At 37.2% G+C, this 288,358-nt stretch overlaps 1 protein-coding gene across 1 annotated transcript; it reads right to left on the minus strand.

Moving 5' to 3' along the window:
* Positions 1-2,595: 2,595 nt before the first annotated feature.
* LOC128867138 (hemicentin-1) lies at positions 2,596-227,788 on the minus strand (the record flags this gene model as incomplete). The annotated part of the gene is made up of 18 exons (XM_054108237.1): positions 2,596-2,755; positions 10,638-11,009; positions 40,658-40,936; positions 55,492-55,811; positions 56,041-56,358; positions 56,595-56,717; positions 65,985-66,121; positions 66,710-66,869; positions 70,967-71,048; positions 71,749-71,963; positions 88,102-88,261; positions 93,393-93,523; positions 139,321-139,465; positions 145,685-145,836; positions 173,172-173,375; positions 195,995-196,108; positions 216,051-216,256; positions 227,649-227,788. Coding segments are annotated over 18 exons (3,366 nt in total), but the record flags the coding sequence as incomplete, so codon positions are not given.
* Positions 227,789-288,358: the final 60,570 nt, after the last annotated feature.

Here is a 288,358-nt window from a genome sequence, read left to right on the forward strand (position 1 = left end):
AATTGATTTATAACATATTCCTTCTGTGTGTGTGTGTGTGTGTGTGTGTAGTTTGTAAGCTTAAAGCTAATTAATAGTCAATTATTAACAATTCAGTAATGCGATTTCCGCTCCATCTTTAGTTTCATGCAGTTTTTTCATAAATATATTTTACACTCATAATTTAAATAATTATTTTTTGTTTTTGTTTTACTTTGTTTTTTTTCTTATTTCGCATGCAGCTGATTGATTATTACTTTTTTCGGAAGATTTCTAAATTTATTCTTTTGATTTTGTCATATTTTTATATTTATTTTATTACAATTGTATTGTTTTTATGAAATAAATGGATGAGCTGCGATTTTTTTTTTTTGTCATACATTTTTATCTCTTATTTTATGCATATTTCACTCTTTGAGTTTCGTTTTTTGTTCAGTTTTGATTTAACTGTTAAGAATTGGCAAAGTTGTTACTTTTTCCGCCAAAGTTTTTTTTTTAATTTTATTTTATTATTTAGTTTTTGTTTAACTACTGGCTGCATATTAAAATTTTATGTACACCAAGAGAAGTGAAATGAATTAAATTAAATACTAAAATATTTATTATTCCTTTTCAACACAAATGTAATAGTAAATGTCGTTTTTTGAATTTAATTGCAACAGTTTGTGATATTGAACGTCCAATTTGCATGTGGACCGGAATATTCAGGCCAAGGGCCGACTTCCAAATGCTTTAATTGGCAGTTTCTATACATTTAGTTGGGTGTTTATATGTGTATGTGGGCGTGTGGGCGTGTGCACACACTAGCGGTGCGAAACACTCTTTAGGGAGGGACAAATACCGAATTTTCCACTTACAAAAAATTGACATTATTATTAATTATTTGTCAGTACTAGTTTTTTAAAAAGTGTATGAATATATTTTAAAATAAAATATAAAACACTAACACTAACTAACATAAGGTTTTGAAGTATTATTTATGTACCAATACAAAAGGTGGATGCACAGGCAAAGTCGTCGTAGGCACTTCAAAGCATTATTATTTAGGTAACTTCTGATTAATTTGCCGTAACGTGATTGACTGCAAAAATCCTGACATTGACCGTGAAAATTTTCACAGGTGGCGCATAGTGAATTATTTACGTCCAAATGTTGTGTTGCGCCATATTCTAGGAGGACTAGAACTAACTTTTCATTAATGTTTACACCCAATGCCCTTCTTAATAGTGTGGTAGACTGTAGTGAAATTTACGATTTACTAAACCTATGTTATACTAAATATGAATTGAAGCAGTTTGTAATTTTTCCTCTGTAGACGAAGAAATAAATAAATACAGGCAGGTATGAAAGGAAAAAAAGGTACGCTCTCATAAAACCCAAGAAGGATTCAAAACGAATTTAGAAGTAGTTCAGGCTTAGTAGTAAATAAAGTCAAAATGGGAATCAGAACAATAAGTATATATATAATTGGCGAGTACCGCCTTTTTGGGTGTTTGGCCGAGCTCCTCCTCGTATTTGTGGTGTGTGTCTTGATGTTGTTCCACAAATGGAGGGGCCTACAGTTTCAAGCCGACTCTGAACGGCAGATATTTTTATGAGGAGCTTTTTCATGGCAGAAATATGAATGTGACTCGGAAGCTTGCCATTGCCTGCCAAAGGGCCGACCGCTATTAGAAAAATGTTTTATGTAATTCCATATAGAAGTCTATTAATCTTAACACTGAAGAATTTTCTGACGAAAAATAGACACAGGTGTTTTTGTTTTTGTTTATTTATAAAAAAGTCAATTTTTTTTTGTAATGTATTGATACACATGATGTTTTTTTTGTTCATATGTAGAAGGAAGAGTGCTTCACCAAAAACATTCAATTGAACAACACTAATATATCAAGTCCTCACACCTTGTCAAATATCAGAAAAGTGTTATTAAAAAAATATATCTAATTGAGGTTATAGGTTATGTCATCCCGAAATTTGAAGCTTGCACAGGGTAAATTAAATATTCAAATTACAAAAACAAAAGAAAAATTACTAATGATACATAAATTTACTAATGAAATAAGGAGGATTTCGAATTCGGAATTTACTAGATGATAATATTACTTTCTTCGTTACACAAACTGAAGCCAAAATTTAAAAAAATGCATTCAAATTTTGCAAATCTCGGAAAAAAATGTTATAGGTGTCACCCTGCAATTGTCATTACGTATTAAATTCTTCTACAACTCACATCATCTCGAAAGATACCAAAGTATCCCTGTCCCTCCCATAGATGCACTAGTGCGTATTTGTATGCCATGAATTTTAGTGTTGCTCTGTACGCGTGTGTGTGTGTGCACCTCCAACATACCTAATTTGCATAACCTTAAACTCTTCTAATCAATGTAATTCGTTTGGTTTGAATGTTTATTTAGGTTTTCATCACATTTCATTATAGTCTGTATACTCGTTTCATTCTTTCCACATCGTTTATTAGTTTTAGTTGTATCTTATTTCGTTTTGTTTTTGTTTTGTTTTCTTCATACCCATAGCTTAACACTTCACTATTCTGCGCCTCTCGCTTGTTAACATTTTTGATCATTTTCTGCATAGTTTACTTTGGTATTTTTTTGTGTGTTTTTCGGTTTTACTGCGCCATCTCAAGCGTCTCTATAATTGTAATTTACCGTCAGAAACGAGTTGCGTGGTTTCGATCCTTAGTGATAAGCACATCCTCGCCATTAATATGATGATGCACTTCCTCTGGCACTGTTTTCAGCATGCCCGGACTGGAGTTCTGTAGAAAAAGAGACGAAATAAAAATTGTCTATTAAATCAGGTTTAGTTTGAAAGTGAAAAAAAATTTGGTATTTGCCGTAAATTTATTAATGGTCCCCATTAATTCACTAATTTGATTCCAGATGTATGATGAAGAGAGTGTTTGAAAAAAATTCCTTTCCACACAAAGTGAAGCGTCTTTTCACCTTTCACACAGAAGTTCTACCTGTAGTCTGTTTTAGAAAAATCCGTCCTTTCTGTAATTAACTACAATAATGAAAAAGTCTCGCCTTAGTGGAATCAGTTGTTACATTTTGAACCATTTAAATAACGATGCCGGCTTTCGTAGAATATTTTCAATACACCTTTTAACTTATAGGTATATGGCAGTGCTCAGTGATTGATGGCCTGATTGCATTTAATTTTCAAAATTTCTTTTATATGCAGACGACTTAAAAATATTTTAATCATTCCAGTATTTTCGACTCGTGTATGCTTGAGTCAGATCTCAATAACGTCGTGGCTTGGTGGGATAAAAATTGCCTTTACTTAAATTTTAAGAAATGCTTTCAGACATTTTTTTCTGGGTTGGTAGGTGAAATGACTGGAGTACCAGTCTGGCACTATCCAAGTAGCAATAAAACACCATTTTGAGGCCTCCAACAGGCAGATACCTACAGCCAGGCACAGCTGCTAACGTAACGCAGAAGGTTAATAGTACGGAGGTTGGACCCAGTAACCTTAATCGTCTAGCTGCTCAACCCAGACATTTACAGAGAAAGTGCTCAATAACCTCTCTGAAAGGTCCCCACAGCCTCTGCAATGGGAATTAAATGGTAAACTTAGCTTTTCCGCATTTGTGTCTATCGTCTAATGACCGGTAAATGCAGCTACGAGTTTGGAACCTGAGTGGTATGGAGTCTCTTGGGCTTTCTGAGTATTTCGTCTATTGAACTAGGGCCAAAGGGTTTTCGAAAAAGCACACGCAGAAATGAAACTCCATTCCATCTGTGCTTTCCTGAGAAATATGCTGTGTAGTTCAATCAACAATTCAATCGACCACTTCCTGGCTAGTTCATCAGCAATTTCATTTTCTTCTCTGTTCCTATGTCCTGGAACATATATTAGATCAAATAAATGTTACCTGCACACTAGGGCGGGTCGATTTAAAAATCGCTCATTGCTCTGTGAAAATCTTATTCTAGGGATCAAAATAAGAAACTTTGCCGAAGGAACCATACCTCTAAAACGAATTCTGATGTCCCCCAATTTGGGTCGAACGAAAAATTCCACTTTGACCCTTTTAGAGTGCTCCAATCGAGTCCAAATGTATGACCGAGTCCCACTAACTTTGGACGGCCGATCCACCCATGCCAGTGGCACACCCCCTGGAACTCCCCTGGGGGGTTCCCCATACAATCATTTCAAAATATCACCATTTTTGGCCTTTACATGAGAAAAGAAACTAAAAAGTTCGACCTAAATTGGGGGGCATCAGAATTCGTTTTAGAAGTATGGTTCCTTCGGCAAAGTTTCTTATTTTGATCCCTAGAACATGATTTTCACAGAGCAATGGTCGATTTTTTTGCCTCCCCACAAATCGACCCGGGCACTGCACACCCAAGATATTTGATTTTTCTGCTAAGAGGAGTAGACGAATTTGGATCAACACTATGACGTCGTCAGAGCCTTGATAGCCGCTTGACTATCGGAAAAAATGTTATATCTCCTTCGCTCCCACGTTCCCAATGCATTCTGCATGCCTACAGGATCACAAAGAGTTTTGCATTGTATTGTAAAACCACTAGCAACATTCGGCGGTTTTAAGGAGGTAGATAAATTGGCTGATTTAAAGAAGTCGTTTTCTAAGTCTAGGCAGTCATTCGCTCCACCACATTTAATTAAGTAATCGCCTCTAAGCGCTGTAAATGAATCTTCGAATCTGATTGCAATTTTTGATTCAAAATTCCTGTTTCTCAGTCATTTAAGTCGTATAACTTCTAAGTCATATTCCGCATATGCCTTTAGCCGGCGCTTTTGTTCACATTTTATTGATCCATAAAAGCTAAAGTAGGAATATGCTGACTTCATGTTACATACTCGAAATTTTTTAAGAGATTCTGATTGAAGAGCTAGAATTTTTTTTTTAATTTGCACAAAGTTTGAGTCTTGGATTTGCATGTGTTTTGTAGGATAATGAGCATGATTTAAAAAGAATATACCTATAATAAAATTAATTGAGAAAAAAATAAATTGTCAAAATTGTCAGTAAGTTCCTTTATTTACTTAACGTAGTGAATAAATTTAATTAATAGAAATCCACAAGATTTGTGTCACTGGTTTTAAAAAATCTATTGTAATGCAAAAAAACTTGTCAAAAGTTTAAATACAATTCGCTTTGGAAAACATCAGAATACTAGCGGATGTACATTCGTTTTTTATAATAATTATTTGCCGCTATCTAAGCAGTAAAAAAAGAAGAAGAAACAATTTATTCATTGCTTTTCATTCCAACCTAATAATTGGTAAAAAACGTGATTTCCATTACCTCTTTTTGAGTACCGCTGGTCAGCAAACAGTGGGACAACTGTTTTTGCTCTATAACCGCCATTTTGTAGTGGTAAATAACTGTAAAAATTTAGGAAAAGCAAATGCGCTCTTTTGTCATTTCAATTCTCTACCCCTTCCCCCTCTTTCTCAGCACTCTGCGCTTACATTGGCACGCACACACCCCGGTTCCCCTCCCTGCCGAGTGGTAGCAGCGCTGATGATTTGATTGCAAAAAGCGCTAACAATGGTATTTACAGAGTAACTACTAGTAATGGTTGTAATTTGAAAAGTATACAGCTCCCTCACTACACCAACACCAACACCAACACCCACACCGCTGTGATGCGCTCCGTCATTATTATTAGTTTGTATTTACTTTTCTTTCGTTTTTATGCAAAAGCAAAAAAAAAACTGGTACAACTTAATGTGACCATTTCACCGTACACACAATTTTACCAACGACTGCATTCGAAAGTTCTTAATATCCTTCCAGGCGAAATATGAAAAAGGACATGGCAATCATGAAAGTGCAACCACGCAAACTGCTAAGCACTCTCCTCTCCAGCCACTCACCCGCTATGCAACGTTGTGCATAGTCTTTTTTTCACGCTTTCTCTTGCAGCCACGCAAACTTTGCAGTGCGCTGAAAAAGTGCTCGTCCACTCGTATAATGCTCGCCTCATTTATTCTCAAAAGTAACAAAAATTTTATTTATTTCTTGTTTTTTTATTTTTTTGCTCCTTATATTTCGTTTTGTTTACGTTTTTTTATTCAAAACATGTTTATGCTACTTATTTTATTGCTCTTGTTGTTGTTAATTTTTTAAAACTGCAATTTTTGTTATGCTTTATTTTAGCGCTTTTATTTTTGTTCATTTCAGTTTCTGCGGCGCGGTGCCATTGTAAACTTTTCGGCGTGAGTGCCCACTGGCCACTGCAAATTTTCGATTCGCATTTTTTCGCTTTAAGTCATTTCTGCTTCCACTTTCGCTAGCATTTGTTAGGAGTTTGATTGTTTTTGTTGTGGCATTGTTACTTTTTACTTTAGCATTTGGTTGTTATTTCAGTTGCTGATATTTTTGGGGCGTAGCTTGTTGACATTGCTAAATGAAATTGTGCAGCACTTTGGGAATGAGATTTACAAATTGTTTCAAAGGGCTTTTTGCGCACATTTCTCTTGCCTAATATGTATGTATGTATGTGTATTTATAAATTAATAAAGGTATTTCATGCTTGTTTGTAGAAACTAATTTTTTATTCACTTTTGCAGGGACTCAAACTCAACCAACCCGGCGGTACGAGACGAACATCAATAGCTAAGTAAATGTGTTAAAGTTTCCTTGCTACTACAAAGTGGCGCAAAATTAATCATTCAATTTTGTTTCAAAATAACTTATTTACTAAATAAAAAAACTTATTTTGTGTGAAGAAAATCGTTATTTTGACGCATTCCCTTGCGCGACTGTATATTGCAGCTGTTTAGTGATTCAAAGCCAAATATGATAGATGTACGACGCCATTTGCAAAAATTATAACGTCTTCCGATAAGGTGATTAATTTTGCGCCACTTTGCATATGTTGGTAAGCGGTTTTGCATGAAGCGTGAAGTGATTTCTCCCCGACACTGCGGGCTTATCTAATGAGTCATAATTTGTCATTTGTTTTTCGTATTCAGTAATCTTTACACGGCCGTCATTAAGCAATTGCATCATCAAAATAATTGTTCTCCGATTGCAACACCTAAACTGACTGTTTAGTGTAGTTTTTGGTCACATGAAATTATCGGTCCTTACTTCATCCAGAATGAAGCTGGTGACTGTTTCTCTCAATAAGTGAGAGGTATACTTGTAGATCGCTGATAACCAATTGGGATGGACAAAATTGGGAGGAGATGTTATTGACAACAACTGCTTTCAAGAAGCTGGAGCTAAGCGTCATACAGCACGTGAAATAATGGAAATATTGCAGAAAAAATTTGGCAATTCGATTATTTAAAAAAATTAATTTGCCTCCAAGAAGTTGTGATGCAAAACGTTTAAGGCCATTGAACTACTTATTGTGGAGTTATTCGAAGCTATTGGTCTTTGTAATGGTAAACCCGACTATTTTTTTTGATTTAGAAGCCAATTCTCAACGCGCTATTCATGACATACGACCAGATTTAGTGGAAAAAGTACTCGTTCTGAGTTCATCGAGTTCATTCCTGCAATAGAAGGAGTAGCGATTACTTTAATGGTCTTATATTCAAAACTTAACTGTACCGATTGTATAAAAAGCATGGGAAAGCCCTTTATAATAATGCATTCAAATTGTTGGTTTCTTAGCCGTAGAATGGGTCATTCGTTCCTGATAAATCCCCTTACACTTTCCCGTAATATAATACATTCATTTTTATTAACAAAAAAGTAAATAAATTTATACAAGTCTAAACTACCTTTTTATGAATATTCCCCTCTTAAAAGGTTTCCTGTCTTCAAGGCATATGTTCGGCACTTTTTCTTGGATTTTATATCTGTCTCGATACAAAAAACTTACTTTTACGTTTCCTTATGCAAAAAAAACGTCGACAGTCAATACTTAATCTTTTAAATAAAATATAAAAAAAAAATAAATAATAAAAAAAAAATAATGGAACAAAAATTTCATTTGGCATGCAAAATAATTTTCAGTTGTTTATGTATGGCAATGGGCTTTGCTAAGGCACTGGATTAGCTAAGAAGCGAGAAAGAAGGAAAGTTCAACTAACAAAAGTTTCAAGAAGGTATAGAACATTTCTGCAAAGAAAGCAAAAGAGAAAACCTTTAAAAGCCAAACAAGTCTACAGAGGATCTCTGGCATTCAGCAAAGCCTACAACCAGAATTGTTTCAACACTGCACACTCAATGTCAGCCTTCATGTTTCGAAGAATATCCTGCAAAATAAAAGTTCATAAACAAATTCTTGATCTCAGTGCCTGAACTGGACTGAATTTATTAGTTTTGTTTTGCTTTTAGCGCCACTTTAATTTTCCAAAAATTACAGGATATCAGAAAGTGTATTTTTTTTCAAAATAAGAATTTAAGGATTTAAGGACAAAATTTACGAAAAAATTTGAGAAATTCCTCGATGTCGACTTAATGAGAAATAAGTGAAAAGTTGTGACTTAAGGGGTCCCGGTGGTCTAGAATTTAAGAATTTAAGACTTTTAAGAATATACTGTCAGACTCAAAACCACGCCATTCTTTCAATTTTATTTTTTATTTTAGTACGGGCTACAGTCATACTGATTAATAATTTTTTTCATGCTTGTGTTTCAGATAAATAGAAGAGCCAAAATGGACAAGACCGTCCAGGTCCAATTTTTCGGGAGGGTCAACTTCAGCGCAATTTTTAAATTATTAAAATTAAATGTAAAATATCGTTTTTTCTTTTCTTTATTGTAAACAAAAATTCCTGAATATGCCTAAATTATCGAGCTCTAGACCACCGGGACCCCGATACCGTTATAAACTTTTTACAAGTGAGAAATTTCTACATACTTAACTCAACGGAAAGTTGAAATATGAGAAAAACATAAACATAAAACTAACACAAACGTAAAATGCTTAAAAAATAACACTTTATTCGTTTTAAGAGCAATTGCAGCACCAAAGCACGGAGCACCAAAAGCACGGAGAGCACACTCTAACTCGCGAATAAAATGTTGCTAAAAAGAAGGTTGAATGTTACGTGAACGCTAAACATTAGCCGAATCGACTAACATCAGCTTCATAACTACTAAACAACAGCACTTTCTGCAATGGCACGATTGCTCACTATAAAATAACATCGGCAATTGAGATTACACTAAGTTCGAAAGCGATTGGCAAAGTGGGAGTGTAACTGTGGTACGAAATATCATTTAAAACGATGTTAATTGAGTCGACTAACATTAATACTGTTAAATGTTGTGCAATGTTAAAGTTACAGCAATGTGTTTTCAAATTCCTTCACCGGACTTACACACGGAGACATCTGGAAGGGAGACACTAGAAATTCTCTTTTCATGTCTCATTCGCGGCCACATGGGCAAAATTGTTTTCGGCAACATTTTGGCGTTTACTACTTTAGCATCTTGTGGTTCAAATATATTCTGCAACCCGCTAACATGTAAAGCGAAAAACGTTCGTCAACAATTTCTTAAATATATCAATGAAGAATGCAAACTGGTTAAATAATAAATAATTTGTTGTTTTTTTTTTATTTAAATATATTTATGAACTGTTGTACTTAAAAAAAAATGAAATTAAAAATACTTCATATATAAATAATTAACTTAAACTTAACTTGAGTATCAAGAAATGCGGGGAAAAATTAGAATTTAACAAAAACATGTCCCATAACTTTTTTAAATTAAACCTACTTAACTAGCAAAACTAATCCTGCATTTCCCAAGCAGCGTTCGGATGTTTGTCATTGTTTATATCTTCCGTTTGATTGAAAACCAACATAGAACTCAGAACTTTCTCCCGCAAAAGAAGAAAACGAATGGAGCAACTGTCAAAAGCTGCTTTAAGATAAGAAATACGAATAAGAAGCACAAAGCGTGTCGCCAGTACAGGAGACAAATTGCCTTCTCTCTTCCGCGGCCGTCCTTCACCCCCGAACAAAATGTTTCCCTTCCAAATGTTTCCGTGTGTAAATGGGCACCTTAAAGGAGAACAATCGCTGCTTTCGTTCCCATGACTGCATATAACCTGTTAATAAATGCTCTTTAATAATTATGCTGAGCATTAATGCCGATTTCCAGAACTTTGAGAGAATTTTATTTGCGTTCAAATCTTGTTGGCCTATATTTTACTTCCACAAAGTACAACTTCAAAATGTTACCAAATGAATTATTTAACTAGATTCTATGATAAGTATTCTGAATATTCCATCTCTGTAAAAAATGCTATATTTTCTTCATTAAAATGAAAAAAGTAAATTATTGTATAAGTTGAATTTATTTTATATGGAATTGTTCAGTATTAATCTGTATTTCATAGTCGGCGAGAAATACTGCATGTTTAGATTATTAAATGAGTAAATACCATAAAAGCCGAGTAGAATTTACAGACATCAAGTCAAGTGGGATACTTAAGACAGCACAATTAGGAAAATAGGAATGATGATAATTAAATTGGATGTAGTTGTATGGTAAACGAACAGTTTTTTTTTGTGAATTCACTATTCATCACACGCTAAGATTACCTACTCAGATCAAAATGCAAATAGCGCGGCGAGAGAGAAGAAATTAGAGTGTTCTGAATATAACGTTCGCAATTTCCCACTCTTTCTGAGGCACGACTCCGTTATCTACTTTTAAAAAACACTAAACTTCTACACACTTACCACATCTCCGTATCCACTCACTGAAACACCATTGACACCCGTTGGTGGTGATGGCTGCTGCTGCTGAAGTTGTTGCTGCGCCGCACACAACATTGACGCTGCCGCCGCAGCCGAATGGGGCGGCATACCCATACACACCAGTCCGCCTCCAGGTCCCATCGTCTGCAGCAGCCCGTTGCTGCTCACCGGCACTGCTACGTTGGGTGGCAGTGACTGCGACTGCGCGGCGCTAATCACTTTATGCGCAAATATCGGTGGCGGCGGGGTAAAAGTGGCCAGCTGCGAGGGATGTGACATGGTGACGCCAGTGATGGTAGTTTGACCGCCGAACATAGGACTCGTCGAATACATGGGATGGTGTGCCAAATCGATCTATGCGATGCAATAAATAAAGTGACAGAAGAGGAAAGGAATTTTTGAGAGTTTGTGAAAATTTTTTACAAATGTATGAAAATGTGTGATTAGTAGAAGAAGTTTTTGATACAGTTAAATGTTTGTTTAGTCAATTAGTAAAAAATGCGTTGAGTGCGTCGGTGCGGCAACAACATACGTGGCTGAGTATGGCTTTGTGCTGATGAGCTGATGAGTTATTTGGAGGAAGATCGCTTTCGCAGCAGTAGTTAGCACAAATGTATATATATATTTATGTATGTAAGTAAGTATGCTGTGAATTGTTAATGAAAATGTAAAATTTATTGCAAGTGAATACAAGCGCATATACAAATACACATATGTGGACATTAAGATGACCAAACAAATATTCTTTTTCGTAACATAATTTTTTTCTATACCCAAAAAGGAGAAACATACATTTGTATTACCTTTTAAATACGAAATGTGGTCACAAAGCTTTTATTATACAATAATAATACTGATAGTAAAACAAACAAACAATGCCGTATCAAATTTGATTTTATACAATCGCTTCCAATACTTTTCAACTAACCTATGTATATACAAGGTGGCGCAATCATTTTGCTTTTGAATAATTTTCTAGTAAATACAAAAAAAAAATGGTCGGAAAACTTTATTTTGACCATTGCCTACTTCACAAATTATATGTTTGGATACTGCAGCTGTTTAGCTTACAAGTGCCAGTAAGATTGACGTGCGCCCCCATCTGCAAAAATTACAAAAGGTGGTGATTATTTTTGCGCCACCTGGTGTATTTTAGTTTCCTCAATATAAAAATCCAACCATGGTTACCATTCCTAAAAGAAGTATTTTACCTTGAAATTCTATAAAACCTAACGGTTGAGTTTTGTTGAAAAATTCAAATTCAGTAATTTAATTTTATACCAACCAACTTCACACTGCTTGTACCTGTAAAACAGCTCATGACATCTACGTCAAAATTTTTCTAATGACAGTTCAATATATTGTTTATAAGCCATCAAAAGCATTTGCGTCTCAGTTTTGTTGAATTTTTTTTTCTGTGATGGAATTCAAACGTAATGGTGTGATTGCGTTATACAGGGTGGCTGATGAAAGCCGCTACCAAAAAAAAATTGAATAACTTTTTTTCTTTTTAAGTTATCTGTTCCATTTTTGTTTTAATTTGCAGATTGATCTTTAAAATTTATTAAAATGGATAACTGGGACACGCAAACAAGAATTTGGATAGTCCGCCGCTATCACGCACTGGAGTCCGCAGATTTGGTACAGAGAGAGTACAGGCGGATGTTTGGCGACGATCCCCCGAGCAGATGGACCATAATGAGACTGGTGAATAATTTTGCTGAGCAAGGAACAGTCGCCAGAAGGCCTTATCATCGAAACCCACCAGTTCGGACGGAGGAAACGATCGCTGCTGTAGCTGCAGCTATACAAAGCAATCCAAGGGTTTCAACAAGAAGCTTATCTGCTCAACTTGGTGTCAGCCGACAGTCTTTGCAAACAATAATGCACAAAGATTTAGACTTATTTCCCTACAAAATTCAAATGGTTAACAAACTGAATGCAGCAGACTTGCCGATTCGCTTGGAATTTTGCCAGAAGATCCTGCAAATGGTGGAAGAGGACCAAAACATGTTAAACTGCCTTTTCATGTCTGATGAGGCCCATTTCGATTTAAACGGCAATGTGAACAAACAAAATTGTCGAATATGGAGTACTTCTAACCCACAGATACTCCACGAGACGGAATTGCATCCTCTTGGCGTGACAGTGTGGTGTGCGGTTTCTTCACGCTGTATTGTCGGACCTAATTTTTTTGAAGAAAATGGTCACACCGTTACGGTTACTGGAGACCGTTATTTGAAAATGCTGAAAGAATTTTTCTATCCAGAACTACGCCGAAAGAGAATTCCTTTCAACTCTGTGTGGTTTCAACAAGATGGGGCAACGTCTCACATAGCCCAGACTGTTATGACAGAGTTGCGACGAAAATTTCCCAATAAACTGATTTCAAGAAACTCTGAATTTCGTTGGCCCCCCAGGTCGCCTGACCATACTGCACCTGACTTTTTCTTGTGGGGTTTATGTAAACAAGAAGTTTATAAATCAAAGCCAACAAATTTGGATGAACTAAAGCAATCCATTCGGGCAACAATTGCGGCTATTCCTGTCGCAACTCTCAAAGCAGCAATGAACAACTTTTTACTAAGATGCCGCACTTGTGTCAACGAGCATTGGGGGCATTTAAATTCAATTATTTTTAAAACTAGTTAAGCTACATTTAATAAAATTTAATGACCTTCAACTTGAAAAAAAAAATAAAATAAATTCCATACACTAAAAAAAAAGTTATTTGAGTTTCTTAATGTAGCAAAATTCATCAGCCACCCTGTATTTGGCTGGAAAATCACAACCAGCCAATGTTCGTGAGCTCAGTCACCTCAAAGTGAATAAAATGTTTGTGGATCGCACTATAAAACGTTACAATGATACTGGTCGCATTGCAAAACGCTATGGAGGGGGGCCAAAAAAACCACAACAACGCCAGAGATGGTTCAGAAAGTGAAGGCTCGACTTGAACTAAATCCCCGCCAAAGTGGAAGAAAAATGGCCAAAGAACTGAAAGTATCGCAAGACAGCATTCAACGCATATTGAAAAATGAGCTCAAGGTCAAGGCTTACAAGTTCCAAAAATCACACAATCATTCACCCCAGCAAAAAAAGGTCGGTGCGAAAGAGCAAATGAGTTGTTGCGCTTGCACGAACGTGGCGAATTTCCTAACATTGTGTTTTCTGATGAAAAAAATTTCCCAATTGAGTAGTTCATAAACACTCAAAACGATCGTGTTTACTTGACCGAACGCTCATACGAGAATATGAGCCTACGTATGGCCGCTCGAAGCAATTTCCCATCGCAAATAATGGTTTGGCCCGCAGTGACCGCTGGTGGACGCTCTCCAATCGTTTTTATCGAGCCTGGTGTCAAAGTGAATGCGACTTATTATCGGAAAAATGTTTTAGAAGCTGTTTTAGAGCCGTGGACACGCAAACATTTCGGTCGTAGGCCATGGACGTTCCAACAGGACTCGGCACTGTCTCATAAAGCTCGTGTGAACCAAGAATGTTCCACCCTTCATTTCGTCCACACATTGGCTTTCGAATTCGCCAGACGCAAATCCGATGGACTATTCCATCTGGTCCCTTTTTGAGAGCAAGGTGAGGACTAAAAAATATGCCATTATGGATCCGCTGAAAAAAGCGATTATACGAGAATGAACGAAAATACCTCAAGATCACATTCGTGCACATGCAACTCATTTTTTGACTGTTTGAAGGCTATAGTCAAGGCAAAAGGTGGTCATAGCGAGCTAAAGTGTATATATGTTAAAATTGTAATCATTTTTGAACAATTTTGTCTTTGAAATAAAAAAAAAATAATTACACACAAAAAAGTTATGGTGTTTTGAACAGGTAACACTTCATATCGTTCACCCTGTACTTTTCGTCTTTGTTATCTTCTTGGAAAGCCTATCTCCACTAATTGAGTTCGCCTTTCTCAACTATTAACACTTAAAAAAGCAACTGTCTTTCTTTTCTGTTTTTAGTTGTTTTCAAAATATCAAACTTTGGCCTAATTTTCACTGCTTCTTTTCAGATAACCTCCTGTGCTAAAACAAATGCAAATATTTACCTACTGCAGTTAATTAATTTATAAATCAAGTTGAAGTGTTTGTCTTTCCACGACAGAGCTTAAAGAAACGAAATGAATATATGCACTCGTACATGTGTAGGTATATACACACATACAAACATATGTATCGCACAAATTGAGCTGCAAGTCGGTGGGTTGACTCGTGTGTCTTATGCTTTGTGTACACACACATACATACATACATAGAATTGAAGGGATGTGTGCGCTTAATATGCTTTTGCTTATGCAGAAGTGCAAATATTCCTTGGTATACATTTTCTGGATTTATCTTTGAAACTACGAACGGAGATTAAACAACATTTTCTGAATATTTTATTTTAATATTGTAAATTTCATAGTTCGTTTTATAATTTTAGTTTAATGTGTTTTTAAAATTTTCTTTCGTCTGTCTTATATTAAATTCATTTATAAATGCACAATATTACAACATTACGGCAATACACGCCCCCCCTGCTGATATAAAACTCAAGGCTTTTCATAATTTTTCTTCTGATTCAGGAATTTTTATTTTTGTTGCTCTGGGTTTTCCTAGCAATTCATGCATTTAGCGCCAATGATCTATTTTCCGAGAAACCGAGAAACAACTTTCGCATCTAAGACCTGTTTTCTTAACTGCCTGTCAATGTTATTCCAATAAGGAAAGGTAGCTGGTCAAAAGTTGTTTATGCATTCCTGAATTATAATTTTTGCAAGAATGATAGAATACAAGTTTGCGCTTTTCGAATTCAATGTGACGTCAAAGCTGCGAAAACACAAAGAATAGGAAGCGACGAGATTACTTGCTTGTGAAGAGGAAGAGTAAACAAAGGCTATCGAAACCGCCATACATAAGAAATTATATATACACACTAGGGCGGGTCGATTTAAAAATCGCTCATTGCTCTGTGAAAATCGTATTCTAGGGATCAAAATAAGATACTTTGCCGAAGGAACCATACCTCTAAAACAAATTCTGATGTCTCCCAATTTGGGTCGAACGAAAAATCCCACTTTGACCCATTTAGAGTGCTCCAATCGAGTCCAAATGTATGACCGACCCCCACTAACTTTGGTCGGCCGATCCACCCATGCCAGTGGCACACGCCCTGGAACTCCTCTGGGGGGTTCACCATACAATCATTTCAAAATATCACCATTTTTGGCCTTTACATGAGAAAAGAAACTAAAAAGTTCGACCCAAATTGGGGGACATCAGAATTCGATTTAGAGGTATGGTTCCTTCGGCAAAGTTTTTTATTTTGATCCCTAAAATATGGTTTTCACCCGGCCTAATACACACGCACTCTCTTGCCACGGCGTCATCAGCTAAAAAACGTACCACAACAGCATTTTATAATTCGTGCTTAATTCAATAATCACAAATCTAAAATCATAATATTACCAAGCCATTCATTGAATGTTTAGAATCATATAATTTCTTTTCCTTTTGTTAGTTTTGTTTTTTTTTTCAAATGATGACGTCAACCATTTATCAAAAGCGCGAAAAATAAAGAAGTGGTTTTCGGAAGGCGCCGACTTTAGAATTCTGTACGCCGTTTAATAATTAAAGAACGACCGAACTTCAGCCTAGACTTTGGCTTCGGCCATATTCGGTCACCAAATTTTAATTTCCAAATTTCGCCCAAAAATTTTGGCTGTATAGGCCGAATAATTATGAGTATTAAATAATTAATAAATGTACACAAGATTCGTATTTTTATAAACGTACATATATGTGTATGTTATGAGCGTAAGACAGTGTGGTTGAAACAATCTGCCTTCTTTTGCCTTTTTTTAAATAAAAATACTGAAATTCTATTTCTGCAATTTCTCGGACAATTGCGAACTATTTGGAAAACCCAAAATTTCTTTAAAGACTAGATCCAGCAGACAGCAAAAATGGTTCTAGGCCAATAAGCTATGTTAAGCCTTAAGATGTTAACTTACTTTAGGGAGCTAAAAAGCAACCTAATTTGAAGATTTTTCTACACTTACTATTTTTGGAGGTAAAAAAAGTTATTTTCTCTGTCCAAGAAAAAAAAAAATAATCATCATGCTTTGGATCGACAAAACTAAACAAGCTGCAGCAAAAAGCGCGATACAACTCGATGCAGTCGCCAAAAGTTTATGACTTTAATCAAATATTAAGAATCTTATAGTCTAATCAAAAAACATTAATGAAAATCAAGTTCTTCTTTTTCCAGATATTCTCTTTGGAAGTCAATACACTTCTGCATTCGCATGCACTAATTTTTAAAACACTTTTGTCACTTAGAAGTGGATACCTCGAGCTGATTAAAGGCTTCAGCCGCTCTTTAATAGCTTAAAAATTTTGCGGCGTAATAATTTTTATTTCACTAAATTAGGACGATTAGTTATCGCGATATTTAAACTCGAACTAAAAGCTATACAAAAACTTAGTTATTAAAAAAGGATTAATATACATTTTTTTGCAAATAAGTACTGGAAAAATTACGGAAATCATGAGTATGTACTACTGTGGGCAAGTATGTACTATATAATGAGCTCGCTAAAGAAGCAGCCGTTCGTTTTTTCTGTGCGATTTCATGAATTTGTACCCATCTATTTATGTGTTACAAAATTGTCCTGCATTTTTAATTCATATTAACCGTACCTATAATTTGGCGGTCGCCGTAGCCGAATGGTTGGTGCGTGACTGCCATTCGAAATTCAGAGAGAACGTAGGTTCGAATCTCGGTGAAATACCAAAATGAAGAAACAGTTTTTTCTAAAAGCGGCCGCTCCTCGGCAGGTAATGGCAAACCTCCGAGTGTATTTTTTTTGCCATGAAAAAGCTTCTCAGAAAAAAATATCTGCACATGCTACATAAGTCTAAAATGTAAAGATCCCATAGTTTTCTATGTCGATTTATCTTAAGAATATACGAAAGGATGAAAACTGTGAATTCTCCCAAGAAAAATTCAGACGTAGATTTTCATATCGCCGACACACAGCTACTTTTTTTGTCCGCTCTATCAAAATCCGTTGCCGGAACTTTGTTGCTTTGGAAAATTTTGATTTTGTCAAGATTTGTATTACTAAATATGTCGTCAGAAGCATGCAAATCCCTAGAACTCTACAAGGAAGTTGGTGCAAGAGTAGCTATCTTCTCAGACAGTCAAGCAGCTATTAAGGCCTTAGACTGCAACTACATTTCATCCAAACTGGTCCTACAGTGTAGAGAGGAGCTGAAACTGCTCAGCCATTGGCTTGAAATTACTCTGATATGGGTTCCCGGTCATAGGAACATACGGGGCAATGAGATAGCGGATGAGGTAGCAAGAAAAGGTTCGACAACAGACTTAGCAGAGGCGGTGGCAGTCTCCACCCCACTGAACACACTAAAAACATCCATTGCTTCACACTATCATGCTTTAGCCGAAAGAAGATGGAAGCAAATAACTAGATGTATTACAACAAAAAACACATGACCGTCATATAAAATCCAAAGGACGAATGACCTGCTAGGATGTTCTCGGCCAAACATTTCACGCATCACTGCAACCCTTACAGGCCGTTGGAAAGTAAGGGATCATGCAGCTAGACTTAATCTACCCTTCAATCCTATCTGCAGAAGCTGTCAAGCGGAAGGGGCGAAGGAAAGTCTTTTCCACTATTTATGTGAATGTCCGGGACTAGCCAGGGCACGACTTCGATCCTTCGGTAAGCCTTTCCTACAGCAAATTAAGGAGATTTCAGACATCGAGATAAAGGATTTGCTGCTATACTTGGACCTCACTAAATAGATCTGACTTGGAAACAAAAACAAAAAACAAAAAAAAAATACATCATCACACGAGATAGTGGTAGTAAAACGATGCTGGTCACTAATTACGGGCATTTCAGTGAAAATGTTCAACCACTTTTCAACAACAACAACAACAACAACAAATATGTCTTAAAACAAATGCGCTTTGGGTCTTACAATAATCTAAAAATATTTGTCTTTTAGGGCCGGAAAAAATCGGACCATGCTTCCGAAACCTAAACCATGTATTCGCATTAGGTCAAAAGATTGCGTTTAAGCCATCAAAGTCATTTACCCGATATTCTATTGGGAGGTTGAATTAGTTTTAAAGGTGACACACAGATGGCGCTATTTATCACTTTATCGCGTTGGCAATACTGAATATATATTCATGACAAAGCCTCATCCCTAGGCTTTGTTTATCAGTATCTGTCATTTCGCTGAAGTATAAACAACGCAGTGTTTTCGTGCTCCGAGTATGTCAACTTTCGTGCCGTCGAAACGCAATTTGCGGGAAGCTTTGCTTTTCTGCTTCAATTTGAAAAAAAATACAGCCCAAGCCCGTGAATTGCTGCAGGAGGCCTACCCAGACCATATTCCGTCGATTTCAACATGTGAGTACTGGTTTCGACGATTCAAAAGTGGTGATTTTCACACCGAAGACAAGGAGCGTCTTGGCCAGCCCAAAAAGTTCGAGGACGCGGAATTGGGGGAATTGGTAAACGAGGACTCGTGCCAAACCCAAGAAGAGCTCGCTGAATCATTGGGCGTTGATAAATCAACCGTTTGCAAGCGTCTAAGAGCGATGGGAATGATCCAAAAGCAAGGACATTGGGTCCCGTACGAGTTGAAGCTGCGCGACGTCGAACGGCGACTTTTTACGTGCGAATTGCTGATCGAGCGACAAAATCGGAAGGGTTTTTTGCATCGGGTGGTGACTGGCGACGAAAAATGGATCCACTACGATAACCCAAAACGCAAAAAATCATGGGGTTTGCCCGGCCACGCATCAACGTCGACGGCCAAGCAGAATATTCACGGCAAGAAAATCGTGCTCTGCATTTGGTGGGATCAGGTCGGCGTTGTATATTTTGAGCTGCTCCAACCGGGCGAAACAATCACGGGGGATCGTTACCGACTGCAATTGATGCGTTTAAGCCGGGCATTGAAAGAAAAACGGCCGGAAACGGTAAAAAGGCACGACAAGGTTATTTTGCAACATGACAACGCTCGGCCGCATGTTGCTCAACCTGTCAAAAAATACCTTGGAACGCTTGGCTGGGAAGTGTTACCCCACCCGCCGTATAGTCCAGACATATCTCCCTCCGATTATCATTTGTTCCGGCATATGAGTCTCGATTTGGCGGACCAGCGGTTCTCCTCGTACGAGGCTACCAAAATATGGGTTGAGTCATGGATAGCCAAGCAGCGGCCAGAATTTTGGAGAAACGGCATCCGGAAATTGCCCGAAAGATGGGCGAAAGTTGTAGCTAGCGATGGCCAATACTTCAAATAAAATATTGTATTTTGTACCGGTTTTTCACAATAAAGCCCCAAATCTTCGAAAAAAACCTTTAAAACTAATTCAACCTCCCAATATGTATCCCACTCACCACCACAAACTCAGCCCTCAATGAATCAATAGAAAATCACGTGAATATTAACACACCCTTTATGTTCATGCGTATGCTTGTACGAGTATGTCCACATGTGCGTGTTTTCCGAAACAATGCCTTCTGAAAGTAATTTCATTTATGCTAATTGAATGAACATGAAATGTTGGTGCGAAATTCGGACAAGTAATCATGCAATGTTTTACTTGTTAACTGCATTTAAAATAGACACACATGCATATGCACATATTCATTATATATAAATTTATTTAATACTCTGCAAGTGTACATACGCATGCACACATGTAGGTACGTGCGAAAATTTGTCTGTATTGTACAGGCTCACAAGCAATTTTGTGCTTGTAATTAAGATTACAGTTTCTCATTTGCATATCACAGCTTTCGGAACTAACATTCGCATAATTTGTATTACAATTTATTAAGATGATTTATGAAAACTAATTTATTAAAATACAGGTTTAGCAAATATACAGAGAAATAAGTGAATATTTATCGCCCAGCTAATTAAAATTTGTAACACAAGTAAAATAAAAAAATGGAATGATTTTTCTTTAAAAAACTGAAATTAAAGAAGCGATCAAAAAACTCGAGCTTAAGCAAATACGCGATTACAAGTATTTTTCTTCGCCAATGGAAAGTTGCCCAATAGAAGTTTAGGAATCCACCAGGAAAAAATTGCTTGCAAAATGTAACGGTTTCGCCAAATCAGTTTGCTACCCAGCGCCTCTAAAATAATGGAAGTTCTGTTCCTCAAAAGATAGATGCCAGTAATAGAAAGACGAATGATTATTAAAAACCACCGATTGGACTTCAGAAAAAAACACAGCAGAATCGAAGAAGTTCACAGGCATGTGAATTGCATTCACTATGCATTTGAACACAAAAAGTACTGCACCGCTTCCTCGATGTATCAGTTCAGTCTATAAGTTCGTGCGTTTTTTAAAGGTGTTTTTAAAATTAATAAAAAATATGTTTAAAGTATTTATTAATCAATAATATATTTTCCTACATTATTTACAATGTCTTCCCAACGCTTAGGCATATTTTTAATTCCCTGCTCAAAAAATTGTTTATCCTTGGAGCCAAAATACGCTTCGATATCCCTTTTTATAGCTTCTTTTGAGGAGTAGTTCTTGTTACTCATATGGGATTAAATTGCACGGAAAAGGTGATAATCACAAGGTGCAATATCCGGAGAGTATGGTGGATGCGGCATTAGCTCCCATCCGAACTCGTTCAGCTAACCTAATGTTTGCCTTGTGCTATGAGGTCTTGCGTTGTCGTGATGAAACAAAACGTTGCGTCTATTCACTACAGAAGGCCGATTTTTTTTAAGTCTCTCATACAGGTTTGATAGCTGATGGGAATAATAATCAGCAGTTATCGTCTGGTTTGGTTCCAGAAGTTCATAATAAACAATACCGGCCATATCCCACCAAATAGACAGGAGAATCTTCTTCGGGTGCAAGCCATCTCTAGGGGTCGGTTCTGGTGTTTCATCTTTATCTAACCATTGGCATTTGCGAACAGGATTATTGTAAGGGACCCAGGTTTCATCACCAGTAACGATACGGTTCAAAAAACTTTCATTTTCAAGCCTTTGCAGCAACTGAGAACACACATTCACTCTCTGCTGAAGGTTGGTGACGGAATGTCTATGCAGAACCCATTTTCCCAGCTTTGAAACCTTTCCCAACTGAACCAGGTGCCTGTGAACTGTTCCATGCGATGAATTTTATCTCTGAGCTATCATATCGACTGTCAAATTTGGCTCAGCTTCCACGAGTTCGAGCAAGGCGTCGGAGTTAAAGACTTCAAGACGACCAGCACGCGGGGCATCCTCCACGTCGCAGTTACTACTTCGGAAGTTTAAAACCACTTTTGCGCAGTCCTTACACTCACGGTATTCTCTTTGTGAACAGTGTTTATTTCTGCAGCAGCAGTTGATGCATTTGTACCACTTTTATAAAAAAAATACAAAATATACGTCTCGAAGATTCCATTTTATGTTTTAACAACACGTACTTCTATGCGCTTGTTGAATGCACAGTATAGCAAAGAAACTATAAATAGTTCCGTTATATTCCGCGAATAATTTTTTGTATACAAAAATCGTACAAAACTGAAATTATGGGTAAAATATGCACGAACTAATGGACTGAACTGATATCTCAAGCATTCAATCGAGTAAAGCACGACGACTTACTTTATAAAGTATATAATATCCTCCTAAATAACTATTAAATTTTAGTAGAATCATAGCTCAAAAACCGATTTTTCTTTGTTAAGTACAGACTACAACATTTTGAACTCTGCGAAAGTTCAGCTGGTGTTCCTCAAGGCAGTGCAATGGGTCACATTCTATATTTGTTTTAGGCACATGACTGACCAGCATCCGAAGAAGCAATTGTTGGCATATTTGAAGACGTTACAGCGATTCTCGCAATGGACACACTTCCACAATTGGTCTCACTCAAACTCCAAAATGCTCTTAATATGATAACCCATGACTTTAAGATTGGCGAGTTAAGCCAAATGAGATACAGTCTGCCCAATTTACGTTCTCCTTAAAACTTGGAACCCAGCCCTCCTATTAAACTCAAAGCAATGAAAATAACTATTTAGGCATGCCCCTCGACAGTAAGCTCATATGGAAAACTCAGAACGCCTTTACAGAACGCAAAGCGCTGGGAATGAAGTTCAGAAGCCTACCCAGACCCAAAAGCCTACCCAGGGCCGATTGGTTGCAAAACACTTGGAAGTGTCTCACTTGAGAGTAAGTTCTTACTCTACTCAGTTGTTTTGAAACCAATCTGGCTCTATGGAATACCACTATGCGGATCCGTAGCGGCCTCAAACAATGAAATTCTCCAAAGATTACAATAGAAGCCTCTTGGAATAATTGTGAACGCCGAATTCTCCGTCTCGAACAATCAAATTTGAAATCCCCACTGTTTCTTCTGAAATTACTTATTTACAAACAAACAGTTTGGACTTACGGTATACAATTCTTGGGATGCGCTAGCAAAAGTACATCACCTCCATCCAGCAAAACAAATTTCCCCTAGAAAATGTCAAAAATTACGTTTGTCTGGAAGCATTTAAGGAGTATTAATTAATGTGTTCACGGAGGGAAACATGCTCGTGCTCTATCAACACCCTTTGTGTTCCCGTTCTTATCGATGTTGTTGTTGATTGTAGAACAAAAACTAAACAATTGCCAGCAACGGAGTAGCCAGCCAACAACAAAATAGAACAAACAAAAGGTTAAATCACCTAAATTATCTGTGTATGAAACTTTCTTCAAAGAGAGTTGGCAGTAATGAAAATAATGAATTATACCAAATGTCCAAGGTATCGGCAAATCTTACTCGATAACTTTTATGTTGGCTTCACATGCAAATTGTTCGTCAAGTGAGCAAAATTTAGAGATAGCGAGCACAGAAGTAGCGAATCGAAAACAGTTTATGTCTTCGCGACAGTCACAGTGAATGGTGATTTTCTTATCTGCTGTGTGTGAAGTGTGCGCAGAAGCATACACTACTATTAAAAAAAGCCGACGGTAGCTTATAACAGATTACGTCCTCGATATTTTGTACCATTGAACATTTCAAATTCATTCCTTTATGCTACCTCACAGCACATTAATATTTAATTATCATAATATAACCTATAAGTTGAGCAGGAATAACTACTGGTCGCTTACATAAATGGACATGCTCCCTGATGCCTTCCAACTAGCGAACATCATACAAATGCGACTCTACAGCATATCTTGCAGTTACAATGCAAGTGTGCGTGCAGTTAACAGCGAAGTGGTTTAAGTGTGAAGTTATCCTTCAATCAACCAGAATTGATGAAACGGAATTCTGTTCCAAATGGACGAACTTGGAGATCACTAGGGGTACAAACTAGCTCAACTTAACTTCATCGAAAATATCAAAGCCATGGAAATCGAATTTGGCTTTCGGGTTTTGTGTACTGTAGTCCACCACGGATCCCATTTAAGCACTTATATATATTATATTATTTATAAAACAAATTAAAAAAAATTAGAATAAGGAAACAACTTAAAGAAAAGAAATTAAAAAAAGAAAACAAATTAAAAAAAAAATTAAAAAAAGAAAACAAATTAAAAAAAGTTAAAAAAAAAACAAATTAAAACAAAGAATAATTCTTCAAAATTCTGAAAAAAGTTAGAAGCTTTTGAGCATTACGTGCAACATTTGGAATTTTGATATATCAGCTTTTTATTATAAAATTGATTTTATGTTATTAATATACAATATATGTATTGTATAAATTTAAAATTTTTGTTACAAAATTCACTAAAAAAATTAGCATGAAGAATATTGCGGGTTAGATATAGAGGTTTCTTTATTGGCTGGGTCATGCCGTCCGAATGGATACAAACGCTGCCGCCCTGAAAGTATTCGATGAGATAGGAGGTGGAAGACAGGAAGAGAAAGGCCTCCTCTGCTTTGGAAAGACCAGGTGGAGAAGCGCTTGGTTTCTCTTTTGGCGTATCCAACTGACGTCGGTTTGCACGAGGGAGAAAGGACTCGGCCAAAATCGCTTAAGCGGTTAATGCCCCAATGCTGAAGAATAATATAGGGTGGGCCATATAGCGTTTGCTTTTTGAACCACCTATTTTTTTGAGAATGGTAACACAAATGACATGTTAAATGTGTTCATAATTTACCTAAAGGTTTGACATTTACGAAATGGGACGCTATACGCTTGAACAAAATTGGGAAATATTGAAAATCTATTTCCAAAATGGGGAGTCTTCTACTTCTTTTCTGATGAAGCTCATTGTCACATCGGTGGCTACGTCAATAAGCAAAATTGTCGGATTTGGGGCTCAGAAAATCCACACGTTACTGTTGAGAAGCAAATGCATCCACGAGTCACTGTTTGGTGCGGTTTTTGGTCTGGCGGCCATTTTTTTTCGAAAATGAGCGAGGAGCCGCGGTTACAGTAAATGGCGAGCGTTATCGTGACATGCTCAACGAGTTTTTGTTTCCAAAAATTGAACAGGATGATATGGACGACATTTGGTTTGAACAGGACGGTGCAACTTGTCACACTGCCAAAGTTACACTCGAACTTTTGGCTACCGTTTTCGAAAACCGAATAATCAGCCGAAATTCCGATATCAATTGGCCGCCTCGCAGCTGTGATTTAAGCCCGTTGGACTGTTTTTTGTGGGGAGCCGTTAAGGACAAATGCTATGCGAACCATCCAGAGACGATTGATGCTTTAAAACACGAAATCGAAGTTGCCATTCATGAAATTGGAGCCCAAACAATCGAAAATATGCTTAAAAATTGGGTTGATTGAATGGCCTACTGTAAAGCCAGTCGTGGCAGTCATTTGAACGAAATTATTTTTCATTCATAAATGACAATGTTCAATCTTCAAAATAAAAAAAAAAAGTTTGAAAAAATATTGATTAGTTTTTTTTTATAGCCGATTCAAAAAGCAAATTTTACATGGCCCACCCTATAGTGGCTTAATTATGGGAGCACAAGCAGACCCACCTGCTTAATTAATAAATTTTCATATTTTCAAATATACTGAAAATAAACTTCTGCACCAATTTAATTATAACAATTCTAAGAGTTTTCCCAACTTTATTCACTACTCAATTCCTATCCGACCAAGCGAGAGAAATCATAAAAACAATAAAAGCTCAAGTGGTTTCAAAAATACCGCTAATCGTTTGTTTGTGCAACGTGTGATTTTCCCACAATTTTGAGGTGAAAGAAAATTGTTTATAAATCTTTGTAAAAATACCCACATTATGAGGTACGAAAATCTACTACACCGCCAACAATAACAATAAAAGTGGCAACCACAAGAATATTATGTGTGAAGTGCATTATTACGATATTAAAAGGAGGACAACTGGAAAATTTTAGACACCAGATAGAACTTAATAAAAAAAAATAAAAAATAAAACAAACTACAACTGGTAGCGAGTAGAGGGAGCGTAATAGTTATTATAAAAGGTGTGCAAGAGTCTAGGGAGCATGGAGCGTATGGCGTAAGCTGCACCGCGGCAAGGGTAAGGTAATGCATAGTGAGCTTAATATGTATTTGTATGTGGGTGTGTATGTATGGATGCGTATGTATTTGAGTAGATGGGCGAAATTTATGTGGGCACACACTCATTTGTGTGTGTGCGTGTGTGTGTGTGTACGATATATAATATGCTCGTTGAACAATAAAACTCGGATTTTGGAATTGTATTGCCTTTCTAGTGCAATAAAAATGGTGTACAGAAAAACAACAGCAATAAAAATGAAATCATAATGGCAGCAGTTTTTGAAAGCACACAAACCAAGAACAAATGGGCATGCACACCTACACATGCACGCATATGGGAACGGGGGGAGGCAGCCCTGCGTGTTGGTGGATAGCTGGCAAGTAGAGCACAAAGCTTTGGACATGGCAGGACAACTCCAATTGCAATCTAACTTGCTGAGCTGCAGTATTATGTACTTATATTACAGCAACAACAACAACAAAAACAATAAACGAGCAGTGTACACAATGCAGCGAGTAGAAACAAATGAAAGGCACGCAAGGTGCAACAAGAAACTGAGGCATGTGGATCCTTTTACGTAACAACGGGCAACTCTTTCTTCACTATGGCGCTTCGTGTTGGCCGCAATCGGACCACAACAAGAGGCAAACAGGCAAACAGTGAAGCAGCTAAGCAGAGAGCATAGAATTTGCCATTCACAGCTGCAGGCAAGCAGGAACCCAGAATGTGGTTCGAGTGCAGGCAGCTGTGGCCGTTGCAATTGGATGCGAGCAAAAGTCGAAAAAAATAATATGAAAGGGGGAAAGAGAAAACTTGCAATTGCAAGCAAAAAAAAAACAACAAGAAAAACACAAAACAGAACACAAGTGTAAACTCGAATAACGCGCTGTAGTTTTTAGTGTTTTGTTGCTGGTGCGGTTATTGTTGTTTATGCGATGACTTTCAATCCACACTTTTTGTGTATTTATGTGTTTTTTGCACTTGTTGCTGCTGCCTTCCGTTCGCAAAGTAAAACGCGGCTACACGCACACACATGCATGCATGTATTTCCCTCTTCTTCTTCTTCTCTTCTTCCTCTTTAAGCGCTTGTTTATTGCGCTTTGTCGACACTCAGCGCTGGTGGGTGTGCTTGTAATGCAATAGATAATAATAAATTTTTAGCTTAAGGGCTTAAACTTTCAAATGCCATGTTCGGTAAATAAATAAACTTGACTTCTGCAGCTAACCTACATTTGACTGAGGTGGTGGTCCTGATCAAGTCGATTGCCTACCGCTGAGACACTCAGCACTGGCAATGCAAGGGTTAAATGCACCATAGGCGGCAGATTATAAATTTTATTTACTTCAAGTTATTTGCACGCATGAGAGTATGTGTGGGTGTGTGTGTGTATGAAAGCATCCTGCAGGGAAATCTAGTTGAGAACTCGAGCGCATTTGTGATTGTGGAACCGGGGCTGGTTTGAGCCCGTCAATTGTAATTTCTTTAAGGGAAATGGTTTATTTAAAAGTGAAGAAATGCGACGTTTAGGCAGCTGCCATAGCCGAATGGGTTGGTGCCTGGCTACCATTCGGAAGTGCGGAGGTTCGAAATTCCGGCCCGAAATACCAAATAATAGAAAAAGTTCCATCAAATAGCGGTCGCCCCTCGACAGGCAATGGTAAGCCTAAAAGTGCATTTCTGTTATGAAAAAGCTCCTCATAAAAAAACATTTCCCACTCGGAGTTGGCTTAAAACTTTAAGTCCCTCCCATTGTGGAATAACATTAAGACACACATCACCAATGCTGGAAGGAGCTTGACCAAATACCCAAAAAGTGTGTAGAACTTTTAATTTAAGCCATTTTTTCCAATGATAGATTTTACTTCATTATTTGTTAATTTTTTTATAAAAATATGGTTTGTACTAAAGGGTTTTTCAACTGGGTCGATTTTGGCGCCCTGTGGCAGCCATTTTGTTTTGGTGACATCTGTCAAATCTTTTGTTTATTATTCAGTTGTTTATTCCAAATCATCATGGCAAGTAACACGATTGAACAGCACGTTCAAATGATAAAACTTTATTATCAAAATGAGTGTTCATTAACGCAAACGTTGCGCGCATTGCGCCCATTTTTCGGTAGACGTGGTGGCCCTTCAAAGTCGACTCTTCAACGTTTGGTGGCCAAATTTGAGACTACCAGATCAGTAAACAATCAGCCAACACCCGTACGTTCAAGGAACGCAAGATCAGCGGAGAACATTGCCGCAGTCCGTGAAAGTGTACAGCAGAACCCGAGGTAGTCTATTCCTCGCCGTGCACAAGAACTTGGCCTTTCGCAGACTTCAACTTGGCGAATTTTGCGTCGGGACTTGGGCCTACATCCGTACAAAATCCAACTAACCCAGGAGCTCAAAGTTGATGACCATAGACAACGTCGTTTGTTCGCTGACTGGGCTTCGAATCATTTGGAAGAGAACCACAGTTTTGGGAGAAAAATCATCTTTAGTGACGAGGCGCATTTTTGGATGAATGGCTGTGTTAACAAACAAAATTGCCGTATATGGGACGACACCAATCCACACGAGGTTCACCAGGTGATAATTCATCCTCAAAAAGTTACCGTTTGGTGTGGATTTTGGGCCGGCGGCGTCATTGGTCCGTACTTTTTGGAAAACGACGTTGGTGAGGCGGTCACCGTCCACAACGAGCGCCGCACAATGATGATAACCAATTTCTTATGGCCCATATTGAACCATATGGACCTGGAGGACATGTGGTTCCAGCAGGACGGCGCTACGTGCTACACATCAAACGCCACGATTGACATTCTGCATGAACGATTTGAGGGTAAGGTTATCTCTCGCAGGGGTGCTGTGAATTGGCCACGAAGGTCATGCGATTTGACCCCGCTAGACTTTTTCCTGTGGGGTTTCTTGAAGTCTCAGGTCTATGCAAATAAACCACAATCGACCGATGCTCTAAAGGTGAACATAACACAGGCCATCGCTCAAATTCAGCCGGATCTATGCGGAAGAGTCATTGAAAATTGGACCACTCGGATCCGTTCCACCGTAAAAAGCCGAGGCGGGCATTTGAATAATGTAATATTCCACACTTAATGGCATATACATATGCGCCTTTCAAATAAAAATATAATTTTGTCAATAACTCACACACAGCTTGTTTTATTCCATTTCAACATCTACCCGCCCTTATTGAAAAACCCTTTATAACAAAAAACATATAACTTAGGTTTCAAATTTCGTAAAACAAACAAAAATTATATTTTCATCAAAGTTTCAAACCTTTTAAAAGTATTCCGAACAGGCAATTTTATAGCCCATAGAATTTTCTTACAATAAAGGGCAAGTTTGAAGTGGCTCAAACATCACATACATTTTGGGCATTTATTATATGGGGCAAAATGTATAAAACGCCACCAAAACAAAAAAAAAATTAACAAAAATCAGCGCAATTCTTCAGCCACTTTAAACTGGCACATTATTACACTAAAAGTTAATGGCGTACAAAACTGCGTACCCCAAATCTTTCTAAAAATTCTGAATAGGTGGAATTGGTTGAATTTTTTTTTAATTTTGTTCAAATTTTGATTGATATAATATTAGTTTGGGGGGGGGGAAAAAATCCATTATTTTCTCGGTAAGAAGGATTTAGTGATCGATATCTCGTAAACTATCGATCAAACAGTATAAAGTTTATGCTCGCTTTCAAGGCGCCATTTTACACTAAAAAAAAATCTCCTGTTGTTTTGTTTGTTCCATTGAGTTCTGAGTTACCGGGTGCTAACAATGGAAGTCAACATAGAGAAAATTCGGTACATTTTACAGTTTCCCTTTGATAAAGGCGAAAATGCAAGCCAGGCCGCTGAAATTGTGAATGGTGTTTATGGTGCTGAAGCTGTGGCAGCTCGGTTTAGTCTATTCCGTTCAGGCATTTTTGAGGTTAAAGAAAACATCGATAAAATTACAGAAATAATAGAAGTTGAGCAGGGTGTTGGTAGTCGTAGCGTCGCTCAAGAGCTAAAGATCGACCATAAAAAGGTTTTAAACTATTTGCGCAAAAATAATGAGTTTCTCTTCCCCCAAACTAACTATGTGAACTATATTTTTATAACAAAAATATATGAAATTAATTAGTAGTCAAAACGTTTTAAAATGTATTTCTGCTTTATTGCGAACACGGGTGTAAATGATAACTAAAGATGTAAAAGTGACGCGTAGATATCTGTGGTGAATAATCCCTAGACGGCACCTTTTTTATGTTATCTTTGCTCTTTGTGAAGTAAGCAATTTTAGATTATAGAACAGCGCGTTAAAATTATTGAGACTTATTATGAAAATGGTCCCTCTCTAAGAGCAACGTATAGCAAAATTCGTGACTTTCTTGGTTGAAATAATCATTCGATTGAGTCGGTACTTCAAAGGTTGGTGAAAAAATTTCAAGAAACTCGTTCTGTCGGGGATAGAAAAAAAGCTAACCAATCGAAAACTGGACGTTCTGTTGAGAATATTGCTATTGTAGCGCAAAGTATTGTTGAATAACCTTCAACACCCATATCTCGACGTTTTCGACAATTAGGCGCTCATGAGTCGATTGTTTGGCAGATTTTACATAAGGATTTGCATTTGCATCCTTACCAAATTCAACTAATACAAGAATTAAAGCCAGCAGATCATTATCAACGCCGAAATTTCGTGAATTGGATTGAACCTGTTGTTGACTTCTCACGCAAAATCATCTCTAGTGACGAAGCTCATCTCACTAAATGGATTTGTCAACAAACATAATTGCCGCATCCCTCGCGTAATTTCAGTAAAATCGTTACATCCACTAAAATGTACTGTTTGGAGGGGTTTGTTGGCTGTTGGAATAATTGACCCGCTTTTCTTCGAAGATGAAAATGAAAGAGTTGCTACTATCAATGGGCACTGATTGAACAGTTTTTGCGGTCTGAGCCTGAAGGAATATACTTATACATAGACGATCTTTATTTTCAACAGGATGGAACCACAAGTCAAACAATACGGGAAAACTTTGTACTACTGAGATCTAAGTTCCCCGATCGATTAACTTCGCGAAAGGGTCGCAGTAACTGGCCACTTAGATCATGCGATCTAACTGCACTAAACTACTTTCTGTGGAGTTTTTCGAAATCTAAAGTCTATGTGAATAAACCTATTCCAGAACTGTAACACAACATTTGGATCGAGATCGCTGAACACAATGCGATAATGTGAGCGAGTACCTCAAAATTTTAATTTTCGTATGACATTCTGCCAATATAAAGGGTGGTTAAGTTTCAAGGGCCGATGTTGCATGCGAACCACACATAAACGTCAAATTAAATGCAGAAATATTTTGACATTTTTCAATCTCAGAGTAACTCAATTTAAACAATGGAAAGATACACAATCGAGCAAGGCGTTAAAGTGGTGGCAGGAAATGGCAACAGTGAATGACCCATTTTCGAAGAAAATCATCTTCAGAGATGAGAAACATTTTCACCTCAGTGGATTGATCAATAAGCAGAATTGCCGCATTTTGGCGAATGATAATCCAAGACTGATTGCCAAAAAATCAATGCACCCACAAAGAGTGACTGTCTGGTGCGGTTTATGGGCCGGCGGCATCATTGGACTGTATTTTTTCCAAAATGAGGCCGGCCAGGCAGTTACTGTGAATAGTGTTCGCTATCGTGAGATGATAACGAACTTTTTATGGCCCGAATTGGAAGATATGGATGCGGCCGATATGTGGTTTCAACAGGACGGTGTCACTTGTCACACAGCTAACGAAAGAATGGCTCGTTTGCGCGAAAAATTTGATGGCCGAATAATCTCACGTCGCGGCGATGTCAATTGGCCGCCAAGATCATGTGATTTGACACCGTTGGACTTCTTTTTTTGGGGTTATTTGAAAGAAAAAGTGAACGTCGATAAGCCAGTAACAATTCAAGAGCTAGAGGATGAGATAATTCGGCACATTAACGGCATTGAACCTTAATTATGCCTCAGCGTCATCGAAAATTTGGACCATCGGATGGAGGTGTGCCGCCGAGGTCGTGGCGGCCATTTGGCCGATATTTTATTCCATACATAATTGAGTCATACCAGTATTATCGCAGTAAAGAGAAATGATAATAATTTCCTAAAAAAAATGTTATTTTATTCAAAATCAACACCGGCCCTTCAAACTTAACCATGCCATTTTTTACATATAATTGTTAAGAGCCGTATTTTGAATGAAAATACCCTGAAAGGATTTGAATTTTCACATTTGTTATTGTATTTCAAAACAACATCTAGGCGCGTCTTTTGAAAGACCTCTTACTAGCTACCACACTACTAACTAACTATGCAAGAAGGCCACTAATAGAATTTTAGAATTTTTGAGGTTACGAAGTCAGTTCAAGAGATATGAAATCAATACCAGGGGTAGGCATAGAGGAAGGGCTGTTTTTTCTATTTGAATCATTTTACGCGCAAAGTTCACATCTCGCCTTTGCATTTATTGCTTCTACTACCTCAATTGTGGAATTAAGTCAACATCGTTGTTACTATAGACTACTTTAAGTGAGATATTGTGGGATTGGCCCATCCGACACACTCTATTTGGCATTTATGCGCTTAGCTACTGATTTAGATATATTTATATAATAATATTAATATTTCCACTTTTGGTTTATTTGATAAGTTTGTTGAAATGTTGAACTCAGAGCAAGTTTTGTGATAGATTAAACTTTTATGAAGTTAGATGAACATATTGGCTGATCTTTGATAAAATCAGGTCCGGTTTTGATGGAGTCAATGGTGATCAGGAAATGCAGTTTACCATTCTAAAGAGTTAGTTAGTGTAGTAATAATAGTAGTTAATATATATGGGCGAATGATATTTAAAGTAACTAATTTCAGTATTTAGTCAGCGCACCAAAAAAATTATTATTTATTTTGATTTATTTTTTTCTCTTGAGTTTGCAAACAGCGGTGCAGTTGTTGTAGCGATACTGAGGACTTTAGGACCTAATTAATTTTGGACCTAAAACAAGTGGATAAGCTAATTGAAGGATAAGGGCAACATTTTTATAAAAATTAATTCGGATAGTGACTCATAAAACGATTATGAGTGCTCAGAAAACTCATTATAAATATTTGAAATGGAAAATGTTAAATATTTAAATAAAAATGTTTTAAAGCCCTCGCTCCATTCGAAATCGTGTTTTTGGGAGTTTCTTTAAAAACGTGTAAAACGGAAACGAAAAAAAAGATTTTTTATTTTAGTCTTCAATATTTTGTTTTTTGATTCATTCTTAAAAATTTTCGTTCAGGAAGTTGCCAGCCTTCAAAAAATGGTCTTTCAAAAAAAAGTATCTATGTCGCTGGTGACACGTATTCCGGGACTCACAGGTGTCTGAAATCAAAAGGATGAAAAGGTGCTTGTTCAGTATGATCGCCGTTATCGTACGAACTACAATTAAAAAAAAAAAAAAATAAATAAAATTTGACAAACTAGCGGACGTTTAAAGATGAAACACCGTTTTTTGACCAATTTTTTCACTGTAAGGGTCCATAAAAAATACTAACAAATTGCTTCCGAATGATAGTAGTTCACACGATAACGCTATCAGTTCTACGGCAATTAAATTTTATTTCATCAAAATCGATGTGAAGATCATTTCTTGAAGGCTGACAACGAACCTCGTATGAAAACAAAGCATTTTTATTTTTTAACAATAGACCGGAGAAATAAAATACTCAAAACCAAAATAAAAAATCTTTTTTCGTTTCCGTTTTACACGTTTTTAAAGAAACACCCAAAAAAACACCATTTCAAATGAGGCGAGGGCCCTAAGGCAGTAAGACATGATATTTTTCTACAACTTCTTCGTAAAGAACCAAAATATTTTTTTAAGATGAAAAAAAAAACTATTTTAAAAGTAAAAGAAAAAAAATCAAAACTAGCGCTATTTGAAAAGTCAAACTACAGAAAAAAAAATTATAAAAATCTTTTGAAAATAACCAAAGTTTATTTTTAAGACAAAAATAAAATTATTTTAAAAGTATAAATAAAAAATAAAAATAGCGCGACCGATTTAGAAAATTCAAATTATGAAAAAAGCTTTTTTAATTGTTGTAAAAAACCAACGTATTTCATTAAGATAAATATAAAATTGTTTGGAAGGTAAAAATAAAAATAGGCCGCTATTAGAAAATTCAAACTAGAAAAAGAGAGATATTTATACGAATTTTTGTAAAAGATAAAAGTATTTTTAAGGTAAAAATAAAAAAATAATGTGACCGCTATTATAAAATTCAAATTATGAAAGGTTGAAATAAATATCAGTAAACAATTTTTATAAATAACCATTTTGGTTTGAGTTAAAAAAGGATAAAAATAATAATATTTTAAAGGTAAATAAAAAACACCATTTCAAATGAGGCGAGGGCCTTAAGGCAGTAAAGACATGGTATTTTTCTACAACTTCTTCGTTTTACGCAAAGCTAGAGTGAGCAATCAGATTAATGAAAAATACAAATTGGAATTAGATTATCCACATTTGAATATAAATCGAAATGTTAATGGATTCCCGCTATGAAACTCTTACGGATTGCTGAGCATGAAAGAATTAAGAAAAGAATTTTAGGCTATTCACCAACGACAAAAAAACAAAAAAACAATTTTGGAAAGAGTTAAAAAATTATTTAATAAAATTAAACAAAAAAATATAAAAAAAATTTTAATAAAAAAAAAATTATTAAGAACAAATTTTAATAAATATATTATTTCCTTTCCACGCATTTTTGTTTTAATACATTTTATCCTTCAGAATAAAAAAAAGTTTTTCACAAAGTATATTTTATACCATAAAATTTACAAAAATTGTTTTTAAATTTTAAAATGAACAAAAGATGTTTGACTTAGCAAATTCCAAACCAAAATATTCTACACGAATAAATTTAATTTCAAAATGATGTATTAATTTTGTTTGGAAATTCTTTCAGTTTACATTTCATTATACTGAAGCCTACATATAAACCAAGTTTCAGAAAAATTTACAATTCCCAAAATCCCATACTTGTATCACTTGCCATGAAATCGCACACTAATAAATATTGAATTTCTTTGTAATATATACAACAATAACAATAACAAAGTTTTCAGAATGCGGAAGTGTCATACGGCATCTAACTCCTCAATGCTATTATTTTTTCTATTTATTTTTCGGTATTTCGACCTCAATTAGAAACAATCTTCAGAAACTCTGGGCTGTGTCTGGTGTTGTAAGTTTTTAAACTAATTCTCAAAGCATTATAGTGATATTTAAACCATATCGACATTTCGGTCAAATCAGCGGACCAATTCGAAATGTAAAAAAAAATATGAAATTAATTTTTTTTCTTTTTGATTTTTTAAAATTAACTCTTGCCCTCCAACGCACAGTGGTTCAGCCGAAGATGAATACTCGAAAAAATGAACAGTGCCCAATAGGGCGCGTCGATTTAAAAATCGCTCATTGCTCTGTGAAAATCGTATTCTAGGGATCAAAATAAGATACTTTGCCGAAGGAACCATACCTCTAAAACGAATTCTGATGCCCCCCAATTTGGGTCGAACGAAAAATCCCACTTGGACCCATTTAGAGTGCTCCAATCGAGTCCAAATGTATGACCGACCCCCACTAACTTTGGACGGCCGATCCACCCATGCCAGTGGCTCACCCCCTGGAACTCCCCTGGGGGGTTCCCCATACAATCATTTCAAAACATCACAATTTTTGGCCTTTACATGAGAAAAGAAACTAAAAAGTTCGACCCAAATTGGGGGACATCAGAATTCGTTTTAGAGGTATGGTTCCTTCGGCAAAGTTTCTTATTTTGATCCCTAGAATATGATTTTCACAGAACAATGGGCGATTTTTTTGCCTCCCCACAAATCGACCCGGCCTAGTGTCCAGCCTCTGGTTAATTGAGTGCCAATCATTCATTACTGGCGGTACTTCTTTATAGTATTTTGAAATAAAAAATTGTTTACCTAACTTTCTCACTCTTGAAAGTTGACAAAACTCACTTTCATTCCGAATTGCGTTATCAATGGCTCATTGCTTCTCTGTTTGCTTTTTTATATTTATTTTTTTTAAAAGCTTCGCGAGGTAATAGGGGTTCAAGAAAAATTATCCCTATTTAAAATAGTAGCACTATCGCAGTAGTTAGGCAGCACGAAAAACACTAATAATTTTGAAAGAGAATATCTTCAAAATCTACTTGGCCATTACTAATACAGAGGGTTTGAGTTTCTTTTACGTACGGTTGAAGCTTTTAGATTTTGAGCGAAAGTGTACATTTCTGTCCTCAAACTTCTGTAGTAGAACTTAGCGGACATTTTTTTTTTTGGTATATTTTAGACCTCTAACTGCTACTTAAATACCCATTTTTGACCGATTATCAAATGAGTATAATGAAAGATCGTTAAAACGGTAGTTAGATTCAAATGTTCCGAAAAAGTTTTAAGCAGCCAATTTTACGGGGGCTCGCTGCAGATGAAAAACTCCGGATTAAGAGAAGTGCATAAGGAAGCTAATTTATAAAAAAAAATATTCAAAATAGATACAAAAAATTAATAATAAAAACATATTAAAAAAATGCATTGAAATAATGGAAAATAGTTTGTGTTTTTTATATCGAAATAATGGAAAATATTTAACATTTTTTCGCCAAATTATTAACTGGTCAATAAATAATACGAAACTTTAAAATTCTTTAAGCGCCAATATTGGACCTTTTATCTACTACTGCTATCTCCTGTCTGTCTGGCACGAGTTTTTAGAAAAAGCAGCAACTCAAAACAAAAAAGCTTCTATATTTTATGTTTTCCCTACAGGATATATCTACATTTTATATAACTTTTAGTACTTCATTTTCCCACAGGACATAAAATAGAAATTACTTTTGCTGGTTTATATTTTCCCTACAGGGTTGTTCCTCCATCTCACCACTTTCTGTTATTGAAAATGTAATAAATTTACGCAAAAGTGGAATGGAATACAACGAGTTTATACGGAAATGAAGATAAATTATATGGGTACGTGGATAGTTGCTGGTGCCGTCTCACTCTGACAGGGGTATACCGACCAACTACCATACACTACAAACATACATATACATATATATGTATGTGTGTGCGCGAAAGTGACTATCTGTGTTTTTACGATTTTATGTTAGTTGCAGATATCCAGACAATCACAATTTCGCACGAAATTTATATGCAATCAATTTTATTTTTGCTGCAATTGATCAGGATATCATCGCCATCAAATTCAATGGTAGTTTCCGTTGTATAGCAAAATGTTCAAGTACGCGCGGAAGGGGAGACATAAATTGTGAAAAGGGTTTGTGGTCTGACTCAGGCATGGATTTTTTTTTTTTTTTTTGTAGAAATCTTCTTTATATTTAGATGGATGGCAAAAAAATTGAATTGACAAAAGGGAATTGGAAATTTCTGAAATACACTGTATCTATACTCAAAGGAGGTCATTATGCGGAGGCGCGTGACTTCTATTAAGTTTTGTAATTTCAAAGCTCTTTGCCCACAACAAATGGAAACATATAGCAAAGTTATCATAATCATTAGGAGTGCTAAGTTTTTTTTCTTTTCTTGTTGTGTATTATGTGGCATGCGACGCCTTCTGAAGATAGAACCCTGCTAAACCTCATTGAAGAGAATTGTAAATAAAACGGGTAAACCTAAAGCTTGTTAAACAATGGCCATGCGATAGGTAAACATTTTTCGTAAAAGATAAAAATATAAAAAATATTTTTTTAAGGCAAACAGGTAAAAATTAAAAATCAAAATAACTTCAAAGCTACTTGAAAATTTAAACTACGCAAAGTTCACAAAATATTTATTTATATATATTACTATTTTTTCAAAAAACCAAAAAAAAATGTTTAAAGTAAAAATAGAAGCATTTTTTAAGATAAAGATAAATATATTTTTGAAGGTCAAAACACAAAGTATAATTAAAATAATAATAACTATAAAAAAATGTATTTGTTAATGTTGGTAAAAAAACAGTATTTGTAAGAAACAAGAATATTTTTTAATTTAAAAGTAAAAATTGTTTTGAAAGTAAGAATAAAAAAAAAAATTGTTTCACCGCTATTAGCAATTTGAACTATGGAAAGTTAAAAAAAAACTATTTTCAAAACATTTTTCCAAAAAACGAAAATTCAAACTATACAAAACGGAATTTCTAAAAATTTTTGTAAAAATAAAAGCATTTTTCAAGATTTAAAGCAAAAAAAAAATATTTTAAGTTAAAGGGATACGGAAAGTAATGAGCTCTTAATTTTCAACCACCCATATGTGTATATTAGGCCGGGTCGATTAGTGGGGAGGCAAAAAAATCGCCCATTGCTCTGTGAAAATCATATTCTAGGGATCAAAATAAGAAACTTTGCCGAAGGCACCATACCTCTAAAACGAATTCTGATTCCAATTTGGGTCGAACTTTTTAGTTTCTTTTCTCATGTAAAGGCCAAAAATGGTGATATTTTGAAATGATTGTATGGGGAACCCCACAGGGGAGTTCCAGGGGGTGTGCCACTGGCATGGGTGGATCGGCCGTCCAAAGTTAGTGGGGGTCGGTCATACATTTGGACTCGATTGGAGCACTCTAAATGGGTCAAAGTGGGATTTTTCGTTCGACCCAAATTTGGGGACATCAGAATTCGTTTTAGAGGTATGGTTCCTTCGGCAAAGTTTCTTGATTTTGATCCCTAGAACACGATTTTCACAGAGCAATGAGCGATTTTTAAATCGACCAGCTCTAATGTATATACTTGTTTTTTTAATATATACATTCAACTAGACTCTGATTTTAATTGAATTTTTGCGTGACTACATTTCGATTGATTCCATATTCGATTTCTATTATAGATATAAAGCATTAAATAATAAAAAAAATAGTTCTAACAGCGGTCGTTCGTCGGGGTAGGCAATGCCAAACCTCCGAGTTTATTTTTGCCATGGAGAAGGAAAGAAAAAAGTGGACTTGTAAATTAAGAAATAACATCAAATCCATCAATATCTTAGGAAAAAGGCATGCGCCAACTTAATAAAAAAAAAAATTCCATAAGGACAAAATACGTCTCCTACTCGAAGGCATTAATATAATTGAACACTTTCTTTGTGAATACTCCAATTTTTATTGTTGCAATTTCACTACTTCTTAACTCATTTCTTTATTTAATTATTAGGCAGCTACCACCTTCTGTTACTTTAACACAACTGTTAAGTCTACTTCATTTGTTTTTAACATTTCACTGTTGATTGTATGTTGTCGAACAGCGAACGAAATTTGCTCTTATGTTAAACGGATACCTTCCGCCGTTATAGTTGAGAGTAGATATTTGTGTGTAGGTTATCTGCTAGTATTATCAATATGTTCGTTGAGTGGGTGGGCTAATGCTGCTCTCTTCACTAAAAGTGAAAAATGTAATACTTTCATTTGCCCTTAAGTTAAAGAAGGAACACTTAAATGTAAATTTTAAGGAAATACAAGCAAGACATCAGATATTAAGAGTTTATTAAACTAAAAAAAAAAGCTTATTAAACTAAAAAAAGGTTTTATATGAAAATGTGCCTCTCAATGCATGTCAGAATGTGCCCATTGAGGCTAAATGGTTGCTACTTATAAGACTACTTTGAACGCAGCTATCATATAATTGCCTACCTATTTCATTCTGTAAAGTAATAAGCGTTAAAATGCTTGAAATATATTCCAAATCTTTTAATCTTCGCCTGCATTAATAGACCCATTATCAGCTGTGCCTGCGCGCTGTGGTATTAGCTCTAGAAAATTATATTCGTAATTCCAAAGCCAATCGGCGTGCATTGTGCAACATCATGCACTGTCATGCTCGGTGCTGATCTTCATCCATTACTGCCCGAAAGGCTTTGAATTATACTAAAATTGAGGGCTTGAAATCCATTTGTGCATTCAAATAACGGGGTAGTAGGAAGTAAATTTTGCAGGCTCCCATTTATGCTACGATACTTACTCCAAAATCATGTTTATTGAAGATAGAAAAGTTCGAGGCTGATTTATTATATTCAGGATCCCTGCATGTCAAAGTAGTAACTCAATATACTCTCTCTAAAACTGACACTGATTAAAGAATGAATGGAACTAACTCGTATCTAGCTTCTTCAACCGATTTTCCCCAATGTGTCAGCCCACATTTTCCTTAAAAACAGTTCACACTGTACACAATCATAAACCCATTTTTATTGCTTCAGATTCAATTAAAATCATTTTCACTTGACCTAAAGTATTAGTTGTCTTTGCCCCATTTGACTAGCTATTAATTTGAAATATTTCACTAAACATACAAATACATACATACATATATATATATATATCTGTATATATACTCATGCTGCTTATTGTTTTATATCCTTATCGGTTTTATCATTCACACCCGAGTCGAACGTCCGGCCACATAAGCCACTGCCGTTGTTGTTGCTGCCGCTGCTTGCACTAATGGATGAGCTGCTGTTGTTCTGGTGGCTATCGGCCATTGTATGCCAATTTCTTCGGTCGGACTATCATCGTCCATCATTTTTATTACCTGTGAATAGATGTTCGGTTCGGCTCGCTTCAGTTCCGTTTGTCGTGGACGTCCTAGGGTGGCACTGCAGTAAGGCGCCATGCGTGCACCGCTAGCCGAGCCAGCTAATTCGGCGTAGGTTAAGTCAGTCTGTGAAAATATCGGAGAAAATAAAATGAGAATAAATTTTTAAGTGAAATTAATTTGAAAATTATGAGAGTACATCTGAATGGAAGTGAATCTTGAAAAGAAATTTATTGCTTCAATATTTTCAATGATAAAGCACAAGTAAAACGAAGTAAGTTTATTTAATAAAAGAGTTCGGAACTTACAAAAATATATTCTTATATGCATAAGTTTAAATACAAAAGTTATTGCGATCTTGTCGCTTCTCAGCTAATTGACTGATATACCCAGATGACAGATCCAAACCTTAATGTACCAAAAAGCATCAGACTCCAGATATTGGCTTAGTGCCGAAAGAAAAAAATACCAAAATTCAGGCTTGATAAGTAAGGCTGGCGCTTAGAAATCCGAGACATGGCGTTTATTTTTTTTATTTGAGTGAATGTAAAATGCGAATTAATTACCCCAATAAAAGAAAATTAGTTTTGAAAAAAATGGTCCGTCACGTGGCATTGAGACGAGTTCAAAAGTCTTTCATTGTGTACTAATCTACCAAGGCCAGAAAGCCTTATTTATAAACTACGAAAAGAGTCCGACGAAACCATCCATTTTATACGCGCCGAATATTTTTGAAGAAATCTTGGCTATAATCATTTAAAATGTCTGAGTCTCCAAGGCCACAGGTTCTAAACATTTAAAGACTCCAAAGCGATCGCTCTTCTTCATAAACTCTTTTCTTTCTTTGTCTTTTAAAACATAGAACCTTCTGAAACAATGCAGCTCACCAAATTTTCTTATTTAATTCTTCGATCGGCCAGTACTCATTTTTCGACTTTTTGGACATTTTATTGGGTGACTATCGTAACTGGATTAAACGGCCGGGATTGTCGTCACAGGTATCTTACCATGGAAAAATTGTTAGAAAATTTTTTTTTATGTCGAGATCTAAGGAAAAATGTAGAATCTTCAAGAATCAATGAAGTGTATTCGAATATTGCCTTTGGCGTATTTCCGTTTTTAGCAAGGAAAATTTAATAACAGCCCAGTACTCCAACTTGCGAGAATTTCCAGTTGCCATTGGCTTATAATCGCCACCGTACTTGATAATTTAGGTGGAAAATCGTTAGATTTGAAGTCGTGATCCAGTAATATATTTTGTACATTGTCGCAACTTTTACTGAAAAGTGGTTTATTTGTATGCTTCATTATAATATACTTCTTATTATTGGAATAATATTGAAAAAAAATTAATAATTTTAAGATTTGATCAATGCTAAAAATTTGCGGTATACAAGCAGAGTTTTTTAACGCGAAATATCTAACATTGTAGTTTTTGGAAATTCACAAAAGGTTTTTTTTTATAAAATTGTTAATCAAAAAACAAATTATTTATTCTTTTGCAGAAAACATTATTTTCAAAACGATTTTTGTACTAAAAAATGTATTTATTCAAATTTAAACAAATACCGAAGATATTTCGCTTTAAAATTCTATACCCAATTTTATCAAACTTTCTTCAAATCACAACTTATTATTCTTAGCTTTAATACAAAAAAAAAATTGTATTCTTTTGCCTAAAATTGCTTTTTACAAAGTACGTTTTATGAAAAAAAAAATTATAAAACCTGGAAAAAAACATGAAGACATATAACTTTAAAGGCCTTTTTAAAAAAATTTGTCAACATAAAATCTTTTTCACAAATTTTCAGTTCACATCTCATTATTTTCAGCCTTAATAAAAAAAGACAGGAAAAAATGAGTTGAGTTGTTTTTAAAAAAGACAAAAAAGGCATTCCCAAAAATTTTGAATAAACCAAATAGTTTTTGTAAAAGAAGTTCTTTATAAGATACCTTTTATCCTTAAAAAAATAAAAAGCCGAAGATATTTCACTTTAAAAAGCTCGATACCAAAATTTGCAACCCTGAATAAATTTGAAAATTTTTATTTTTTTTTTTCAAAATTTTTTTAGTTTACTTCTCATTATACTCTAGCCGACAAATAAATAAACTTTTAAAAAATTTATAGCGATGCGCAAAATACTTGTGTCAATTGATGAAATAAGAACAAGTTGTGTGTTTTCCTGCTTAATATAATACCTACTAATCTCAGAACAGAGGCTATTTTTACTTTGATCATTACTCGGACTTGGTCTTAAATATTCCAGTCAGTTTTAACGCAACTTTTCTCTCATAATTGCTTGAGATGCCTTTTCGGTTGTTACTGCTGTACATACAAGAAGACAGTCATGATTGCCTGCAGTCAGAGGTCCAAATTTACCGAAAATATGTATTGTAGTTAGAGAAGTAAAGTACGAATTTACAAAACATGCGTCAGACCAAATATGATGATCAATCGGAGTAGCAGCTCGAGCGAACACTTCCGCAATGCAACGAATTATGAACACTCAGCAAGCTCTATGTGCTCTATCCGGGCACACCAGATTCGATCAGCAACGAAAGGAGGCGATAAGATGCATATGTTAAATTGAAGATGTAAGAAGGCGGGTCAATAAGTCCTTGAATTTTTGTATTTCTGACCTCTTTACTGCAAAAGAATTACTGCTCCAAAATTTGAACGTGCTGCGTCAGTTAGTTTGTGTTTTACAGCTACCTTTATCAGACTACCCTGTAATTTGAGGAGAAAATGGGAAAAACTGAAATTCGTGTGCTTATTAAGCATTGTTTTTTGCGAAAAAACCATTACCGGAGCCAAAGCTAAGCTTGATAAATACTATAGGGACTCTGCCCCATCGATTTCAATGGTAAAAAAGTGGTGTACTGAATTTCGTTGTGGCCGTACAAGCACTGAAGATGCCGAACGTCCTGGACGCCCAGTTGAGGTCTCTACACCCGAAACAATCGAAAAAATTCACGATATGGTGTTGTCCGACCGAAAAGAGTGAAAGTGCGAGAGATTTTGGAAGCCATAGGGATCTCGCATGGTTCAGTGGTCATGAGAAAGCTTTCCGCAAGATGGGTGCCGCGTTTGCTCACAGTCGACCACAAACGCAATCGTGTAACAACTTCACAGGAAGGTTTGGCGTTGTTTAATCACAATATGGAGGAGTTTTTGCGCCGTTTTGTAACCGTGGACGAAACATGGATCCATCACCACACACCAGAGACCAAACAACAGTCAAAACAGTGGGTTTCTAAGGGTGAATCGGCGTGGAGTGGAGTGGAACCGACATGTCAAAATAATTGCTGGCGGGCGACTTGCGAAAGCAGCAATGATAGAGAGACCAAATATGCTGCTAACGCCAGATAGTCCCCCAAGAAGATGGCATGAGCGCTGGACTTCCGGCTCACGAGCCGAATAGAAAAAATATAAAAGTTTATAATTTTTATTGTTAATCAAATGTTGTTATAAAACAAGACACAGTCCTAAATAAAGTTGAATAAGAAGGCGAATTAGATAGCATATGACCTTCAATAGGTTCTCACGTTAGTACAGTTGATAAATTAAAGCGTTCGAGAGCAATTACAGACTTACATTATTTTAAAACAATTTATTTTCATTTTTTTTTTTTAATTAAATTTGAAGCAGTTGCATGCTTGTTACAACTTTCAACATTAGAGTGAGGTGGAATATATCAACACACAATATCAATATTTCCGTATACAGTCAAATTCAATAGGGCGATTCTATATGGCTTGCACGATTTCCGAATAATAAGAAATGAGCAAGAGTACGAGAGCACCCTTTTTGGAGAATTTATAGCGGCCTTAAAAGAAGTAACAAAACAAATAAACAGGCGAATAGGGCCGCGTCTGACTGCCTACAACTCGTTGTAAGGAAATATTAAGGATCTTTCCAATGGCATGCCTAGATATTGTTTTAAGGGGTTACATGGGGTTCGTCGGGTAAAATAAGCCCTATTTTCAATATTTTTTTTTTTCTATGTAAAAAATTATTTATTTAATTCAAACTTTTTTCTGTCTTATAGATACATATTTAAAGAATAATTTCTGAAATTAAAAAAAAAAAAAACAAATTAAAACTCCTCCATTGTGACGTCATTTCCGGTGACCCCTCGAAAAAAATGTGCGTCCGCGTTGTCAGCATAACTCCTGACAGACCCATCAAAAATGAAAAACAAAAATAAGTGCTTTAGTTAAGACCATAAACTCGTGTTTGAACGAAGGAAAGAAAAAAAAAGTAAAAATTGGAATTTGGCAGACATTTTTCCAAAAAATGAAAATTTCGGTCAAATTTGCTTGACATTTTGTTTTTTTTTTAAATAGTTATAATTGAAGAAAAAAAAACAAAATCCTTCGTTCAAGCACGAGTAAATTGTATTTCAAACACATGTGTAAAATTTCATCAAGATCCGTTTAATAGTTTTCGAGAACATTTGAAAATCGACTTTGAAAACCCGGCTCCGAGAAAAACGCGTTTAAAGTTTTGAGTAACAATAAAAGTGGCTTGGAGCGCACTCATTCCAAAGGCTGTATCTCCGAATTTATTTTTCGGATCGACTTGAAAATTTAGCATAATATTCCTGAGATGTTGTAGAAATTAATAAGCTAAAAAAAAATAAATCGATTGAACCAACGAAACCCATGTAACCCCTTAAAATAAAACGTGCAAAAATTCTGATTCTTTCAGGTTTCATTATTTTCACTCAAAATACGGCTCTTAACAATTAAGTGTGAAAAAATGGTTAATTAGGTTAGGTTAAATTGGCTGACTTGCAGTCACGCATAGACCAGTTCGGTCCATAGCGTTACCGGATGGAATCCTTTAGTTATGTGTTTTGAAATATTCCGCACGTGGTGCCCTATGTTTAGACCCAGTCCTGCCTGATCAGCGCATTACTGAGCCAATCTTAGACTATTCGGATTTTATTTTACTGATGGTGCTAAGTAATTTCTTCGTTATTACTATGGCAATGTCATCCGCATATGCTATTAGCTTGAGGCCTTTCCCTTTAAATTTCTTTAGTATCCCGTTAACCACTAGTAGCTAAAGGAGTGGCAATAGCACACCACCTCAGGAGGTACCCCGCCCGCTACTCTGCCTAAGCTGGCTTCATTCCACTCCGTTCGACAGATGAATTTCTACAGGAAACGTCTACAGGTAAACCCCGTCAAACAGTCAATACATAAATGTCCAATTGTTGATAACGTCGCGATGTCGATGTTGAAGTTTGTTCAGCTAGTTTCAGTTTTTGGTCCGCCAGTCCTTTTTCTATTACCGACAGAATCAGTTTCTTGAAATTTTTTCATCATTCCATTTCCACCAAATAAATCAGGAATTTTGGGATATGTTTTTCTTAACACGTTGACTGCCAAGGCCATTTTCAGAAAACTGACCAAAAATGACATTTTGATTTTTTCACATTATATTACTAAAAACTCTATTTCTAGATCATTGGTATCAAAAAAATACAAAAATGATGTTTTTTAAAGGAGGAAAAGGACCTACGAGTTCTCGTACTTGGCGTCTGGGAAAGAACTCGCTACGAATTATCTCGTAGCAGGTAGGTCCTTTTTTTCCTAAAAAAAAACATCATTTTTGTTTTCTATAGTATTTTGATTTATAGTTATTGTTATTTATTATAATTCTCATAATTTTATTATTATTTTCTTTCTTTTTAGATTTATAAACATTCTCTAAAATTACTCTTATAATTATCAAGAAGCCAATATGGATAAGAAAAGGTCACTGAATCAAAGTGAAATTTAGTACAACGCAAATCTAAGTGATTCAGAAGATGATTTCAGCGATGGTAGTAACGACATTTATGAGCCTTCTGAGAATACAAGTGATAGTGAAGAGGAAGTCATCTCCGAACCTGAAGACGTCTCCGAATCTGATAATAATGACGATGATTTTCAAGCAACAACGTCAAATGAGAATGATGATTTGTGGACAGAAATTCAACACAATCCTGAATTATTTTTTTTCGAAGAAAATGTTGGTGTGAAATTAGATACATCAAATTTTACAGTACAAACGCTGGTGGATTTATTTTTTTCGGATGAGTTTCTTGCATTACTGGTAGAACAAACCAATTTACATATATGCTGCGCAAGAAATTGCAACATTGGAAAATGGGAATCAAAATGCTATAAAAAAATTTAAAAGGATATTAAATTGGCAAGACGTAAGTGCTACAGAGATGAAAGTTTTTATTTCACTTATTTATTTTATTGCAAATGGGACCTTGTACTTTACCAACAATAGAAAATTACTGGAACACAAACAAGCTATATAATGTAAACTTTTGGCACACACATATGAGCCGCAATCGATTCCAGTTGATACTGCGTTATTTTCATTTGGTTGATAACTCACAACCATCTACCGACAGATTATACAAGGTGAGACCAATCCTAAATCATTTCAACGATGTTATGCGTGAAAACTATGTACCAAGTAAAAATATTTGTATTGACGAATCCATGATGCTATGGCGGGGAAGATTGCTTTTCCGCCAATACATAAAAAATAAAAAACACAAATATGGTGTCAAACTATATGAACTATGTGAGTCCGGCGGTCTTGTAATAAAAATAAAAATTTACAGCGGAAAATCTGAGGAAACTACCCATAATGTAGGTCACACTGCTGACGTTGTTTTACATTTACTTGAGGACTATGTCGATAAAGGCTACGCGCTTTACATGGATAATTTTTATAATTCAGTTAGTCTTACAAAACTGTTATATAACCGAAAGACTTATGTGTGTGGAACCCTACGGAGTAACAGAAAAGGAAACCCCAAAGATGTGGTAAATCGTAAACTAAAAAGAGGGGAGTGTTTTTGGCAGACAAATGGTCCTGTTACTGTATGCAAATGGAAAGACAAACGAGAAGTCCTTTCCATTTCAAACATGCACGCTATTGACATGGTAGAGGTGCCCAATCGCAATGGAAGAATTTATATGAAACCGAATATAATTCGAGATTACAATAATGGAATGTCTGGCATTGACCGATCAGATCAAATGATTTCGTACTACGCATCTCTAAGAAAGACTATTAGATGGCACAAAAAGGTTTCACTTCATATTATAGAGATATATATACAAAATGCTCACAGAATTTACCAAAAAGTAACTTCATCTAAAATAAAACTGATAAAGTTCAGAGAAGAATTCGTCTTGGCGTTGATTGGAGATTTTCAACCAGTTTAAAAAAAAAAAATAGATCTAAAGAGCTCTATTATTTAGAGTGTTTACCACCAACGGAAAAAAACAGCGTCCGACAAAGCCGTGTCGTGTATGTACTCAAGAAAAAAAACGCCGAGAAACGCGTTACTTCTGTCTAGCCTGCCCAGGAAAGCCAGCCCTTTGTGTGGAAAATTGTTTTAAAAAATTCCACAAACAATAATTATTGTATAACATACAATATATTATAATAAATATATTACTTTATTTCTTGTATTTGAGTTAATTTTTCCATTATATTGAATGAATTTTTGCATTATATTGAATTAATTTTTTTTTTCATAAAAAAAAAAGCTCACGGAAGCCAAACCCAAAATTTTTTTCTTTTCCCAGAAGCCATTTATCGATACTAACACTATTATAGTACGGTTTTACTCGTAGCTACACAAAAAGTGGTAGTTTTAGGTAGTACGAGATAACTCGTAGTTGGCTTCCTGGAAGGGAAATCATACTAAGGGTTATCTCGTAGTTGGCAGTCAACGTGTTAAAGATCGAACATTCCATATTAAGTTTCAATAATTTTAACGCGTTGTTTTATGGTGTAAAATTGTACATCTGTTTTATCAAGGATGACATAACTAAGGTAAAGTCTAGGAACTATTCGCTACTGACATGTAGCCATCACTTTTGAAAGACCCTTTGATTTGCAGATATTTCCTGGCGTGCGTTTTGTTGTGGTGCCATTGCATGGATTGGAGAGCTTAGCAAGGGTACAGAGAACTCCCCTAATAGAATTGAAATTAGCAAGTAAAACTTCCTCTGAAACAAGCGCTGATTTAACATCAAATAGAACTCCTCCCACAACTTGTGTTGAAGTCTAATTGAATGACTTGCAATGATGTTCCGTGTATTACTTCTACTAAGCTAGTATCTTTGCGGTATTAATATGGATATATCGGATGATTCAGTAGTTGTGCGCTCTTTACTCCCATCACGAAAGTGGCAGAAAAGGAAGTCAAAGTGGAAAACGTGTCCTAGCAAACGCTTTTACACAAGGGAGGCAAGCAAAACGTGCCTAAAAATAGTTAACAGTCGCGGCTACAGCGCAGGCGAAGGTAAGCAATTAATGTGCCATACACCCACGCATACACATACAGATTTTCGCCAAACTTAAATATTCATTGCATTGAACTATGCGACATGTGCCTTTGCTGTTGCTACATAATTACGGCTCTTATCGAATGCACCAAATTCAAAACTGAATTTAGCAGTTCATTAACATTCATGGACGTCGTTTTTCCGAAATCAACAGTAACACGAAAAAAATTAAATGAGAATGGATCGCAACTGCAACCTAGCGAAATACTTCACAATTCACACTTTGCGCCACAGTGAAGTACCGTTGAAAGGTCACTTTGGCTGAGGCTGTCAAAAGCGCACCATGCAATATTAAGTGTGTTAGCGCCCATCCAACAACAAGCAATCGCTAGAGAAAAAGGAAATGGCATAGGACTATGCGAGAAATATCCTTCCAGCGCGAACAATGCCGAGCATTAACCGTGGAAATTATGAACGCGATAAACAAGAGTATTCAAACCATGGCGCATGCACGCTTCGGGAGCCTTTCAATAGTTGGCTACATTGGTAATGCTGTTACGCATCCCAAACCAACCCCCGCCACCCTCCTAAATAGCACTCGAACTGTTGCCGCAATGATGCTGGTAATGTTCTTTTGGCCGCATTACTGGCGTTGCATTGTTGCTGTGGCGCGCTGCAAAGTGATTGAAAATGCATTTAGCTGTGCCACACCAACACTTGCGCGCATATAAACACACGGTGATTGTGTGTGGCATGCACATTCGACAGCAAGTGTAACTGCTTTTTGAGACGGGCATTTGCAACACATAACGTTGCGCATAGCTTGCAACGACATCCGACGGTTTTCTCATTTCCTGTTGGACGACAGAAATTGCACACGAAAGCACACACTCGCACATTCACCTCTACATACATACGCTCGTATGTGCGCTCACTGGCATACATAAGTGGGGAAATACTTGCAATTTGTTGGTTTGAAGCAACTTGCGTCAATGAATTTGGTATGCTTTTCGAGAATTTTTAATAAATCACATGAAAACGTGCAAATCAGCGCTAATGCTGCTCATCTTCTCCAATAGTTATTGCCTCTTACGTCCATAATCGTAGTTTCATTTCATTCAATTCAATTCATTTCTGGCCCCCTTTCTAATGTTTGGATACAAAAAAAACCACTGGCGATAAGATAGAACATTTAAACTAAATTCTCATCAGTCGATGCTCTGCTGCTTCAGCAGAAAATATCTTATTCCGAGTAGATCATGTAACTCCGTTGTGGTAGCACTGTGTAACAGGGGAACCTCAGTATATGGTATTTATCATTGAACCAATTAGACGCTCTTATGAAGCGAAGAATAGGTTTTATACCAACATCGGGTTGTTCCGTAAGAGAGTCTAAAAGGTATTTTCCTAACAACCTTGCTCTCCTAAGGCTGGACAGTTACGGAGGGGGTGTTCTACTGCCTCTTTCTCTTCCTCGCCTCTACAACTTCTGCAGTATTCATGCAAAAATATTCCTAGCCTAGAATAGTGTCTATTTGCCACGACCTTCGAGATGTTCTCAATAAGTTTTTTTTTTTTTTTTGTCGGGACAACTAGCAAGTGCAGCACTCAGACATTAATTGAGTCTATTGTACTACACTTGGATTCCCCTTTAATTTTCTTTAAATCTACCCGATCTCCGAAGAAATCTGAGTAGATCTTGTGGTGCCAAGGAGTCAAGATGGTCGCTTCTTAACACATCAGTGCCAAAGCCCTCAAACCTGATTCGAGCGAAGGCGGGGCAGACGCACAGGAAGTGGTCCGCCGTCTCATCCTCCTCTTCGCAAGCTGGGCAGAGTACCCTGTCGGAGATGCCCAACCTTTCCATGTGCTTTGACCACAGAAAGTGGCCCGTCATCAGTCCAACCTGCCGTCTGCACTCCCCTCTGGTTAATGACAGAAGGGTTTGCGACAGTCGATCGGACATGACAGGTAACATCAGTTTTGTCCATCTGGTAGCACTACACTGTATCTCCTTTCAAGTACGACTCTTGATGGCATGGAGTCAAGGGGCATGGAGAACGAGTTCATCAAGCTTCCTCCTTCTGGTTAAGAGGACAATACCAGTCTTGGCAGGATTTGCCGATAGCCCATTCGCACAGCATCAAGTGTCAAGCCGATCCAGAGTTTTCTGCACTTTCCTGCAGATGTTCATAAGCGAAGGGCCTGTTACCAAACAAGCAACATCGACCGCATATGCTTGTGCGTAGTCTCCCGAATCGTTTAAGGTGGTGAGTAGAGGATCGATTACCATGCACCAGAGCAATGGAGAGAGCACACCGCCTTCGGGGCAGCCTCTATTAACCCCAGATTACACCAGCAGATCTTCCTCTGCTCGCACCGAAACGATTCTTTGGGCCAGCATCGAACGAATCCAATTTACTAGTACCCGGTCTACGCGCCGTGCCTACTAGCAGAGTTACACATACTGTCAAAAGTGACTTTATCAAACGCCCCCTCTATGTCTAAAAAGATGCCCATAGCGCAGTCCCTCCTGTCGACAGCCAGCTCTACCTTAGCAACAAGGTTTTGCAGTGCCGACTCGCAGGATTTTCCACTCTGATAGGCATGCTGAAATAGAGACAGAGGGTGAGCCTTCAGCGACTTCTGACGTATGCGCAGTTCCACCAGTCGTTCGAGACTTTTCAGCATGAAAGAGGTCATGCTGATGGGTCTAAAGCTTTTGGGGCTGGTGTAGTCGTCTTTTCCACCCTTTGGGATGAAAGCGACCCTCACCATCCTCCAAGAGCGTGGTATGTAAGCCAGTGCCAGGCATGCCGAGAAGATTTTCTTCAGGGCTGCTGTCACGAACTCTGCACCCTCCTTCAGCATGGCAGGATATATGCCATCTGGTCCGGGCGACTTGTAGCCGCCAAAAGATTTGATGGCAAATCGAATGGCGGCCTCATTCAATAAGTACCCGTGTTAGAAATGAAGACACAATTAAAAAAAAAAAATTTTAAATGTTAACATAGTCCCCTTTTAGAAAGATACACTTCTCGCAACGCTCCGCCATATTTTTAATCCCTCCAAAAACATAGAATTTATCGGACTCTCCAAAATACGCCTCTGCGATGACTTCCTCATTTTCATTTCTTCATGTTAGGGAATAAGAAAAAATCGCAGAGAGCCAGTTCAAGTGAATACGGGGGATGCAGCAGCAAATTCATGCAATTTGGCGGTGACAACTCCAGATTAATGTGCTGGTGCATTATCGCTGCCAAACAGTAACTTCTTTTTCGCCAAATGCGGCCGTGTCTCCTTGAATTTTTTGTGAAAGCGGCCCAATAACTCACTGTAGTATTGTCCAGCGACGGTTCTTCTTTTTTCTAAAAAATGTATCAGGATGACGCCGTTTGCATCCGAAAAAATCGTTGTCATGACCTTTTCGGCCGATGGGACTGTCTTCGCCTTCTTTGGAGAAATCCATTGTTTTCATTGTTGCTTAGTTTCTGGTGTGTAATAATGAATCCTGGTTTCATCAACAGTCACGCAAAAATTCCTCCGAATCTCGTTTAAATTGCTCCAAACACTGCTTCGAAGTTAACAGCCGCATCTGCTTGTTGTCCAACGTAAGCAATCGCGGCACCCATCGGCCCGACAATTTTTTCATCGCCAACTTATCATGTAAAATATAAATTGCCGTTCCGGTCGACACACTTATGGCCTCTGTTACTTCGCGCACCTTCGTTCATCGATCAGCGAGAATCACGTCGTGGACTTTTTGAATGATTTCCGCTGCAACCACGAAGGATGTTCGCCCACGTTTGAATTCTTCTCTATAGTCTTTGAGTTTGCCATTCTTTTCTTGACAGGACGCCAGTCTTGAAGAGCCTATCGAAAGTGGGTTTAGGGAATTAGTAGTCGATTTATTGATCACAGGTACTCATATCACGTAGCAAAGAAGTGTGTGCCGAAACGCCGGGTCTTCCATACCGCCATATTGTTAAGTATAAGTGCTGAAGCGGCGGCCACATGCTTTTCTACCAGATTTAGAGCAGGCAAGTAGACTCGTTTTATTAGGGCTGGTCTTTAAAGCGCCGGTGATGCGCAAAAACGCAGATATTTGGATCTTGTTCAGTAGTCTCGCATTATTTGCCATTCTTGTCAATCTACCTTATAGAGAAATAGTCGTCAATTTAACTTTATTTCTTTACATAGATCATCGTAACCGACTGCCATAAGAGCAAATATTTTCACTCTTATGGAACGTAATTTCATTCATGTGGCCATCTCAACTGGCTTCGCAGTAGGGCATTTTGTTAATAAAGTTTCCCAAGACCTGTTAATAAAGTTTCCCAAGACGAGGGGCTTGCTCGATATTCACCTAGAGAACCTGAATAGTTGATGGATTGTTGTCACAAAAGTGGTGCTTGATGGATCTCCGCAAAGCAAGTCTACAGACATCAAATCAGTTTCCTGAACTGGCCGATTGACATCGCCGAAACGGCTAATAACACGCTTGCCAAACTTAAGACGCAAAAGTTCGATTGTGATGTTGTTCCACAAATGGAGGGACCTACAGTTCCAAGCCGACTCCAAACGCCAGATATTTTTTATGAGGAGCTTTTTCATGGCAGAAATACACTCGGAGGACCGGCGACCGCTATTGGAAGCATTTCTCCATTTTGGTCTTTCACCGAGACTCGAACCTACATTCTCTCTGAATTCCGAATGGTAGTCACGTACCAGCCTATTCGGCTCCGGCGGCCCCAGAAGGCATAGGCGCTGGAATTTATGGCCCCAAGCGAATATGTATGCCATCTGTCTAAGTGCAGAGATAAACTTAGACAGGAATTTCCGGAATGAGCGAATTGCCATTCTGAGTGGCAGTCAGGCGACATTCAAGGCCCAATCGTCCTATGAGATCAAATCCTCACTAGTCATTGAGTATCTCGAAAGACTTAATCTACTAGGAACGCACAATCATATCAGGCTAATTTGTGGCCCAGGACATAGGTGTATAACTGGAAACGAAATAGCGAACACTTCGGCGAGAGAGGCTGCGGCCTAGCTTTTAAAAGGACCCGAGTCTTTCCTTGATTTTGGATAGCACACCATCAAGGAGAAGTTTAGGACTAAAGAGTTGGAACTAAGGGAGGCTTGCTGGCACCTTACTAAAGGGTGGCGCAAAATTAACCATTCAACTTTTTACTAAAAAAAAAAATTATTTTGAATGACGGAAATCTTTATTTTGACCCTTACGTGCTCCATTGCTTGTCTGATTGCCGTAGGGCGATATTTGCAAATATTATAAATCTTTCCATAATTGATTAAGTTTGCGCCACTTGTTATTAGGCTACTCCTACTGAGAGGGTACAACCAAAAGAGCCTTAAAAACTCATAACCCTCCCCAAGGGTAAACTGAGAATGCTCACGGGCATTCCCACAGGCCACTGCAGACTGCGAAGTCATCTGCATGTGATCAGGATTTGGTCTACGGACTCTTGTAGTTTCTGCGACCAATCCCAGGAGACTATAGCGCGGAGAAAGTTGAGACATCTTGGCCAATTGTAGCCAGAGGAAAGGCACTTAGGTCGAAGTGCAAACCTCATAAAGAATCTAATCTAATAAAATCTGCGAAACTTGTGGAGAATCATTGAATTCCGATCCCAGTGATTCTTCAAATCTTCCTTCCAAATCCATTATACGGAGTTGTCAAGAGTGCACGTGTTGTACCTTTACGCTGTGCTCTACAATCAGATTATTATACAGCCAGAAAGGTGCAATTATTTATGCACTTAATTATTCAAAAAAAAAGTTATTGGATAATAATTTAAATGCCAACTGGCACTCCATTATAAACGAGATATCAACTTCGGACACAAAGAGCCCGTATTCGTATTGGAAAAGTTTTGGTATTAACAATGCAGAAGGCCATTTACACATACATATGCACATGCATGCAGCGCGCGCTATACACAGCAACAACGGTGAAAAGTTTGGGATTATCAATTTTCCAAATGACACCGAAACCATAGAACAACGCAGCCAAATAGTAGCGAATCAGTGCAAACCGGCACATTCGTTGTGGCATTGTTTTGTTGCGTGCCGCATGCGGGTACATAATGTGCAACATTTATGCGCAGAGGCTATAAATTTCTGATGGCCACCGTGCAAGCTGCATATAACCATAAATAAACTTGGTTTGAGCCCATATTGGCCAGATTGGAATTGTAGATGAAAATGAGACCCTTTGTTAGGCTCTGGATTAGCGCTTTGGTACTAATAATAGCCTGGCCTATTTGGCTTCAATTGGTTTGGTTTGGCATTTGGTTTGATTTTACACTGAGCTTTATTACTCTGGTGTCTATGCATACACCTACCTTGTTTGGTTGCTGCTGCATCGACTGTTGTTGTTGTTGTTGTTGAGCATATCCACCCATTTTGCTCACAGGTATCAGCGCATTATAGTGAATATACTGCCCGTGGGAAGGCGGTGGTAGCTGTTGTTGATGCTGTTGTTGTTGTTGTTGCAATTGTTGCAAATGATTCGCCGCTGACTTCTTATCGACAACGGCATATGTTGGGTTTATGTGATCATACGACGACGAAGTGATGACGGCGTTCTGCTCCGCCAGCGCTGCGGTTGCATAAGCGCGATTATGTCCCTTGGTGGTCCACTCTTCATCATCGTCGCGGCCATCTAGACACACACACACACACACACACACAGCCAGGCACACAAATGAAACAAAACAAAAGAGCATTAATTGTATGTAGTGGGAGTTCAATCGCTGGCATGGCCACAAACGACATTTTCTATTTTACACACCCACACACACACACACACACCACTGCCACTTAATCACACCCACATGCAAGCTATACACTTTTAGTACAATGGCAGTATTTATTGTTGTCTATTGACCCACCTTGCGGTATAATGTCCGGATTCTTGTCTATGCTATCGAGGCTGCTCGTCACATGGCAGGTGTCCCGACCGATGCGTATATCCTGTATTGATTGGCCATTGTGCAGTGTTCCGATGCTAACGCTACCATTATTGTTGCCACGCCCACCACCCGTCGATGGATGCGAGTAATTATTGCGATCGCGTCCCGATGAGCCACGCATTCGAACAATGATGACAATGATGAGAGCCACCAGGAAAATACTGCCCACAATGCCGACCAGTATACCGAGAAATGGCCGGATATCCTCGATTACGGGCGCATAGGCGAGTGAGAGATCTAAAATGGTGACAACAAAATGTGAATCGTGGGCAACGATAAGCGAAAAAGATAAAAATCGCAGTTAATTTAGCGTTACGTATAGTTTGGAAATGGTTTTTTTTTTTTAATGCAAAGTGTCTGATTGTCTAACTCTAATGGACGTGGCCAACTAAGGCACATTTGAAATGTATGCATGTGTATGAATGGCTGTAGGGCTCTACGATATACGGGGTTTGAGCTGATTATATTCTTACTTCTGTCTTTAGGCTTAGTGATTGTACTGTTGTTGATTTGTGTTGAAACAACACTGGTTACAGTTGAGAGTTCGTAAAAACGTGGCAGTGTATCAAAGTTACCCTTTTTGTAAGTAATAACGACTAAAAATTAAAAAAATTATTACAAAAATAAGTTTAATAAATTATGAAATAATTTTATAGAAGAATTTTTGTTTTTGTGTACAAAATTGGGTAAATAAAGTATAAGCTGAATTTGCAAGTGATAGGAAAAATGATCAAAAATTATAATAAAAAACTTTAAGAATTAAACTAAAAATGTTTTTTGAAAACAAAATGCGGCAAATGAAGTACAAACCCCTGAAAAAAATCACGTACTGATAAAAAATAATTTGGTAATTAAATTTATTTGATTGATATTTTGATTTATTTGCGAAATATTGCAAATAAAGTCTAACTTTTGTTTTAAGTAGTAAAACTAAAAATTTAAAAAGATGTTAATTGAAAAATAATTTTAAAGAGTTTTCTTTTGTATATAAAATGTGGTAAATAAAGTATAAGCTCAAAAATTATAATAAAAACATTACTAATTAAATTTAAAATTTCTTTTATAAAATAAAGCGGCAAATGAACTACAACCCCCCTAATGAAAACAATATAATTTTAATAATTAAATTTGTAATATATATATGTTAGGCCGGGTCGATTTGTGGGGAGGCAAAAAAAGTGCCCATTGCTCTGTGAAAATCATATTCTAGGGATCAAAATAAGAAACTTTGCCGAAGGAACCATACCTCTAAAACGAATTCTGATGTCCCCCAATTTGGGGACTACTATGATGTCAATAGTCAATACATATAAATGTTTTATGACTCCGGAAATGGTGGATATTATAGTATGCTGCACCAACAAAAAAGCAGAAGCTACATATGCGGAATTAAAAGCAAAACATCCAGAGGCGGAACCAAAAACATGGAAGAAGGTTACTTTGAGCGAAATGTATGCGTTCATTGGAGTGCTTATTATGACTGGCGCTAACCGCAGCAATGCCGAATGTGCGCCGGACTTGTGGTCGGTGGAAAATTGTCCATTATATCGTGCGTCAATGGACATTAACCGCTTTCAGGCCATACTGTGGTTTATAAGGTTTGACGACGGCAACAAACGGGCACAACGTTTGGTAACTGACAAAGCTGCACCAATATCGGAGCTGTAGACCATGATGAACTACAACTTTGAGCAGTCATATAAGCCAAGTGAATATCTAACGGTAGACGAGCAGCTCTTTCCATATCGTGGCCGCACCCGTTTCACGCAATACATCCCATCGAAACCGGCAAAATATGGCATCAAAGTGTGGTGGGTATGTGATGCCAAAAACGCATATCCACTGTATGGACAAATAGGTATATACTGGCCAAGCACCTACGGGACGGGAAACTAACCGGGGTGAACGCGTGGTGAAGGATTTAGTAAGTCGCTTTCATGGAACCGGCCGAAATATAACGATGGACAATTTTTTTACATCCCTAAATCTACTGGAAAGCTTGTCATCCATGAATTTGACGGCGGTTGGAACTCTGCGGAAAAATAAGCCCTACATATCAAAGGAGATGTTGGCACACAAAGATCGTGCAGAGAGGTCAAGTACATTCGGTTTTAGGCCCAGCATATCCATATGCTCCTATGTGCCGAAAAAAACAAGGCAGTTATATTACTATCATCAATGCATGACGATGATCACATTGGCGAAAGCGGCAAACCAGAAATGATCGAGTGTTATAACAAGACAAAAGGAGGAGTGGATGTGATGGATCAATTGCTTGGAGAATATACTTGCCAAAGAATGACAAAGCGTTGGCCGTTGTCCCTATTCTTCAATATGATTGATTTGACGGCATTGGCAGCGTACATCATATATTATGAGAATAATCCCAACTTCAGATGCACCAATGCGAAGCGTAAGAGATTTCTTCGCCAGCTCGTCAAGGAACTGTCTATGCCCATAATTGAAGAGCGGTCGGTGAATCAGCAAGTGATGCGGAACTTCAACACAAAAATTGCAGTCGCGAGTTTCATAAGTACGGCCTTGCAAGGAAGTGCTGACAATAGGCCATCAACGTCTGCAGCTGCTGGTGCAAAAGCAAAGAAACAGCTGGTTGGAAGCTGTTTTCTCTGCTACATCCATGACCAACACAGAAGACGAACGCGTGACATGTGCAGAATATGTCAGCGCCCAATATGCATACAGCATTCTTCAAATACATTTACATGTAATAATTGTGAAAATAATGAAGACAATTGAATAATTTAAACTTGTTTGCATATTTAGTTATAAGAAATAATCAATAAAATAATATTTTATAAAGAAAATAGTAAATAAAAATGTTTTTCTTTCAAAAAATGAGAAAACAACGAGGAAAAAAGCTACTGGCCACACCTGTACCCGGGTATAAGAAGTAGTAGGTGTCAACTTTGAAAGCTTATATCTCATCAATGCATGGACCTAGCATGACAAATAAGACACCAATCGACGTTACTTCGTTTTCATAGATCAAAAATTTCAAGTCAATATCTTTAGCGATTTAGGAGCTACATCACTCCAAAGTAGCTACTGGCCACATTTGTACTATGGTATAAGTCCTATGGTTAAACTCTACATCTTATAAAATAAAATCCAAATATGTATATGTGCACAGGGGCGCTAATAACTACGCAGTAAATGCTCTGCTTTGCTTAGAGTGTTTTGTATTTTGAAGTTAATCTCCCTTAGAGCGCTTTTTCTAACACAAATTGCATAAATTTACAAAACGGACGTGTCTAAAAGCAAAATGTGTTAAAAAATCATCAAATTGAATTTCAAACTGCAACGCAGCAAAAAATACTTAACCCATTGGAGTGCCATTACTTTGCTATAAAACTATAAATTGTTTACTATCTTTCTGCATTAATCAAACTTTCCAATTATTTCCTATTACTATACAAATTAAGAAAACAAAAGGAGAGTTAACAAAAAATAATTTATTTGTGTATGTAGGTATGTGCCCTCTATACGAAACGCCACTAAGCAAGTTGTTTATGTTATTTTTTTTAGATTACTGCTGAATAGAAATATTTTCGCAAAATAAACTGGAGGAAATAAAAAGGCCTGAGAGCTTTCCGATAGATGTCTTTAGTGAGCCGAGTATCTGTATCTCATAGTATGCGGTAGCTGTACTATAACTGGCACTATACGGCGACTTACAGTTGACATTACGCTTCAAAAGGGAATCCAAGTGTAGTACAATGGGCTCAATTAATGTCTGAGTGCTGCAACGCTTCAAAAACGTTCTTTAACAGTTTTCTGTTTTGTGAAGCCAATTACAGTATTCCAAAATGGAGATTACAAAGAGAAAATTCTCTTTCACTCTTCAGTACTAAATACTACGACCAAGATGAAAAGTCTGAGTTGGTGACCAAAAAATGCGTGCTCTATCTGGGTCCCATGCAGCATCGATGCTTAAGCAAATCAGTGGTTCCAGCGATTCCAATGCCGGTAATCGCATGAAATTATCGAGCAGGGCTTATATGTGAGCCATTTTTCTAGTGCCCAATAACTGAAGTGTAGTCAGAAAAAAAGTGTATCCGATTGAAATATTCCTGGCTGTGCGGTATTCGCATTCAAATTGGCATGAATCATCATTGAAATAAAGTTACAACGTATTGGGCATTTTTTATTGTACTTCATCTAAAATATTTATGCTAAGTATTTTTATACAGGAGTATTCGACTATTAAATATTGATTACTGATTCCTCTTTTGTTTGCTTAGTTATAGCTCTGAGTTCGCTTAAAACTGCCTTAAAAATGCTTACGTTTGTAATATAACTGTCAATGTTAACATAACCTTTTCTGTTAGATTACTCTCCCCTCATTTTAAATACAACAATCATTGTTAACATAACGTACTCTCTTAGTTTATTGAGCGCCCTCTGTTCTAAAAGAGATGTTTAAACCAGTGATGGTAAATGATTTTTTGAAAAATCCCTACACAGCCCAAAAAAATTCCCTACTTTTCCCTATGCTTACAAAAAATGTTCCCTGTACAATTCCCTACATTTTTTTCTCCTTTGTTTACACTATAATGAGGAACTTGCAACGTCAAAATTCAATTATTTGCTTAAGTTTTGGACTTGGTGCTATTTTGACACTTAATAATAAAAGCAAATTTTATTTCAAATATATTTAAGTACACATATTTATTATATTATAAATACAAATGTAAAGAAAAATTCAGCAAAAAGACTACAAATTCGACTTTTTCATTACATTCAGTTCTGCAAGGCAGAGTTTTTATTTTTTCAGAATCCGTCACGGTTTCTTTTAAGAGTGCGATTAAGGGGGTCTTCTGGTCTCCAGCGAAAAAAAAATCGATTTTTTTTTTTTGCATAATTTTGTTGTATGTGTATGCGAGAATACGCCACAGAAAGGATTTTTTGAAAATCGCATTTTTTCACATTTTGCTGGGCACCGAAGTGTACTCTCCTCCGGCCGTTTTATCATAAACTTTATCTTTAAACGCGTTTCCCCGAAAATCGTGTTTTTTAAGCATTTTGGTCACACTTTTCATAGTAGTTATACTCCGATTTCAATGGTTTGATTCTCAAAGGTTCGGAAAACTTACCGCTAAGTTTCCTCGTGTACGATTTTTGAAATTTTTTTTCATTCCATTTTTATAACCTTTTAAAGTTCAAAAAATGAGCAAAAAAAAATTTTTTTTGCAAATTGTTGCATAACTTTTGAAAAAAATTAAAAAAAAAAAATCTGTCACGGGAAAACTTAACCAGGGCAACTCTGAAGACAACGCATATCTAATTTTTGCTTTCTGATTACCCAGGTGGAAAAACCGTGACCCAAATGGAGACCTGTTTTGTTTGGAGGTGGACGTCTTCAGCGCCATTTCAAGGTCGCGGGTGTTAATTTTTTTCAAAGTCAAAACCATTTTTTTAAAGCCAAGACATGTACCTTTAAAATAAAAAAAAATTTTTTTTTAAATATTCACAGGATTTGTCACAATCAATCCCCAAAAAAACCCTTCATTTCAGGGCCACGAGAGCAGAAGACCCCCTTAAATGGTTCACCACTTGCAGCGCGACATTATGCTCAGCAAAGAACGTGCTATAAGTCTTAATTCGAAATTTCTGGAACCATTTGGTTTACTCAATTTTTTCTTAAAAAAATCTGTTTATTTTAGGTGTCTTTTTTATTGCCTTCATATTTTTTGGTGCATTTCTAATTCGGCGTGCTTGTCGCAGCAACGCATTTTCATTTGAATGGATCGTTAGCCACAGCTTCCAACCAGCCACTAAAATTGTCGTCGTCAAGCCACTTGTTTTCGAACTTTTGTTTCCGATACTTGCATTGTTTTTTCTGGTGTTCCTCCGAAGAGTCAGTCGAAGAGGGGGAACTCATATATAAATATATATGCATTTTAAATAGAAAAAAAATTAAAAAACTAAATTATTTGCAAACTTACTTCAAAAGTGAAAAGCACCAGAAAACTAACAATTTTCGCGCGAAGAAAAAGTCGCGTTAGCGTTAACGAAAAAAAACTGCAATGTTGTCGTATTAACGCTTTCAAAAGTATTCTGCCATAAAGAAAAAAAGTCGGGCATGAAACCTTACAGCGGATTTTTATTTAAAATGAACTTTTCTATATTAATTTTTCCCTTCTTGAAAATTCCTTACATTTACGGAATTTAACAAAATCTGTCCTTCTTTTCCGTACACCCACATTTTTCGACAAAAATCTCTACATGTAGGGAATTTTCCCTACATTTACCATCACTGGTTCAAACGGCAATTGCCATTTAAATGCGATGTTTAAATCTAGTCAAGCATAAACGACTGACTCGATGGAAATACATATTTATGCTTTAAAAATTGCGCGAGTTCCATACTAATTATTACAGCAGAAACTCGATTCTTGCGACACATTTTTTTTCATTGCAAAATTTTTTGTTTTGCCTTTCGCTTTTGCTCTTTTTACGTTGAATTTTTGAGAATAATGCTCGGGGAAGTAACGTCGATGTCGTTCTGGTAATGAAATTTTTTTAACTGAATCAGCTTAACGCAATTAAAGGAATTAGACGAAATGACAGTTTAACGTTAACTTTAGCATGCTGTGGTCTCATAATGGCAAAGATAAAATTTACGCTGCTTGCAATTAAAGGAAAAAGTTGCCTTTCTGGAAAAATTAAATGCGGGAATTGCCATTAAAGTATTGGTTGAAAACTTGCGCAGAGCAACAATAACTGGCGTTTAAACAAAATTCACAGTGCATAAAGAAGTTTGTTAGGCGATATGAATCCGGTCCAAGGAAAATGAAAACTTTTAAGGTTTCTGAGTCGCCAAAATGGAAAGGCATTTTTCAATAGATTTGTGGATCCAATGGCCAAAACCTTACCAATTACAAGTGATATGCTAAAAGAGAAAACCAAGTTATTACAAGCCAAAATTCAAGAAAAGTCTGAAGGCATCCACGCTAGAAATGGTTAATCTGCAAACTTTAAAAAGAGACATGGAAGGCGATGGCTAAAAATTTTCGGAGAAAAAATATCAAATAAGAGTTAATCCATCAACTCCTTTTTGGACCAATTTAACAAAACAATTATGGATTTCAGTTCAGGGTACTAGCCCTGTCTAGAAAGGAAAGCAGAACTATCGTAGGCCACAATTTGCTAGCGGCGCACGCATACAAGATGAGGATTACACACAACGATAGCTGGAGATTTTGCAATGAACTAGAAGAAAGGCAAACTCTTGAACACCTTCTATGTTCTTGCCCTCCATTAGCCAGAAACCGAATGAAATATTTAGCAGCTCTACAATATGAGAGGTTAGAATGCCGCTCGAGGTTAGAGCTTCACTGCTTAATTAGATTTGCAAAAGACGCAGGCTTATTACAAGATGTCTACTACAAGGAAACGTAAGGGTTAAGCTCCCAGATGGAGTTCCACTAAGGACCAATAGGCCTATGTGTTGGTTTCGGCCAATCACGTCAAACTAACCTAACCTAACCTTCAGTTTGGCAAAAGAACAGATATACAAGGTCAAAGAGTCTGACTTGTTTTGAAAAAGCTTTTACCTGCTAAAATTTTTGTGTGCTTAAAAGAAACTTCGGCTCAGTGGCATAAGATCAGTAAGGAGCGAATAACGTTCCTTCTTGTAAAAAATGCTGCTGGAAATCATAAAGTATTGTACAAATAATGGTTATTTGGAAATCGCCGAACTTGCGTTCATTTAAATTTTACTGGTACGCCTGTTGTCAAATAGAAAATAAACGTCAAGGGAAATAAAAGGACTTGTATTACTTTAGCTTTATTTAAAGAATGGTTTAAAAATATTTGCTCCAGAACTATGTTCATTGTTTGTTGAAACAAAGAATTCTGTTTTAATCAAAAATTGCTTAAGAAAACGGATACAAGATATTCCTCCTGCGCAAAATCTTTCGGAAAAAGCACTTCTTCTTATTAAAAATGCTACATGCCATCCCAAAGAAGCCGAGTTAAAGAGCTATATATACATACATATATAATTGGCGCGTACACCCTTTTTTGGGTGTTTGGCTGAGCTCCTGCTCCTATTTGTGGTGTGCGTCTTGATGTTGTTCCACAAATAGAGAGACCTACAGTTTCAAGCCGACTCCGAACGGCAGATATTTTTATGAGGAGTTTTTTCATGGCAGAAATACACTCGGAGGTTTGCCATTGCCTGCCGAGGGGCGACCGCTATTGGAAAAATGTTTTTCTTAATTCAAGAGCTACGATGGCCAAATATCGGTGCGCCTGAACCTGTACGGCACTAAAACAGCACATGGATCAAAGCGTTTTGAACTACAAAAAATCCCTCTTAAGTCACATGGTTGCTCGTGGAGAAACTATCGATGAGTCACTGCGAAATATCGACCTGAAAAATGCAGTATTTTTTTAGCTAGTGGGTGAATTGCTACTTCAGTTCTCTCTTACTGGAACTACAGTTCAATCATCGTTTCAAAAACTGTTTGATAAAGCGTTTGTCTAAGATTGTGACGATATCTTCTCTTGCGGAGTTACGATTACAGATAGCTGATGATGCATCCAAAATTCAATTTACTGCAACTTTGCTTCGGGAAGCAGAACCATTGCAGCAAATCTCCTAACCTGAAATCAAGTAATGGATTGTTGAATCTCATTCGGAACCCACAGCTTTAAATTAAGTCGGCGCACTCGCGTATCGGCACCCACGCCACTGTAGACAGTTATAATTTCGAGGTTGTAAAAGACTTCGTTTATTTAGGAACCAGCATTAACACCGATAACAATGTCAGCCTTGAAATCCAACGTAGAATCTCTCTTGCCAACAAGTGCTACTTTGGACTAAGTAGGCAACTGAGCAGTAAAGTCCTCTCTCGACGAACAAAACTAACACTCTACAAGACTCTCATCATGCCCGTCCTAACTTATGGCGCAGAAGCTTGGACGATGACAACATCCGATGAAGCGACGCTTGGAGTGTTTGAGAGAAAGATTCTGCGTAAGGTTTTTGGACCTTTGCACGTTGGCAACGGCGAATATCGCGGACGATGGAACGATGAGCTGTATGAGCTTTACGGCGACATAGACATAGCGCAGCGAATAAAGATCCAGCGGCTTCGTTGGCTGGGTCATGTCGTCCGAATGGATACAAACGCTCCGGCTGTGAAAGTATTCGATGCGGTACCAGCTGGTGGTAGCAGAGGAAGGGGAAGGCCTCCTCTGCGTTGGAAAGATCAGGTGGAGAAGGACTTGGCTTCACTTGGTGTGTCCAATTGGCGCCGGTTAGCACGAGAGAGAAACGACTGGCGCGCTTTGTTAAGCTCGGCCAAAATCGCGTAAGCGGTTATCGCGCCAATTAAGAAGAAGAAGAGTGCAGCCGACGGAACAGTCGGTGAAAGAATTAACGATGTGATGCTAAAATTACATTGGAGGAGGTAATATCAGCATTCAATATATGCTTGGATTTGGCAGAGCAAAACTATGCTTGGTTAAACGATGTTACGACGCTGCAAAGGCTAAGAAGCAGTGTGGAACTGAACAAGCGAGTGTATACAAAACAAACCAAAATCGAAAATTTCTTTAATTTAAAATGAAACTTGCCGCTATACAGTGCATTTAATTAATATAATAGAAACAAATAAGCTTGGCTTGCTATTAGTAAAAATACTACTTTAATTTGTATGGGAAAAACCTCAGTAGTTGCGCCAACCTCGAAACTACGTGCAAGAATCGAGTTTCTACTGTAGGTACTTATAATATTACATATACACAGCAATTGTTCATATATCTAAACACCCTAATGGTTATTTTTTAGCTTCTAATATATCCTTATGTATCCGCGTGCACTAATAACTCACCCGTTTGCTTTTCTGGATCCTTGAGAGTATAGACTTGCAGAATGGTTGCATTACTGCGTCCTTTAGTGTTGTGCGCCACCAGAAATACATTGTAACCAACACCAGGCACCAGCCCCCGCACTTCAAAGTATGGCGTTCTATGATTGTTGCGAGCGCGTCCATTGTTGTTGCATTCATACGGCAGTTGTTTTATTTGTCGTCGTTGACCAGAATTTTAGGCATTTGAAAAGTCATACGAATATAGGAGAGACAGCAAAGTGGGCACCAGGAACCAAAAGCAGCAACAAAGAATCCAACCATTCAACAATCAACCGACCGTAGCGTAGCGTAAAATGAAAATAAAGAGAAGAGGGAAGACAAAGTGAAGCAGTAGAAGCAAATTTGAATTAGTAATGAAAAAAGTCGGTCACAAATGCTTCAGAGCGTCACAAATGCTGCAATTGAAGTGAAATTCTGCGTCACATGACGCACATTTTTTCGTTTTCGACTTTTTGCGTACTTTAGTCGCTCAAAAGCGTTGCTACGCCAATGAATGGACGAATGTGTAGTCGGAACTGGCAGCTGCCAGTGGTCATTCAACACAATTTAGGCATGAATAGAGGGATTTGCAGTGGTGGAGTGATAGCTGAAGCGGGAGTGGTGGAGCCAATGAAGGGCGAGGGAGCAGGTAGTTGGCTAACTTTTGGGCTACACTGATTGCGAATGCGTGGATACGGTCTACTCACTTTGATTTGTAAATTTTCGGATAGCGCGTCGTTCCATTCACATATACTTCCATAATGAAATCCTGCTGCAGACCACCATCGAAGCCTTCGATGCATTCAATTTGAAAGCCAGTCGACGTTTGATTGAGTAGCGTGCAGTTAACCAAAGGATCCGGTTCGCCTGTGGAGTGTAAAAAAGTTTTAGTACGCATTCGTTTTTAGTTTTTCTTATTTGTTTTTTCGCTATTCTGCCTTCTAAAGCAGTTTAAGCTGGTGAACAGAAAAAGCGAATGTGGTTTAAATTTGTATACGTAACGCTAGCAACAATGTCATGCGACACTAATCCGGAAACGGTTCTAAAAAAATACGAACAAACCAAAAGAGATTGTGCCTTATATTTAAGTATTTCAATCGATGTATAGGGATTCGGTGCGTGTGATTGGCAGTAACGGGAAAAAAATTGGTGATCGTTTTTGGTTAGTCAGTCAGCCACTTTGATTTGTGTGAGTTTGTGGCAGCTTTTATGAAACATCACGAAAATCCACATATAGTATGTACTTAGTTGGCTAGTTGCGGAGCATCCTCGGCCTTCTCCCATTGAGGATGGACACCTATTGGACGGTACATCCTCGTCAGGCTCTATACGTAGCTCTATAGAGAGCCTGTTACTGGGCGAAAATGAGCTTGGCTCAGTGGAACCAGCGAAAGCAGTGGAGATGCAGGCTGTCCCTGCAAACGCTTTAGCTGATCCTGGGGAGGCTGTGCTGGCTCATTTACGTCTCAGTGCTCTGACGCTTTCCTCTGCGGACGGAAGTAATGTGGTTAATTTGAATGCAAATCTGAAAAGTACCACTGCACTAACGGCTGTAAAGAAAGCGTGTGCTTCGGCAGGCCATTTGGAGGACGCAGACGTGGTTATGACGCAAGTAACCCCTGCCTGTCATGTCACCACGACTGAGAAAACCAAATAGGTTCCTGTCGTGGCACCAGTTTCGGCGACTGATGGGGCTATGATTAATCAGAGTTCACGATCAGAAAGTAGCAGCGCACCAATGGTCACGGAACAGATGCCAGCTTCAGGAGAAAATCTGTATAATAGGCAGAAAAAGCGGCAAAGGCAGAGGAACGCGAAGAAGGCAAGAGAAACAGTGGGTATGACTGCGGCCAACGTAGCTATGCCAGCTGCCACTCGAGCCGGAGTTGCGGTTCATCTGTCTACGTTTAAAGTTTTGGTTTCTCTGCTAAAATATTTCATAAGCTCGACAATTTTTAACAAACATTTTGATCGAGTTTCGCACGAGTATCGAGCTTTGCACCCGGGGTAGGATTAATTTTATAGTGAGATTGAAGATATATTAATTACTTTTTTATATTCGTATATTTTCCTATGATTTTTAATTTATTTTTAGACATAAATACGCGCTTAAAATGAATAATTGAAACCAAAAATAAAAAGAGAACGGCGAATAGTGATGATCTACATTTTCCCAATTATGTATTTTTTTTTACTTTATAACAAATTTTCTGCTGAAATTAGAACTTGTTTTTGAGTTTCGCAATTATAAATCTCTTAAACGAGACCTCTTTAATGTGGTCAGTCTCCATCGCATAAAAATATTCAATGCATTCCAAGGGCAAAGTGCAGTTTTGTCCCGCTGGATTTCACGTAGACCACAGAGCCGGAGGCATACTCGGTCTTGCAGCCATCCGATGCGAAAACAGTGTTTGCCGGGCTCATTTTCTGAGTTTGTTTTAAGATTTAGAACCTTTCAACCTTTGAAGGTTGTTCAGCAACACTACCCAGCAACGCTAGAGCAGCAATACGAGAGGTGCCCTTTATATGTCGGGATTAGAGAACAAAAACAAATTTTAATCATAGAAAATCACTTTATTGTTTTTCAAAATATTCTCCATGAAGATCTATACACTTTTGCATGCGTTTGAACCAATTGTCGAAGCACTTTTGCCACTCTGAATGAGGTACCTCCAAAACATGCATTCTGAATGCCGCAACCGCTTCTTCAGGTGTCGAAAAACGTTGACCTCTCTGTTTGTTTTTTACGTATGGGAATAAAAAGAAGTCATTCGGTGCCAAGTCAGGACTATATGGCGGACGACCCATTAATTCGATGTTTTGGGTGCTCAAAAATGCAGTTGTTTGAGCCGATGTGTGAGAGCTCGCATTGCCCTGGTGAAGAGTGATCCGTCTTTGGCGATTGGTTTTCCTAATTTCTTGGAAGACAACTGGCAAACAAATGGTTGTGTACCACTCAGAATTTACTGTTCTGCGTTGTTCTAGTGGTACGGTTGCGACATGTCCAGTTTTTCCGAAAAATCAGGCGACCATTTGCTTGGAAGTGCTTCGTGCGCGAACAACTTTTGTTGAATTTGGCTCATCTTGAAACACCCATACAGTCGACTGCTGTTTACTTTCGGGCTCATACGCGTAAATCCATGATTCATCATCTGTCACGATGTCATAGACGTGTTTCGAAGCCCCGCGATCGTATTTTTTGAGCATTTCCTTCGACCAATCGACACGAGCCTTTTTTTGAGCGATTGACAAATTGGGTGGGATCCAACGCGAACAAATTTTTTTGGACAGTCAAATGTTTATGCAACATTGAATGTAATTCCTAAGATTGTCTCAATCTCACGATAGGTCACATGACGATCTTGCAATATCAGTTCGCGCACAGCATCAATGGTTTGCGGAACAACAACTGATTTTGGACGACCTTCACGAAATTCGTCTTGGAGTGAACTACGACCACGATTGAATTCACCATACCATCGATAAACACTGGTCTTTGATGGAGCTTCATCGTCAAAAAATGTTCACGATTTAATTCCATTTTTGGACCGAGATGAATCCTTTAAGTTACTGTAAACAACACAAATAGCGCTGGTATTTCAAAACGTTCTGAGTACGGAAAAGCCAAAAAATGTCAAACTTTGCGATACAGCTGTCAGTTGCCAGATTGCAACACCAGGGTTGCCAAATCCCGAAATATATATGGCACCCCTCGTATTATCAACAGAATGCCCAGTTTCAGTTTTTGGTCCGCCAGTCTTTTTTCTATCTTTGTCAGAATCAGTTTCTTCACCAACCTTTGAATTGTCGACTCATTCGGGCGATTATTTCCATTAAAGATTTACAAATTTGTCATAAAAAGTTTCAATAATTTGAAAGCGTTGTTCTGCCGCGTAAAATTGTAGATCTGTCAAGTATAGATGTCAAAAAAGTGACTGTCTAGGAGTTATCCGCTACTGACATCTAAGCGTCACTTTTGAAAGACCATTTATTTTTGGTGAAATTTTAGAAGAAATTTTTTGATAGATCCTTATCTACCACAGAAACACAGGTTTGACTGCATAAATAGCGAATACATTTTTATTCCTCTACTGGTTTATAGGTGTCGCTTTCAATACGTTCCAACCGGCACGCATATTAAGTCAAGTAAAAAGTTCTGGATGTTTTCTGCAAGACGTCTCTACCGGGTCATGAGTGGCTCATTATAAATAAAATTTATCGGGATATAAATATTATAAATGGTGAGTTAAGTGCGACGCATGCTTCAGAAAATTTATTTTAACAATTGGTGTTTGATGAGATAATTCCATGCACTCTTTAGTTTCACTATGACGTTGATGGAAATCGTCGAGCCAGACTGGCATGTGCGCACAATCCGAATTATTTTCATATCAGCCGAGAATTCGAACGAAAAAACGCCAGAACTTTGTACTCCACCTAATATTAGTGTCTTGCATTAGACGCCTATTCATAGAAGGGTGCCCGTTTAAAGGTCAGAGCGCTAAATTTGATCAAAATCGAAAAATGCTTTTTAAGAGGTGCATATATTCAGAAGCATGCCTCTCACTCTTCTACCAGTAGGAGTGCATCGTTGGAGTGGGGCGTCCTTTTTTGTCATGCCACTATTTTTGTCCTGCCATTTTCTGTTTGATCAAAGCAAAAAACGCATACCCTCTCTGGTGTATAGTACAGCACCTAAAAACATTCGCTTGCCTTGGCTACAATAGGCCTTTATAGTAGGTGCCACATTGGCGCTTGCAACCCTAACTGACACGTTTGGCGGCATGTCAATATTAGTGCACTGTGTACCAGTTTTTTGGCAGTCATATTTTTGTGCTGCTGCTGATTTTTTTTACTACAACTTCACTTATTTTTTCCACGCACATTTGGTTTTCCTACACTTTGTGGCAGGCATTGTTTGCCTTAAAGCCACATTTCTATTGTTGTTGTTGTTCCGCACTCACCTGCTGGTGTGATTGTATAAACACACGGCTCACTCTGATCGCCAATTTCGTTGCTGGCCCAACACAGCAGAGTGCCATAGTCCTGTAAAAGAAAAAAGCAAAAACCGAAAAACGGGAGAGTGAGTACAAAAAAGTAGGAAATGTAGTAAAAAAAAATTGGGGAAAGTGAAGCAAAATCTATTAGTACGGCTGCACGATGCATGTATGCATAAAAGGACATTTGCATGTCAGAATGAACAAATTTGATGTAGGCGCCTAACGACCTATAGCCAACAAGCCGACTACTAACAGCTGGCTAGCGTTGACCTCTTGCCTCTTTGTTCACGGCTGCTGCTGCTGCTGTAGTTGAGGCTGCCTTCATTGAACATTCAAAACCGCAATTCAGGCGGAAAATTATGCGAATCTATTGGAAAATTTATGATTTATCGTCCTATATAGAGGCACGCATAAATGCATTAATGCATGAATGCCTGAGAGGCCGAGAGGCTGAAAGCCGGCGTGCCGCCGTATGTTTGCACGCTTGTTTGAAGGTGCAAATGTCACGTGACGACTACATCGCATTTTGACTGCTAGTACAGCAGCAGCAGTGGCACTCCATGCGCCACATCATAATTCATTCGGCTGACATTCGATCAACTGAACTGGACCGGAAAGCCAGGCTCACACGCAGCTAACCAGTCAACAGTCATCGTGACAGCACTCAGCAGCTATACTATACTTCTACTACTCCCAACACTTCATCTCGTCTATCCCTTTCATCATTTTGCTTTCTTCACACTTACATTCTCCGTCATGGGCGTGTAGTGCGCTATGCTACGTCCTCGATCCACAGCGATGAGCGAAGCTGGGATGTCAATGGTCTCGCCGAGTGTTGCATTGAATTTCCAGATGTATGTCGCCTCCATCGGATTCGCCTCAATTTCGCAGGCAATTTTAACCATCTCATGTCGACCGGAACTATAAGCGAAACGTTGGCCAGGCCGGCAGACGGGCGCAACTGAAAATAGAAGAGCGGAACAGAAGCGAAACGGTAAAACATCAGACATTTAAAGTGACATGCAGTAGTAGTTGCAAAATGCGTATGTGTGTTTATGTGAGTTTGTGTGCGTGCGTGCACTCGTACGCTTGTCAGTGGCTGCCTTAAGTTCACAAGTCGTAGGCGGCACTTGGGTCGGCAAGTGCCAGCAAGCAGCCCACTTGCGGCCCAACATTTGCATAATTAAATGAAAACATTGACTTAAGTTTAATTTCGTCTTAAATGCAGAAATCAATTGGAATTTTTTTTCCTTTATCGCTTTTTCTTCTCCCATTTTGCCATCGCACTTCAGGACTTTTCCATCTATAATTCTTCAGCTTGGCATTATTTTAATTTCAAGTCTGTCATTGAATGATGGATTGACTTTTTAAAATGATTTTTCACTGGAGTGGCAATTTTAATTTGCTCACGTCCAACACAAACGCATACACATGCATACGCATACATACATACATACACACATATTTGTGAAGTTCATATCATATTTTACGCCTTTGCGTACATTCAGCAGCTGTGGAAAATGTGAATATTGGAACTCTGGTGACGAGTGTGGAATAAGTGGAGTAATAACACAAGCATTCTTGGAAATCTTTGGGCTTTAAGCGGTATTGACATTAAAGCCATTTTAATAAATTGTAATAATTTTGTCTCATTTAAATTTAAGTGGGTTTTTGTTCATAAGTGTGAAAAATCCGAGAAAAAAATTGGTGAGTTGGCAAATCGGCGCAACCAGAAAAATTTTAATTTGCGTTAATTGCAATTTTGTTCACAAATGCTCTTAGAAAAGTGGTACAAATTTATTTACAAGGGAGCGAACTATTTTAGCAAAAATATATTTTAAAAAAAATTTTAAAGAAACGAATATTATTTCCCATCTGAATGAGGTATTGTATGCTTCGTAAAGAGAGCAGAGGGATAAAAACTCAACTTATAAAGTTTTTTTCTGTGTCTATTAGTCTTGAGATCACTTGGAACAAGACAAAGCCACCGGTTAACACTTTGAGTGCCGTCATATGTATGAAATTTCTATACCCCAGGTATTATGTTGTTGTATTGTAGTAGCAGCTTTTGTTAAATATTAAATAAAAATATTTTTTCGCCAATGCGTCGGCGTTTTTAAACATTTTAATATTTTTTTTTTAATTCTCTAGTATCGAATAAAATATTTTAAAAACAATTTTGTTCAAAATTAAAAAAAAAATTTTGTATTGTAATTTTCTGGCTTTTTCTAGCATTAAATTTTTTTTTAACTTTTAGGACAAAATAAAATATTAAAATAAATTCATTTGTTCAAAATTTTTAAAGCTAAAAACATTTTAAAGTTTGCCAGTTTACTTTTTAAAATTTTAAATTATAGGTTTTTTAGGATAAAATATAATAATGAAAACAAGAATTTTTCGTTCAAAATAAAGACAAATTTGTAATTTTCCGACTTTTTCTAACATTTTAATATAATACAAAATATAATAGATGCTTTCCTCCTCGGGTCATGTTCTTCGATTTCGATGTAACGCCCATATGTTGCTCTCGGGTCAAAATAATGAGACACGTATTTTTTTGTTCGCCCGAAAAAAATTTTTTTCAAGAGTTATCGGCAATTTTTTTTTCGGCTCAAAATCGATTTTTTTTAATTATGTAAGAAAAAAATTTTTTTAAATGCCCATAACTTAGTCAAAAATGAACCGATTTTAATAATTCTGGGTTCAAAATGATCGTCATTACTTACACGAGCGACTTCATGTAGAAACAATTGCAAAAAAGTAGTTGAAAATTTTTTATTTAGCAAAAAAGAAAAAAAATTCAAATTTTTTCGAAATTCAATATTTCAAAAAGTTTATTTTTGTTTTTTTTATAACTTTTTCCAAATCAAGAGGACACCTCAAACTTCAATTGAGCTGAATGCCCAGTAGCTAAAATGAGTTGTTTTTGAGTAATGAATTTTTGAGTAAAAAACCTGTTTTGCACTTTTTGTTTTTTGCAAATAAATTTTTTTGTTGAAAAGTTTTAGGAAAAAATAATTTTAAAATTTGCCAGTTTGTCGCTACTTTTTAAAATTTTAATTATATTATATTTCATTTTATTTTTTTAGGATGAATATAATATCGAAAAAAAAATTGTTTATTCAAAATTAAAAAAAAAATCTTGTAATTTTTCGACTTTGATTAATCTTTTATTAATTTTCGTTTTCATTTTTTAAGACAAAATATAATATTTATAAAATAATTTTTTTTGAAAATTTTTAGAAAATTTTTTTTTGTCTCTGTGTCCATTAATTTTCGAGTTATATTCAAATACGTACATCAAACCAGTGGGAATCCCAATATGAAAGTTTCAGGGATTACTGAGCGTATTTCTTCGTTGTTCTTGATTGGTATCGATAACCGATTAGGCGATTTTGGCCGAGTTTAACAAAGCGCGCCAGTCGTTTCTTTCTCGTGCTAATCGCCAGTTAGACACGTCAAGTGAAGCCACTGGATCTTTATTCCCTGCGCAATGTCTGAGTCGACGTAAAGCGCATACAGCTCATCGTTTCATCGCCTACGATATTCGCCATCACCAACGTGCAAAGGTAAAACAGAACAGAAAGGTTCCGCAGAATCTTTCTCTAAAACACACCAAGTGACGCCTCATCGGATATTATCATCGTCCAAGTCTCTACGCCATACGTTAGGACGGGCATGATGAGATCTTTATAACGGTTTAGTTGTGTTCGTCGCTAGAGGACTTTACTCAATTGCTACTTAGTTCTTAATAAAAAAAAAAGGAAAATCGGTTGGTGTCGAATCGTTGTGAGATGCCCAGCTTGTTCCGTAATTGGCCTAAATATCTAAATTTCATCTGAAGGAATCTATCTCCTATATGAGTCAGTCCAAGAGAAATTGTGTTACATTAGGCCAATGCCAGGTCAGGAATCTTGATGCATAGTATCTCGACAGAAGCTGCAGGAGCTTGCTTGAAAGGATCTTCTATTTACACTTTATAGTCCGTACCTGACGCCATGTGATTACCTGTTGTTACAGTCTACTGCGAACGATTTAGGTGAAGAAAAGTTCAGCAAAAGAGAAGCCACTGTCTCAGTTTCTTTGCCAATAGAGACGCTTTCTTTGAGGGAGCTTTACATTAGAAATTAGAACTAGACGGCCAGACTCTTGTACCCATTACCTGTTCTTTGTGAATTTTCCTGTTCTTCTAAGGTCAACTTCTGCTTGCGTCTGCATGTTTTTAATATACAACATTTCCAAAGTGTTGGTTAGTTGGTTTAAGTGTACTACAACTTAATTTTTAAGATATTCGAAATATACAGGGTGGGCCATATAGCGTTTGCTTTTTTAACCACCCATTTTTTTGAGAATGGTAACACAAATGACATATCAAATGTTCATAATTTACTTAAAGGTTTGACATTTACGAAATGGGACGCTATAGGCTTGAACAAAATTGGGAAATATTGAAAAAATATTTCCAAAGTGGTAAGTCTTCTTCTTATAGGTTCCTTCAACTTTTATCTGGAGCACAGGGCAAATATTGAGCTGTTGAGTTTTGTTACTCTCGAAGTTTTACACTCAAAAATCACAATTTCATAGAATCTTTACCAGCAAAATGCGTTACTGAGATTATCTTTTTATTTCAGTTTTAACAGGTGTAAATTGCATGGCCTAAACTCACACATACGTAAAATTGTTATGGCAATTTGCAGCTGCTGTCAAGCATTTAAATTCTATGCTGGAAATTACTTTAACGACTGTAACCATACGAGTAAGCCTGAGACTACAATTCCTTATCTTTGTATGTTAGATATGCGTGCGATATGTAGAGGAGATTCAGAAATAATTAAACAATTTAAAATATGCAAAACGAAATTGTCTACAATGCGAGTAAATACCAAATAAGGATACGACAAATAATTTGCCATTGCCAAAGCCCATAGGGTAATGCAAGGATAGTACGAAATGCAAAACATATTTACTACGAGCTACTGCAGGACATGCAAACTGAAATCAAGTAGAAGACAACTGGCCAGGAGGTCACAGATTAGGAGGGTGTCAGTCAACCCAGGCATGCAGGTAGCTAGACAAAACAGCTTTGGACACTCAAAATGACAGACGCACTTGAGTACTCAGAGATGTTACTAACTACAAGCGATACTAAATAGTTGCATACAAAAACACAAGCTTTGAAACACACATGCATGTGTATGTGTGGGAATGTAGATACTTGTAACAGCAGCTGGCAGTATCTGTTCAAGGAATTAGGTACGGTAAAAGTTTCTTATAGTTTCTTTCTATCATTGATTGATAATGGCTTAGTTGCATTCTGAAGATTTAAGCTAGTTAAACTCCTACCTATTCAGAATTGCTCTTGAGTGAACTCCTCTTAAAGCTAATCATTTCTTTACTTGGCTTCTTCAACTAAATAATCTAACACTCCTTTTTACTTTGGAGCCAGGCCATATTTTGGGTCTATTTCACAGTCACGGTACATTGTAATAGCTTGACAAATTAATTAGAAGACTGTTTTTCAAAGTGCAATGGATTTTAACACCGAATGAAAGAAAGAATTGGAGCATTCATTCATCCATTAGAGTACAGTTTGTCAAGGAATTGTTTTCTCATCTACTAATCTAGCGAAATTTATGGTTTTTTTTTCAATCTTTGATTTTATTTGGCTAATATAAATAATTCAGAAGCCAACTAAAAAAAGAGCACAAATAAAAAAAATTTTGGTTATTCCATTTAATACACGTCATTCCATTTTATACACGTCAAATACAGTTGTCAAAAAGTCGTTTTACAGTTGCAGTTAATAGCCTTAAGTTATACGAGTATGCTGTAAAAAATGAAATGTGAATCAGTATTTTGTGTGACTACCACGTGTATCTATAACTTCTTGTTTCTTCTGTTTCTCATGGGATGAATACATTTTTGAAAATTATAGTCGTGGGGTATCCTGTACCATTTCTCGAACGTAATGTGTTTGACTTCTGCCCGACTTTTTCAGTATTTTTTGCAACTTTTTTCTTTAAATAATCGCACAAATTTTCTATTGGACTGATATTTGGGCTTTGGGTTGATATATCTAATACTTTACTGCAGTAAATAAAATCCACATGCTGATAATATGAGCTTTATGTTTTGGATCGTTGCCTTGGTAGAATTTAAACTAAGGTTTGTTGTCAACAATGAAACCCAATTTTGTTGCACTAATTGTCAAATGGCACTGCAGATTGTCTCAAATATTGTGTCATCTTCTATAAACACCAAGCCACCGACTCGCTTGCTGGATATGGAACCCCATACCACGCTGACAATTCGCCAAATTTCACTGTCGGTAGAATATTTTGCCTTTCTATTGTCGCAGAATATCACATCATCCCAGCAGCCATCTAGTTGAGCCAGCTACGTTCTAATGAAAGATAACTGCTTTTTAATATGCTTCTTTCGAGCAACTTGTGAAGTATATTTGTGCTTTTGTAAAATTTGTCAGACTGTTTCATGAGAAACCCCACTCTCATCTCTATGCCCACTAGCGAGATTTCTTGTCGAAATCTGCGAGTTTGCGACTAATTTGGTGCGGACAAATATTTGCCATGATCTCCCACTTGTAGATTTTGACTCCAGCAAATTTTCAGTTTTTGCACGATTTATTACGTTGTAAATAGTTTGTCGGGTTAAGGAAAAAAAAAACATTTCTTATAACGGTTGCACACTTTTTCTTATTGTATAATTGTAGTGGATCGACTGTATACCTCAAACAATATCCGTTTTCTAGTAATTCTTGCACTCTTTTTAATTTAAGTAAATTTACGTGACATTTTGAAGAAAAAAATCACCCATACGTTAATTACGTAACTGATGAAGGACTAAGGGAACTCATTGAAATAACGGTATTGCAAATCATCTTAGAAAACGATGTTGAAAATAGGTATGTACGTATAAATAAATACTTTCCTGACAGCTGAGGCAAAGACTTGTTTTGTTTTTGTATATCTGGTTTTGCTTCCTGGTGGCGCCTATAGTTACCAGTTCGATTCACTACTTCTCTGCTCGCTATGGCTGGGCTCTTCTCGCTTGACGAGTAGAACTCACTGGTAGAACTCACTATTTTCAATGCTGCCAACTCTCTTTTCTAATATTAGGCAAATTTTATTAGACTGCGTTCATACCGAGCAAATTTTGTTGCTTCAACTTTGAGTATACGCTTCTGATGTTCCCGTCGTGTTCACACACCTTGCAATTGTTAGTTTTCAGTTAACATGCAACAATAGCAGCAAGAGCAAAAAAGAAGTAGGTTTTGTAAAGCATTTTTGTTTTATTTCTTAGTTCAAACATGCGTTTTTCCAATTTTAGATGGCAAAAAAACGTTCAATCTGGACGAAGATGGTCGAGCAGGCGATCATAGCCAAGTGGGGGAACGCACAAATGATTTGCGTAGGCCAAAAATAAATGTCGACATACACAACGACATGGTTGTCGAAATGGCAGGCAAGTACAGTGCGGTGGAGATCCATATAGAAATAACTTAACAAAGAAATACAGGCACATTTTTATCTAACTCTTTCCGTTTTACCATTAATTAACTTGCAAAGTTTTGCAGAGAAAAGAAATGGGTCTGATGGGTCTGCACAGTGGTCCCGCCGCGTAGAAAGATCGGTCATAAGAACTTTTGGCGTGATAAATGACGTTTTTAAGTTGAGAAATGTTTTTATTTGTTAAAAAACATTAAGATATATAAAAAGTAATATATATAAAAATAATAATAACAATAATATATAATAAAGTACAATAATATAAATATAATTAATATAAAAAGTCAAAGGAAAATTAGGTACTCACATTTTTTATATACAATTTTTTTGTTTCGTTTAAAGTTTTGCATAAATCTTAAATTATAAACAATAATAGAAAAAAAAACATTAAATTCCGAAAGGATGAGCATAAAGTATACTTGAATGCCAGTTAACTTATTCTTATTTATGAAAACAATAAAATATTCACTTCCAAAAAAGTTAATGTACACTTCTCTTGACATCATAGATTTCTTTTTACATGGTAATTTTCGTAGACTATATATAAATGGATCGGAATTAAGAAGAAGCCTGTGCAAAAGATTCGTGTTAGTTACAGTTCTTGAGTGCTTTCTGGTATTGTGACGTCTGAATTGTTTCACTAATTTATTAAATGATTCAGCTGCCTCCTCTGATAATTCTCCAATTGATAATAAACAATGATCGATCACCTCCGACCCATGAATGAGCACTTTATGAACTGATGCAGGTAAATTATGCCATGAATATTTACTAACTAGAATTTTAGCAGTGTCTAGTGCGTATATTTTGAATTTATTCGAATTAATTTTAAAACCAGATGAAAGACATTGTAGGAGATAACTACATCTGTCTATAACGTGTCTGTCTATTCCTGTGATTTCGGATGATATGGTTGAATGAAGGAAAAATTTTCGTGCTGTATTTCCATCATTAGAGGTGCCACTTCCTCCAATTCGCGGTTTGTCAACTATCAAGCCTAATTGTTCTCTAAACTCCCTCTGAACAAATTCCTTTCTCTTAGCTAAAAGTGCTTTTTCCTCAGATGAACGTGCTTGCCACCTTTTAAATTCGATTCTATAAGAAACATGAATAAAGTATTCAAAAAATCTTATCCAAGAATGCAGGGGTGATAAACCAAATTCAAATCTACTGGAGTTTACTTGTTTGTTTCTACACTTTTCTAAGTCATTCATTAGGTGTCATTCTTTAGGTGTCACACCACAAATATAACATTTACTCGTAGATGAGTCACTAAGAGCACAGCACACTTTACCATCAACCATAGTTAATTGTAAAGAATGACTTACTTTATAACTTTGGTTATCGATTTTAATAACAGACGGATTCAAGTCACCAATAGCTTTTTTCAAATGCTCTTCTTCTTGAACACAAAGAGCTTTAGTTTCTTTAGCAAATTTGAAAACGTATAGGCCGACAAAACCTTGTGGCGACATCTATCAACATCATTTTTAATGCTATTGTAACATAACCACGTGTCCAGAATATGCATGCGCGTAAATGAACACTTCAAATTTACACCTAAAACAACAAAAAAAATCTTTATTAGCAATCATGGTAGAATCACATTTTTCAAAATCCTACACATAGGTGCAGATTAGACCCTATATCAGCGCAATCGCAGGCCATCGCAGCTGGAAATTATTTTTCCTTAAAGAGGACATACGTAAGAATATTTTAATGTATGTTTGTGCAGATTCGTGCGAACTTAGTTAAAACTTTACAAACTTCTTATAAAAAAAATAAACGGCAAATTTTAAAGTACGTATTTGGTATGGTCTGAAAACCTATTAAATAATAATTAAAAAAGATAACAAAACGTTTAACATGTCGTACATACCTTCAATTTGAATTGTACAACAGGTCATAAACACAGTAATGCTTAGAAAAATAACACTTGCCGGAACTGCGTAAGTACGGAGCGGAGATCACGCTAACTATCATTTTTCAAATTCTCTTACTTTGGAGGCACAATTAAAAGTGCATTGTTTGTGCAGTTGAAATTTCTTTCGTACTCTAAGTTACTATGACTAATTGACTAACATTTAGCTAAATATTGTTGCATAATTTTAACATGACTATTTTCATCCAATGTCCGATGGCGGAGCCACTGTGGTCTGGGGCGATTTTGAGATGTTACGGATACAATGCTACTTTGGACTAAGGCCTTCGAAATTTCGTTCATTGTTTCGATATTGCGGAACAGTTAGGGTAATAGCAATTTCAGATTTTTTTTTGATAAATAATTATTTTTTAGTATCAGTGGAGTTAATACACGTATTTGTCAGTAGAGTTAATACCCCTAACAACCACCTGTCACACTACAATTTTAATCAGAATTAACTGCGCCGGTAATGATCTGTTGTGCCATTTGGTTAGTTCACTTATTTTTCTAGCAAAAATGCCACGTATGAGTAGAAAGTAAGTTAACCATATTGCTGACAAATTCAATATTAATAAAAATGACACTGCTCACATAGGCGTATAATGTTCGTGAATATTCTTTTGCGAGTAAAAACTGCGACTAACCAGCAAAAACTCGGATAATTATTTGCAAAAAAACAAACTTTTCATTGGGCAAGTTGTCAAATGCGAAAAGCATATAAAAGGTTTTGTACCACAGATATGTTCGCCCAATTTTTTCATATTATTATTATCCATAATTTGTTGCACGGATACTGCACATAAATACATACTCGTACGCACATACATTGGTAATACATCTCGTATAAACCACAGCACCACAGCCTTTGACTTCAGTAATAATTCTGAAATTCGTGTTTATGTGTAGTCACTGTACATGGCCACCTACTTGACTAGGCAGAAATGTTTTACCTTGCTTGTAGTACTCATAACACTGTAGGATTATACATACATATATATGTATGTACTAATATCAAATACAGCAACTAAATTCGGCTGGCTGCCCATTGGAGCTCTTTGCATAGAACTACTGCTGTTTGGTAAATGCTGAATAATTTAGTTTAATTTCAAGAGTTGCAATGAAATCACGATCGTCGCCTCTGTAACTGCTTCAAGTCTACTTGTATGTATGTAAGTCTTTCTTAAATACGTGCGTTCATAGAGATTTAGCGACAAATACACATAAATATTTCGCATGTACTGGAGTGAACGCCTTTCCGAATTTGTGTACTTATCATCATGTAACCTCAGAAATTTGCTATTGCATTAATATACTGATATACATGGGCGTGTGTATGTGTGTATGTGTGCCTGTTTGCTTGTATTATAAGCACATATTTTGTATCGTAATGCACAATTAATTTTTATGCGCCTGAAACAATGGGAAATTGAAAATTTCATTTAAATTAATGTCGACCTACGGGTTTCGATGTCTACAAATCTACGACTGGATGAGTCTACAACTAATTGGCCTCGCTCGCTTAATTGAGAAAATATGTTGGTACTACGTATGAAGCAAATAAATTAACGGTGGCTATGATATTGTTTTGTAATTTATACTGCCTACTTATATAAAAATATTGCTTCAATTTGTGGCGCAGAGTATGAAAGTAGGGATGCATGTATGTGGCATGACTTTGTTAATATTCACAAATAATTTCGATTACCACCACAATTTGCTCTCATGAGTATATGTTAGTATATATACGAGTACTTCTATATATAAATATACATACATACGCACAATTCTAATACACTTTCAATCGGCATACCAGCAAATTCTCAATTACTTGCCTTTGGGTTTATTTGCAAATACACAAATATTTTATATTCAAAATGAAAGGCACAATTAATTTTTAGCTTAAATGCGCAATTTACACTCGTACAAGGGGTGCCTTTTATATGTCGGGATTAGAGAACAAAAACAAGTTTTAATCATCGAAAATCATTTTATTGTTTTTCAAAATATTCTCCATGAAGATCTATACACTTTTGCATGCGTTTGAACCAATTGTCGAAGCACTTTTGCCACTCTGAATGAGGTACCTCCAAAACATGCATTCTGAATGCCGCAACCGCTTCTTCAGTTTTTTGACCATTTCCTTCGACCAATCGACTCGAGCCTTTTTTTGAGCGATTGACAAATTGTGTGGGATCCAACGTTAACAAATTTTTTTGACAGTCAAATGTTTATGCAATATTGAATGTATGCTGGTCCCACTAATGCCTAAGTTGTAAAAAATAATAGGACGAAAATGTTCACGATTTAATTCCATTTTTGGACCGAGATGAATCTTTAAGTTACTGTAAACAACACAAATAGTGCTGGTATTTCAAAACGTTCTGAGTACGTAAAAGCCAAATATTGTCAGACTTTGCGATAAAGCTGTCAGTTGCCAGATTTCAACACCAGGGTTGCCAAATCCCGACATATAAAAGGCACACCTCGTATTAGATATTAAATTTCTTTACATACAGGGTGGATCATCTAGTTTGAAATTATTTTAAGTTATTAGTACTAAAGAAAATGTTGAAGAAATGAAAACCCATTTGAAACAGCGCAAATTCTTTCGGAAAACATTTGTGGAATTGTTGAGGAAAACCTAATTTTGGCGATAAATATCGAGTACAGTAATTAGCACACTGGCTACCTAGGCCTTCAGTGCCTAATGGCGATTACAAAATTACTTTATTCCAACTTTACATTTTAGTTATGGTCTGATACCTGTATATGTATTAATACATTTCATAGAGTTGTATACTTTAATCACATTGTGAGAGGTAATTTATTTAATAGAGTGGATGGTACCATAGTTCTAAATCCAGTAGTGCGTTTGGAGGTTAGTGTTGAGCAGAGGTCTAGGATGTGTTGGATTTAGAGATGCCCTCCACAAAACTGACAGGTCCGGGAAGGAGAGCCGCGGAGAAGATGTTCGTGTGTTAGTTTAGTATGACCGAGGCTACATTTAGTATGAAAGTTGTGATTTGGTGTTTGGAAAGGGAAGTTGGGAATAGGTATCTCTTACAACTAAGGTTTATAACGGTGTATGGATGATTAAATTGAGACCATTCAGCCTTTTTCAAGAAGGAAGAATGGAGGTGAGTAGTTTTAAGAGTGTTATTTGAGAAGAATGTGTCGAAAGTGAGGGAGGGGTAGGAATATGCGTTTTTGGCTGCTGCATTTTACATTTCCAGGGATGCCTATCTGGCTAGGTATTCATAGAAGCTGTTATAATATTTTATTATTATAATTTATCCCTGATTCGAAAAACGAGCTGATTCGACAAACGACGGTCTGTACATATTAGGAATTTGCCTTTATTATTTATTGCATACACTGGCGCTTGGAGGATAGCCAATGCCTCGCCAGAAAAAAATGAGCTATTTGGAGTCAGCCAACCATTGGATATTAGGCATTCTCTACCACAGCAAAAGTTTTACTATGGTCAGTACCAGAATTAACAGTGAAAATCGTTATCCAACCCTTTAAGGACTGCGAATGAATTATTTCATAAAACGTTGTATAAAAACTACCGCATTTGTGTTAAGTATACGGAGAGCATAGAGGTTGGCATTTATTGATGCAGGAAGGATTTTCCAAGGACATTGGCCACGGAGTTTCGAGCAAGATGCCGGTAAGAAAATACCGAGGTTGTTGCAGTTGTAGATGCAACGACGGATGACTGACCCAATTTTGAAAGATCGATTATGGCGAGAAGCGGTTTTAAATTGTTGAAAAGAAGATTATTATAGCTAAACCACACTTGATAGTAGGCGCAGCGAAAGCTTTAAGGCTACGCCTGACCGCTGAACGATAAGGGGTATTGAGAAGGTTTAGATGCTGTTTGGCACACCAGCCAAGAAATGGGTAGACAGATATCGATTCTATTTAGATAATGCGAGGGATCGAGTAATGATCATAAGTGTGTTTTGATGTATACGAAGGTGTTTTAACTGTTAGTTATGGAACACTATTTCATCCTAAGAGAATGACTGTTTGGTGCGAATTTTTAAGCAAAGGCATCTTTGGCAAATGCTTTTTTTTGGAAATGCTGCTGGAAAAGCTATTTCGGTCAAAGGTGAGCGCTACAAAGGTATGATAAATGATTTCTAGTCTGAAATTGAAGATACGGACTTGGACGATCTTTGGTATTAGCAGGATGACGCACCATACCACACCACCATACCGCGTCAAACTCAGTAATCGCCGTCTCGGCGTTGTCGATTGACCAGTTCGGAGCTGCAATTTGACGACATTAGACTTTTTTGTGGTGTGCCGTAAATTACCAATATTATGTGAATTATCGAGTGAGCCATTCGGAAGACAGAGCACAAAAACTTCCCCACGGTCTTTGAAACCGGGTTAACAGACGCAACCAGCCAAGAAATGGTGAAATGAAAATAGTAAGAAATGCAGAGATGCTGTTCCAGGACTAATGGGAATGTGTACTCTTTTGAATAATTCAATAAAAGAACGAAAAAAGAAATATTTTTTCCTAATTTTTATTTTTAATTTTTATAAAGAAGCCAATGTTCTTTGTTATCTTATTTTGTTTGATGGGATATAAGGCCTCTTCAAACCGCTTCCAATCGTGATGACCAATGATGACTTCTTTCAAAAAATTTCACTGCAGTCATAAGTTTATTTTCGAGAGTACTCTTCCACGTGCCCCTAGGGCTTTTTTTCTATTGCCTAGAGAGTTCCAATCGAGTGATTGCCTGCATATTTTTGTGCGATCCTTTCGAAGAGTATAGCAAAACTACCAACATTCATATAAATATATTAGGGCGGGTCGATTTAAAAATCGCTCATTGCTAGGTGAAAATCGTAGTCTAGGGATCAAAATAAGAAACTTTGCCGAAGGAACCATACCTCTAAAACGAATTCTGATGTCCCCCAATTTGGGTAGAACGAAAAATCCCACTTTGACCCATTTAGAGTGCTCCAATCGAGTCCAAATGTATGACCGACCCACACTAACTTTGGACGGCCGATCCACCCATGCTAGTGGCACACCCCCTGGAACTCACCTGGGGGGTTCCCCATACAATCATTTCAAAATATCACAATTTTTGGCCTTTACATGAGAAAAGAAACTAAAAAGTTCGACCCAAATTCGGGGGCATCAGAATTCGTGTTAATGGTATGGTTCCTTCGGCAAAGTTTCTTATTTTGATCCCTAGAATATGATTTTCACAGAGCAATGTGCGATTTTTTGGCCTCCCCTCAAATCGACCCGGCCTAATATATATTTATCATTGGCGCGTACACCGTTTTTGGGTGTTTGGCCTCCTCCTACTTGTGGCGTGCGTCTTGATGTTGTTCCACAAATGGAGGGGCCTACAGTTTCAAGCCCACTCCACACGGCAAATATTTTTATGAAGAGCTTTCTTATGGCAGAAATACACTCGGAGGTTTGCATACCGAGGGGCGACCGCCATTAGAAAAATGTTTTTCTTAATTTTGGTGCTTCGCCGAGATTCGAACCTACGTTCTCTCTGTGAACTCCGAATGGTATTCACGCACCAACCCATTCAACTATGGCGGCCGCTACTTACGCCGCTTTATTTCAGTCTGAATGTGTTACTGCTTAAAATTCGTCCAACGCGCTCTGTTGTTGATTGTTTTGGGCCACCAAATCCGCAATAAACCTTTTAAACATTTCTTAACTAAAACTTGCGGCTTTTTTTGTAGCCCTATGAAATTAATTGAGTTCACCCATTCTGTGAGGCATTGCGAAATCAAGCGTTTTGAGTACTAAACACGTGGAAGTCCACGTCTTTTACTAATATTCAAATGAAAGTATTCAAAATAAGATTAACAATTTTTGTTATAGATGTGTTCATTTTAAGCCATCCAAGCGTAAGCGAGTAGGTACGACGTTTGCATACACCTCACCTTCTACAAGGCTCTAAATCATATTCTGATGATGATTTTCCATGTTGATTTCAGGCTCATAATGTCGATGTGCTTACTTTCATTCGTCCTTCTTTCATCAAACATTACTCACTTCGATTAATACATTTCTTCCGATATGAAACCTGCTTCTTGCCAATATTCCACTCGAGTAAAAGAGAGTTGGAAAATGAATTATGATAAAAAAACCTGAATGATGACCTATCCTACGCAGTAAAATATGTTTTTGCTATCTCCCTGCCGGCGTTGTTGGTGCTGGAACGAATGCAATCTTAATTTGTAAGCTTTGACATAACGAACACGCCAGAGTGCTGTTTTGCTTTAGCTTTTTGTTTGAAGCTATATTTTTGCAATTTTTCAACTCGCTTTAATTACGATTCCGAATATTTCAACAAATTGAAATCCCATGCAATTTATCACTTCTTGCTCGTACTCGTACTAATCTCGCTCCACAGGACATGCAGGATGCACAAATGGATAGAGGTATGAACGTACCACATTGGTCATTGACATATGAAATTTACGATTAAAAAAGGGAAATGTGGTCAAGCCTAGTGGAAAGTGCAAAAACCGGTTTGCTCGTAATTTTAATTTCCGAAAATCGTAGTTGCAAAAACAGCAGCAGAAGTAGAAGGCGACAATCGATGCTGTCAGCCAAGCCATAGTCACAATTTAAATGCCACAGCATTGCGGAAGCATAGAAATATATGTATGTGTATGTATATGTGTCTGAAAAACTTGGAGAAATTCAAGCCTTGTACATTTGTCTGCCTCTATGTAAGTATGTATGTATGTAGGCGCATAAGTCACAAGAAAATCTGGACAAAAGTAAGATGAATGCTTTGACAGTTGCCCTGGCAGATGGTACAGGATGTAAAGTGGCTGCTACAGGATGCGTACGCTTCGTTGCAACCTGTGAACCAAAAGCAGGATCTCATAAGTGTATGAGTGTATGAGCGTATGAGTGTATGAGTGTATGAGTGTATGAGTGAATGAGTGTATGAGTGTATGAGTGTATGAGTGTATGAGTGTATGAGTGTGTGAGTGTATGAGTGTATGCTGACGACTGCTAGCCGGCTGCGCTGAGTCAAGGGATTGTCGGCCGCTTTGCCATTTTGCCGATTTGTTGTGCTGCATTTTGAATTTCTTTGTAATTTCTCTTCGCCAGGCATAAGAAATGACAGGCAATTTGTTTGTTCTACATCCAAACTAAAGCCTACCAAACCTGAGTGGCAAACAAACAGATAAATAAATAAGCAAGAAGGATGTGACAAAAAGCTATGGGAAGCAAAAATACGAGTACTCGCAGCAGAGACAGTCTTCCGCTGGCAGGAGGTGTCCTGTGCATGCCTGCCATATTTATATTTGTCAAATGCTCACTTTTTTAGTTTATATGCGTGCACTTGTGAACTGCATGCCTGTCATATTATTGAGATTGCAAGAGGTTGTTAAAGCAGGAAAAACATTTACACTTTTGCACAATGCGGAACAGAAAAATTGGATGAGAGAAAAAAAAATTAAATCTCTTCACCGGCCCATTTGTACTCGTACTCATACAAACGAATCTATTTAAGAGCTGTGTGTATTGTTGTAAAAAAATTCTATTTCATGGGAATTGCAAGAAAAATATTTATGCATGTATATGTGTCTATACTGTAGTTGTTGCTAGCTTTAACTTTTAATTTTGTACTCACATCGTATGTCTAAATGCACTGGATTGCTCTCGCCATCGCCTTCCCGATTGCTGCCCACACAGGTGTAGATACCCGCACGGGCGCGGCTTACGTTCTGCAACACCAAACTCTGGTTGGCCACGATGATACCCTCGGCTAGATTGTTTTCCAGAATGTTACCCTGTAGAGGAAATATGTTAAATTAAAAATCAATGAATCGAAGTATTAGAAAAAGTATTATAGATAAAACAGCTGTAGCCTTAAACATATCTTAACCTGCACGGAAAGCAAGTGGGGTGAGAGTGGACACGGCAGAACTAATAAAAATTAAGTTGAAATTTTTATAAGATTATTTTTTTGGAAAATAAAAAATTTTCAACTACTTTTTTGCAATTGTTTCTACATGAAGTCGTTCGTGTAAGTAATGACAATCATTTTGAACCCAGAATCATTAAAATCGGTTCATTTTTGGCTAAGTTATGAGCATTAAAAAAAAAAAATTTTTATATAATGAAAAAAATCGATTTTGAGCCGAAGAACAAAATTGCCGATAAATCTTGAAAAAAATTTTTTTTGGGCGAACAAAAAAATGCGTGTCTCATTATTTTGATCAGAGAGCAACATATTTGAGTTACATCGAAATCGAAGAACATGTCCCGAATAACCCGGTTTAATTGAAATGGAAAGCATCCAATAACATTTAGCAACAGTTCCTCTTCTTCTTGGTAGGCCCGATATCCGCTTAAGCGATTTTCGCCGAGTTTAATAAAACGCGCCAGTCGTTTATTTCTCGTGCTAACCGGCGCCAATTGGACACACCAAGTAAAGTCAAGTAATTCTGCACCTGATCTTTCCAACGCAGAGGAGGCCTTCCTCTTCCTCTGCTACAACCAGCAGCTAACGCATCAAATACGTTCAGAGCCGGATCATTTGTATCCATTCGGATGACTTGACCCAGCGAACAAAACCACTGGATCTTTATTCGCTGCGCTATGTCGACTTCGTCGTAAAGTTCTTACAGCTCATCGTTCCGTCGCCTGCGATACTTGCCATTACCAGCGCGCAAAGGTGAAACACTCTTCCGCAGAATCTTTCTCTCAAACACACCAAGTGACGCCTCATCGGATATCGTCACCGCCCAATCTTCTATACCATACGTTAGGACGGGCATAATGAGAGCTTTATAAGGTGTTAGTTTTGTTCGTCGCCAGAGGACTTTACTACTTCATTGCCTACTTAGTCCAAAGCATCTCTTGCTGTCAAGAGAGACTCTCCGTTGGATTTCAAAGGTTACAATCCGAGGCTTTGTTGCCGATTTCATTGAGGGGATTTTTACGTGGTGGCTTCTAAACCCAGTGCACAACCAGATATTCTGTGCCTCTTCGCCTTCTCGCATTAGTTCGCTATCGAACGTATTTTCGGAATTACTTAGAAAATACTTGGGCGAAGCCCTGCACTGGTGATACCACATTAAGAGCCAAATGCAGGAAGAATTAAACCTGCTATAGGTTGGTAAAGCTTCCAGCAAATTTTATGGTGTGGTAGTTCTAGACATCAAAAGGTGTTGGTCAATTTGTTCATAAGTCAATTCATAAAAGGCATAGAAAACGCTTAGAAGTACGTATAATTTAATTTACTTCAATATTGATATTATGGACTGATCTCCGTCTGGTACGAAAGAAGCATAAGCCGTATTAACAGTTCCAAAAAAAGAGTAAGTCATTACAACGCAGGATTTTTGTGGAATGTAGAAACAAATGCGCTCTGTGAGAAGAGGATGTTATCAAAAATAAAGCAGAGTGAAAGATATCTTGCTTTATACGTAGAAATCGGATCAACAAAATTAATCGATCTGAGAGCAAAACGAAGAAAATTCTTTTGAATTCGTTTAATTCGTTAGTGCGTGACTAGCATTCGGAATTCGGATAGAACGTAGGTTCGAATTTCGGTGAAATACCAAAAATGAAGGAAAACTTTTTTCTAATAGCGGTTGCCCCTCGGCAGGCAATGGCAAATATCCGAGTGTACTTCCGCCATGAAAAAGCTCCTCATAAAAATATCTGCCGTTTAGAGTCAAGACGCATGCCAGAAATAGAAGGTGAAAAGGTGTAAATGCTATGCTAGAAGTGATTCTTCACATCAACCTACTGAAACACGGTTTTATGGCCATAAAATGAGATTTTGGGGGTGTATTGGAAGTTTCTCCTATACCATTTTGTTTAGTTTTTCTATAGCCACAAGTTGTGCTAGGTCTCCATAAAAGTATATTAAATTTTTTTTTTGTCACACAGTGTTAAATATATATATATATATATATATACAACTTTTCTATAGTCTCCTTTTAGGCTTATACTCTTCATCCAAAGCTGTTCTAATCTGTTGATCCCTTCCGAATAATAGGATTTGTCCAAGTCTGAAAAATAGCCATTCGTGTCTACAATCACCTACACGTTTGAATAAAATCCTTTTGCCGCCTGTCATTTCTGCAAATTGGGTAACAAATAGTAGTCGGAGGTAGTCGAGAGAGTCAAGTCTGGATAATAGGGGGCATTTGAAATGAGTTGGTACCTTATTTTCATACATTTTACGGTCGCAACTCCTGACACGTGAGCTGGTGCGTTGTCGTGATAGACAAGGAAAATCCCTCGACTTCTTCGATTCAAACGAATGCTAAACACAAAGAAATTGTCCAATCTGGCTGAAGCTTGGTGTGTGTTCTTCTATGAGATACTATTAACTTAAAATTACTTCGATATATTACAGTGAGGCCATCTCTCTGACTTTTCGCGGAATTTTTAAACGACTCTCTTACTCTGCGTTTGTGGAAAGCACTCAGAGAGATAAGCTTCGGATAGACTAGATAGAGATGTCTGTGCCATAAAAATAAAATGTCTTTCAAAAGATGCGTTTAGATGTGGTTGTAAAATAATACCTGTAAAAATTTAGACTATTTCAGGTTTCACTATTCCTCTTCTTTCTTCTGGTATGTGAAAATTGACATCATTGAAATGTCCATCATACAAAAATCCACGAAAAAGTCGTTTCATGAATGCCTTATGGTGTGGAAAGTCGAGATATCGATGTTGAAGGTTTGTTAAGCAACATTACTCAGCAACGCTTCAGCAAAAATATTCTCAAAAGAACGTCCAGTTTTAGTTCTGCCAGTACTTTTTCTATACTTTTCTATCCTCGACAGCACCAGTTTTTTGAAATTTGTTCACCAACCTTTGATTTGTCAACTCATTCGGACGATTATTTTCACCAATAAAGCTACAAATATTTCGATGTGCTCTGCTTAAGGAGGAGCCTGGTTTATAAGGTCAAAAAAATCAATTTTTTTTTTTTCGTTTTAAGCGATTCCTAATATATTTCAGAATATTCACACAAAGTTACAGAGCCTAATTCTCAATATTTCCGTAGATACAAAGCCAAAGGTAGGCGAGCGTTAGGTTTAGGTAGTTACGCTGTGACCGGACAGCTGTAGTACCATCTTTATCTTCTTTTCTCGACTTTTCAGTTTTATGATTTCTTTGAATTGGTGTACATGAATTAAAAAAAAAACTAATGAACCTTTTGAAATGAATCATAACTTGCTCCCTTCAGTATTAAATTCTCTTCTATTTGAACTAGCAAAATAGATAAAAAAAAAAATTTTCAAGATTTGTATACCAAGTTGAAGTGAATTTTTTTTTTTATAGAAAGGCTTTTTTTTCTTTAAAACCTCCAAAAAGTTGAAATTTGGAATTTCTCTCAGTTTTCTTAGTTCATCTAGAATAAAAAATCATGATAATTAGAAATCCATTTGAATTTTTTGCTTTAGATAATAATTACGAGCTGTATCTTGTACGCCAGTTGGAAACTCCAGCGTTGCGGCGCTCTACTAATTTCTATGTTAAACATTTCTTTCAACTTATTTTGACCAGTACAAAAAGTTTTTATACTTTTTAAATGTTCATTAAAAGATAGAAAAAACTTTGCTATGCTAAATTAATTTTTTCCTTAAAAAAAAATCGCAAAGAGATGAAATTTTTATACCTCATAAACCAGGCTCCCCTCTTAAAGATCCACCATTCCATAACAAGTTTTAGTAATTTTTAAGCGTTCTTCTATGATGTAAAATTTCTACTTGACAAATGTCAAAAAAAAGAAGGTACTTACAAAAAAAGGTACTGTCCAGGAATTATTCATTACTGATATCTAGGCTTTTTGAAAGAGCCTTTATTTTTGCTAAAAAAAAAACGTTTTATTGCTGTCACGTGGTCGACCCACAAACACAATAGTTTTCTAAAAATTTCAAAAGCTTGAAAATTGAGACGAATTTATTAATTCTTTAGAAAAAATTTGAAGTGAAGCAGCAAAAGACATGAAAAGGAAAGCAAAAAACTTTAAGAAAGTGAACAAATTTTGCATTAAGAAGATTACAAAATAAGCAAAAAAAAAAGTTAACAATTCTAAGTGCCGAAAAGGCCGGTAGAAAAAAAGACGCACTTGAAAAAAATGCTACACAAAGTAATGAAAAATGTATGCCTGCGGCTAAGTAAGTGGAAACTTATGAGAAAATTTCGCAATGGAGGCCACTGAGCAGTTCCTTTTAAAGCCATGCCCGTGAATAGAGTTCACGCTCAAGTAGAACAGCCACCGTTCGAGTGTGGATATGCCACAAAGAGCACGTGAGGCTTCTATGGCTTGCTGATGCTCAAGGCTGATTTATATGTAAATAATAATTTTCAATTAGGTTTAAAGACCAAACGCTTGCTTCTTGCCGGAAAAATGCTTTGAGTGGTGGGCTGACTGAAGAGAAGATGAAACAAATGGCAACGAAAGAAAAGCGGAAAAGCGAAAGGCAGCAAAATGGGGGGCGAGCCATCAAAATATGCTCATAAGGCTTTCAATAGTCTGCTAACTTTTTTCGTGTATGCATTTTTCATTTTTCAATGCAAACTTGCTTGCCCTTTTATTTGACGTATTTTTTTTCGATTTTATAATTTTGAATGGAAAAATTTTCATGTTGGCATAAAGTTCCATTGGCTGCGAGCAATTTGTGGCCACTAAGGCATGTCATATGCGATTATTATGCACACACATGTAATATATAATACATATAAATGAAATTGTCAACAGTGAAGGCATAGAAAATGAAAAGTCCATCATCATCAACATCAATACCCCAAAATATATTAGATTTTTTTCCACGTATGCCAGAAAATACGCGCATATACACAAATCTACATACTTACGTACACTTGTATGTGTGTGGAAAGGGAACTTGTAAGTAAGCAATTTAAAATTTACAAACACATTTGCATACTTACGTTATGTCGCCAACTGACTTTGTACACCCAAGGATTCGATTTGATGTTGCACTCAAAGAAAACGTCGATGCCCTCACGGAAAGTCGAGTTTATTGAGTTGGTGCCCAACTCCAGGCTGACGACGGGAATGTCTGTAAATACAAGTGTAAACATTGTTTTTTCATTATTTACATAGACATACTCGTACATACAAACAAATTTAGTTTGCAATAAAAATGGCAAACAATTATTTTTCACACATTCCACTAAGCCCGCATAATGAAACAATATTTCTTAATTTCATGCTTTCCCGCCTTTCTACATATCTCATTTAGTCTGCACCTGCCTTAAACAGAATCTTCTTTGGCTTTACGCGTTACGCGATTGCCTCCTTGTTTGACTGTAATTAATTAATTTGCTATCTGATTGCATTTTAACCTTTTCCTGCATGCTCACACGCAATATTTATCTTCCTTATTTTCTTTCGAGCCTCTGCGTGGTATGTGAAAACTGTATTTCTTAGTAATTTCCACTTCCTGTGATGCTTTGCAACGCAGCACTGAATTAATGTTGTTCATATTTTCTACAGATTCACTTTGAACTTACATACATACGAGTTTATTTGCGCTAAGTACACTAACAGCTGTTGCACACAGGCATATCTCACACATATACTCGCACATATATATTACATATATAAATATTTATAGATAATTAGCGAATACGAGGGCTGCTGCCTACCATGGAATGGAAACTGTATAAAGTTATGAAAATGGCTTTATTATTTTTCAAATAAGTCCCTTGTAAGTCAATACACTTCTGTATTCGTTGTAACCAATTTTCAAATCACTTTTGCCACACAGAAGTCGATACCTCCAAAACCAGCTTTTTAAAGGCCTCAATAGCGCCTTCAGGCATTGAAAAACTTTGGCTTCGCATTTTATTGTAACCAATTTTCAAAGCACTTTTGCCACTCAGAAGTCGATATCTCCAAAACCAGCTTTTTAAAGGCCTCAATAGCGCCTTCAGGCGTTGAAAAACTTTGACTTCGCATTTTATTGTAACCAATTTTCAAATCACTTTTGCCACACAGAAGTCGATACCTCCAAAACCAGCTTTTTAAAGGCCTCAATAGCGCCTTCAGGCGTTGAAAAACTTTGACTTCGCATTTTATTGTAACCAATTTTCAAATCACTTTTGCCACACAGAAGTCGATACCTCCAAAACCAACTTTTCAAAGGCCTCAATAGCGCCTTCAGGCATTGAAAAACTTTGGCTTCGCATTTTATTGTATCCAATTTTCAAATCACTTTTGCCACACAGAAGTCGATACCTCCAAAACCAGCTTTTTAAAGGCCTCAATAGTGCCTTCAGGCGTTGAAAAACTTTGACTTCGCATTTTATTTTTGATGTTCGGGAAGAAAAAGAAATAATTAGGTGCCAAATCAGGGCTATAAGGCGAATGATCCATTAATTTCATTTCATTTTTCATTCCATTTATTGCCCAAAATGATCCATTAATTCTATCTTTTGAGTGCTCAAAAGCTCGGTTATGTGAGCCGACAAGTGAGCGCTCGCATTGCCTTGGTGAAAGATAATTCGTCTTCGGTGGTAGGTTCTCCTTAATTCGGCGAAAACTGCTGGCAAATAGATAAACTGTGTACCACTCATAGACGCTTTAAGGTTAGTTTTTCTAGTGATACAGTTGTGAGATAACAAAACTTTCCGAAAAACAGGCGACCATTTGTTTTACTATAGTGTTTCGCGACCAACTTGTGTTCGATAAAGCTCGTCTTGGAACACTAATACTGTCGATTGCTGTTTTGTTTCTAGGTCAAATGTATAGACCACCTGTTACGATGACAAAGATGTGCTTTGAACTACTGCGGCTGAATTTCTTCAACATTTCTTCACAAGCTTTTTTTTGGGAAATCGCTAAATTCTGCGGCATCTAAGAAGAAAAAATCTTTTTGACAACCAAATGTTCACAGAATATTGAATGTACGCTCGTTCCACTAATGGCTGCTAATGCCTCTATCTCGCGATATGTCACATGGCTATCTTTCATTATCAATTGATGCATAGCAGCGATTGTTTCTGCCAAACAACCGTTTTTGGACGATCTTCACAAAATTCGTTCTGCAATGGTTGACGGCCACGTTCGCACTCTTTATACCAGCGTTTCACAGTGGCTAAATTCGGTGCTTCAATGGCAAAAGTCTAAGTAAATGCACTCGCATTTTGATAATCTATGTCGAAAATCGTAATAAATCAATGCACAAAAATTTTCTCGAGTTAATGCCATCTTTTGGGAGAGGTGATTTTTTCAACTCATTGGAAAAAGCAAAAATAAAGCTCGTAAGTAAAATGGGTATATGTAAATTTATGCTGAAAATACCAAACATTTCGATGCAGATATCGAATTACAGTTTATCACATGACGAGTTGCAAAGGTGCAAGATATAAAAGGGAGCACTCGTCCCATCCTCTGCGGTGTGTTGGCTTAACTCCACCTCCAATTTTTCGTGTGCGTCTTGACTCGAGTTCTACACTTTTACATATACCGCTTCTGAGCGGTATGTTGCTGTTGTTGATGAAGTGCCTGAATGTTTCTACTGAAATAATCCTAATTAGCGACCAGCACCATTTTACTACCTTTGTTCTTGTGTGATGAACTCTTGTGTTTTGTTTTTTTAAGTCAGACCCACCTTGTGAGAGTCTGAAGGGTATACTCGAACTATTCTTATCAAAAGCTTTGTATGGCCACTAGAAACTATTTTTGCTACCATTTACTGATTCGTGCCTACATTCAGCCTAGAAATCGGAATCAATTGTATACAGAAGCTGTTGTTCGCCAGCTTCCATCAGATTCCAGTACTGATATTCCCAGTAGAAACTGCTCGGGATTTGGTTAAGTTTATTACAAAAAATAAATGTCATTGTAGTTTTTGTTAGTTTGTTATAATCCATTTGAATATTAAGCATTTTTGTAGGTGCACAGGCATTCGTAAATTTCAATTAATTTTAATTCGCTCAAAGCCAGTTTTAGTACCAGCTTGTGTTACGTTTAAATTAAAACCCAGTTCCAAGCTCGAAACCAGGTATTGATTCGACTATCATTAAAACAAATTATGACTTTTCTTAAACCTCTGTTAACAAATGTAGAACCGCCTTGTTTTTGACTATCATAAGCGCCATACAGAATTGAACAAATTCGTATTGGTTATGAATTAAATGATTAATTGAAGTATTTAAAATATTTTTAACAAATATCTAAATTAAATCTAATTATATTTAACTCGGCTAGGTGGGGTGAGGTATTGGTTCCCAAACTAGTTGTAGGAGGTGCACTTAGCTTAAGCAGTTTGAGGTGTTACCAGGTGAACAAGCTCTCAAATCGTTTCGACATCTACCATTTTATGTAGTGGCGCTTTTTCAAGGGGTTTGGTCACAACAGAAATTTCAAAAACAAATTTTGGTTGCCCAAAATAAGGTATTTCTTAAAAAGCCTTAAAAGCTTTAAACGAAGAAAAACTTGCATTCAAAATTAGTGCAATATGAGCGTATTTTATTATCCCTACAGCATACAGTTTGTCAACTAAAGGTAATATATGGAAAAAAATCAGGGTGGCAGTTGATAGAAAAATTTTTTTTAGCTTAGGGAGGGGAAACAAGAAATTGTAAATACAAAATTTCACAGCATTTATTTGCACTCTTTCTTGGGAAAACCGTGCATTTCCGATGAAACAATAGCTTCGACGCGATATGGACTAATCAGTTTGGTTGCGTTTAGCTGCGACGCAACCAAGTGCTATTTTTTCAACATTACTCAGTTCTATAAATGTGATTTTTCACGTCCTAGTGCTTTTACCATTTATTTATATTTTTATTATTTTATTTTTTTTAATATAGTTCATACTACCAACAAGAACCATATATAGCAAAATTATAAGCTCTTTACGCAGAATTTTTAGAAAACCGCGTGGAATTTTGGTATAATAAAGTGCGCGTTTAAGGGAATTTAAAATTCGCCAGTCTTGGGTGCTTTCTTCCATATAAAAATAAAATTGGAGGAGGCGTTAAATGGAGAAAATGAACAAAACCACGACCGAGAAAATCATCAAAAACCTGTGTTCTTTTTGACCTACTTGCAACTCGATGTTGACTGTATATATAATTGGCGCTTACATCCTTTTTGAGTGCTTGGCCTAGCTCCTCCTCAAATTTGTAATTTACGTCTTGATGTTTTTCACAAATGTGGGCACCTACAGCTGATGGTTTTAGATTGGGATCTTTTTCGTGGCAGAAATACCCTCGGGGCTTTGCCCTTATCCATTGAGGAGCGACCGCTATTAGAAAAGATGTTTTGTAATTATTATTTGGTCCGAAGTCTGGTACATGTACACTTCCGAATCGTAGTCACACACAAACCCATTTGACTACGGCGGTCGCTTATTGGATGTCTAGGTTAGAGAAATTCAAGCAGTTTCCAAATATTTAGATGAAAAGGGCGAAGCATTGTCTCTGTTACTGTCCTACTCGCAATAAAACTCGACGACACTGTGCTAAAAATATTTATATATTTGAAAGGCGAACGGACTTTAATTCAACGAGCATGCGGAATTTTCAACGATTCAATTCGGGGTTACGTCAATATAGCGGTAGAAAAAATTAGCATACTTAGGAAATGTTTTCAGCAAAAGGATGAAATTTGATATATCGGGTAGTCGAAAAAGTCTTTTCGTATTTTGTCAATAGACGTCGTTGGAGTCATCTATCTCCAGTGCTACCAATCACATTGTGCCACATCATATGGTGTTAGAAAGGTGACATTTTAAGCTTCATTTACCCAAAAAAAATTAAATTCGGAGAAGTTGAAAGCAAGTTATAGCTGTTCAAAAATGAGTGAAAATAATGAAGAAATTCGCTATATTTTGAAATTTTTGTATAAAAAAGGGAAGAATGCCACGCAAGCCACCAATGAAATTTGTGAAGTTTACGGTGACGATGCTGTATCAGTTCGTGTAGCACAACAATGGTTCGCTCGCTTCCGTTCTGGAAATTTCGATGTGAAAGATGCACCTCGCTTCGGTCGACCTATCGTTGAAAAAGTCGATGAAATTATGGAAAAGATTGACCAGGACCGTCACATAAGCTGCCATGACATCGCCAAGGCACTAAACATTCATCATCAAACGGTTTTGAACCATTTAAAAAAGGCTGGTTACAAAAAGAAGCTCGATGTTTGGGTACCACATGAATTGTCTGTGAAAAATTGAATGGACCGAATTAACATCTGCGATTCTGTGCTGAAACGAAATGAAATCGAACCATTTCTGAAGCGAATGGTAACAGGAGACGAAAAGTGGATCAAATACGACAATAATGTGCGAGAAACATCATGGTGCAAGGGTGGTGAAGCTCAACAAATGGTCGCAAAGCCAGGATTGACGCCTCGAAAGGTTATGCTGTGTGTTTGGTGGGATTGGAAAGGAATCATCCACTATGAGCTGCTCCAACCTGCTCGAACGATTGATTCTACACTTTACTGTCAACAACTGATGAGATTGAAGCAAGCAATCGAAAAAAACGGCCAGAACTGATCAGTAGAAAGGGCGTCGTCCTCCATCAGGACAACGCTAGGCCACACATCTTTGATGACTCGGCAAAAACTAGGAGAGCTTGGCTGGGAAGTTTTGATGCATCCACCATATAGCCCTGACCTTGCGCCATCGGACTACCATTTGTTTCGGTCAATGCAGAACTCCCTTAATGGAGTAAAGTTGGCTTCAAGAGAAGCCTGTAAAAATTACTTGCCGCAGTTTTTCGCCGAGAAACCACAAAAGTTTTACACTGATGGAATACTGTCTCTAGAAGAAAAATGGCAAAAGGTGGTCGACCAAAATGGTACATATTTGGTTTAGTAAAGTTCATTATAAATGAGTTGAAGTTTGATTAGAAATACGAAAAGACTTTTTCGACTACCCAATACTAGAATTTTGAACAAGTGTCACTGTTGGGCATTTCATAGACTGTACGAATTAGTTTTCAAAGTAAATAATACAAAATAAAACTTTTTCATCAACATTTCTTTTTCGACACGTCAACAAAAAATATTCTTCGTATTATAAATGTGAATATTTGTAGAAGTAGGCGTTTTCGACATCGATTAACAACAGTGAGTTTCAAGACGAATCTATTAAAGGCAGTGTTGGTAAATCAGCTGAGTTCTTGTGTTTTCTTTCGCCGCGTCCATGTGGCTGTCAGCCCGGAATGAAACACGTCGAATTCATTATTTGGTTTTTAGTTTCTCAATACTTTACTTTGACAATCAAACGTACAGAACAGTGTTGTTGGTCTATTGCCACCAGCGTTAATGAATCCGCCTTGGGGAGTTTTGGTTTTTTTGAAAAGTTCAAAGATTTAAAAAGAAGTTGTTTGAAAATTCGTTTATAAAAAAGCGATGTAATATGTCAAAAGAGAGGAACATTCGCACTTCAATGTAAAATATAATTGTTAAATAATATACAGTTAAGACTTAAGATTTAAGTTAAGATTTAATCGAAAATCATTTTGCTCTTGGCCGCTTTTGAGGCTGCTTTGCACTATCGGCAATCCAAAGGATTATTTAAAAATTGCCATAGATATCTTACTTTCTCTCCATTTTGGGATGATTTTTCTATTGTTCGACAAAATTTTTTCGTAGAATTAAGAAAATCAAAGATTACATAAATTAACTCAATTTTTTGGGTATTTTAGAAGGTCTAAATTTTCTGACTTAGAAGTCCACTATAGTAATCCAAATCGGCCGACTAGTAATATTTCCAACCTGTTGTTTGTTTATTTATTAAATCATTCGAAGGGATATAAGCCAACTTAGAAACGACTAAATAGTAGTAATAACCCCAAAGAATTTTCCAACAGGGGTTGCATTGGTTATAAATTGCTTCGTAACTTCAAAGCTAACAATTTAAGGCTTGTGTATACAAAAATACATGGGCGCAAAGCATTCGCGTGTGTGTAAGTGCTTAATGATGTATGTTAGTATAAACACAGATGCAGGGTAACTCTTTTATATTATCTTCACTTTTATTAACCTTATCTCCACACATGTACGTACATATATTTTTCCGCCTGCACATTAAATAAATCCTGCCTGCTCCATTGCCTTAATTACCTCTTCTTCCATCTGCGTCTTCGTGTTTTGTGGCTGACTGAAAGAACATCTGTTGCTCGGCAACTAAATTCACAAGGTGCACATATATACATATGTATATCCATCTACAGTTTTGGCAATAAGTTTTAATTGGTAATTGAGAGAAAAAAATGTAAATCTGTTTAATTATACACAGGTTGCCGAGGTATGAGGATAGAGTAAGTTCACGATTTTGGAATGAGTTCCATTTTTCAAAAGCAAGAAGAGGATGTATGTACATATATGTTTGTTCCGATACTTGTGGGAGATGCATGTGTTACTGCCTAAAAACCTAAGGGAGCTTGCAACTATTGTATTTTTTATCAAATATTTATTATGTTGCCCAAACACTTACTTTTTATTTTTATATACTACACGCTTTTCGCTCAGTTATCTATCTTCACGCAACTCATATAGTGTATTTTAGATATATGCCAGATCGCTTTTCAAATACGATTCCTACAAGTATTTCAACTCCAGTGCGACTAAAAAAATTTCATGAAAATCGGTTCACCTATTTTGTAGCCTATAGGCCACACACAATCACACATAAACCCAAATTTATATCGACATGTCTGTAAACTAACATAATTTGCGGCCAGTTTTATGCCACTAATTATTGCAAAGTCCAGTGCAGCGACAGCCTATCCTTTGCTTGTGAAGCGATTTGAAATTTTGCCAAACACAATCAGAATTCGTGAAGATTTAAATGCCGAACAATCAACTATTGCAAAATGCTTAAAAGCATTACGAATTGAACAAAGAACTACTAACTTCACATGAATTACACAGGCCTCCAAAATTCTCAGACAAAGGCACAGAATGTCACATATTTTAATGTAATATAGGCCCAATATTCAGTTGGACAAAGTATTGCAAAGTACCACCCCACGCTCCATATTCGTCAAACATGGCATCACTAGGTTACCATTTGCCTCAAATGATGTCACCAATACGTACAGGATAGCATTTTAAGTCTAGCTCTCTTTAAAAGATTAGGATTTAAAGTACTTCTTCAGGATGCTCTTACTTCTTCTTACGCTTTACGGATTAGTAGAGATTGTGGCCGCAGATGGCGTATACTATACTTCGAATAAATAACACAGGTCAATGTGTTTTTATTTCTTTATATGAGATTGGTTTTTGATTTATTTTTGTGTGATTATGGTTTCCGAAGCACGCATCACTTCATTATTTTGAAAAAAGTGGGAGTAAACAACTGTAAAAAACGTGTTTTTCGTACTATTTTTCATAAAAATCCTACGCACTAGAGATTTCTAGACTATCTTCAAATTTAGTTTAATTTTTTTAAGTTTTTTACTTCCATAAAGAAAGGAACAATTTTATACCTATACCTACTCAATATGTACTAAAGATTCGACTACACAACTTATGAGTGCTGCTGTAGCCGAAGGACTTGGTATGTGACTACCATTCGTTAGTACATGGGGCCGAAAACCTGCGTGTGAAACAGCACACGATAGAAAAAATGGTTTCTAATAGCGGTCGGCCCAAGCTATGGCCTTTTTAGTGGCCTTCAAATATGATACTTTCGTTAATAAAAATAATAGTGATAAACTACTACAAGTAAAAAAACTCTCAAACTCTGAAAAAGAGGTTTTTCTTAAATTTGGGTCGAAAACACCAAAAGAAAAAGCAAAAACTCTCGCTGATCATTTAAAAAAAAACATTTACAAATCAACATAATAACCAAGCCTTTGACAATTCTGAATTTCATGCTCACCTCACAAATACCATAATTATACCAATCAAGAAAATAACTTCGAAAGAAATACGAATAGCAATTGAGACAAAAATTGACGTACATAAATCCCCAGGATATGACGGAATCACAGGAAGGATTCTAAAGGATTTACCTGACAACGCCACTCTCTACTTAAGAAATATATTTAACTCAGCATTACTGAAATCATCGCAATACCCAAACCTAATAAAGACGCTTCTTCATATAGACCAATTAGTTTATTACCATCATTATTTAAACTTTTTGAGAAGCTTATACAGGGTGGCTGATGAATTTTGCTACATTAAGAAACTCAAATAACTTTTTTTTTAGTGTATGGAATTCATTTATTTATTATGAAGGTCATTAAATTTTATTAAATGTAGCTTAACTAGTTTTAAAAATAATTGAATTTAAATGCCCCCAATGCTCGTTGACACAAGTGCGGCATCTTAGTAAAAAGTTGTTCATTGCTGCTTTGAGAGTTGCGACAGGAATAGCCGCAATTGTTGCCCGAATGGATTGTTTTAGTTCATCAAAATTTGTTGGCTTTGTTTTATAAACTTCTTGTTTACAAAAACCCCACAAGAAAAAGTCAGGTGCAGTAAGGTCAGGCGACCTGGGGGGCCAACGAAATTCGGAGTTTCTTGAAATCAGTTTATTGGGAAATTTTCGTCGCAACTCTGTCATAACAGTCTGGGCTATGTGAGACGTTGCTCCATCTTGTTGAAACCACGCAGAGATGAAAGGAATTCTCTTTCGGCGTAGTTCTGGATAGAAAAATTATTTCAGCATTTTCAAATAACGGTCTCCAGTAACCATAACGGTGTGACCATTTTCTTCAAAAAAATAAGGCCCGACAATACAGCGTGAAGAAACCGCACACCACACTGTCACGCGAAGAGGATGCAATTCCGTCTCGTGGAGTATCTGTGGGTTAGAAGTACTCCATATTCGACAATTTTGTTTGTTCACATTGCCGTTTAAATCGAAATGGGCCTCATCAGACATGAAAAGGCAGTTTAACATGTTTTGGTCTTCTTCCACCATTTGCAGGATCTTCTGGCAAAATTCCGAGCGAATCGGGAAGTCTGCTGCATTCAGTTTGTTAACCATTTGAATTTTGTAGGGAAATAAGTCTAAATCTTTGTGCATTATTGTTTGCAAAGACTGTCGGCTGACACCAAGTTGAGCAGATAAGCTTCTTGTTGAAACCCTTGGATTGCTTTGTATAGCTGCGGCTACAGCAGCGATCGTTTCCTCCGTCCGAACTGGTGGGTTTCGATGATAAGGCCTTCTTGCGACTGTTCCTTGCTCAGCAAAATTATTCACCAGTCTCATTATGGTCCATCTGCTCGGGGGATCGCCGCCAAACATCCGCCTGTACTCTCTCTGTACCAAAACTACGGACTCCAGTGCGTGATAGCGGCGGACTATCCAAATTCTTGTTTGCGTGTCCCAGTTATCCATTTTAATAAATTTTAAAGATCAATCTGCAAATTAAAACAAAAATGGAACAGATAACTTAAAAAGAAAAAAAGTTATTCAATTTTTTTTTTGGTAGCGGCTTTCATCAGCCACCCTGTACTTGACCGCCCTGACCGCATACTACAGGCGCGAAACTTATTTCCTTCACACCAATTCTGATTTCGTAGAAAAGATTCAACAATAGAACAGGTACATAGAGTAACAAATAAAATATTGTCGGAAATTGATAAAAGAAATACATGCGTTGCTGTGTATCTTGAAGTAGCGAAAACTTTCGACAGCGTGCGGCACAAGGGCTTAATATTTAAACTTAAACAGTATCTTCCACTCGACTACTATTTGTTAATGAAAAGCTATTTAGCAAACCGATACTTTTATGTGAAATAAGAGATAAATACTCCAACATTCAACTCATGGAAGCCGGTGTACCTCAGGGCAGTGTATAAGGGCTTGTACTATATGTGCTGTACACAGCTAATATTCCCTTGCCTGCAAATATAGACATGATAGCAACTTTTGCAGATGACACCGTCCTATTGGCAACTCATAAAACCTTAGAAGCAGCAACAAACAAGTTACATCAGATTTTGAACAAAACACTAACATGGTTTAATGCTTGGGGTATACAAATCAATAGTGGCAAAACAATGCATGTAGTTTATTCTAACAAGAAAGTAGGACACAAGAATCTGACAATAAACAATTCACAAATCCCGATAGACACCAAAGCAAGATACCTTGAAATGACAATTGACTCCAAACTTCTCTGGAGAGAACATATTACGTTGAAAATAAATGAGGTGAAAAACAGATTCCGACAACTATACCGGCTACTTGGCAGGCGCTCGAAACAGTCATTGCTGAATAAACCCATTATATACAAAACTGTGATTGTGCGAACCTGGGTATACAGCATAGAAATCTGAGGAACTGCAAGTAAAAGTAACATTAACATTATTCAACGACTACAATCAAAAATACTCAGAACTATAACCAATGCACCTTGGTACGCCCCAAACGAAGATATTCATCGCGACCTCAACATCTATACAGTAGCAGAAATCATGCGCAAACGCAGCACAAATTATATTGTCCGTTTAATGAACTATACAAAAGAAAGGGCAAACTCCAGGCGGCTCAAACGACCAAACCCAACTCAGTTGATAACTAGAATAATTTAAAGCTATGTACACATACTTGCAAACTCACACAAAAACTTAACCAAAATGTAATATTGATAATGATTAATGTTATGAAATCCAAGCTGTAGAAAGAATTACTTAGTGTCATATGACAGGTGTAAATAATAAAGGAGGCAAAAAAAAAAAAAAAATTTGGTTCGAGTTCTGGTTTTTCACACATTTTGACATTTTAATCCGTGAAATGCCTTTTTCGTACAAAATTATTCATTTTGCTCTAGCGCTGAAAAAGCAACCAAAAGTCATAGAATACGCAACCCACATCGTACGGCGGCTGCCGTAGCCGAATGCGTTGGTGCCAGACTACCATTCGGTAGTACCTGCGTGCTAAAGTATGAGGCAAGAAATAATAGAACACGTTTTTTTCTACAAGCAGCAATGGCAAACTTCCGTGTGTATTTCTGGTATGAAAAAGGCCCTCATAAAAAATTGTCTGCCATTCGGGAACAGCATAAAACGGAACGTTCCTCCATTTGCCGAAAGAGATGCACACTACAAACTAAACGAGGAGCTTGGCTAAGCATCCAGCAATTATATATAATTTAAATTATAATATAATTATATATACATACATATAAATGGAATTTTCCAAAATCCTCCAGCCTGCATGCTTACAAATGTCGATTATTGTGGTAAGCCTTTCTTTTCGCTTTTTGTGGCATGTATACCAAATGGTTTTCTTCTAAGCTTCAGTAGTTTTGGCTGTTTTGCATAAACTCTGTATTTCAGATAGCCCACAGAAAATAGTCCGAAGGCGATTAATTCGATGACATTTGCGGCAAAATTGCTCTAGAATTTTGTAAAGTTATTCTTCTTCGGAATTTTGTTTCTAATCATTTAATTGTTTCGTTGAATGGGTGGCATGTCGCACTGTCTTATAAGGTTGCGCAAAATTAATCACCATATCGGAAGATTTATAATATTTGGAAGTATGGGAATTATACAATTGCAGAATGGCTTGGTGCGTGATTACCATTCGGAATTCACAGAGAGAACGTTGGTTCGAATCTCGGTGAAACCAAAATTAATAAAAACATTTTTCTAATAGCAAATCTGTCATATCGTCACCGTGCCCAGCAGCTAAACATAAAAGGGACCACTCTTAGAAGGATTTTAAAAGAGGATCTTCACATGTTTCCTTACAAAGTGCAAATAACTCAACGATTATTACCCACTACATTGGAAGCGCTCAGAACCAACATTAGATCTGAAATAGAGGCAATATCACCCGAAATGCTAGCAACAGTAATGGAAAATTCGGAAAAAAGAGCACAATATTGTATGGCTCGTAAAGGTGGTCATTTGTTGGATGTTGTGTTCTAAGTGCAGTTGAAACAGATTGTAAAGGCCAAAATCAAATAAAAAAACACCAACAAACATTCAATTTTGCTAGTTGCTAAAGTTATTCAATATTTCCATACCGAAGCACGAGATGACGCACCCTGTATCACTACATATTATAAAACAAAGTCGCTTTTTCTGTCCCTATGTCCCCGTATACGCTTAAATCTTTAAAACTACGCAACGGATTTTGATGCGGTTTTTTTTTAAAGATAGATTGATTGAAGAGGAAGGTTTATATCTATATAATGTGAAGAAATATATAAAGGGGGCGTGGCAATCGGTCAAAATGTGGCAAAAAAACATAATTTTTTTGTTTTCACGGCCATAAATCATAAACGAATCAACCAATTAAAATGAAACTTTCTTAGAGTTTAATTTTGAAATATTTACTTTCGTTCTGCATCAAAAAAAAATTGATATATTTGTTATTTAACCAAAATTGTTTAAACAAAAGCAGCTCTTTTTCCAAAAAAAGCTGTTTGTGTGTTTGTCCGCTGTCAACCGAATGAAGCAACAGGCGTTAAGCGATAATCTCACCACACCTCATTAATGTTGAATTACATCGTATGGTGACGTATGTATGTATGTATTTACGAATCGCTCGCATTATTTCATTTCGGACGTATGTACATATGTATCTATGTATGTACTGAATTCCATGTAATTATATGCACATACAATTTTAGAGCGAAATAAAACGCTATTTTCACGTTCTATATTAGTAAATCGCACATACAGTATGCAAAGCTCGTATTAGTACACCCTCTTACAAATAAAAATACCACGTATATTTTCGAATTTACTTTAAAGCAATTGATTTCAATCGTAGTGCGGTATTGTATAATTCATAAAAAAATAGAATAATAACAAAAACTCCGAAACATTTGCATAGAATTGAAAAAAATAGCTTTAGTAGCAGTGTAGCTATTTCTACTGCAGGCAAAATTCGTATTAGTACACTTATGCATACACTATGCGTTGAATTTGTAAACAATTTGTTGGTATTTACCTTTATTTTCGAAACGATTCAATGTTTAACCTTGGGCAGTTGCGTTTTAGTAGCCATTTGTTCAAGTACGCGGAGTTAGCTTGCAATGTCGCCAAAATCAAACGAAACTAGGAGATTAATAATAAATATGAACAAAAACGGAAAGTCTTTACGCGAAATTGCGAGAACATTGCAGAAAAGTGTGTCTACAATACAAAACTTAGTCAAAATTTTTAGAGACAGTGGAAGGATTGACAAAAAGCTTCGAAATGTGAACAGGGCAAAGCTTGGGCAGAGGCACAAGACTTATTTGAAACGCCTTATGAGAAAAGACCCCACCGTCAGTGGAGTTTCACTAGCTGCAGAACTAGAAAAATACTTTTCTATCAAAGTTACACCTCAAACAGTGTGCAATTATGTAAAAAAATTGGGATTTAGAAGCAGAACTGCGGTTAGAAAACCGTATGTAAGCTCAGTCAATAGAAGAAAGCGTGTTATATTCGCCAGGCAATATTTAAACAAAAATATGCGGTTTTGGAAAAGGGTAATCTTTTCAGACGAGTGTAAATTTAATATAAAAATGTCCGATGGACGCATAAAAATTTGGAGAGAGTGTAATACTGGCCTTCAAAAACGAAATCTGCAGCCTTCTTTCAAGCACGGTGGTGGTTCTCTGATGGTATGGGGATGTTTCGGGGCAAATGGAGTAGGAAAGTTGCATTTTATTGATGGAATTATGACTGTGAGGCAATATATTGATATTTTAAAAGAGAATCTACGCAAAGGTGCCAAAAAATTGGGTTGCAAAAAAAATGTATATTCCAACAAGATAACGACCCTAAGCACACGGCGTTGGATACAAGGTTATGGATGCTTTATAACTGTCCAAATTATCTCAAAACCCCACCACAAAGCCCGGATATTAATCCCATAGAAAATGTATGGTCGATTTTCAAAAAGCAGCTGGAACATCATCAAATAAGGAACCGAGAACATTTAAAAAAAGTCCTCAAATCAGAGTGGAAGAAGATTTCTCCAAATCTTACAAAAAAATTGGTGGACTATTTTTTATTTACTCTTTAAATCATTAAAAATACATGTGTACTAATACGAATTTTGCTTCTGTGAAAAGTGTTCATTTTTTTCTTTCTTATTTTTTTTTGCATTTCAATACACTTTGTGAGCGGTTTTTTTATTTGGCCTTATTTTAGTTAATTATTATCTATAAAATAAAACGGTTTCAAGCATTTGTTTTAAAATTAATTTGAAAATATAAGTGGTTTTTTTTATTTATTAGGGAGTGTACTAATAGGAATTTTGTTTGCATACTGTAATTAAAATACAGTTTTTGAATCGTTTTTATTGATTCGGAGCGCGTTTAGCTTGCTATCGATTCCATACAATAACATTTTTTGTCATTTACTTTTTACGACAACTAATAGCTTATTTTCGAAGCGATTTCAACAAATAGGTACAACATTAATCCTTATCCAATTAAATACCTTAAATACATTGTTGTTTTCATATAGATCTATGTATATGGCTCTTTACAGCATATAATTAAAAACAATATTTTTCAAGATATTGCAACAGTAATTAGTAATTGAGATCTACCGGAAAAATTGCGTTAGCTGTTGCGTCATCCGGCATTGCCGCTACTCCTTTGGAAGGAGGCCGAACCGCACACTCTACATTCAAGCTCCCGCTGAAAATCGCAACCGATGATGATAACAGCGTCTGTAGTGTTTCTAGACAGAGCAATACAGGAAAATTGATGCGTGACTGCTCATTAATAGTCTGGGACGAAGCTATCATGTCAAACAAGACGTTTGTGGAAGCATTGGATAGGACAATGCCCGATTTGAGCAACAAAAATTCACCTATGGGTGGATGTACAATTCTGTTCTCAGGAGATTTCCGTCAAATCCTACCAGTTGTGACTCGAGGAGCACGTGCTGGCGAAATAAATGCTTCGCTAAAAAGATCCCACCTTTGGTCGCATGTCAATAAATTAGATCTTAAAACTAATATGAGGGTTTCGTCATCTTCACGTGAGAACAGGCTATTTCCAGAGATCCTGCTAAAAGTTGGCAATGGAGAATTAACACAAAGTGAGGGAAGGATTAACCTAGAAAACCTTTGTGTTTTGATAGACAACATCCAAGAGTTAGTCAACAATGTCTATCCTGACATTGATAACATAAGTTATAAGACAATATCTTGGTTTAAAGAAAGAGCTATTCTGTCACCAATTAACGAACAAGTAGATAAAGTAAATAACTTGATTATTTCAAAGATTGATGCGCCGACGAAAATATACTACTCGGTCGATACTGTTCTCGATTTGGAAGAAGCTGTTCAATTTCCTACAGAATTTCTAAATTCTTTGAACCCGTCTGGACTCCCTCCTCACAAAATGGAGCTGAAAATAGGTTGCCCTGTTATTTTATTAAGAAACCTAAGTCCACCTAAACTTTGCAATGGCACGCGTTTGCTGGTAAAATCACTGAAAACTTTCATAATAGAGTGCACAATACTCACAGGATGTGGTACCGGAGAAGATGTATTGATTCCCCGAATCCCTCTGATACCATCGGATCTACCACTCCAATTTAAACGCTTACAATTTCCGGTAAATACATCTTTTGCAATGACCATTAATAAATCTCAGGGTCAAACCTTCAACGTTGGAGGCTTAGATTTGAGTGTTGACTGTTTTTCACATGGCCAACTGTATGTCGCTCTTTCAAGAGTAACCTCTAGAGAAAACATGTTTGTATTGTCTAATGACAAGAAGGCTATGAACGTTGTATATAAAGACATTCTGTAATATAGTAATTGTTGTAAAAATAAAATAAATACATATGTAAAAATGCAAAAAGTTAATATGCAAAAATGTAGGGTATGAATTTAGATATCCCAAAGATAGCAGGAAATCTTCATGCTATAAAGAAAGGGGAATTGTTTTACTCCAAATTAAACGCGTGCGGGCCACGGGCAGTAATGAATAAGCCAAACCTACTGGATCGATTTTAATCATTTTTTCAGTGAGTGACATAGGGTATATATTTTATACCCGTGCGAAGCAGGGCGGGTTGCTAGTATATATATATATAATACAAACAAGCAGGAAATGGAGCGGCTAAAGGTCAGAATAAATATTTCCATTACTCAAAATAGTTTTTTTTATTTAGTGAAAAAGTTATTAAAAAACAAAATTAGAAGATTAATTTTGCGTCACATCGCCAATATCCATTACATCAGCAATAGATGAAAATAAAGTTGTTAATATATCGTAATTGGTTGTAACACCACTTAAATTACAATATAAATATTGATTGTAGCAATTACAGCACCCTTTTGCACCCGAGCTGCAAAAGAACACCCTAAACCGGCTATTTTTTACATTTACTAACAGTTGCTCCATTAGTTACGTTTTATTTGCTTATCCAGCAGTTAGACGTACCTTTTTATTCAAGGCGCATCCTTACAAGAACACAGCAGTAATAGGAAACCCAAAAGTGCATACTTTTTCGCTGCACGTATTTTTTCCGCAATTTGTTGGCTTGAGTGTCAAAATTTCAATCAGAATGTAAATAAAAAAACAGACCGCTTCGACACTGAAACCACCAAATCGGAAGAGAAAAACAAATCAGCTATTTTACGCTATCGGTTTCAGTAACAATTAAATTTCAGGAGCCAGGGTGCCAATCCACTCGATGGGGCTGCCATCTTAGATTTGGTTGGAGGGAGCAGCATTTCCTAGTCATCCGCTTGCTACAAAAATAATATGGGCTAGATTGAAATGATTGCCCATAGAGAGGGCACACTTGGACGAAAATGAAAAACTCGATGATGCCATTGTAAAGAAGGTGGGAAGACTAGAAAAAAGGAAGTACGAAGAGAGGCAGCTGGGCTTGGGGGTGTATATTTGTTTATAACAAGCGAATCAAGACTGAAGTTCATCAGATTTTAAATATCAGGCCCTGCTGAATCAGGCATAGGCATAGCAAAGAGATTAGAGCCAAGATACTTAAATCTTAGCCCCTCGAAAGTAGGGCAGCTAAGGAGAAGGTGCTGATATGATTCCACCTCATCCTCCATACAGCTGACGCAAAAAGTGAAAATATACACAAAAAACTACTTAATATTTTTGGAGTATGCTGCTCTGTCGCTTCAGCTTTGCCGGGCAAAAAGTAAGGTCAATTTATTTGTCAATCTTCGCGGGATTAAAATTTCGCTCTAGTTATTTTTTTCATGAGTTGGCAGCACTGTTAAAAACATCTGGGCCAACTTTCATGTGAATGTCATTATCAGTAAAATATTTACGCTTGTGTTTACCAAACGACCAAGAGTGCATTTTTCGATTTTTACAATGTCTGATTTGATTGAGCAGAGAAGTGCCATCAAATTTTGTTTACGGAATGAAATTTCGGCTGCGGAAACGCTTAGCATGTTGCAGAAGGCATTTGGTGATTCGACCATGTCGCAGAAAAATGTTTATAAGTGGTACAAAGACTTCAAAGAGGGTCGAGAACGTATTGATGACTTGGAGCGCTCCGGACGACCATCGACGTCAACAGATGACCAACACGTCAATAAAGTGAAGGAGTTAATGCTCAAAAATCGTCGGTTGACTGCTAAAGACGTCACTGATATGATCGGAATATCAGAAGGATCTGTGAAAACCATTTTGAAAGACCATTTGGGCCTACGAAAAGTCAAATCTCGTTTGGTACCGAAAATTCTCAATTTCTTGGAAAAAAGTCGTCGCGTTGATGTGTGTGAAACAATGCTTTCAGACTATCAGGACAAGCTGAAATGCATCATTACGGCAGATGAGACTTGGATTTATGCTTACGACCCTGAAACAACTGACCAATCAATCGAATATCGTGTTAAAGGCGAGGCCAGACCGAAAAGAGCACGTCAAAGTCGTTCAAAAATAAAGGTCATGATGACAGTTTTTTCGATTTTCGTGGTGTGGTGCACTATGAATTCCTTCCACCTGGCCAAACTATTAATAAGGAATATTATTTGAGCGTTATGCGTCGTTTACGTGAAGCAATTTGTCTAAAAAGACCAGAATTATGGGCCAACAAATCTTGGTTTTTGCATCACGATAATGCACCGTCTCACACTGCACTCGTTCTTCGTGACCATTTCGCCAAAAATTCCACGCATATCGTTCCGCAACCACCGTATTCGCCTGATTTGGCTCCGTGTGACTTCTGGCTCCAGAGACCACTCCGGGTAGCGCGTTTCGAGTCGATTGAGGAGATAAAAGCTGAATCGAAGAAGGTGCTGATGGCTATACCGGAAATGGACTATTTGGCATTGGGTTGGGATTGGGAAAATCGTTGGCATAAGTGTATTTCATCGAGAGGGGAATATTTTGAAGGGGATGAAATTGATTTACAAGAATAAATAAAGATTTTTCATTTTACAACCAAATTCACCTTACTTTTTGCCCACAGTAGTATAAGTAAATGCGGGTCGTTCCGCTCAAGTAAAACGGATAAATTTTGATCCCCTTCAAAGCTTTGTCCTACAGAGGAACTGTTTTCAATAAAGAACGTTCGAAAGCGAAAGTTTACTGATGGTTTTATACAGCAAACTAAAATTTTCCATTAACTTTTTTATTTCGCTCTCTATAAAAAGTTGCCATGTTTTAAAAATGTTTGAAAATTAAATTAAGTTTTCGCAGAGATAGTAGATTTCAACGACTTTCTTCAGTTCTCCCAAAAAATCTAATTTATTTTAGTACAATAAATTGCAGATTTTTTTTTAAATCTGTCAGAGCAGATGCCATAGGACTGAGAAAGCTATCGCAACAGCAAACGAAGCAACACCAACACAAAATACCCTGATATTGGCTTATTTTTGCTGTGCACCGGTCGTTAGAAAGGAATAACTTCTATGTGATATCTGCTCTGGGTAAGAAAGACTACTTGTTTCGCCACTTTTTGGCATCTTTTTCTTTTCTGGCATGGAATTCCTGCGTTACTCCAAAAATGCCAGGAATCTTAAAGTTGTTACCTGACGCCTCGGAATTGAGTTGAAGCCTAGTAAAATTCGTTTATGAAGCACCGCCTGGAAATTTCGCACCCATCCAGCTGAGTGTCATTGTTAATTTATTACATTTCTAATAAGTGCCAATGGAATTACAAGGGATTGCATGGTTGTGTATGTGTATGTGCGTGTGCATATTACGCACCAAGAACAGCAACACATAAAAAGGCGCTAAGCGCAGCGACAGTAGAACGGCACAACTCATTATAGCTTGGGAGTTGCTTGGGAGTGCTTTTTCTCACACCCAACGTTGGTTTGTCAGCTAACCGGAATTCTTTAAGATGTAGGCCAACTGCTTCCTCTGCTATTATGGAATTATTTTCGAACATGTACTTAATGCTAGAAGGCGCTAAGTAACTGCGAATGGGTGAACTTAGTGCGGCAAAAGAGTGCCATCACTTCAAAGCGATGTTGCTTCGGAAAGCTGCTGCTCCGTAATGACTTAAGTACTTTGTTGAAATTACATAAGTCCCTTTAATTTTGTGTCTTTCTTTTATGTATCCGTCATGCCCACCTCAATGGGTTGATTTTCACAGGGATGCGAGGTGCTTGCTTTGCCGAGCATAAATACGCTTTACGCTGTTTAGGTGCAAATATTTTAAAACCAACAAATTAGGCAATTCGTTTCAGCAATTCTGTGAACTTTTATTGCGCAACCTAAATGCCTTTTACATCTACATACAAGTACGCGCTTGAGAACGTCACAACGCACAGTGGGTGGAGCTTAGTGTAAAGCGCGCCAAAAAATTGAAGGAGTTATGCGAACAAGTTGAAAGTTAACTTAGGTCACCTTTGCAATTAGATTAAGAGAATTTTTTTGAATGGGCGTGTTGCCCCAACAGTAGCGTCCACCACACACACAAAGCTAAAATCGTAGAAGCAGATGGGAGACGTGGCGGTCTCTAAATAGGAATGAATAGCGAGTATTCTGCCTTCCTGGTCAGGATAAAAAGAGGCCTATTTTTCTATTTGGCAAAATTAATTATCCAATTATGTTTTTGAGTGACTTTTTTACTAAACAAAAGATATAATAATATGAATATAAAAAAATATTTTGAGTGATGGAAATCTTTAATGTGACCTTCACGCCGCTCTATTGCTTGTCTGTTTGCATACTGCAGCTGTCTATTTCACAAGTGTGAAATATATTGAACGTAAGAAGCCATTTGCAACAATTATGAACCTTCCGATAGGGTGATTAATTTTGCACCACCTTATACATTTTATTAATTTACGATCGAGTGCAACTTAATTGCTGAACCTCATAGAAATCGGGCACAATTCGAGACCCAATTTTTTAAAGATTTTATTAATATATCCATTGCAACTGCGCAACGGAATATGGCCCACTGATTCTTGTCGTTTTTGCGACCAATCCCAGGATACTCTACCGCGCCTTCTCTTGGAATGCAGCGCTATAGCGAGCAGATAGTTGAGACATCTCGGTCATTTGCAGTCAGAAGAAAGGCACATACGCTCAGTTCAACTCAGTTCAATGTTAAATTTAATAAGGGAACTGGGTCTGAATCAGGTACTGTGATGAGTAGAGGGCACAAAAGTCAATGAAGTCGAAGTGCACACCTCAAATAAATATAAATCTCGAATACATCCGTATATAGAATGATACAAATTTCGAATCGGAAACAAACGGTAGCTGATGCTTGAGTGAATTTTCTCAAAAGTTAAAAAATTCTAACAACTGAACAAACTTAAATTTCAATCCGTACCCTTTGTAGAAATTTTCACGAACGTCATCCTTTCTAAGCGAGCGAACGCTCGTTTTGTGTTAGAGTCGCATCGTTCGTCTGTGTTTTTTTTTTTTTGTATGTACAGCCAGCAAGTACAGCACTCGGACAACATTTAGTCCATTGTACTGCACTTTTTAATTTTCATTAAATCTACCCGACTTCCGAAGAAATCTTAGTAGATCTTGCAATGCTAAGGAGTCAACGTAGTCGCTTCTTAATACTTCAGTGCCAAAAACCTCAAGCCTGATTCCAGCGAAGGCAGGGCAGACGCTCAGAAAGTGGTCCGCCGGCTCATCCTCCTCTTCAGATGCTGGGCAGAGTCTGAGATGCCTACCTTTTCCATGTGCTTCTCCCATAGAAAGTGACCCTACAGTCTCTTCTGCTTAATGACAGGAGGATCTGCGACAGTCGGTCAGGTAACATAACACCAAGCTTCGTCCTTCTGGTGAAGCGGACAATACCAGTCTTGTGAAGTTTTGCCAGAGTAGTAGCCAAAACAACGAGCGGTAATGTCAAATTAAAAAGAAAACAAGTTTGCTATCGTTGTGTTATATTTGAATTGGAAGACTCTTCAGAAAAAATATAATATAGGGTTTTCCAAACAGAGGTGCTATTTTGATAGTCAAAGAAAAATGCCATTTTTTAATATAAATGATCGGATGTTTATTTCATTATAAAGAGGAAGGTTACCGTTAATAGTGGAAAATAACATCAGGCAAATGACCACCACGACCACGCTTACAGGGCAATATCGTTTTCATGAAAATTTCCATAACCAAATTGCAAAGTGGCTGCCCTATGACCTCGATAACCTCGCGGATTCCATCTTTGAGATCTTGAATCGACTCTGGGCTGTTAGTGTAGACCTTTTCTCTCATTTCTACCATCCAATGCCGGCCATAAAAAATCGTTAATAATCTCTCGATAGCGCAATCCATTCACCAATAACACCTGTTATTGCAAAACCCTTTATAACAAATTTCATGAAATATTTGTCTTGTGGTAATAAATTGTTTTAGTTGCTAGTTAGAGAATCGGAGACTAAGCCAACGCTGGCAAGAGTTGTTCCTGTATTCGGAGCTGAAAAACTCTCATCTGGCGCCCAGTGGGACGAAGTGGCCAATAATTTAAATGCGTTTGGATCACCGCAAAGAAGTGGGATCGAATGAAAAAATTGGGAATGACCCCGGTACGAGCTCGGTAATAGCTATTACTTTCGCTTAGGAATTTGTCATTTTTTAATATCGTGAATATGTATTATATATGTATGTAAATAGAAACACAAATGTGAAATGCTTTGTGCGATTTTATCCATTGATTTAGGCTGACCTCAAAAGCCGGACAAAAAGGTAGATTGCTGACAGCCAAAGAAATTTCAGCACAGCCAGTGGCGATCCATTCCAGCACTCAACATTGGCCACAGCAGAGAAGTCCATCGACCGTACGCTACTGTTGTCCGCGGCAGCGTTCCCAAGTTGAGCGGTACTCGGAATAGTTACACCTACAATACTACCAATAACATCATGACCTAGTTACATGGTCCATTCGATCAGTCCAAATTTTGACTACTTTTTGCAATAAATCTGGCCATGTGGCGCCAATCGTGGCTTGAGTATTTAAATAAAAAGATTGTTTAGCGTGCTATGTGGCAAGTTGCGTCATCTGGTTGGAACCAAATGTCGTCGATGTTTAGCTGATTAATTTGTGGAAGCGAAAATTCAGTCAGCAAGGTTCGATAGCCCTCGCCATTCATCGTAACAACAACTGCATCCTCATTTCGAAATAAATAAGGACGGATGATGCCGCCAGTACTCTATGAATTTCGTGAACAGATTTGTGTGTTCTTTTTTTTTTTTCAAAGTAAGTTTTCACAATTTTCACTTGCCACATCTTATTGAACAGAAATGTGAACACAGTTTCTCAGCTGTCAAACAATAGTTACTCGTATCGATATTGATCCTTCGCAATAGAGAATGCAGCTGTAAGTTTGACAGAAAAGTGCATGCTGCAAAAAACTTAAATTTTTGTTCGAGCACCTATTTTTAATAATTTTTTCGGTTCCATTATTGGCCAATTCTGAAAGCTTGGAAGTATTTGAAAGCGAGCACCAAACATTTAAAGAAAAATCCTTTTAGATTTCATAAATCTAGGAATTGTACTAAAGATGGCGTTCACTAAAAGGTAAAGCTTCTAACTTTCCAAAAACTATGCTTTGCCGCCATCCGCCCACTGTGCCGCGTGTGCGGTGAAGCTTTGGTAGTTTAATCGTTTCTTGGAAGTAAGAAAAAGAAAGTAAAGTGTTAAAGGGCTTGGGTTGAGCATTTAACATGGGCAATGTTGTTACTTTAAATTGCACATCGTCACACTAACTCACTCACACCCACGCATAGGAAGCATTTAGCATTACGCGCACGTCCGTAAAATCCCAGGCGAAAATTCCAAAGCGCCGCTTATGAAATTCCACAGAAATGAAGAAAGACATAAACGCCAACGACAACCAAAGACCGAAAATGCCAAATACCAAAATGAGCATACGCATGCATAGAGGGACATACGCGTACAATAACAATAATAAAAGCAGCAACAACAACATTAATGGTAGCAACAAACAAATGCTACATGCAATTATTTCGTATTTATTTTTGAGTTTAATGTTTATATTTGCACACAGTCATCCGCTCTAGCATTCCATTTTGTGTATTCATTAAATTTTTAATTCATGGAAAATGGAATAAAACAAAGGCGCGGCAGAAAGGCAGCGGCACAAAGCAAACAGTCCCAAGCGGCATAATGGCGATAGACAATGTTTCAGCTTGTGGCAACAACCGACGGAAATTATTAGGGTACAAATTACATCCTAAACAAGCTGGCGGAGCAGCAGAGAAGTGTTGGATGGAGTGGAGTTTTGTGTGCAGTGGGGTGATCGGATGGCACATCATGAAAGTGGGTTAGTAAAATAAATGCGTCATTAAATCTGGCGCGGACTATTTAATTTAATATTCATTTTGTTTTTTTCTTTTTTCCCCTTTTATTTCAAAGAATAAAGGTAATGCTTCATTTTTAGAAATTGTGGAGGATTTTCGAGCATGCGGATGTGTACATTCAACCGAACTTTTGGGTAGAACGACTTCTGTAATTAGAAAATGTTGATGAATTCAACTAAACAAATTTGATTTTTTGACTCTCGCTTGAACTGCGTGAGCGATTGCACTTTTTGGAAAGTGAGCTTTAATTTACTGATATTTTGGAGGTACTTTAGGTTGGTTGGAGGTGATGTCTGATGCGTAAGCTCTGGAACGGGGTACTTGAGAGCAATGAACTATGGAACAAAACAAAGATTCTCCTCTTGAGACATGGATATCGATACATAAGAAGGCGCCAAATTAATCACCCTATCGGAAGGCCTGTAATTTTTGCAAATGGGTAGACAGATGCAGTAGCCAAAGAAATAAGAAATGGTGTAGATAAAGATCACAATAAAGATTTCAATCACTCAGAATTATTTAGTGTTATTTTTGGTTAGTAAAAAATTTATTCAAAAACAAAATCGTGTCTGCTAGTATTATACTTTAAGATCCAAATGTAAGTGATAAAAATATTTAGAGAAATATCTGATGCTAGTCATCCGTTCGGGGAAAAACAAAGTTTCGAAATTGCCTTGCAAAAAATACTCCAATTTTCAAAAACGATAAAATTTTATTATAACCCCGAGTATTATTAAACTTAGCTACTTGGTTCAAAAGCCACAATATTTGATGCATCGCTTATTGAGGGCTCACTGTGTCTGACTTTGTACGTTGCTGAGTGCGACTATCGTAAATGATGCGATCATCAGCTATATGTGCTTTGCGGCGCACAGGCATAGCTCAGCAAATAAAGGTCCGAACTGAATTTTTAATACCTGCACGTTAGTCGTTAGTACTAGTTCGAAACCGTTGGTATGAAACACAAAAGCAAAGAACAAGTTTTTGTTCGGAGGTGGCTCAAAACTCTATTTTTCCAGCGAACTTTTAGTAGGCCACAAAAAGAAAAGTATGGAGGAAGCAACTGGTGATTCTTATTTGATAAAAAAAAAAATGTGAAAAAGAAGTGAGGCAATTTTTTCTGGAACATAGTGTTTTGTTACTCGATATCTGATCATTTTCTAGGAATACCCGCAGAAAAATTCTGGCCACTTAGTGAAGTACGTAGTACCCATTTTTGTAAAAAAAAAAATATTTTCAAGAGGTTTTACATTTGAACAAACGGATTTGTTAAATATTCATTCACAAAAAGTTATTTTTTATTTTTTTTAGTCTTAGTTTATTTCATACTTCTTTTCATACTTTCTTTGGTTCATACCAAAACTGCATAGACAACGGTCACTTCTCTGCAATGAGTCAGCCAAGTGTAGCGAGATTAACTTTTTAGCTGCAAGTTGGTAGTCCAACCGAAGCATAGCGAAATAACCTATCCGAATGGTGTTGCTCTATCGGCATTGATAACTATGGTTTGACAGCTGAGAATGGCAAACTGTTTCTATTCAGTTAGGTTTGGCAAGTCATCATGAATCCTTTAACACCAAAACAATGTTGCCGAATTGTGAAAATTTAATAAAAAAATCAAATCTGTTCGAGAAGTTCATAGAGCATTGGCGGCATCATCGGCCTTTATTTCTTTCGAAATGAGAAAGAAGCTATCGCTGCGATGGATATCGATCGTTATCAAGCTCCCTAATAGGATGCATTTTGGTCCAAGAAAGGCGGCGCAACTTGCAATACCACGCCCTTAAGAATCGGTTTATTGCAATATTCAAGCCACCATTTACGCCATACGGCCAAAGAAGTCAAAAATTGGACTGATCCAATGGACCATATATTTCGCAGCCACGGCAGACATAGTACGGATATGAGATTCAAAAAATAAATGCCGTGAAATTATCAACCAGATTATGATTTTTTTTACTGGTAAGGGGGTGAAAAATTCCTAATGCATCATCAAAGCTGCCGTTGAAGCAATGGTATGTCTGGGGACTAAAAAAGTTCCCCTTCGTTTGGAACCAGCGCCCACTTTGGAACCACTTTCGCATTACTGTTGAGTGGCATTCCATCTTCCTCATACCAAAGGTGCCTACATCCTGGTCCCACTTTTTATCCGGAGAATTCTTTCTGGAACACGATTGATGATCTCCCACGTTTCCACGCTACTTAGCATCCCGTCGATTACGTTTTCAGGTGTTATGTAACCGACTGCGTTTTCCAGCGTTCGACGTTCTTGTTTCCAACGAATGCAATGGAATAATGTGTTTCAGCGTCATCTTTGGCGGGATACCCGTATATGGATGTAGGCTGTTCGCATTTCCCTATTTTCAAGAGATATTATATTTCTTGAAATACCCGTGCCCCGAAAGCATTTGGGTTGTATTGTATAAAAATTTACTTCACCGAAGTTGCTTCTGTTCCATGTGGTGACGTCTTTTAAAAGGCTAGCCGTCCAACCCCCGCGTATTTCGTTAATACAGCGGTCTTGCCTTAGCGCTTCATCCCTTATTTCGCGCGCTACAGGTTGTCTAACTCTTTCTTCCATTCCCTCCTTTTTTAAAGCCCACAACTTTTGCCGCTTATTACTTGAACAGCTGAAATATTAGTTTTGGAACCAAACATTAGACGAACTCGCACACAGCCTAAGAGACTAATTGGACGTATTGACTACACCACTTGTTACCATTATTGCCTTGGCATGTCCAGCAGGAGTTGTGTCTCATGAGTACATGAAGGGCAAGAGATAGGTACTGTAATATTAGTCGAATGATGACTTTTCCAAGTCCTTAAGAAATCTCCAAGTCCCTGGATATCTAATACCCATAATACGAAATTACTTTAGGGATAGAATTTTGCAGTATCATACGGATGACAGTCCAAAGACATACAAAGTCAGTGGTGGCGTCCCGCAGGGATCAGTCCTGGGACGCTCGCTATGGAGCATGCCTTACATACCACTGGTAGGACGGTACTAAGACATTAGAAAACGAGCCTATATCATGAAGCTGGTTACAACTATGGTGGACCCAGACTTGGGTGATTTTTTGCTTGTTTTTTGTCGAGACAGACTAGCAGGTACAACACTAGGGTCTCCTTTTTAATTTTATTTAAATCTACCCGATCTCCAAAGAATTTGGAGTAGATCCTGTGGTATCAACGAGCCAACGTAGTTGCTTTTTAACACATCAGTGCCAAAGGCCCCAAGCCTGATTCGAGCTAAGGCCAATCACACTCAGAGAAAGTGGTCCGCCTTCTTATCCTCCTCTCTAGATGCTAGGCAGAGTGCACTGTTTGAGATACCTACCTTTTCCATGTACTTCGCCCATAAAAAGAGACCCGTCATCAGTCCAACCAGCTGCTTATTGTTTCTTTTTGCTTAATGACAGTAGGATCTGCGACAGTTGGTCGGACTTCACAGGTAACATCAGTTTTGTCCATCTGCGACCTCTCTCAGCCTGCAGAGCTCGCTACTGGCTAAAAGTAACCCGTTTACCAACCGTGGCTTTGGTGGCGGCAGAAGAGAGCGGCAGAACGGTCTCCAGGCTATAGAAGTCGGTCGCAGAGCCCATCCTAGCTAAAGAGTCAGAGATCTCGTTACCCGCAATACCTACGTGTTTCGGGGCCCATGTAAGCATCAGAATATTATGTCTACCAACATAGTTCAGCCTGGATTTACAGGACTCAACTACCCTTGAAATGGTTGTGAGCTGTCTGAGGTCTTGAGCGCAGCCTTGTTGTCGCTACAAACACATACATATCTACATATTTCTCAATCTGTTTTCCACAACAAAACTCATTGCTTCTTGAATAGCATAAACTTTCGCTTGAAACACAGGTGCGTGCATTCCAAGAGCAAGGTGTAGTTTTGTCCCGTTGGACTCCACGTAAACACCAGAGCCGAAACCATGCCCGGTCTTGGAGCCGTTCGTGAAAATGTGAAAACAGTGTTTGCCGGGCTCTTTTTCAGAGTTTGACCTCAATTGAGACTCGGGCAGGACCACACTGTATCTAGCGTGGGTGATAGTATTGGTCCATTTCACTGACGCCGTTCTGGGCCCTTACGAAGTAACCGTGAAGGGGGTCTCCCCAAAAAAGGAGGAGGGATTGTCTTGGTGGCTACACCATTCGACGCAGTTGAAGGCGGACTCTGTAAACGCAAAGTGCATTTTGAACCCTACCTCACCCATCAAAAACAAGGACCCCCCAGTCACAGACTTTACAGACGGTAAAAAGTACATTATTAAAACGACTCGCATTTAAAGTAGGTTAAGAAGCTTCCATACATCAATTGCCATACAAGACAAGGCACGAATTGCAAATAAATTTTACTTCGCGCATACAAAATAGATGAAGTCGAGACTTCTTTCCAGAAATCTGATGCTTCGAATATGTAAAACCGTCGTAAGACCTACACTCTACATACACTTGCGAAGTCTGCGTGCTGAAATCAAATGATACGGAACAATTAATCTACTTCAAAAGTACGATTTTCAGAAAGATACTACCAGCAGATACTACCAGATGATACCTACCGCATTCAGTAGAATGACTAGTTAGACTCATTACTCAGAGATGCAAATGTTATCAGATACGTTGAAGCGACAAGAGTTCGATGGTATCGTCATATTCTGCGAAAGAGAAATGATAGAACTAGAAAAAAGATTTTCGAAACAAATCCACATGGCGATAGAAAAGGCGGTCAGTCAAGAAAAAGATGGAGAGATGACATAAAATAAGACAGACTATGGACACAGCTGATCTCAAAAGGAAAGCAGAAGGCCGAGTGACGTCGGATCAAATTGTAACGGAAGCAATGGTCACACTGAACTGTAATGCTATGAAAATGATGATAAACTACGCTACTAAAATATTTCCAACAAAAAAAAAATCATGTGCAGCATCGTACACGTGGTAGAAGTGAAACTTCTGTGTGTGAATGAGTGTGAATAAGAGAGAGAGAGAGAAAAAAAGAGCGAGAGAGGAAGAGAAGGAGACAGGGATAATTTCAAAAGAAATACAAACAGTATAAAATTTGTGTAACCAAAATTCGATTTTATTAACTATATATGCATTGTGCTATCATCTGTTGCTGGATCAATTGGTAATACTGATATAATTGGTTTGTGATAGCTGAAATATGAAATATATATACGTGATTCAATATTTTCTAGATAACGTGTGAAAATTGCATCTAGTGTAGTTCCGGATTTTGTTCTTGATTCTCAAGGGTTATTGTTTATCTGCAAACCGAATATTTCTCAAAGAAATTGAATCAACGGCAAAGAATCATTGGATCCGAAATTTACGTCGAAATCTCCCCCGAGAATCAATGGAATTTTGTCTTCGCCTCTTCCAAGTGCATTTGCACCTGCGTGGCTGTAAACAAGTAGTGAGCGATGAATGAAATATATTATGTCATCAAGATTTTGGTGCGGTGAGATATAGATGGCGGCTATGACAATAGTTTTTCCATTCAGCGTTTGACATTCTGCAATGCAAACATCGCCAACTGGTGTGACTGTTGATGAATATGTCTGAGACTGCCTTGCCGTCATTTCCGTGTTTGGTGTGACGATATTTACGCTATCATCTTGATTGTGGTAGATTGCCACACCGCCAGCTCTAACATTTAGTCGCTTATATTTGATGACACAATTGAAATTTGGTATACTAATATCCTCGTTATCGTTTAACCAAGTTTCGGACAAAAGTACTATACTCGATTTGCGAATGACAGAGTCTGTTAAATCTGCGAAATGTGCTCATGGGCTCTGACAATTAAGAGTATATACAGATAGCCCTCTTCTCTGAGTCATGAAATCGATTATTTGTTTATCCACAGTTTCCAGTCTATTTAACGATAGTCTCCGGAATTCATCTTGTAAATGAGACATACTGACTGATGCTAGTCGACCATGGTAGAATCTAAAAGCATTTCCGTTCGTTATAATCCACAAGGCTTCAATACAAGTGTCTCGTGATAAAGCAACGTAAACGAATGTTTGAGAATGTTTTTTATCATATTCGTAAACTACTTCAGAATACGTGCTTCCCTGAGACTTGTGAATGGTCGTCGCACAAGCACAAACTAATGATAAATGTGATCGTTTAGCGTTAATCGTTTTGTTGTTGTTAAGCGGGATTGTTGATGTGCATCGTCCGATTGGTACCGCTGTTTTACTGATATTATGCGCTGCAACATGACCTGCAACTTTTTTTCTGATTTTTTCTCAGTCGCGTAACATTATGATGTATAGCTCTCCTTCTCTTTCTCTCTATGTTATATATCTGTATACTCTGTCTTACAACGAAGCCTATGTCTTAGGTATAGAAAATATATAGCTCTTTTTCTCCTTCTCTCTACGTTGTATCGTTTTTTCTCTCTCGCGTAACGAAATCTCTAAACGTTACATTTTTTCCAATTTACCCTCCATTCTCACTCAAATATCAGACCGCCGCTAAAGAAGTTTCACTTCAAAAATATTTCAATTATTTAATAAATTTTTTTATATTTAATTTAATTCTTGAATTTGCTCGTAATCCTTGTGTACATCTCTAACTGATAAACCCTATGAACTGAGTGTCTCTGCCTGCTTTCATCACCAATTTTGGCTGTAACTTCCTGAGCACCCGCATCGCCTCAAATCACAAAAATATGCCCTAATATAAAATCTTAAATTTAGTGAGTTGAGACGGGCATGCATTACAGAATACCAGCTTAAGCACTGAACGTGACTAAAGGTGACACTGAGCATTTTTACTGCGTAAATTTCTACATATGATTCGTGGTATTTCGTTAATTACACTCTACTGGCTTCTATTGAATTCGCGCGCAAACGTCTTACAATCTACATCAGGAAGCATTTCTGTTGTTTCCCCGGGGACAGTTTGCGTAACTTGCCACTTCCGCAGGTTATTTACATTCCTCACTTCACTCAGGATGCTTCAATAAGTACACTGACATGCGAATGTTACTTTATAATTCATATTTAAAAGTGTAAATTGACTAAATTGAAACGAAATTCCAACGAAAAGTGTATCTCACTCAACATATTGCGGTAATTTATTTAATTTTTGGTAATATAACTGCATCCCGTGCAGATTCCTTGTTGTTGTGGTTATTGTTATTGTTTTTGGCAACAGTTCATGCTTAATACAATTTAAACGCACTCGAGTTTTGTTAATTAAAAATTCCAAGTAACATTCCCTGTTTTCTATATCATTTCGCTTGCTTGTCAAAATAACTGTTTGTGCTCGGGAGCGTTGATTCAATGTGTGTGAGTGCGTGTATATATGGAGATGTCTTTTACGCCAATTTAGTCCTTCGTTCGTTCGAAACACTCGTTGTCAGCACCAAGCAAGCGCCAACAACAACTGTACCACTTTCGATGAAGAGCGACGCCCTCACGTACATATGAACCAAAACAAAATAAAGCAACAACCATCACAAAGAGAAGCACTCTGATATGGACAAGCCGAGACAACAAATTAGCTTCATGCTTAGAGCTTTTCTGCACAACTCCCCGGCTTCTGTAGTAGCAAATACCTTTGAATTTCTTATATGTATGTATACAATCGTATACACTTCCGCTGCACAACCGTCTCTTTGGCACCATCCCAGCCACTTTCTTCGAAGGAAATGTATATGCGCACTTATTTTTTACTTTCACATGCACGCAACTGCTCTAAGCTTCTTTACATTTACACCGCTTGTGTGCCAACCTGTTTTGCCAGCAGCACTTCGCACCCTTTTTGTTTGCCAAAAAAATCGCTGCATACCCACATTCCATTAGCACATTTGGAACTGCTGATGCTGCTGCTGCTGCTGTTGCCGCGCTGTGTGCGTCTTTTAAATAGCATCAAACAGCCAAATAGGAGTAATTCAAACAGCTAGCCAAGCAAATCCAGCAACAAGGAGTCGATGTGGCAGTTACAGCCAGCTCAGCACACTTTACCATTTGGCAGCCACTTCGTCAGAAACAGGTGGCGTATACGTAACATTTAATTCAATACACCACACAGGCGTGCGCCAAATGCTATTACTACTGCTGTTGTTGTTGTTGTTGTTGCTATTTGTCTGTTTGTTTGCCAACATCCAGCGTTAAAATTTTGCGAGTAACAGCAGCGAAAAAGAAAAAGTAAAGAAGTGTTTATTTTCGAGGGTAGCCGAACTTTATACCAGGTGCATGTTTTCAAAAATTTTGTCAGAAACGCCTTACTTTCACTCCTATACCTTGTTGAAATGTAACCTGCAACGTTGTCAGGTTTTAAAAATGGTCTTTTTATAGAGACTCCATCAATACTAATCTTCTCCAAGATATCTCAGTTATTAATATCGGATTAACGCGAGTTCTTTCTAATTAAAGTGTGCCCGCCTAAACACAGTTTTTCGAGCCCAGCCCGATACGTGAAGCCACCGGTCATTATCGTCTCACTCATCTAATGGTAGGCCCAAAAAACATGATATTTCGATGGTCCAAAGGGAGTGAGGTGTTAGATGAGTGAGGTTTAAAGGGCACGAAAATAGGTGGTTAATGTCTTGCGGAGAGCCTTTACATAAGCTGAGTAAGTCTAGACCGGTTCTGATTCAATGTCCTGAAAGTAGCTGGGATGAAGCGAGTCTAACGAGGCAGCTGAAGCTCTTCGTGCGCTGGATGGTGGTTGGAATTGAATGGCGGCATTCGGAGGCGGAAGTTTAAGAAGGTGGTAAGGGACTTCCGATGAATGCCATTTATGGCCTGTCTGCATACTTCGGGGTCCCAGCAGGAATTGCTTGCTGAGAATCCTACCACGCTTTTTAACTTCGACCAAAGTAGCCTCCCTATGGAGATGTTGCAGGGAGGCATCAGTGGCATTTTGGTAGGTTCACAGCTTAGTCCACTGCATATCCCTAGTTCCAGGCGACCAGATGGGCGCTGCATAATTTAGAACCAACCGTCTAATTTCCTTAAATGTCACCTTTCTTTGTTTTTGCCTTAAATGCTACCTGCTAGCGACCTGCAGGCCTTGTTGTGGTTTTAGACTTTAGTGGCAATTGCGATTATACGCGCCGAGAAGGAGAGCAAATTGTCGAAGGTAACCCACAGTAACTTGGAATTATTGACAGTCAGTATTGGTTTGCCATCGATTTTGACCTTTAGTTGCCGTTGAACATTTTTCGTCCAAGTGGTATGTAGGGTCGCCAAGGATTTGTTGGAGGAAAGTTGGAGATTTCCGGCAGTGAAGAAGAGAGAAAATCTTGAGAAATAACAGTTCACTTTTGAACACAAGCTAAATATATCATTAACGGACGCCAATCTAAAGCAATCGTCAGTATATGAAGTCAAGAAAGCTCTGCAAAGAAACTCTAGTAGTTGAGGAAGCTTAGAGATATAAAAGTTGAACAAAAGCAAGGAAGAAAGTACATCAGCCCCGTTTTATCCTCCTTTTTTTGAAGTTTGATCTAGAAATGCTTTTGACGAGTGTCGACCACTCAACTAACTTGCGAACTACTCAGTCCCGGCAGGAGAGTGGATTTTTCAATGTCAATTAGTAACGTGGAATGGCTAACTGTATCGCAAGCAACAGTCTTCACTACTGGGGAAAGCAGAAATATAACTGGCCTTGCTAGGCGGGATCCACAGGGTTCTGCAGTGGGAGTATTATGGATAGATTGAATATGCTTATAACGTAAGCTACTCCCGTTGGACCCATATTTTCAACATCGGGTCCAATGAAATACAATCACCAAATGCTTTTGCCACTCTGTCACTCAGCTTACGCATACCAGAGATGAAGTTACAGGCCTTGAGTTGCTCAACGCATTACCTCCACTTGTGTTGATTTATCAGTTACCGAATTTTTGAATTGAGATCCTTTATGGCGTAGCTGATTCTGCGAGCCGGAATGACTAGAGTTTTCTCCGACAAAAGGCTACCGGCCACGTAAACTAGCCCTGCGTGGTACGCTGAACCTCATGAAACCTGGCCAATATACTTTGCTCTACGTTAATCTAAATTGTGCAAAAGGGGTGTGGAAATATAAGGGTTTAAAAAAAATTATTTTATTTTGTCTTCTTTCTTTAAATTTTAAGTCAAATAATTAGTGGCCTAATAAAAGCAAAATAAAAATTTTCTATATAATTTTTTCTATATCGGGTAGTGGAAAAAGTCTTTTCGTATTTTGTCAATAGATGTCGTTGGAGTCATCTATCTCCAGTGCTACCAATCACATTGTGTCATATCATATGGTGTTAGAAAGGTGACATTTTAAGCTTCATTTAACCAAAAAAAAATTAAATTCGGAGAAGTTGAAAAAAAGTTATAGCTGTTCAAAAATGAGTGAAAAAAATGAAGAAATTCGCTATATTTTGAGATTTTTGTATAAAAAATGGAAGAATGCCACGCAAGCCACCAATGAAATTTGTGAAGTTTACGGAGACGATGCTGTATCAGTTCGTGTAGCACAACAATGGTTCGCTCGCTTCCGTTCTGGAAATTTCGATGTGAAAGATGCACCTCGCTCCGGTCAACCTATCGTTGAAAAAGTCAATGAAATTAAGGAAAAGATTGACCAGGACCGTCACATAAGCAGCCATGACATAGCCAAGGCACTAAACATTCATCATCAAACGGTTTTGAACCATTTAAAAAAGGCTGGTTACATAAAGAAGCTCGATGTTTGGGTACCACATGAATTGTCAGTGAAAAATTGAATGGACCGAATTAACATCTGCAATTCTTTGCTGAAACGAAATGAAATCGAACCATTTCTGAAACGAATGGTTACAGGAGACGAAAGGTGGATCAAATACGACAATAATGTGCGAAACAGATGATGGTGCAAGGGTGGTGAAGCTCAACAAATGGTCGCAAAGCCAGAATTGACGCCTCGAAAGGTTATGCTGTGTGTTTGGTGGGATTGGAAAGGAATCATCCACTATGAGCTGCTCCAGCCTGCTCGAACGATTGATTCTACACTTTACTGTCAACAACTGATGCGATTGAAGCAAGCAATCGAAAAAAAATGACCAGAACTGACCATTTGTTTCGGTCAATGCAGAACTTCCTTAAGTGAGTAAAGTTAGCTTGAAGAGAAGCCTGTGAAAATTACATGTCGCAGTTTTTCGCCGAGAAACCACAAAAGTTTTACACTGATGGAATAATGTCTCTAGAAGGAAAATGGCAAAAGGTGGTCGACCAAAATTGTACATATTTGGTTTAATAAAGTTCATTATAAATATAAAAAAAAATGAGTTGAAGTTTGATTAGAAATACGAAAAGACTTTTTCGACTACCAATATTTCGCAATGAAAAATGTAAAAAAAAATTAGAATAATTCTTTCGGTCAAATTTTTTTTTGAAATTTCGAGGTTTTTGATTTGTTTTATGATGCTGAAATTAAAAGAAATTTCAAAATATTTGTTTGCTTAAATATTTTTTTTCTTATTTTGTTAAAAACTTTTGATTTGTCTAAAATTCTATCTTTTAAGTGATACCTAACTCTTTTTGGATAGAAAAAGTTTCGTCATTGAATTCTTATCTTGAGGCCACTATTCCGCCACGGCTTGGTGCATCGATCAGTGATCAGTTGCTAGAAAAATCAAGTTGTGTAACATAATTTCGTATTGAGACAACACCTCAATCCACGCTTAAATTTTGGATTCAGCCTGCCTGCTGTAGTCATCATTGAGACATGTAAGGTGGCGCAGAACTAATCACCCTGACGGAAGATTTGTATTTTTTTTAATAACGTCGTATGTTTATCAAACAAAGTCAAATAAAAAAGTTATTCAAAAACAAAGTTGGAATATTAATTTTGCGCCATCTTATCTTATACTCATCATCTTATCAGATGAGCTTGTACCTTTAGGCGTTTCTGCACCTATTTCGCTACTGCAGGGACTCCTCTTTCAACTAAGGAGCATAGTGATGATTCCAAATGTGATCTTCAGTGACAAACTTCACTCTGTGCTGGTCTTAAACATACAAAGCTTATCATACGGTTGTTCGCAATGCTCTTAGAAGACTTTCCAACCATTTCTGCTCTAATGAAAATGTCGTTACTGCCGTCTCATAGAAATTACTTCTAGTTTGAATTTTTGTTTCTTTGGATTTTTAATCCATTGTACATAGTCCTCCTTTCCAACTAGCCTTTCGGATATATCCTAAGCAGATTCTAATCTTCACACAACTGATCCTCATAATTCTTTTAGACATTTCCGAACAGTGGACTACTACCTTACTTAATTATCGTATCCGATCGTATAGTTTTCCTTCTGAAGACCAGAAATTTTGCTTCTGTTTCTTTCAGTTATTCTCTTAAGAAATGACTTACCTTATCCTTCACTGAAATTACTTAATAAATTTGTATAAATCACAAGCACCTTTTGATTTAAAAGAGCCGATCTTTCAACTAAAAAATTAGGCTTTCTGCTGAATCATGGACTTTCTGGACTCAGATAATTTACTGTCATACATAGCTGGATTTTTACGATCGCACTAAAGTGGGCGGTGCCATTTTTCAGATCATTTCTTCCCTCTCAATTTAGCGATTGCGCGAACGGAAATACAGACATGGCTTAGTCATTTAAGTTATCCCAAGTTTCCTCCTTACAAGCACCCGTTAAGCGAACAAAATTATAATGCCCTGGTGTAGTAATGCACAGGGGTATAAAATTGGTGTAGAAGATAACAAGCACAAAATGTATTTTGGAAGTTTGGCAGAAATAATAAAAAGTGAAACAGTAACTGCTGTTGTAGCTTTCAAATGCGATTTATGTGCTGCTTATAGTTCTACCGACGTACGCTTTTCAATGGACTGGATGTGAATAGGTGTTACTTTTGGCTGGCATAATGTGGCAAACAAGCGAACTGTGACTCTGGTTGCAATAACAAGGCTTGAAGTAGGTTGCAGTACCACCTTTTGTTCATCATTTACGAACGTGAAAATTTAGTGCCTTTGGCAGGGTTAAAGGCCAAAAGTTGTCAAATTTTATTTGTTTATGGAGCTAAAAGCCACACAGGAAAATCAAGAAAACACGCAATCCCATATTGGAAGGTCAAAAGTGCTAAATTAGGAAAAATAAATAAGTAAGTGAAAAACAAAAAAGGGAATTTATGTAAAAGGGACTTTCTGCAAAAAAAGATTTCTTCATTAAAATGCAATTTTGAAAATCAGAACGATACCGGTCTTCCATATTCTTATATTCGTCGGGCATTACAGTTGAAACTCTGTTAGAACTCGACATCCTTGTGTAAACTACAAATATAGAACCCCATAGCAGTTCTTCCAGACTTTGTAAAACACGCCGCTTATACCTCAGAAGATAAATTAGAAGAGCAACTACATGAAAACACTTACACATGCGAGGTCCGAAACGCGCAGAACGCCCGGAACTTAGCCAACTTGTACGAGGGTGGACTGATAAGTCTATAGAATGAAAAACTAGACATTGGTTTTTTAACAAAAAATTGATTTATTTTTCAACATCTCCTTTTAAGACAATACATTTTTCCAACGCTTTTCTAACATATTTATTCCTTCTCTAAAATAAGTTTTTTCAAAACCTTCAAAATAAGCATTTGTTTCAGCTATAACTTCACTATTTGACACAAATCTTTTTCCGCCGAGCCCTTTTTTCATATTTGGAAAAAGGAAAAAGTCAGTGGGAGCTAAATCTGGCGAATATGGTGGATGAGGGAGCAATTCATAGCCTAGCTCATTTATTTTTCCTGCGTTTTCCAAGATGAATGTGAAGGAGCGTTATCATGATGAAAAAGGATTTTCTTCTTCTTCAAATGTTGCCGTTTTTGTTTAATATTTTGGTCCAATGTATCCAACAAAGATGAATAATATTCAGCTGTGATGGTTTTACCCCATTCAAGATAATCTATGAAAATTATACCTAGTGCATCCCAAAAAATAGATGCCATAACCTTACCAGCTGATGCAACGACCTTTGCCTTCTTTGGAGCACTTGAGTCACGTTCTACCCATTGTTTGAACTGTTCTTTAGACTCTGGTGTATAGTGGTGGATCCACGTTTCATCCATCGTTATGAAACGACGCAAAAATTCCGATGGATTTCTGTTAAACATGACTAAACCAACTTTTGAAGTCGACATTCGGTTCATTTTTTGCAGAGGAGTTAGCAAACGCAGCACCCATCTTGCTGAAAGCTTTTTCATACCCAATTCATCAGGTATTATGTTATGCACACGTTCATAAGTAATGTTGACAATGTCAGCAATCTCCCTCAATTTAATTCTTCGATCTTGCGTAACAATTTTGTATACTTTTTCCACCGCTTCTGGAGTCGTTACCTCTTTTGGCCTCCCAGAGCGTGGCTCATTTTTGGTGCTTATCCGACCACGTTTAAACTCGTTTACCCAATTGTAAACTGTTGCATTTGAGGATGCATGTTCCCCTAATACTGTCTGCAACTCCTCAATAATTTGTTTCTGGTTTAAACCTTTCAAATGAAAGTACTTTATAACAGCACGAAGTTCACTTTTTTCCATTTTTAATAAAAATACAATAGTGTTTTGCAAAAATAATTCTCAAAAATGGACCGTTTGACCATATGTTATGAAATTTTGACAGCTCGCTTTTGAGAGTTCACTTTTAACGATCACAATAATTAAGTAAATTAACGACCGATAGACGTCGCAATTCTAAAGACTTATCAATCCACCCTCGTAAGTGTTTCAGGCGTTGCTGCCAAGCAGCTGTTTCGGAAATTACTTCTCGTGCGAATGAGTACGGCAACGGTATGAAATTATGAAAAAGTTTGCATATAATTGGAATAATCAAAGAACACAAATATTTGTTATTAAGCTAATATTGTAGATACTATTTGAAGAAGGCCTACCATCCAATAAACCAATTAAAATTGTATCAAATAAGAAATTTTATATATATAATATATATATATATAATTGGCGCGTACACCCATCAGTGGGTGTTAGGCCGAGCTCATCCTCCCATTTGTGGCGTGCGACTTGATGTTCTTCCACAAATGGAGGGACCTACAGTTTCAAGCCGACTCCGAACAGCAGATATTTTTATGAGGAGCTTTTTCATGTCAGAAATACTATTGGAGATTTGCCATTGCCTGCCGAGGGGCGAGCGCTATTAGAAAAATGTTTTACGAGGGCGGGTCAATAAGTCCGTGACTTTTTGTATTTCTGACCTCTTTACTGAAAAAGAAATACTGCTCCTGTCAACAGGCATCTGTCAATGGAATCCTGTCAAAATTTTGAACGTGCTGCGCCAGTTAGATTGTGTTTTACAGCTACCTGTATCAGACTACTCAGTAATTTGAGGAGAAAATGAAAAAAACTGAATTTCGTGTGCTTATTAAGCATTATTTTTTGCGAAAAAAAAACATTACTGAGACCAAAGCTAAGCTTGATAAATACTATAGGGGCTCTGCACCATCGATTAGGTATGGTAAAAAAGTGGTTTACTGAATTTCGTTGTGGCCGTACAAGCACTGAAGATGCCGAACGTCCTGAACGCCCAGTTGAGGTCTCTATACCCGAAACAATCGAAAAAACAATCACGATATGGTGTTGTCCGACCGAAGATTGAAAGTGCGAGAGATTGTGGAAGCCGTAGGGATCTCGCATGGTTCAGTGGTTTCAATTTTGAATGATCACTTGGGCATGAGAAAGCTTTCCGCAAGATGGGTGCCGCGTTTGCTCACAGTCGACCACAAACGCAATCGTGTAACAACTTCACAGGAAGGTTTGGCGTTGTTTAATCGCAATATGGAGGAGTTTTTGCGCCGTTTTGTAACCGTGGACGAAACATGGATCCATCACCACACACCAGAGACCAAACAACAGTCAAAACAGTGGGTTTCTAAGGGTGAATCGGCGCCAAAGAAGGCCAAGGTGGGTTTGTCAGCCAATAAAGTTATGGCGACTGTTTTTGGGGATGCACGCGGGATTATCCACATTGACTACCTTCAAAAAGGAAAAACAATCAAGTGGGAATATTATACCAACTTATTGGGCCGATTCAATAACGATTTGAAAAAAAAACCTACTACATTTGGCCAAGAAAAAAGTTCTTTTCCACCAAGACAATGCAAGGGTGCACACTTGTGCAGTTGCCATGGCAAAAATCCATGAATTGGGCTATGAATTGCTCCCTCATCCACCCTATTCTCCAGATTTGGCTTCGAGTGACTACTTCTTGTTCCCAAACCTGAAAAAATGGCACTTGGTGGAAAAAGATTTGACTCCAATGATGATGTCATCTCGCAAACAAACGCCTATTTTGAGGACCTCGATAGATCATATTTTTTGGAAGGGATAAAAAAATTGGAGAAGCGTTGGACAAAGTGTATAGAACTCAAAGGAGACTACGTTGAAAAATAAAATGATTTATTTATCAAAAAGTCTATGTTTTATTCCAAAAGTCACGGACTTAATTTTGGTGTATCGCCGAGATTCGAACCTACGTTCTCTCTGTGAATTCCGAATGGTAGTCGAATGGTAGAAATTTTATTTATATCGCTTAAATTTGATCGATTAAAATATTGGGCAAAAGGTAATTTTTATTTGATTTTTTTTTTTAGAAGATCAGATGGCTTCGTAGGTAAATGCCTGAACAGGCTACTTGAAGACAATAAACTTTAGACTTTGTCTTCTCAAGCCAACAAATCGATATCTCCTATTTTATTACAGCTTTACTATCTTGACTGCCTTGCACACTTTGAATCCTCAGCCATTCACAATGTTCCATATTTTATTAGAGAGGCCAAGTGGTTTCACGACATTGTGATAAGTGGAGAAAAAGTACCGGGAATTGTTCAATAAATCGCAAAATAACTTTTCAATCATCAAAATTTACTTTGTCGCCTTCGAGCTACACTCGAAACAACACACATATGCCAACGATTGGTCCACTCATCAAAGCACTGCTTAAATGCGTTTGAAGAGATCTTCTTCAGCTCCTTCAGCAAATTCTTAGCGGCCTCTATCAACTCAAAACGGCGTCCGCGCAATATCAGTTTAAGTTTTGGGAAAGGAAAAATCAAAGGGAGCTAAATCCGGTGCATACGGTGGTTGTTCGATGACATTTGTCGAGTTTTTGTTCAAAAAAGTGTTCACAATATGAGCTTTGTGAGACGGTGCATTATCATGGTGTAAGATCCATGAGTTTTTTTCTCAACGCACATTCTCTTTCAAACGTCCCATAGCTTCCAAATAATATTCTTTATTTAGTGTAGACCCATTTGGAATGAATTCCTAGTACACAACACCATGATAATCAAAGAAAACGAGTAGCATGACTTTGACTTTTGACCGACTTTGAGGTATTTTTTGGGTTTCGGCTAATGTGGATAGTGCCATTAAGCCGCCTCTTGACTGGGTTGCATGTTAAACCCATATACCCTAGTCTCATCACCTGTTATGATACGCTGGATAAAGGTTGAGTCCGAGTTCACTTGCTCAAGCATGTCTTCAGCAACCTTCTTCCGATGAATTTTTTGAAAGAAATTCAAGTCTCTTGGAACGAGTCGAACGGCCACGCGTCTCATGCCCAATTGAAGGTGTAAAATGTTGCGAATTGATTTGTGAGACACACTGCCTCCCTCAAACTTAAATGATGGTTTTTCAGCACCATTTCCTGGACCTTGTCGACGTTTTCATCCGTTGAAGACGTTGATGGGCGACCAGATCGGGGCAAATCTTCCACGACTTCTCGGCCCTTTGAAAAAGCCTTACACCACTCGTAGACCCATGTTTTTGATAAAGCACACTCGCCATAGGCTTCTTGCAACATTTGCAATGATTTGGCATACAAAATCCCGTTCAGAACACAAAATTTGAGACAAATTCTTTGTTCGATATTTTTATACATAGTGAATGTCGCAAAGCAAACCTGTTGACTGATATATACAATAGGATGAGTCGATTTGTGGGGAGGCAAAAAACTCGCCCAATGCTCTGTGAAAATCATATTCTAGGGATCAAAATAAGAGACTTTGCCGAAGGAACCATACCTCTAAAACGAATTCTGTTCCCAATTGGGTGGAACTTTCTAGTTTCTTTTCTCATGTAAAGGCTAAAAATGGTGATATTTTGAAATGATTGTATGGGGAACCCACCAGGGGAGTTCCAGGGGGCGTGCCACTGGTATGGGTGGATCGGCCGTCCAAAGTTATTGGGGGTCGGTCATACATTTGGACTCGATTGGAGCACTCTAAATGGGTCAACGTGGGATTTTTCGTTCGACCCAAATTGGGGGGCATCAGAATTCGTTTTAGAGGTATGGTTCCTTCGGCAAAGTTTCTTATTTTGATCCCTAGAATACGATTTTCACTGAGCAATGAGCGATTTTTAAATCGACCCGCTCTAATACACAAATATACTTTTTTTGACAAAATGGGCCTTCTGCGCTAAATTTCTCTCAATTACAAGTGAGCGCATACATCGACGGCTTTTGAGTCTTCGGTAACCTGCCATGCCGGCACGATTTGCAAAACAATTTTGAATATATGTGAAAAAAATAAGAAAAATGATTAGGCAATCTCCGCAACATGTCTCTTAAATATCCTTCAATTTGCAGAACATTCCTGTACATTAGACCATACCACGAACTCTTTAGACATATCATAAAGGGTGTATCCGTCCATTTAATTGTTGTAGTTGAGTATCTAAGAATGTTTTCGGTGCCCCTTTTGCCACTTCGGAAAAGTCGAAACCACCCTTTACATGTTGTATTTGATGGAGCATGATTACCGTTGCGACAGGTTTCAGCTGCACTTTTCATTAAAAGGTAATAATGAAGCCCGCAAATGCTGTTTTTTCGGGGCGAACGTAAACATTTTTGACGTCAGATAAAAAAGACCTTTACGCGTCAAACGAATGTCAACTACTCGATCGGGACCTCGCACATACACGTCCAAGTCACCAGTATATTACGAGGGGTGCCCTTTATATGTCGGGATTAGAGAACAAAAACAAATTTTAATCATCGAAAATCTCTTTATTGTTTTTCAAAATATTCTCCTTGAAGATCTATACACTTTTGCATGTGTTTGAACCAATTGCCGAAGCACTTTGGCCACTCTGAATGAGTTACCTCCAAAACATGCATTCTGAATGCCGCAACCGCTTCTTCAGGTGTCGAAAAACGTTGACCTCTCAGTTTGTTTTTTACGTACGGGAATAAAAAGAAGTCATTCGGTGCCAAGTCAGGACTATACGGCGGATGACCCTTTAATTCGATGTTTTGGGTGCTCAAATATGCAGTTGTTTGAGCCGATGTGTGAGAGCTTGCATTGTCCAGGTGAAGAGTGATCCGTCTTTGGCGATTGGTTTTCCTAATTTCTTGGAAGACAACTGGCAAACAAATGGTTGTCTACCACTCAGAATTTAATGTTCTGCGTTGTTCTAGTGGTACGGTTGCGACATGCCCAGTTTTTCCGTAAAAACAGGCGACCATTTGCTTGGAAGTGCTTCGTGCGCGAACAACTTTCGTTGGATTTGGCTCACCTTGAAACAGCCATACAGTCGCCTGCTGTTTACTTTCGGGCTCATACGCGTAAATCCATGATTCATCACCTGTCACGACATCATAGACGTGTTTCGAAGCCCCGCGATCGTATTTTTTTAGCATTTCCTTCGGCCAATCGACACGAGTCTGTTTTTGAGCGATTGACAAATTGTGTGGGATCCAACGCGAACGAATTTTTTTGACAGTCAAATGTTTATGCAACATTGAATGTATGCTGGTCCCACTAATTCCTAAGATTGTCTCAATCTCACGATAGGTCACATGACGATCTTGCAATATCAGTTCGCCCACAGCATCAATGGTTTTCGTAACAACAACTGATTTTGGACGACCTTCACGAAATTCGTCTTGGAGTGAATTACGACCACGATTGAATTCACCATACCATCGATAAACACTGGTCCTTGATGGAGCTTCATCGCCAAAAAATGAATTAAGTTCATCCATGCAATGTTGCTGAGTTAATCCACGTCGAAAGTTGTAAAAAATAATCGCACAAAAATGTTCACGATTTAATTCCATTTCTGGACCGAGATGAATCTTTTGAGTTACTGTAAACAACACAAATAGCGCTGGTATTTCAAAACGTTCTGAGTACGTAAAAGCCAAAAAATGTCAAACTTTGCGATACAGCTGTCAGTTGCCAGATTGCAACACCAGGGTTGCCAAATCCCAACATATAAAAGGCACCCCTCGTACTAGAGCGAACACAAAAATAGTATCAGCAGCGACACCTCTTTTATGAGAGCGGAAACTTATTCCCATACAATAATTAAAATTCTATTCGATTTATTTGTTTGAGCCAATAGTTGCGAGCTTAACTGTTTCTTTCACGCCATCGGAAGACTTCAGTGATGCGTCGTTCTACAAGTTTCAATCAAATGCCATTCATAACAATGATATATTTAACTGAATAAATTTTTTGTGTGCCTACTCTACCTTTGTTAAAAATTACAAAAAAATATGTAATTAAACTAATTTTTCCCGTCCAAAAAGAATTTAGAATAAATGCCTTTTTGAGGCCTCCGAAAGCAGGCTTTCCCTTAATAAACATTTCACAAAGCGGCAATCTTTCTCGTAAATCATTCAAGTTTCACTTTCTTAAGCTCCATAGATATATTTCTCATTACTTCCTTCTGGTATTATTATAATAAAGCGCTGATTGCTTCAGAATGCGCATTATGCGCTGTCACAACTATGCAACGTCAATTTTTATGTGCTCACTGCGCTGCAACAATCTATAATATAATGCTGCACATACTAATACACATGTACGTTTACATAAGTGTGTATGTAAGGATATACACATTCCGTTTCATTGTGCATTTTTATTGAATGCGTAAAATTACACCGAATCCTGGTTAGCGAGGGAGTAGCAGATTGCAAATGGCAGCTATTTCCCACAACCGCAATAAAATCAGCTGCAAGTACAACTGCAGCTAGAATAACTTTCTGTGTGAATGTGCGTATGATGTAGGAATAAAAACTTCAGTGCAGTATTTGCAGTGACAGCAATATTCTGCTTTAGTTGCAAATTGCAGTTACTGTTCCGAGCTGCGAGTTACAACTCAGCCATTGCTTGTCACATTGGTGGCGGTAGGTGCATTTGTAGCTGGGCAATCAATAATAAACTTACGGTAAATATCCAATTTCCAACCATCCTCCATGCCCGACTCCGGTATCATGCTCTGCTCGGCGCGACACGACAGGAATTTGCCACGATCATCGATGGTTGGCGTAAAAGTCAATGTTGACGTTGTCATATTACCATCAGGACTCGACTGCAACAATAAAAAGAAGACCAAAATGAAATGAACTGAATTTAGTGAGCAGTCTAATGATGATCATAGCAGTGATAACGATGATGATGAGGAAGACGATGATGATGAGGGAAAATTACAATAAAATAAAATTTAAATAAAGGAGAATGGCTTAGCAATGGTTGTGTGGGAAATGATAAAGGACACATGCATTAAGGATACTTATACATACTTACAAAACGTGTGTGTGTGAAACAGTAGTAAAAGCAAAGTGCTGATAAAGTAGTAAATAGGGAGCGAGCAGCGTATGGAAAATGTCGCTGGAGTACGAATAACCCCAATGCAATGCAGCGCAAAAAAGTACAATAAATGTCAGTGCGGTGACGGCGACAAGGGAAATTTTGCCGAAAACAAACAAACCGGTTAAGAAATGGACGAAGGGGGTGAAAGTAAAAGCATATAAATAGAGTTTTGTTGAGATTGGTATGACAAGCGAGAGGCTGCCATGAAGCGAGGCGAAGCGGTGTATTCATATCGAGATTGGAGTAGCAGTCGAAACGTACTTGCATGCAAACATACACACATACATACATATGTACATGTATACATATATGTACAATAGATATGCATGTTTGTTATGCTCATACAAAAACCTTTCAACGCTCCTGTCAGCGCAGCGAAATTTCACCTAAAATGACAACTCAAATATGCAACGCAAATTTTGTTGACAAAAGCAACAAAAGTCTTAGTAGCAGAAGCACTAGCCAGGAGGGGGTTATGGCTGCGGCGGCATCACGCGCAATGCAGTCCAGCCAGCCGACCATCCAACCAACAGCCAGAAAACAGTTCGACAGACAAGCGAACAGATATGCAAACATATCAGCAGTACAGGAGTTCCCTCCTGTTGGCTGCACACTTTTCCACATCAGTGTACCCAAATTGGAAAAACATATTAAAATATGCAAATGGCTGCCGCACTCGCAACTAAACAACCACACAAAGCGCAGCAGTGTCAAAATGAAGCTGATATCGATGCAGGAAAAAATATGACACTTTCGATTGGAATCTTTAGCTGCTTTCGTGATTTTTAGTATGATTTCGTTTTTTTTTTTTTCGCCTCTGCTTTCTTGGCACACGATCTGAGGAATTCATAAATATTTTACTCCCACTCAATATGCGTTCTGTAAGAATAACAGCACTTTGTATGCGTGTATGTATTGGTAATCGCATATTCTCATGCAAGTCGGAAGTGTCAAATGTGTGCCTGCGTTTGAGTTTTATTCATGTGAAAAATAACTCGAAATATTTCCGAATCAAAAGTAAAAAGAAAAAACGCAAATATTGAATTTCGCATCTATTTTTTTATCAACGCTTGTATATGTGTGTGCATGAAGTGTGTTTAGCTATCGCATATGCTGCTGCGGTTAGCATTTTAATAAAGTCGATAAGAACGAAAATGGGATTTCAATAAAGAGGAAAAAACAAACAATGCCAGTGAAGCCTTTATATGGTAGAATAGATTATTGCAAATAAAAATTTTGATGTGCGGCATAAACAACTGAGGGAATAAAATTTTAGGAGATATTTTTTCTACTTAAATACTAATATTGTAAAGAGCAGACGAAATAACCCATTACCACGACTAATGTGCTTATATACCTGCAGAATTGCAAAATAAAAGAAGCACCATGAAGAAATTTCCATTTTAATATCTATGTAATACACTGTGCGACAGTATATCGCTGTCATGGGAAAATAGAAATACCTACACAGAGCTTAGCTGTCGAAAGGCTAAATTTTTAGTTTCACAGAATTGTGAATGTTATTACAAATGCGATTGAAAGAAAAGAATACTGTTCTGCAACCTTTCTTGACGTACAACAAGCATTCGACCGAGTTTGGCATATGGGACTACTCTTTAAAATTAAAAAACTTTTATCAGCACATTTTTACTTAGTGCTTAAATCTTATCTAAGCGACAGGCACTTTTATGTAAAGCACCAAGATGCGTCATCTGAAATATATACTATCAACGCAGGTGTGCCTCAGGGTAATGTTTTAAGCCCAGTCTTGTATACGATATTTACTTACGACATGCCGACAACAGAAAAGGTAGAAGTGGCGACTTTTGCTGATGATACAGCCTTCATCGCATCTAGTGAGTCACCTGCAGAGGCCTCCTCCCTGGTACAAAATCACTTACACACTTTGGAAACTTGGCTCAATAAATGGAAAATTAATATTAATCATGAAAAGTCTATTCATGTTACATTTACACTAAGAAGAGAACAATGTCCTCCAGTGTATCTAAATGGTCATCAAATTCCTACTAGCGACACAGTGAAGTACTTGAGAATGCATCTTGATCGACGCCCCACATGGAAAAATCATATTAAAGCTAAGCATCAACAGCTTAAAAATAAAACCAAAAGAATGTACTGGCTACTTGGTGGCAAATCTCAACTTAGTCTGGAAAACAAGGTTAGATTGTATAAAGCTATATTGAAGCCTACATGGATCTACGGTATACAGCTTTGGGGAACTGCTGGCAAGTCCAATGTGGAGATTTTGCAACGCTACCAGTCAAAGTCCTTACGAACACTTGTTAATGCACCTTGGCTTATCAGAAACGAAGCCATACACATGGATCTAGGTATTCCATTTGTTAAGCGAGAAATCTCAGTATATTCTAACAGATAAATTGAACGATTTTCAAATCATGTAAACACAAATGCTATTTGCTTGTTGGACACAACCAATGAAATTAGACGATTAAAGCGCAATCATGTCTTAGACTTGCCATTCATTTAAATTTGTCAATTTAATAATAATAATAATAAAAGAACAAAAAAAAAAAAAAGCAAAAAGAGCTAAATATGAAATTGTTAAAATGCTCCAATAAATTTTAAAATTCTAATATAAGTTATACATGAAGTAAGTTATACAATTTTCGAGTAAAAATTAAATATCTAATAACAAAAAATATGCATAAGAATTGTACAAAGAAAAAATTCTATAGTTTTCTCTATACTTTTGCACCAGTGTAAATACTATGCTGTCATTAGGTAATAAGATCTCTTTTGCTGAATACCTGTATTCTAAGATAGATTGCAAATAAAGTATTTCCATTTAAAACAAAAAAAAACAAAAAAAAAAAAAACAAAAAAAAATTACGGACCAGAATTCGAAAGAAAGATTCGAAAAATCTATATTTCTACCCTTTTTTTTGGATGAAAAACTATTGTAAAAAGTCTAAAGTAAATTTTAGCTTTATTACTTCCTGGTTAAAAGAATATTAGGCCTATTACATTTTCAGAATATTGAAGGAAAAGGATATTTATAAGTAAAAAAAAATTCCGAACTTAATTCATAGTACCTTTTCAAATGGGATAATTCATATATGGATACCAAATTTATTGATTTTTCGATTCCTGGGCTTTAATTGAAAAAATACAGACTGAACTCTAGTACGAATACTGCGCATTTGCTTATACGGGGTGTGTTCAAAAAAGCATCGCGAATTTTGTATTTTCGCAGGTTACGTATATTCGAATTTCGATTTTTTTGTGGGGATATGTTGGACATGTATCTCACTCATGCCGACGTGTTCGGCTATTTTGAATTTTCAGTTAATTGTTGACAGCTACTTTGCTTGCACGTGTATCGACTCGTCTTCGAGTTTTACTTATTGAAAAAGATGAATCAAAGAATCTGTATCAAATTTTGTGTGAAAAACGATTTTAAATGCGCGGATGCATTCCGAATGTTGACTGTTTCACACGGAGAAGCTACTTTGGACCAAAGCAACGTTTATCGGTGGTACCAAATGTTCTCAGCAGGCCGAGAAGATGTGAACGACGAAAAGCGTGCCGGACGCCGGAGCACTTCAACAACAAACGAAAAAATTAATGAAGTGAAGAAAATGGTATTGGCCAATCGGCGAATCACCGTTAGAGGAGTTGTTGAGAATCTCGACATATCGATTGGTTCGTGTCATTCGATTTTTTTTTCAATGATTTGGGCATGAGACGGGTCGCCGCGAAATTCGTACCAAAACTGCTCAATTTCGACCAAAAGCAGCATCGCATGAACATTGCGAGGTTGGACTCTGTCCGCGACGAGCCAAATTTGCTCCAAAGGCTCATAACTGGTGACGAATCGTGGGTTTATGGTTATGACGTGGAAACCAAAGCTCAATCATCTCAATGGAAGCTGCCGCACGCACCAAGACCGAAAAAAGCGCGTCAAGTACGGTCGCGTGTAAAAGTTTCGCTTACCGTTTTCTTCGATTGCAGGGGCGTTGTGCATCATGAGTTCTTGCCACAGGTTAAAACGGTCAATAAGGAATATTACCTGCAAGTTGTGCTCAATTTGCGTGAAGCAATGCGCCAGAAACGCTTGGCTTTGTGGAAGAACAAAATTGGGCTCTTGTATCACGATAACGCCCCTGCTCACACATCGTTGCTTGTGCGCGACTTTTTGACCAAAAACAACACACTAATTATGCCACAGCCACCGTATTCCCCAGATCTGGCCCCCTGTGACTTTTTCTGGTTCCCGAAACTTCAGAGCCCCATGAAAGGACGACGCTACGCTACGATTGACGATATAAAGACGGCATCGAGAGAAGAGCTGAACAAGATAAAAAATGATTGTTTGAAGTGCTTCGAAGATTGGAAAAAACGTTGGCACAAGGGCATAATATCTCATGAGGACTACTTTAAAGGGGACAAAATAGATATTAATGAATAAATAAAATTTGGAAAAGCACAAAATTCGCACACCTCGTATATGAGTATATGAGAAGTGGCAGTGCAATGCATAGTAGAAATCCAGTGAAACAGCCCTTGAAGAATTTTAGGGAAAGATTTTGCGGAAGCTGTATGAATATTCATGCGTTAGCGATGGCGAATATCGCAGTCAATGGAGGGATAATCAGTATGAACTTTATAACGACATAGACAAAGCGCATGGAGGTAAATACAGGGTGACCGACGAGAATCTGACGTTTTTGGGATGGCTAGTACTCTGCTGGTGAGGGGAGTAGGGAGTCGAATTACAAGCCAGTAAACTCGCCATTCGATGCCGTTTCAGTAGCTATGGAGCGGTGGACGGTTGAACATCGCATGTTTGCGTATGACTCATTTGTGCAGAATGGCGGGTCTGTTATTACCGTGCAGCGACTTTTTCGTGTGCGTTTCAATCGTGGGCGGTGTGGAACCGTTCCAAGCCGCAACACGATTCTCAGTTGGATTTGGAAAATATTTTTTTCCAACAGGATGGTGCCACCGCACACACTGCTCGTGTGTCCATGCAAGTGATTCGAGGCATGTTCCCTGAAAGCTTAATTTCACGTTTTGGCGACATCCCGTGGCCCCCGAGATCACCTGACTTGGCACTTGTGACTTTTTTCTGTGGGGGTATCTCAAATCACGTGTATACTTTCACAGACCCCGCACATTGGCAGAACTGAAAGAGGCGATCAGGAAAGAAGTGGCTACAATTGATGTTGAACTGATGACTCGTGTGATGGCCGATTTTTGGAGAAGGCTGGAAAACTGCATTCAGGAGGATGGGCACCACTCACCCGACGTAATTTTTCACAAATAATATTCATCTTCAAATGGCATGTCATGACAAAGAATTTCGTGTATTAAAATAAAATATTTCATTTAAAATAACTGTGTACTGTTCATTTCAAAAACGTCAGATTCCCATCGGTCACCCGTTATAATACAACACTTCCGCTGGCCGGGTCATATCCAGCGAATGGATACTGACACTTCCACCATGAAATTATTTGAAAGGAATAGAAGTAGAGAAGCACCTGGCTTCACTTGGTGATTTTAACACTATCCATTTAGTGTACTCAGCTAAGTTAAAGATTATCGCATAAGTCAAGAAAAATAAGAAGGCTATTAGATGCAGAGAAGAAGAAAATGTGAAGAATTACCATATATTTGGACTCATTTTGGCATCTAAATAACTGCTAGTACCAATACATTGTTAGTTCAAATTAAAATACTATGACCTAAGAACTTCCTGCAGGAGCAAATTTATGGCTACGGTAGTTTATTTAATGTTTGGAATTTGAAGTCGCGTGAAAAATAGTTAAAGCCGAAATTTTTACAAGCATATGTGATTTGCCTATGAACCGATTGAATGAATCTCTAATTTAAATTGTAAATGCAAATGTTGCTAAATAAAATTAAAAGTATTTGAATTTAGTGAAACACTCACCTCTTCGCGTGTATCCTTCATCATTGTGCTGCCCTTCCACCACGTAATCGTCGGCGCCGGACGTGAACCGATTACCATGCACTTCAACGGATATGGGTTATCGGCCGATAGGGGCCTATTTTCGCCCTGTAATTTCACAATCAACGGCCGCACTGCGTTGGCGGGTACATAAAAGCATTAAAAGAGAGGAAAAGAAACAAAAAACCGAGAGGCTTCATTATAAAAACTGAATTCGTTGACATTTTAACATTTAAAACTTCGACAGTATTTTTTGTGTCTGTTTATGTATGTATGTGTACGTGTATGTATGTGTTGGTGCATTGAAAGTGACTGTACCAGTTATTACAAAATCGATAGTAGAGCGCCGTGCCAACGAATAGCACAGGGTGTGAACAGGAATGGGACAATCACAAATAATTACGCCAATAAAAAAGAATTATGCGCCAACGCGTCGCAACAAAATAATTTCACGCTACAATAAAAATCAAATACAATTTCATAGGCAAACCAGTCGCCGCGCCAGCTCATGGATGGTAAGTTGTTATAGTTGTTGCTTTTTGGTAAAGTAAATTTGTTGTCGCTTACAGTGCCATTCTGCGGCACTTTTTGAGGCAAGCAGTTACGTCTGCTATTTATTGTTCCTTTTTGACTTTAAATTTTGTATTATTTATTTACTTTTCATGTTGGTTTTTCGTGCAACGGTGCTGCCAATGAGCACAATTTTGTATTTATTTCGGTGTGTGTAGCTCAATTAGTGGCAAGTTAAGAAGTCTGAGTTCAGAAAAAATCGATTCAGTCCCTTCATAATACTCGCCGACTGACCCAAAAGTTACTGGTTATTTGATTACTTCATTCATTTTCTCAGCTGCTCTACACGAGTACTCTCAAAAAGTAAATGGGAAGTTAATTTAGTAATTACTAATTCTGTATACTAGGTTAGGTTAGGTTAAATGGCTGCCCTAGCTAAAGGGCTCACTTGGACAAATGTTAAGAAATTCGTCCGTTGTGGTGCCGTACATGGGAGGAAAAAGGAGATGGGAAGGAAGAAGGAGCCTTGGGATTAGATACGATGATGACCATACATTTTACGACGGCGCCGACGGGGGCTGATTTGCGTTCGTAGTTAGCCGTAACAAGCTATTGATGAACGTCACCAAATTTATGGTATTTACACCGGCTATATCCGCAGGCGTAGCCAAAAAGTGAGAGCTCAGAAGGTCTGAGTCTTTGCCAGACGATAGCAGGGCAGCTGAGAAGAAGGTGTGGAGATGATTCCACCTCGTCCTCAGACAAATTCTGCAGAACGGACTTGAGGCAATCCCAAGTCACACGGCATGAACACCTAACGGACAATGTCCGGTAAGGATGCCTACCAAATTTGAGAACTGGGCTTTGTTAGCCTTAGGAGTTCCCTTGAGCGTCCCCGATCTACCCGTGGCCAGAAGGATCTCGCGACCTTGCACGTTTGCGCACTATCCCAGCGCTCGCTGACTAGACTCGAGGCCCATCTTTCCAGGAGCAGACCACCGGTTCTCAGGGGAACCCCAATTCTCTCATTTCGCGACGAAACCGTCTCCAAAGTTCCCTGTCTAGCCAGCTCACCAGCCTAGCAGTTTCCCTCTATGCCGCTGTGCCCCGGAACCCAAATGAGCCTGATGGTGAAGTAATCGGATGCAATCGAGAGAGAAGCCAGACATTCCCCGACCAATCTCGAACGCACTAACAGCGAGCCCAAAGCCCTAATTGCCGACTGGCTATCGGAGTAAATATTTACTTCCTTAACGGTAATTACCGAATTAAGCAACCAGTTCACCGCTTCCTTAATTGCGGATACCTCCGCTTGGAAAACACTACAGTGGTCCAGGAGCCTAAATTTAATTTTGATGGGAGACTCCTCACAGAATACTCCCCCACCAACCCTTCCGTCCAACTTCGAGCCATCCGTGAACATGTTTGCCATGCCTTGCCGTCGAATGTTGCACCCCGCCCACTCATCCCTTGAGGGAATGTGAGTAGAAAAAGGTTCGCTCGGACCTAGCGTGGGTGTACTGTATACTAATTATGATAATTTTTCTGTTTTAATTTAAAATTTTACGTAAATCCCAAATCATAGATACTATACTAAGTTTCAATAAAGTTGATGGATTAGCGAGTAAATTAACTTTTTCGCTGTATGACAAACACTTCTCAAAAAAGGTTTTGCAACTATGATTTAGAGTTTTCGAATTTTACAACTAATAGGCAAATGTATCCTAAATCATTAAGATTTGATCTAACAAACTCATTTCTTAGAACGCCTCCCTCTTCGACATGGGACAACAATTATATATTACTTGTCACAGCCTAAAGGGCAGTAGAATTCATTTGGCAGCGACAGCAGCAGCAAAGAGATTGAAAGCGTGGGAGAATATTTTTTTCATTGGATTTCTTCCACCATTGAGTAATTCTATTTCAAGTGGTCCAAGAATTTTGGATCATGAATAAAAAAAATAATATAATAAAAAATACCGAAAAATTTAAAAAAAAATTTTATAATTTTGCGATTTATTCAATGTTGAAAATTTCGGTTTAGAGTTTGTTCGGTCCTTTTTGACATTTTCAATTTTTTTTTTTTAGTTTTTATGATAAAATATTCTTGTTAAAAGTATATCTTTGGAAAATTTGTTTATTCTCTTGCTCAAAAGTTTTGTGAAAAATTATTTATTATTTTGCTTTTTTTTAGAAAAAAACTACTTAGATTTTGTGCTTATTTTTTCATGAATTGCTGAGACTATTCCCAGTAGCAAGAATGATAGAAAGAAGATTGCGCTCATCAGAGAGTACGTGACGTCAGTTTTTTCCAAGTTGTGCAGTATTGCCAACCAGTTGCTCTTCGCAGTAAATTTAGTGCTCTTTTTATACCGAAAATGTGAAATTTTGAAGTTTCGTGTTTGTTCCTTTTTTTTAATTTAAAGCTACCGAAACCTTAAGTTAAAAAAAACTGTATTATTATACAAAAGAAGGTTAAAAAATGCCACTCTGAGAAGATTTTAGTGCTAATGAAAATTAGTTGGTTCTTATAGAATTTGATATTTTGAAAGTGTGAATTTAATTTTTTGCTCTTTTTAAGGTTATGAAAGAATATTAAATGTCCCTCTCTCAACTCTTCTTAAGATTGAAAACTTTTTACACATTTTAAAAGGCGTTTGAATTTACTGAATGCGGATTAAAACCAAAGAGGTGTAATCGTTTCTTCCGGCCATCAATCCTTAGTGGGACATAGGGCATCAAGAGGTGTATTCTTTGTAAAAATAAGCAACAAAATACCAGAAAATACTAAAGAAACCATTCTGACATTTTCACAAAAAGAGTACCTTATCTAGTTATATTACATAACTTCAAATATAGCAAATAAGTCGTTCCCTTAACAAAATAGTCTCGCTTAACAAAAAAAAAACTCATAAAATAAATTGTACATTAGCATAACACAAGTATTTAAAAAAGCGCATATTTTAAAGACAATTTGTCAGGCATACAAACTTCTTTAAGTGATTCAATACAAATTTCGTGTTTTATTTGGGTATTTTAGTGCGTTTTTATATCCAAAGCTAGGCAACACTGCAGTAGCGAGAGAGAGATTTGACTGCCGACAGCAGAAGAACACCAACAACACCTGCAATCGTGGGCAATGCCACCAGATGTTAAAAAAAGTAAAGCTAATTAAAACTGAGTGAATTATTTAAATAATTTTTAAAAAATGTATATTTTACAAAATTATAAACATTACTTTTAATTAGAACAGGCTAGAAAAATGCCATGAAGAAAGAACTAAGACTCCGAGACTAAATAACAAAACAAAAACGCTATATCAAGTTACGAAAATGGTACTCACGATGTCAAATTCGCTGAGAGCAAAGTAACGGGACCACGATAGGCGCCATCTCATTATTCTTTCCATCATGTCCCAATAGTTAGTATAAGTTTCATAATGGGAAAGTTTCATACTGTGACGTATTTAACTTTTCCAGCTTTATTCAAATAAGATTAATACAAAATACTGCTATAGCGAATCGATCGCAGCATTACTATGTACAAAAGTAAGCAGATAAAGAATATTTTGCAATGGTTCGCTGTACCTATTTGAATATAACTTGAGAAGTTATAAGAATTCCAGTGTAATACCTGCAGGAACCGCTAAGCATAGTCACAGCTATTAATAAAAAAAAAATAAGAAAAAATCCGAAGGAGTTTTTTCACAAGCGGCACGAAAAACTTCCCAAAACCTTTTTACAAAACAAAAAAAAAAACCTTTTTTAAAATATGGTTTAGGGATAAATGAAAATAAGACTTTAAAATGTTAGAAATAATAGAACATAGGTATTTAATTTTCCACTTCAAAATCTTTTTCCAACAGCAGAAAAACCTCCTAAAAGCGTACGAAATCAACTTTGGATATGACAATCCTACTTATTTTTATTTCTGACATTGTGCACACTCAGAACCTTTTGAACTTGTTCGATTAACAAGACAAGAATAGACCTATGAACTAAAATCATTATACGGCGAGGCAACACATCCCGTAGCAGCGTAAAAAATTGTTTTAAATATAAAAATAACTGGTAAAAAATAAATTTTCTTGGGGCCGCTGTCCGCTCACCGACTCTGAACGAGGTCAGTGTCAGCAAATACCGCTGCTGTGCGCGACATGAGTGAGCATCGTAATATTACTATACATAGGATGAGGTTGCGGCATCCTCAGGTATTAGTGTAACCAGCATCAATAAGATTCGGCATGATAACTTTGTATTAAGCAAGTGTGTCCCTTCGATCCCACGCAATTTAAAAAATGCCCTGAAAACGCGAAGGTTAAAGTGCTTCGAAAATTGATTCAAACGAACACAAAAAAATTGCGTTGATCATCGTGGAGAATATTTTGAAACGCAATAAAATCGCTTTTCCCTTTTCCATTATTTGACCAGAAATATAATTAGCAACCCTCGTAAGTGTACGCTCGCAATGTTTGCGTGCTACATCAATTTGAAAAGCGAGCGGCATTTGAGTGGTGGAAAAAATGCAAACAATGCAATTTATCAAAAAAATATGTACATAAATGCAAATAATGAAAATAAAAAATTACGGAATGTATAAATAAAAATTCACACTCAAATGCACACCAACTACCGGCTATGCTTCAGCAATGTAGAAATTGAATTCATTCTTTTGTTTTTGGAGTACTGACATCCCCTTACTTTTATAATACTTGTATATGAGTGCATTTAAATACTAACATTAGGGTGGGAACTAAAGAGTACCACACACAATTAGCCATCTGATTTCGATTTCAAAAAACTGTTTTACTAGGTTTGGCAGCCGCATCGCACATAGAGAGAACGATGACACTTGGGTCCGTTGTGAGCCGCCGGGACTGAGCTACATTTCCCTCTCCATATTAAACCATCCTGAGCTTTTGACAAAGCGTAAAAGGTTGTTGATACCTAAAATGTATAGATTATCTATATTCCTTAAGAAGTAGGATTTTAAAAGTCGGTTCCTGCTTCTGGCTAGAGCTGGGCATGTGCAAAAAAGGTGTTGAATTGTTTCCAACTCCTCCTCATTTCTGCAGCTACGACAGAAATCATGCGTGTATACGCCTAATCTCTTTGCATGATTTCCTATGAGACAATGTCCTGTGAGGGCCCCTACTAAGGTCCTGATTTGAAGTCTATTCAGTTTTATAATACTCTTGGACAGACGTAAATTTAGCCTTGGCCATGTTTGCCCAGCAATTTGGCAGGTGTTAACGCTAATCCATCTTTGATTTGCAGACCTGATTAATGCGTTCTTAATGAGAAGCTTACAAGTTGCGAGAGGTATCTCCAGAAAATTTCTTATGTCTGTCAAACAGGTACCTTCTCTTGCAAGTTGGTCTGCCCTACAGTTCCCTGGTATATCTCTGTGGCCTGGAACCCAGGATAAGATTATACGATATTGTTTGGCCATCTCATTTAGAGATTGGCGACAACGTAAGACACTCCTTGATGTTGTTTGGAATGCATCCAGGGCTCGTAGGGCAGCTTGGCTGTCTGATAGAATGCAGATATCCGTTGATGATATTCTGTTTATCTTTAGCCATTTTAAGGCTTCATGGATAGCGTATATTTCCGCTTGAAAAACACTACAGTGATCTGGTAGTTTAAAGGATTCACTAATAGAAAGCTCTTCGCAAAATAACCCTGATCCTACACCGGTGTCCACTTTAGACTAGTCCGTGTAGATCTTAACCGATGTGTTGGGTGTTGGATCTTCTTTAAACCAATTCAGTCTAGAAGGGATTTTCATTAGGAAATTCCTTTCGAAGCAGAGAATGGGAGAGTGATAATAACAGTCACTGGGTATATCCGTGCAGGAGTCTAAGATGGTTGAATGTCCATGTGTGACAGTCTTTCATTGTGAGCGCGCTTTGAGCCTTAAAGCGGAGCAGGCCGCTGAGTATTTGCAGAAGAGATCTAGGGGTGGCAGATGTAGTATGATATCCAAAGCCATGGATGGCGTGGTTTTCATGGCGCCACATATTGCTAATTCCGCTGATCTCTGCACCTTATTCAATAAATTAGAATAGGATCTTTTCTGCATAGCACACCACCAGACAACATTTCCATATAGAAGATTGGGTCTGACGGCAGCAGTGTAAAGCCAATGAGCAACCTTAGGTTTAATTCCCCAGGTCTTACCTAAAGCTCTCTTACAGGCATAAAAAGCTAGGTTCGCTTTCCTGACTCTTTCTAAGATGTTTGACTTCCAAGTCAGTTTCCTATCTATGATTAGTCCCAAGTACTTGGTTTCTTCCGAAATCACAAGAGCTTCCCCCTTGAGCATAATTGGACTTAGTTGAGGGAAACTTTTTTACTAAATAAGAAACAAAAAAAAAAAATTGGTTTGAGTGATGGAAATCTTAATTTTGATCTTTACTGCAGCTGTCTAATTTACAGAACTTAGAAACTCGATCAACGCCGTGTGCAAATACGATGAATCTTCCGAGAAGATGAATAATTTTGTGTAACTTTGTATATTGGCGTGCCGTCTGAGAGGTCTCGCTCGATTGCTATTTTCTTGAAATACAAAATAGTAGATTTAGGCAAGGAGGTTTGATACCTCTTGGAGGCGCAAAAGTTTTAATGAAACATAATTTAGAAAATTTAATTGAAATAAGGAGTAAATGCACAACTAAGGCAAATGAAGGGTTAGATAATTTCAGTAGCTGGTATATCAATAATCGTCTATTGCTAAACATAAATAAGTATTTCCAAATTATATTTTCGAAGCGTGTCAATGCCACTGACTCCTCTTATAACATATCTAGCACACCCCTGTCACGGGTAAGTGAGAATAAAGACTTGGGTGTAATATTTGATTCGAAACTTACTCTTGCTAGTCATACAACTTTTATTATTACCAAATCTTACGCCATTCGTGCTTTTGTTAGGCGTCATAGCTCCTATTTCTCCGACCCTTATATGCTGAAGCTTTCATGTACGGCATTTGTATGATCCAAACTTGAGTATGCCTCTTTCAATTGGTCCTCGTACTATGGTGCAATATTGCTAGAATTGAACGAATCCTGAGAGTACAATATTCCTACATTTTGCGTTGTGCAATTTACACTTTTCGGATCCTATCGCTGCCTCGGAAGCGCGATATATATATGGCTCCGCGGGGGAGTATATTGCTGCGACAAGGTTCCTCCATTCCCTCTGTCAAGCGCCAATCTCTTGATTTCGCGTCAGGTTTCACTGATTTTGAATACGTCAGCTTCCAGCTGCCTCTACGACGGCTGCCTTGAGGATTCCTGTCGATTGCGCTGCGGGTGATGCAGGTTTGGCATCCGCTTAAGATGTGCCTAAGCCAGAACTATTACCTTTTAGGATTTCCAGGCGCATTGGTGTCTGGTTACAACGATTCCACTTGTCAGTGCTTAAGATCATGTCGGACCAGAAAATTCTCAATATTTTGCGTAGACAATGATAGGTGAAACCCGGCAGCGTTTGAAGATCAGAGGCTGCAAGGTACATAAGAGCTGACTTCACGTTGGAGTTAAATATTTTTACTTTTGTACGCTGCGTGATAATCGTGCAGTTCCATACAATATTTAGAAGACCGAAAGTTTGCTTCGCTTTTCTTATACGGTTTTCGATGTCTTCTCTTGTACGTCCATTTAGTCTTCATGTAACGCCTTTAGTTTTGCGCGTAGCTTTGCTCATCACGACGTCCAAAACAATGTTAAAGAGTAGGGGTGATAGGACGTAGCCTTGTCGGACTGCAGTAGTGACTAGTAGACGACCACTCAGTTGCTTTTGAATCGCGATGCTTATTGATTAACTTAAAATCATTGCAGCGCAGGAGAAGAATCTTATCTTGGTTTTTCACTTTCCATTTGATTAGTAGTGCTGTTGACTGTGCGTTGCTTTTTGAGATAATTTTCTTTAATATTTCGGCCAAAGCTCTTCGTAGTTCAGAGTTTTTCTATGTTGGTCGCTCAAAATCTCTTTATGCACGAAATTATTTTATTACTAGAGACTTAATTGAGTTTAATAAAATTTCTAGATTTGTTGATATAGACTTTTCATGTCGCCTAATGAATTCTTTGAATATTTATTATGAATAGTTTATTTGTACTTTCCTTTTTAATGCCTATTAACCTATACATCTATTTAGCCTATAAGAATTTATTGCTTTTTTCGGATTAATCAATAAATAAACATGAAGGGGTGTAGTGAAATTTATAATTTTTTTGATCAGCTACAACTTGGGAACGCGCCAATTTAAACCTATGCATTTTTTTGTACGCTCGGTCACTCTAATGTACATACATAAATATATATGTGAAGATGTTTTTGTTGTTGACAGCACCACACCTAATATGACACGTACAATTAACCTCAATTGCATCTTTAGTACATTTTTTATTCAATTTGTTATTTTTAATTCAATTTTTAATTGGGTGCTACATTCGGCGGCTGTGGAGTCGAAAAGGTAATATTGAGAAGGAACTTAAGTATCTACATGTAGTAGAACAGCTAAGAGTGAGCGAAACCGGGGAGTTGTGCGAGTTAGGTTCGCACTGTACCTTCTGCAGTTGCTTGCAGTAATTTTAAAGCACGTACATATGACTGTGTCTCCCTAGAGGATACAAATGAGAAAATAAAAGAAGCAGTTGACTGCTGGATGTGACCACAGATACATAAGTATTTTATTCCTATACATTCATACATATTCATATTGTACATACATGCACATATATTTATATTGAAGTAAAAAACAAGCATTCGCCACTCATCAGCAATGCTCTACAACAACTTGGTGGCAACCACTTTGGCTCTGAGCATTGACAACTCCGAGCATGTCGAGTGTTTCGGATGCACAAAAACATACCTATACAAATACATTACTTAACTGTGTAGATATTTATGCACAAATAATGTGAATATATATATATATATATATATATATAAGTATATGCAAGTCTGCATTGTGTATCTGCACGACTCAGGGCAGCAAGTACCACCCAAGTACCATCTCTCTTGTCACTTGGTTGAAGTGCTGAACTTAACAGACAGTCGGTACGCTACTCACCCAGAATTCATTGGGAACTTATATATACGTATAAATCACAGTATTGTGCATGACTTAAACAATTTTACGTCCCTACCTGAAGTATAGCTCTCATGCAGAAATTTTCGTTATTCCATTAGTTGCTATTACAAACTTAGGTTCAAGTTGAAAAGTTTAGCGCAAAATAGCAAGTAAATAGTGGCATGCAGAGCTTGCGAAACTCTTTCAGAAAAAATTAGTTACTTTCATTCGCCAATCTATCACAAATGCAAACTTAAATATAGACATTGAAATTCAGTGAAAAGGTCGGCGCTTAGTTTACAAATTGTGACGCAGTGTTAAATAACTATAGCTCATGCACTTAACGACAAGTTTTGAGATTTTATTGTATTTCCGCTTTATTAAATTTTTATAATTTTTTTATGAACAAATAATTCAAATAGAAATTTCACATTTTATGCGAATTTGAAAAAAAACAGCAAAATATGTTCATTAAAATTTCAAACTTTTGGTAAAATTTCTGGTACTCAGTTTTATGGTCCATTAAATTTTGGTATAACAAAGTGAAAGTTTGAAGTGGCTGAAAAATTGCATTGATTTGAGATAGTTTTTCATTCCTTTTCCTTGCTGACGGTGTTGCGTGTTTTGTTCCATATAAAAAAAGGTCGCGCACGTGCACGTAATCGCACAATCTCAGCAGATTACCATTGTGAACAAATTTCTAGCCAAGAGCACAAAAATATCATCGAATAACAACCGCATTGAACTCACACATTGAAAGCAGTAAAATTCAAAGCTTCACTTCGAAGCATCCGCAGGCAGTCAACAGTTGACACGAAAGAGAATTTGAGGTTAGAAATGAATCGAGTTAGTGACAAAAATTTTAGTGAATAGTAAATATTTTTTGTTTTAGTTCATCAATTTCCGCCTATTTTTTAAATATAATTTCGAAGCAAGCTTTAAAATTAAAAATTATATACCTAACGATAATTTTTTTGGTTTTTGGATCAAATTTAACGATTAATTTCGACTTTTCTTAAATTAAATTATTTTTCATATATATTTGAAGTAATAGCGAACGAAAGATAGCCTGACGAGTTCACTTACAGAATTACCCTGCAACAGGGGCTGACTGTCAATGCTAAATGTTCAGAATCCCTGCGCTACGCCAAAATATGCAAAGTTTTAATACACTTTTCTCTGTTATAACGGAGAGCTGCCAAATAGGTTAGGTTAGGTTGAAGCGGTTGTCCTGTGGGACACACTCAGGCTCATAGCCCATTGTGATGCCGCGTGGGGAGCTTGTCCCTATCTCTCCTAAAACCAGTGTGTGTTTTTCAAAAATTTTAAAATATCTCTGATTTCTATAGAACTGAGGTCTTCTAACTCATTAAAAAATTGTCTACCCAGAATAGTAAACCTGCGTCTGGATAGAGCAGGGCAGTGGCACAGTAGGTGCGAGATTGTCTCTTCCTCGTTCTCATCTAGACAACTTCTACAGAAGTCATGTGTTTGCACACCCATCCTTTGGGCGTGTCTACCTATTAGGCAGTGCCCCGTTATGACTGAGATCAATGTGCTAAGACTGTGTTTATTTTGGCTTAGCAGAGATTCTGTGCGTTTAGCATTTAGAGTCGGCCACAGTTGACGGGCGATTTTGCAGGTGGCTTCATTACGCCATCTTTCGTTTGCTTTCTTTACAATTTTTTCAAGAATGAGCTGCCAAATAGCCTAGAGGGCATTTCACGACACTTGATTGATGCAAAAGCTGCCCAGATAAGTAAGAGAAAGATACAATTTCCACCTTCTGTGCTACCGTCCTGCTCTATTCAGATGAAAAGATCTCGGCATTGCGGAAATCTTAAATCTTCTCAAATTTTCGATTTGGTTTAAATATTTTACTTTGGTTTTACGAGATTTCGTGTCCAATTGACTGTAAGGTGGAGGGCATTTCACAGCGTGTTACTTATAATCACTTTATTCAGACCATTCTCGGTAAAGTTGCAATTCAGTAGGACAAAATTCTTTAATTGCAATTTTTTTATTCGGATTTCAAACGTTAGTCGAGTCACTGAGTACTGAATTGAGTCTAATCGATTTGTAGCGCTAGTATTGAGATATTTGAAAATGTACTTTAGATGCGAAAATAGCACTTCCCTTAAGATATTTTGAGAAGTTTTATGGCATAAAATTTCTTTCAATACTGGCTAATACGTAATGCCTTAAAGAGCTTCACATCAAAAGGAATTGAAAAGAAAGTGAAAGTGAACGGTGTGAGAATTCTAAATGATTCCACCTGCGAGGGCGTCACGTAAAAATGAATGAATAAATTATGAACTTTTCAACAACATATTTTATTTTTACTCTGTCTTAAATGAAATTTCAGATGTAAACACCTGGAATATAACACAAACGATTTTTTTAACATTGGTGGACAACTTTAGAGATGACTGAAATTGATTGGCTTACATGTTAAAACTTTCTTCAGGCCTTAGTACAATTTTTCATACACGACTATGGTAAACATACCTGGATCTTAAGATACAACAGGAAGCAATAAAAGCAATGGGTAGAGTCCATAAATATGGTTTCTGGCACGAAGATGGAACTTCGGGACACAGAGAAATCTTTAAGTTGCTGTCGGAGCAGTATCCACTGTTTTTGGCACCTAAAGATGACCTGATACCCACAGTTTCATTTGGAAGGAAATTTGATGTCAGCGCAATCCAGAATGCATGCAGGGAGGTTTGACGGATATTTTCTTTACCGATGGGTCCAAGACTGAAATAGGGTCTGGAGCCGGATGGTACTTAAACGATAGTAATAAGTATCACTATGCTATTGGGGAAATGGCAACTGTTTTCCAAACAGAAGTTTTTGCCATCCTGAAAGTAGCCGAATGGATAATCGAGAGGAGATGGAGCGGGAAACAGATTGGAGTCTTCAGTGACAGTCAGGCTGTATTGAAGGCCCTGGAGAACGCGAAGCAAACCTCAAAGATTGTTCAAGAATGTAAGAAGAAGCTTAATTTTGTCGCAAGACAAAACAGGCTTGTACTTATATGGGTTCCGGGACACTCCGGTGTTCAAGGAAACGAAATTGCCGACGAATTGGCCAACTGTGGATCAGCGGTGCCCCCACAGGGGCCAGAGGCAATAATCGGAATCAGTCCCGCAGGAATCAAGAATTGGATCAGCGATTATGTAGGCAATCTACATAAAGAGCGATGGTCCGGTCTAGAACGCTGCAGAACTGCAAAGTGTTTTGTGACAAGTCCGAACAGAAAACAGTCAAACTTTCTACTAAAACTTAGAAGGAAAGGTATTCGGTTGATGGTCGGCATCATTACAGGACACAACCCATGGGGTCAGCATATGACCACCATTGGAATCATCGAGGACCCGGTATGCCTGTCATGCTTGGAGGAGGCGGATAGCACTGAGCACTTTCTCTGTGAGTGTCCTGCCTTTGCTAGAGCAAGGCTACGAGTATTGGGTTCCGATGTCATGAGAATGAGTAATATTCGTTCTCTAAAACTGGAGGATATTTACAGATTTGCCAAAGAATCCGGAAAATTCTCACAGGACTAACTATCTCTATCTCTATTCTTTCCTATCTCTTTCTCTGATACTTTTCTCCTTCCCTCCATGACTATCTAGCCCTTTTCCAGAACTTTAAATGCAATGGGCTCTTTAGCCTGAGTGTTTTAGGAGCCACCAAATCTCCTGGTGCTCCTTGGCTCGACCTTTTCAAATTTCAAATTTCAATTTCATGGTAAACATAAAAGGTTAGAGGTGGTAAGGCTCCAGATCTTGCTAAATTTCAAGTATCCGATACATATTACTTATCAACTTGCATTAAGATAAATTCAAGATAAAATCATTTTCAGTGCTAGAAATCTTTATTTTCACTTTTACGCGCTCCGTTGCTTGCCTCTTTGTGTATTGCAGCTGTGACTCATTAAAAATTATTGATTAATTGCCGAAATTATAAATCTTCCGATATGTGATTAAATTTGCGTCATCTAATAGTAACGGGTGATCAATCATGAGGTGCTTTTTTCAATAGTTAAAAAAAAACAAAAATGTAAATTATGTTCAAAACCTTTATTTATCATTTGAAAGGACATTCTTTGACATTTACTTTTTGAATATGACTTCATTCAAATGTTGGCCGCAACTACGCTTAAGGTGGTCCATTCTGAAGGTCCAATTTTCAATCACTCGTTCGAGCATTTCGACTGGTATGTCGTGAATAACACGCGTAATGTTGGCTTCCAGAGCTTCAATCGTAGCTGGTTTATCAGCATAGACCTTGGACTTCACGAATCCCCAAAGAAAAAAGTCCAAAGGTGTGATATCACAAGATCTTGGTGGCCAACTCACAGGTCCTAAACGTGAAATCAGCTGCTCTCCGAAATGACTTCTCAATAAAGTCATTGTTTCACGAGCTGTATGGCAAGTGGCTCCGTCTTGTTGAAACCAAATGTCGTAGAGATCATTAGATTCAATTTCAGGAAGCAAAAAGTCCGATATCATGGTACGGTAGCGAGCACCATTCACAGTTACGTTGCGGCCATCATCATTTTTGAAAAAATATGGACCGATGATTCCACCAGCCCATAAACCACACCAGACCGTTGTTTTCTCTGGGTGTAAAGGTAGCTCTGGAACCTGTTCTGGTTGCTCTTCATCCCAAATACGGCAACTTTGCTTATTGACGTAACCATTGAGCCAGAAATGCGCCTCATCGCTGAACAAAATTTTGCTCGAAAACAGAGGATCTTCTTCAATCTTTTCAAGAGCCCAATCAGCAAAACGGTGACGTGCAGGAAGGTCATTTGGCTTTAGTTCTTGTGCGAGCTGTATTTTGTATGCTTTTAAATGAAGATCCTTCCGTAAAATTGTCCAAGTTGTTCCATACGACAGTCCAAGTTGCTGAGAACGGTGCCGAATCGATTCATCGCGGTTTTCACGTACACTCTCTGCTACTGCCGCTATATTCTCAATGCTTCTTGCTGGACGTGGTCTATTCGGTCGAGAATTATCCACCAATGAATATTCGGATTCAAATTTGTTGATGGTATGTCGAATAGTGTTTAAGGCAGGCCGATTATGTTGACCATAATGCGGTCTAAGCGCACGAAAAACATTTGTCATAGAACGCTGATTTTCATAATACAGTTGAACAATTTGTAGACGTTGTTGCGGTGTGAGTCTTTCCATGATGAAATGCCAAACGTTGTTCAACAAATCCACGATGAAAGTTTGCCACAACTCGCGCGCGATCTGTAAAAAAAACGCAAATGAAAAAAACTCCTCTTAATTGATCACCCGTTACAATAGCTGTTCAACAATGCTTCAGACGAATGCTCTCCCAATTTCGCACAATACTGTGCTTGCACTTATACTTACATACGTTTTTATGTAAGCATGTCTATCCCCTTTTTTGGTTAGCGCCATTTTCACAACTGTTTCGTAATTGTCATGGCTGTTTTTTCTGGTTTTTGCACTCTTCTGCGGTAATTAAACTGTGACAGTTAATTGAGTTGCTGATGTTCGAGTGCTGTTGACGGTATTATTTCGCGCTGTAACCACATTTGTGGCTTGAATATTTGTTGCAGCTGTTTTTAAATAAATGAATGTGGTACTTGCTTCGGAAATAAAGCCATCGATAAAACAAAGACTGCGTACTGCAGATAGATGTGTTGGCTTTAGAACTATTTTTTGACGTAATAATTCACTATTTTTTGGCGTTATAATTCATGATTATTTTTTACCATAAAACTGCTAGTTAACAAATGCAGCTAATTTACGTTAGAGAATTACACGAAGAATAACCTGTTTTAACTGTCGCTTCACTCAAATCACTTTCGGTATCCTCTGGTGTTCCTGGTAGCTCTTTGCTGCTCCCTGGCAGCATAGTAAAAAAATGTATCTGGCGCACCCCGAGGTAGCATTTTAGAGCCCATGTTTTGAGTTCTCTTCATGAATGGTAAAATTTCAAGTTTCTTGTCTTCGAATTTCCTTTTCTATCGTAATGATTTCCAAACTAACTTAGCAATAATATTTGTTGAAGATCTACTTGTTCCTCCCTTGGAACTGCAGCGGCTTAATATATCATCACCATCATAGTTCCGTTGAGGAGCATAGGGCCAAATCAAATTTTTTCACTCTGTTCTGTTTTCTGCTTTTGTTTTTATCTGCTGCCACGTCAGGTTTATGTTCGCAGGTTTTATTTCACTTTTGTTGCAACGATTTCATCAGCCCTTAGGTCTGCTTCGGTTTCGCTGACCCTGGGGATTCCAGTCAAGTACTAGCCAGCTGCTATCTGTGCCTCCCTGGCGTAGGCACCTCCACTTGCGCTCGCCGATTTCTTGCGCGCGAAAGGGTTTTGTTGGCATTGTCGGTTTAAGTTGGCGTTCAATAGCCAATTGTCTGGTCACTAAATTTGCAGAACGTACCTCAGGCTGCGACTTACAAACAGTTGCTGTTTTTGAAGAGTCTCTGCTGATAGTTTCATAGTTATAGTTTTATAGTGAATTGGCTACCAAGATATTGAAAGTCGCTCACTTTGTCAATGCTGTTCTCTACAATATTGAATGACGCTTCATTCGCATTTATCGCCAAATTTTTTGTTTTCTTTTCGTTTACTTTGAGTCCAGCATCTTTTTGGTGTCTTATGAGGTTGTTCAGTTTGCTTTGCATGCCTGATCTGCGCTGAGAAAGCAATACGAAATCGGCGGCAAAATCTAAATCTTCAAGACGCAGGGCTTAATGTATGGTATGTAAAAATTCACTCTTCACTGAATATAAGCAAATATTGAAATGTTCCTCTTCTAAAAAAGCTCAAAATTCTTATCACAGCTGGTTGAAATTTGAAAACCGTCGACGGCATTAAGAACTTAGGTGTCTTCTTCGTTTCCAAATTTATGTTTTGTAATCACATTAACTACATAGTTTTGAGAGCATGCTATACGAGGGGTGCCTTTTATATGTCGGGATTTGGCAACCCTGGTGTTGCAATCTGGCAACTGACAGCTGTATCGCAAATTTTGACATTTTTGGCTTTTACGTACTCAGAACGTTTTGAAATACTAGCGCTATTTATATTGTTTACAGTAACTTAAAAGATTCATCTCGGTCCAAAAATGGAATTAAATCGTGAACATTTTCGTGCGAACTTCATTCATTTTTTAGCGATGAAGCTCCATCAAGGACCAGTGTTTATCGATGGTATGGTGAATTCAATCGTGGTCGTAGTTCACTCCAAGACGAATTTCGTGAAGGTCGTCCAAAATCAGTTGTTGTTCCGAGAACCATTGATGCTGATTGCAAGATCGTCATGTGACCTATCGTGAGTTTGAGACAATCTTAGGCATTAGTGGGACCAGCATACATTCCATATTGCATAAACATTTGACTATCAAAAAAATTTGTTCACTTTGGATCCCACACAAATTGTCAATCGCTCAAAAAAAGGCTCGTGTCGATTGGTCGAGGGAAATGCTCAAAAAATACGATCGTGGGGCTTCGAAACACGTCTATGACATCGTGACAGGTGATGAATGATGGATTTACACGTATGAGCCCGAAAGTAAACAGCAGTCGACTGTATGGGTGTTTCAAGATGAGCCAAATCCAACAAAAGTTGTTCGCGCACGAAGCACTTCCAAGCAAATGGTCGCCTGTTTTTTCGGAAAAACTGGACATGTCGCAACCGTACCACTAGAGTAACGCAGAACAGTAAATTCTGAGTGGTACACAACCATTTGTTTGCCAGTTGTCTTCCAAGAAATTAGGAAAACCAATCGCCAAAGACGGATCACTCTTCACCAGGACAATGCGAGCTCTCACACATCGGCTCAAACAACTGCATTTTTGAGCAGCCAAAACATCGAATTAATGGGTCATCCGCCGTATAGTCCTGACTTGGCACCGAATGACTTCTTTTTATTCCCGTACGTAAAAAACAAACTGAGAGGTCAACGTTTTTCGACACCTGGAGAAACGGTTGCGGCATTCAGAATGCATGTTTTGGAGGTACCTCATTCAGAGTGGCAAAAGTTCTTCGACAATTGGTTCAAACGCATGCAAAAGTGTATAGATCATCATGGAGAATATTTTGAGAAACAATAAAGTGATTTTCGATGATTAAAATTTGTTTTTGTTCTCTAATCCCGAAATATAAAAGGCACCCCTGGTATAGTAAATTTATATATTTTGTCGTAAAGCTCCTGTTTTTCTGACCCTTACACCTACAGCTGTACTAATTCTTTTTTAGTAATTTGTGAGTATTATAAGTCTCCCGATGGGATGATTAATTTTGCGCCACCTTGTACTTATAAATATATATGTATGCACATCTTTGGTGAGATATCGATTATAATATGCAACTTTTATCTGGAGGTCTTACTATGATGTGCGTATCGATATACTAGAACATCAGCAGAAAACTTTTCCATTCTTCTGCTCTTTCTTCTTTCAGATTCACGCAACTGATTCCTGCGTACAGCTCTCGGTGCTTGCTTTTGAATTTAAAATCACTTAACCCTTCTGCATCGTTAAACAATTTACAAATTATCTACTAAGGTTACAAAATTACCAATCACATATTATATTTCAGTTCAGTAAGATATGATTTAAAAAATAATAAATCCATACTTTGAATTAAAAATTTCGATAATTTAAAAATACAAAAACCTCTTCTAAGACTTATTAGTCATATTATCGGCTATACGAAATCGAAACCGAAACCATAGTTCGATGCTTAGGTCACACTGTAATTTCACATATCACACGATGCACGAAAGTTTTTCAAGGATTTCCAGTTGAACAAATAGCGCACGCAATTAACTAATATACTTGAGTCACTTTCCATTTACGGGGAGATTCAGCCGCGGATTTGTTGAGTTTTTCGCACTCGATCCTCTTTTGCCCTAATGCACTGACTTCTATGATCTTGGAATACTCTCTACGCAGCATATGCTCCAAGGCGAGAGCTAAGGTATTCAGCGGAAAGTCAGTCCAAGTCATTCTAAAGAAAATTTTTGCTTATACGTTTTGGACAAATTCCGCCCAAGGTTTACTTCAGTCCACAAAACAACGCCTTTAAGGGCGTATATCCTAAAAAGTTGCATTGATATTCTGGTTTGAATTTATTTCACCTACCAAGTCTAATACACCGAGATATGCCTCCAAATCTTTTTTATCGATTTGTTTGAATTTCTTGGCGTTAGAAGATGTTTGGCGCACATCATATGGGGTAGTTCCTATTTATTCTGGGATCTTTTCTTTGCTCTAGAAGTTTCTGTTATAATAAGCGAAAATTTTTGACGCTGCTAAATTAACTGCACCACGAAGCTCAGCTGGACTTTAATATAATATTTGGATGTGGAGTTGTTGTCATCCAGTAATTCGTCATTCATAATTGTCGTCACTACATTCATATATTGCATCATCTTCATAAAAAATTGAATACACAATTTGCTAAAACTGAGTTTCTGTACGTGATTTCGAAAACTTTACAAAGAAGTTTCTAAAAAAATATGTTGAGGTGTACTGAAGTAAAAATTTCATACACGCAAGCCATCAAGTAGCAGTCATGAACAACAGCCTATTGAAAATACTCGGATTAATGCCATGCTTGCATGTATAGTCTGTATAAAAGAAGCGTGACCGGCTAAATTCAAACTTAGAGTTGCGTTGTAAAAAAAATTAAATGCTGCCAAATAAGCGTATCCTTCTCACAATACGCGTTGTGGAATTTGTTTACAGTTTTAATGCATCAAAAGACACGATTCGAGGACGTTTACTTGTAGAAGTCCTCGAATTCCAGAGCATATTGAGAAAACCGCCGTTCACATATTGCAAAAAGTTTTGGATAGGCTAAAGCAAATTCAGAAAGGAATTAAGCAAACGTAATATTCACGGAAGAATCTCTAGTTTGGGCGAGTAGTTGCATAAGTCAATGCTGGTTCATTGCTGATAATCGATAGATTCGATGAACAGTTAAGCGTCCAGTTAAGGCTCATGTCTGGGGCTGCTTCTCCGAAAGAGGATTTGGACGTGTATTCGTGTTTACCGTTAATTTGAATGCAGTTCGGATGAGTTCAGACGACCTTAGTGGTGGAATATGCCAATTTTTTAAATTACTAATTGAAAGCCAAACCCCTTTTTTTTCTCTTGTTTTAAATGTAAAAAATATATATAAATATATAAAAATATATTTTAATAATTCTTGTCATTCTGAACATAAAAGCTATTTTATGTTAAAAAGGTTACGGTAGAAGAGCTATTTTGTCTAGCTCGTTCGTTTAACGCATTGTGGATAGGTCAATTGATTGCATAATTCTCTTTTATGATACCTCCGCTCCATTTTAAATAAGAAGATTCATCATCCATTAGCTAACATACAGGATTGCCCATATTCGACGGACCAATGTGTTTTCTGGGCCCATTCCAATCGACGAGGCTTGTCCGCAGGCAACAATCTTTGCGTCAATTGAATCTTATACGGGAATAAATGCAAATCAATGCGGATAATTTGTTGTAAAGTGGTCCGAACAATGCCCAACTGCTGAGAACGGCGATTTTGAGATGTCCTTGGCGACGTCTCAACACTGGCCCGTACAAGAGCAATTTTCTCATCCGATCGCCTTGGGCGCATCATTAGTAGAAAACCTTTCGTACAAACGTTTAATGCTGTTCTTAGAAGGCGCACTTTTTACATTATTTAATTTTTTATACGCACGTTGAGTTTTCACAATTGACTTCTTTTGTTGAATGTAAGTTTCAACAATTTGGGAGCGCTCGCGTGGCGTGTATTGTTCCATGGTAAAAATCTGCTTGGACTGACGCTTCCAACGCGGTATGTCATTAAGCGATCTGACGTCTCTGTCAAAAGATACAGGGTTGCCAAATGGGTCCGTCGAATATTGGCAACCCTGTATATAATAGCTAGCCATATTTCGTTTACAAGAGAGCTGGTAACCTAATGTCTCAATATTTATTTTATACCAGTTTTGTTTAGTTATATTCACTTTTCTTCTCATTAGTTCGCAAGAATTTTGGCATTCGTTGACTTAGCAAAAAAAAAAAATAGATAAGTGTGATGTGTTACTCGGTAGTAGGTATCCTTTCTTTCAACTACATTCTTATATGTATGATCCGCGATAAAAACGTTGAGTAAGCTGCCAAATTGATTGACTTTTTAGAGTGGGTGGTAGGCCAGAGTATAAATATTATACAAGTTGTGAGGTGAGTAGGGCAAATAGAATTTTGGCTCATATTAATGGAAACCCACTTACTTTTTTATTGAGTGTTTTTACAAATAAGCATCGGTAGAGTACAGTTTCCGATATTAATAGATTTACTAATTTATTATGGGTATGCTATCAGATCTTCCTCCTCCCTTTCCGCCCTACAAAAGTCAGTTAAAGCTTATTCATTCGCTTGTGCTTGTTGATGTAAAGAAAAGTTTGATATCCTTTGCTGAATTAAATAACTAAAAGAAAAGTTTAAGTTCTTTCCAAGAAATGCGATTAATTTCCTTCTTTATACCTTAGAAGAATAGCGATTGGTCAGGTCGTTAACTCCAATATGATTTGCCTTGCATTATGACTAGATACGGCTTTTTATTAATATAACTTATAAAGCATTTTAAGCAAATATTTCTGTAATGCCTTTCCATGATAAGTGACGCAAGTATTTATTTTGAATTTATTTATTTGTAGGTTTGAGTTTAATAAATAGTAAAGTGAAATAGTTTTGGGGGAAAAAATTAAAATTTGGAGATTTAATTTCAAAGTTGAAAATTTTTGTATCGAGTTTTTAAAGTGAAGTAGTTTCGGTTTTACTTTTTTTAATTTCTTTGTTCAATTTTTGGCAAAACAAACTTTTTTTGTATTTCGTATTTTCGAACCTCTCCTCAGTTGTTTTCTTTGTTTTTTATTAAAGCTGAAAATAATGAGATGTTAATCCTCGAGAACACGCGCTATGAGCATTTTGCTCAAGCATATTTTCATTTCGCGAAATTTTTATGTTCTATGTAATTCTGGCACTAATTGTGGTGAGTACATTCGCTAGTAGTTGTGCATCATACTTTGACGAGCATGTCTTTCGATTAGTGCACGATGGGACGTGTAGGCAGACGGTTGATTTTTAAGAGCGGCATTTTGCTCATTGCGCGAGAAACAATGTAAGTATTTCTTGATTTATCTTTTTGTTGAAAACCTCGGCTTGTGAAAAGGGTTGCTGCCCCAATTTTGAATAGTGGCAGAAACATTACCATGGATAATTATTTTACTTCAATACCTTTAGCAAATGAACTATATAAACAATATAGAAACGATCATTGTGGGTACGATAAGAAAAAATAAAAAGGAAATTCCACCTCAATTTATTTCAGCAAAAGAAAGGCCGCAACCACATACAATGATTGCATTTGCCGAAAACAAGGTTCTTGTCTCTTACGTTCAAGTGAAAAAAAAGGAAAAAGTTGTACTTATGCTATCATCACTTCATGCCGATGGCCAAGCTAATGATGAAACATCTGAGAACAAACCCGAAGTAATAACCTTTTACAACCAGACGAAAGGGGGTGTAGACACTGTTGATCAAATGAAAGGCACACTTTCAGTTTCACGCTTATTGACATTACTGGCATAAACGGCACAAATAATTTACAAATCAAATACAGGCAATTTAACCCAGAGGAGGACGTTTCTAAAGGAAGTTGCACTGGAGCTAATAAAGCCACATATTTCTAATCGGCAGGCCATAAAAACTTTACCTCGTGATTTAAGAAATACTATGGATCGCATTGTACCAGCAAAAGAACCTGAAAGCCAACACCTACAACTGGGCTTTTGCGAGCTTTGCCCCAGGAGTAAAAACAGACGTTCGAAAAAAGGCTGCACTTTATGTGGAAAATTACTTTGCACGGAACACGTTAAGTATATGTGCCCATCTTGCTTCGAAAGCAACGTAAATGTCAATCTTACCGAAGACTGATTCTTGTCTTTTATTTATTTATTTTGTTACAAGGAGTTTTTTTTTGTTAATATACTAAAGTATGAATGTAAAATTTTTGGTTATATCTTGACTGAATGAATCTATATAATTTTACAGTGTGAATTTCTTAAATAAACACATAATTGCAAAGAAAAGACTTGGTATTATAACTATGTTACAAAGGAAATGTTTAAAAATCATAATCCATTAAAAAGTTACATTCTTAAGTTAACAAGTTTAGAAGAATTCTATAACTATGAACTTTTTTCATTGCTGAAAACTTTGGTATGATTTTTTTAAATATAAATATATTTGGTTTGTTTTAACATTTTTATAAATTTTATTTATGTTTTTTTCCTAACACACATACCTCCCTGCTTCCTAAACAAAAAACAATTTGTGGGAAAAGAATAGTATTTTTGTTGAAAATTTGTAGAAATAAATACTATGTTTTGTATTTTTTGAAACGCACCTCCCCTATATTTTTTTCTTTCTACTTTTATTAGAGCTGAGCGTAAGAGATGTAAACTGAAAAGATTTTGAAGAAAATTAATAATTTTAAAACTTATTCATTGATGGAAACTTTGGTGTCAAGTGTTTTAAAGTGAAATTTCTTCGTTTCTTTTCAACATTTTTATAATTTCGTTTTTTACTTTTTTACTATTTTTTGTTCAAAATTTTTGGAGAAAAATGTTTTCCGCCTTTTCAAAAGTACCTCCCTTCAGTTTTTTTTTATTAAAGCTGAGCATAATGAGATTTAAACCAAAAAAGTTTCAAGAAAATTAGTAATTATCAATTTTATTCATTTTCTAAATTCAAATATCTGCGGTTCTTTTCAATATTTTTAAAAATTGTATTTTTACTTACATTTTTAGGTTAAAACATACTTTCTAAAATAATGGGAAAAGAATAATATTTTATGTTAATGTAAATAAAAATCTGAAAATAATGACAGGTTAACTGAAACGATTTTAAAGAAAATTAATAATTTTGAAATGTATTCAATGATGAAAATTCTGGTATGAAAGGAAAAGTATCCTCGGTTCTTTTTAATGATAATATATATATTATATATTTTTTGTCAGGATTTCTATAGCTTTTCAAGTTATATTCAAATTAGTATGGCAAACTAGTGCAAGGTACAGTATATTTGCTTACAAATAGGTATACGTAGCGGCTAGCAAATAGACGTATGTGTAAGTAATATACCAATACTTCTACGAGGGCTTCGCTAGGTGATTATTTGGCATTGATTTATCACTGGTTCGCTGTGCGCATTCGAATACACAGCGGAAAGTTATGGGAATCCCGTTATGAAACTTATAGGGGTTATTATCTCAACTTTTAATGAAAAAATAAAAAAATAAAATCTCTTACAAGAAAAAAATAATTTTGTTTTCCACAGAAAATTTTTGTTTTGTTTAAAGTATGTCTTACTAAAGTAGATTCAAAAACACTAAACATTTTTTTAATGTTAAAAAAAAAAAATCTCTTGCAATATGCTTATTAGATGATAGTGAAGAAACAAAACGACTTAAAAGGTTTCACGTCCTTGATTTGCCTTTTAGAAATTAAGTATTTATGCTTATACATATGTACATATGCACACCAGATATATTTGCCATAATTGTTATGAAAACCAAAAATTGATTTGAAGTAATGCTGCAATGAAATATGATTTATATATATTTTTATATTCTGCTACTTGCACAAATTTATCACATTTGCTGAATGGTAACATGGCAGATTGCAAATAAAGTAAGTAACAAAAAAAAAAATAAATAAAAAAAATAAATAAATAAAAAAAAAAAATTTTAAAAATCTGTTCCAAATTTTTCAATCTCAAAACTTATATTTTTTTTCAAAATTTTTTCACTTCACTTCTTATTAACCCATTTTCGGCAGCTGGTCGATTTTTCGACCACAAACTTCGGACTCCAATATCTCAGAAACGAAATGTAAATTTATTGATCAGTTTTCACAAGTTTTAAATTTGGAATTTAGTTAATTTCTAGAGCGTAATTTTTTAAGAAAAAAAGGTTCAGGGCAGACTTTTGTAAAATAATGAAATTATCACTATTTTTACGTGTTTTTTGTGCAGATGAAAAAATAATGAAAAACAAAAAACAAATAATTGTTACTAATTTATTGTGAAGAGAAAAGATGAAATTAAGAGAATCAAAAAAGGAACATATCGGTATTGCAAGAATTTTTACTGTTTCTTGGACGTAAGCTTTAGTGGTCGAGAAATCGACCGCTGGCCAGGAACTGTCATGTAGGATAGAACAAAATCTAGCAATATTTTTTTCTTATTGAAAGAGATGGAAGTGGGTATCTTTGTATAGGAAAGGTACTACCTCTGCAGGGAAAATCAGTACTAGTGAACCAAAATTCTAGTTCAGCACTAGTACCTTACCTCCAAAATCGAACCTGTCCTATATTGGATGGTACGGGACTATTAGAAAATACCTACAAATCGAACTAGTTCTCATTCGTCTAATATCGAACTAGGGCGGAACTATCCTAAAAGGGTTTATTGGAATATTGTACCTATCGGGGTACCATACTTTGCCACACATTGACCACTACTGGTCTGTTGGACCGGACATGGGGGTTCCAATTGTGAAGCAGGCTATGAGTCGTAATCGGTTTAAAAAATTAAGCAGTTTCTCCATCTCGCTGACAACACGAATTTAAACGCAGCAGACCGTTTTGCGAAGGTTCGTCCTATTACTGACGCTCTCAACAAAAAGTTTATGCAGTTTGGAGTCTTTAGCCATAATCTCTCTATAGACGAACAGATGATTCCATACTTTGGACGCCACTCCTGCAAAATGTTTATCAAGGGAAAGCCAATCCGGTTTGGGTTTAAAACATGGTGCTTATGCTCTGAAAGTGGGTACTTATTTTCTAGTTCATTGTACGGGGGAGCAGCAACCCCTCACGATAAAACTATTGGTCTAGGCGCACAAACAGTCTTAGACTTCCTTGCCAACGTATGTGACCTTGAGTGCCACATCATTTTCTTTGATAATTTTTTCTCTTCATACCATCTAATGTGCCTTCTGAACGAACGTCGAGTTTTTGCAACTGGTACTATACGCGAAAATAGAATGGGCGCTTCTCCTTTGAGAAATTTAAAAAAAGAAATACGAGGAACATTTGACCAACTACTTGATCATCAGCAAGAAATATTGACTGTTCGGTGGAATGATAATGCTGTAGTCAATGTTATAACTAATAACTCCACAGTCAATCCAATTATTAGCACAAAAAGATATTGTCGGAAGAAAAAACAAACGATCACTATCCCGCAGCCAAAAGTTATTCAAGAGTATAATCATGGCATGGGTGGTGTGGATCTCCATGATAATGCGGTGGCAAATTTTAGAATATGTATGAGAGGAAAAAATGGTGGTAGCCAATATGGACAAATGCTCTTGGTAACGCAATGGTCAATGCATGGAAACTTCATTGTATGATGGCAAAAATTGAAAAGATAAAACCACTGCCACAAATTGATTTTCGTTCCAAATTCACAACAGAATTATTGAATTACGACAAGGACGAGGACGAGTATGAAAACGGACATGGAGATGAAGGTCCATCGAACCTTCCTCGGATCAATGAAAGGGTACACGCCGTCATGAGAAGCATCGAAAACAAATTTCAGCGGTGTAAATTTTGCAAGAAACATACTATTTTTACTTGCAAAAAATGCAATATTCATTTACATAGTAAATGTTTTGATGATTATCATAAAAATTTGTAAGCTGACTTTTCTATCAATAAAACAACAAAAAAATATTTGTATTTGAAATAAAATGAAATAAATTGACTTCGTGTGCTAAATGTTTTTCATAAATGTTGTTTTTTTTTTAATATATTTGACGGTTTTTGGCCAGCGGTCGATTTTTCGACCAGTCCATATCTAAAACACCGATGGTCAGAATATTTTTTTTTTTTAATTTTTCTTGATTATGGTCCTATAAGCACTGACTAAAAAGGAAATGGAAAAATTATGTCGAATTCTTGTAGCGGCCGAAGATGGGTTAAACTCAAACCTGCAAATAAACTAAATTTCAGGAAAATTCTATACCATATCCAAAGTACTTGGATCACTTGACCTGGAATCGCTAAATTTTTGCTACAAGTCGAAGTAAAAATTTTTAAATATTTTTTATCATTCGTAATTCGTTCCACACATACTGTACGTTGCATTTATTCACATCTTATCTCATATTTTTCAGACAGTCTGAAATGACGCTCCCTTGGTGCAGGCAGTATAATAATTCATACTTATTACCCAATTTCAGTATATGAAAAATATTCCTCTAAGAGTTTCAGTTACTTAAAACAAAAGCAAAAAAAAAAAGAATCCATTTAATTTTGAACAAAGTTGACTGGCACAATCCGCAAATGAATGTGAGCTGCTTCACCTCAACACCTAAGCACTTAACTTAGGTACATACACACATACATACAAACAGGTATTGGCACGGATAAAGGTGTGTGAAGTGTGCGTGCTTGAGAGAATGCTGTTAGAGGGAAAAAATCAAATAAATCATGGTCACTAGACATTTCTCATACTCCTTTAAAAATTCTTGCACATCTTTCTGGCATTCTTACTTCTCACTGTCACACTGCTGAACTCAGCACAAGTGCTCTAATGCACCTTCCTACTTACACATAGATGATATGTGAATATCTGTCTATCTTTCCCGGCGACTGACAGAAGGACTTTCCTGTCCTTGTGTGCATGCCTCAGGCTGTTTGTCAACAAAAAAGGGCAGTACTCGGCGTATTGTGGGTGTGTGTGTATGTGTGTGTGGGTATTTATGTTTGGTTGTGTTTGTTCAGTTCTATGTAAACATATCATCACTTACAATTCAAGTCGAGTGTGACGGTGCTCGTAATTGGCGTCGTCAGATTGTTGTTGGACGCCTGACAGGTAAGTTGCATGTGCAGATTCTCACGATTCAGTTTGCCCAGCGTTAGAATATTGCCGACACGCCGATCTGACAGCGGGTGAGAGGATTGGTCGATCTCTTTGTTCCCATGCCACCAGGTTACCCTCGGTTGCGGTCGTCCTGTAGATAAATAAGAAAAAAAGTAGAAAATCAGTTGAATGAGAGAGCTTGAACAAAAGTACTTGAGAGGATTGATGTGCACACACATACATACTCGTATAAGTGTAGTAATCAAGCAAACAAGAAGCAAAAAAAAGAAAAAAAACAAAAAACGAAATGAAAGGATAATGGTAAGATAAGAAAGTCAAAGGATTATGCGGGTGGAGGTGGAATAATTTAGTAGGAGATGGAAGAAATTGCAAATGAAAGTGCGAAAGAAAATTAGTTGCCAATGGATACCCATAAGGCAGTCTGGAATGAAAAGACAATGAAAGGGGATATGTGAAAGCTTAAGTGTTTTCTTTGTTTGCACTCGCCACACATTGCGGGCACTCAAGTGGAGTGACTTAAGCGAAAAAGTGAGAATGCTGCAGAAATGCGGGAATACGGGAATGCGGGAATGCATTTGCTCCGGTAAATAAATTTTTCAATGGGACAGGTAAAATCCATATATTTTTTATTTACGCGTTGATTTCATTGTTGATTGACAGCGACATAGTATATATAGGGTGTTTTGTTTCAGACCTCCTAGTGTTTCAGGTTACGTTCTACTCAACATTCCATCGCGTTGTGAGCTTCAAAATTGGGGTGCAACTCGAACACCATTTTTATATCCACGCACTTATACACGCGGGTATTTCCATAACGGTTGTTTGTAATTGCGGGAGAGATATAAGCTACAAAAGTCTGAACCAGTCTCAAAAAGAGCGCTGGAAGTTTCAGAAAAAGCTGAAGTTGATACTTTTAAATACTTATTTTTTTTACTCTATATCTTCGCAGGCGGGCAATATACGAAATTTTCTCTGGGAACGAATTTCGTTGACGGATAGATGCCTTAAAATACCTGCATTTTATGCTTCTGCTTCTCGACGAAGTTGGTTATAATCGATCTTTGTCACAAGTTTGAGTACAGTTAGTATTATAAATTTCACACTATATCTGAATTGTAACAAGAACAGAATAAGAGAACGGGAAAAAGTTAACGGCAACGTAATAACTGTCAAAATTGTAAGGTAGTTTTCGAGGCGATGTCAGGTAAATCGCACGTAAAGGCATCTTAATGCACGAAAAAAAATCTTGTGAAATATAAATCGAAAAAATGTGTACGCCTTTTTAAAGAAAAATTAAAAAAAAGAACGAGTTTTAGTTTTTTTGTCTATAGAAGTTACAATACTATAAGCAAATCTAAATATTGAGGCACAGAATAAGTTGGAAAAATTGATTACTTAATTAATTAATTAATTCAGATTAAATAATCAGGTAATCATGTAAAAAAATGGTATACCGACAGGTATAATAATTGGCGCTTACACCCTTTTTGGGTGTTTGGCCGCACTCCTCCTCCTATTTGTGGCGTGCGTGTTGATATAGTTCCGACTGTTTAATTAATACATTTTAATCCATTAGAAGTCAAATGAAAAGTACGAATATGATTTTTGATTTACCTTTATTGATTAATTAAAATTAAGACAAAAGAGCATAAACTCAAAGAAAAACAAATTTATATATAGTTCCTAGGAGATTACAGGCTTACACTCAAATAAGTAGCCTGACCATTTAAATATGAAAATTTTGGAAGCATACTTTTCCAACACACAGTGTTTATGGAAAGCTGGATTTCGACATCAGCGGAAGGACAATAAAATTTGGTCATTTTGAATTTTAATAATACTTTGTAATTTATAACTGGCGGCCGCCCTAGCCGAATGGGTTGGTGCATGATTACCATTCGGAACTCACAGAGAGATCGTTGATTCCAATCTCGGTGAAAGCAAAATTAATAAAAACATTTTTCTAATAGCGGTCGCCCCTCGGCAGGCAATGGCAAACCTCCGAGTGTATTCTTGCCATGAAAAAACTCCTCATAAAAATATTTGCCGTTCGGAATCGGCTTCAAAAAAAAAACTGTAGGTCCCTCCATTTTGTGGAACAACATCAAGTCGCACACCACAAATAGGAGAAGGACCTCGGCCAAACACCTAAAAGAAGTGTACGCGCCAATTATTTATTTTTTTTTAATTGTGTGAAGAGAAACAGGCGAAAACCTATAATAAAAGAATAAGAAGAAGAAGAAGAAAAAACACTCTTCGGTAATTCACTTGTAGATATAGGAAATTATTTAATCGTAAAAGCATTCCGGAATGAAAAATCAGTAATGACCTATTCGCCAAAAACTATCGAATGAATGAAAATTGCGGAACTGCCGAATTACTGGATATCTTTCATTTGATAGTGCCTCTTACTATGCTACGGTACGGTCAGTCAGGTTGCTTGTCTAAGACGACGCGCGGTGGTTCTAAGTCCCATTGTGATACCTGCATTAGATTGTCATCCCCTAACTAATTTGCTTAAGCCATTTAGATCTTAAGAAGAACAGAACTGTATCATTTGCACGTGCATCCCAATAGTGTGCTTTGTTATAGTGATTTGGAATCAATGACTGAATAATAAATAATAAAAAATTGTACAGAAGCCGCCAAAAAAATAAAAATGGCCATCATAGCCCATCAACGTCAATCAGTTCCTATTATAGAACCCTATACGCAAGAGGAGTGTGCGATGTTAGTTAAGAAACATATTCCATGCCTGTGTGCGTGTATTTTTCTTGAAAGTCATTAACGGTTGACATAAGTTTTCCTTCGTTGCGGCGTAAAATCGACTGTCACTTAAGCTCACACATACCTATGCACTTACATATCTACTTCTATATTTGCAGAAATTTGTGTATTCACTTAAATATGCTGATATATAGTAGGTACTCGTGTCGGTACAGTTATTTGCACGTGAGTGCCTATTTGTGCCAACAGCAAGCAAATGTATTTGAATATTAATGTTCAACTGCAATATGCCAGGCCTACCGCCTACCCCGCAACCGCACATAAGCATAGTTGAGCTCAGTAATTATTTACACGTTTACGCACACAAACATCGTGCCCCGTACATTGAATGTGGCAGAGCTTGGCAGTCACTAAGGAATGATAATGTTGTTATGTATGTATATGTGCACATATGCATGTATGTGTGTCTGCGCATATGCCAACTCGCTGCTGTGCTGCTCTCCCTTTCCACTGTAGGCTGGCGGTTGCCGCCAATTTAACGAAATGTACTTTCAGGTAATAAATAATTCCCTCGGTTGGCGCGCTGCTGCTATCGCATATTAAAATGATGTTAAAGTTAAGTATACGCCACCGGCCCCCACACACACACCACGATTTGACGTGACTTTGAAAAACAGTGCTGGCAAGTGAGGCGGCTGTGTGTTATTTAGTTTATTATACTTAGTAGTGTTAAGATTTAATTTTATAATTGTAGACACGCTCAAGTGACATTTGAAACATTGCCCACATCTTTTTTCAACATCTGTTTTTATAATGGATAAAAATGCTTGTAAATACCAAATTCATTTGAGAATTACTGTATGTACATTGAAACTTGAAGTACATACAAGTGTTGCGAAGCGGAATGGCAGTACGCTGTGCGGCAAAATGAGTGGAGTAGAGTAAAAATTCATATCACGCGCCTATAGCACATGGATTTAATTATAGCGCCATATAAATTCTCTTAATATGAGTTCTATTAATTATGCGATTTTATTTATTTTTAGTATTAGTTCCGTTGAGGGACTATTTGTAAAGGTGTGTTCACAAGTAATGGAAGGAGAATGCATGGATTTGGGAATTTCGGCAATTTGCAGGCATATCAGCAAAGTGACTAAGATTTATGCAGAGATTTAGAGGACAATTTCATTAGTGGGCAGCGAGGGAAGCAGCGATTACTAAAGTATCCGATGCTATTGAGCGCTACCTAAGTTTGGTCATCATTAAAGGACTCAGTCACTTAGTGCTGGCAGTTTCTCAAGGAAGTATTTTAGGTCCCCTATTTTTTTATCAATGAATCTCTCAATTACTTCTGTCGATGATCTAAAAATAGTTTCTACTTTTAATAAATCGATTGCAGCAGTGAGTCTTCAAATTGATTTAGATGCATTGTCACTTTCGTGTTAGAAGCCACGTTTTTCATTAAACAGTAAGAAATCCTTTTACATCACTTTTTTAAGATATAAAATATTTTAAAATTATCTTACATATTTTTGACAATGTGATGCAATCTGTTGAAAAAATTAAGGATCTAGGTGTAATTTATCATTCTCGTTCTTGATTTAATAGTTCCACACACTTTCTTTTAATTAAGTCTCATTTAGTTTTAGGTTCTATGCGACGGAGCAACTCAACATTTTGGTATTTTTATGCTCTCTGCCATGAAAAAGCTTCTCGTAAAATACAGATTACCCATTTAGGGCAACATAAAACTTTAGTTCCCTCTATCTTTTTACACAAGTATATATTCATATAATTATATCGTCCCCTTAGTATTAAAATAGCCTGTAAATTTTTTGATGTTTTGAGAAAATGAATTTCAAACTTTTTGACGAAAGTAGCTCTCACTCAAATCTCGTTATGTCTGTAAATATTTATTATTTTTTGACTGACGTTTTGACCCACTTTGTGGAACTAGAATTTGACAAAATTTTTACCACATATAAAATCGACGATGGAGAATCCAAAAATTCAATAAAAAAAATAATAGCCTATGAGCACATAGGCTATTGTTATACTAAGGGGATGATATATATTCTCAAACTGCTTTTTCCAAATTTGTTTTCGTTCTAGATTGAAATGTGCTGCCTTTACTTGGAAGCCTTATTTATAATTTTCTATTGACAGAATGGAGCATTTTCAAATTATTTGGTCCTGTCTCTTTATATCTCGCCTGCTTTTAATCAATCTTAAATTTTTAGAATGAAGAAGTTTTATTCTTTGTCTCTTGTTTGTATAAAAATTTCTAAAGGAGTAATCGATTGTCATGCCATAATTTTCTTGCACTTTTGAGGACTTTATCTTAATGGTTAATGGTTGTAAAGGGTTAAGGTATGGCCCTTTAGCACTGCGACCATCTTGATCTATTGTGCACCCTATGCTGTCTATTGACTGTTAAGTATGCTTATGAATTGTACCAGCTCCTTCTGAGGGAGTGATTGAAGGTCTTCATCTGTAAGCATGAACTTGTTTAAAAACCTTTTCCTTCTATGCGTCAACCCCGGACATTCGATAATGAGATGTTCTATAGACTCCTCATCTTCGCAGCAAAATCTGCAGGTGCTGGTGTTAGTTATGCCTAATTTATGTAAGTGTTTGTTGCAGGTGAAGTGACCCGTGAGGGCGCCTGTGAGAGTGCGAATGCTCTTTTTGTTTAACGTGAGGGCCTTGTTAGCTCTTTCAGCGTTGAAACTTATGAACTTTTTGGAGTGTCTAAGACCCTCTACATTGTTCCAATGCTGATTCAATAGAGTTTTGGCCCAGTATTTTACTTTTTGTTTTGTGCTGTTTTTGTTGAATCCGAACATAGGACTAGGTCCGATGAAGTTTACATCTGCCCCTTTTTTGGCTTGAGAGTCTGCCTTTTCGTTGCCGTCATATCCCTGGTACCCAAATTAATGAGACATTGTTTTTGGATGCCAGGTTATTGAGAATTAGAATTGATTGGCTATCCGAGAGTATTCTAATTTTTACTCTCTTGTGGGTGCTACGTTGCATGATGTTTGCTGCTTCCATTATTGCATATAATTCCGTTTGGAAGATGGTGGTGTCCCTGGCGAGAGTGAATGGTTTGTGGATTCTGGGCCCCACTACACCTGCTCCTACACCATAAGGTGTTTTTGATCCATCAGTGTACCATTTTTATGAATCATCATTCATCCATTTTGGGTTTGTTTTCCACCCGATCCTCTCAGAAAAGGTAACTGTGTATCCTTTTGTGAAACAGAGGGTTGGGTCAATGTGGTCTAAAACTTGAGCCATGCTTATGGTGTTTTTGATTTTATTTAGGATACTTAGGTGACCGGTGAGGTTGCCTAATTTGAAATTTTATTTCATGTGTAGCTTGAGTGCTTGCGTAGCTGCTTCCTCTTGGATTGCTATATGAAGTGGTGGGAGATTAAGGAGTGCTTCCATGCTAGCTGTTGGGGTAGTTCTCATAGCCCCTGTAATGCATAGGCAAGCAAGCCTTTGTACTTTTCCCAGTTTGGTTATCGCTGTTTGTTGGATAGATTTGCTCCACCATACTAGAGCCCCATACAGTATGATTGGTCTAACCATTTGGGTGTATATCCAGAGGATCATACTAGGGCTGAGGCCCCAGGATCTCCCTAGTAATTGTTTGGTTGTCCACAAGGATTTCGTGGCTTTTTTTGTTATATTATTTATGTGTGATTCCCAAGTGAGTTTTTTATCTAAGGTTAAACCTAGATATTTGGCCTCTTCCTTTAGTTCTATCACTGTTTCATTTAGTTTCAATGCAGGAAACTCTAACTTTCTTTTTCTTGTGAAGGGGATTATTGTGGTTTTGTTAGGGTTAATCGACAGCCCCTCCTTTTTACACCATTCCCATGTTGCGTTCAAGGCATTTTGCATTAAGTCTGTTAGTGTCCTTTCATGGTTGCCTTTTATTATAACAGATATGTCATCTGCATAACCAATGGTTATGAATCCCTTGTTGTTTAGGTGCTGCACCAAGTCATCAACTAGTAGGGACCATAGCAGTGGAGAAAGAACTCCTCCTTGCGGACATCCCTTTACTGTTGTGACATTAAGTTCAGCTTGGCCTAACGAGGCTTTAATAATCCTCTGATTAAGCATTTGGCTTATCCAATGTGTTAATATTGGGTTTGCACCTCTTTTCTCGATTGCTGTTTCTATGGATTTGTAATTTGCGTTGTCGAAGGCTCCCTCTATGTCCATAAAGGAACAGAGGGCTATTTCTTTTTGATTTAGAGCCTTTTCTATATTGACAACGAGTGTGTGCAGTGCTGTGACTGTGGATTTCCCTTTTTGGTAAGCAAATTGCAGCTTACGAAGGGGTTTTTTGAAGATTACTTCTTCTCTTAGATGGTATTCAAGTAGTGTTTCCATTGTCTTTAACATAAACGACGATAGACTGATTCGACTGTAGGATTTTGGAGAATCAGGGGGTTTGTTACCTCCCTTAGGAATAAATATTTCCTTCACTTTCCCCCATATCTTTGGAATGTATTCCAATATTAGACTAACTCTGAAGATTTTCATCATGACTCGGATCAGTTCCACAGTGCCTTTGGATAGAAGTGCTGGGAATATATCTTAGTACTACATATATCTTTTATCGGATTCTGCTTTTTGCGAATTTAATTAGATCTCCAATTCGGTCTTGTTAGGTTTCTATTTTTCTAAAGATGTCTTATTTCCTTCATTATATTCTACTTTTCGATTAGCTATTATCTTATATTAATATATTTTTTAATTTGCTTGATATACTTAAATTTTAATTTATAACTGACAGCTTTAAGCAGCTGACAGCAAGAATTTGTATTTGGTTGGCTTTATGAACTAATTTGAATAAAAGCACTAAATTTGATTTAATTAAATTTTGGTATAAGAATAAGTTTCCGTCTTTCTTAGTAAAGTTACGAATTATTTAAAGAATTAAATAATACTTGACATTATGTGAAGAATGTGCCATTGAAAGCTAAAACTTTACTTCATCTTTCAGGCAGCATACGGATTGACTTGATCAATTCATTGAGCCAGTTTGTGATGCTCTCGTATGAAGGGAACGGCGGATGGGGCAATTCGAATTCAGTCCCTTTAAGTATTTCTGGATCGATTTAACAGCATGTGGCCTGGCGTTGTCTTGCAACAAAATCAGTTTGTCATGTCTACCGTCCCATTCCGGCCGCTTTTCTTTGAGAGCTCGATTCAAACGCATTATCTGCAGTCGGTAACGATCGCCAGTAATGGTTTTAGATATTTTAAGGAGTTCATAATAGAAGACACCCTTCTGATTCTACCAGATAGGCAACATAACATTTGAAGCATGAATATTTTTTACTCTGTTGATAGGCCTGATTCACCTAGCGAGTACCAACTTTTCCGATGCTTAGGTTTATCAAAATAGATCAATTTTTCATCGAAAGTGACGATGTGATTCAGAAAACCTTTTCTTTTCTGCCGTTCAAGAAGCATCTCACGCGTCACCAAATGTCTCTCAATATCCCTCTCCCATCCAGTAATTGTTGTAGTTGAGTATCTTCGCATTTTTTCGGTGCCCCTTCGCGATCTTTACACTCACGGTAGCGGACAAACAAGACCACATCATCCGCGTAAGCTAAGCTTTGGCGAAATCACAATATTCGAAGACCATGTCGAGAGTGACTATAATTAAGAGCGGAGAGAGAGTCCAGCCCTGTTTAACACCGAAAATTGTCTAAAAAAGTTAGCTCAGCTGTGCGGCGTGGAGTACCGTGGTGATGGCTTCGTTGTGTGAGCATTTTACTATGTTGGCTAATTTTAGTGGGATACCGCGCGCTTCCAGTGCGGCCCATAACGCGCCTCTCCTAAGCGCATCAAAGGTTTTAATATAGTCAATACAACATACGAACAGCGTAGCGTTGATATGATGTACGTTGTACTGATATGATCGCTGCACGAGCGATTACGGTGAAAGCCGGCTTGGTTTTTTGCATCAAGTGCTTCTACAACTCGGGGAAGTATAACGAGATTAAAAACTTTAGTTATAGCTGGTAAGATCGATAATCCAAGCCAGTTGGAATATTTTTGTTTGCTACCTTTTTTAGGGATCTTTACAATTACTGATTGGTTCCACTCTGTTGGCAGGTGTTTCTCTGCCCAAATTCGCAGAAATAATGGAAGGAGTATAACGGCCATATGGTAATGTTGCATTCTAAGAAGCCAACTTCAAATCGCAAATATTTTTCTTTTTTATGAGAATCTTTTCCATGGGAGGAATTTATACTTTACTTATACCTGAATGGTTCATTTCATACGATTTTGCCTTTAAAGGTAATTTTAAATACATATTTTTTTATCTAATTGTAATCGAAAAAATCGCCTCTCAACAAGTCCATTGTTACGCGTGCTGTGTGACATGTGGCACCGTCTTGCTAAAACCACATGTCATGCAAGTCGAGCTCTTGCATTCTGGGCAAAAAAAGGTTGGATATCATTTCACAGTTACGTTACGATTCGCAGCATCTTTGAAGAAGTACGGCTCAATGATACTTCCAGCCCATAAACCGCACCAAACTGTGACCTTTTCTGGATACATTGGTAGCTCTTGCAATTCTTCTGGCTGATCTTCACTCCAAAATCTACAATTCTGCTTATTTACGTACCCACTGATCCAAAAATGAGCTTCGTCGCTGAACACAATTTTTCGATAAAAAATTGGATCTTCGGCCAACTTACCAAGAGCCCATTCACCAAAAATTCTGCGTTGCGGTAGGTCGTTCGGCTTCAATTCTTGCACCAGCTGTATTTTGAAAGGCTTCACAGCTAAATCCTTTCGCAAAATGTTCCACGTTGTTGAGCAACAGAGGCCCAATTGCTGCGAACGGCGACGAATCGGTAATTGATGGTCATCATTAACACAGGCCGATACAGCTGCGATATTTTCTTCAGTTTGCACTCTACGTAAGCGTGTTGGTGGTTTGATGTCCAATAATGTAAATTTGGTTCTAAATTTAGTCACAATAGCTCGAATAGCCGCTTGAGTGGGTCGATTAAACTGACCATAAAATGGAAGAAGCGCGCGATAAACTTTCTTAACAGAACACGCATTTTTATAATAAAATTCAATGATTTGCAAGCGTTGTTCGTTTGTAAGACGATTCATGGTTAAATTATAGACCAAACTGAAGATGTTTGAGGGTGAAACAAAACACGAGACGTGCGTCAGCTGTTTAAACCAACAGTTTAGAAAGATAATAGCTACAAAATCATTCGCTGCAATTCTTATAAGTTCCTTGGATATACTACAAATACGAATACGAGTACAATATTTCATTCGCTCTTTTCTGTTGTACTGCTACAGCTAATAAAAACAAGAAGCTGTCAACGATCATTAAAATTTACCCCCCGACCTTAACGATGGAAATTCAAGTTGAACAAAGAATTTGTTTGAAATTTTGTTATTCCAACAAAATTTTGGCTTCAGACGCCTTAAAAATGTTGCAGACAACTTATGGGGACTCTGCTCTATCGCGTGCACGTGTTTTCCAGTGGTACAAATCGTTCAAAGAGGGCCGTACATCGGTTGAAAACTTGCCTCATGAACGTCGTCCAGCAACATCAGTAAACGACGAAAACATCGGAAAAGTAAAGGAAATTGTGCTTGAAAATCGCACAAATCGCAAAATCGGTTAACGCTGAATATTATTTAGACGTTTTAAAGCGTTTGCGCGAGAACATTCGTCTTAAAAGGAAGGAATTGTGGGACAACAAGTCATGGTTCTTGCATCACGATAATGCACCAGCTCACACATCACGTCTTGTTCGCGATTATTTGAACAAAAATTATGTTAATATCGTTCCGCAAGCACCGTATTCGCCCGATATGGCTCCATGTGACTTTTTCCTGTTTCCCAAGCTCAAGTTGCCGCTCCGTGACGTAAGACAATTGAAGTCATAAAAGAGAATTCGAAGAATACACTCGAGCTTGACTTGTTTACAGTAGCACAGAAAACAAACTATGTGACATATCACGCTGAAATTTGCCATGTAAGCTTATAACAGTCCTACCAAAAAACAAAAAATTTATTTTTGCCATATGTCATCGGCGGACCGTTTTATTGATAACGTCTCGTTCATATTTGAGCAGAAGGTATATTTGTATTTGCAATGGTAATGAACCTTTTCTCTGTTGAGAATAGGACTATGATAGGAAAAGTAGGAAATGAAAGGGAGTGTTTCGGGTGTAAAGTGTCTTGAGAAAGTCAAATCGATGATGGTGCCTCTTAGTGTTGTTTACTTATTAACCTCTGATGCACAATCGAAATTGAAGATATCTTTCATGAATTTGATAAATGTTTCGTCATTTTTCACGTTTGTGTAAATGTAACTTGATCAATTGATTGATCTATTGCAATTCCATTTACCTCCTCCTCTATATTCATACAAAATATCTTTGTTTTGAAAATTGCAACCATTACATCAGTATTTTCTTATGACGTTGTCACGTTAAACTATCGTCAGTAAACCGGCTTTATAGACAACCTCTTTTGTTATAATAATTGGAAAATAAAAAATATGCAGTTTATAACACTTACAGTAAGGCAAATTTTTTAGAATTCGGGTTTAATCAATTGTTCCGCTAAAAGATTTCCCAAGATAGGCTTATTTTGCGCGCCACTATGTGATTAAACCCCTTAGGTATATCCGCTAATTATACTCAACATAGAAACTAAGTGTTTTGAAAATTTTCACACCCAGATTGTAGCCAGTATCTTCATTTGAGGTCAGCATTTTTCCCCAACCAAATAAAATAAAATCACCTTTTTCTGTTTTTCTTTTAGTGCAATATTTCCACTGTGAAATGGAGAGTTTGGGTCCCAATGGTTGAGTTCATCACACAGTTTGAGTGCCACATTAAGAATTAATTATGCATTTTTTTCAGCAAGTATTACATATTTATTTTGCATGGAGGGTAAAGTAAATTTGTAATTCCCTGAAGGAGATTAAATTAACTTTCTGCCATTTATTTCCACACATGTTCGAATTTTATGACATTTTCCGTGCACTCCTCATACCGCAGCAGTCCCTGGCATTAAATTTTAATTAAAATTAGCTCTTATATAAATGATTTCCCATTTGAGTATGGCATTTGGTTTTTATTACAGTATAACCAACATCGCTTTGATGGACTAGCAAATGCAATTAATTACCTCCAAATAAAATACATCTCCTCCCACTCTAAATATATGCAGCACGTTTGACTTTCATAAAATATTCAACTATTGCAAATACGTATGTACATTTGTATATGTAAATGTGGCATGCAGAGAAATCCAAATGAGATGCGCTCTAATGAGTAAAGCTCAAAGGGAATTTTTATCTCTCTTTTCCATGAATATTTTTCCATATATAATAATAGAATATTGGATATATTTAAATATAAATTTTCCGTGAGAATTTTGGTATTAGAAAACTCATTTTTATGATCACTTCTTGATCGTTTCAGTACAAATTTTATTCTCTAAAAATCCCATTACTTTTATTTCAAGAATTTCTAAATTCCAATGTTTTCAAAGCCAATGTTTCTTCGATACAGTAGTTCTGTAATACAGCCAAGAAGCTAACGATAATCCTTCACTTATACAAACTTCCTATAAGGCATTAAATTACTGCTGTATTCGTACTCTTCAAGCTTATCTACTCTGTCCGGCCTTTCTTGCTAGTTATGTTCAGCATTAAATGTACCGCGAAATCAGCAGTGTTATTTAGATTATAGAGGTTCTCCTGACAGTCGGTTCTATGTTACCGGAAGAAGCCGGTCCTAAATGCCTCCAGGGACGGTCACTTCAGCAGCATACCATGAAATTTATGGAGAAATTTTTAGCCGTTATGTGTAACAATAACCTTAGATTATAAAATTGAATAAAAACTTGGAATACTTTTAAGATAAAAAACCTCAAAAAAAAATATTCCAAAAAATGTTTTGGGCCATCTTTAAAGCTGTATATTCGCTTAGTCTAAATTCAGAGGCTGCTTTTACAAAATTTACACAGTGGCCTATTTCAGCGCGCTCAAAAAAAATATCCCCAGTTCTATCTCTACAATTAGCAAATGCAATGCAAAAAATTGTAACTAAATGGCCCAGATCCTCAAGGAAGTGGTTTCGCAGTAATCTAAAGTGCATTGTGACACTCCATTCTTTCCCTACTGGCCTCTACAGCTCATACAGGAATCATTAAGCGGGACTCCAAATCTGGCGTAAATAGTTCAGAAAGAATTTGGTACTAGCGTGAAATGTCATTTGCTCGTTTTTAATAGCCTGCTCTTATGCTTCTGAAAGCAGGAAGCTCGGAAAAATGTCTTTAATATTCAAGAAAGTATCTTTTTTCTTCTTTTTAACTCGAACAAAATGCAAAAGCAGAAAAGGTGAAGCGAAAAAAAACAAATTGATATTTTGACCTCAGTGGGACTTTGAAATCGCCAAATTGCCAAAAATATGACGAAATCCAAATGTTGTGGGTCTTTGTGTGAAACAAGGTGCCTCTTATGATACAAACTGCAAAGGCAAAACTGCGATGGCTTTAACACCGAAGGAAGCCCGCAAAATAATTTCATCAAATTCAGCACTTTCTAAAGCAAATATTTAATAAATAGCAAATGTTGCAGCTAACAAATGCACTGTTCGACGGGCTCTTCTAAAAGCGCCACATTTGAAGCATACAAAATTACAGCAAAAAAAAAACATCTTTGAATAAATTTCGCAAAGAACGGCGCTTTGATTTTGATAGACACCACATGGCTTGGTGTTCTGTTACTAATAACTCAATCTGGATGGGCCGGAGGGATAGAATTACTATTTCCATGACTTAAGAAAGGAGCAAAGTGAGTCGACATCACAGCCGGAAAGGTGTTGTTATGATATGGGGCGCAATATCGTACTTTTGCGCGTTCAAATTGAAAATCGTAGACTGCAAAATGACGGGATCATCCTCGTTTTCCGAGATTCGTAAAACTTTTGGACCTATTAATTGAATCTTTGAGCAGGATAATGCAGCTGTACACTTGGATTTCGTCGCAAAATATTGAATCTTTATCGTGGCTACCGTTTTCCCCAGATCTGAACATTATTGAAAATCTATTGGCATGACTTTCTCGTAAGGTTCATGAGAATGGGCAACAATTCGAAGACAAAAATGCATTAATTCGAATCATTAAAACGGTTTGGTCTGAAATTTCATTGGGCTATTTGGAGAATTTGTACAAATCCATTCATCAACGAACGTATTTACGAAGTTATTTATAACGGTGGCAGCTTAAACTATCAAGCTTTAAATAATAAATGTGAAAACACTAAATTTTCTATATTTGGTATAATTGTTTCTTATTGGGTTAGTGACTCTATCCAAGTAAATCCATAAATCATGCACAGCTGCTGAAGTTTTACTGCTGCGAAATACCGTTAGATGGAATAATATTTAGATGCATGTTAACTTTCGAGCAAAGTAAAGTATTTGCTTGAATTATCAGAATTATCAGAAAAATGATTGCCTCTACTCAAGTGGACTGGACTGCAAAATTCTACTAAAAGTTTCTTCTACTATAAGTCCTCCCCGTTTTGATTTATGTCTGGTGTTTAAGTTGAATTTTGAGCTTTGAGACATTAAAATACTTATAGCGGTATTTTGCTACAAATATTTGTGTGCTACATTTTGACCCATTATGTGAATTTTTTACCCTTTGAAGGAAAAATGACAAAAAAATACTGTTTTATTGAGGAGTTAGAGGGGTAAAATATTCCATAAAAATATCCCCCATGATTTTTTCTATATATAGAACTGTTGAATACATTACATATCTAAAATGAGAGGATCACGCTGTTTCCAATGCCGATTTCCCATAAGCATGCGCAAATTGTTAAATTATTTAACCACTCGGGAAATAAAATTCTGACGTAAGCTTTCAAATCGGCGGTAAATATATACTTTTTTTTCTCTTTACTTTTTCTTTATTCTCTATTATTCTGGCACCATCATCGGGACCTTGTTAATTTTTTTTTGTGTTGTACAGTGTAATGAATTTCCAACCGAAACTAACCGCAAAATACTCACGAACCACCAAATTTGGTTGCACAGAAAAGAATGTTCCGAATTTGAAACTCTCCGCTGCTTAAAAACACCATTTAACAGTTGGTCCAGCGGTCCAAAGGACCCGAAAGAGCTTTTATTGTATTTTCATATCAACAACTGTTGCTTTTAAACTGTGTCGCTTTCTTTTCTTTAATGGCTTCTGTAATATTCCAACTATTTTTATTTTTAATTATTATTATTTGTTTAATAGTTGGTATTGCTAATGACTTTAGGGCGAACTACCATCCGAAATATCTTCTTTACGAACATAGTTTTATTACGGCAGACCTCAAGCCGAGGAAATTTCAAGCTTTACTAGTTGTTAAACTTTGATGTTTGCATATTTTTTCAAATAGCTTTTAATCAAAAACAATAAAACCTGCAACGCCTCCATTTCTCAACTTCTGCACGTGCTTCACAGTTTCGTACATTTCCGGCAAGGCATTCGTATTCTTACATTTATTTAGTTGCATATTCGTGTATATTAAAATACAAATATAAACTCGTAGGTATAGTCAGACAAATAAAGAAAAACATAAAACATGTTTATTTACACGCATTGCCACGCACACACACACTAACGCATTCTTGCAGCCGCCCTGCAGGAAAAAGTCATACGAGTAACAGATGCTGATACTTAATAAAGTTGATTTACTCTAGTTCGCCATTGTATAGAATAATGTCAGTAGCAAAATCATCATTTTATTTTCAAATTAGTTTATTTTTTTAGATATTTAATATAATAAAACTTAAGACTCGTCTATGGATGATTTCATTCATAGCGACGATTATAGCGCATTTGGTTCGGCAAGATTTTACGACAAGTCGAACTCTGCAAGAGATTGAAATAAAATAAATAAAAAGGTAGTGCCGGAAAACCATTCCACGTTGGTATCTATTATTTTCGATCATAAGAAAAAAAACAAAAAAAAATCAAAATTTGACATATTTCTGCAGTAAGGAGTCTGCCTCAGCATTCTATAGAAATAACACCAACAGGAGGAACGTCCGAAGATAATGCAAATCGAATAAATAAAGCCCGCAGCACCTTTACACAATAAAAAAACATATGGTCTTCAAAATCCTTATCAGTCGATACTAAGCTTGTCATCTTCAGCTCCAATGGTTACGAGTTCTGGGCACTAACATCTGCGCTTATTCGGCAACGTTTGTCAACTCTTGCCTGCGTAAAGTAAAGGGTGGTTAAATTTTAAGGGCCGGTGTTGATTTTGAATAAAATACAATTTTTTTAGGAATTTATTGTCATTTCTCTTTATTATGATAATATTGGTATGGCTTAATTACGCATGGAACAAAATATCGGACAAGTGGCCGCCGCGGTCTCAGCGGCACACCTCCATCCGATGGCCCAAATTTTCGATGACGCTGAGGCATAATTGAGGCTCTATGCCGTTAATGTGTCGAACTATCTCATCTTTTAGCTCTTGAATTGTTGCTGGCTTATTGGCGTACAACTTTTATTTCAAATAACCCCAAAGAAAGTAGTCCAAAGGTGTCAAAGCACATGATCTTGGCGGCCAATTGACATCGCCGTGACGTGAGATTATTCGACCATCAAATTTCTCGCACAAAAGAGCCATTGTTTCATTAGCTGTGTGACAAGTGACACCGTCCTGTTGAAACTACATATCGCCCACATCCATATCTTCCAATTCGGGTCATAAAAACTTCGTTATCATCTCACCTCATGACAACACTATTCACAGTAACTGCCTGACCGGCCTCATTTTGGGAAAAATACAGCACAATGATGCCGCCGGCCCATAAACTGCACCAAACAGTCCCTCTTTGTGGGTGCATTGGTTTTTCAGCAATCACTCTTGTATTATCATTCGCCCAAATGCGGCAATTCTGCTTATTGACGAATGCACTGAGGTGAAAATGTGCTCATCACTGAAGATGATTTTCTTCACGAAGTGCGCGATGTGCATTTTCATTGGAACGCCCGTTTTCATAATAAGCCTGAATAACTTTAACGCATTGCTAGATTATGTATCTTTCCATGGTTCAAATTGAATTAGTCTGAAGTTGAAAAGTGTCAAATAAAATGCAACGAACAGCTTGACGTTTAGGTGTGGTTTACACTGAATATCGGCCCTTAAAATTTAACCACCCTTTATTATGAATCTGGCCTATTACAATCGACCAACAAACTCCCCATCTAGTTAACCATCAAACGCAGATAACTCCTTCCGACGTATGATAGATGTCGACCTAAGGAACTCGAATACTAACTGTAGTAATCTTAAACAACTTGTTTTGGCGTTACGTTCCACCCGAAGTTGAAAGATATCATCAGCAAAAATATTAAAGAAGTATTTACCACCGATGTAATAATGGAGTATAACCCCCGAGGAAAAGATCCCACGGAACATATACATTTCTGTGCGGTTTTTCGGGCAATGAGCTGAAGCTATTTAATTCAATTAAGGGACATTTAAGGAATGCCCCCAGTGATACAACCATCTACTAGTTTTATGATAAATATTAGTATATGTAGACCAATTTATTATCACATGCAGTCTTTTGCAGACTTTCTCTTGAGTCTGCGGAAGGTCGTGGGATTTGCAATAATTTCTGTGATGTTCTGTTGTATGATGTGGCATATTTTCTTATTTCTGATCTTATTGGGGCTTCTGTGAGATTAGGATGAGGTTTTGCGTTTATGATATAATAAGGGGTGTTTGAGAATATTCTGAGGGTTTTCGACTGGAAACGTTAAAGATTTTCGATGGTTGAGTTTGCTGCAGTGTCCCAAAGTTGAATGCCATATGTCCATATCGGTTTCAAGATAGCTGAGTAAATTGAGAGCTTGCTTTAGTTAGAAAGGAACATGAGAATTTTGATGTACATATTAGCCCATATAGGCTTCTAAGTAGTATTCCTAGAGCCCTCCGTTTGGTGAAAATATGGGTTTTCAATGTAAGATTGCTGTCACGATGCAAGCCGAGATATTTTGTGACACTGTTTGGGGGATACTTATACTTGTCATTGAGCTTAACTGGTGAGCAAATTTTTCGGCTAATGTGAACTTGGCTTGGAAAAATGTTGTATCATTTGATTTAATGCACCACTCTTTGGACAAATGATTTACTTTATCAAGTCCTTTCTGTAGCTTTTGGGGGTCACATGGGGGCGGAAGTCAATTATAAGAACGGCAGTGTATGGCAAGTATACCAAAAAATGCGTCGTTACCTTGCTTGAACAGCATGTTATGTTATGTTATGTTATGTTATGTTATGTTATGTTATGTTATGTTATGTTATGTTATGTTATGTTATGTTATGTTATGTTATGCTATGTTATGTTATGTTATGTTATGTTATGTTATGTTATGTTATGTTATGTTATGTTATGTTATGTTATGTTATGTTATGTTATGTTATGTTATGTTATGTTATGTTATGTTATGTTATGTTATGTTATGTTATGTTATGTTATGTTATGTTATGTTATGTTATGTTATGTTATGTTATGTTATGTTATGTTATGTTATGTTATGTTATGTTATGTTATGTTATGTTAATGTTAACTCATTCTCTATATCCATACAAAATATCTATCAAACAAATAAAATTAAAATTTTCTTTTGAAAAATGCAACCATTCAATCAGTATTTTCTTATGACGTTATCACGTTAAACTATCGTCAGTAAACCGACTTTATAGACAACCTCTTTTTTTTTATTTCTCTTTATCACTTCTTTAACGTCATTTTCCGATACCTATTTTGAAGCAAAAGGTAAATCATTCTACAAAAGTGGTACTGAAATGTTTGAGCGCCGCTACGCTGTTCTTGATGGAAATTACGTTGATGAATAAAACTAATTTTGAATAAACAAACCGTACTTTCTGTGTTAGGGCCGCAACTTCTCAGTCCATGTGCTCCTTTTAATATGAAATAGAATATTTTTAATGTTGGCATGGAATGGAATAGATGTTTTTTGTTTTAAACTCGAACTGGTTATTTTCGAAACATATTGGACTAGAATTTTTTTGGTAGATATGAAATGGTATTTCAACTGCTGATTTGACTGCTATTTTTCTGATACATTTTCGTAAAACTGCCATTTTTTAGGATATCGTCGTGTTACCACTTGCCAACGTGGAGGAAATTTTGAAGCACGAACTGGTTGAGCTGAAAAGTGCACAGGTGGCATTCTAGTGCACAAGCGGTGTTTTTTCCTGCAGAGCAATGCTAAGTTACCCCACATACATACACTCGTACACGTATTCGCATGCATGCATGTAAGTATGTGTGTTTGTGTATTTTTGGTCTACTTATTGTGGCATCATAAACACAAATTGATGCGATTGTTTTTGTTGTTTTGTTTGGCATCATAATCATCATCAGTTGCTATCACTGTATACACTTCACTGACTGCCATTGTATCGTTTAGTATTCTGCCTTTCTATCTATGCATGTATTTGCCTTTCCGCCTTACTGGCACTTTGCAGCCAGCCCCCTGCCGAGTCGTCTACCCACTCCATCCACTCTCTGCCTCTATTCTTCCCACTCAAAATATCCACTCGTTTCTTCAATTCTTCTAATTATTCACTTTCTCCAACCATTTCCCATTTCTTTAGTCCCTTTTACCCCAAAACAAATCGGCAAATGGGCCGCTACCGCTCCACCTCGGCGTCTCTTTGTCATTCAGTGCGAAGTTGGTTGCCCACTCGCTGTTTTTTCGCCATTCATTTGTTGTCTACACGCATATTGATGTGCCGCTACTGCATATCGTGGGTTTCGTGCTTCGAGTAATACGCGGCGAGTTGTTGCTGCCACTCTCCACTTAATTCAAGTGCGTCACTGTGTGTTGGCATCTTGACATTAGCTTTTTCTTAATATTTCATTTTCATACCATTTGCCCGCACCGTTTCCGCATCATCATCAAAGCTATACTCCTTTTAAGTGAGTCGCTTCTTCTGCTTCGCAGTATCATCATTGCGTATACGAGTATCCTTGCAATGAATTCGTGCTTTCTTCTTCATTTCAGTGTGCGTGCACATATCTGTGGCTATGTGTGTGCGTGCACTCGTATATGAGTGCTGGCATGAATGCGGGATTATAATGACAGCTGGCGGCAATCAGTATAATGATGAGTGAATGCCTGCATAAATTATTTGCTTCATATTGTTGTGCGACATACATTTCTCTGGCTTCGCTCGAATGTTGCTTTCTTAATTTTCTGGCAAGTATTTCTAAGAACCATACCTTTTCATACATATAAGCAAATTGCTTTTGATATTCTACTTACAAAATGAGGAAAACAACAAATGAAAAGCATAAACAAAAATATCGGTTAGCTTTTATGCCAATTGCCAGTTGCACGAAAAGAAGATATCTGAACATGGGTAGCATAACACTACATACATAGGGTAAACCAAGAAAATTCTGGAGCCCTGTAAGCTTCGTCCAGAAATTTAGCTAACAACACCCAGAAATTCGGATCCCAAGAAATAGGGGTTAAATGAGTTGGTTGAATGAGGCATTTAAAACGGTGGTGGTTGCTATGGAGCTGCCTCGACATGTTTGAACCAGGGAGGTCGGAATGTTAGATGAGTTATTAGGTGCGCAACTAAGTTCTCGCAGTTTTTTTGATGAAAATATGACACAACTATATTCTGAAAAAATGGTTACAAGTGAATCATTGAAAGTATTGCCCATCGCTGGCTACTACCTTTTCCCATATTTCTGATAGATGTCGTATACCGTCGCGGTAAAACTGTTCATCTTTTGAGGCTATCCACGGATCAAGCCATTTTTTGATGTCTTCATATGAATGGAACTGCTGGTCAGCAGCTGTGCCTTCGATCAGAACATGTGATAATCGGACGGCGCAATATCTGGAGAATATGGCGGGTGGGGTAGGATTTCCCATTTCAGTGTTTCCAGGTAGGTTTTAACGGGTTTGACAACGTAAGACCGAGTGTTGTCATGCTGTATAATCACTTTTTCATGGCTCTCCGCGTATTGCGGCCGCTTCTCGCGCAGTTCTCGACTCAATCGCATCAGTCGAGGTCGATACCGATCCCCAGTGATTGTTTCGCTTGGTTTTAACAGTTCAGAATAAATAACACAAACTTGATAGCATAACCTTCGCAGCGTGAATATTCGGTTAAGGCGACGATGTAGAAGCATGACCGGGCAGTCCCCATGACTTTCTTTTTTTTTGGATTGCTGTAATGAATCCATTTTTCATCACCCGTCACGATGCGATGAAGAAACCCCTTCCTTTTTTACCGCTGAGCAGTTGTTTACAGGCAAAAAAACGACGTTCAACATCCCTTGGTTTTAACTCTTAAGGAACCCAAGTCGCCTGTTTCTGAATCATTCCCAAAGCATGTAATCGCTTGGAAATAGATTGACGGGTAACGCCTAATACTGAAGGCAAGCTCTTCTTGCGTTTGACATGGATCCTCTTTGAGCAATGCCTCCAATTCAGTGTTTTCGAAGGTTTTTGGCCTTCCTTCACGCGGACGGTCGTCAACATTAAAATCACCGTCTTTGAAGCGACGGAACCAATATCGGCACGCTGTTTCCCGTAAAGCAGCATCTCCATAAACTTTTTGTGGCTCTCGATGCGCTTCAACCGCCATTTTTTTCGAATGAAAGAGGAAAATCAACACTTCCCGCAAATGACGATTATTCGGCGCAAAGTCAGGCATTTTCACAAAACCAAAAGTATATGATACCAAAACAAAATCATTAATGTATCGAAGCAGTTTGCTTACCATATGTCTACTGATATGTTTATGACGTTTAGGTTATGTTAGAATCGACTAGCACACACTGCTGGCGGCATCTATTGACAAACAGCGGGATCTTAGTTGCACACCTAATAATTTAATAGCAATTGGAAAGAGGTGGATGGTACTACTAGGACTTCCTTGGCATGTTGGACTTATGTCGAATTTGTCGTGATCAATTTTCAAAGATAATAAGAAAGCCACCACAAGTTGATTTGGGATATTCAAAACTTCAAAAGGAATAACTTTCGTTGTTAGTTGCTAGTTTTCTTAGTTTGCTGAATTCTATTAGAATAATTTCGTCACGCTCCAGGCAGTTACCACAAATTAAAAAAAAAATAACATAAAGATACTAACGCAGACTTAACGCAGAAATTCTTAAAGCACCGTAGAAGATATCCCATTTTGGAGTTGGATAGATAATAAAAAAGCGGAGTCTATTTAGCATTTTCTGTGTGAAAGCCTATAACTTCAAAACTGCGCATACGATTTCTGGGGCAGCATTTCTTCGCGTGCCAGTGCAGCTTGAGCAACATTTTCTTGGAGAGGCTTATGAGATTCGGAAAAGTTCACGACAGTTTAAGAATATGGAAGCGCAGATGTGAGAAAACCTTCTCCTTGACTTCATAATAGAGATCCGACTGAACTCTCGATATAAGAGAAGTCCGTGCGAAATACCACGAAGTTGGATTTACTTATTAATTTAATTTTACTTTAGGTTAGGTTAGGTTGACGTGCATAGCGATACCAGATGGAGTTCATTAGTTATTCCTTTTGAAATGGTCCACCGGCATGGTGCCTGTTTCCATTGCGAATTTAAGAAACCATATCGAACACACTGCTGACATGTTTTCCAATTCCTCAAACTGTGGTGCCCCCAAATATTTTAGCGTGTTTTAAATAACGCAGGACATCGGCAAAGGAGAGACACTACAATTAGGAAGTGCTCCCCTGCTCCCCACATTTCCTGCATTTATTATTTCAAGGTAGAAAATTATTTCATTCAAATAATATAGCATGCGATTTTTCAAGTTATTTTATTCTTACACCAGCAGCGAGCAATCATTCAGTACATATATAGATATATAATATTTTTTTAATTCTTAAATAATATAACTCACCTCCAACGGCCACGCATGTAATATTGATGACAGCTCCCTCGTTGTATGGACCCAACTGGTAGTCCTTTATCGTCGCTCCTTTACTGTCCAGAATGATTATTGATTCGGGTGGTGCTGGAAGTAAATAAAAAATATATATTTTTTAATAAATAAAATTTCAATTTAGGTACAAAAATTTCTAGTTATTCAAGTGAAACGGAAAATATAGTCAAAGTCATTAAGGAAGGTATAGAAATTATAGATTTTAATAAATACGTTGAAGAGAAAACCGAACTATTTAGGCAGGGAATAGGAACATAATAGAGGGAGGACCATGGAAAAGAGGAAATATTGTGACAAAGCAATCGGTTTAGCAGTATGTGTAATGCGAGGTTTTAACAAAGAAAGTCGCCTTTAGTTACGGAGGTCATCTCAAAGTGATGATAGCTAATAAGTTTTCCAATAACGGCAATATAGAAAGAAAAGTAAAGGACTAAGACAAGACAGATAAACGCTACAAATTTGAAACAATATTTAGAGAATCACTGCATTTGCTTGAAAATTTTATTCAAAGGCCGGTAATAAGCACCAAAATTCTATGATGGAGAATATATGGAAGCCAGGATTTATGAGGGCTGCACCTTAGTCGCGCTAAAACACGTGAGTTGTGAAGAAGATGCTGGTATGATGCTATACTTGACCGCTTTTGCTCTGCCTTAAAATGAGCTTGTGACGTCTAGAGATTACCGCGCTGACCTGAGATCCGCTCTTATAAGAATAGCTTAAATTTACCTCTTTTAAAACTCAAAAACTTAATATTTGAACATTTTTAAAAAAGTATTAAAAGTTTGTTTCTCCCTGAATAGGTGAAAAGAAATTGAAGAGACAGAAAAGAGAGAGAGAAAATATTGAAATTATTGAACTTCTCCAAAATTGACTGCCAATTTCCTTGAAACTGACGGGCAATTGCACTCGAAAATGCAGTACAGAACCTGCCCGAGTCTACCGAATATTATAGAACCTACGGGAACCTAGAACGGAATTGTGATAAACAAATCCTTAATAATTTCGTGCTTTTAAAAAGAGTTTTTAGAAAAATGTGTAATGTAAATTTTTGAAGCCCTTTGAATTTTAATAAAGTGCAAGTTTCAAGGTTCTGAAAAACACCTTAAATTTTTTTTTGGTTACGTGCACTTCCTTCATATAGCGAATACGCAAAATTTTTGTAGATAGAAGAAAACACGCAATATCGTTAGAAAAATATTTCAAAAAATTGTCAAAACTGCACGCGATTTTTGAAATTTGTATTAGTTTTTTTAATAACTTTTTTACTAAAACAAAACAAAAATATTTTGTGTGATGAAGATCTTTATGTAGACTCTTACGCGCTCCATCGCTTGGCTGTTTGTATACTGCAGCTGTCTAACCATTTGCAAAAATTATAAATCTTCCGATAGGGTGACTAATTTGGCGCCTCCATGTAGATATTAGTAAATGAAAAATGTTATGCAAATTTTTTACATTTTTTTACACGAATTTTAGATTTATATGATTTTTATGGCAAAATTAACTATATTTTCGTAAAAGTACCTATTATTAAAATTAAATAAGAAGCATATAAATAGTGAAAAGTTGTCACTAAGTCCTAAAACTATAATTATTTAACGTAGTGTACGTATGCAGCTCACTTAAAGTATCTAGCAGCAAACAATCAGAATTGTTTACTTTACTTTATCTAACTTTTTTTCGAAACAACACCTTGACATTCCCTTTCTTCTCTGCGATATTACGCCGATTAGTCACACAGATCCTGCTGAACTCTCGCCTTCCATTTACTACTTTTCTTATATTGCATTTTCGACTGTATTTGGAGTATCTTGGAGTTTGTCAGCATTTAACTGCTGATATCTGTGAGACCTCACAAATACCTTTGTTTTAGTTTTATGTTAAAAGGCTTTAAAATACGAAATAGCTAATTTGGCAACATCAAGAGAATACCTCATCGCTGCTGCAAGCACGAAACCTAGCCAACTTTTTATCCTAGTGAACGTCAGCTGAAATCCAAATCAAAATGTACCATTTTAATAAAATCAAATGCACCAACCAGGTACCAGCAATATTGAAGCAAAGTGGGGTTTTCTGTAGCTGGCCTCCAAGCTGTTAAACTATAGAACAGAATTCAGAGCGATAATCCCTTACATGGCTCGGCTTTCAAAGTTCTGAGCTCCGTTGGTTATCTATTGAAAAATGCATCGAAATATTTCACTTTGGTTAAGGGGGTGAACCCAACTCTCTTAGAAAGGGTGTTTGCAAAGAAAGTAATCATGGCTTTTACAAATTACACTCAGTTCGAAGTACCGGAATGAATCGATTTTACTTAAGGGGTGGTAGGGTCACAAAATCGAAATTCTTTTCTTCACTCATCTTATAGTAAATCATTTCAAGAACGTTGTGTCAAAATTTTAAGTGGATCGGAGCAGAACTCTCAAAGTTATAGCCTTTGTAGGCACTCTACCTCGAATGCGGAGCATCGATAATTTCTCAGAGTCATTTTTTCAAACGCATTTTTCCCGAAACGACTTCTTAAAAGTCGGTGCCAATCACAACTCCGAAACTATTCAACCGATTCTTTTCAAATTTGGCACACGTTTTCTAAATCAAAAACACTTCAACCCTACACTGTTTCTTTTTACCTTTTTTTTTTTTAAGGTTGTTTTTCACTTACAAATATGGCGAAATTTTTCGCCAAAAATGCTCGTTTTACGTTTTTTTGCCACCAAAACTACAAAAATGAAAAAAAAAAAATTTTTATTAATGTAGGGGGGAGCATTACGTCATACTTTAACTGAGAAATTCGACTTTTTTAGTTCCAGATGATTCTACGACGAATGCCGATTGGCACCGCAGAGCACCTCTCGAAAAACATATCTCCAAAAAAACTCTGTCATGGGCTTATTTGTCAATATTTTATTATTAATATTTTTTAAAAACTTATTGAAAAGATGTACAATAACATGCAACTGATTTTATTAAAGTATCTTAAGCCATATTTCTGTAAAAAATTCAAAAGAAAAGTGTTTTTTTTTTTAGCGCGAAACCCTACCCCCCCCTTAACCAACGAATGTCATTTCATCGTCCTAACTTGGTTAAAATTGCAAATTATAAATATCCCTATTAGTTGATCATTTGAAGTTTATAATACTTGGTTGTGAAAACCATGGCTATCCGAAGGCGAACGCAGGGAGATTGAGCGAAACCAATTGTTGAACGCAACTTATTTGATTATTCGGCTAAATTTCTGATAAGCAACTTGTAGTGATGCAATGTGATATACTGAACATAGATTCGGTATTTGCAAACTATTTTCGAAGTTACAACTATTTTAGTGACGCGCCAGCTAGACTGGTTTGAGCGGACGGCGAACTTCAAACGTGTTTTTCTCGAAACTACTTCTTTCAACCGATTTGCTTGAAGTTTGTCATGAAAATTTTTTAAATATATCTCTATCGGATGACGTACGAAAAACTGGAAATTTCAATTTTTTAATATGTGTAAACAATTCGAGAAAGCTTAAAAATTAGGGAAAAATCGACCTGAATTTTTGAGCAGCCGCCATTTTATGAAAATTTGTTTCTCTTTTTTACTACATACGTCGTACGATAAAGACATTGATATTAATGAAGAACTTGTCATCTTTTTTTTTTCAAATGACCACAAGGGTAGAAATCGTGACGACGAGGTCACTGCCTTTTGTTTTCGTCTTCCACTTCAACGACGCATAATTCCATGAACATTTTTTTTTTTTAATTCATTTTGTGTGCTCTTAATATATAAATAAATAAATGATAAAAAAATGGATAGTAAAAATATCAATAGCTTTTTTTTTATTCACCTTCCAAAAATGCTCGAAGTTCGGGCCTCTAGCCTAGAATACCCCCTTAATACAAGCTTTGCAATTATTTCATCATGTCATCAACTATTATGTAGCATCTTCTCTTGCAAGTTTCGGCCAATTCTAATTATATATATACTTAGTAGGCCGGGCCGATTTTTGGGGAGGCAAAAAAATCGCGCATTGCTCTGTGAAAATCATATTCTAGGGATCAAACTAAGAAACTCTGCCGAAGCAACCATACCTCTAAAACGAATTCTGATGTCCCCCAATTTGGGTCGAACTTTTAGAGTCTTTTGTGGGGAGGCAAAAAAATCGCCCATTGCTCTATGGAAATCATATTCTAGGGATCAAAATAAGAAACTTTGCTGAGGGAACCATACCTCTAAAACGAATTTTGATGTCCCCCAATTTGGGTCGAACTTTTTAGTTTCTTTTCTCATGTAAAGGCCAAAAATGGTGATATTTTGAAATGATTGTATGACGAACCCCCCAGGGGAGTTCCAGGGGGCGTGGCACTGGCATGGGTGGATCGGCCGTCCAAAGTTAGTGGGGGTCGGTCATACATTTGGACTCGATTGGAGCTCCACTCTAAATGGGTCAAAGTGGGATTTTTCGTTCGACCCAAATTGGGGGACATCAGAATTCGTTTTAGAGGTATGGTTCCTTCGGCAAAGTTTCTTATTTTGATCCCTAGAACACGATTTTCACAGAGCAATGAGCGATTTTTAAATCGACCCGCCCTAATACTTAGACTACATCAAATCTATTTCAAAGTAACGATGAGCTCCCCAGTTTTCTTTATTTTTCTTCCTTAAAGGTTTAGCTTACCACTATTGCCCACAAATCTATAATCAAATCGGCGTTCACTTTCTGTGATGTTCTATATTGACGTTCCATGTTGAGCTGCCAACTCTGGTGTAATTTTCATGACTTGTACGCATTCCATGCACAGCTGAGTGTATTTCGAAACTCTACCTTTTCATTGCGAATTTTTAAACTTTCATGAGAAAGTCGCAAATTGAAACCGAAAGAAAATAATCGCAATACATTCTTGAGCACGCATTTTTTTATTTCCCATCAAATTACTTTCGCCTTATATTCACTACATTTGCAGTATTAGTTTCCATACATATTTCAAGTTACTTTGCCGCTTTCATTAAACGCATTGCATGTCGACGTCAACGCCATCAAGATGTCTCTCAACAGTTGGTAGCTAACTAAGCTGCACGTCAGTCAACCAGTCAGTTTGTTAGGGCAAGTGCCCACATACGCACGCATAAACAAACAAAAAAAAAGTGCGCTTACATGTACGCACACACACACACAAATGTACTATGCAACGCAAGTATTTAAGTAGGGGGAGCTTACGAACGCCCACAAGCGAACATGTGTGGCAAGATCAAGCATAGGAATTTTATTAAAAAATACTCATACGTCCCGCATGGCTTGGCATGCCATCAACGCATACCATACTTTGGGGAATTTTCACAAATATACAGATGTACTTCTTCTCTGTTTTTTATGCGCATTTACATTCAAGTTTGTGTGAGTGTGTGTGTGTTAGTTTGAAACTTTTATTGTGTACTGTATTTGTTACGCTGCTCTGATTTTCTCCTGCCACCCGCTGCCATGGGAAATCCAAGACAGCAATAAAATACCAAACCGCCAGACAAGCGGTGAGTGCGGCAGTGTAGCTGTGTGGATGTGTAGCTGTGTAGCATCGAGCGTCATGACTTGTGTGGCATAATGAAACATTTTCTGCTTAGATGCAGTGATTTTTCCACATTTTTACGTTTCGCCTTTCTTTCATTTTGTCAACTGGCATAATTGCACAGCAACGCTTTGATGGGGAGTGGGGGTATTCGTATATTGATTTTTATAGTGGAATAGATTTTAATAACTCGTTGCTATTAGAGATATTCTAAAGCTTCTTAAATACTTAACTTTCTAGATGAAAGTGTAAGTCGGTAGTTACTTGAGAATTAAAAAAAACTTTCAAGGTTCTGAGCCTTTATTATGTGTGCCCGTGTGTTCCAAGTGCTTTACACTTAGCACGCACATTTAAAGTTTTCACGACGCACTGGGGCATTCACTGGCACTTTTCCTGTTGCAAAACTTTGCTTTGCTTTAAGGTCATCAGAAGAGTTCGCTGCAGCGAACCCGCTTATATTTACTTCTATGTAGTTGCATGTGTGAAAATATACCTATACACACGCAAGAGATTACTATGTGCACGAGTACAGCTGTGAGCGAATTAATAGCAGGGCTACTCTCAGTAATATGTGTGAAAAGTTGAGTAACAATTGGTGATGGATGGCTCTAAACTTTTATATTTTATTTGTTTTATTAATTTATTTTTTTATTTACATCAGTAGTACAGAGTAAGACTTAATTATAAATTAATTCAACATTTAGTAGGCGCGTACAGCCTTTGTTGGATATTTAGCCGAGCTTCTCTCTCCATTTTTGTTGTGCGTCTGGATGTTTTTCCGCTAATGGAAGCAGTTAAGGTTTTAAGCCGCCAACTAACGGTAAATGGTTCCCTATGTAAAGCAATTTCATGGCAGAAATACACTTGGAGCTTTGCCACAGTTTGCTGAGAGGCGACCGCTTAGAGAAAAAAAACTTTTTTTGACGTTTTGACGTTTCACGCCTATTGCATATCGCGCACAAACCCATCCGATACGACATCCTCAAATATCTCGCGTAATATACAAAGTGCAATAATTGAGGTGGCACTTCATTATCAGCCTTAAAACCTTCATAACAAATATGTTGCATTTCTACATATTTGGTTCTATTTTAGCATACAAGTAATTTTTGTCGATCTACCTAAAAAAGTATAGGCTAAGGAGGACTTACTTATAGAATTACAGTTGGACCCCTAGGTTACATTTCACTTGCAAAGCAATGCAAGTATTGAGATTTATAAGAGCTTCGAAATGTGAAGACGGAGTCTGGTTTATTAAAGTAGGAAAAAATAAAAATTTTTTTAGCCATGATCATTCCAGACTCAAAATAATCACCAGTGATTCCAGTACTTCCAAGTAAATAGTAGATAATTTTTCCCTAAGTAAGAAATTGATAATCGATATCGTCGTAGTTTTTACTCAAAGCATAGTACTAAGTTCGAGTTTCACGTGAAATCGCTGTCAAAATCTATACAAATTGCATTTCCGTGAAATATGTGTAAAATTTCTTATGTACTTTGCTTATGCAGCGATGCTCATAAATTTGCCGTTTCTTCTCATTTGACAATCAATGTTGCTAGCAATATTTCACGGCAAGCAAATGCATGTTGCAGACGAAAATTCACGGTCTTAATATGTACAAATGTTAATTTTTGCGCATTTCACTCTGTGAAAATCAAATAAATATAACATCGATAAGCTAATTTCCGTTCATTTTTAATAACTAAATTTTTTTATTCCATACTTGAATATTAGAGTGTCCCAAAAAAATTAAAGTGTTTTTTTTTTAACGCATACCCTCTTATTTTGTTTGAATGGTCTCAAAACATCTAAAAATAAAGTTTCGTCTATTTAGAATCACGGCAACCCGTGCCGAGTTGCGCCGAAACCTGTCGGCGATTGCGTGTAATTACTTTTTTGTTTTATTAGTAATCGGGTTTTTTTTCGTGTAGTCAACATTTTAGTGGAGTTACGAAGTTCCAAAAAGGAGATATTTTTAATAGGGGATGTAAAACACCAAATCACCGGTTCTAAACTTCTCTCTAACCTGCAAGTACTGGCAGTTTTGTTCTATAATATTCGTGAAGTGAACTTAAGTGTCAATGAAAGTGCAAATCTCACATTTCGTGAGCGTATTATTTATTGAGAAAAGGCTACGTGCCGACCAGATCAATACCTAACTGTGTTGAGAAACTAGTTAACTTATACCAAGTTTGGAGAGAATTGCAAAAAAATGCGAAAAAAACTCCAGAAGTGTTTGAATAGCGTCGACAGGAGTTTGCTTCAAACTTAAACAATTTGTTTGACATCGCACATACCGATACTCTTCTTGCAGCGCCAAAGAGAACCAGGTGGGCCCGGTCACTTAGCCGGAGTGCACAAAAAAGTAACAAACAAAGAGGAAAGGACGCGCCTTCGAATCATCGAGGAGGAAAAGCGACGTGCTAAATATTTTTCATTTTAGCACCATCAACATCATCTTGCGAAGCACCACTAGAAAAATCATCTTCTCATTCTGAAATAATAGATTTAGAAGAAAATAGGCCAAGTGCAAGAGAAGCCTCCTCTCAGCCCGATAAAACTTCTATGCGGAAAAATATCATAACTCCAAAGTTATTTGGCGCATTAGACAGATGCCAGTTAAGTGTGAGAGATTCTGTCTTTATAATTGAGGCTACTATTGAGGCTCTGGGGCTCAATACGGATGAATTCCCTATAAGCAAGTCCTCCATCCATAGAGTTCGTACGGAAATGCGAAAAGAACGGGCTGAATCTAAAATTGATTTTCAAAACAAGGCCCTGGGCGCGGTAACTGTCCACTGGGACGGAAAACTTTTGCCAGCTCTAGATTCACGTAAAAGTAAAGAAGAACGCCTACCGGTAGTTATTACATACGATAATAAAGAACAAATTATTGCTGTTCCGAAATTGGATAGCTCGATAGGAAGGGAACAGGCAGACGCAGTTTGGGATGCTATTATGAACTGGAACCTTGAAGACAAAGTGCAGATTCTCCGTTGTGATACTACTGCTTCTAACACAGGCCGCATAAATGGAGCATGTGTGCTTCTCGAAAAAAAACTGGGTAGAGAAGTGCTTATTTTTGCTTGCCGTCATCACGTTTACGAATTAGTACTTAAAGGCGATCCCGAGAAAATACAAAGCTATACAGAAAAGCTCTTGTTTTAATGCTTCGGAAATTGACAAACTGCTAAAATTGTACAAAACTGAATTAACCAAAGAAATCGTCCGAGGTGACTATCGCGAATTAATTGAGCTTTCAATTATATTTCATGACGGAGATTCAGCGAAGGAATTTAAGATTCGGCCTCCAGGTGATATGCACCAGGCTTGATGGATGGCGAGAGCCATTTATTTATTAAAAATATCGTTACTTAGCTCTCAATTCAGAATTTCAAACAAGGATAAGGCAGCTCTGTTGGACGTATGTCTGTTCATCGTGACATCCTACGTAAAACCCTGGCTCCAATGTATTTTGGCAGTAAAGGCGCCGTATCAGGATTTGTGTTTTTTGAAGGCCCTGAAAAATTAAGAAACAATAGACAAAAGCATTTCAAAAGCAGCTTTGCAGAAGTTTTGCCAGCATTTGTGGTATTTGTCAAATGAATTATCTATTCTGGCTTTATTTGATGATGATGTCGATCTAGAAACTAAATTAAAGTGATGGCTAACTTAACTAGAGAAAACCCAACAGTCCACAATAACCGTTACATTGCATCCAAAGAAGAACTCTGTGGCCCACTTTTTGGTACGTCAATTAAGCTTTGATTTTGTTCTTTTACTAAGTTTGCTAATAGGTAGATATATTTAAGAAGAGGTATTCAGAGCAAAATATTGATGACTTCATCTCTGTCGAAAGCAAGTTCCTGTTTAATCGACTCCAGATTGATGACAGTTTTCTGAACAAGTGCCCCTCTTCGTGGTCAAATGATGATTCGTTTCTGCAGGCTAAAAGGAAGCTGCTAGGACCGAAAGCAGTTAATGATACGGCAGAAAGAGCGGTTAAGTTAATGCAAGGCTTCCGTGGTTTGATCACTGTTCAAGAGGAGCAAAAACTATTTTTATTACGTTGCGTACAAGAACACAGACAGGTATATCCCGACTATAAAAAGCAAACTTTGAAAAGAAAATTCGATGATTGATGTCCTTTTTATAATAAAAAGAAAATAAATACGAAATATGTGTTTTATTTTTACTTATTTACTTAATCTAAAAATTTAATTAAACTTTTCTCTATTGTGAGCCTATAGCTTTCATACTAACTTTTAATCTTAAAGTTTGACATCAAGTCGGCACGGGTTAATGGCATCCGATCTCAATAATATTTTATATTTAAGTTTTTAGAGTCAAATGGAAAAAAAATAAAGGGTATGCGTATTGAAATTCCGAAAAAAAAAATTCCCCCTTGTAGCCTGGGACACCCTATTGAATATACTCTATACTGTTTTCCGATATTTATTCCTGACAGATGGGCACTGACTATCGCACAAGGTAGCCCTTTTACAGAAAATAGCTTGAAAAATAATTTCAATTTAATAATTCACACAGTCAGCCACATTCTGTTGCTTTGCAAAAGGCGTGATTCAATTGTTCGAACTTAGAAAAAAATTTATACCAGTTTCTTAAAAGCACTACGACAAAACTGTTGTTAAAAAATTTTGTATTTGTGACTCTGCCTTTCTTTCTAACGCATAAGTATTACAAATAGATAAAGATACAGATCTACTGCTCATTTTAATATTTTTACTAGGTCAGTGATGATTATAAATCTTTCAGAGCTGATTATTTCTTTCTTTATAAACAATAATTAATTTAATAAAATATTTATTTTAATTATTGTGTTACAAATTAAGGATTAGCATTAAAAAAGAAATTACCCACTTTTGTAGTTGCGTTGTGACATTTATTAACCATCGCTAGTAATTAGGTTGTATTTTTGTATGCGAACGAAAACAAAAAATGACGATATTTCTCTTTGCGTGGTTTCAGTGGGCATCAGATGGAAGTGGACTGGAACTGAAGACTTAGTGATAAGGAAACCCTTATTTTAACTACCACCAAAAACTTAGTGATAATGTAATTTAGAGGTAGTGCAAAATGCCCAACCCTGGCCATTACAATGAGCTACAACCGCATACACCCTTGGAGTCTTATTGGACGACACATCAAAACTGGGAGCAAAATTAGAAATTAGAAAATTAAACGAGGTAAGTGAAGCATCACAAACTAAGAGACTCAAACAAAGGCCTTGTCGCGCATGTGGCTGTGAAAAAGATAGAAAAACAAGAACAATATGAGCCAAATGGGAAATACATATTTGCAAAAGCAAAAATTCATCAAATTTGTGTCAAAATTTCACACCCTTTAATCATAATAATTTTTCCGCTTAGTGTATCGCATGGGTTGATATAAGAAGAATTCAAAGTAATTTTTCGAAAAATGAATTCTATATGTGACCTGGTCTATGAAAAGGTGCCTTACGTGTCAAAAAATAATTTTTCACTTTTTTGTTGATTCGAATAGGCTCTTTGAAATGGTGAAAACCAGAAAGTCATAATTTGTTTAAAAGTTTGTTAAAAGTAAAAAGAAAGAAAAGTACAAATACGAAAAAGACTGATTTTTTTGTCATGATACGAATTAGAATAACGAAGACAATAATTTGTGCAAATTAAAAACTGAACCATTCCTGGACAATCTGAGGTGTAATGAATACGATACTGAAGTCTGTTTTCAAAAAATTTGTTACAAAAAATGTATTCATAACTTTATAAATGGTGGTTTCTAAGGATTTGTCAAACTTTTTGTCACGAATTGTGGCATTGTTTCAACATCAAAAGTTAATTAAAATATTTAAAAACTGTTATTCGGGGGTTTGCGAGGTCGCTGAATATGAATATGAAGTGAAATGATTTAAAATCAAAATGGCGGATCCAATATGTCAGACATATTTTTTCAAAATTCATCAGATCCGCTTGAAACTCTTCACTCGGGGGTTTTTTAGGTCGCTGATTACGAATCTGTTGTGAGAGTAAAAAAAAATGCATCGAATTCTTTCTAAACTCGTTACTTAGGGGTTTTTGGTGTAGCTAATTGTGAATCCAATATCAAATTTAAAAGATTCTAAATGATGGATCCAATATGGTTTTTGAAACTCAAAATTCATCGATTCGTTTGAAATTTTTTAGTCGGGGGTTTTTAGGGTCTTTGATTTTTTGACAAGTTTATTAAAAGGTTTTTCAGAGTGAAGAGAAGGAATAGTACAGGTACAAAAAAACTAAAATAATGAAAATATATCGACTTCTAAGATAAAAAACAATATTATAAAATATTATGCACAAAAATTTACGTTTTTCAAGTTTTTAATTATTATATTTTTTTTCGTCGCCGTATTTCTCAGGATATTTTTACGTATTGGTTGTAAAGAAGATGAAATTTTTTCTGCGTCAGGTTTGAGAACATCTAAACTATCCTTTGCCTTTCGTTTCTTTGGTGCTAATTCTTTTATCGGTAATGGAGCAATGCATTTTTCCGTTGACAACTTTTTTTTTGATGATGCAGCCACACCTTTCTTCGATGCAGAATCCTTTTTTGATGTTGTAGCTTCAGATTTCTTCGATACCAACTGCTGTTTTGGTAATGGGGCCACAATATCTGCTTTACTTATATCTGAAACTAAGCTGCGAATATTCCGATAAATATACCACTGACGCTCCAGAGATAAACCAACAGGCTCTATAACTTTTGGCATTTGACGATCAATAGGTTTTAATAGAAGATAAAATGACTCAATATCCTCACTGTCTGCGAATTTTTTCGTTTTTACACAGTCATTGCAGATTATAAAGTGATGAAATTGCTATTTATTTATATATAAAAAAATGTCTTTTACTGCTTCTGTGATTTTATTGATACTGTGATCTATGCTGAAGAAAATAAGCCAAACCGGATTGAAAAATATTAATATTTAAAAAAGTTACAAGGGTTTTTAGAAGTTTAAACTTTAACTGCTGTTTTCTCGAAAACTTGTTTTCGCACGTAAGGTACCTTTTCGTAGACCAGGTCACATATATTTATTGCATACGCCTAGATCTACTTTGCCTTCAAAATTTCACAATCACAAATTGCTTATGGGATTTTGATATAATACGAGTAAAGTGCAGGCTTGAAAATTTAATTTTTTTAATAATTTGCTGACGTTCTTGTGAATTTTCTCCATATAATGAATGCTCGATATTTTTGTTATATGGACGAAAGCACCCAACAACATCAGTAAAAAATTGTGAAAAATCAGCGCGACTTTTTAATCACTTCCAACTGGTACTTTATTGCAATAAAATTGAATGAGCTATAAAACTGCATAGCTAAGACTTTTCCAAAAATTTCTGACTAAAATATTTTATGAATATTTTTTGAATTTATATAAATTTTGGAAGACCTTCCCAACTTCGAGTTATATGTTTTTTCTGGGAAAGTGAATTATATTTTCACTAGCAAAAATTTTAGAAAGGCAAGAAAAATAAATAAGTTGTCCAAACTTGTCAACAAGTCGCTGTGCATAGTTATCGAAAGCAGTGTACAAATTAATATCTTAAAAATTAGACTTCACTACTTTCTTAGCGAAAAGTGAAAGAATGAGCAAATTTTTATTATAATGCCATCATTTCGCACATTACTGTGTAATAGGTTGGCCTCCAGATGCAGCTTGCACATATTCCGGCGTTAGTTTAGATTCTATGTGTGTTGCAGTGGACTTATATTTACTGCTATTGCATATGAAAGTATATATGTACGAGTATGTCAGTAAATAGCGAATTTTTCTATTTAAGCAACAGCCATCCAACCAGTCGCCACAAACTTCAGTTCCCGTACTTTGAGCTGCCCATTTCCGCTGTACTTTTCCTCACCTTACTACTTCGTTTTCCGTAGTTGGCAGCACTTTTACCAACTCAACTAACCATAACAAATTTCACTGTAAACTTTCTTCTGTTTATGCTTTTGCTGCGCTAAATTTATAAGGAAGTGCAGTCAGGAAAACACAGGAGGCAAAGTAGGTAAAAGCTTCAGTAGCTCTTTCTATGCACACATACAGGCACACACGTATGTGTCTACTTGAAAGTCAACACAAAAGTTTGATGTTATTTAGGTGAAATGAAAAGTGCAAAAATGTTAGTCCGTTGGTATTATTTATCTATGCGCTCGAGATGCCGAAGTAGTTTTACACATACATATGCACATATGCATACACCTATATAGTCGTACAAGTAGATACATTTCTGGTTGAAGATGTATTTGTGTTACCAATGGTAACTCTAAACTGGGTTGCATTCAATTTTGCATCTTATATTTTGACCCATAAAAGTTTATTTTACTACCTTTGCGACCACTAAAAGGAACTTGTTAGTTGTTGCTTTGAACCATATATTTATTTAAATTTAGTTGCTGCGTCAGTAGAGAACTCATTTCAGTTCACAAGTGAGATGATTGCAATATTTTTTCGTTTAAGGCAAATAACTGTTTGGTCAAAAAGAATTTAAATCAAAAAGAGAATTGAAGCGAAATGAGTTTTATGCTCAATTTGTGTGCACAATTTTGTGAGATATTAAACTTTCCGATCCATTATTCATTGCGGCGAGCAGACATTTGGGCAAAATCATACAATATTTTTGAGAATTCATTAAAATAAAACAAAAACCAAATAATATTAACAATTGTAGTTAGAAACTCTAATATTTTTCAAGTGATTGATTCAGGAAAATAGTTGCAACTGTCATTAGCTAATTGGAAAAGATGCAGGGTGACATACTCAGCTATGTACAAATGTATGTATGTGTGGGATTATCCAGTAAAGATGGGTCAATGTTGATAGGCTGTGGCGTCCGTTTTATTTTCATTCCATCAGTAGAATTTTCAGACAGTCACTAATCTTAAACTACCTTGGCAATTCACACTATTGAGCAGGAAGTGATACAATTTTTGGGGGCATTAGGGGACTACTAGGTTGTGCAATCAGTTTTGCGGCTTGATAAGAGGGGGTTTGCCGCAAGCCTATTTTTGTTCTGTTTTTTTTTTTTGGGATGTTGGTACATTCTTCAAGTTTCATTTCAGTCTCTCAATTCATTCTTTGTTTACGAGGGGTGCCTTTTATATGTCGGGATTAGAGAACAAAAACAAATTTTAATAATCGAAAATCACTTTATTTTTTTTTTCTAAATATTCTCCATGAAGATCTATACACTTTTGCATGCGTTTGAACCAATTTTCGAAGCACTTTTGCCACTCTGAATGAGGTACACCAAAACATACATTCTGAATGCCGCAACCGCTTCTTCAGGTGTCGAAGAAGAAGAAGAACAACCTCTCAGTTTGTTTTTTACGTACGGGAATAAAAAGAAGTCATTCGGTGTCAAGCCAGGACTATACGGCGGATGACCCATTAATTCGATGTTTTGGGTGCTCAAAAATGCAGTTGTTTGAGCCGATGTGTGAGAGCTCGCATTGTCCTGGTGAAGAGTTATCCGTCTTTGGCGATTGGTTTTCCTAATTTCTTGGAAGACAACTGGCAAACAAATGGTTGTGTACCACTCCGAATTAACTGTTCTGCGTTGTTCTAGTAGTACGGTTGCGATATGTCCAGTTTTTCCGAAAAAACAGGCGACCATTTGCTTGGAAGTCCTTCGTGCGCGAACAACTTTTGTTGGATTTGGCTCATCTTGAAACACCCATACAGTCGACTGATGTTTACTTTCGGGCTCATACGCATAAATCCATGATTCATCACCTGTCACGATGTCATAGACGTGTTTCGAAGCCCCACGATCGTATTTTTTGAGCATTTCCCTCGACCAATCGACACGAGCCTTTTTTTGAGCGATTGACAATTTGTGTGGGATCCAAAGCGAACAAATTTTTTTGACAGTCAAATGCTTATGCAATATTGAATGTATGCTGGTCCCACTAATGCCTAAGATTGTCTCAATCTCACGATAGATCACATGACGGTCTTGCAATATCAGTTTGCGCACAGCATCAATGGTTTTCGGAACAACAACTGATTTTGGACGACCTTCACGAAACTCGTTTTAGAGTGAACTACGACCACGATTGAATTCACCATACCATCGATAAACACTGATCCTTGATGGAACTTCATCGCCACAAAAAGAATTAAGTTCATCCATGCAATGTTGCTGAGTTAATCCACGTCGAATGTTGTAGAAAATAGTCGCACGAAAATGTTCACGATTGAATTCCATTTTTGGACCGAGATGAATCTTTTAAGTGACTGTAAACAACACAAATAGCGCTGGTATTTCAAAACGTTCTGAGTACGTAAAAGCCAAAAAATGTCTAACTTTGCGATACAGCTGCTAGTTGCCAGATTGCAACACCAGGGTTGCCAAATCCCAACATATAAAAGTATTTTGAAAAGATCAAGTATTGTGCAGTGATTGAACTTTTAAATTTATATGGAACTTTTATGTTTGGAACGAATATTCAAAGTGTTTAAGCATTTTCCGCCATCAATTAGTGCAGTAGAAAGATGGGTTGCTGAATTTAAGCATGATCGGGCAATCGGGCAAACAGCTACATCAGAAAAAATCGTACAAAAACTACAGGATATCGTATTGGAAAATCATTGAGTTACTGAGAGAGATTTAGTAGAAGCCTTACGCATCCCATTAAGCAAAGTAGCAATATTTGGACTGAAGTATTGGGTTTCAGAAAGCTATGTAAACCAGAGGGTGCCGCATTCGCTAACAATGAAACAAAAACACATTCAGACGCGACCTTCTGAGCAACAGTTAGACCGTTTTCGAAAGGATGAAGAGGATCTTGTCCGCGGATTAATCTCAATGGATGGAACTTGAGTCTCCGACCATGATCCCAAATCAAAACAAGAGACTAAGGGGTGATGTGAACCTGGTTCGTCGGCTCCGAAACGAGTGTTTAGAAATCGGCCAAGAAGGTGTTAGCCAGTTTTTTGGGATGCGAAAGGAATTTTGTTTGTGGATTACTTGCAAACTGGTAAAACAATAAATTCTGAATATTATTTTTACCCCTTAGACCAGCTGAAGGAAAAAATTGGTGAAAAAACCCAGTGTGCAAAAGAAAAAAAATATTTTTCATTGAGATCATTTTGGCAATGGTTATAATCCATAAATTAAACTTCGAATTTTTGGAGCATCCACCATTTCACCAGATTTGGCACCTAGCGACTTTTATCTGTACAGATCTAATAAAATTCATGAGTGGAAAGCGTTTTTCATCAAACTATCAGGTCATAACAGCTGTGGAAGCGTATTTTGCAGCCCTTTCAGATTCTCACTTCAGGGATAGAATTCATAAATTCGAATCTCGTTGGAACAATTGTGTGGATGTTCAGGGAGACTATACTGAATAATAATGAAAATACATTTTTAACCAATAAAATTCTGTTTTTTTTCTATTGAACCACAAAACTTATTGAACAGCCTAGTACATATAAGTATCTCGGGGTTGCGCGAGTGAGATAACGTAACGGGAGTGACTGACCGATTTGACTTCACCAAACTTGTGGGGTACCAGGTTTATGCTAATAAGAAGCAATAGACCGATGTTGTCAAACCAGGGATCCAATCTATTATATAGGAACCTTTCTAGTACTTTAAGTTTCGAGCAAAAAAGTTATTTTTTGGCTTTTTTATTTGAAAAAAAAGTCTGTTAAGAGTTGAATTCCATTCTTTCAGTGAAAACAGTTCAAATGTGAGTTTAAATTTGCCGACAAAAACAAAAAGCTTGTACAGGGTTGCCAATATTCGACGGACCCATCTGGCAACCCTGTATCTTTTGACAGAGACGTCAGATCGCTTAATGACATACCGCGTTGGAAGCGTCAGTTCAAGCAGATTTTTACCATGGAACAGTACACGCCACGCAAGCGCTCCCAAATTGTTGAAATTTACATTCAACGAAAGAAGTCAATTGTGAAAACTCAACGTGCGTATAAAAAATTAAATAATGCGAAAAGTGCGCCTTCTAAGAACACCATTAAACAGGCCCGTGCGCAGAAAATTTCCGAGGGGGTGGTTTTAACTCAAGTTACGTAATCAATGAAAAAGGAAAAAAAAAAATTTTTAGAGTACAGAAATTTTATTGTCCAAAGCAATAGTTAGCTACATTTAGGTATATAATAAATCAACTCTTCGAGGTACTGAAAAAAACTCTTTCAAAATTATTTGCGGATCGATTTTGACATCGCGCTGTACATTGAGTGAGGCTAAGCCGTTCAGGCGATCTTCAGACATTGTTGATCTCAAATACGTTTTCAGTCGTCGCAAAGTTGAGAAGGATCGTTCATTCGTCGCTGTTGTCACAGGCAAAACTGCCATCACGCGAAGCATCTGGTTAACATATTTCCAAATTCCATCTTCATTACAAATATCGAGTGCTTCAAGTGAGTTTTTTATTTCCTTTCCGGCAATGAGCTTCCGCGAAAGTTGTACTTCGTTCACCCAGATTTCACGGGAATCGTCGTGCAAAATTGAACGGTATGGTTGGAATAGTTGAGCGCAGGACTCTTCCTCGAAAATTTGCATTTTGTTGGGAAAAAGGCAAGCGAAATTTGATAAAATATTGCGGTGATTTAAGAATCGATATTGCAATTGTACCAGAAACGATAAATAGAGCACACATAAATTATTATTTAATGCTTCTGTGATTAAGTACTATGAGATTTATAAAGAAATTTATAAAATGTCACAGTTCCTACTTAAGTAGCAACACTTGCTTTGTGAGTTGTCGTCGGCAAAATTAGAAATAGATTTAATTCGGCGATAATGTCAATTTGCAGTTTTGCCGCTTGAAGTTGTGCTGTCGTCAAAAAAATCGGCTCCATAAGAACGCGTGTAAATAAAATTTGACAGATGCTGACTGTCGCTCGCTGTCGTCTATGTAGACACAGTATCACGACGAATCGGTTAAATACGCATTGCGGGAACAACAACAAACAGAAAGGAGTATTTACATATATACTAAATAAGTACTATGTAGTCATTACAAGCTTTCAATTCGGTTTTTTATGTGTGCGAAAGCGAGAGAAAATGCCGCATTGCGGTTCAGTTATAAGTAATAAGGCAAATTTAAACCGCTTTGCACTTACAAATGAGTGCACGAACGTAAATGACAATTTGAATACATACACCCACTAAAAAATTCGATCCGCATCTAAGGCTGTAAAGAGTATCAGATGGAATGGAATTTGGCCATTTGAAATAAAAATGTTTGCTGAAATCTCCCTAAAAGGGGGGGTTTGAACCCCCAAAACCCCCCCCTGCGCACGGGCCTGCCATTAAATGTTTGTACGAAAGATTTTCGACTGTTGATGCTCTTTCTAATCCAAAGAGGCCAAATCAAAACCGACCAAGGCGTCGCCAAGGACATCCCAAAATCGTCGTTCTCAGCAGTTGGGCATTGCTCGGACCACTTTACAGCGAATTATCCGCAATGATTTGCATTTATTCCCGTTTAAGATTCAATTGACGCAAAGATTGTTGCCTGCGGACAAGCCTCGTCGATTGGAATCGAAATCCGTCGGGTCCGTCGAATATGGGTAACCCTGTATATCTCCAGGATCAGCTTTGCTAAGGACGCTTCTTTTTTTTACGATTTAATTTAATTTTTAGCTGTAATTTTTTGGCCCAAATTTTATTGATGATTTTTATTAATTGGCATATCCTTTAACTGAAAACGAGAAAAATGCATGCCATTGAACTTACATTAAAAAAAGTGGATTTACAAGGCAAAAAAAAAATAAATGTTTTTAAAATAAGCTTTAAAATCGAATACCTCGAAATCGGTAATGTTCTGGGCGCAATGTCATTAAACGAAATTAATCAAAAATCGCCTCAGTCACAATGTCTTTAAGTATCTATGACTACTTTCACAACTTACAGCGGGCTGAAAAGTTTACCATGAAAATTATGGTCGTTAGTAATCCTAAATAACATAGCTTTTCTCCTTTGTTGCATGTTAAAAGTTTTCTTTTAATTAGTTCAGAAATTTCTCAGGCAATCCAATTTTACTACTCCATTTGCTTGTTCTCGTAACTGCGTAAATCTCTTCTATTTTATGACTACGCCTTCCCTGAATTTAATGAACTTCAAACTACTCAAAGCACAGAAAATTTTAAATGTTTATCTACATACACGCGTATGCACATAGAGCCACTACGAACTAATAATAGAATATCACCAAGGCAGAATTATTGCCTTCGAGCATTTGTACAGCAGAAAGGAATGAAGGAGAGATGACGCAAGGCGAAGAAATATAAAAAAGCAGTACACTCAAAATTAAATAACTAAAATTACTACAACATAGCAACATTCAAATTGTTGTAGCCAAAACTTAATTTAATTTTCGCATAAACTGAATGCCACATCTACCGCCGCACAAACTGCAGTACAAAAGAGCTACGAACTACAGCAACACTTACTTATGACAGTTAAATTCACTTTCGAGTTGCGCGTCGGACTCTTTTGAAAGTCGACACGACAACGGTACTCGCCAGTGTCCTCTTGGCGCGTCTTCTTAATTGCCAACGTCCCTGAACGTCCTTCCACTGTGAAGGACAAACGATCGCGATACAACTCATCGGACCAGTGAGTGCCTTCTGAGAAGCTCGAGTCGCGCGTATCGACGCTGTAAGGGAAAGAGAAAAAAAGAAAAAGAAATGGATTATAAAAACTACGAATTTATACAATTTTAACTATATATAAGTATAGGTATTCTATAGAAATAAATTCGAGTAAAATACATAAAAAATGTGAAGAATTTACTCATCAACTTTCCGTTCAACTTGGCATTGTAAGTTTTCGGACAATAATGCTGCAGGAAATGTGAGCAAACAACGAGCAAAATATCTCAAAATGATACCAAGAAGTTGAACGGGCAATCGATTTATGAAAGAGCTTTGCTAGCCGGCAAGAAAAAAAGAAAGTAAATAAATAAATAAAAAGTCAAAATGGTCTGCCAGACATGACACTTTGTTCGACTGACTAACTATTTGGCTGGTAGTTGATTAGTGTCATGGTCTCCTTGCTGCCAAACTTATTCGCTATATTATTGCAGTCCAGTGACTCGCGCTGTCTGTTGTTAAGCACTGAAAAGCTGAAGAACTTTTACTTTAAATCAATTAAAATGCCAAGAAGCTTAATTGGAATTCATCGAGAAATGCGAGAGCGCGCACAGAATAGTTTCGCAGCTCATTAGAGGGTGACGTCCATGCTGATGATGATAATAAAAGACCAAAGTGGGAAGCCACGAAAATACGAGTTTTACGAGTACAGCACGAAGCAAAGAGTCAAAGACACCAGTTAGATGAAGAAGAAGAAGAAGAAGAAAAAAAAAATATACGCAGACGGCAAAGCGCCAAACTTTTGACAAAGTGACAAGTTGTGAAGTAACGAAATAGAGCATTTTATTGTTGTTCTTCAAAACGCTGGCAGGCATGAAGGCCCAGAGGGTGTTTTGGTATGCAAAGTGACAATGGTGGTTAAGTTTGTGATGAGGCGATGAAATGTTCAATTTCCAACTGACTTACAGACGCATAGCTGAACAAAATAAATAGCGAATAATAATGAGCTGAGAAACGCAGTAAATTAACAAAACTAGTGAAAGGGGAGAAGCGTCAAGGATGCACAGAAATGGTATATCTGGTATGCAAAGTGACACTTCATTCCATTCTATGGAACTTCGTAGAAGTAATTAAGATGTAGCGCAATGAAAGTAAATGAGTGAAATTAAGAGGTAGCAGTTACTGGGTTTTTTCAGCAAACTTCAAAAAATGGAGGTCATAAAATCCACATAAGTATTTGGCAAGCACATTAACAGTAGCTGCATTTTTATGCATCCGTCTGGGAACATAACGATAAAAACTGATTATGTTTCACGTTGGTTGGTTGGTTGGTTTAAGGGTGACCCCGCATCTGAGTGCCACATAGACCGCAAGTTGGGTCCGTTTTGTTGCCCTAGAGCTCATTATGTTATATGATTTCCCCACCTAACCGAGATTTTTATTGTAGATTTTGGTCAAAGATATTACAATAATTCGTTTCGAAAATTTGATGAGAGATTCGATTTTCAGGTTCGAGAGTACTGAAAGATTGTCGATTGTTGGAGAGCCTAGAAGAGCGAGTCGACTTCTGGCTTGGCCGGGACAACTGCATAGCAAATGTCTGCTCGATACTTCCTCATCTTCGTCCTCGTATCTGCACAGGTCGTTTTGAGGAACCCCGAGCCGACGTGCGTGAGTGCCCAAAAGGCAGAGGCTGGTGATAAGAGATATTATATGCCTTAGTTCGTGTTTCGAAAGACTTATAAGGGCTTTTGTCTGTTTCAGTATGTAGGATGGCCAGATTTGTCTGGTCGTAACGCAAGTAGTTTCCACTCGCCACCTCCGATCAGCAATGCTGTGAAATTCTCGATCAATGAGCATTTTACATGTTGAGAGCGGAATGTGGATTGTGGGTAAGTCACTAACATTTGATTGCGCAGCTCCAGCTCTTGCGAGCTCATCAGATTTGCAGTTACCTTCGAATCCACTGTCTCGTTAAAAGATACGAGACAGGATCGAACCACATCTGAGTGGGTATAAGAGGAGCTGAGTGCTCGAACGGCCGCTTGACTGTCGGTGAAAAAGCGGATATCCTCTAGTGATATTCTATTTTCTAAGAGAGTTTTCGCAGCATACCAGATAGCGCATACTTCCGCTACAGTAGTCGGGTAATCTAAATGATAGATTGATGTGAGGGGAATTGGAAAAGATTCCAAACCCCACTTTGCCGTCTTGTTTTGAACCATCTGTATATATAATCAGAGGGCCATCGATTTCGGTTAGATTTGTCCTCCATTCTTCCCTAGTTGGGAGTGAACAGGAGAATAGCAAGGGTGGTGATGGAAGACTGGTTTCACGTTAGTGTCATCTACCAAAAGATATGCACCGTTTGTAAAATTTTTGGAAGGAAAACAAAATTAAATAAGTAATTTTCAAGAATCTTCGGTAATTATATTTTTTATATTATGAGCTATTAATCGCATATGCGATTTCAACTCAAACCGGTTAAGTCAACACGAGTAGCTAATTTATTTTTTTATTATTTTGAATTCCAGATAATTCGCTAATTTCGAAAGATAAGGCTAGTATTTTCATTTGTTTAGCTATTCCAGAAACATTGATCAAAAATATGGTATCCCAACAATGTACTATGGGCCAGAAGCCCTTCAAAGATTTCACTAAGTTCAAGTAATTGATCGATTTTAACTCTCCACGTATATTCTTTGTCGTTTCGATGGCGCTCGATAGCACTTTGCAGACCAAATGTCTTTTATGTGACTTTTGCTAACAAAGCAATAGGACTTTCAAGATTTATTTTTATGTAGCTTATTTTATTTTATAATTAATCAATTTAATATGACAAAACAATATTCAGGCTGAGGTCGATGACATTATTTGATCGGATGAGGATGATGGTGGGATTGCTGAACTTGAGCCTAATTTGAGAGATCTAAGTGACATAAAAAGCGTGCTTGGCGACTTCGACGCCAGGGTGGGCAAAGAGAGAATTTTTGGTCGCACAGTCGGAAAATTCAGCCTGCACAACGAAACATCCGGTAACGGTCAGAGGCAGATCGACTTCACCGGGGCCCGAAACATGGTAGTCTGCAGCACCAGATTCCAGCATAAAAAGATCCACCAAGCTACCTGGCTGTCCCCTGATCGAAAAACGGGAAACCAGATCGATCATGTTGTGATAGATGGAAGACACGCTTCTAGTGTATTAGATGTACGTACGATCCGAGGGTCCAACATGGACTCAGATCATTACCTTGTTGCATCCAAACTGCGCACACGCCTCTCTGCAGCAAAAAACGTACATCTACAAAAGAATGTTCGACATCGAAAAGCTGCAATCACAATAAACTGCCAGAAGATTCGCCACTCGACTCTCACTCCTGCTCTCAGAGAGCACTGCCCAACAAATCGGCATGCAGGAGCAATTGAGCAACATTTCTCGTTCCCTACGTACCGCCGCCGAAGAAGAAACGAACAGCAAACGAATTAAGCAAACTGCATCGCCTGATAGGTGTTGGTATTACAGGGGCTATGAAAACATGTCCACGGATGCATTGGGTGTGCTCCTGAATATACCACCGCTTCCAATCTTAATTGAAAGGGAAGCTTGCTCGAGTGCCTTAAGATTAAAAGGTACATCTGAACTTAAAAGAGGGGATATGAAAGGACATTTAAAGATCTTGGAAGACTTCCTACATAGTCCCATTCTTCATAGGGATGATATACTATCACCCAAACCAATACTTTTTAGGAACTTCCAAGTTATAATTAATGAACGAACAGACTGGAGAACTAACTCTATTACTTTCAAACCTGGCTCCCAGCTTTGGTTTACTGATGGGTCCAAATTGGAAAATGGTAGAACAGGGGCAGGAATCAATGGGCCTAAATTCAAAAAATCGATTCCGATGGGATTCTATCCAACAATATTCCAGGCGTAAATACATGCCATTGAAATATGTGTGAGAGAATGCCTTAGCAGGAAAATGAGAGGTAGTCACATCTACATACTTTCAGATAATCAAGCGGCTCTAAAAGCCCTTCTATAAACAACTATCACCTCCAAGTTGGTAAATGATTGCCTAAACCTTCTCAACACGTTAGGGAACCTCAACATAGTAACACTAGGTTGGATTCCGGGACATGAAGGACATGAGGGAAATGAAATGGCTGATGACCTTGCAAAACAAGGAGCAATTATGCAACTTACCGGTCCTGAGCCTTTCTGTGGACTCACAAAAGGCCACATTAATGAATTCCTTAGGAAATGGGAAGAAAGAAAACTTGCCGCACACTGGCTAAACTGTGCCGGTCAACGTCAAGCCAAACTATTCCTAAGTCCCAACAAAGGAATATCTGACAAGCTTCTCTCACTAAGCAGAGTAGATCTGTGTCTTTTAACAGGATACCTTACAGGTCACTGTAGCTTGAGGTATCATCTAAATAATATTGACCTATCTGAGACCAATGACTGCCGCTTTTGCGAAATGGACATAGAAAGCTCAGAACATGTGCTTTGTGAATGTCCTGCGTTGGGCAGACAGAGACTTCACCACCTTGGTGGTATCGTAGTATCTCCATGCAATCTTTGGAACAACAAACCCAAAATTGTGCTAAAATTTTTAAAAAGCCTAAAACTCTAGGGTTACAAAATATAGATCAGCTCTGGTCGCAGTGCGTAATGGCCTTCTAATAATAATAATAATACCTACGATAGTTCTGCTTTCTTTTCTGCACAAAGCTAGGACGAATGGGAAATAAGAAAAAGGGTAAAAAATGCGAAATTTTAATTACACTTTTAAATTTTCTTTTTAATTTGCACAAAATTTGAGACCACGATTTTTATGGTTTTTATAGTACAATGAACTATATTTTCATAAAAACATATAATAAATTGAATAAGAAATGTATAAACTACCAAACTAATCAAATAGTCCTCATGGCTTTAATTATTTAACACAGTGTATAAATATATGGACAGCAGCACAATTCTGTCACCCGCAAATACACAGAAGAAATGATGCAGAACGGTTTGTGTTGCTTTAAATTTGTTAGGAATTGTACATACCACATGAATGTTTAAATTTTCAACTACAGCCGAGGAATATTTATTTAATTTTCAACTCTTTCGACTCCTAACTACACAGCAGCCTGTCGTTCGTGCGGTGGCTCTTCTGCAGAAGAGTTTAAGTTTTCTCGTTGTTGCAGTCGCTTCAATTACGTGGACTTACATTCGTTCACTCATTTATTGGCCCGAGAATAACTTGACTAAGTGGCTGTTATCCTTGCAGCATTATCTTCGAAAACAAAAACAACAATATGTTCTGCCAACAGCGGCAAGTGCAACAGCTGTGAACTTTCGTTGTTTAAAAAGTCTGCTTGCTTTCTTTTCACTCTGTCCAAAGTATCTTATTTTGTGCTTTACTTGCTGTGATAGTTATTGAGATTTCTTTTTTCCTGTATTTTGTTCTGTTCTTCGCCTTGTTTTTGGTTATGTAAGCGCACATGTTACCCAAAATTTTAATTAAAGTTTTTCGTCTGCCTTCCGGCAACCGCTTACTGGCCGTGCAATGCACAAATACTTTACGAGTGCTGTGTTGTGTGAGTTTTTTCTTTTGCTAATTTTTTCTTTCAGTAGTTGCAGAATAATCACAAAAATTTCATCAAAATCTCATTGTTGGCTTTCGCCGCATCATTTTGGTCTACGCTGTTCCCGCCTTATTTACTATGAATGCCTTTATTTTTCCATTATTTTTATTATTCGACAATAACCAGCGTCTGGAAAAGTTTGTGCGTGCTTAATATCTCACAGTAGTCTTTTTTCTGTGATGGCTTATGAGGTGACAGAGAAAAGTGTTGAAGTTCGATTTTCGATAAACAAAATTCTTACATTCATTACGATCAAAAAGTAATTATTGTAGAAAGTTAAAAAGAGAGAGCACGAAGGAAATTTAAAGACGATTTAGCGATTTCCTTCCAATTCCTATTCTAATTAGATTTCATTAAGACTACGAAATTTTCTGGAAGCAGCGCAACTTATACACAAACTGTGACGATGCCAAAAAACTTCACTCCTTACTGGCTCACTGGAATTACGAGTAAATTTGATTAGATTTCACACTTATTCTCACCAGGAGTGTTGCGTCCTCTTTCCTACGTTTGGCTAAAAAGATTTCACTACCCACCTTTCACCATCCACTAATGCAATAAACCAAAATAGATGTAACTACTGAACAAAAAATAAGCAAAAATCTATAGCAAAGCTGGTGACAACGACAGCAAAGAAATTTTTCTGACACTAATAAAAAAAATGTAAAAAGCAACCTCCAGCAATATTCTGATTCAGTCTTCAACTTTTAAGCCCATTATTATTATAATTGGGTCATAATGTCCTGCGACCTCTGACGTGGTCTATTATGATTGTACCCAAATCTTACATTTGAGACTTCTGATGAATTTGATTACCTCCTCAGAGTACCTTCTCCCCTATCAAAAATGGATTTAGAGTGTATGAGAATTGTGTATGAGCCTTCGTCTTGCGTGAGCTCCACATTTACAGTGATTCACTTAGGAGTTTTATTATCTAATTCGCGAAAAACGGTAGATGCTTGTTTCCACTAATTCTAGATTCCTGAGAAGATACCGAAACCTGTGTGATTTCTTAAGCTAACTCCATCCAGGCTTAGGAGCTTATTTGAAGCTTTTCTGTTTAACCTGCCTCTGTCCTGTGCTCTCTTTCCTGTGTCGTGTGAATTCGCTGTTGCGCAATCTTTAATATATTCCTTTATGGTATGTGGCTTTGATTAGCACAAAAAAGGGTTCTAGTCCATGGTGATGTTCCCTAATTTCGCTAGGCAGTTTCCTAGGTTAAGTTACGTAGCTCCTCCTCCTATTTGTGCCGTGCGTTTTGATGTTGTTTACAGTTTTATGCCCATTTCTGGTACAATTACGAGGGAAATAAGGTGAAATGGTTGAGTATTTGTAGATTACGAACGATGATTGAGTGGCGGTTATGTTCACCGCTTTATATTGCTGATAAAGTTCATAAGATATATCAGTGGCGTTGCAAAGAAGGAGAGCGAAGATTTTTTTCTTCTTTTAATTTTTTATTGCAACGAGTTCATAAATATTTAAAAATGACTAACAAGCAACTTAATTATGATAACATTACACAATTTTCACTTTACATGACATAAAGCATTTCTATGGAGGTATGAGATCGCTAGGTTTAGTGCGTCTGAGCCTTCGTATTAATCCGTTGGTTTCAATTAAATTAAGTGCTTCTTCATTGATGTGGTTTATTAGTCTTTCTTTATGGATAACAGCTATCTTTGCGATTTCAGTGTTGACGGAGTTTATTTTAAGGTCACGTTTAATGCCGGAACTTCTGCAGTACCATAGTGCTTTGACAATGCACCTAAGGACCTTATTTTGGAAGTGTTGGAGTTGGTTTTTCGTACTTTGACTCGCGCACCCCCATAGCTGCGCACCATAACTCCATACGGGTCTTAGTATCTGCTTGTAAGTTCACAGCTTGTTTTCTATCGTGCCATGAGCTGGTCTGCTACCCATGAGGCATTGCATGTTTTTGAGATTGATGTCCAATTCTTGCCTCTTTTTCTTGACATGCTCTTTCCATCGAAGTTTGCAGTCAAGTGTCAAGCGGTTTGTAATGTGGCTGTCGATTCGTTTTCAGTTTCACCAACTGCAATCAAGGCAGTGTAAACGTTGCTGTGACGTAATTAGGATCAGACGGTAGGTCATGTGTAAAAATAAGGTACAGCAGAGGCCCAAGAACGCTGCCTTGAGGTACTCCTGCATTTATTTGTCGAAGACTTGAATAAGCATCATCTTGCTTGACTCATAAATAGCGATCTGATAAGTATGACTCCAATATTTCGTAGTATTACTTAGGAAGTATCAATTTTAGTTTAAAAAGCAAACCTGTGTGACAAACTTTATCGAATGCCTTTGCCACATCGACGAATACGCCAGAACATACTTTTTTATTTTCGAGTGCTTTTTCTATTTCGTGCGTGATCCTGTGCACCTGGTCGATTGTAGAATGTTTACTTCGAAAACCAATCTGATGTGTTGGAATTATTTTTTTTCGTTCTATTATTTTATTGAGCGAAGATGCCTAAATCCACCTCCCCGCGAGAGCAGGGCAGCAAACCAAGTGAGAGCAAATGTGATTGTATATCCTCTGAGATTACCAGTATCACCAGTGAGACCTTCAGCTAATTTTTTTTCTGGCGCCATGAATCGGAAAACTGCAAAAATTCATCGCTCAAGAGTTGGCATAAGGGGTCAGAACTCAATCATTTGCAGTCCTGTGCGAGAGGAGGATACAACATTTTGTCTTATGTTTTAGTAATAACGAGGATTCTTGTAATGAAACTTTATTGAGTTGTTGAGACAATATCTGGAATGACTTATGAGTTTGCCTGGGTCTATTGACTCGCAGTGTGGTATCACGAAAATTATTATTTTTCAGCCAATCTGGTTCAAACTAGATATATTTTAGCTTTTTAATCAAATAGGCACACTTCTGAAGTTTTAAGTCGTTCCTAGATTTTACCTAAATGTTTTACCAGACATTTAATAAAAATGAAGAGAAATGAAAGTCTCGCAAAAATAATATATGCCTTTCATGCATTAAATCTACTTAATGATTACCTAACTATTTGTTATTTAGAAAGTTCTAGTTTTATCTCTACTGTAAATCAACCGCTCTTAACTTCTGCAAAGAGTAAAAACAGTGTAGCCTTAGGTATACATCGACATATGTATCTGCTGACCTATTTTGGCAAGAGGTGAGTGACCCTTAGAGCAGTCGGCTCCTAAACTAATGAAACTCTTATTAGCGATGTCGCTTATACGTTTATATGATTACTGTGTACCAGCGTCGGTTTTGAGCCAGAAAAGCCATGTGTAATTATGCCTCTTAACTCGTCGATGAAATCGAAAAGGGTTTTCTTTACTGAGCTTCGTTATACTGAAGACTACACCAAATTTCAAACTAAAGACATAAGGAAAAAGATAGTCAAGCAGTGGCGAAAAATTGGATTAGACTCATGCAAGAGTGTGGACTCTCTTTCTGAATACTGTAGAATGTTAGCGCGGTGCCTTGGCATTACAGTTTTCAACTGATTTAGATAATTCGATGTGAAAGATATGAATATCCATATTCTCCCTAGAAAGGAGACAGTAGATATCCAATTTTTAGCCAACACTAAGGACCTTGCAACTTGGAAGGAGAATGAAACAGGAGTAGCGTTTACTTTTATCCACCAATACCAATAGACTCTCTTTTGATAACAGATAGACTACCGTTCTCTTGGTATTATTCAGTGCGTATGATACTACTGCAGAAAAAGTACAGATGCTTTAAAATCCAGCAAATATCAGCAGTTTAGCTTGAATCCTTATTTTTCGAAAGCAGTACCTCTCGAGTAAAATAAACCAGTACAGAAGCTGAGTGAAGATGAAAAAAGAGCAATATCGATCGGTACTTGGCTTTTTGGTTTTGGATGGGAAAAAATGCGAGTAGATAAAAGCAAAATTGGGTACTGTCTATGGGGACGTTTCACCATCTATAACCACAGTTAGCTATTGGTTCAACGAATTTAAACGTGGATGAACATCTGATTTTGATGAGGAGCGACCAGGACTTCCGGCAAACGTGGTTACCGAGGAAATCATTCAAAAAGTCCACGATATGATTCTCGCTAATCGAAGACCGAAAGTGCGCCATACGGGCGATAGGTGTGTCGACCGGAATGGCTATTAATATTTTACATAATAAGTTGGCGATGAAAAAATTGTCGCCCCGATGGGTGCGGCGATTGCTCACGGTGGACAACAAGCGGATGCGGCTGTTAACTTCGAAGCAGTGTTTGGAGCAATTTAAACCAGATCCGAAAGATTTTTTGCGTTGAGTTGTCACCGTTGCTGAAACCTGGATTCATCATTAGACACCAGAAACTAAGCAACAATCAAAACAATGGATTTCTCTCGGTGAATCTACTCCAAAGAAGGCGAAGATATTTCCATCGGCCGAAAAAGTCAGGACGACAATTTTTTCGGATGCAAATGGCGTCATTCTGATGAATTTTTTAGAAAAAGGAAGAACGATCATTGGGCAATACTACAGTGAGTTACTGGACTTGTCGCCGTCAAACTGCATGATTTGCATTATGAATTGCAGCTGCACCCCTCGTAGTCACTTGATTTGGCTCCCTACGACTTTTTCTAGTTCCCTAACATAAACAAAAAAATTTAGTTCAATCGAGGAAGTCATCGCCGAGAAAGAGGCGTATTTTGGTGAGTTAGACAAATCCTGTTTGTTGGAGTGGTTCAAAAAGTGGGCGTAGCATTGGAAGAAGTGTACCTTTCTAAAAGGGGATTATGTTGATAAATAAAAAAGTTTTTTTGAAGAAATGGTGTCTTCATTTCTAACGCGAGTACTTATTGAACCACCTCGTATGTAGCACACGAAATTTTCGTAGAGTGTAAAAGCGAATACTTGGTAAATAATTAACTTCTCATATACTCGTATGTAAGTATCTATATCATAAAGCTATTCAATGCTTAGCAATTAGCGAGCGCGAGCACATCATTTTTGTTGGTAGCTTCAATTTTTAAAAGGAGGGACTTTGTAATATCCGAAAAACATACAAATCCAATACAATCTGGCATTTGGTCCAGCCTTTCATATTTTCATATAGGTTAGGTTAGGTTAGCCTGGTTGGCAATAAGCCACACATAGACCTTTTGGTCCCTAGCGATGCCAGATGGAGTTCGACCTCTATGAATACCTAAAGTAGACATCATGTAGGATGTCAGCGCTTTTGGCGAATCTAAGTAGGGCTGGGAGCTCCACTTTTGAGACGTCTTCCAGACCCTCAAACAGTGGAGCACCCAGGCATCTTAGTCGCGTTTTGAATAATGCCGGACAAACGCACAGAAGGTGTTCTAAAGTTTCCTCAACATCCTCTCTGCATTTTCTGTATTTGTCCGTGTTAGCAATCCCTATCTTGTACGCATGTGCAGCCAATAGATTGTGACCTGTTAGCATACCTATGATAGTTCTGCAGTCCTCTCGAGAGAGCGTAAGTACGAATTGAGTCAGTTTTTTGACGCTAGTTCTACACATGACCTTTGCTGTTTTCCATGGGGACAGGTTAGTCCACCTAGCTTCCACTTGCCTTTTCATATAGTCGTCCATTTCATTGTATATTGTGTTTAGCGGTTTTGGTATGTCATTCTCTTGCTCAAAAGGTAGTCTAACAGCACTATTTGCCAACTCATCTACTATTTCGTTCGCCCACATTTTCATATAAATCCTGCTAGCAATTGAGAACATCAAGCATTGTATAAATGTTTGTTTCCTTTTATTTTATTTATTTATTTTATTTTCTCTTTTTTTCTTTATAAGAAACCAATATCGTCACTCACCTGTATATGGGCGTCTTCAGACCCACTTTAAACCAAATTACAAGCGCAACGCGATCCTCAAGAATGGGCGGTGTCACATTACAAGGCAATCGGCCCGATGTACCTTGGATGGATTCGGAAAGTACGGGAGGTCCTGCAAAGAGAAAAACGGACAAAGTAGAGATAAATTAAAAGGCTGAAAGTGTAACTTAATTACGTAGAGATGTGCCAAAGAAATACAGCAACGCCACGAGCGGAGTGAAAGAAATGTGGCGAGAAAAATTTCAAATAATTTACAAAGCATTTTAAAGGACAAATAACCTGGGGATTCATAAAACAAATAACGAGTAATTAGCGCTACAAATTACCTGAAGGCAAGCAGTTGGCGGCATGCGGCAAAGGTATAAGTGGAAAATTCAGAAAAAGGGAGAATACATCTAAAGAATAAGAGAGTGAGAGGGATAAATCAAAATGAGGGCAAGAACACTTGCCTGGCTTGTTTTTGTATTTTTTATTTTTCATTGTTTCTACGAACTAGCCAAATGAAGCCAAGTAGCGCATAGCCCGACACAAATGCAAGCAGCAAAGTATGCGCATGTATGCGTCAGACATCCTTGAGGATTAAACAATGCTGGCGGGTACGACGCTTCGGTGCTGCTCGCCTTCTACTTACTTTCTTGATTATCTTTTACAATTTTTCTAGCGTAATTGCAGCAGTGTGTTCGCAAGGGACTAAAGGACTATTCCGTGACATTTGCAAAATTGTTTTTAAGCCTTTTTGATTCTAAACTCTTTTGATTTGAAATTTTCCCTTTAAAAGTTTTTCCTTTGCTATTAATTCACTTACTTTTCAAAGTCATTTGCGCTTGGTTCTTATTGTTGAGTAGCATTTTGAAAAAACGAGGGTTCAGCTAAGAACTTTTTGGCTTACACATACACACACACACGCATGGCATTTTATACGAACTACAGTGCACAGCTGTGAGTACAAACAAAACGTGAGTTTAAGCAAATATGTAGACAAGTATCGCTGTTTGGCTGAAATTGAAAAGTGTCTTTTGTGGGATACAACTTTATTTATAAAATAGGCGCGGCACGACACAATTCTATTTTAACAACTCAAAATTTTTTTATAGTACTAAAGATTCAAATTTTTTCTGATTTTTTGTGAGACTTTTAAAATTCGTCATAAGCCTAAATTAAAGCAATTCTTCCAATTAAAAAACGGTAATACAACATTTCTTCTGATTTAAAAAAAATATTGTTAAATGGGTGTCATTGACAGATTTCACATAATAATAAGGATTTTCTCTGTGCCAAGATTACTAGGGTATAGATCAATCTTTTCCTTATTTGTTTATCTACAGCAGGCAGCAAAAAAGTTTATAAAAAAATCAAGAGATATAGCGAGTAGATCTTTTGCCGAAGTCCACAATACAATATTTTTATTTTTGTTTTTGACGTGATAACGTCTTATAATTCGATTTAGGCAGCTGCACGCACGAAAAAATGTGTCGTTACCTTGCTCAATCGTCGTTACCTTGCTCATTCGTCGTTACCTTGCTCATGGTCGTTACCTTGACTGAACTGCAGGCGAAAGCGCGAAACGAACGACAAAGCAAACAAAGCAAACGAACGGCAACGTTCGACATCTTGCTCTCTCCTAATTAAGTGAGCATATATATGTATGTATATGCGCATATGTACATATATAAATTCACATACTTGTATTTGCATATGCCTTTTTCCTGTGTGCATGGTAATGAACCATTTCTCTGTTGAGAATAGGACGATGATAGAAAAAGTAGTAAATGAAAGGGAGTGTTTCGAGTGTAAAGTGTCTTGAAAAAGGCAAATCGATGATGGTGCCTCTTAGTGTTGTTGACTTATTAACGTCTGATGCACAATCTAAATTGAATATATCTTTGATGAATTTGATAAATATTTCGTCATTTTTCACGTTTGTGTAAATGTAACTTGACCTATTCCATTGCAATTACATTTACCCTCCTCTATATCCATACAAAATATCTAAAAAACAAATAAAATTAAAATTTTGTTTTGAAAATTGTAACCATTACATCAGTATTTTCTTATGACGTTGTCACGTTAAACTATCGTCAGTAAACCGACTTTACAGACAACCTCTTTTTAACTTTAGCAAATGTTTCCAATTTGTTTCTTCAAGTCAGACTCTATACAGAATTTTTTTAGTGGGAATTAAAAATTTCGAAATTATGTATAAGAAATTTCCAATTATAGTGAAATTAAAAATTAATTTTTTTTTTCTAAAAAATATCTATAAAGCAAAGTCATTTAGTTTAAGGCGCAAGTAAAATACCTTTTTTTTGTTTCGGAGTTCAAAAATGATGTCTTCACTTTGCTGTCTAGGTTTATTTACTTAACAAGAAACTCTTTGATTCTCCAAAGCTTAAGCTTCAAACTGAAATTTATTAATAAATTTGACCAGTACTATGGTATGAAGTTGCTCGTCTTTCTTAGTTTAAATTTCGGCGTCAAGTCCCTGTTTGGTTGCAAACATGGCTGCCAAATTGTCAACTTCTCACATTTATTTTTCTTCCTTTACCCAAATTCTATTTCGAAAATCTTTAAATTTTACGCGAATTAATTTTGTTTTTACTTTTTAAAAAAAGGCATGAGCTTTTGCAAAAATCGATAAACAAAAGTTCGTAAGTGCTTTTACAGCAATTCATATGAATAGCGGAAAAAATTACGACGGTGTAGCCAATATCAGACTATTATCCAACTGTTAGCAAATTTGGAAATATCAGTTGATTGGCTGACATAACTGGAGTCATGAGAGCGATTTGTTTACGAAAAACCTGAGTTTGTGTTGTTGCGATACGCAAAAAATTAACACAGCCTACGCTCATATTGCTGGGACGAGCGTGTGAGTACGCGCGAAATGAGCGGGTTAAATTCTGCTGTCGAGTACCCGATGATTCGGCGGCCGAAGTTACTATACACGTTAAATTTAGTTTTCCACCAAAGCCCGCAATCTCTCAATCTTGATTCCCATGAGTAATCGAAGAAAACTGTTTGTACCGGCCAAGCGTCCTTCAAAAAAGGCTTTGTGAAAGGAAAGCTGTGCATCCATCTTATATATACACATTTTTTTATTCAGGACACTCAATGCGTCAGCCAATGAAGACTAAAAGTTTCTCATCAACATAAATTCCAAAGAGGTTAAAAAATTGTCAAGACTTGTTTTATAAAAAACAGAAAAATATTTATACAGCTGGTGGCAACGGAGGAAATTTATAGTTTTTTCTTTATTGTCATGAATTATTAGCGAAGACTATAAAATTCAAAAAATTTACACTTTTTTTAAATAAATGGCATCCCAAAAATGTATTAATCCGTAACCTAACAGGTAATCTCTGATGGTGCCTTCTCCTTCCGCTTTCAAATATCCCTTCCTGTACCTTTGCTTCTTTAATTTGCATGCAACACTACAACAAATTATGAAAGTTAAAATTGGCGTTAGAATCAAATAACGACACTTGAAAAATTATATTCCTCCCTCTCTTGCATAACTCCCTCGAGTTCAGCTTCTCATTTCTCTTCACCTCGCTTCATATTTTTCCATCTATAAATGCCGGACAGTTATTGGTATTTCTCTTTTCGTTCGTTCCATGAAAATCGCAAATTTCAGATTTAATTAGGATGCGGTTGATGAAGCGTCGAAACTGAGTTCATTAGCGCTATAAAGTGACAACAACGAATTAGTACAAATGAAAACAAATCAAATTAAAAATTAAAAAAGAAGGAAAATTTGTTTACGTCTAGCACTGATTTGTTTACGCAACAGCTAATTTTGAATTCCAACAGATTTTAGAAAAATAAAATTATGAGGAATTTCATTAGCTGTAGCCTTTTGTGAGTTCAGAAGAAAGAAAAAAACACAATAAAAACAAAGTGATTAAAAAGTATTAGTATTTTGGGATGGACATAAAAATATTTCGTTGAGCAAAGTGGCTGCTGAACTTTTAGCGAATTAAAAAATTTATTGAATATTTTAGCAATGAAATTTAAAATTTTTCAAGCCCAAAACATATTTTAGAATATTATGTAAAGTGAAAAGCTCTCAACGTTTTTTCACGCTATTCCCATCATGAAATAAAAAGTGTAAGGATTAGCCAATTTAGAGAAATTTGTTTGGTTTTTCTCGATTACTTTTGCTCCCTCTTTGCAACAAAACACCCCAAAAAATTTCGCCCAATTACTTCTCTCAGATTCCATTATCTTGATTTCGCTCCAGCTTTTATCTGTCTTGTTATGTCTCCTCCAGGTTTTTACGAGTAATATCAGGTGATCTTCTCAAAATATGGCAAAGCCAACCATATTTCCTTTTTGTCATTTCTAGTCGAATTGCAATTAGGTTGGTATTGGCCCACAGATTGATATTAGATATGGTATCGGACCAATAGATGCGGAGAATTGCGACGAGGCGGTTTATAAAGATTTGTAGGGCCTGAATATCCGCTGCTGTTATATTCCAAGTTTCGCAGCCGTAAATCAGAGTGGATTTCATGTTTGAGTTGTATATTTTTAGTTCTGTGCGTCGTGTTATGAGTGAAGAATTCCAAACTGCTTTAAGGGTGCCAAAACCTTGATTGGCTGTTTTTATGCGGTCACGAATGTCTTCGCTTGAGCCTCCATTAGCAGATATGACACTGCCAACATTACGAAAATAATCGACTTCATCGAGTTCTGTGCTGCGGATCCCATATTTCTGCGTGCAGGTGCTGTTGATATGCATTACTATTGTTTTGAGGATATTTGAGTGGCTCAGTGCCATCCTTGCCTAAGCCTCAATTTAGTCATTTTCTAATAATTAGCAGACAAAGTTAATAGGTAATTAAAAATTAAACAGCCTTTTTAGGAAGATTTGAAACATTTAATTAAACTGAAAGTACATTCCTTGAATACTACAAATTAACTTAAGAAAATAAATATTTTATTGTCTCATCATGACTTTGGTACAAACGTATAGGCACTTTTGGCGCTTACTAAGCAAATAGGACGTGATGGTTAGGCATCCTTCAAGTGCTGAAAAAAATTGCTATTCGTCATTTTCTTCAATTTCTGATTCTTCATTTTGCTCAACAACCCCTACATTAAGTGATTGGTAAAAGTCGTGATGCACTGGAGGCACAAATTTCAAAAGATGTATCAAATCCTTTCTCTTCTCTTTAGTTATAGCGCGTCCATTTGGAAACAGGGCCGGTAATTGAGATGGAAAATAAAGCGAAGGGCGACCCCTACCAGATTTTTTTGCGAGGTCTAGTGTACTGAAAAGTAGATCATTTTCAACATAATTGAACTTATAAAACATTTTCTTTGGCTCTCCTTTTCGCAACTGAATCCATTTAATTTTAAGCTATTCGACCTTCCCTTTTTTAGTTGAAACCTTCCTATGTGTAATAGATTCTTCCAAAGTTTTTGTACTAAAAAACAAATCTTTCGTCATCTGATGAACATTGAATTTAGGACTTTTTTCTTAGCGGAATTAATTACATTTAACCAATCATCGGGATGGAAAATATGGGGATGGTGCTTTTTCTCCCTTTCTTGGTCGCATGTTGAAAAACTGTGCCCCGGTACAAAAAATTTCATGTAAATTTTTTCAATTTTCGAATGTTGTAGAATATAAGAAAGAGCCAAAACCACTTTAATATTTCGGTTTTGGCCCCCGCAACTGTCACTATAAAGAGCGATTTCTTCTGTAGTTGACGACATGCAGTTTTTTATGTGGTACAAAATGTATGCATAGGTTATACACCCAGAGTTGACGTTTGTAGTATACAACTCCGGTAGTCAAAACTGGAGTACGTATTGTCTTTTGTAGGTCGAAAACGATTACTTGCTTTGTATTATTGCTAGATCTGGCTGCAACGGCATCTCGTTTTTTCATATCCCGGAGGACATCTACTTGTCGTAAATGAATGTCATGTTGCGCTTTGGAAGTCTGCTTTTCAGCTTCTGTCTGCAAAGTATTTATTTTAAGCTTGAATTCGTCGCATGTTTGACAAGTGTCTTTCTGCGGTTGGTGAAAATGCAGGTTAAATTTTGTATTAAAAATGTGTCGGAAAATAAATAAGGAAACTATATGGTGCTTATTGTCAATGGACCAAGTTTTATACATATCATACATTATTTTCGTGTTTTGGTCTGGATTTAAATATTTTCTGTTACTATCTCGCCTGCAATAATGACTATCATACGATGGAAATTGTTGTATAAAATCGCAAACCCTTTGTTCATCTGCCAAGCTAGTTTTATTATGTGGAGTATGTTTTGCTCTTAAGTCATCTCTCGGCGTACCAGATTGCTGCTTTCTCTTTAATACATTTGCAATGGTTCCGTCGCATACAGCCAGTGTCCCTTTAAAGAATTTTTTGCAAATTTTGTCTTCCCCTCGTTCATTTCGAAGCCTGTAGATTCTTGTTTTAACCCTACGGCTGTTTTGATTTTTGGTATATTTTCTTTTAATATCTGTAACCTCAATTCGATCTGCAAGGAAAGAGTGTTTCATGGGCCCATCCATACTGTAAAATCCCTTAAAAATATCTCTTCTTCGGTCTTCAGAAATCTGTTGAGAACAGTGAAGTACACATCCACATTCTGATAAGACACACCGTTTTTGTGGAATGAGTCGTCCTTTTGTAGATAGATATTCTTCACCACGTGCACGCTTTAGTTTTCTAATATATTGTTTATGCTTGTGAGGCTGCCTGACTCTCTTTCGCCCTTTATTATTCTCCACGAGCTGCTCGTCATTCTCTCCTATGGAACATAACCTAACTTAAACACATAAAATATTTTGTAAGCCATGAACTTGGTTAAGACTAAATGAAACTATGATACCTGAGACCTCATCTGAAGGTAAGTAGTCTTTGTCTCTGAAAAGTCGGATAACGAAAACAGCATGTCGCTCGCGGCCGCCATGTTTTGATGGCTAGGCAGAAATGGCCCAAATAACTTTTGACATATTGAGATTACCAAAACTGCCCACCTGATCAATGTACTTATCCAGCTTTTTCTCTTTCAACGGGGCTCTCATTCAGCAAACAGTAGTAATCTAGTACAGTCGCTCTCAATCAATCACCCATCCTCTTAATAATTAAATTAGTCGCAGTGATACAGCCGCTACTTCTGAATAATTCAAGTATGTAAAATATATGAAATAATCGTGACATAAATGCAATGAAATTTAAAGAAACTGTTTTTTCTGAAACAAATCGGAATAGTACACACTGCTTTTTCTCCTTTAATTTCATTCATTTGGAATGCGATTTCATATATCATATTTTTTTATTTTTCAATAGAAAACTTCCCATTTGTATTCATTCTAAACTTGACAAGCACACATTTACAAGCCCCTCTTGAGCTCACTTTCGCACCATCTAGAAAATGACGCGAATGCTTGGTCAGATATTAATCGTTTAGTAACTGGTCTGGACTATGCTACGGATCCGATAAAAGCTGGCGTCTGGCACGTCATTGAAGAGCTGTGCAAACTCAAGGTGCATTGATGGAACACAATACCCTCCAGCCATACCAAAAACAGGTATATTATTATAAATGGAAATCGAATTAAGTGTTTGGCCAGCTGGAAGCAGCTAATAGTGAATTATTTTCCTCCCAGCAAACTCATCTCAAAACTTCTTGGCCGTGAATTCAAGCTAGAAAATTGATTGAGTCAACAACGTTTACGAATTGTATTACGAAAATCGACTCTCAGTGAAAAGTGTTCATCCGCATTTTGGGAACCGAATTTTGCTAAGCGATGAAACCGAGTTTTAGCTTAGTGACTAGGTCAATAAGCAAAATTTCCGAAATTGCGCTGAAGAGCAACCCAAGGCCATTCAATAACAGCCATTACATCCATTGAAAATAACGAGGCTGGCGCCAATATAACAGTGAAGAGCGAACGCTATCGCGCCACAATAAATGACTTTTTGATACCGAAAATTGATGAGTATGATGTCCACAATAGTTGGTTCTAACAAGACGACGCTACTTGCCATACAGCCCGTGAAATAATGGATTTAATGCATCGTCGTTTCGGTGGGACATTTATCTCTTGTCTCGGACCAGTGGATTGACCACCAATATCGTGTGATATCACACCTGTGGACTTTTATTTGAGGAGGTGTGTAAAGTCTAAACGCTTTGTGGATAAACCAGCTTCATTTGAGGAATTGCAAGACAACCGTACTAAAGTTATTCACGCGAGTCAATCAAAATTGGTGTTTACGTATGACCGAATCACGGCGCAGTTGCGTCCACATAAATGTCATAAATAATTTTACCCAAAAATAATAAAGAACTTGAATTTTCGTTGTTTTATTTCAATTTAAAATCCCATACCTATAAATTGATAACTAGCAAATGCCCGACTTGTGCTGCTATGCCGTAGTGAGCACCGGTATGGCAAATTAGCATACATACATAGAAATCAGATGGAATAAGTTTCTCATCTTTGCTTTCTGACTTAATGGAGTTTAATATTTTTTTCAAATTTTTAAATAGCATTAGAAAAAAATTGTAAATTTGATAATTCAGTGCATTAGCAAACATTTTGAAGTTTTATAGAAAAAAAACAGAGCTCCAATCAGTTGAGTAACTTTTGATTTTTGGCATTTTGAAACTAAATTTTTTAAATTTTTAGCATATTTTGGCTTCTGGGGGCGCTCCTTTCATAATTTTTTCAAGTTATATCGATAATAAATCTTCCTGGAAAAATTGTCTTCAGAATGCACAGAACCCCATGTAAATGGGATCATTCTGTGAATAGTTATAAACGAACGTATCCATATACGAGTAATTTGGGACTTTATATGATAAGATATAGGATGTGAAGCACCTACATACTTGTGCATATATATATATATATATATATATATAATGTACATCTAAAGTTTCATGAAAATCAAAAAGTTTACGCATATTTTGTTGATTTCAAGGCGGCGTTCGACAGGGTGCCGAGGAGACCGATGATTTATAAACTTCGACAGATGGGAATATCTAGCAAAATAACGAACCTCATAGAAAATATTTACAATAATACTAGATCTGCGGTTTGGACGGGAAAAGAAGTATCCGACTATTTGGAAACCTGCACTGGTGTGAAACAAAGATGTCTATTGTCGCCATTATTGTTCACTTTATACCTAAACGATTTGCACGACTATTTAGAAGGTGGACTATTGGTTGAGGGCATGAATATACGTCTTCTCATTTATGCCGATGATATTGTTCTCCTGGCGGATAACCCTAAACTCATGCAATCCATGATTAATAACCTGGAGAAATACTGCGCTGAATGGAATATGGAAGTAAACCCAAATAAATCGGAGATGATGGTCTTTAGAAGAGGTGGACGACTTTCCCAGGCTGAAAAATGGTGGTACCAAGGTGAAGAAATTAAATTGGTGGCCGAATATAAATAGCTTGGTGTCATTCTCACACCCAAAATGGCATTCGGCAAGCACTTAGAAGCCAGAAATACTTCAGCAAAAGCTTGTATTAATTGGACATGGATCGATTTTTTAGCGAAGCCATTCATTTCATTAAAATCAAAATGGAAGTTGTTCCAAGCGGTATGCAGAGCGATACAAACGTACGCAGCGCAAGTTTGTGGATATGCCTTATTCGATGAGGTAAATAAACTTCAACGTTACTTTATTAAAATAATCCTGAAACTACTCGAGTTCACTGCAAATTATGCAATTATATTAGAAACTAATATAGGAGATAGCCACATGTATTCTTTAGAATTACACATTAACCTTTAACTTGCGACGTGGTAGTAAATTTTACACTCTCTTTTTTTTTTGCTCTATTAACTGCTCTCTATTTAAATTTTATAACGTTATATTCTCAGTACCCTCATAGTTTAGCACGCTTTTGTTATCAGTGTTATCTTGCTTATCGGAAGGAAGAGTAACGCGGAGAAATTAGACCGTCGGTGTAAAATTTACCACACGTTGTCGTAAGTGTAATATTTGCATGGACAATTTTTTACTACCACATCATAGTTAACGTAAGTAATTCATAGAAAAAAAATTACTACAACTCTACATTAGCGTTAAATTTTAATTAACAAAATGTATACCACTAGTCTTTTTATAAATTAGCTGTTCACATTTTAGTATTGTATTTTCTTAGGTAAACTTCCAATTATAAGTAAATAATGGCAAGTTCAAAAAATATGACCACAGAAGATATTACCAGACTATTAATGGAAGATGATGAGGTTTACGATGACGAAATTTATGATGATGAAAGCGAATTTGATGGCGAGGTCGTCGATACAAATTTTTGCCTTGAAATATGCAGTGATGGTGACTCAAACTCAGAAACGGATAACGATGAAGAAATGGGAAAATCTTTTACAGAAGAAGTCGACAATTTGGGATCTGAAGGTGTTTTTTACGGAACAAATCGTTTTAAATGGTCGGCACAAGAACCACAGCATTTTAGTAGGACTCCCTTGCATACTATAATAAGATTACCAACTTCAGTGGGTGCTTCACATAGCCAAGATGAGCCCGAAAATGTTTTCCAATATTGGTCTCGGATTTTTGATGAAGATATCGAGAATATAATCATTGAACACACCAACCGTAAATTAGCAGCAAAATTTTAGTCTACGAATGCAATTGAAGCGAAACCTTTGGATAAAATTGAATTGAGGGCATTTTTAGGTCTATTACTTTATTCTGCTGTTTTTAAATCTAATAGGGAATCACAGAACTTATTTTTGCAACTGATGGAACAGGCAGAGACATATTCAGGGCTACTATGTCTAGGCTTCGATTTCTCACCATACTTTCGAGCTTACGCTTTGATAATTCTTCTAATCGAAAAGAAAGGCTGTCACACGGCCTACTAGCAGCAATTTCAGAACTTTTCAATAAATTTATTGAGAATTGTAAAAAGAATTACTCCATTGGCACTCACTCTTGTATCGACGAAATGTTAGTGCCATTTCGAGGCAGATGTAAGATTAAAGTTTATATGCCACAGAAACCCGCAAAATATGGTATAAAAATAATGGCTTTAACAGATGCTCGCACACACTATCTTTCAAATGCCTACATTTATTATGGAAAAAACTCATATTTACAAATTCCGAAAAAAACTTGCAGTGCCTACTCAATCGGTATTAAGATTATGCAATTCTATAGAAGGAAGTAACAGAAATATAACTGCAGACAATTGGTTCTCATCAATTCAATTAGTAAACATATTAAAAGGACGAAAATTTACTTATTTGGGTACTCTAAGAAAAAATAAAAAAGAAATTCCTGCAGAAATTTTAGCAAACAAAAGTAGACCAGTCGAAAGTTCTATGTATGAGTTTACAAAAGATATTGAACTTTTATCTTATGTTCCAAGAAAAAATCGTTCAGTGATTTTAGTTTCTTCGATGCATCATCACCAAGCAATTGATCCAATAACAAATAAGCCGGAAATGATTGCCGATTACAATAACACGAAAAGTGGAGTCGATGAGCTCTATAAGAAGTGTTCTATTTACTCGAGTAGTCGTCGTACACGACGTTGGCCTTTAGCTGTATTTTACAGGCTGGTAGATATAAGTGCAGTTAATGCATATATTTTGAATCAATCTTCTCGTAATTTCCGTGAAATTTCTAGAGACAATTTTTTAAAAGATCTTGCTAGAAACTTGATTGTTCCACATTTACAAAGACGAGAACACAACAAAAGGATAACTCGCTCTTTACGGGATATTATTCATACGATATTGGGTTCTGATTCTCTTCCAGAGTAATTACATTAAAGGAAAAACCTAAGTCGAGCAAACTATGTTACATTTGTCCTAATAAATTAAAAAGAAAAACAACACACACGTGCCTGGAATGTAAAAAACCCATGTGTATGGGTTGTAGCAAACGCTTGTGTATTAACTGTACTAATATTGAATATGACGAGTGATATAAAAATTTAACCAATATAGTCACTGTTGTTTTTTTTAAGTATTGAAGACTCGAAGCGTGTATTATTTTATAAAAATGTTTATATATTGGGCTGTGAAAAAATGCCATTTAATTTATGCTTACATTTTTTTTTACTTTTTTATAAACTTTTTAAGAGTGCCTCTATATTTTCGTTGTGTAAAAAAGGCTGTTGAAATTAAATAAATATTTTTTACTGAACAACAAAACCTTTTGTATTTTTCTTTTAAATTACAGTAACTGAAATTAATTTAGATCGGTCTATATAGTTATTTAGCGATTTTAATATAAAAATTTATATTTTATTAAAATAAATAAAATGGTGTAAAATTTACTACCACCTCTACATATACGTTGAAAAATTTCACCTCATCAGTTGAAGGTTAAGTATATCTGGAAAACTATATATAAATATAATTGCAACAGACTCCCACACAAACTAACACAAGGCATCTTAAGTAAAAATGTGTTTGGGCTTAAGCATCTGAACGACATGGGAATGGAGTTCGGTCTGAAGTTTGAAGAAAACATCACCGCTATAGACTGGCAAGATCGCTGTGTGCAGGAGGAGGAGCTTTTTCATGGCAGAAATACACTCGGAGGTTTGCCATTGCCTGCCGAGGGACGACCGCTATTAGTAAAATATTTTTCTTAATTTTTGGTGTTTCACCGAGATTCGAACCAACGTTCTCTCTGTGAATTCCGAATGGTAATCACGCACCAACCCATTCGGCTACGGTGGCCGCCTTGTACATATATACTATACATATAAACACAAATACTCATAAAATATACATAAATATTTCTACATCTGCTCACATATTTATATTCACGTAAATAGCACTTTTTGTCAAATTTTACTGCCACATTTTGTGGTTGCTCCATAGCCGCAGTGAAAATTATGGCTTTAAAAATGTGGTTTATGTCAATTTTGGTGCAAATATGAAGGTATTTACATATCACCAGCACTTTGATAGCTCATTGTAGTGGGGTTTATGCTGAAGTAAGTATCTGTATTTATGTGTTTATTTATCTTTATAGAAACACTGAGTAGCTGAGTGGTGAACAAAATACTGACATTCACCTACTTTCTATGCGCACACGACACCAAACATTTATAGTCGAGTCCTATGCTTAAACTATCTCCTTAATGCAAACATAAAGCCACGCATACAATAACATAAGCGCTATTAAATGAAAGTGGTATATTTATGTGAACACAAACACACACACATGCATCACATACAACGTCATATAAAAACCTATATTCACGAGTATGCATTATTTAACGCAACAGAATGAGTGGGCGCACTTTACGCTCTAATAAACACTTTCTTCAAGATATTCTTTTATGAATGCATGCACACACACACACGCACACCAATACTTTTACATGCCTGCAGGGAAATCTACTGGTATATAGCTGGCGCACTTCTAGTGAATATAGCGACAGAATCTTTTTTCCAAAGGAGGAATTGTTTTAATAATAATACAACCCAACGATTATTCTTCTCCCACCCAACTGACATGGGGGCCACAGTCCGCATGACGTACGGATACAAATTGTAGAAAAAATTCATCAGCTGAATAGAAATTTAGAGGTATACCATCGTCAACCGTTTATTGGGAAAATATAGTATAATTTTCAGTTAGAATTAAAATCATAGCGTATGGATCCGAGTTGTCTATTCAATCCTTAACTCCAAATCGAAATTTGTTTTCTTCACTCATCTTATAGTAAATCATTTCAAGAATGTTGTGTCAAAATTTTAAGTGGATCGGAGCAGAACTCTCAAAGTTATAGCCTTTGTAGGCACTCTACCTCGAATGCGGAGCATCGATAATTTCTCAGAGTCATTTTTTCAAACGCGTTTTTCCCGAAACGACTTCTTAAAAGTCGGTGCCAATCACAACTCAGAAACTATTCAACCGATTCTTTTCAAATTTGGCGCACGTTTTCTAAATCAAAAATACCTCCCCCCTACACTGTTTTTTTTTTTTTTTTTTTTTTTTGTGAGGTTGTTTTTCACTTACAAATATGGCGAAATTTTTCGCCAAAAATGCTCGTTTTACGTTTTTTTGCCACCAAAACTACAAAAATGAAAAAAAAAAAATTTGATTAATGTAGGGGGGAGCATTACGTCATACTTTAACTGAAAAATTCGACTTTTTTAGTTTCAGATGATTCTACGACGAATGCCGATTGGCACCGCAGAGCACCTCTCGAAAAACATATCTCCAAAAAAACTCTGTCATAGGCTTATTTGTCAATATTTTATTATTAATATTTTTTAAAAACTTATTGAAAAGATTCGCAATAACATGCAACTGATTTTATTAAAGTATCTTAAGCCATATTTCTGTAAAAAATTCAAAAAAAAGTGTTTTTTTTTTAGCGCTAAACCCTACCGCCCCCTTAACAAAGCGCGCCAGTCGTTTCGTTCTCGTGCTAACCGGCGCCAATTGAACGCACAAAGTGAAGCCAAATACTTCTCCATCTGATCTTTCCAACGCAGAGGAGGTCTTCCTCTTCCCTTACTACAACCAGGTGGTACCGCATGGAATACTTTAAGAAATGGAGCTCTTGTTTCCATTCGGACGACATGACCGCGCGAACGTAGCAGCTGGATCTTTAATCGCTGCGCTAGGTCTATGTCAGCGTTTAGCATCGAAAAAAAACAAGTATAATAATTTTCTCATTGTTGCTTTTTCTTACTAACGAATGCCGGGAAGTTTGTCCGAAATCAGTTGTTTTGCTAAAAAATGTTGATTTCGTTTACAGAAATGATAGAGCAATATCATTATGTCACTTATTGGTACGACGATCATCGTTAAGACTTTTCATAACAATGTTGTGGTAAAAGAGTTATGTTCCCTTGAATCCCACATAATTTAAAAAAACGCTCTGGAATCGCGACAGGACAAAGTGCTTCGAAAATTGGTTCAAACGAATGCGTTGAAGGGTATTGATCATCATGGAGGATGTTTTGAAAACCAAAAAAACACTTTCAACCAGCAGTGTTCATTTTTCCATTATTGGTCCAGAAATATCATTTGCAACCCTTGCATTGCATTTAATATTTTTCTACTACTAAGAATATTAAGATTGATGAGCTTTAGATGACTAGTGTGTGAAGAAAGTTGCAGAGAAGGTAGCCGAAAAGTAAAACCTGTTTTTTAATGAAGTTTAGCCTATCTTTATAAATTTGGTAATGCGGGTTCCATACCACCGAATTTTATTCCAGTAATGATCTTTCATGCGACGATATGGAACAAAATTTAAGTTTTCACCAGCCGCATCGCTTTTTCGAAAGAGTTCGGAAGCTGTACTATATTAGATAGATAGAATATTGTTAACCTGGCTTGGCTTGCTTTTTTTCCTTACATCGCAACCATTGCTAAATTCGACAAATTACAATATATTTATGAGAGAGAAAACGCAGTAACTATTCAATGAATTTCGAATGATAAGAAAGTATGAGAAACTCATATTTCGGCCGCCGTAGCCAATGGATTGGCGCGGGACTTCCGTTCGATAGTACCCCGTATCGAAACCACGGGCACAGAAAACTAATTGATAGACAAGTTTTTTAATAGCGGTTGCCCCTCATCAGGCAATGTCCAGCTACCGAGAGTTTCCTGCCATGGAAAGATCTTCATAAAAAGATCTTCATACCATTTGCTTTTGAGGAAGATGAAATATAGGAAGTCCTACATTCGACTTCTGCAGGCAAAACGTTTGAAATTTTTATTCTAATAACTCATATAATATATATTATATGCATATATATTAGGGCGGGTCGATTTAAAAATCGCTCATTGCTCTGTGAAAATCGTATTCTAGGGATCAAAATAAGAAGCTTTGCCGAAAGAACCATACCTCTAAAACGAATTCTGATGCCCCCCAATTTGGGTCGAGCGAAAAATCCCACTTTGACCCATTTAGAGTGCTCCAATCGAGTCCAAATGTATGACCGACCCCACTAACTTTGGACGGTCGATCCACCCATGCCAGTGGCACACCCCCTGGAACTCCCCTGGGGGGTTCCCCATACAATCATTTCAAAACATCACCATTTTTGGCCCTTACATGGGAAAAGAAACTAAAAAGTTCGACCCAAATTGGGGGACATGAGAATTCGTTTTAGAGGTATGGTTCCTTCGACAAAGTTTCTTATTTTGATCCCTAGAATATGATTTTCACAGAGCAATGGGGGATTTTTTTGCCTCCCCACAAATCGACCCGCCCTAATATATATTAATCAATTAGAAGCCTTCGTGAGCTCACGAGCCTCGGTTGTAATGAGGGAGAAGCGAGATCACTTGCCTATATTTTTCGGCTTTGAAACTCTGGAAATATGGATATAAAGGCCGTCAACCGCGAGATGAAAGGCAAAAAGGTCCACAATTTGTTGCTGTTTTAAATACCCTTTTGTGTAGAGAGAATATTAGTATGGTTCGAAATTTTATAGTACAAAGTTTTGTTTGCACCGAAAAGCGTTTCAAAATTACAGATTCTTTTATTTTGATTCATACACTTTTTCCTATTATCAAATTCGGTATATATGTAGCCCTTTTTTATCCCTGCAAAAATCCACGCAAGTCTTGTAATGTGCGAATGTTTACCGTCTCCTCTTTTGCAGTTCCACGGACTTAGAGCTCGTTTACTTAATACAGGAAATAATGCACCGTAAGAAATAGATAGAAGTAATAGATGAAGCAAGATCCACCTGTTCTTCTTCTTCTAGATTTCCGCGTTATCACCTTTTGCAATTTCGGTCGACTTTAACAGTTGGATACACCAAGTCAACGCAAAGGAGGTATGTTATTCCGTCTGTTACTTTAATATTAGAACTGGCTGGAAACCTCGTAACGAGTAGTAGAGTCCGATCGAAAGTCAAATTTTGGCCGAAGCCTTAGCAAGCGTACGCTCGGAATATACTAAATAAAGAATCTAAGATTTGCTCTTCTACAATATAAGTCGCTTTTTCCCTATAATTTCACACAAGCCAGCAAGAAACATCATAAAACTACTATTTTGTCATTCAAGGAAACAGTGAAAATAGTAGAACGTATCCAATTACTAACAACAATTTCTTAAGTTGTTACATTCAATAATTTTTCGGCGAAACGAAGAAATAAAAGGTTTCAACAAATGCAAATGAAGCGAGAGGTTATCCATTTGAAAGAGCAGACTTAACACGAGACAACTGGAGGTCGCTTACCTTCAGTCATGTCTTTGTAAAAACGTAAACTGAAACTCTATACCGGAAATTCCATATGCTTTAGTTTTCAGGCCCTCTTTAAGTTTGAAGATTTATCCGTTGAATAAATCGCTGAAAGGCAAAACATTTAGAATGAAAACGTTGGGAGAGGAGTATTCTGGAAGGAGTTCCCCATCAAGCTCAAATTCAGGCTACCGAACCACTGTAGTGTTTTGCAAGCGAAGGGAGCCGCAATCAAAAAAGCAGTGCATTGGTTGCTTACTTCTGCAATTACTGTAAGGGAGGTAAATATCGATTCTGACAGCCAGACGGCACTCGTTGTTTGGGCATTCGAAATTAGTCGAGGAAAGCCTGATTTCAATCTCGAATGCATCAGAATTTTTCGATATCACTCTCATTTGGGTTTGCGGTCGCAGGGGCATAGCGGAAAACTGCTGGGCTGAATAGCTGGTTAGACAGGGGACCCTGGAAACGGTTTCATCGCGCAATGAATGGATTGGGGTTACCTTGAGAGCCTGTGGTCTCCTCCTGGAAGGATGGGCCTCGCGTAAATTCAGTGAGCTTTAGGTTAGTGCGCAGACGAGCACAGTCGCGAGATCCTTCTTCGAGGGAACTTCTGAAATTAACAAAGTCACTGCAATCGGTGGGTGTCCACGCGGTAAAACTTGTGATTGCCTCAGGTTCTTTCTTCTGAAGCTGTTTGGAGGATGAGTGCAATCACATCAGCATATTTTCCTCAACTACCCTGCTTCCATCAGACTAAGATTGGAACATTTGAGCTTTTAATTTTTTGCTACACCTGCGAATATTGCAGGTTTAAACATTGCACACCTGGTGAATTCCATCAGCCGCCTGAGGCGGTTGTGTAATGTAATTAGCCAAAGTTTGGTCGTCATCCTCTAATCCAAAGCCCGTTTTTTCTTATTTCCCCTGATCGCGATTATGATTGTTTTTCGAAGTGAGCTCTCGCTTGGGCAGCCATTTAACCTAACCTACAATAACATCATCATCATCATTTGGCGCTACAGCTCGGTGTGAGCTTTGGTCTTCTCTTCTTCTTCTTAATTGGCGCGATAACCGCTTACGCGATTTTGGCCGAGTTTAACAAAGCGCGCCAGTCGTTTCTTTCTTGTGCTAACCGGCGCCAATTGGACACACCAAGTGAAGCCAAGTCCTTCTCCACCTGATCTTTCCAACGCAGAGGAGGCCGCCCTCTTCCTCTGCTACCACCAGCTGGTACCGAATACTTTCAAAGCTGGAGCGTGTGTATCCATTCGGACGACTCGACCCAGCCAACGTAGCCGCTGGATCTTTATTCGCTGCGCTATGTCTATGTCGTCGTAAAGCTCATACAGCTCATCGTTCCATCGTCTGCGATATTCGCCGTTGCCAACGTGCAAAGGTCCAAAAATCTTACGCAGAATCTTTCTCTCAAGCACTCCAAGCGTCGCTTCATCGGATGTTGTCATCGTCCAAGCTTCTGCGCCATACGTTAGGACGGGCATGATGAGAGTCTTGTAGAGTGTTAGTTTTGTTCGTCGAGAGAGGACTTTACTGCTCAGTTGCCTACTTAGTCCAAAGTAGCACTTGTTGGCAAAAGAGATTCTACGTTGAAATTCAAGGCTGACATTGTCATCGGTGTTAATGATGGTTCCTAAATAAACGAAGTCTTTTACAACCTCGAAATTATAATTGTCTGACTGTTTGTTTGATTGCCGACTGTTTGTTTGAAGACAGGAGGTACTTCGTTTTATCCTCGTTCACCACCAAACCCATTCGCCTTGCCTGTTTATCCAGTTTGGAGAAGGCAGAACTAACAGCGCGGCTGTTAAGGCCGATGATATCGATGGTCTCCTTCACCAAACTTCTCCATCTGCCTGAATCCTTCCTGGATTCCTTCCAGTTGTTGACCTTGAGTTTAACCATGCCCTCTTTTAGTTCGTCAATTCACCTTGATCTCGGTCAGCCTCTTGCTTTTGTTGCATTTTCCCCACATATTCAAAACTTTTCTTTTGGAGCTTGTTTTTATCTTTTTCACTTATTATCCAAGACTCCATTCCACAGCAAAGCACTGGTCGGCCTATAGATTTGCGCAGGAAGTTTTCAAATGTCTATTCAGCAGCTTCAAATTAAAAAGTTTAAAAAGTGAGTCGAATCTCGAAAGATATTTTGGTCTGGGTCAAATCAGACCATCTGACGGCAGTAAGAGAAATCTGTCTAGCTGAAGTAAAGTCGACAACCTACTCAGCAAATAATCATGTCATGAAAGCTAAACAAAAACCTAACCTAGCAGTCTTTATTAGTTTCATGTTTTTCCTACAGGGTATGTTAATATTAGTAACTGTTTAATATGAATACAGTTTCGTTTTTGTCAAATAGCTCGACATTGTCAAGTACAACAAAGATGTAGCTGTCAGCCTCATTTACAGCTCAGTTGCTTGTTGTTAGTTGCTCCATATAATGTCCTTTAGTCATGTCGTTCGTCATTTTGTTCTTTTTTTGTGTTTTGATTTGCTCGCCAGGACATTCTCGCTAACTAGTGAGAGTGACACTTCAACACAAGAGCAATACATTGCAGTTAACCAACTAATGACCACTCAAATGTTCTTAGCATTGCTTGTGTGTATGTATGTTCATGTATATGTATGTGTGTATGTGTTTATAATTATAACTATTCAGTATTTTATGTTCAATTTACTTACATGTACACACACATATACCTATTTGATGACTTGATGTAATATAACCTGCCAGCTATCAAACTGTTATTATTACTGTTTTTGTCATCGTTTTAGTTGATAACTGGGTTTGATGATGCTGTGAGTGCAGGAATTGGAGTTGTTACCTGAGGTAAAAATTCGGACGCTTTCACGAAATGACTAGTTTCATATTAGTTGGATTATACAAATTTTCAAGTTGGCTCAAGAAGAATGCAAAGGGAGTTTGACTATAACTTAACCCAATGACGGCTTCAAAAGACAATTTCATTATCACCAAGATCTGATTAGCAGAGAGCGGACTAGTGCCGTCATTGTGAATATTTTAAAAAAGAATTCACAAATAAATAACAAAATTTGCAAATAAGTAAAAATTCAACATCAGGTGAATTTTATTTACAATTCTTGTGAGTGAAATATTCTACCTTGCCTCCGTATTTTTTCTTGTGTTTTCTAATCGAAAATGAGAAAGATAAAAAGGATGTCTCCAGAGAAAAAATTGGGCGACATTCTAGTAATAACTTTAGAAAAAATAGGCATAGCACCGTTTGACAGAAACCAAATACACGAAAATATCAGTTTATTATTTATTCCTTGGAACGTCAGGTAGGTAGGTGCAATGGTTGAAGCAGGCCCGTTGGGGGTTCGAACCCCCATTTTAGGGAGATTTCAGCAAGCATTTATATTTCAAATGGCCAAATTCCATTCCATCTGATACTCTTTACAGCCTTAGATGCGGATCGAATTTTTTAGTGGGTGTATGTATTCAAATTGTCATTTACGTTCGTGCACTCATTTGTAAGTGCAAAGCGGTTTAAATTTGCCTTATTACTTATAACTGAACCGCAATGCGGCATTTTCTCTCGCTTTCGCACACATAAAAAACCGAATTGAAAGCTTGTAATGACTACATAGTACTTATTTAGTATATATGTAAATACTCCTTTCTGTTTGTTGTTGTTCCCGCAATGCGTATTTAACCGATTCGTCGTGATACTGTGTCTACATAGACGACAGCGAGCGACAGTCAGCATCTGTCAAATTTTATTTACACGCGTTCTTATGGAGCCGATTTTTTTGACGACAGCACAACTTCAAGCGGCAAAACTGCAAATTGACATTATCGCCGAATTAAATCTATTTCTAATTTTGCCGACGACAACTCACAAAGCAAGTGTTGCTACTTAAGTAGGAACTGTGACATTTTATAAATTTCTTTATAAATCTCATAGTACTTAATCACAGAAGCATTAAATAATAATTTATGCTCTATTTATCGTTTCTGGTACAATTTCAATATCGATTCTTAAATCACCGCAATATTTTATCAAATTTCGCTTGCATTTTTCCCAACAAAATGCAAATTTTCGAGGAAGAGTCCTGCGCTCAACTATTCCAACCATACTGTTCAATTTTGCACGACGATTCCCGTGAAATCTGGGTGAACGAAGTACAACTTTCGCGGAAGCTCATTGCCGGAAAGGAAATAAAAAACTCACTTGAAGCACTCGATATTTGTAATGAAGATGCGTTTCCAAATGTTAACCAGAAGCTTCGCGTGATGGCAGTTTTGCCTGTGACAACAGCGACGAATGAACGATCCTTCTCAACTTTGCGACGACTGAAAACGTATTTGAGATCAACAATGTCTGAAGATCGCCTGAACGGCTTAGCCTCACTCAATGTACATCGCGATGTCAAAATCGATCCGCAAATAATTTTGAAAGATTTTTTTCATTACCTCGAAGAGTTGATTTATTATATACCTAAATGTAGCTAACTATTACTTTTGACAATAAAATTTCTGTACTCTAAAAATTTTTTTTTTCTTTTTTCATTGATTACGTAACTTGAGTTAACACCACCCCCTCGGAAATTTTCTGCGCACGGGCCTGGGTTGAAGTGCCAGTCGGGCACTCCTCAAGTAGCACTAAAGTGCCGTTTCAAAAGTATACAAACAGTAAGAATTTGAAAATGCATGCATAAACTTTGAGCCGCTTTTAATTGGAGCATAGACCGGAAACTAGTATTTTCCAACGGCTTCTATCATACGCATAGTTCCTAATTTGACTCCATGAACCAAATTGCTCACTTTAAGTGCGTACCGACCCCACGCATAGCCATTCAAGATCTCTTTTCCCTTGTGGATTCCATTCTAAATGCATTTCTGTTCTGTTGCTGTTGCCTTTCCGTAATGAGTGACAAGATCAGCTTAATTTTTTCTTTTTGTTTCCAGATTAGTGGAGATGTTGTTTGTGAAGGCGTGAATATTCCCGTTTATAATGGTAACTGACCAGAAAGTCTGAAAGATTTTTCAGAGGCATTTGTGTAAGAACGCTTGTAGTTTATTGCAGATCACGCCAATCACTTTCGTTTTTTCAGATTCAATCAATAAAACAGGTTTAATGGCTGTATTGAAGATTTTGAGTTTGGTTTTCCCGGATTGAACGTTGCAGCCCTAAATCTTGAAGCTGCACACTGCCCAGATAGATGAGCTGCTTTACATCAGCGATTGAGTCAGTGTTGCCATTGATCCTCATGGTTAAAGGTTTGTCACCGGTATTTCCATGCGCATAAGTTTTGTTTTTCCTACGTCCACTTTTAAGCCTGCCAACCGCACATTTTCAACATTTTTTCTTAGTGCCATGCAGTGCGTGAGGCAGGAAACAAATATCATCTACACTGGCCAGGTCGCTCAACGTTTGGAATGGAAGGTATTCCACTAAATTCCATCCGGGGCTTCACGATTATTTCTCATGACTCCATCAAGCACTAATATTAAAAGCAGAGGAGACACAACACAGCCTTCACGTACTTCTTTTGCTATTTCAAGTTTCTCGCTATCCATTCCTTTGAAGCGGACGCTGCACTCTGCATCAATATAAAGTTCTCTGATGAGGACCAATATTTTATCTGGAACGCCGTTATTTTGTGATGTTTTCCGAATGCCACGTCTATTTATAGTTTCAAATGTGCGTTCAAAGTCCACAAGCAGAAGACATAAAGGAGTGACATTCAGCTACATGATCAACGCAGGATTTTTGTGGCCTGAATCCATTTTGCTCTAGCCGTAAAAAAGTACTCCAAATCGGAAAAATACGGTGAAGAATGATAAAGGATAGAACCTTTTGAATTTTCTGTCGGAAATTCTCGGGGATGTTCATGGATAAAGCTTTCAAAGTTACGTATCTGCACCTATCCCTCATTGTCCATCAAAAACCTAATACATCAGTGCCAAAGATCTCAACACTGATTCGAGCGAAGGTCGGGCAGGCGCACAGAAAGTGGTCCGCCGTCTCATCCTCCTCCCCATATGCTGGTCAGAGTACACTATGTTTCGCTCATAGAAAGTGACCCGTCATAAGTCTAATCAGCTGCCTACAGTCCCTTCTGCTTAATGACATGAGGATCTACGACAGTCGGTCGGGCATGAGAGAGAACATCAGTTTTATCCATATGCATTTGTCCATCGTTACCCGTGAAACCCACGTGTCCCGGGACCCAAGTTAGCATCAGGATATTATATCTCCGGACATAGTCCAGCCTGGATTTACAGAACTCAACTACCTTTGAAATGGTTGGAGGGCCGTCTAAGGCCGTGAGCACGGCTTTGCTGTCGCTGCAGACACATACAGATCTGCCTTTTCACCTATTTTCCGCACTGCTTCTTGAATACCCCTCCGCTGGAAAACCAAGATATTATTGAAAAATATATTTATATATATTTGGGCGGCTTTTTAGAATGATCAAAAGGTAAAAAAAAAAATATTTTAAATTAAAAAATACACAAATTTTTTTTTATTTCAAATTATTATTCTACCAAAATCCTCTACCCAATCTACTACTCCAGTCAAATTAACTCATGAAACGCTGAAAGTTATACGGTTGAAAACTGCAATAAATATTGTTATGTCCCGATTGAAAATCCCTGTACTTTGTCAAAAGTATTAAATAACATTGAAACGATGTTATTAATCTAATTTCGATAAATCTTCTCGAAACCAGTCTCAAGCTCAAATCTAGAGGATATATAAAACCTCCAAAATTAGGGTGTATACAACTTTCAACAGGACTGTCTTAACGGCCATTACATTCTTATGTACTTGTTGGCTAAAGTTACTATCTGCTAGATTCCGTTGCAAATATTATTTAATTATTTTACAAATTTTGCTCCCTGTACCTCAAAACTAAAATAATTCAGTTTAATTTACATTAAATTTTTTGTATTTCAATTCAGTGTCAAATTCGAGCAAAGCTGCATATAAGAAGCCAATTAATATTCATAGGAAAACTTTACAAAATTCATATTCATAGAAAAACTTAAACTGCTAAATTCCGCACTAGTCTCCCTATTTCACTGTGGGGTTATGTCCTGTTTCTTACCTTCACAAGTCTTCTACTTTATATCTGGTCTTTCTTGAGTCCTGTCACACATAATTATTAAATTACATTGAAACACCAAACAACACACAAGCAAACTACTCTTTCTAAACGCAAACATACACAGGATTTATGTCAGCTCGTTTTGTGGTGTCCTTCTTCGAATCCTTATGTCATAAGCAAGTGATTACATTTTCCGTGCAGTGGTTAAATAATGTGGCAACTTAGAAGTAATAATTTTGTGGTTTGTCGTGTTTTAGAGAATTTCGTAAATTAGAAGTGTTTTGAGACTAAAACTAAATGCAGGGACTGACAAGTTTGAGTTTGTTTTTTTTTTTAAGGAAATTTCTTTTTATTTTTAATCGAAATTTATATTTATTTTTAATGGAAATTTATTTTTATTTTAAATAGAAATTTATTTTTGTTTTAAGTGGAAATTAATTTAAAATAATTGACATTTTATTTTTATTTATTTATTATTTTTTCCTTAACTCCAATGGAAACGTAAGGCGTCCCAACAGCGTCAGCAAAAACAAAAAATCAAAAATCGCAGTAAAATGATAAATGGACCAAAATTCAATGGACTATAACACACTACATACTCAAGATATTTCTCTGATTTAAAGGTTTGAAATTTTTATGAAATTTTAGCGATTTATTTACACTAATTTTAAAATTTGTATTTATACAGTTTTGGATAGAGAATGGGCTCTGTTTTTATAAAAAATTATTAACATTAAACAAGAAATAAATAAAATGTTATAACAGCTGAAATATCCACTATTCTACGATTTCCACCTTTTCAGCTTTACTATTTTTTAATTATTTTTATGTGGCCTTGAAATTATTTAAATATGTTGTAAATTTTCCACTTAGCATCTCATAGAAGAAACGCCATGGAACGAAGACAGCTGCCAAAAGAATATCCTGCTAAAACAGAAACTCGAATTTGCGTGACGCTGTTGAACCACAGGACATAATGCAAACACAAATTGAAGTTAAACTAAGCTTCCACACAACATTTGCTTTCTAGACGTAAGACACTTATGCAAGGAATATTTGTGATGTCAGCGACCGAAGTACAGACATGTTTTGGACACTTATTTGACTTATTTACAAGGCGGTCACTTGTATAATCAGTTTCAAAAATATGTAAAACTGCGAAAATGCAGTGTAATTGGGATCAAAATATTTTGATTTTCAAGTCAGAGAAATTGATCTTTCTAAAGAGCTCGCCATGATTTTATTGCATAAAAATACCATATTTCCTTAACTTTGTTCTGCTTTATCGGCTGAGAAAGTAAGTACACTTTGCAAAACCGAAAAAATAATTTAACACAAATTCAGATAGCGTTAGAAAAGAAATTAGTTAATTCGATTCTCAAATTATTTAAAAATGTGTTAAGTTAAGTGAGGGTATAGCTGCTCACGAATTGTAAAGGGTTGTTAAGTTTCAAAGGCCGGTGTTGATTTTGAATTAAATACAATTTTTTTAAGAAATTATTGTCATTTCTCTTTGTTATGATAATACTGGTATGGCTAAATTACGCATGGAAAAAAATATCGGCCAAATGGCCGCCGCGGCCTCGGTGGCACACCTCCATCCGATGGTCCAAATTTTCGAGGACGCTGAGGCATAATTGAGGTTCTATGCCGTTAATTTGCCGAATTATCTCATCTTTTAGCTCTTGCATTGTTGCTGGCTTATTGGCGTACAACTTTTATTTCAAATAACCCCGAAGAAAGAAGTTCAACGGTGTCGTTGACGTTTAAGTGTGGTTCACATTCAACATCGGCCCTTGAAATTTAACCACCCTTTACGATACGGGTAACTAACCAATTCAAGTACCAATAACCCCCAAGAGCAAATATTTCAGCGGTGAAGAACTAGAAATTACGATAGCCAAGCCACTAAAAGGAAGTAAGAAAAATAATTGTTGCCTACACTTCTGTTATGTGTTTAGCCGGGCTCCTCCTCTTATTTAGGAGGTGCAACTTCGACCGGCAAGTGCTTCTTATGAAGTGCTTTTTCATGGCAGAAATACATTTGGAGGTTTGCCATTCCCTGCTGAGGGCTAACATCTAATAGAAAAAAAGGCTTTTATGTCGTTTGGTGTTTCATGCACGGAGATTCGAGCCTACGCAGTCTCGAATGGTAGTCACGCACCAAGTCATGCGGCTAGCACGGCCGAACTATGATAGAAGCCACTGGATGCTTAAAATGAGGTACCGCAATGTATGAATATTAAGCCTGTATATGCGAGACAGCTGACCAGTGGATGCTAAAATAATTAGGCCTTAACATATGCCGTAAAGCTACCACAGAAGGGAAGTTTAAAGTAATTGACTCGAAACTCAATTTTGACGCTTTTCAGGAGCAAACTACAGGTAGCTAAAGGAGCCAACATAAAAAGAAGGAACAACTGCAGTTACAATAGAAACCGTGTCATAGATTCGTTTTTTTTTTTAATTTTAAATGTTCTTAAGTACTTAGTTATCATCTCTATAAATTATACTTAAGATTTTTTGTATTAAATACATTTATTATTTACTGCAATTTCAGGTGCGAGGGCCCTCTAAGTGAGTTAAAGGCATCGATTGCTGTTTGGTTATTGAAATAAATGTTTATCATGTGGCAAGCCGCCGCTTCTTTAGTGCCAAATATACAGCAGCTATCTGGCGAACAAAATTTAAGTGTGAGTGTTGCTTAGATAAAACTCCTTCACGAACCATTCCATACAACTTCAAACCGTTCTTAAAAATTTCAATGAATATGCCCCACACAATCTTGTCTGAAGTGGAGAAGAATTCGCTTGGAGCCGGCGAAATGTGTGGTGGTGATTATCAACGGGAATTAATTTCAGACCGTTTGTATTTTAAGTCTAACCAATACATCGCGCCGTCTGGAGTGTGCGATCGCGATTTTATTTAACTACAAATTAAATACATTTTTTTTTAATATTTTCCGAACTTACAAAAACTAGTGTATTAATATAATTTTTCCTTTTATATTGGTTTCAATGGAGTATAAAATCGACTAAGTATTAGGAATGTAAATTTTTCCGAGTTTTATGATCGCGGGGTTTTCAGAACTTTGTTACTATTATCCCAAAACTATTATCCCAGACTAGCTCCGGGTCTTAGATTCAGATATTCATTATTTTGCAGCAACTTAACTAGAAATTAATTTCTGTACATCACTTGGCTGGAAATTTTTTAAGAGATTGTCACAGTATAATTTGGTGCAAAAAGTTATATACTATTAAAATATAAAAAAGCTAGTAAGTCTGGGAAGTTTTATGGAACAGCGGATTATTCATTTTTATATTAAAAGGAAATCAAGAAGAAAAACTTTTAGTCATATCCATATTTGCCAAAAAATTAAAACTAAAGTTATTTATTTGCTATAAAAAGGGAAAATCCCTTGTCTGCCTTCATTTTATATGCTTCGTTAGAAATTACAAGTCTCGAATAATCGTGTGTTCCCATGTGCACACCCTATAGATCCAAAAATGGCTTGTTCATGTGCAGCAAAATATTTAAAGAAGACGAAGCCGTTCATAAATAAATGCGTGCAACGGTATACCGAAGTTAAAGACGTTGGCGACTTCCCCTCTCCTAAAAAACAGTACGCGCATCTGGAGCGATGCATAATTTTGCTTAAACTAAAAACAAGGGCTCTGATCTGATCCAAACCTTTGATGTAGCAAAACGGACTCTGCGTGGCCAGCCAGTATAATCTAAACTCTCTATAACCCAACTTCCTTCTGCAAGACAATATTAAAAGATTGGCAAAGCCGAACATTTTTTTGCGTGAAGCTGAAGCAGTCTTAAAGAAAAGTGAGTTGAATGTATCCAGAGATACGAATCGGGGAGGTTTTCGTGCAGAAAACTCAAAATTCCGGAGCACCGCTGCTCGCATTTTCACACACCGAAAAAGGCTTGCATGGGCTAATGCAAATTCAGAACGGAATTGAGCGAACTTTTTTTTTTTTTATTTCCATTATATATTACGATCTGTTAATATTAACAATAAGTAATTGGTGTCACGGTTTGGAATTAAAATGTCCCTTCCCTTTGAAAGAGAACATTATTGCCTTTGGTGGTATTTAGTTACAATTTTACTAATACATAGTTTTCTAATGTTTGGTTTAAGTTCCATTTCCGGTATCAGTCTCATCTCATGGTTTTTGTGCTCTAGTAGTCGCAAGATGTGCTTACTGCTGCTTCTTTTTATTGCTTCAGTGACAGTGTCTATGCCGAGGTCGCGATGAATATCGTCATTTTTTATGTACCAATTTGCGTTTGTGATTGTCCTTAGCATCTTAGATTGACTTCTCTGAATGATTTGTAGTTTTGATTTACTGGAAGTCCCCCAAATTTCTAGTCCGTAGGTCCATATCGGTCTGATTATTGATTTGTATTTCATTTGTTTATTAAGTAAGCTTAGGGTTGATTGTTTTCCTAGTAGCCAGTAGAGTTGTCGGAATTTGTTTTTCATCTCCTTTCTCTTGTTCAGTACGTGATTTTTCCATGTGAGTTTTGAGCCAATCGTTATGCCTAAGTATTTTGCACTTGAGTGTATTTTTATGTCTTCTCCGTTAACTTGGATCGGATATCTTGCAGATTTTCTCTTCGCGTATATTACATGTTGTGTTTTGTCTTTATTGACCTCAATGCCCCATTTTTCAAACCATTTTGTTGTATCTGATAGCGTATCTTGCAGTGTTTTTGTTGCTGCTTCTTCATTGTGGTTAGCTGACATTAAAACTGTGTCGTCCGCAAATGTAGCTATCATTGATCCTCGAGCGAACTTAGTATTCAAGGATGAATCTTCCTTGTAGGCGAATAGTTGCATAAGTCAACCCTGGTGTACTGCTGATAATCGACAACTTCAACGAACTCTTACGCATGCGGTTAACACGTGCGCGGACGTGAAGCTATAGCATTTTTATAGTGATGCAAAATGACGCATTCAAATTTTAAACAAAAGTTTTTTTCATTTAATTTCATGTAATTTAAAGTTTTTGTAATTAATATACCATTCACAGTAATGTCCAATTGATTCATTAAGTACTTTCACATAACAGTTATAATACGATGTTCTGACTACTCTTATAATATATGTATAATCAGATTTTGGATATTACAACTAGTATCAAAAATAATTGTCTGTCTATTTCTGCAGCTCCCTGAAATTTTTAGTGTCATATTTGTGGGAGCTTCTCCGAAAAAGGATTTGGTCGTTTATTTGTGCTCCCCGCCAATTTCAATGCAGTTTTAAAGAATAAAATTCACCAAAAAGCAAACTTGCCATCAGCTGCGCAGAACTAGCCAACGTTGAATTTTACAAGAAGACAACGTACCCAAGCACCGCAGTAGAGTGGAAACAACAACATGGAATTAAATGTTAGATTGCCCTCACAATTGCCCGATGCCAATCCTATTGAAAATGTTTGGGCAATAGCTAAGCAAAAGCTCAAAGGAAGACAAGTATAGGCGGTCAAACTGTTATCTATGCAAAATCTGCTGATTTGGAACCAATGAATGAATGTGAAGCAATTTTAGCCAATGGTGGTGTTTATGGATTTTATTGAATGAATTGCGTATAATAAATATTATGAGCCCATACAATGCAGTTTGTTAGTTAACTAGACTCGAGTTGGTCACACAGTTTCCAAGTTATGGTGGTCAGGCTTCTATTAGATAGACTGCATACTAGGCCGGGTCGATTTGTGGGGAGGCAAAAAAATTGCCCATTGCTCTGTGAAAATCATATTCTAGGGATCAAAATAAGAAACTTTACCGAAGGAACCATACCTCTAAAACTAATTCTGATGTCCCCCAATTTGGGTCGAACTTTTTAGTTTCTTTTCTCATGTAAATGCCAAAAATGGTGATATTTTGAAAGGATTGTATGTGGAACACCCAGGGGAGTTCCAGGGGGTGTGCCACAGGCATGGGTGGAACGGCCGTTCAAAGTTAGTGGGGGTCGGTCATACATTTGGACTCGATTGGAGCACTCTAAATGGGTCAAAGTGGGATTTTTCGTTCGACCCAAATTTGGGGACATCAGAATTCATTTTAGAGGTATGGTTCCTTCGGCAAAGTTTCTTATTTGATCCCTAGAATACGATTTTCACAGAGCAATGAGCGATTTTAAAATCGACCCACCCTACTGTATACTTATATATGCAAGTCCAGTATTCAATATTTAGTAGTAGTGACGGGAATTTTCGAAATAGTTTATCTAAAAAAGAATAGTTTAGAAAAAAGTATCTAAAAAGGTTTTTCTGCTATTATATGGAAGTTGTAAAGCGTTTTTCAGTAAGAGCGCTTCAACTTTTGAACTTTTTTGAATAAAACACAAACGGTTTGTCTTTTTTAACTAATTTTTTTTTATTATCGAGTTTGTATGAAATTCGATTTCTTTTGCATGACCACCGCGTGCACGTTTTACGAAGTCCAATCGTTGAACCCAATTTTCGACCACTCTTTTGCATAAATCGGCCGAAATTCCAGCAATTTCGCGTTCAATATTATCTCTGAGCTCACAAATCGTCGCCGGCTTGTTACTGTAGACCAATGACTTCACATAACCCCAAAGAAAATAGTCTAGAGGCGTCAAATCACACGAGCGCGGCGGCCATTCGACCGGTCCATTTCTGGACCGTTTATCATGTCACGGTATCGATTTCCATTCACAGTAACGTGGCGATCGTTCTCGTCAACGAAAAAATATGGGCCAATTACGCCGCCGGCAAGTAAACCGCACCAAACAGTGATTTTTTCGTGTGGATTGCGTTCTGCCCAGTAACACATATTTTGCTTGTTGACAAAGCCATTGAGCCAAAAGTGAGCTTCATCACGGAAGATGATTTTTTGAAAAATTTATAAATTTTCATAAAAAATTTGCACGATTTTATTATAATTATTCTCGGAAAAATCTATTTGATTTAAAAATATTTTTATCAACTTCCCATTGCTATTATTAAAGTGGCCAGATAATAGAAAAATAGATAATTATGAAGTCAGCTAGATTAGACATTACTATAATGTTGGAAATTTTATTTCTCCCTAAACTCGACTTAAGTCACTCATCCATGTGAATACATAAATACGGATACATATTTACAAGTACATATGAATATGTAAATTTAGCAACTTGATATTCTGGGTTACGTATACGCCACGTCAGCTGCATGAGCACTCCAGCATAGATAAATAAAATTATCATTTTTGAATGCTACCGAGAATAATTTTACTGACCTCTACCGTTATATATTATACTACAAATTTGCAACCAGAAATGTAACGCAATAAAAAAATTTAACTCAATGAGCAGCGAAGTAGAGTTGTTAGCCACAAATTTCACCGCATTTCCTTCAATTAAAAATCCACTCAACTGCTGTCCGCATTGAAAGTACTGACATGAACTGATTAGTATGCATTTCGTTGTGTATATGCCAACATATACATATACGATTATATTTAGGTATGGCACGCGCGAGAGCTGTCTCTGTAATTAGCTAATTGCGATAATTAAATGCTTCGCTAATGCTTTCATTTAAGCATCAGGCAAATGGTAGAGGTACTGCGAGTACACACTGCTCATTTGAGGGAATACATATTGTAAGGATCCAGTATTGCCATTATTTAAAGTTATCTATGAATGGGTATATCTACGCATGAATACATATGTAGGTGTATGTATCGTACGCATGAATACATGTGTATGTGTATGTAGAGTATGTGTTTATGTATGTGACATGTGTGCTTGCGTGTTCACATAAGCCAACATCGTTATTACTATTAGCCACTGACGACAAGCCAATGCGTATTTGCATATTTAACATTTCCAAATTTCCCCAGCTCAAAATCATGCGTACACTTGGCTTCCATCAGATTCGATCCCTTCGTTGGAGAGCCAACATCAGTATCAGCGACGATTGAAATTTTGTGGTTTATCCGCGATTTGCCTTGGTAATTTAAATTGTGTGCAATTAATGTTTAACCACTTTCGGTGAGTGGCATTCAGATATTGGTGGTACAATTCTGGTTATGAAAATCCAAACACTGAAAGCCAGCCAGATAGGCGAAAATGTTATTGGAACTCCTGTTAATGTGAAATGAGCACTCGTACGCATTTGTGCGCATATAAATGAATAGCTAGGCCTGCGAGCGTATGTGCGTATATGATATTTAAACAAAATCGTGCGAGTGCCGAATATAAAATAGACTAACAACGCAGTTGTTGCTAGCGTAGGTATCAAATTTTTTGCTGATTTCACTCATTCTCTTCAGCCTTTTCTAGTATTGTTTAGAATTTTTTGGTTGTTCGCTGTATTTTGCTATTTCCTAATGACGCTTCCGGCTCGCACAAAATGACGCAGTATATGTTTCACATTTAGCTTGCCACAATTGTGCGATGCAAATCACTGCTTTACTCGTAACAAATTGTGCTGACAGCACTCCGAATCGGTCAGTTTGAAAATTGTGGCTTTTGTGGGAATTCGAAATTTTCTTTAATTTCTGCAATGTGTTTTTTTATGATCCACTCAGGGCAGCAAAATGGTAAAGGGTTTTAATTATGAGGTGTTTTAAAGAAAATATAGTACATTTTTATCTATAGAAATAGGAGCCTCTTTTACAGTTTTGCTGATTACACAAAAACTATTAAGCAGATTTTCAAGTTCTATAGCTCAAATTAAAGATACTTACCTATATAGGCAGCATTTCACGATAAGACTCATAAATATGGCAAAGAGGCTTGGATGATTTTATATATGATTTTTGCCATTATACGGTTCCCAGAATTTCATATGAAATGTGCACTTTTAATTTTGGGGTGGCATTAAATTTAAAAAAAATACTAACACAAATTGACAAAATACGGATTCTATGGGATTCTATGCCAGAAGATCCAAGTTTTTTGTAAAATTGTTTTGAAAAGTGGTGTGTTTATAGACTTGAGATTATAAGAAGTAAACGGAAAAAAGATTCCTCACATATTTTATTAACTCTGAGATTGACTCAATGATAAATTTTTTAAACTGAAATATAATCGGGTAATACATATATTTGTACACATTTTTTTCTAATCTTTGGGATCATTTATAATTTGGGAAAAAATTGTTGTTGGAAAAAATTTAATTTTTTTTATAAAGATTTTGCAAAAAATATTTAATAATTCTGAGATTAGGTTAGGTTAAATGGCTGCTAGCTAAGAGCTCACTTGGCCAAATATTAAAAATTCGTCCATTGTGGTGCCATACATGGGAGAGGAGAAAGGAGAAGGGAAGTAAGAAGGAGCCTTGGGATTAGAGACGATGATGACCATAAATTTTACGACGACGCCGACGGTGGCTGATTTGCGTTCGTAGTTAGCCGCAACAAGCGACTGATGAACGTCACCAAATTTATGGTATTTACACCGGCTATATCCGCAGGCGTAGCCAAAAAGTGAGAGCTCAGAAGGTCTAAGTTTTTGCCAGACGAGAGCAGGGCAACTGAGAAGAAGGTGTTGAGATGATTCCACCTCGTTTTCCAGACAGTTACTGCAGAAAGGACTTGAGGCAATCCCAAGTCACACGGCATGAATACCTAACGGACAATGTCCGGTAAGGATGCCCACCAAACTCGAGAGCTGGGGCTTTGTTAGCCTTAGAAGTTCCCTTGAGCGTCCCCGATCTACCCGTGGCCAGAAGGACCTCGCGACCTTGCACGTTTGCGCACTAGCCCAGCGCTCGCTGAGTTGACTCGAGACCCATCTTTCCAGGAGCAGACCACAGGTTCTCAGAGGAACCCCAATTCTCTCATTTCGCGACGAAACCGTCTCCAAAGTTCCCTGCCTAGCTAGCTCATCAGCCCAGCAGTTTCCCTCTAAGCCGCTATGCCCGGGAACCCAAATGAGCATGATGATGAAGTATTCGGATGCAATCGAGAGAGAAGCCAGACATTCCCCGACCAATCTCGAACGCACAAACAGCCAGCCCAAGGCCCTAATTGCCGATTGGCTATAGGAGTAAATATTTACTTCCTTAACGGTAATTACCGAATTAAGCAACCAATCCACCGCTTCCTTAATTGCGGATACCTCCGCTTGGAAAACACTACAGTGGTCGGGGAGCCTAAATTTAAGTTTGATGGGAGGCTCCTTACAGAATACTCCCCCACCAACCCTTCCGTCCAATTTCGAGCTATCCGTGAACATGTTTTCCATGCCTTGCCGCCAAATGTTGCACCCCGCCCACTCATCCCTTGAGAGAATGGGAGTAGAAAAAGGTCCGCTCGGACCTAGCGTGGGTGTACAGTGGTCCAGCACCATAGGAATGAACTCAAAGTTCTTAAGAATGCTAGAGTGTCCGTAACTTAAGTCTAGCCTATGGCCCGAACACCTTAATCTGATTGCGGCGCGTGCAGCGGTAGTTTTTCCTACAATGTCCACGGGCGCCACATTCAGCATAGCGTTAAGCGCTAGAGTAGGAGTGGTACGGAGCGCCCCACTGAATCCCATGAGGGCAGACCTTTGTACCCTCTCCAGCTTCTTAACTGATACCATCCTTTCTAGCGAGTTCCACCACACAAGGACTCCGTATAGCAAGATTGGTTTTATAATCTTGTTATAAAGCCAAAAAGTGACTTTAGGCGAGAGGCCCCATCTTTTGCCGATAACGCCCCTGCAACCATACAAGGCGACTGTTGTCTTTCTGATTCTCTCCTCAATGTTTGGCTTCCATGTAAGACCTCTGTCAAGGATGAGTCCCAGGTACTGCACCATGTCAGAGAGCACCAACGGAGCGCCCGATATTGAGGGGAAAGACGAGCTCCGTCTTCAGAGGATTTATAGATAGGCCGCAATTTGCGGTCCAATTTATAACTAGATTCAGATAACCCTGCATCAGTTCCATCAGAGTATCTAGAAACTTGCCTCTTACAATAAGTGCCACGTCATCCGCGTAGGCAATCACCTTACAGCCCCTCCCCTCCAGCTCCTCCAGCAGACCGTTAAGTACGGCAACCCAGAGTAGTGGCGAGAGAACACCGCCTTGCGGAGTACCTCTGTTCATTTGCCGGCGGAGAGAGGTGTCACCCCATTCTGCCACGACCGTTCTATCGGTAAGCAACGTGTGGATAAGTCTTATGAGTTCGGTTCCGACTCCTAGTTTACCTAGCGACCTGGTGATTGCCTCCGGGAGGACATTATTAAAACCCCCTCAATGTCGAGGAAGGCACCCAGAGTGAACTCCTTCTGGTGGAGGGACACCTCGATATCCTTAACAATTGTATGCAAAGCAGACTCTACCGATCTGCCTTTACAGTAAGCATGTTGAGTTAAGGAATGCAACCGCTTTCCCACCGAACCTGCTGACACTGACTTAAATATCAAATTCTCTGGAATAACAGAGCGACAGCAGCTTAGGTTAGAATAAGGATTGTATAATAAAATAAAGTTAGACTCAATTTGGAGTTTCGACTGACAAGTCAACCCGTGAATATTTAATTTGTTGAGCGTACGATAAACGCCCCCGAGGAATTTCACTATGCATAACACATTTTTTTTCGAAAATGTTTCTTCTCACACTCAAATCTACAAATAAACCAGTTTTTGGGGAATTGGCGACAATGTCCAAAATAATCGGACCACTTCACATGCACTCGCTCAGGAGGCTTGTTATTTTCAATAAAAAAAAAATATAATTGGCGTGTACACTTCATCTTTCATGGCAGAAATATATTTGGAGGAGCCTGCCGAGGGGCGTCCGCATTAGGAAAAACTTTTTCTATCATTTTTTGGTGTTTCATGCGCGTAGATTCGAACTTACGCACTTCCGAATGGTAGTCGCGCACCAGCCCATTCAGCTACGGCGGCCGCGATAGTTGCCTAGCATAAATATATAATTTTTCAAAAGAGCGGGTCGTAAGTCGACAATCTAAGCTGCGTGTGAAGTACTAACTGAGTTATTTGCTTATTACGGAATATTAAAAACATTCAAATGTCCCTCGCGACCACGCGACCTCGCACGTTGACACTGATCGGGGGAGTACAACTTTCATTGACGCTGTTTCATAAATTTGGCTGAATGTGAGCAATCGTGGAGGCCGGTCCTTACTAGCAAATCTTAAACGCCTGATAGATGCTGCAATATCTTCATTAGAAAAACTGCTAATAGTCCATTACATACGCAGATTCTATTAAAAAATAGTTCAAATTTTTGCGTTTTCTTTTTCATCGGAATAACAAATTGTCTATTTAAACTTTCTTTATTTCAGAAAAAATTAAATCTGGACATCGATCTCGACACACCTTTACAGATACCCCGATATCTCGGAACGAACACTATTAAGAAAACAACCACTGAAGTCGATCGCTAGATGTAGAAGTCGCCAGATATCTCAGCTCTGGTGTTGTTCCGTAGTGGCGTTATTGCTATACGTATTTTATTATAATTAATCGATAGTCGTTTCGAGCCCACATTGCTTATCACGATATGCCATTTGAAGATAGGTCAATTTCATTGCCAGCAGTTGAGAAATCTGGTTTACACTTTATTCATTATTTCTGTTGCTACTTTGATTTAGTGGAGAAGTTTTCTGTCCATAATTTAGTATACTTTGTATCTTAGTGTAAACTACATAGATTGACGTCCTCATTCTTGCACGAAGTCGAGTGGCATTGAAAGCTCCGGTAAACCGCTGAATTTACAATATAAAAAAAAATTCCGGTAGTTCAGCATCACAAACACTTCGATCTTCGCTTTCTCGCCTTGTTTAAAATAATAATAAATAAAAGCGAAATCATAACAAAAGTTTCTTCTAAATTGCGGTTGCGGCAGGCAATGGCAAACCTCCGAGTAATGAAAAAGCTCCTCGTAAAAACTATTTTCCGTTAGGCATTAGCTTAAAACTGTAGTCTCTCTATTTGTGGAACAACATCAAGACGCACGCCACAAATAGGAGGAGGCGCCCGGCCAACACCTAAAATAGGTTTAAGCGCCAATTATTATTTTTTCCAAGAGTAGCGTTGCGTCAAATTTGTTTGAGAAGTGGTCAAACCTATGCAAATGCCTACCTTCAAATCCAATTTGAATTCCAACTCAGCATTGTGACAACAACTGATACAGTAAACTACCCCCTAGCGTTGGCAGCAGTAGAGGAAGTCTGGGAAAAATCCAGTCAGGTCACGGTTCTACTTGTTGACCGTAATCCGTGCCATTCATACTCGAAATACGGTTCTACTGGCTGGCTTGGCTGGTGTGAAACTCGGCTGAAATCGCCTAAGCGAAGGAAGAAGAAGAGTATAGTTATTAACTTTTTTCCTCACTCAGCATAAACTTGGCTTAAGTAATTGCCCAACACCTTCGCCCTTAACAAGTCAGCAATTAATTAACAATCATTATTCGCGCATTATTGCAAAGTAATAACGATAAGTATGCCACACAGTCAGTAATTAGCTAAATTTGCACAAACAAGTATACAAATGCGTTGTCGAAGCAATTTCATAGGAGAATTGCAAATCCACACTACTGATTTTCGTAATTACGTGTAGCGGAAAATGATATGTATTTCATGATTTATGTATAAGAGGGCACACAATGGCACAGAGGTTATTACTAGATTAATATTATTTGAATACTGATAAGTTGAGTTACTGAAATTAGGAATTTTGTTATGACTTGTGATTATTACATAACTTTGATATTTATTTCTATCTAATAATTATGCCAAAACTATACTGTAGCAGCTGTAATAACTAATACCGCATAGAGCTGACAAGACATAATTAAAGCAATAATGGAGTCCATCGGCAGACTTTCGCAATTGCTTATACATCCCAATTTTGATATTTACATAAAAATGTGATTAACTACGAAAATGGTATGAACTTTCCAATTTGTGGTTAACCGTAACTAATATCCGGCTTGCTTTCAGGCGCACAAACTGACATCGGATTGGGAAAGCAATTTTGCCTTCTCCCATATTTGAATTGGCGTATGTATGTATATACGTGAAGTTTCACTCAAAATGTGCGAAAAATAATTTTGTTTTAAGCTACCAGAATTCCATTTGTGCTATGCTCGTGAAAGCAACATTCGTGGTATACTGAAATCTGATCTACTTTAGTCCACCAGAAGTATTAAACTAGACAAAAACTATATTTGATGAGGAAATTCTATTAGAAAAGTAGAAAAAACTGCGAAATTGCAAAGGCACTGCGTTTTATAGATGGAATGGTGTGGTGTATGAGCTTAACGTAAACATTGATATGATGCACCGAATACAGATTCAGCGGCTTCGCTGGCGCTATCAAGGCACACCAACGTGAACATAGCGGCTACAGAGTCAAACAAGAAGCAAAAATCAACGCTTGTAGGCACCTGGAAGTATATTCGGTAATCAGTTGTTACACTAGTTACTGTAAGTAGATCTTATATTTATATGTTATCTCTACATCTGTAGAAAATGCAACTGACGCGCATGGTTCGCACCAGTGCAGCCATAAAAGCCGTTCGAGAAAGAACTCGCAGAAATCCCCTTAGAAAGCAGGAAATAATGTCCAGGAATATGAATGTATCGACTAGACATGGAGTCAAGACAAATTAGAGATGATGTCCATATGAAAGCCTTCCATCGCTCAACTGGTCGTCTTTTAACAACCGGCTTGAAGAATATTAGACTCGACAGATGCAAGCAGCTTCTTTTCACAGATCAGAAAATTTCCACTGTTGAAGAAGTTCTTACTAAGCAGAACGACAAAGTCTATGCCTAAACTTCTAAAGACGCAAAAATGCTGTTTCAAGGGTTCAGCGTGGCCACCATCCAGCTCACTGAAATTTGAAGACCCTCAGACAATCTTTGGTTCGAGCAGCGACGTTAAAATCCATGGCAACCGTGCGTGCTGAAATAGCTGAATGGCTGAAGGAGCATCTTTCAAAGAAATTTTCCACTTTTTTATATATTGTACTTAGTCTTGCCATAAGTTCTGTTAAAAGTTAAGTCCGTCATCAAAAACTGCTGCCTCGATTTTAACATTTTTTACACCGTTTGAAAGCCAAAGGGCCGCACATAGTTTGTATATTTGTGCATGGCGTTGCCACCTGTTCGTGTTAAACAGAAAAATAGTAAATTAAAAAATGGAAAGCATGTATAGCAAATATCTTTAGGAAATATATATAACAAAAAAAATCTAGCGTTGCCACCTAAATCCAGGTCTTGAAAAAATAGCAATTTGTTACAAATTTGACTTGCATGTTGACATTCTAATATAAATATGTACATAGGCATCAAATGAATCGTGTTCAAAAAAATATTTTTTACTGATGTTGCCACCTAACTTTTTGGAAATAAAAAATTTATATCTAAAATGTATTGATTGTATGTAAATTCAAAGTATGTATGTCTGTAGAGTCAAAGATATTTTTCAACGGCGTTGCCACCTAGTTTTAAAGAAAAAAATTAAATGAATAACAAAATTTAATATATGATTAAATATGGTTATTAAACAAAATGCGTGAATGAACAAAGATTTGATTAAATTTTTTTGTCTACACCGTTGCCACCTAACTCGAACAGCGAAAATCGTGAGTATCAGTACAGTACAAAGCTCAGAACATGTGCTTTGTGAATGTCCTGCGTTGGGCAGACAGAGACTTTATCACCTTGGTGGTATCGTAGTATCTCCATTCAATCTTTGGATTGTGCTAAAATTTTTAAAAAGCTTAAAGCTCTAGGGTTACAAAATAGGCCTTTCACAATAGATCAGCTCTGGTCGCAGTGCGTAATGGCCTTCTAATAATAATAATAATAACAGTACAAACGAAATAACTATTAGGCGGTGGGCGGTGGCGATAATTATGAATAAGTACGTTTTAATGAAAAGGTATATGAGGTATTGCCATAAATTTTTTTATTCAAAAAGTATTGGAATTGCCTTATTATATAGTCTGAGCATTTACTATTTGAAGTTAGATTAAGGTAAAACCACTATCGAAAAGAGGAGCTCCTGATTGCTATCGGACCTGTATTAACGCCATAAAGTGAACACTCAGCTTTCACTTTGTACTTAGAAGTGAAAAAAATATTTCTCCAGTCGAATTTAAATAGTCTAAAAGCTTCAGAACCACTAGCGCGCAAAAGCGCCTCAAAAATTGGAGATGGTACTTTTCAGAAATTTTAAATCTAATAGGTTGTAGAAGTTTATTTGTCAAACTTCGCGGGATTAAAATTTCGCTCTAGGTTTTTTTTCTTGAGTTGGCAGCACTGTTAATAACATATGGGCCAACTTTCATGTGAATACTATTATCAGTAATATATTTACGCTTGTGTTTACCAAACGACCAAGAGTGTATTTTTCGATTTTTACAATGACTGATTTGATTGAGCAGAGAAGTGCCATCAAATTTTGTTTGCGGAATGAAATTTCGGCTGCGGAAACGTCTAGCATGTTGCAGAATGCATTTGGTGATTCGACCATGTCGCAGAAAAATGTTTATAAGTGGTACAAGGACAAAGAGGGTCGAGAACGTGTTGATGACTTGAAGCGCTCCGGACGACAATCGACGTCAACAGATGACCAACACGTCAATAAAGTGAAGTGAGTTAGTGCTCAAAAATCGTCGGTTGACTGTTAAAGACCTCACTGATATGATCGGAATATTAGAAGGATCTGTGAAAACCATTTTGAAAGACCATTTGGGCCTACGAAAAGTCAAATCTCGTTTGGTAGCGAAAACTCTCAATTTCTTGGAAAAAAGTCGTCGCGTTGATGTGTGTGAAACAATGCTTTCAGACTATCAGGACAAGCTCAAATGCATCATTACGGGAGATGAGACTTGGAGTTATGCTTACGACCCTGAAACAACCGACCAATCAAGCGAATATCGTGCTAAAGGTGAGGCCAGACCGAAAAGAGCACGTCAAAGTCGTTCAAAAATAAAGGTCATGATGACAGTTTTTTTCGATTTTTGTGGTGTGGGGCACTATGAATTCCTTCCACCTGGCCAAACTGTTAATAAGGAATATTATTTGCGTTATGCGTCGTTTACGTGAAGCAAGACCAGAATTATGGGTCAACAACTCTTGGTTTTTGCATCACGATAATGCACCGTCTCACACTGCACTCGTTCTTCGTGACCATTTCGCCAAAAATTCCACGCATATCGTTCCGCAACCACCGTATTCGCCTGATTTGGCCCGTGTGACTTCTGGCTATTCCCAAAACTCAAGAGACCACTCCGGGGAATACGTTTCGAGTCGATTGAGGAGATAAAAGCTGAATCGAAGAAGGTGCTGATGGCTATACCGGAAATGGACTAATTGGCATGTTTCGGGGATTGGAAAAATCGTTGGCATAAGTGTATATCATCGAGAGAGGATTATTTTGACGGGGATGAAATTGATTTACAAGAATAAATAAAGATTTTTCATTTTACAACCAAATTCACCTTACTTTTTGCCCGCAACTACTTTTTTGCTCACTACAACGTAATATTTTTCAAGCAAATGTTTGGATGGGTTGCTGCAACGGAGATTATTTTTTAATTTCTTAAATTCCAATTATTCAAATTATTTACCCATTCCTATTCAAGCCAAACCGTGGTCACCAGCTGGTTAAATAATAAATTTTCAGATCTCCAAAAATTCACTTCATCTTTGCACTAAAATGTTTAATTTATCGCATATGATTTTAAAATATCGACTCACTTTTTATGGCACGTGGAAGAATATACCTCCAGCAAACAATAGCAGAATTTTCTCATTAACATTACGCGCTTTGATGTGAGGAAACCAGATTTTTAAATTACATTTCTCTTACGGAACTCATTAAATTTAATGCAACCCAGACGTAGCATTTGCATGTCATGCAAAGTTGTCTGATTTTCAATTTCATACATTTTTTTTTTGTTCTCAGTTCTCTTCCTGCCATTTATATCTATGTATTTACATATGTATATGTAAGTTTGTGAAAATATTTCTTAGGCACAAACAAAATAATAAAAAAATAGGCACATTATTTTCTGCATGAGTATTGACGTTATTCTTGCTATCAAAGCCATTGTTAGTGGCTCTGCTGCGGAAAGAAGTAAACAGTACCGCAATAATGCAACAACAGAACAAAGGCTGGGCGCGTTAAGGGCTTGACAACAACATGAATATGAAAGCTGCTGCGAACAATCCTGAGTGGGTAGTCTACTAAGGTTTGCAGGAGGAAGCGGAGGACTTAGTGTGTTAGAAAGGAGGCTGTAGCAGCGACAATAAAATTATGTGCGTTCATCCTCCGGGTAAACAACATAAAAAGAGGATAATGATGTAAAGTATATTTGCCTTAGGCACAATGCATGCGTCGATGGTGCATACATATGTGTGTGTATAGGTATATGTATGTAAGTATATTTCGACTTGTGTAGTACGGTGAGCACTTTTTATTGCTTCGATTCTTAAGAATTCTTTGATTCATTAACAGCACCATTTGAAATTCAGAAATATCATAGGAAAAATTAAAATTAGAAAATTAATCGGTTTTGAAAAACTTGTTTACTAAAAAAAGAAAATTATTTTTTGGTAACAGAAATCTTTATTTTTATCTTTATGAGGTCAATTACTTGACCTTTTGTGTACTGCAGCTGTCTAGTTCACAAATGTCAAATATGATTCACACTTTTAAAACATCTGCCGTCAGTCATTGAAAATAAACGTCTGATTCTGATTCACCTATTTGGTGTCCGAAAACATCATTCAACGCTCGATCAAATACACAAAGTCCTAGCGCCAAAGAACAGAAAAAATGTATACAGCCGTTTTTATTGATGTATCGCAAGCTTTCGACAAAGTTTCGTACGAAGGGATCCGCCAAAAGCTCAAACCCATGCTGCCAACACAATACTGCCAGACGCTCTTGTAATATCTTAATGATAGGTACTTTTGCTTAAAACACGAAAATGCATATTCGTCTCTAAAAAATATAAAAGCAGGTGTTCCACAGGGAAATATTTTGGATCCTCTGCTATATCTCCTGTGTATTCACATGCTACCATCGGCAAATCAGCAAGTAATTGCAACATTTACGGCTGACACAGCCTTACTTGCAGTCGATAACATTATCGAAAACACAACGAATAAGGTACTAGAACTTCCTAACCTTATTTTAATGGGCTAAGAAATGTAGAACAAGTAAAACGAGCCAAATCAAATCAGCACACTTAGTATTTTCTCTGAAAAACACTATTTACAAGTGAAAAACGCTATTTAAAAGCGATAGCACGGATTTGAAAGAAAGGAGTTAAGCAGAGCTTTTTGGTATTTGGGGTTCTTATTTCACCTCGTTCATCTCTGACTATGTAAGGAGCAGCATGGCACAACGTGCCTCACATGAATTATTTCTCATCAAGTACAAAGAAAAAAATTTTTGGACCACCGAATATGAACATTCTTTCCACAAAGTAAGAAACTAAGCCTGTTGCCAAGCAAAAAATAATAATATAATAGTAATTTTTTTCTCACTAAAAACGTGACATTCAAAAAAAAAACGATCAGACGATAAACATTGGGTTTGGGAAAAAGAAATGTCGTATTTGTGATCGAAATTTTACGCTTTATTTAACGCACTTAGAATTATCCGATTCAAGTCAAATATGCCCCGGTTTGTTTGCAAACTTCATTAACCCCCCCTTTATTGACCAATTCTGGCCGCTTCTTGTCAATCGCCTGCTTCAAACGGTCAAGTTGCTCACAGTAGAGGACCGAATTAAGGGTCTGGTCATAGTTGAGCAGCTCATAGTGGATAATTCCCTTCCAATCCCACCAAACACGCAGCAAAACCTTCCTGGCGGTCAATCCGGGCTTCGCGATGGTTTGGGCCGGCTCGCCGCTTCTCGACCACGATCTTTTTCGCTTGGTGTTGTCGTACGTGATCCACTTTTCATCGCCAGTCACCATCCGCTTCAAAAATGGGTCAAGTTCTTTCCGTTTTAGCAGAGAATCGCAATCGCAAGCGTTGATTCGGTCCAAAAGATTTTTTTGTGTCAACACGTGTGGCACCCAAACATCCAGCTTTTTTTGGAATCCAATCTTCTGCAAATGGTTCCAAACGGTTTTATGATCTACACCTAGTTCCTGACTAATCGAGCGAATGCTCACAATGCCGGTCTCTTTGGATAATTTCAACGATTTTATCAGTCTCTACGACGATTGGCCTACCAGTACGGGGTGAATCTTCGACATCTACTACACCAGAACGAAATCGATCGAACCAACGCTGTGCTGTGCGAATCGTTACAGTATCAGGCCGATAAACTTCACAAATTTTTGCCGCCGCCTTCGTTGCATTTATACCTCTAAGGTAGTAAAAACGTAAAATATGACGAATTTCTTGCTTGGTGGACTCCATCTTTGACGCGCTATAACTTAAGACTGAACCATACGATCACAACACTGTCAAAGAGACACTTGTAGTACAGATTGTCGTCTTCAAATCGCCGTTTAGTGTGACCCGATGCAATAAGTACAACCCAAGATATGTTTAAATGTCGCGCTCAATTGACAAAATACGACATTACTTTTTCCTTAGCCCAATATTAAATATAAATTGGGCATTGTGCGGCAATTGAGATTGCGAGTTCCTCAAGCAAAGCGAGATGGTTTAAAACAATCAGGAATATATTCAGCCAATCGATACATTTCTCATTTGGCATTTCATTTCAGTGGTTGTCATTTGTTTGAATCGGGGAAGTCGAGTTACTTTCCTCTTCCATCACAACAACGCACCAGCTGACTCTTCAGTAGTTGTGGCCCCAAAATTAATAAAAATAGGGTTCCAACTTGTTTCACATCCCTCATTTTCTCCAGACTTGGCTCCCTCGGATTCCTCAATCTATTATTTGTTCTACAATTTCAAAAAATGGCTGGCGTGAAAAAGATTTTATTCAAACGAAGAAGTGATTGAAAAAACGAATGGCCTTTGTTCATACTTGGCCAAATCCAATTATTCGGAAGGGATCTACGAACTAGAACAGTGTTGGATGAAGTGCATAAGCTTAAAAGCAGACTATTTCGAAAAACAAAAAAATGTTTAACCCAACAATTAACTAGTTTTTATTCTCGCACGGACTTTTTGGAGAAGTCTCTTACATTTTAGACGCACAATTTGTTCGGCAATTCTATTTAAAAATAATGGGGGCGCGGTTGTAACTGCTTAGTAGATGCATATTTTTGTCACTTTTGTCAAAACGACTCATAAGAGAGGTATGTAACGGGTTAAAATGTACCACAAAAACATTTGCCTTACAATTCTACTCTAATCTCCAAGTCTCTTAATACACCAAGGCTCTCAGCTTATAAAGGAACCCCACTTCACTCTAAACTACTAAACCTGGAGCTGACGGCGAGCCATCTGGTGAAGAGAAATTATTAGAGTATAGCCGATCTTGAGAAATTCATGAAGCCCAATATACCTGTAGGACGCAATTTGATACACCTTGAGATACTTTAGCTTTTTTCGCACTTAATTCAAATGAATTCAATATATGCCGAGAATATTCTGTTAAAATTTCAAGCTTCTTTTCTCGGGATGACGCCGGTGAAGAGGAAACTCTCATGAGTACTGCTATACTGGCATATCAATGTGTCACAAAAATTCAAGTCTATAGGAACGAAACTGACAAATTTACGAGTATTTCAGCTTTGGTCACTTGAAACGACCGGTTTCTATACCTGCTCAATTTCTCGACTCTAAAGTGGTTTTTGAAACTTGTTATTTTTACCTACCCGATCAATTCTCTTAAAGTTTTGTCCTGCACTTCTTTGTTACTGGTGTTACGAGAAATTTAAAAGTATTGTAACAAAAATTCTCCCAAGGATACCTCGAGAAACATTTGCTTAACAAATGTAATTTGATTATTTCTATTTCTGCTGATGCTGCTGCCTAAGTAGCTGTATGCTCTATTAATTAGCCCTTACAACGCTTTTGGGCGTCAGGCCGAGATCCTTCTCTTATTTGTCGGGTGCAACTTGAAGTTTTAAACACTGCTTCCGAACGGCAGATGCTTTTCATGGAAGAAATACATTCGGCGGCTTACCATTGCCTGCTGAAGAGCGACCACTTTTAGAAAAGCTTTTTCTTTCGATTGGTGTTTTGTGCCCAAAGTATCGAGCATATGTATCTTTAAATTATAGTCACTACTCAATCCATTCGGCTACGGCAGCTGTTTTTAAATTAACGTTATATTTTACATTGCCACAGCAAATAATACGAGGGGTGCCTTTTATATTTCGGGATTTGGCAACCCTGGTGTTGCAATCTGGCAACTGATAGCTGTATCGCAAAGTTTGACATTTTTTTGCTTTAACTTAAAAGATTCGTCTCGGTCCAAAAATGGAATTAAATCGTGAACATTTTCGTGCGATTATTTTTTACAACTTTCGACGTGGATTAACTCAGCAACATTGCATGGATGAACTTAATTCATTTTTTGGCGATGAAGCCCCATCAAGGACCAGTGTTTATCGATGGTATGGTGAATTCAATCGTGGTCGTAGTTCACTCCAAGACGAATTTCGTGAAGGTCGTTGTTGTTCCGAAAACCATTGATGCTGTGCGCGAACTGATATTGCAAGATCGTCATGTGACCTATTGTGAGATTGAGACAATCTTAGGCATTAGTAGGACCAGCATACATTCAATACTGCATAAACATGTGACTGTCAAAAAAGTTTGTTCGCGTTGGATCCCACACAATTTGTCAATCGCTCAAAAAAAGGCTCGTGTCGATTGGTCGAAGGAAATTCTCAAAAAATTCGATCGTGGGGCTTCGAAAAACGTCTATGACATCGTGACAAGTGATGAATCATGGATTTACGCGTATGAGCCCGAAAGTAAACAGCAGTCGACTGTATGCGTGTTTCAAGATGAGCCAAATCCAACAAAAGTTGTTCGCGCACGAAGCACTTCCAAGCAAATGGTCGCCTGTTATTTCGGAAAAACTGGACATGTCGCACTAGAACAACGCAGAACAGCAAATTCTGAGAGGTACACAACCATTTCTTTGCCAGTTGTCTTCCAAGAAATTAGGAAAACCAATCTCCAAAGACGGATCACTCTTCACCAGGACAATGCGAGCTCTCACACATCGGCTCAAACTACTGCATTTTTGAGAACCCAAAACATCGAATTAATAGGTCATCCGCCGTATAGTCCTGACTTGGCACCGAATGACTTCTTTTTATTCCCGGTTGCGGCATTCAGAATGCATGTTTTGGAAGTACTTCATTCAGAGTGGCAAAAGTGCTTCGACAATTGGTTCAAACGCATGCAAAAGTGTATAGATCTTCATGGAGAATATTTTGAAAAACAATAAAGTGATTTTCGATGATTAAAATTTGTTTTTGTTCTCTAATCCCGACATATAAAAGGCACCCCTCGTAATAATATAATAATAATTATTTTCGGGACACCTGCGGAAATTCATAACTGAGTCACTCGCTCAATTTTCTATATTTTGAGCTGAAACTTTTGGAAAATATAGTCCAAATGTTTTGTTATTATTTAAAAATTTACCAAATACACCAGCACCATTTGTTTGTCAGCGAAATATTCTTAAAAGCATGTCCTTTTTCACCGAATTAAGAAGGGTAAAATGAAATATTCATGAGCAGAAATTTTACTCCTTGACGTAGCCGGACCACCCTAACGCAAATGAACATTTTTATTTCGATATACCGCATATGTGATTTTTTACAAGCTCGGGTAAAAGTACCTGCATACATACACATATGTACAAAGGTATGCGCGTGCTACTAATCGTAAGTAAGTCTATAACTTCCAACTTCCATACTTTCCCTGCTACCTCAAGTCTCTTTCACGCCTCTCGTTATTCTCTCGCTCATTTGATGAGACCATTGCCATTGACAAGCTTCGCCGGCTTACATATATACATAAATACACACAGACATCCATACATACAACATATTTGTATATCGCGCATTTAAGAGGATTCTAACTGGTTTCAGCCAGTCACGCTCCGTCGAAATGCAATTCATCTACGTATTCTTCTGCGCCTTTCACTTTCGATACTCCTTTGGGTTGAATGTTGGCGGTGATTGTTATATCCTTGAGTTGCGTTCTGTTTACTCTTATTGCTATTGTTATTGTGCTGCTGTTATTGTTATTAATACAACTTGTTGTAGCTGCTGTTGTTGCCCTTATTTGATTGCTTAGACAACAAATCGCTGCAAAAGTAACAAATATTACTTAAATGCCATCGACATCAACAAGCACAACAATAGCAATAACCATCAACTCGTCATATATACTATACTCCTGTATATGTACAAAGTCAGTAAGAAACAACAACACATAAAGGCGTTTTCAATCGCTCGCAAGCAACAAAAGCAGCATCACCAACTTTATTAAGAAATGCTGAGGTGCATGATTTTGAGGCAATAAAATGAATTGAACTTTTTCGGTTAAGTGCCGTTATTTAACAAAAAGATTAACTTCTTAGTGAAAAAAAATAAAAATAAACAGCAACGAATGTAAAAGCAAATCGCTAGCGTAGGCAAACAGTGAAAAAGTTGAAAGGAAATTTGCGACGCAGAAATTGCAAAAAGCGCCATAAAACTTGGTTGGCTGTTAAGTATCGGGCCATAATATTAGTCTAATATATATGTATTTACATTTTTCATTGAAGTTACTTCTATTGCTGAAAAGTATATAGTACTGATTGTACGCCAAATTATTATGTTTGAGGCGAGCACATTAAATTTACATACATAAAATGGGTTATCTAAAAATTTGGTGCTCTTTAGAGGTAAAAAAAGGTGTACGAACTCAATTTCGTCCGTATAAGGAAGATTTATTCGTAAGAACAATTATTGATTATTTATTGCTGATCATAATTATTTACAAAATATTTAAAAAAGTTCAATTTGAATGTCGCGAGTGTGGCGAAAAATGCCAACAGATTCATATATGAAATATGCAAACATTTGTTTACGCCCCGAAAGATAAAATATGTACTATCTTGAACAAAAAGTTCCCAGAATATATTCAGAAAATTCACAATACAAGTACATATATTCCTCAAAAGTGATATTATCGCCTTCAAACTACTCCCCATTAACTGCAACGCACTTATGCCAGCGTTTGATCCAACTTTCGAAACATTCTAATTTCAGTATAGCCGCTAAAGTGATCTTTGATTTCTTCATTACTGTTACGTTCCCCGTAGTGGTTTTTCGACTCGATCAAACAGAAAAAATCGCAATGTTCCATATCAAGTGAATTCAATGGCTGTTGGACGGTATTCGTTTCGTTTTTGGTCGAAAATTCACGGAGGTGCGTTCCACTGTGCAAGTCCACGAGTTGTTTTCCCACAATTAAATTAAATGCTGCTGATTGCGAACTTCTGCATTTTGCGAACTTTTTGACATCCCCTTGAACTTACAAATAAAAATTAATAAAAAAATATTGTAAATAATTGGTGCGTACACTTCCGTCAGGTATTTGACCGAAATCCTTCTCCTATTTGAGGCGTGCGCCTTTACATTGATCCAGAAATGCAGAGACCTGCAGTTTTAAACCGACTCCCAATGGCAAAAGGTTTTTATTTTTTGTGAGGAGTTTTTGTCATGGCAGAAATACACTTGGCGGTTTGCCATTGCCTGTTGAGAGGCGACCGCTATTAGAAATACCTTTTTCATTTTACTATTTCACGGAGATTAGAACCTACGCAATCCTGAATGGTAGTCATGCACCAAACCATTCGGCTACGGCGGCCGCCTGCACTTAAAAATAGATTCTTGAAAATTGAGGGCAGGTGCGTCTCAAAATCTTTCTTAATAATTGCTTGCTTGTGAGAAGTTGCCGTTTTCATTGCTTGCAATTTTTTTTTATTTATGTGAAATTCAAACATTTGAGTAATTAAATAATGCATTAAGAAATTGACAAGGAAAACACATAAAAATAGAAAGAGCATTCAACTTTTTAAAGTGCTGACTTTGCAGCTGGTTGGAGGCAATAAAAAGGAAATACTGGTAAATACAAACAAAGCAGTACTGATGAGCTCTGCAAAATGATTTTTATTAAAAGTAAAGTGCCCTTCGAAATGTATCAATCAGCTACATTAGCTCAACATGATAAACAAATTTTAATTTTCATATTGATTCAGAAAGTTATTGATCACTACATTTTTTATTTACTAATTTTTTACATTTGTATGCCAAAAACTCTTCGGAATACCTGAATCTTTTATGCGAGAAATTAAGAAAAAATTAAAAAAAATTTAGATCTAAGGAAAGCTTAATTTTTTTGTACTTTGATTCGTTACATACAAATTTCGATTGTACTTTAATCACAAACTTTTTTAATTCTAAAAATATTGTAAAATATCCTTAAAAATTGCAAAAATCGGAGAAAATTGGGATTATTTTGATAAAAAAAATTTTGTGGATCCGGATTGACGAAGATTTGCATGTAATTTAATCTGCTCGATCTGATTCTGCAATGAATTAGTCCCCTCAAACATTCATAAAACTGCAAAAAACCGCCCTGCGTTAACGGCGTGTGTGCCGTCATGGCAGGTACAAGTGATGAGTACTTTACGATGCAGGGATTCGGAAACCCAATATCGGCGTCTGGTCAGGGTGAGAAAGCAGGCCCGCAGGCGTCGTCATCCAGCGACTGCAGCTCTTCACTAGTGGAAAACTTGGCTACTGGAGAGTATACTATTACGACAAGCAATTCACATCTATGCAATAAGAGTCCTAATCTATTTTGTTACGTTTGTGGGGAGTTTGAGCCGGTAAAAAACCGCAGAACGTTTTCAGACAGATTAAAATGAATCTATGAAGGATGCTTTTGCATTGAAATTACAAGTTTGGATTCAGCCTGAGTCCAACACTTTGTTTGTGGTCGATGTAATATTATGTTGACACGATGGGAAAAGACCAAAAACAGAGAAAACTTGAAATTTACAATTCCCATGAGCTGGACTTCACCAACTAGTTCGCATAACTGTTGCTTCCGTATGACTGAAATTGCCGGCTTTACTTCATCGAATAGAAGCAAAATACAGTAGATACCCAATGTTTCATCAGCTGTTAAGCCACAGAAAACAGTTATTGTTGATGAATCTGAAGCTCTTGAAGAGATGGCAGTAGAAAAAGAAGAAGTGCCAATGGAGGAAGAAGATGAAGAAGAAATTTCTGAATATGAAAATCCCAAAGACGAAGATTTCATGCCAGATGGGAAAACGAAAACCCCTGAAACATTTACTAGAGAAGAACTAAATGATCTCATATGAGATTTAAATGTGCCTAAGGATGGAGCTGAATTACTGGCATCAAGACTAAAAAATAAAAATAAGTTAGCTAAAAAGGTAACGGCTTACTTTTATCGGAATAGAGAAGAGGAGTTCCGAAAGTTTTTCACAAATCACGATGAGAACTCGGTGGTGTACTGTTCCAATGTTAAAAGCCTGGTTGATGAATTAAAACCTAATATCTATAAAGACGATGAGTGGAGACTCTTTATAGATTCATCAACTAGAAGTCTCAAAGCTGTGTTGCTTCACATTGGAAACATATTAGCGCCAATTCCAATAGCCCATTCGACGAAGCTTCAGGAGACCTATGAAAATTTGGAAATTGTATTGGACAAGATAAAATATTCAGAACACCAATGGCAAATTTGCGGGGATCTCAAAATCGCAGCACTTCTTTTAGGCCAACAATCAGGATTCACAAAATATCCTTGCTATCTCTGTTTGTGGGATAGCAGAGACAGAAAGAGTCACTATGTGAAAAACGAATAGCCTATGAGAGTGCAATTAAATGTCGGTACTCAAAATGTATTACGAACACCATTAATTCAGCCTTCAAGTTATCTGCTACCACCACTTCACATCAACTTAGGTCTCATGAAACAATATGTCAAAGCTCTGGACAAGGATGGTGATTGTTTTCAGTACTTGAGAGAAAAGTTTCCGGCGATAAGTGAGGCCAAATTAAAAGAGGGAATTTTTAATGGACCCCAAAGTAGAACTCTATTTCAGGATGCTAATTATATAGGTAAAATGAATGATACGGAGAGAGCTGCTTGCGTAAGTTTAAAAAATGTGTGTCATAACTTTTTAGGAAATAATAAAATTTAAAATTACAGGACAATAGTCGAAGAATTAGGGACAAATTACAAAAACATAGATTGCTTAATGAATCTAAAATTACACTTCCTAGATTCTGACATCGACTGGACGGCCCAAACTGACTTCAAATTCGTATTCAGCGGGTCGAAAAACATGGCCGTATATAGGTGGCGCCCGGTGTACAGACAAGTGTTTTTTTTGTGTTCCAGTGTTATTATTAAAAAAGTTTCTCAGTTTGAAGGCAAACATTTGAGGACAAAAGAATACCGAAAAGCTGGGAAAATGACTAAACACTTTAACAAAAATAGACAGCACTGCAATGTTTCTTACTGGTTTTCAAATCAGAAAACTGAAGAAATTTTTTTGAAAACTTATAAGCTGAATTGTTTTCCGTAACCAACTTACAGCTAAAAAGCATCGAACTGAAACTTTTCATTTTTTCTCTCTATCGGGAAACTGGTTTTATCAAATTAGCACCACATAAAAAAATTATCAAATTAGCACCACATCAAAAAGTATCGTGCCAGCTTGATAGACAGTAACCATTGAATTTGGCACCAATCTCAGCGGCGATGATATTTTCTGCAGTTTCGCGGCGCAGTTGCGTCACTATGCACCTCTTATAGGTTCTATGGTTAAACCTGGTGCCTATGGATGCCCTAATATTTCCATTTGTTTGTAGTTAAAATGTAGAAGTATTGTCATTCCTCCATGAAAAAGTCATGATGTGTCAAGGATAAACAAACTATCGGGTGTTTTTTAGCTATATCGAAGCTATCGATATTAACACCAACCGTATCACGCCCGGTCAAATGACCGGTTGCAAAATTCAATTTAAAAATATAAACTGACTATTTATTCTTTGGTTAATTTAACTTTATATAAATTCATATATTATCAAATTTAGCTATTTGCCTTTTTTCCTGTTTGATTTATGTATAGAAAAAATTAAAACTTTGTTTTGAAAGACAATTATCTCATAACCGGTACGTTAATAACTATGGTGTGGAAAGCCGTCACAAATCGTTTAACGCCACAAAACCGCATCCGAATTTTGGAAATTTACTTAAAAAAAAAGCGAGTTGTTAGCGAAGCACATTGAGTGCGGTGTTAAAGAAGACGCGAAATATAGATTCGGCGTCGTTCTTAATTTTTTACTCTTTGTCTTTCGACTACGTGGAAAGTTTTACGTAAGGTTCTTGGCTTGCGTGACTATAAAGTACAGCTCGTGTAAAAATTAAAGCCAAATGACCATCAATTGCTTCGCATTTGTTGCTGATTGGGCTAATTTAAATTTATTATTCAGATTTATTGGAAAAAGTGGTAAAAACTCGACTAACCGAATCAACCACATAACTCATTGCCGCGGCGGACATATGTCGGATATCATATTTAAAAAACAAATGCCATGAAATATACCAGATTATAATTAAAAAATTCCTTCTAACAATGTTTCTGTTTTGCATTATCATTTTAAGTTCTAAAACTCTCAAAACACATTTTTATTTGCTGATAACACAGGCCGACAAAATTTAACCAACATTCAGACCCAGAAACCAGACTATATATTTCCGAAGGTTTATGATGCGCTGAATCCAAATCTGGCCTCAGAATTGCTCTATCAGCTCTGGTTTTCGAGATATCCTAACCTAAAAGTGCAAAAAACCCCATTTTTGCCCATATTTGAGGTTATGTAGCCTTGCAGATGTTTTCTTTCACCAAAATTAAAGGATGACATCTTTAAATACAATCCTTCTTTTTTCAAATGGCGTTTTGTTTGCTCAAATATCATTTTTTTTCGCAGAGATATCGCATTTTGAAATTTTCATGTTTCGAAATTTTCCTACACCTGAAAATCGATTAAGATAACATAGACATGATATATTCGATTACTAATTTTCTTGAATTGAGTCCTATTTTTCTTAAAATTTTGTCTCACACCATAAGTGTGCTGACTCACCACATCCCTACACTATCTAACCTTTGGGTACCGAGTCACACACAGCCCTAACCCCTAGAAACCACCCCTATCATACCGCGAGCAGGCTAACCCACATAACCGCAAGCAGGCTTTCCCACAAACTCCAAATTTACATACTTTTAAATCATATATTTCAGGCCCTCAAACCCAAGAAAATTAGTAAGCGACTATATCATGTCTATGTTATCTTAATCGATTTTCAGGTGTAGGAAAATTTCGAAACATGAAAATTTCAAAATGAAATATCTCTGCGAAAAAAAATGATATTTGAGCAAACAAAACGCCATTTGAAAAAAGAAGGATTGTATTTAAAGATGCCATCCTTTAATTTTGGTGAAAGAAAACATCTGCAAGGCTACATAACCTCAAATATGGGCAAAAATGGGGTTTTTTGCACTTTTAGGTTAGGATATCTCGAAAACTCAAACTAATAAATTAATTTTAGTTATCAATCCGAATTTTGCATGGACAGAGAAGCAGATATTAGTTTAAATTATTTCGGATACTTTTCCTTGTAGACTAGTGTAATTCTACGCGTGCAGTACTTGAGTATATTTTCCAAAAATTTTAGGTTGAGGCAGAGAAATGGTATTTGTTTGTTAAAAATTTTGGTATAGGGATTTTAAATATTGTGTGCGGTCAGTCTTTCAACTTCCACTTTTAGTTGATCACTTTAATTTTTATCTAAACTCAATTGCAAAGCAGTGTTTCAAACAAGCAAAATCATTTTTGGCCGTCTAATTGTAATCTTTCAAATATTTGAACTCAACTTATTGACAAAAATAAAATAAAATAAAAAAACCAACCACACCAAAATGGAAATATTTAGTATAGAGCACATTGCTTTCCAACAATTATGAAATGAATGAAAAATTATACAGTTATAATACTGAGTAAGCCCACAATTGTGGCTGAAGGTATTCAACCGAAGATTTTTGTATCAAGAAAATCAAACTGTAAACTTCGACTCTCTCTAGAGATGTGCTAATGACGCAAGGTTGCACGTTTCTTAGCTATAAGTAAGTTTCCAAAACTTATTTGACACACCTCGTAAAGCTTCTGTTTTGAAAGTTGTCTGTTCCTCTTTCACTGCTGCAACATGCTTCTTTTTTATAATTAATGAAAATAAATTTAATTTTAAGAACTGATACAATCGAAACACGGAATCACTGTGCCTGTGACGTTGTAAACTATGCACCCACACATGTACATAAAGAAATATGTATATGTCATGTAAATACACTGAGTTAACTGTAACTGAGTTAACTGTACAGAATTCGTTTAAAGGAAGAACAATTTTTCAAATTAAAAAAATGCGTCTAACAAAAACAAAAAGAATTTAATTGAAGTAAAGCAGAGCAGCGCAATATAAGTTATGGCCTGCACTTCTTTTTCCATGAGATCATCTTGCTCCGCTACTTCGTATACGGAATGTTAAAGTATTAAATTCTACTTATATTTATAATACTCCTCTTGCCTACTCCCCGTTGGCTTGTTAGTAGTTTTATTTGCTGGAAGCTTTCTGTTTTTTCAACTCTGGCTCACTCAAACTACCCGTGCCATCCATGCCACTATTTCGCTGGCTGTGCGAAAGGACATCTTGTATTTTGTAAGTAGTAAAATAATCTTTATTTCGTGCCCACCCACTCAATCGTTCGTGCGTACATCCTACGGCCGCCAAGCCTCGCTTGTGCTCATTTCTCTGTCTCCCTTTCCAGCAGTGCATAATTGGGCCATCTCAACTTCACTGCATTCCGCTTCACCCATCAGATAGCCGCAATTCCGTATCACAGTTCCAGCTCAGTCCACGCAACGCCATTTAGTTTCCTGCTGCAGTCGCCTTAATTTCCTTTCTACAATATAAACCGCCTCCACCCATCTTCATCAATGCCGACCAAAGCTGGTTGCTCCGATTTTGCTTGCTGATGCTTTCATGCGCTTAAAACAACAAACCCGGGAGCGATTATTTTCATAACATTAGAAATTGAAAAGGCAAGGCATTTTTAATACACAACAATAATTGAAGTTCCTGCTGTTGAAGGTGGGAGGGCGAGAGCGTCCTTCGCCCTAACAGTGCGGCGGTACGTGAAGCATGAACATTTTAAGAAATTTGGAATATAAGTACCATAAACAAGTAATGTTAATTTGCATTTCGTAGGGACAACAGACAGCTCAAACAAGAACGAAAACGTGCAGCAGAAAATTATGAAGAAAAAAAAATTGGAAATAGACACAGCAGAAATTTGGAAAGGCTGTAAGCAAACTGGTTATTATCTCATGTAAAAGACACTAGTACCGATTTTCTTCCGTATATTTACTTTTGATTGGAACTTATAGGTACTTTTCAAAAAAGTTGATTGCAAAACCATTTCCTGCACTACTTTTGAATTGCTTAATACCCACGTAATAGGTAGGATTTTACATGCCAGGGGTAGTTAAGCTAAATGCTAAAGAGGTAATGCACAGTTAGAGTCAAAATAAGTCCAAAAAAATGGACTTTCACTAAAATATTTGACTTAAATACGGCCTCCTTAAAGCGACCTTATTGGGTCGTTTCCATTCTTGAATCTTTGGTGCACATTTCACGGGGGATTTAAAATTAACTTCCCCAAAAGAGAATCGTCAGAGAAATTAAAAAATAAATCAACGGGACTTTTGAGCCACTTCAGACTTGCTCTTTATTACACTGAAATTGAATAATTGTATACCAAAAACTGGTCGCTTCTAATTTGTGCTTGTTCTTGTGAGCGCTTCACTTCAACTGAAAAAACTGAAAACATAAAAAATTGCCTGAATGGTTTCTTGCTTTCAAAAGAAAAACTACTTTTTTAGCAAGATTGTCCTTGCAATCTAAACTCTGGCGATTGTGGTTTGCTTAGGCAGACATCAGGGTGACTCATGCTGAGTAGGTCAGCCTGGAGATGTCACATTAATATGGATACATGACTGGGTGGGATGGTCACTGTCCCTTATCCCGTATAGGACGTGTCCATCAGAAAATTTTGCTGCCGAGGATAACAAACTATATTTTAGTGGTGCACCTCACAGATTTCTGCTCACGTCAGTGAGTATCTGTGGGCATACTGTGTTCTATGACACAGCGGACCTTCATCCCCGCACACAAAAAATAAGAAAAAAATAATAAAGCAGGCTGGTTTGCAAGCCGCCTCTCAAGTGGCCGATCTAGAGGAGCTACATCTCCTGGTGATCCCAGGTGCTAACTCCTAATGGAAAGCAGCAAGACTAACGGGGGCAAGAATACCAAATTACCTGATAAATTTACACCGCTGACAGAAACTACACCCAGACAGAACCAAAGAGCAAGGTAAGTAGGCTCCAAGGATGTTTAAACATCTGATAGGGCTTTTCCAAAGTCCATGAGTACTAAACAAGTTTTTGTGCTAACTTCCAGCTTCGGGGAGGCCAGACAAATGACTGGTATGAGTGCCGCAGGCGCCAGATGGTATCTAAGCTATTGCAAAAAAGGCTTAGCGCCAGAAAACACGAAGCGGAAGGCATTGGTAAAATCAGCCCAGTCTTTACTACAATGCCAGAAAAGTCGGGAAAAATGTACAGATTCCAAGGCCAAAGTGCCTGCAGCTTAAAGAACAATAAATTCTGCACAAAAAGCTGCGCAAAAAATTAATTTAAACTCCAGGAAACCTGGTGGTTGGTTAGCTACCATCTTTAAGGATTTAAAGCGGATTTTTTACTTTTACTAAGTCCTCACGAAGAAGATGTATGAGTGGCGGAAATTCGAAGGTATATAAATACTTTCGGCTAGACTTAACACTAGTCGATTGTGCTACCGAAGAAGATGCTGATTGTGAACTGATTGTGTTAGCAGCGGCTGTCTAGCTAGAAGGGTCCAGAGTTAGGTACAACGGGCTAATGCATCTACCATACTGACTGTATACCTACCACATGGCAGGCGTTGAAGTAAAAGAGCTTGTGGACCTCGTCATAACTATGAAAACGCGTATGTGCACGTAATTTTCGTCTACCTACACCGAGGACGGGGCAATTAACAAGCTGTGTGTGAAGCGGCGGGCTGAGATTAAAAACATTCGTAGAAATTGCGGAAGGTTCAGCTAAGGAATTGGCAAAATCAAGCTGACGTAAACACCGTATACTAGCAGCAAAAATAGCTGAAGAAATGGCCAATGTGGACGGATCGCTGGTGAATGGAATCGCGACGTTAACAGCAAACTAGGAGCGCTGAGATAAAAAGCGCTGAAAGATGGAACGAATGTTGAAATCATGCTCAGCTCTGATGCGCAGCGGTCACTAACATCTAGGAAAGCATGTTTTACTAGAGGCAACCTCAATAAATTAGACAACCACCAAATCAAGGAGGTACAGCTCAATTATATTCATAACTAAAATGAAGCAAAAGATATTTAGTTGGCTTTCTCCTGAGTCGCGTTAAAAAACCTTAAGAATAACGTGAACTTGGGACAGACATGTTGATGAGGAATTTGTAACTCCGATGAAGTTGGGAAGCACCTCTTCGCGGCTTCAGACAGAGTTACTCGTATGACTTCTTTAACCTGATGTTGGAAAAAATCGTACGAGCTGCAGAAATTAATCACTCAGGCACAATTTTTTATAAGAGCGTACAATTACTGGCGTATGCCGATGATATTGACATCATCGACCTTAGCAACCGCGCCCATCCCACCTTTCCCAAACTGGATAAAGAAGCAATGCGAATGGGTCTGGTGGTAAACGAGAGCAAACCGAAGTACCTCCTGTCATCAAACAAACAGCCTCGCTTATCAACACCCGCGTCACTGTTGACAGTTATGATTTCGAGGTTGAAAGAGACTTCGTTTATCTAGGAACCATCATTAACACCGATAACAATGTCAGCCTTGGAATCCAACAAAGAATCTCTCTTGCCAACAATTGCTACTTTGGACTGAGTTGGTTGAGTAGTAGAGGACTTTACTCGTCGAACAAAACTATCATTCTATAGGGCTCCCATTATGCCCGTCCTATGACGTATGTCGCAGAAACGTGAACGATGACACTAACCGATGCACCGTGCCTTGGAGTGTTTGAGAGAAAGATTCTGCGTAGGATTTTTGGAGCTTTGCACATTGGCAACGTCGAATATCGCAGGCGATAGAAGGATGAGCTGTATGAGCTTTTCGACGACATAAATACAGCGCAGCGAATAAAGATCCAGCGGCTACGTTGGCTGGGTCATATCGTCCGAATGAAAACAAACGCTCCGGCTCTGAAGGGGAAGGCCTCTTCTGCGTAGGAAAGATCGAATGGAAAAGGACTTGGCCTCACTTGGTTTATCCAACTAGCGCCGGTTAGCACGAGAAAGAAACCACTAGCGCACTTTGTTCAACTCGACCAAAATCGCGTAAACGGTTATCGCGCCAATTAAGAAGAAGCATATAAGTGTCATAATTGTTTTTCATAAGTTCGGTCACATGATTAATTCTGATGGAGCTTTTGGTATTTAAGCCATATCAAACTTTTCTTTAAAATTTTCATAGCATTCTTTAATTATATATGAAATAAATTGGCTCTAAAGAAACCGACTCAACTGCATTTGCTGTGGTATCTGATAAGGGACGCATATTTAGGACTGGTCTTCTATTCCCACACAACTCGATATTTACTACCGAGGCGATTGCTATAAACTTCGCCATTGACTACGCCTCCTCAACTAAAGGAAAATATATAATCTGTACAGACAGTAAATCTACCATCGCAGCCCTGTCGAGCGCAAACAGCAGAGAACCTTTAATTGACAATATTCGAAATAAATTGTCCCAGCAAAAGGCAAAAATAAAAGTTATGTGGATCCCTGGACACAGCGGAATTCTTGGCAACGAAAACGCTGATAAAGCAGCGAAAAATGTCAGCAATATCCCTACATTCTGTTTCGAAACCTTCGTTAAATCCGACATTCTCAGGATAATCGATAGTATCTATCACTCAACCGTAAAGGAGAAATGGTTTGCATACCAACACAGCTACAAATCCATAAATCCAGAACGACTAAAAGCAATTATTCCAACAGGAGCGACACTGCAGCAGACAAAAATCTTTACCCGACTCCGGCTAGGACACACAAATATTACTCACCAACACCTTCTAAAAGGAATGCCTGCCCCGATTTGCTCAGCTTGTAACTGTCCACAACTGTAACATGTAACTGTAACAATGGCAGAAACAATATCTTTAACGGCAGGAAACCTTCCCATTTACTGAAAGAGATTTCTCTAGAAAATATGTCGAATATTTATGATTTTATATAT

Source organism: Anastrepha ludens, chromosome 6, assembly GCF_028408465.1.
Source record: "Anastrepha ludens isolate Willacy chromosome 6, idAnaLude1.1, whole genome shotgun sequence".
Taxonomy (NCBI): domain Eukaryota; kingdom Metazoa; phylum Arthropoda; class Insecta; order Diptera; family Tephritidae; genus Anastrepha; species Anastrepha ludens.